The sequence below is a fragment of the Centropristis striata genome, chromosome 15 (assembly GCF_030273125.1).
Source record: "Centropristis striata isolate RG_2023a ecotype Rhode Island chromosome 15, C.striata_1.0, whole genome shotgun sequence".
In the NCBI taxonomy this organism is placed as follows: domain Eukaryota; kingdom Metazoa; phylum Chordata; class Actinopteri; order Perciformes; family Serranidae; genus Centropristis; species Centropristis striata.
In genome coordinates, this window is record NC_081531.1 from 7,427,821 (window position 1) to 7,708,010 (window position 280,190).

At 37.8% G+C, this 280,190-nt stretch overlaps 13 protein-coding genes across 17 annotated transcripts in view; 7 read left to right on the top strand and 6 right to left on the bottom strand.

Annotated features, from left to right (window-relative positions):
* Window positions 1-7,259, bottom strand: part of uvrag (UV radiation resistance associated gene) — a 144,625-nt gene extending 137,366 nt beyond the window's left edge. For both annotated transcript variants that reach the window (XM_059352327.1, XM_059352328.1), the window contains exon 1: window positions 6,964-7,259. In XM_059352327.1, the coding sequence (XP_059208310.1) occupies window positions 6,964-7,086 (123 nt within the window). In that variant the 5' untranslated portion in view covers window positions 7,087-7,259. The remainder of the gene's footprint in view (window positions 1-6,963) is intronic.
* Window positions 7,260-8,655: 1,396 nt separating this feature from the next.
* On the bottom strand, window positions 8,656-25,467 carry dgat2 (diacylglycerol O-acyltransferase 2). The gene is made up of 7 exons (XM_059352348.1): window positions 25,149-25,467; window positions 22,386-22,514; window positions 22,004-22,111; window positions 20,860-20,930; window positions 15,989-16,193; window positions 14,687-14,861; window positions 8,656-12,007 (listed from the first exon to the last, which is right to left on the bottom strand). The coding sequence occupies exons 1-7, from the start codon at window positions 25,186-25,188 to the stop codon at window positions 11,788-11,790; spliced, it is 948 nt and encodes a 315-aa protein (XP_059208331.1). The 5' UTR covers window positions 25,189-25,467; the 3' UTR covers window positions 8,656-11,787.
* An 11,554-nt stretch (window positions 25,468-37,021) lies between these two features.
* Window positions 37,022-56,554, bottom strand: mogat2 (monoacylglycerol O-acyltransferase 2). Its single transcript, XM_059352346.1, has 6 exons — window positions 56,371-56,554; window positions 54,738-54,916; window positions 40,407-40,611; window positions 39,570-39,744; window positions 39,110-39,309; window positions 37,022-37,650 (listed from the first exon to the last, which is right to left on the bottom strand). The coding sequence occupies exons 1-6, from the start codon at window positions 56,462-56,464 to the stop codon at window positions 37,496-37,498; spliced, it is 1,008 nt and encodes a 335-aa protein (XP_059208329.1). The 5' UTR covers window positions 56,465-56,554; the 3' UTR covers window positions 37,022-37,495.
* Window positions 56,555-59,235: 2,681 nt separating this feature from the next.
* map6a (microtubule-associated protein 6a) lies at window positions 59,236-94,521 on the top strand. Of its 3 annotated transcripts, XM_059352340.1 has the most exons (5): window positions 59,236-60,247; window positions 84,963-85,176; window positions 85,910-86,124; window positions 90,433-90,543; window positions 93,983-94,521. In XM_059352340.1, exons 1-5 carry the CDS (start codon window positions 59,556-59,558, stop codon window positions 94,143-94,145), a joined length of 1,395 nt encoding a protein of 464 aa, XP_059208323.1. In that variant the 5' UTR covers window positions 59,236-59,555; the 3' UTR covers window positions 94,146-94,521. The 3 variants fall into 3 exon arrangements, with proteins under 3 accessions (XP_059208323.1, XP_059208324.1, XP_059208325.1); XM_059352341.1 differs by lacking the exon at window positions 90,433-90,543 and having other exon boundaries at window positions 59,237-60,247; window positions 85,910-86,087; XM_059352342.1 differs by lacking the exon at window positions 93,983-94,521 and having other exon boundaries at window positions 59,238-60,247; window positions 85,910-86,087.
* Window positions 94,522-102,108: 7,587 nt separating this feature from the next.
* Window positions 102,109-125,517, bottom strand: umodl1 (uromodulin-like 1). The gene is made up of 17 exons (XM_059352353.1): window positions 125,316-125,517; window positions 124,815-125,051; window positions 124,409-124,567; window positions 121,108-121,235; window positions 120,708-120,891; window positions 119,198-119,338; window positions 117,738-117,968; window positions 114,659-114,916; window positions 113,087-113,199; window positions 112,710-112,923; window positions 111,784-111,921; window positions 109,783-111,671; window positions 109,535-109,686; window positions 106,979-107,215; window positions 106,106-106,265; window positions 105,575-105,662; window positions 102,109-103,029 (listed from the first exon to the last, which is right to left on the bottom strand). Exons 1-17 carry the CDS (start codon window positions 125,389-125,391, stop codon window positions 102,842-102,844), a joined length of 4,593 nt encoding a protein of 1,530 aa, XP_059208336.1. The 5' UTR covers window positions 125,392-125,517; the 3' UTR covers window positions 102,109-102,841.
* Window positions 125,518-128,662: 3,145 nt separating this feature from the next.
* On the top strand, window positions 128,663-141,058 carry zbtb21 (zinc finger and BTB domain containing 21). The gene is made up of 2 exons (XM_059352325.1): window positions 128,663-128,725; window positions 135,247-141,058. The coding sequence occupies exon 2, from the start codon at window positions 135,249-135,251 to the stop codon at window positions 138,312-138,314; it is 3,066 nt and encodes a 1,021-aa protein (XP_059208308.1). The 5' UTR covers window positions 128,663-128,725; window positions 135,247-135,248; the 3' UTR covers window positions 138,315-141,058.
* Window positions 141,059-143,722: 2,664 nt separating this feature from the next.
* Window positions 143,723-146,241, bottom strand: atg101 (autophagy related 101). The gene is made up of 2 exons (XM_059352349.1): window positions 145,689-146,241; window positions 143,723-144,519 (listed from the first exon to the last, which is right to left on the bottom strand). Exons 1-2 carry the CDS (start codon window positions 145,938-145,940, stop codon window positions 144,115-144,117), a joined length of 657 nt encoding a protein of 218 aa, XP_059208332.1. The 5' UTR covers window positions 145,941-146,241; the 3' UTR covers window positions 143,723-144,114.
* A 1,339-nt stretch (window positions 146,242-147,580) lies between these two features.
* Window positions 147,581-172,705, top strand: LOC131987159 (C2 domain-containing protein 2). Its single transcript, XM_059352331.1, has 13 exons — window positions 147,581-148,894; window positions 149,543-149,638; window positions 151,772-151,891; window positions 156,685-156,786; window positions 157,126-157,242; window positions 159,015-159,123; window positions 162,417-162,525; window positions 162,639-162,703; window positions 163,465-163,580; window positions 163,709-163,871; window positions 166,512-166,753; window positions 168,638-168,905; window positions 171,410-172,705. The coding sequence occupies exons 1-13, from the start codon at window positions 148,619-148,621 to the stop codon at window positions 171,628-171,630; spliced, it is 2,004 nt and encodes a 667-aa protein (XP_059208314.1). The 5' UTR covers window positions 147,581-148,618; the 3' UTR covers window positions 171,631-172,705.
* A 4,606-nt stretch (window positions 172,706-177,311) lies between these two features.
* Window positions 177,312-204,894, top strand: prdm15 (PR domain containing 15). Its single transcript, XM_059352324.1, has 25 exons — window positions 177,312-177,361; window positions 179,128-179,167; window positions 179,797-179,890; window positions 181,909-182,062; window positions 183,561-183,713; window positions 184,424-184,529; window positions 184,608-184,673; window positions 185,537-185,746; window positions 187,471-187,497; window positions 188,021-188,218; window positions 188,821-188,915; window positions 189,655-189,742; window positions 189,879-190,046; window positions 190,849-190,943; window positions 191,095-191,226; window positions 193,250-193,390; window positions 193,609-193,772; window positions 195,167-195,246; window positions 195,612-195,731; window positions 197,115-197,246; window positions 197,324-197,407; window positions 198,936-199,111; window positions 200,236-200,313; window positions 201,250-201,471; window positions 203,313-204,894. Exons 2-25 carry the CDS (start codon window positions 179,137-179,139, stop codon window positions 203,838-203,840), a joined length of 3,342 nt encoding a protein of 1,113 aa, XP_059208307.1. The 5' UTR covers window positions 177,312-177,361; window positions 179,128-179,136; the 3' UTR covers window positions 203,841-204,894.
* A 7,169-nt stretch (window positions 204,895-212,063) lies between these two features.
* ripk4 (receptor-interacting serine-threonine kinase 4) lies at window positions 212,064-227,232 on the top strand. The gene is made up of 8 exons (XM_059352326.1): window positions 212,064-212,357; window positions 215,843-216,134; window positions 217,938-218,086; window positions 218,816-218,865; window positions 221,780-221,938; window positions 222,162-222,274; window positions 224,005-224,245; window positions 225,088-227,232. The coding sequence occupies exons 1-8, from the start codon at window positions 212,176-212,178 to the stop codon at window positions 226,329-226,331; spliced, it is 2,430 nt and encodes an 809-aa protein (XP_059208309.1). The 5' UTR covers window positions 212,064-212,175; the 3' UTR covers window positions 226,332-227,232.
* Window positions 227,233-237,270: 10,038 nt separating this feature from the next.
* On the top strand, window positions 237,271-258,997 carry c15h21orf91 (chromosome 15 C21orf91 homolog). Of its 2 annotated transcripts, none has more exons than XM_059351935.1 (5): window positions 237,271-237,390; window positions 239,564-239,697; window positions 249,873-250,379; window positions 252,933-252,995; window positions 255,489-258,997. In XM_059351935.1, the coding sequence occupies exons 2-5, from the start codon at window positions 239,571-239,573 to the stop codon at window positions 255,659-255,661; spliced, it is 870 nt and encodes a 289-aa protein (XP_059207918.1). In that variant the 5' UTR covers window positions 237,271-237,390; window positions 239,564-239,570; the 3' UTR covers window positions 255,662-258,997. The 2 variants fall into 2 exon arrangements, with proteins under 2 accessions (XP_059207918.1, XP_059207919.1); XM_059351936.1 differs by having other exon boundaries at window positions 237,335-237,390; window positions 239,567-239,697.
* A 4,860-nt stretch (window positions 258,998-263,857) lies between these two features.
* Window positions 263,858-271,619, top strand: btg3 (B-cell translocation gene 3). The gene is made up of 5 exons (XM_059351727.1): window positions 263,858-263,886; window positions 266,125-266,331; window positions 267,445-267,582; window positions 268,827-269,016; window positions 271,110-271,619. Exons 2-5 carry the CDS (start codon window positions 266,159-266,161, stop codon window positions 271,302-271,304), a joined length of 696 nt encoding a protein of 231 aa, XP_059207710.1. The 5' UTR covers window positions 263,858-263,886; window positions 266,125-266,158; the 3' UTR covers window positions 271,305-271,619.
* A 2,029-nt stretch (window positions 271,620-273,648) lies between these two features.
* LOC131986814 (multimerin-2-like) lies at window positions 273,649-277,902 on the bottom strand. The gene is made up of 8 exons (XM_059351943.1): window positions 277,855-277,902; window positions 275,742-276,119; window positions 275,488-275,571; window positions 274,724-274,786; window positions 274,551-274,634; window positions 274,383-274,466; window positions 274,141-274,266; window positions 273,649-274,060 (listed from the first exon to the last, which is right to left on the bottom strand). The coding sequence occupies exons 2-8, from the start codon at window positions 276,040-276,042 to the stop codon at window positions 273,780-273,782; spliced, it is 1,023 nt and encodes a 340-aa protein (XP_059207926.1). The 5' UTR covers window positions 276,043-276,119; window positions 277,855-277,902; the 3' UTR covers window positions 273,649-273,779.
* Window positions 277,903-280,190: the final 2,288 nt, after the last annotated feature.

Below are 280,190 nucleotides of genomic sequence, written 5' to 3' on the forward strand. Positions count from 1 at the left end.
TCACAACGAAATTAAAACTAAAACTAATGACAAATCCAAAACTATTATAACCTTGGAAAGAATAGAATAGAGTCTTTATTGTCATTGCACGGTAGTATAAAAAAATATGTTAGCACAACGAAAATGACGCATAGCTCTCCCGTCAGTGCAAAAAAGATAAATATTAAATAAATAACCAACAAAGGCATGCACCCATCAAACAAACAAACACAAAAAAGGACATCACACAAATCACAAAAGTAAGAGAGTGAGGATAGATTGAGATAAAGACAAAAGCCCTGCTAACAAAAGATAGCAGGGCTGTTGTATTCAGTTTCATTCTGATCATGTGATGGTCCTTGGCAAATATTAACTAGGCTGTTCTGACACAGAATCCCAACTAGGTCCCAGGACGAGTGAAAAGCTTTGTCTACAGAGGTCATTGAAGTACCACAGTTTCTATCCATGTAATCAGCTTAAAATAGCTGTTATTTCTCATGCAGAGGCACCAGCAGCTGTGACAGTCTGCTAGAAGACAGCAGTTCAAATAATAGAGGCATGACATCTTCATGGTAGAACTGAGCAGCCGGTTAACTCGGCAGGCATGGTCAGTCATGACAGTCACATGAGAATGTGACATTTTTAGCTCTGAAATTATTTATCACTAGGGTTACACAATTTGGATAAAAATATCTACTTGTAATTATTTGTCAGTAATACTGCAATTGCAGCAGTATTCACAATAATGGAGGTATAGAGATGATATTTGCATCGTTATTCTAATCTTCATCGAAAAATATATTATCGAGGACCGATTTTTTTGCAAGCAAACAAACACATTTTCTTAAAAAGTATATTATGCAGGATTTTGCTCAAAATAATGTATAGACTAATATAAAAAAAGCTCTTAAGTATCAATTATGATTTAATGCTCCCATAAGATCTAGCTGTCAAGATTCCAGGTTTTCACCCAGGCGGCCCGGGTTCAACTACTGGTTCGGGAACATGTTGTGCACAAAATTAAGATCCAAAAACAATTATCATGAAAATGATGATCCAATAGAAGTGTGTGGTAGTGTCTGTATCTGCCCTCATGCGTCACCCTTTATGTACGAAGCTACAAAAATACTGGACCCATTGTTGAAAAATCCTGCAAATATATTGAGGTGAAACACCAAGCGGTTAAAGTTTGGTGTTTCATTTTCAATGAGCTGGCAAGTAGTACCCTAAAGTCTGTGGAATACAATTTGTAGGCCATTTTATCTTGCAGCACCACAATACTTAATACAGAATTGTATTTAGACACGTATTTTGCTTTTAACAAACATTGCGACTCCTTTGATCGGAATATTGGACTAGTCCATTTTTGCGATTTGGATAAAATTTCAGTTAATTGTGGAGCCATATTTATCATAGAATCCAAAAATCAGCCAAGTGCAGAACACCATAATTAATTAAACTTGTGCTGTGGGTTTTGGCCGATACCAAGTACAGATCCGATACCAATATGTTATAAAAAAATATCATACTACACCTGCATGACTGTGATATGATTATCAAATTCAAGACATAAATTTTTACATTTATTTTAAAATAAAACAGTATACAAAACAGTGCAACAGCAACTTAAATAAATAAATCTAGGAATAGATTTAAATTAAAGTGCAGCCACAATATTATAAAATCAAGGTATAGTATAAAAAATAGTCCAACAGCAACTTAAATAAATAAAGCACCACTGTTTTAAGAACGGCGAAGAAGAACTGTGCCAGAGCTTAACGGAGCAAACCAGTAAATAAATTACTAATTTAATAAATTACGTGGTATCGGATCGGTGCCTAGACTCCTCCAGTACTCGCCGATACCGATGCCATACTGGTATCGGAATCAGAACAGCTCTATGTCTTAATGTAAAACAAAAGATGCCTGGAAAGGCAATGTGGGGTTGTGTGTGTTTGGAAACACAAGCAGCACAGAGATGCCATTTGGCAAGTTCCCGCTCGAGGCGAACACGTCACCACAGCACCAACTTGTCTGTTGAGCAGCAGGCCCAACCTCCCTCCTGCAGCCATGCTGAGACTAAATCTAAGTCATGGGATTCCCTATGAGATTAAGGGCCTCACAAACAGAAACACTGATTGTTCCTCAAGGGACTTTTAACCCCCCTCCTTACAAATGTGAGTGCACATTATGAATGGACTCATGTAGACCACAGGCAGAGAGAAATGGTTTTGAGTACATTTGTGCAGTCTGAATAATCCCGCCACAATAAAACTATACTAATGAAATCCCCTATTGTAGAGTAAGAGCTCAGATAAAGATCAAAGTGAGGATCTCCGTTAGTTAAACATATCATAAAGTGATCAAAAAGGGCTGATAGCATGTGACAAAGTGATTAGCTGGTCACAAGCCCTCTGCTGAACATCTGAAATGCATGAACTAACAGATGTCCCAGTTCCTTAGAAACTGGACAGGACTAACTGATACACAGCTGTGTCCTAAAACAGTTGCAGGTAGGGACTTTCCAAAGATATTTGAGTAAAGCTGATATGAAACAATATTTATTTATATAAACTAGGGGTGTGCCATATCATATCGTTTCACGATAATACCGATATATTTTTTTATGAGTAAAAAAATTGCCTATCATGATATTGGCATCATTCCTACTTTCTGACATAGTGGTGTAGATGGTTATTTTTATTATTTCCTAATACTCAAGAGTCAAGAGTAATTTTTTTGTATTTGGCAACTGTTGAGATTTGCAATTTACAGTACATTTTACATTTATGATTGATTTTTATTTTGTTGTATGTTTTTTATTTATTTATACAGACTAAAGAAATCCTATTTTATACATGTTTTTTCAGTATTTTGTAATATCGTCAAGAATATCGTTATCGCAAAAACACCCTGAAATATCGTGATATTCTTTTAGGGCCATATCGCCCACCCCTAATATAAACTCAGTTCTAATGAAGTTTAATAAATCCTACCTGAGTGAAGCTTAGAATGTTTAGGTTTTTTTTAAACTGTTTTAGAAAGGTGTTGATTGAACCTCATGGTCTGTAGTATGCATGCTGTAGTTTGTGGTGCTGTTGGTATTTAACCGTTTCTGCCAGTTGTACCTATTAAACTAGAAGGAGTGTATGATATTGGCATCACCATATACAGTCCTGGATTATGTGCACGGGAATGACCCTCCAACAACTAGAAATGTCAAATTTGTCAAACAGAGTCTCAAAAAATAGTAACTAGGTTAGACAAAGTACAACATGAAAAAATAGAAAGCATGCTAACTGACCCGGCAAGAATTTAGCAACTCTGGGTGTCACAATTGCATGGCAGTCTTAGGCAAACACATAGTTATAAAGAGCTTTATCCTGCTTGTCTTTTGGGTTATAGGTCAATTCAATAGAACATTTTTTTTTATAAATAGTGAAATGTTTGGTTGCATGATCCCATTATTTCTAAGAGCTGAGAGTACCCAATCATGGGTGGCATGGCTACTAATTATGACTGTAATTCAGTGTTTTAAATCACATTAACTGAATACCATTAATTAGGCCATCAAAGTATCTTTTTGGAATTAAATAACTACTTCATTTTTTAACAACTGTGAATTAAACTTCACAGTAAACAGAATTACACATTTTAAATTCTAAAAATAGAAATATTAAAAAGGAAACCTATTTTTGTGTTAATATTTGCTGTGTGTAGGTGTTCTGAAAGCATCAACTCTTATTCCAAAGTATTGCAACATTACAGTACATTCCTATTAATTTAATAGAAGTAGTTAAGCATTTAGCTGATGAGTGTATCAGCTGCAATTTCCGATTAGTACAGCCGTTTTAAAAGATTTAGTCATCATATCACTAAAGTGTACCGAGAGCTAGTAATAACAAGTGCATTGGTCACAGCCTCAGGCCCTTATAATACACATGTGGCCACAGATCAATCATGTCAAAGCATATGAAATCTACATTTCAAAAGGGCTAAAGATAAAAAGGCATTTTTAAGGAGTCAGTTCACCCAAATGCAAGGGGATTTATGGATATTTACCCATAGTATTAGTATCTAGTATAGTAGATGTCTTGTGTTCTTAGTGCAGGGTAAGGATCACTTCTAAGCCAAATATATAAAATGTCTTGTTCTCCCTATCAATATGTTAATTGCTTATTGTGACCTTCTATTGGTTATTATATTGTAAGGAATTTGAAATAAGTTGCACTTACAGTTTCCCAGAGTTAACTTATTTTTACACCTTTGCTTAGAGCAGGGATGGGCAACTTGAATGCTGGAGGGGGCCACAAGGGCCACATATAGGACCGTGCACTAAACCAGATATGATGAAACTGCAATTTTATATATGTTTGCAGTGCAGTAACTTTACATATTTCATGCTCAAATGCATGTATAACAGTATAAATAGGAATACAAAAGGTTTGAAGCAAAAAATAACCACTTACTGTGATTTCTTTTTTTAGTGCAAGAACAGCAGACCAACATTAGTTGCAAGAAGTAATGTTCTGCATTTTTACACTGCACTTTTAAGATTTCATGCTCAAATGAAACAGCAGAACAGTTGTACTGAGGGCCACTTCAAGTGAGGGTGTGGGCCGTCTGCGGCCCCCGGGCCTCCAGTTGCCCATTCCTGGCTTAGACTGTGGGTCAACATACTGTAAGGGCTTTCCACTGTACTGTAGATACCTGGATTTCTGTTATGGACCGAACTGGTTTGATGTAGCTGAAACAAGCCCAAGAAACCCCTGCTGCAGATGTTTGACTCACTGGAGCAAAGCCAGGTGTTGCATCTTTATGCTGCACAATATTCTTATCATTCTAAGCCTCAGAAAGATGTGGAACAACGTAGCTAGCCTGTTTCTTATTACACTTAACAACTAACTGCAACTCAACATGTCAGACTTGGTCATGCATGACTGTGAGGAGCCGATTTTACAGTCTGAGTTCAGTAGCCTGATGAATGAACTGCTGACTTTTTACATGTTGTTTCCAAATGAATGAATGAATGAATGAATGAATGAATGGGCGCATAGAAGATTGTTGTTGAGGTTTCCAAAGAAGCAAAAGTGAAATGAGTTCATGGTCTACAAATTAACAATCCCCAGGCAAATAACTTTATGAGACAACATAACATCACAGTCACGGACGTAATGTTGGGGGCATGTCCCCTGAACTTTTTCGAGAGGCCTTTTTTGTCGTATTACAAATGTGATTTTATACATCCATACTCATGGTAATTGTGAAACTACGTTTTTATCTCTATAACCACATCATCAAAATTGATGATTGTTAGACTGCAAATTGTCACACAGTTCATGTCATGCATCAATATATTTTTGTTAGGGGACGGATAGTAGAGATGCAGAAGGAGATACAGGAGGAGAGGCTGAAGGAGGTAGAGGAGGAGAAGTTGGAGGAGATGGAGGAGAGGAGGCTGGAGGAGGTAAAGGAGGAGAGGCTGGAGGAGGTAGAGGAGGAGAAGTTGGAGGAGATAGAGGAGAAGAGGCTGGAGGAGAAGAGGCTGGAGGAGGTAAAGGAGGAGAGGCTGGAGATGGAGGAGGAGAGGCTGGAGGAGGTAAAGGAGGAGAACCTGGAGGAGTTAGAGGAGGAGAACCTGGAGGAGATGGAGGAGGAGAGGCTGGAGGCTCACAGGTGAGGTTGAAAGAATAAACATTAGTCATGAGATTAAACACTGTGACATGAGCTGGGTCAAGAACTCAAAATAAGTGTAAAATTGGTGGTACAGAGTTGGAGTGAAGTTCACTAACAAGGTGAAACACAGAAATGGGTGATAATGTTTTGCTACATGCTTTACAAACCAAAAAAGGAAACAGTAAACTTAAAAGTAAGTACAATATAAAACTAGAAGAACTACTAGAAAACACATTGAACTGAAAGACTTTGAGTTTTATTAAAGATACTTGTGTCCCCCCACCTCTGAAATCTAAATTTCGTCCCTGATCACAGTCATGACAGGACGTCATGCTAACATTTCCCTTTAACTGACCTGTCAGTCACCTGCCTGCTGACATAACGCCAAGTTAAGTTGCCATTAGCAGAAGCATCCTAGCTTCACACACAATTACACGTGTAGAATAACACACACTCTCAAAAATGGACAACACACTTAAAAGGCCGAGCTCGAACATCCCTAACAGCAGCCTAAGTGGTGTGTGTGTGTGTGTGTGTGTGTGTGTGTGGAGTGTCAGTCCAGCTCCATTAACCCTCCTGTTATGTTGTTTCTCAGCAATAATAATAATAATAATAAGCAATAATGTTCGTGGGCATGTTTAATCATCCAAAAGTGTCAGAAACCAGAAAATCTGAATAAACATTATTTATATTTCATTAATAACTCCATTACTAACCATTTCAATCAATATTTTGTGCAATGGTGTTCTTTACCTCTCATTGATCATGGTTCAATGAGGATAATTCACTCGTTTTTCATTTTTTTAAAATGCATGTTAAAGCTTTATGTACATTGGATGACCTACATATAAATTACAATAGTTTTACATGACTTTGAGTTTTTAAAAATGTTATTCACCTCTTCTTTTCAGGGTCAGATTGACCATTGAACAGTATCTATGTAATATAAACATGCAAATATGTGAAATGAACCATTTTAATTTTTTTTATGTTGATTACACTTATTAAGCCAAGCAGAAGAAGTTTCATCCCGAAAAAAATACTTTTAACTATTTATTTTTAGTTTTTTAAACTTTGAAATGGGTCAATTTGACCCGCAACATAACAGGAGGGTTAATTTCCAGGAAGCTAGCTAACTGCAAGCTAGCAGCTGCTAGCTTAGGAGCTAGCCTGACAGGCCTGCCGTGCTCCTGCAGGCAGCAGTTGTAGCTGACGGTGTAAACTAGTATATAACACACAGGGACGGCACAGGCAAAGTTGCCCTGTGTCATTTAAAAGCAGACATGAGCCCAGAGGCCTTGCATTTACCTGCTGGGATGTGAGCTCCACATGTAAGGCTCTGGAGGATGAAGCTCCAGAGTTGGTGACAGAGGCGGCGGGGATGGCGAGAACCCGACCGGTGATGGAGTTCATCCTCCCGTCCTGTCTCATTCAACAAATCATCCCATCGACGACATCCAGATCACTCGGTTTAAAGTGTACGAAGCTCCAGGGAGCCACCAGCGTCATGCAGACAGGGTTGTTAGTGTGGGTAAAGCGCTACAGCAGCTGTCAGCTCACCAACGGGACGTAAACAAAGTACAGGCTATTCTGCTACACTTCGGTTCGGAAATCCGTCTCCGGTTGGAAGGCGCGACACGGAGGCTGCTGATTGGCTCACTGGAACGTCCGTCATGTAAAGGCGGAGCCTGCTACTGGAGACTCGTGTTCCTATTGGTTGATTTATCTGTTTGTCTTCCAGGAAGGGGCGGGAGTCCGTTGAAATCTGTCAAAGCTGCAAAATACAAGGAAATTGCATAGCACAACGTGACATGCAGGTGATAGTTGAAGAGTGGAACCCAGGGGAAAAAGCGCCTCTTATTTTTTTAGCAGAGATAGTGCAAAAAGTGACAAAACTATTACAAATTGTCACCCTGTTAAAATAATCGCCTAACTCATTTTTTTTTTTCAAGTTTTGCAGGAAACACAAAAAAACGTTTATTGATCATTTCACTCAAAAATGATGTAACAAAGGATCGCTATTGGCATTGTAATAACACTGTGTATAAATTATGTAACTTAAGAGAAATAAATTACTTAGGCAATTTTTTGAATATGCCTTTGTGTCTTAAGCAAGATATGGAAACACTTTATTTTGAAGGTGTCTACATAAGAGTCACACAAGCTCATGACACATCCCATGTCATGTTTTTGACACCCTCATGTCACTCTCATGTAGACACCTTCAAAATAAAGTTACCATGTCTTGTGTTATCAGCAAAATGTATTCAAAGTATTAAGACACACTCTCAATTTCAGAGTGTTACAGGCCTATAAGTGCCATGCTTTATCATCAAATCAAGTTTTATTTATATAGCGCTTTTCATACATATAAATACAACACAAAGTGCTTTACAAAAAATAAGAATAACTTTTATTTTTTATTTTAATATTTTAATATATATATATAATTAAGTAATCTCAAAATATCTTGATTTATGTTCTGGAGTAAATGTACTTTACATTCCAACACTGCTGGATCCTAGTAGTAAGTCCTACTAACTACACCAAAACATTTGGATGTTTTTTTTGTAAACCTTTGTCACTCTGACTGCAGAACAGAAAGCAACCAGCAGGGGGCAGCATCAGCCACAGAGATGAGCTCTGTTTTTCACAGTCAGGAATACTTTTGCCCTTTGTATTTAAAATGGACCCTATACAAGGGTGTAATTTACAGGGGGGATCAGGGGATATGGGGTTGAGTTTTAGTGATAATAACCAAAATAATTATCAAGAAACCATGGAAAATGGCTACATATCAGCTCTTAAATTAAACTCTTATGAGCTATTTTTGTTGTTATCATTATATTTGTCCAAACAAATGTAGCTTTAGTTGTACCAGGCGTTAAAATGAACAAGAAATTGAAGAAAACAAGGGTGGTCTAATATTTTTTTCCAAGTCTGTATATCGAAGTGATTGGGAAATGTTTCCAAAAACAAAGACACAAAAGCACACACATCTCCTTCTGAAAACATACAAAAGTTTAATTTAAATATCGGCAGACAGATGAAGTCATTCATCATATAGACAGGTCCCACAGTTTATTTCATGCAAATTTATTGCACGTGGATTACACTGCTCTTTACAAGAAGGCACAATGGTGAAACCAAAAGAAATTGCTCTTCCAATAAACAATCGCATGATTTACTGCCCATCAACATGCACAAGCTTACTTACTTCGATGATTTCCAGGATATATTCTATACTCACATACTCTTATTTTTTTACAAAAGTACTAGTGACACCCTCGAATATAACATAGTACCAGTAATAAGATCAGCAGAATCCTTTTCCTTTTCAATTATCACCCATGAGATCCACTGTACACATGAATCATCAAATCAGACATTCACAAAACTTCATCCTCTCTAACTGCAGCTCAAAACCTCCACTTGAAGATACAAGACATCACTGTGGTTTTGTTACATAGATGAAAAAACACCCATCCAGACCGGGACAGTAGGACAAGAAAAGGAAGCCAAGCAGCACAATGACTGTCTTGGGGAATTCTCACATCAAAGGCACAAAAACCTCAGAAGGTAATCAGCAATACAAAAAGTGCATCAGAAATATCCATTGAGGGACAAGCACTAAAAAAAAAAGGCTTCTTCCTCTCTACAGAATATAATTAATACTTTATGGCATTATACAATCACAGGCACACATGTACAGTGTATTCACTATGTAAATCCGAACCTGGTCTCACAGGAATCTGTAAAATAGCCACGGAATAACTCAAATTTCCGTGAAACTAACACGGATTTCGCTATTCCAACATACAAAGTGATTATGTACATTCACTGAGTGAATATTTAGAAAATAAAACATATATTTCTCGCTAGAAATGTGATCAAAATCCATTTTTATGCAGAAACTAAGTCAAAATATTGATTTTTTCACAAAAAATGAGAGAACTGTCCGCCATGTTTTTTGTTCTGACCGCCGGGACCTTAAAAGTCACGTGACTTGGAACAAACCAATAGGAAAAAATATCCATTAACTTGCATTGTAGCGAAAATCTGTGTCAGTTTCACGGAAATTTGAGTGATTCCGTGGCTATTCCACGGATTTTGAGTTAAGCAAATCCGTGGCTATTTCACGGATTCCTTTGAGACCATGTTGGAAAATCCACCCTACAGAATTCCTTCACTTTTGGCTTTCATACAGTAAAATACATGCACGTGTGGTGACAACTTAGGTCTTTGGCTCAATTAAACTTTGGGCTCATTACCCCTATATTGAAGTGGTATCATCCATTTGCATTGTTTGTGCATTTAGCATATCATAGGATGTTGAAGATCTTGGGGAGAATTACATGGCTGCATGAGCAAAAGACAGCAAAAGCATTGGCACTTCTCTTAAGTCCTGCATGTTACCTCCCAGCCCCATCTAGTGGAGCTCACCCCCCTCTACACTGATAGTTTGGCCCAAACTTGATGTATTCATTCAGATTTGGAAACACACTTTGCTTAAGTGGGATTTAGTTTAACTTTCCAGCAGAGGCGGTTTAATACAGCAGCAAAGACAGATGACTATTCTTCAAACCTGCCATTTCCTGAGAAGGAACTATGTCCGTATGTGTGTGTATGTGTGTGGAACAATGCAGAGAGCAAAGGTTTCTTCAGCAAACGTGCTCGTGTTTACAGTTTGCAGTCCAGAGACAATCCAAACAGGGCACCAAGATTGGACAGGGACGGGGTGGAGAAGGGGGCGGAGGGGTCTGAAGATGCTGTCACAGTTCAGAGCGTCAACAGGGCCCCCGTGTCCTTTCACTCGATGTACAGGACGTCGCTCTCTTTCAGGCCGAAGCGGGTCTTGTACTTGTCAAAAAGGCACTGGAGGGACCTGACGTACATTGAATGGTACAGATCCACCACCTCCTCGGATGGATTCTCTACTTTTGGCACTGTGATTGGCTCCCCGACTGTAACAAAACAGGACAGGATTAATACAGGTGCATCTCAATAAATTAGAATATCGTAGAAAAGTTTATTTATGTCAGTAATTAAATTCAAAAAGTGGAAATAACACATTAAATAGATCTAATATAACTTATATAACTTTATGCTTTTACTCAGCTACATGTCAGAGCAAAATACTGCATTTATTATCCTGCCCAGTATGGGTCAAATACGATTTCAACAAGCCTTTTAGTAAATTAAATGACTGAAAAGTATATAAAATAGTTAAAGTAGCATTTATTGCATTAACTGGTCGAAGCGGAGACTACTTGAATTGTTTAAGTTGAAGTTAAAGGATCTGAAAGCTTCTTCCAGCACTGAGAAACATACAGGTGCATCTCAATGAATTAGAATATCATAGAAAAGTTAATTTATGTCAGTAATTCAATTCAAAAAGTGGAATTAACACATTATATAGATCTTATATAACTGATATAACTTTTACTCAGCTACATGTCAGAGCAAAATACTGCATTTATTATCCGGCCCAGTATGGGTTAAATACGATTTCAACAAGCATTTTAGTAAATTAAATGGCCGAAAAGTATATAAAGTAGTTAAAGTAGTCTCCACTTTGGCGAGTTATTGCAATAAATGCTACTTGAATTGTTTAAGTTGAAGTTAAAGGATCTGAAAGCTTCTTCCAGCACTGAGAAACATACATGTGCATCTCAATAAACTAGAATATAATAGAAAGGTTTATTTATCTCAGTAATTCAATTCAAAAAGTGGAAATAACACATTATATAGATCCATTACACACAGAATTAAACATTTCATGTCTTCATTTATTTAATTTCTTCTAATTATAATGATTACGGCTTACATTTAATGAAGACCTAAAAGTCAGTGTCTCAAAAATATTATATTACAGAAGACCAATTTTAAAAGTATGTTTATTCTGAAAAAGTTGGCCTCACAGTATGTCCATCTATATGACTCAATACTTGGTTGGGGCTATTTGACTTGAACTACTGAAAATGGACTTTTCCATCTTATTCTAATGTATTGAGATGTATTTTATTTTAGTTGGACCAAGCAAACACAGACTTTGCCCGTTCTGAAGTAAAGCACTAAAATAGCAGAATATTTGTGTGACAGAATTAAAGATAACCCTGATCTAACAAAATATTAGCAGACAAACTTGCCTATGGTGGTGATGGGGTTGCCATAAGGCACGATGCCCCAGGTGTTGCCGAAGAAGAGGCCACATCCATGGAAAAGGCACGGGGCGAAGCCTAGGATCTTCTGTAACCTCTTCTGGATACTCCTCCAGATGGTCCCCTCCTCGAAGATCACCTGCTTGTAGGCATCGTTCTCTCCAAAGGAATAGACGGGGACCAGGTCAGAGCTGAGGACACACACAGGAGCTCACTCAACAACTGTTACAGTTACAAAATCACCCTATACTGTAGGACAGTGCCAGGATATCTAGATCTAAAACATCTAAATCAGCAACAACGTAAAGGAAACAAGGGGGATATATAATAGGGATATAGTTTATAATCAGAGGTGGAAGAAGTATTCAGATCATTTACTTCAGTAAAAGTACTAATAACACACTGTGAAATTACTCCACTACAAGTAAAAGTCCTGCATTCAAAACTTACTGAAGTAAAAGTACAAAAGTATCAGCATCAAAATGTACTTAAAGTATCAAAAAGTACTCGTTATGCAGAATGGACCCACTCAGATTGTTTTATATATTATTGCATTATTATTATCATTGATGCATTTATGTGAGCAGTGGTTTCATTTTAAGAAAATAGGGATACTTTAACTACTTAATATACTGTTATGAGGTTTGATTAAAAAAAAAAAAATCTTTAATCACTTCAAATGTATCATGTTTTTTTATGTTAAATCTCAACCTGTAAAGTCACAATATTAGTAAAAAGTACAATATTTCCCTCAAAATGTAATAAAGTAGGAGTAGAAAGTTACAAAAATGAAAATACTCAAGTAGAGTACAAGTACCTCAAAATTGTACTTAAGTACAGTACTTGAATAAATGTACTTAGTTTCATTCCACCACTGTATATAATGTATATAAAATAAAATAACTAATAATAGTAAACTAATAAAAACAATAAAAGGTTCAAATAAAGGGTAAAACCCCTCAGAAAGCCTATTAAAAAAAACCTTTTCCAACATTTCCGGCAAATGGGACACACTACAGGTGAGAGGGTGAAATAGTTGTGTGATTAAATAAACACCTAAATTAGTTTTTTGGGTTTTTTTGACGCGCATGAAGCCTGTAGTGTCTCACCTAAAACATAAGCTTTGCAACCCTTTATGCCATTGTTTATATAACCTGAATTATATGCCCTGACATTTTTTATAGTTTTATTATCATATTACAGCTAAATCTATAAATAATCCACTGGCTCAGCTGCTTTTGTATTGGCTTTATGTATGCACTGAGATCATTATCATGAATCAGTGGGTCATGGTAATTAGCACGTAGACAGACTGTTGTGAAATCAGACATTTCTCATTTTTCTGTGGGTCGTGCATATTCAGCATTACTGTTGGTGAACAGCCAAGCTTTTGTTTTGCGAGGTGTGACAGTTATAAAAGAGTTTATGTAATCAGAAAACTTTCTGGATTGACATTAAAATCTACCAAGATCTGTAGCTGAGCTTTAACAGAAAAAAAATATATGGAATTCTTCATTTCACTTCTGCTCGATATCAATATTTGTTGATGTCTTCAGATGTTTATAGTTATATTTACTAGAGCTGCAATGGTTAGGGAATAAACCGATTACTCGATCAACAGAAAATTAATCTCCAACTATTTTATTAATCAATTAATCTTAAATTCACTTTTAAAGCAAAAAAGACCGCTTTAGGCTTCTCAGATATGGACATCTCCTACTTTTTTTGTTTTATTTCATATTAAACTGTCACCAAATACACATTTAATTACATTTTCTTACAATGTTTGATTTGAATTTTTTGTTTTAAGGACAGAAAAACTACCCATGTCCTAAAAAACATTTTGTGGAGGATGTCATGGAAAAAAATGATTGGACCATTGTTTTCTTCAATTCCTTGTTCATTTTCATCATGCATCATGTCTGCTACAACTAAAGGTGCATTTGTTTGGACAAATATAATGATTAAACAAAAATAGCTTTAAGTTTAATTTAAGAGCTGACATTTCGCCATTTTTCCGTGATTTTCTTGATAATAATGCTTCAAGCATATTCTAAAATTGCACAAGTTCAGTCGAACAGTGAGTCAGATTTACTGGCATAATGGTCTCTGACAATTAAAACAGTCATCAGAGTCTGACTGCTTATTGAGAATTTTTGTTAAATGAAGAAATTGAAGAAAACCATGGTCTAATAATTGTTTCCATGACTGTATATTGTTATTCAACTTTTTTTTTTTTTTTTTTTTTTACATCATGTCTATTTTATAAGCATTCAAACCAAAGCTTAAAAGTTCCATAATTGAAGTGACCTGAATTCACAGCTCTGGCTGATTCCAGCTGGAATGCTACCGTAGCCGTTATGAATAAACTTCTGCATAACTGCATGCATTTTCTAGCAAGCTCTGAGCTCCTTCAGACGAGCTGCACTGTGTTATAATTCACTGCTGGACCTGAGAGAGACTCAGGCTTGTTTGGGCTGAGGAGACAAAGCGGGTGCACCTCTCTTTATAGCACAGTTTGTTACAGTGATTACTGCACGGCTGAGTGCAGCCCAATGCTGGCTCTCTGTCTGAAGGCTCCTGCACGCCACAAGCAGCTCCGAGTTTTATGAGGAAAAACACTGCACATTCATAAAAGATTTGGTGATGCTCAATGTGACGTCATTTCAACCTTTGTGTGAGTAATAATCTGGGGGTTTTCATTCCAATGAGTCACCACAACCCTGAGAATGACATTTTCATGTTCAAATCAGATTGGACCAAGGATGTGTTTAGTCGCAGTAACTGCACGTGTCCTTGTGCAATGGTGTGTGTGTGTGTGTGTGTGTGTGTGTGTGTGTGTGTGTGTGTGTGTGTTGCAGCCAGCTCACCCTTTCTGCAGGGCCAGCCTCACAAAGCCCTTGCGGTTCTTCAGGGTGACAGAATTCAGGCCTGGTGCACACTGCAGAGACTCTGCTGCTCCTCCAACGACGATGACCACAGCGTTTCCTGTCCCGTTACGCGACAGCAGGTAGTCGATAGAGTTTTTGTTCACTGGACAGATACCTGAGAGGGAGGAAAAGGTTGATTGATGACGCAATGCACCAGAGGCAAATATTTTTTAAGTCTGTTAAAATCTTCCTATTAGATCTGGTCCATTACTGGCTGTGAATATTGTTAATTTCAGTTTTTTTTAGAACTGGATCCCTTGCTCTGCGGCAAAACTCACAAGTAGAATCAAACAGCATGTGCAGAATGGGACCTACTGCAGATAAAAAATCATAAAAATAAATAAATGAATAAATAAATCGAGCCTCATGAACCTTTGTATTGTTGTAAAGCACCTTGTGCTGCATTTTATGCATTGTTATTACATTTTCTGTATATAAATTATATTTTCATTACTGTCATTTATTTTGTTCTAATTTATTTGTATATTATTATTATTTATATATATATATCCAAAATAAATTAGAATATAAAATAAAATAATATAATAGTATATTATACAAATAAATTAGAACAAAATAAATAATAAAAATATAATTTATATACAGCAAATTCTATTAAATTTGCTGTATATAAATTTATCATATTACTTAAAATTACTTACATATATATATATATATATATATATATATATTAATATCTATTAAGTAATTTTAAGTAAGTTGTTGAAGTGCACTAATTTTACAACAGCATTTATTATTTTCATTTAATTTATTTGGATTTATATATTTTTTTTAATATTTACTACATTTTGAAGGGAAGAGCAAAACTAAAAACCATTGGTGAAGAACAAAAAACCTTGGATATGAACGAATAAAAGGGACATTTTGGTTGTACATCTCTTCCTGCACAAGGATCATAAACTAGATAAAATCTGCAGCACAACTCTTTACAACAAAAAAGGGGTTACAGAGACCGTCCCAGGAGGTCTTTGTACCAAAGAAGCACTTAGAAACAACATGTACAATAACCTATAGTAACCTAACAGACTATGTACGCTATCTATGTGAAGCTGAACAGCAAACAAGCTTCAGAACAGAACAGTTAAAGCTCTATCAATCGGTAAAATCAGCAGACCCAAGTAAACAGAAGCTATTTCAGCTGTGCAACAGGACAAAGGTCCGCTCTCTTACAGATACAGTTATCACTTATCAGACTTTTCAAGAAGTCCTAACTCGCCTCACCTCCAGACATCAGGTAGTCTCGCAGGACAGGCAGCCGGAAGTTTCCCGCCAGGGTTGCCAGGGAGGGCTTGATGCCAGGGAACTTCTTAGAGAAGCCTGTTGCTTCTGTCCCAAAGTTGCAGAAAGCACCGAAACAGAAGATGCCGTGGGGATGGTAGCCAAAGATGTAGTTCCGGCTGGGCAGCAGGTTGTGGGTTTTAATTAGCTGGAGGACAATAACACAAAGAGGAGCAGTGTGAGGCTGATTTCCATATGAGGGGCCCATTAAACATGTGAAATGTCAAGTAAGTGACCAATAAAAACAGAAGCTGTGTGCCATTTCCATTCCTTTTTTTTATTTTCTTTATTTTTTATTAAAGTATTTATTTAATTTTTAATTTTTCAACATATAATACAAACACTTACAAACAGCCGAGACAGACACCAAAAACAGACAGGAAAAAAAATAATAATAATAAAAATTTTTAAAAATAAATAAATAAATAAATTAAATAAAAGATAATAATAAAATGATTTATTATTTCCATTTCCATTCCTAATATTATTTAAATATGCACAGTATAAACTTCACACTTCACATTATCTTAGTGTGTTACATTCAACAAAGTATGACGATGACACAAAATTAAAGACTCAATAATGGCAGAACTTTACGTGCTGAAAAGCAATGGTTCCGACAAAAGTCTCATTAAATCGAAACACGCCTAGTGCGTGCATTCAGCATGGTGTTCTGTATCACATAGCAATCACTTGATCATTTCTTTAAGAATTGTTCAACCAATACATGCATACAATAGCTGCAACAAGTGTGAGCAGTGGCGGACAACCAAAAATGGTTGAAAAAGCGCACTAAAGTACCCTCTAGAGTGGTGAAAACAAGAGGAAGGGCCTTATTGGCTGCCCTTTACACATGCAGAAAATGATCGGGTGCCCTCTAGGATGCCTCTTCAGATGATAAATTATGATGATGTGCCCTCAAGATAAATTTTGATAATGTGCCTTAATGCGAGCCCTTCTAGTGCCTCCATGGTTGAAAAAGTGTTGCTAAAGAGCCCTCTAGATGGTGAAAACGAGAGAAAGTGCCTTATTGGCTGCCTTTACACATGAAATAAATAGAGTGCCCTCTAGGGTGCCCCTTTATACAATAAATTATGATGATGTGCCCTCCAGAGCAAGAATATGGCAAACCGAAAAAACCTGTTGGTTTACTTTTGGTGTCGTTATGACGAATGTGAGGTGTTTGCTGTCATTTAGCTCTCAAAGTGCACAAGATTGATGCAATTTACTTAAAAATGTACACATTTTCTCCTGGGGGGGGGCATGCCCCCGTACCCCCCTACATGGTTTGGTTTGATGGTTTTATTTGTCATTAATTACTTTGATCTGGATCTCCTTTAATTTAATGCTAATCTTAATCAAGAATGAGGATTATTTCATCATAAATCATAGCTTTTTGTATGCTGCTGGGGCCCCATATTGTGCAGAATATGCCCTTTTTATTTTTCAATAAATGCCCTGCGCTTCAGTCTGAGTCTGCCACTGAGTTAAACAAGCTACATAATCAATACCTGTTAGAATAAGTCAGTCGTATAGACACATTTTGTCGAACGAGGACATCCTTATCAGCTCCACCTGACATGACTCTCCTCTGTCTCTTCCAGTTCAGATCACTCATAAAATAATGACTCACTACACATTATGTAAATGTAAATTGTTTAAGCAGCAAAGTACGACTTTAAACATGCAGCATTATTTTAACCTCATGCTGAACTTGTAAAGTCTCATAAAGACTTTAGATCTGCACTGTAGACTAAGATCCATCACAATGTGTACACACAGCTCCCTAAGTCGCTGCCGGTCAAACACAACCATTACATAACCACATTAGCGAGGGAGATCACATTCAAGATCCCCATAGTACCGCGGGACTCCACCTGGCTGACATGGCAGATGTAAGGGGATTAGAGCAGCACCAGTATTTAACACATTGTAGTTAGTGAGACCAGATTCACTGGTTCCTGCATGAGAGCACTAATATCACAGGAGAGTCTTTGTTTCTGGTGTTGAGGCAGATTTGTTCATGTAACAGACAGACTCCAGACTTCTTACGGCTCCACTTCTAAAGGCTGGTTTGGACTTTGATCAGTTCTTCCAACTCATATATAATCATCATAAGTTCATAGAGAACATTGCCCTCTAATCAATTGATGCCCCCTGCAGATACATGTTGTTACCAAGGTTATCATAGTTTTGGATTTTTCATTACTTTTAGTTTTAATTTCGTTGTGATTTTTTTTTTTCTAATTCGGTTAGTTTTAATGAGTTTATAGAGTGAGTTAGCTAGTTTGGTAACACTTTACAATAACCCTCATTTATAAATGGTAAACAGATAGTTTATTAATGTTTAATCATCATTTATAAACCGTATATAGGCCTTTTAGAATGGTAAATACATAATTTATTAATGTTTAACTAATTAAATAATTTATAAATGACAAATAGATGGTATATTAATGTAAGTTTATAGTTACTTTACCATTAAAAATTATAATTAATAGTTTATTAATAGTTTTAGTTGCACTCATTTTAACATTTTTAACAGCATATTAAGTATGTTAATGATTTTTAAATGATTCATATATCTTTAAGAAATTGGTTGCAAACATTTAAAGATTAAATATGTATAGCACTTTGTAAATGGTTATTAATTGTTTATAAACCATCTATAAACATCACTTAGTTGTTATTGTAAAGTGTTACTGCTAGTTTTAGTTTAGTTTTTAGTTTTTGAAAATGCTTAGTTTAATTTAGTTTTTATTAGTTTTAGTTTATTTGGAATGGGCTTTGTGTTGCGAGATTCAAAGAGGTCGTAATACATATTCCTTTTTTTCCTTCGGTTTATCCAACCTCCAAAGTTTACTGAGCGTTGAGCCGGTGACATGTTTGCTCAAGCACACTTCAGATTACCAGAATAACTGAACGGATTACACTATCGGAAAATTTCCAATGTTTTCTGAAAGCTGAGAAGTTGCTCTTTACAGCCAACATGGTGTCTTTACGGTAATTTCACTCGCGCTTCTCCTGGAAGCCCACAAAGCAGGAATACACACACTCAGCGGAGGAGAAATAGAAACACTGGATTATGTATGAAAAAAGTTGACAAAGATGAAAACTAAGGACATTTTCACTATAATTTTAGTTAGTTTTAGTTAGTTTTGTAACCACACAGTACAGTTTCAGTTAGTTAGCGTTTTTTAAAAACTCTAGTTTTTATTTTTATTTCAGTTAACGAAAATGTTTTTTCAATTCTAGTTTTCGTTATTTCGTTAGTTTTCGTTAACTATAATAACCTTGGTTGTTACATGCATTTATTTTGAAGTAAAAGCATCATTTAATGCACCTTTAACTGACTTTTCCAACTCTGTTGCAAGAGATACACTTTCAACAAGAGACTATGTCAGTATAACCGAGATTTCAACATTTGACAGAAACTAAAACTTCACATGACAGCCAAAAAAAAAGATGCATTGCAGCAAAGTTGAGATAAAAATGAATCAGCTGATTTTAAGCGTCTGGGTGGCGACAGAATGATGTCACCAACCCACCGAGACAAATGTCTGCATGAAACACTGTACAGATCAATGAGAGGAACAAAGTTCAGCTGCTTCCTTTCCCCTGGAGGTAGACTTCCCTCTGTGCTTAAAACACTATGTACAGTAGATAAACTCATCAGTCACTGAAGGGATTTTATACAGTTAGACCTTGTTAGTAGTTAATGTATTGTCTGATATCAAAGTTAGGAGAAATAATGGAATCAAAGAAGCTTTGTGAAAGCCTGTTTCATTTGTAGTCTGAGGAGCAAACACAAGCTAAAGCTAACAGAAACAACAAACATTTAATCTTTTAGCTGGATCTTTTTTTTTTTTTTAGTATGAGAGCCATATTGTCTCTACTAGGGCTGCTACATCTATTTTTGGTCATTTTGTCTTTTTAAAAAAATATTTTTACATCCATTTTTGGTCATTTTGTGTCTTTTAAAAAAACATTTTTACATCTATTTTTGGTCATTTTGTGTCTTTTTTGATCATTTTTACATCTATTTTTGGTCAATTTGTTTGTATTTCCATAATTTTGTGTCATTTTTTGGTCGTTTTTGCATCTTTTTTTTTTTTTTTTTTACATCTACAGTCATGGAAGCAATCTTGATAATAACCAAAATCATTATGAATAAAACCATGTTAAATGTCTCGATATCAGCTCTTAAATTAAACTCTTATGAGCTATTTATGTTGTTATCATTATATTTGTCCAAACAAACGTACCTTTAGTTGCACCAGGCATTAAAATGAACAAGAAATTGAAGAAAACAAGGCTGGCCTAATAACTTTTCCATGACCTTGTGTACATTGTACATTGTGTGTAGGTGTGTCTGATAACCAGTGTTGTCCTCTCATCTAAAGATGCAGCGGGGAAAACCTGAGGGCAAAACAAGCTCAGAACTGCTCCTTGACCTATCAAGTAGGACAAAGTCTAAAACTCCCAACCAACGTCAAGCACTCATCATAATCAACGCGGGACAAGGAACAGCATGGAGCAGACAGCTGATACCTGATCCGCCCCTGATAAGCTTATCTATAATGTCAAACCTGTGCATGGGGGAAAAAAATCAATGACCTGGCTAAATCACACAATACTATGCAAAGAAAGATTCATAAGAACTTTTTGTGTGACACCATTAAATACACAAAGCATGTTTTCTGAGTTAATTTGGTTGCAATCCAGCATCCAAACATCTGCTGTTCAGAGTATTCAAGATAAATAAGTCAGATAAATTAGTAATGATCCACCAAGAAAGTGACAAAGTTACCTACCCTGATCGGGAAGTAGTCTCGAAAATACGTCCACACTGTCCAGTTTCTCACCCAAGAGGACCTCCTGCCACCTGAGGAGAATATTACACATCAGAGATCACTTAATTATATCAAATATATATAATTTGATGAGTATTTAATGTTTTTACTATTCTATTAATTACTAATTTACTTAACAAGATGTCAGACCAAAAGAAAAAATGGTCATCCAGAGCCAATGGTGTATTTGCTGATATACAGTTATGGAAAAAAATATTAGACCACCCTTTTTCTTCAATTTCTTGTTTATTTTCATACAACAAAAATAGCTCATAAAAGTTTAATTTAAGAGCTGATATCTATCAACTCTTAAATTAGTAATTAACTCTTATGAGCTATTTTTGTTGTACCAGGCATGAAAATGAACAAGAAATTGAAGAAAACATGGGTGGTCTTATAATTTTTAATTTAATTTATTTTCTTCAATGACTGTACATGGTGGAAAATCTCTTAAGCTTATGTTAACCATAGACTTTATTTTAGGTATCCTACCAAAAGCAAATTCAAAACACACATTGACACTGATGCAACAGAACCATATGTTCAAAAATGTTAACTCGTTTTCTCTGTATCGCTGTACTTTAATGCCAGCATGCTGACATGCTGAAATGACTGTTAATATAATGGTACATGTTTACCATGTTCACCATGTTAGCTTGGCTTGTTAGCATGCTATCAATTGATTTTAATCATTCTCAACCTGTGAAACATTTTTAGAAGAAAATCTGCATCATCCAACCACTGTTCCAGTTTGATATTATCCAAACCAAGACTAGGAAAAGACTGATATGAAACAGAGCAGATTACTACCTTAAACTAAACGATGGAGATGACGGGAGCGCCGTGACTCCAGTAAAACTCGTAGATTTACTAAAGACTTTCAGCTTTTAGTCTGGGACTGGGGAAATCTTTTGGTGTAAGACCAGCATTAAGTAATCAATCATTTAAAATCAGTCTTTGAATATATTTTGGTGTAAACCCAGCATCACATACACAAACTAACATGCCTACAATGTTACATAATACCAAATTTCATCATCATAAAACCAGTGATTTTTATTCTTATTGGGGTCAAAATTTGACTTCCACATCTCTAATATCTTACCTTGTTTTGGTGTGTTCCAGTCTACGATGAGCCAGGCAGTGTAAAGGGCAGCAATCAGCCAGCAGTCAGTGCAGAACATGTAGATCAGTAGCAGAGTACAGGCAACACCTGGACGAAGGCAGAATAACTAATCAGTATTTGAATAGAGAGTGACAGAGTGTTCTTAAATACAGACACATCAATGACCTGAAACTACAGGCTGAACTATTCTGTAACATGCTATGAGAGTAGGCTAATCAGGACTATGTGTGTTAGGAACATGTTTAGCTCAGTGGTCTGACCTCCTAACGAGACTAAAAGCTAAATCTTCTCGGTTTCTTTGCTTTCTTACAGCTTAAGTGAAAGGTACAGCAGCGTCCCCCACATAAACAAACTCACTCACCCAACGCTAAGAAGCTGATGACCCACTGTAGCACCGAGATCACCTGCAGTTGTTTCTCCATCTTGGATCTGCAGGGCCAGAAAGTCACAGACAGGTCCTGCAGGGCAGAGAGGATGCTGGAGCCGGTGCCTGCAGACAAAACGTGACATCATAAAAGGACAGTTGTATTATCAGTAGGGTTGTCACCATACTAACATTTACAACTGGATACCGATATTCAGGAAAATATTCAATACTCGATACCATTTTCGATACCACAAGGATAAAAACAAAGACCCCAAAATTTAACAGAAATATTTTTATTAACAAGAAAAATGCAACATGTAAAAATTAACAGAACAGAATATTTTCTCTCAGGTTATTATTGTTGTTTTATTTATTTAGGTTGGTTTTGTGATTTTGTTGTTGTTCTTTTTCTTTCTTTTTTTTTCTTTTTTACTGCGTTTGTCCATTGGTGACTGATGTTGTGTTTTGTTTAAATTAATTAAAAAAAAAAAAATTAACAGAACCACAGGTTAAATATTTATAATAAAAAACAGTTTGGCAAAAAGAAACTGCAACTATGATAACAAGCTTCAGATACTCTATACTTTTGAAAATGAGTATCGTATCCGGATACAACGTTTTAGTATCGATACTTTTTTGAGTATCGATACTTTTTGACAACCCTAATTATCAGATATGCACGTGGGTGGGTTATTGAAGACATGGTTACAGAAGTTTAAATAAATGAAGAAGAGATGATGCAATTTAGTGCACTCTTATAGTAATACTTTTCTAGTCCTGGACTGAGTTCAACAAACCCAAAGGTGGACAAACAAAACAAAGACATTAATGATTTCCTAGGACACTGTGTCAAACAACTCACTACACTAACACACATCTGGGCCAAGCCACGGCCTTACCTACTCACCAGCTCTTCTCAGTCACCAGACCATGAAGGTGAAGCCATGCAGCTACATGTGAGGAGGCATAAAGTCACAAACACTTCAGAGCATCTGAAGCTAGTCAAGCTCGCACCACTGAGAGCCAATAAAGAGAAGATCATCCCTCGAAGAAAACACTGTCATCTAATCCCATCTGCACTCTGAAAATAACCCCTCACTGCTGCTGCTGTTAGCTATGCTGCTACGATGGCTTAAAGGCTGTCAGTGATTGAATCAGTGCCAGTGGCTGATGGAGGGAGACCTGTCAGGATACAACTGGTGACCAGTTCATGGCTCAACCTGCCCACTAATGGTATAGGAGTCCGGCTGTGAGCCAGATCAAACATGGTCACCAAACAAAAGCTATCAGATCCTGCAGATGAAGCAACAAGGTAGAGAATGTGCCTGTCTGTCAAAAACCATGCTGTTTCTTTAAATACTCAAAATAACTGCACTGATAGAGTTTTCTACAGCTGCACAGTCGACTTAAAGGATTAGATTTTAATTTTTCATGCTAATATGTACATGCCCATATGTACCAACGTTGTGATTGTTTGAGGAGATCCATTCAATGTATGTGCTGGACTGTCTTTTTACTACTTTACCAGAATAGCCTTCACAGGTAAAACCAAATCTATGTTCCCAGAAAAAATCCCTCGTTTCACATTTTATATGTTCGCAAATAATTCCCTTATTTAGCCTAATATTTGGAACAATTCAGCTGCAGAAAAATGCAAAAATTGGTTGCCCGTAAAAACTCAGATGTATGTTTGTAGTCCAACAGATCAAACATTGTGATAAGGACACTCAGTTTCATATCCGAGCCTTTTAATCTTTAGTGTCACATATACATGAAGTGATCATGACACATAACAGTGATCATAGGACATAGGAGGATAAAATCTGTGTTCTGATTTATTAATTTTTAATGGAAAATTAATTCTATAAGGAGTTCATTTGCAAAAATAGAAGAAAAACATATTTTTAAAAATAAATTAAAATAAATTAAATAAAATAATGAGCCAGTTTGGTGCACAATTAAACATTTAAAAATGAACAAAATATAAAAAAAATACTAACATATGAAAATAAATCAGATATCAGTTTTTGCAGGTGATTTTTTTGTTTGTTTGTTTGTTTTTCCACAGTTGCAAAGTGTTTCACAGAGAATAAAACACAACAGTAAAAGTTTGGTCTGTTCCATGTTCCTCTGACCCTTCTAGGCACAACTCCAGGTTTGTCCCTCGTTTCACACTTTGATCATTCACAAATAATTCCCTTATTTAGCCTAAATTTTGGAACAATTCAGCTGCAGAAAAATGCAAAAATTGTTTGCCGAAGATTTTAAATCTTAGTGTCACATATACATGAAGTGATCATGACACATAACAGTGATCATAGGACATAAGACAAAATCTCTGTTTTTATTTATTTATTTTTTAATGGAAAATTAATTCAATAAGGAGTTAATTTGCAAAAAGAGAAAACATATTTTAAAAAATAAATACAAATAAACTAAATTAAATAATTAACCAGTTTGTGCACAATTAAACATTTAAAAATTAACAAAATAATAATAAAATATATGTATATTTTGTATATATATATGAAAATAAATCAAATATCGGTTTTTGCAGGTGAATTTTTGTTTGTTTTTCCACTGTTGCAAAGTGTTTGACAGAGAATAAAACACAGCAGTAAAAGTTTGATCTGCTCCATGTCCCTCTGAACCTTCTAGGCACGACTCCAGGTTCTGTGACCGTCTCTGTTTGTCTGATCTGCTCCTGTTCTACTATGGTTCTACCTCTGAAACCAGAAGCCTTTTAGTCTTTCTTACCTTTGAGGACGCCAGAGTAGGCAGCAAGAATGGTCTTCATATCTGAGGCTTTTTTGGAGATGGAGAGGGTGTCCGAAAAGAAAAGCACTCAGATGTTTGCTTGCTGTCTGTCAGGATGATACAGTCCGACCCTACAGCTCCTCTGACACGGCTACCGTCAACTGCAGCACGCCGGAGCGCCGCGCGGACATTTAATGAGTGCGTGGGAGGAGCCACACAGCACAGGACACTAACTGTATGACTGTATGAGTGTATGAATAATGCGCCAAGGAGTCTGGAGGTGAGGAGTCCTCTCTGTGCTGCAACGCTCCAGACCTGCAGGTGGGAAACAGGTTCCTGCTGCAGCTCCCTCTCTGCATTTATTGGGCGAGTCACGTGAGTCAGCTGTGAAAAACAACAAGCCTGATTATTGATCCTACCTGACCTCTTCACCTCTACACCAGGTCAAACCAGTCAGAAATGAAATGTTTTTAACCATAAAGGGACAGTTTCACACCCAAATCACATTTTCCCTCTTACCTGTTGTGCTATTAATTACACTACATTACATTAAATGTCATTTAGCTGACACTTTTGTCCAAAGCGACCTACAATAAGTGCATTAAACCTGAGGGTATGAGCCATAGACCACAGGAATCAAGTAAGTACATCACTTTAAGAGCCATCTGTAATCGCTACAGGAGTGCTATATACGTTGAAGAAGAAACAGCCCAATTTAGCCTGAATAGCCAAGGTAAACCAAATAAAATTCTAATAAGCCCAACAAAATAAATTACAACAACACCAGAGCAAGCAGAAAGCAAATTCAAGTAATAACTTTACAAGAGACAAGAAGCCAAGATAGATCCTGAAAGATTTAAAATGCACTATTAATCAATCTACATACAGAAGTGTGTGTGTGTGTGTGTGTGTGTGTGTGTGTGTGTGTGACCTAAGATTTCGTATGTGGCTGTTGCATGGCACGAAGGTGTGCATCCTCGATTTTGAAGATTTTTTATTTCATTTTTCAAAATATCATTATTTACGTAGGACGTGTTGCAGCATTGCACTGTTTCTGATCGGACGCCTTTTAGGGGAGCTCCGCCCCCTTTTAGTGGAGCTCCGCCCCATTGTGTGATAGGCCTACACCTGGTCAGTAACACAATTCACTCTGGATTTACACCCTGACTCATCTCATCTGTAAGTCTATTTAGCCTACCTATCTTTAGGAGTTTTAAAGTGCGCTACAAGGTTCGATTTTCCAATAATATTCAAATAGTTTCCAGTGAATATCAATGTTCAATGTGTATGTGCTGGATGGTGTGCGTACTGTCGTTGCAATTTTGACAACTGCACTAAGTTAATGGGTGAGCTGGCCAAACACAAAGCACTCAATACTCTATTCAGCAAGTTTTATTAGCACATTCGTATTCCATACACCGCACAATCCCGAATGGCTCTTTCACAGTACAACAGTCCCGTACACCGCTCAACTTATATCTGTTGTAGTTCCCAGCATTGATTCTTCAACAAGCCTCAATGTGGTCCTATCTTCCTGCCCTATACAACACATTAGGACAGACCCCACTAATCTACGTGTTCCCCTCAATCATGGTGTTATCAGAGGTAAATTCACAGAGTCAGTTCCCACAATGCCTTGTGTCTTGAATATCAAGTAGGTCGCTGCCTACTTCATGTCCCACCATGCAGGAAACACCAAATTTCCTTCACAGTACCTTATGAAAAGTAAGTGTTTTATGGAGTTGCAGACGTTTTAGTGTGGCATGTAATGTACGAATACATACTTCCTACGGGCACTGCACTGCTTGCTCAATACAAGCTATATAAGCTTGCTAAATCAATACACAGCTGCCAAGGCTGGACTCATGAAACCTTGATTCAGTGCCAATGCAACAAATGTCATTCTCTTCTGTGTTGGGTTTGCTACATTTGCATCTTTTACATAACAATTTGCATTTTATATGTCCTCATATAACACTGGAGAGATGTTGCACTTGTTGCAGTGAACCTGTCAGTGGTACCCTCATGACTGCAGAGCGTGGTAGCTCTGGGTGGCGTGGTGAAAGTCTAAAGAGGCTGCCATCTGGTCAGGCCTCCAGGTGAGGTAAGTCCTGCTCTCTGACGCTGGCTCAGTCTGCCAGCTGGCACGGCACAGAACCTCACCAGACCAGGACCTGCTGAAGGAGGACACAGAGCTAATGTAGTGCTGCTGGCAGGGCTGATGGTGTCTTCAACAGGTGTCAGTGGTGGAAGAAGTTAGACTTTTTACTTATGGAAATGTACTAGGGATGCATGATATTGGATTTTTTGCCGATATCCGATATGCTGATTTTTTACAACTAATTTAGCCGATTACCAATATTTTTTTCCTGCTCAACTAATACCCACAATCAGGGCAAATTTGGCCAATTTCCCAATTGACATAGTAAGTAAACATAACCTGTGTTCACAGTTAACAGTAACAGTCATGTTTCTTTCAAGAAATCATGACCTGGTTACTCAAGAAAATCCACATTGTTTTAAGTAAAAAAAAAAAAAGTTCCCCTTATATTCCTGAAATTAAACTTCGGGATGAACTGTGCCCGATATTTTTTTCCCGCTCAACTAATACACACAATCAGGGCAAATTCGGCCAATTTCCCAATTGACATAATAAGTAAACATAACCTGTGTTCACTGGGAACATGTAAAAAGTGCAATTGTGCAGCAATTAAACCCAAACTGAATAAAACTACATGTACCTTACAGACTGCTGCTTAAATTCAAATTTAACTTAAAACAGGAGCCCAATATGTGACGACTCGATCTGCACTGTGCAAACAAAATCACAAAAAGTACAAAAAATATAAGCAGCTTCAGTCCCTAATCAGAGCACAAATAAATAAGTGCACAATTCTACGAGCTACAAACAAGGTGCAACAGAGAGGTGATGTCACCTCATTATTTAATCAGTTTATTATATCGGCGTGTTGGCCGATGTCCGATAGTTCATTTTCAAGCCAATATTGGCCGATACTGACAACGTGCCGATAATATCGTGCATCCCTAAAATGTACCATACCGTGATGTAAAAAATTGCTCCAGACCTGCAGGTTGGAAACAGTTCTCTGCTGCAGCTCCTTCTCTGCATTTATTGGGCGAGTCACGTGAGTCAGCTGTGAAAAACAACAAGCCTGATTATTGATCCAACCTGACCTCTTCACCTCTACACCAGGTCAAACCAGACTCCAGAAAGGAGATATCACAAATTAGATGTTTACAGTCAAACTATATGATGTTTTTAACCATAAAGAGGCAGTTTCACACCCAAATCACATTTCCCCTCTTACCTGTAGTGCTATTAATCAATCTACATTGTTCTGATGTGAGTTGTCAAGTGTGAAAGATATCAGCCTCAGATATGCCCGCCTCCTTTAAATGTAAAGGCATTTTATGGCACTTCACTTGTGGTGTGTGTGTGTGTGTGTGTGTGTGTGTGTGTGTGTGTGTGTGTGTGTGTATGTGCGTGTGTGTGTGTCTAGTTCATATCTCGCTGACCGTTAGTCAGACTGACCTAAGGTTTCGTATGTGGCTTGCGCATGGCACGAAGGTGTGCATCCTCAATTTTAAAGATCTACAAATCACGCATGGGCGAAGTCACCAGTCAGAGTCTCTTTTGGGTCACTTTAGCCGGTCCCGAGGCTGGACACAGTAGGAAGGTTGACAGGAGACAGTGCATTTGCGGTTCTAAACATATTTAGGGTGTTTTTGCTCACTTTTCCTCTCTCCTACAGTGTCCATTACAAGTACATGCGCATGGTAAATTATGCAAATTAGGCGATGACGTCATTTAGCAACTTCTAGGGGATATACCACAGACCAAGTGGACCACATAGAACACATTTATGATGTTTTAAAAAAAATAAAAAACTACCCCTAAATGTCAAAGGTCTGTGATCTGTGATATTTACATATACGATACATTGGGCATTTATGGAATTTATGTTTATATTTCTTATTTTAAAATAAATAAACTAGACATATATATATATATATATATATATATATATGTATATATATGTATGTATGTATGTATGTATATATATAGGATTAGAATTGTTAAATGGGTTTAAACTTAGCCTAGTAACCCAAAATTATAATACATTGAAATTAGCTACTTTTTCACATTTCTGTTTCCAGTCACACCCATATTTTGGAGAAGTCACTTCTTGTTGCAGTCACACAGCCTTGCTTAGGGATTTAATGAGTTAATGTGAAGCATAAAGCTGAATATGGGAGATTATAGAAGATTTAAAGTGTTTGTTACACGCGTGTCACCGTAGGTTCTTATGGGTTAACAAAAACATTGTTGTGTATTTTATATAATATTTCCATTGCTTGAGTTTTATGCACGGGCAACTTAAGACGTTCTATGTTCTCTTCAAAGCCACCAGACTCCATTGACAAAAACAGTGTTTTTATCTTGCAGAGCACAGGTTGTTGCTGCCTTCAGCAGTTAGTTAGTTTTGTGTTATTGTGTGACTTTAGTGTTTTAAAGGATTAGTTCGGATTTACCAGAGACACACAACAGCTCATAGACACCAGAAACATGACAAGGGACCCAACTAGCACCATAAAGGAGTTCATGGTGACCCAAAATGGAAGCCAAAACCAATTTAACATCCCCAATATGTTCCCAAGTCCATGTCCTCGTTCCCTATCATGCTGTCAGAATTCAATATAACATCAAGTCTGTACTGGAAAGTGTTTGCACTTTGTAATCGAATGAAGTTCATCCCAAAAAGTTGAACTGATAAGTGCATATCAAATGGGACCAGCCCCAAGAATCATAACTGCTTTTGGCTGAAATCAGTCATAAGGTCCTTGACACGAGGTGACTGTTGAGAAATCAAACCATTTAGAACATCAGTTAAATAATAATCCAATTCTACATTCTGCGTCATGAAGAAATAATTAACTTTTTCGTCAATTTCTTGTTCATTTTAATGCCTGGTACAACTAAAGGTACATTTGTTTGGACAAATAATATGATATATCATAATATATCATTTTTACATCTATTTTTGGTCAGTTTGTTTCTATTTCGATAATTTTGTGTCATTTTTTTGGTCGTTTTTGCATCTATTTTTTTTTTTTTTTTACATCTACAGTCATGGAAACATTCTTGATAATAACCAAAATCATTATGAATAAAACCATGTTAAATGTCTCGATATCAGCTCTTAACTTAAACTCTTATGAGATATTTATGTCGTTATCATTATATTTGTCCAAACAAATGAACCTTTAGTTGTATCAGGCATTTAAATGAAGAAGAAGTTGAAGAAAACAAGGGTGGTTTAGTACTTTTTTCTAACTGTATTTTTGGTCATTTTGTGTCTTTGTGATCATTTTTACTTGTATTTTTGGTCATTTTGTATCTTTTTTGATCATTTTTACATCTTTTTTTTGGTCATTTTGTGTCTTTTTGGTCATTTTTACATCTATTTTTGGTCATTTTGTCTCTTTTTTGATCATTTTTACATCTATTTTGTGTCATTTTGTGTCTTTTTGGTCTATTTTTGATGATTTTTTTGTGTCTTTTTTGATCATTTTATATCTATTTTTTGTCAGTTTCTGTCTTTTAAAAAAAAAATTACATCATCTAGGTTCTCTTTTGTGTCTTTTTTGATCATTTTTACATCTATTTTTGGTCAGTTTGTTTTAAAAATGAACAAGAAATTGAAGAAAACACTGGTGGTCCAATAGTTTGTTCCATGACTGTATATTACGCTCCACCTCTAATATATCTGGTTGTTTTTACAGTCCAATTTGTCGTGATGTGATAAGTTCAAGTCTAGTTTTATTTTAGATGAATCTAGCAGGTCTAAACTGACTTGATGGTATTAAGCACTACCTCAGTTCATCTCACCTGTTTGCACATGTTGTTTTAGTGTTCCATGTTGTTAGATAATTCATGCTGCGTATAGCATACTGTATCTTAGGAGCAGATACCAAATTATCTATAGATATGACTTTATGATCATGCAAGCTTTCTTTCTTTGTGTATTTGTTGTACTTGAGGACTCAATTTTGTCTTAACGCAACTTTTTCACTTGTTTAACCTCACAGAAAATAATGAAGCCACTGTTATATATACAGTAAACATCGTTAATGACTTGTAGGAGTGGGACTTTATCCATGTTTTGTTTTCCTTGAAGGAAAAAGAAGAATGAGATAAGATATGACCAGAGGACTATGTGAACACAGGGCCTTGATTCTTTTGTACCTTGACCACTGTCTTCAAAAATAAGTCAATAATGTTGTTAACGTGATCCCGATCACTTCCCTGTAGAGCAGATCTGTCCAAACCCACGTAGACCCCAGTGAGACATGTGAATACTTCCTCCCCATCACAGTGATTCTCCTAATGTTAACAACTGGAAATCAGAAAGTGTGGTTGATCAATTTTCACATGTTACGATTGCATCTCCCCAGGGTAGGAAACATTGGTTATATAATGCCTGTTCTGATAAGAATTTAAAAAACTGTGCTTGTGTAAAAGAATCTTTTTTCTTTTTTTTGATACAGGCAAAATGTTATCAAGCAGGGGTCTCAAACTCAGATTATCTGAGGGCCGCTGGAGGCAGTATCAAAATGATCAAAAAAATACACAAAATTACAACAAAAAAAAGACACAAAATGATTAAAAAAAAGACACAAAATTACAAAAAAAGACATAAAATGACAGAAAAAAAACAAAATTACTTAAAAAAGACAAAATGACTGAAAAAAACACTAAATTACTTTAAAAAAAGACAGAAAATGACCAAAAAAAGGCACATTACTAAAAAAAAGACACGAAATGACAAAGAAATAAAAAAAAACTTAAAAAAGACAGAAAATGACCAAAAAAGACACTAAATTACTAATAAAAAGACAGAAAATGACTGAAAAAACACTAAATTGCTTTTAAAAAAGAACAAAATGACCAAAAAAAGACACAACATTACTAAAAAAGACACAAAATGACAAAAAAATACTTAAAAAAGACAAAATGACCAAAAAAAGGCACTAAATTACTAATAAAAAGACAGAAAATTACCAAAAAAAGACAGAAAATGACTAAAAAAGACACAAAATTATTAGAAAAAGACACAAAATTACCCCAAAAAAGACAGCAGCTGCCTTTCTTTTTGTTAACGTCGTCATAGAAACAAGTGAAACAAAGCTCCAGCTTGCACAATAAAGGGACCTTCCACACACAACACGGTAAATTTGCCATTCATATAAAACTCACATTAAACTTTCATATCAAGGTGAGGGCCACAAAATATCGTCACGAGGGCCGCAATTGGCCCGCGGGCCGCGAGTTTGAGACCCATGCTCTACAGTGTGTTCACTCGCTGCTTTATATCTTTACACCAATCCAATCATAACAACAAAAGCAGAGTTAGATCTGTGCTGCTGCTTGCATCTAGAAAAGGTTATAGACTTAGTTGGAGGTTAGCAAAACCAATCAACACGAAGAAAATAAATGTTCAGTCTGCTGCTTGAGAGATTATTTAATTAGAGGATCAGTCAATTCAAATAACATAAAAATAAAATTAAAAATTAAAATTATGTTTTTTTTTCCTACAAACTTATTTTATACAAAAGTTTTTCTTCAAAGGTCTTATGTTCCCCCTATCTTATTCCTGTCTTTTTATTTTCTGTAAAGCACTTTGTGATTTTATCTGTGAAAAGGGCTATATAAATAAACTTTACTTACTTACTTACTTTATTTATTTATTTATTTATATAGCACAATTTTATAGCACAAGGTTTCCAAAGTGTTGCACAACAATAAATATATAACACAATAAAAGCACAATACAAAGAGATGATGTAAACAATAAAACAGTACATAAGATACAATAAGATACAATACATTAAAATAGAATAAAATTAAATTAAATGAATAAAATGTACTGCCTGCACAAAATAAAATATGCACGTATACAAATAAATAAATGAAAACATCAGCACAAACTTATCACCAGTTTACTAATGAATGCTTTTTTTGTTCTTAAATGTAATATTTTCCCAATTATCTGTTTGCTTTGCATAACAGTATTGCAGTATTTTTTCTGCTAGTCAGCATTTTATTCAGCCCAACACACACACACACACATGGTCCAGACTGTGTTGAAAGGACAGGGGCATTGTCCAATCTGCCAGTCGTATCATTTTGAAATATCAGAACACTGCCATCTGATATAAAAAATGTCTGACAAAGTTCACAGACAGTCTTATCATTTGGGAGTCCGATCAAAAAACCAGACAGTCAACTCTGAATGTGGAATTTAGAACTAATAAAACTATAAATGATACACGTGTTCATAATCGTTGATCAGGTTTAATGTGTCCAATACTGCTGTAAACCTGGTTTAGTTCATGCAGCAGACTCATTTCACAATTCAGCCAGTGATTAGCATACATTTGATGGATTATTGCAGGGAATAATTGCAGCAATGTAACATATACAGTTTGCATGTATGGCACTTTTAAACTGCTGAGAAGGAAAAAACTGAAAAGGCAGAGAATTCAATAATTTTTTTTTAACCTTTGGTTGAATATACTATATATGTGTGGAATAAGTGTGAAATTGGTAAATGCTTCCAAAAATGTGGTGGTTACCAACTTAGGAACTAATTCCTGCTCAGTATTAATTTCATCACTTTATGAAATGCAGCAAATTATCTGGTTTATAGCTGCTACTGGTAAGAATATATGCTATGATAAGACTATGTAAATGCGGAGTTATTTAGCAGTAAAAACAGTGAAAACTCCAATTATTATCTTACATTTCATTTACTTTAAACACAGCATACATTCAAACCACAAAAACAATATAGAGCATGTCTGTTATGCAGTTAACCAGCAATTTCTTAACTTTATGCAAAAAGCGCAAAAGTGTTTTTGAATCAGGATCAAATCTCTCCCGAATCATTTTAGTATTTTTATACGTCTCAGTTTCCATAACTTCTTTAAGCATTTTCCTTTTTTGTGCTTTAACCCTCTGGAGTCCACGAAAGCACCGGAGCACGACTTCTTCATGACGTCACAACATAAAAACTTCAGCAGCATGTTTCCCTGCTGTCAGCTGAACTCTAAAGTTTTGGCTTTTCCACAAGTTTCAATGTGCAATTTGATGCATTAACCCTTTTTTTTAGCAAAGGTTTAAACAAAAACACCCAAAAAGTGTATTAACATGATTTTACTTTTTTTTTTGCAAAGATTTTTCTAATTTAGCTTTGTGCATTTAGCATTCATAATGCAATCTTTTGTGTTTACTGTTTGTTTTTTTGTAATTTCGTTGTGTTTTTATCTGTGTTTTTTGTAATTTCTTTGTTTTTTTGTTGGTTTTTTATGTGTGTTTTTTGTCATTTTTGTGTTTTTTGTATTTTTATTATGTTTTTGGTGTGTTTTGAGTGTGTTTGTATGTGTTTTTTGTAATTTTGTGTGTGTTTTGGTGTGTTTTTTTGTGTTCAAAATGTTGATCCAGTAAGTCAAAATGAAAAAATAATCAGGTCATATAGGTGAGGTTGTGCTGAAAACAATGATACCAACACATCATGGTTAAGATTTTTAAGTGGTTTATATACAGGCAGAATGAAAAGGAGTCAAAAACCGACAAAGTAGCCCCAAACTCCAAAGGGTTAAGTAATGTGAATGCTTAGACTTCTAAGGATTAAGATCATCTATTTTTTTTTTAGTTCATTTCACAATTCAGCCAGTGATTAGCATACATTTGATGGATTATTGCAGGGAATAATTGCAGCAATGTAACATATACAGTTTGTTTGTATGGTACTTTTAAACTGCTGAGAAGGAAAAAACTGAAAAGGCAGTGATATTTTTACCCTTGGTAGAATATACTGAACTGAGATTGGAAAGTACGAGCCTAAAGAGACAAGAGCTATGTGTGGAATAAGTATGAAATTGGTAAATATTTCCAAAAACGTGGTGGTTTCCAGCTTAGGTGCCCCTCCTAAGAGTCACAAGATAAATCTGAGGAGTCATGAGATAATTAATGGGAGAGGAAAGAAGTTTTGCAACAAAAACTTGTATTCATGTTATTTGCTTTTCTCTACTCTTTGGGGTTTTTTTTAGGAAATCCTCGATAATATGATATTTTTGGGCCTCAAATAGTTAATGAAATTAAACCGTGAGAGAAGTTTAGAGAAAAAAAAAAGTTAAAAGTAGTTTTTTCATAAAAAGAAATATGTAAAATAAAATAAATTTTAAAAAATCAACGTCATGTAAAACCATTGTATTTTATATGTAGGTCTTTCCAATGCACATAAAAAAGTTTTAACATAAATTTTTTTATGAAAAACGAGTGAATTATCCTCATTGAACCATGATCTGTGAGAGGTAAAGAACACCATTGCACTAAATATTGATTTAAATGGTTTCTGACACTTTTGGAAAATTAAACATGCCTCCGGTTATTGCTGTTCCTGAAAAAATTAACATAACAGGAGGGTAAATCAGTATCAGCGTCCCTAATAAAAGAGCAGGAAAAGAAAATACTCAAGTAAAATACAAGTATCTGGAAATTGTATTTAAGTAAAGTGCTTGTGTAATATATTTGGTTACTTTCAAAAACTGAGATTTAGTCACCCTATTAAAATAATCGCCTAACTCATTTTTTGAAGGAGGTTTTGCAGGAAACACAAAAAAATTCACCAAAAGTGTAACATATGACATTTATTGATCATTTCACTCAAAAAGGATGTAACAAAGGATGGCTATTGGCATAGTAATAACACTGTGTGTAAATGATGTAACTTAAGAGAAATACATGACTTAGGCAATTTTTTTGAACATGCCTTTGTGACTGAAGATATGGTCACACTTTATTTTGAAGGTGTCTACATAAGAGTCACACAATCCTGTCAGAAACATGACATGACAAGTATAATGAGCATTAACGTCACTTCAAAGTGTCATTAATGTTCATGACACATCCCATGTCATGTTTATGACATGCTCATGTCACTCTTATGTAGACACCTTCAAAATAAAGTGTTACCATATCTTGCTTAAGTCACAAAGGCATGTTCAAAAAAATTGCCTAAGTCACATTTTATTTTGACTTAGGCATAATAAATCTGCTTAAGTCACACACTTGACATAGGCCATTATCTTAACCCTTTGATTATTTCCATTTTGCCTCTCGTACTTTATGAAGAAAAAAGTGTTTTATTACATAGCTAACTACTTAGGCAAGAAGTTAGCTAAATAGTTAGCTTAGCAAGCTACTTAGCTAAATATTTAGCCAAGAAGTTAGCTAAGTAGTTAGCTTAGCAAGCTACTTAGCTGATTACTAAGCCAAAACGTTAGCTAAGTAGTTAGCTAAGGAAGCTGCTTAGCTAACTACTTAGCCAAGAAGTTAGCTAAGTAGTTAGCTTAGCAAGCTACTTAGCTAAAAAATGGATATGGGTCATTTTTGACCCATGTAGTGCATTAGAAGGGTAGTGACACAAAAAGGGATTTTATTAAAGAATAATAAAGGAAAACATAAAAATGAGGATGTATGATGATCAAAAACAAACTAATTGAGGAAAACCTGGAATACTGAATGATGAAAATAATTTATTGCTAAGATATAGAACATAAAAACTCTGTCGGGACACTTAGACCATGTTGTGAATCAAAGGGTTAAAGGGGTAAAATCACATGATCTGATCAACTGAGGATGTAGGCAATTTTACCATAGGTGGAGATGATTTAGGCAAAAAAAACAATTTTGACAAAAAAAGACTTAGGCGATTATTTTAACAGTGTGACGATATGGAACTATTTCTTTAATGTTTCAAGTGCAAAAGAAAGAAAGTTCAGTTGAATGGTGTATAAAAGATTTTTATTTTCAGTGCTTTGGACAGATACCAGATAATGAAATTATTGGTGTTTTTTTTATGACAGTCTTTCCAAATGATATTGCAACTTCAAATTCAACCTATGACTCTGTTTGAGAAAGTGTCAGGCCTTGCACAAAATCCAAAACCCCAGACAGATTCCCCCACTGGGAGATGATGAGGAAAGCTTGTGTCATTCGTGTCCCTGGCAGCAGTTTGAATGAGCAGCCAGGTCTCAGTCATGGATACAGAAGCATTTCTACAATGGTTGCTTTTATCTCATACTGTCTTTAAATCCTTCTCTATATAAAGCCATACAGCAGAACCAACAAGAGTTTATTCATCCTTAATTTACAGGCCAGTAGACAGCAAAGTCCAGTTTACAGAGGCAATCATTTATCAGAGCCTGCCAGAGCTTTACAAATAAATATGCATTTGGATCCTCTCCATCATCAGTTCAGCTTAGACAAAGTTCAGGTGTGTGTCCTCGTCCACTCCATAGTTGCCTTTGTGCTCCTCAAACAGATTGCTGAGTTCGTCCATGTACAGCTGGTGCAGGGCATCGAGTTGCTCTGCTGTTGGCTTCTCATTCCTCTCCACCCTGATGGGCTTCCCAACTGCAGAGAGGTCAGAGGTCAAGTACAACACACTCACAGTCAGTGCACTTTACAGTTTGCAATACTGTTTGTTTGACTTTATTGGCGGTCTGTTTATCTAAAGCATGATGGCATCAGGGCTGCACGCCAACCGGTTTGATCTGACTGGGATTATCTACTTATACTCTTGTATCAATAATGTAGCTCAAATAATGTAATTTTTGCTTGTCAGATATGGTCTAATGCAGGGCTGGGCAATTAATTTCCCCAAGGGGCCACATGAGAAACTAAAACTGAACTAAATTCTGCTCAGTATTAATTTCATCACTTTATGAAATGCAGTAAGTTATCTGGTTTATAGCTGCTATTGGTAGGAATATATGCTATGATAAGACTATGTTAATGTGGAATAATATAGCAGTAAAAATAATAAAAACTCCAATCATTATCTCACTTTTCCGCTTACTTTAAACACAGCATACGTTCAAATCACAAAAACAATATAAAACATGTCTGTTATGCAGTAAACCAGCAATTTATTAACTTTGTGTTAAAGTTAAAGTGTTTTTGATAAGCTAAGTTTATTTCTTGGAATCAGGACCAAATCTCGCCAGAATCATTTTAGCATTTTTATACGTCTCAGTTTCCAAAACTTCTTCAAGTATTTTCCATTTTTGTGCTTTAAGATCATCTAATTTTTCATTATTTTTTTCAGTTCTTCGTGAAAAAAAATTATCAGCATTTTTTGCAGCAACTAAACTAATAACTGTGTTTTTGACAAGGTAATAAGGTAACTCAGTGTTTCTGTGCAGGTGCACATGCATGCATGCACATACGTACATCAAATCAAATCAAAAGCAAATCAAATAGCCTTTATTGTCTTTATATAGGCAACTATACAACACAATTAAAAGTGCCACTGCATAAGGTGCATAGTTAAGACAATCATAACACAAAACAACATGAGTAAACATTTAAAAATACCAAGCTAAACAAGGACAGAAACAAGAACAAGGACATGTGATGTAATAAATAAGTATAGAAATAAATAAATGACTACGAGTCAAGCCGTAAGGGAAAACCCAGAACTTGACATGAAATTAGAGGTTAAGGTTCCGGGCCCTGAGCTTTTGTAAGCTATGATGCACATTTTAGTTGACTAATAATGCCCTATATAAGCTACACATTTTTATAATTGAAGAATACAAATTGGTTTGGGCCTACACCATTGATAAATGAAAATTAAAATATAAAGAAATAACCATATAATAATTTTGTCGCAGCCACAAGGAGCCACTGCAGTGGCCTGAAGATCCACATGTGGCTCCGGAGCCGCAGGTTTTCTAGTAATTTTTAGACATTTCATTGTGGAAATGGTACATATATACCTTTAACACTTTCGGTGATGTTTGCAGTAATTGACACAGTTGCACAGAATCCATAGAATAAAAATGATCAGTGCAGAAAGAAGCTAACTTACCGACTGTAGTGATGGGTCTTCTGTAGGGTATGAGACCAAAGGAGTATTGGAAAATGCCACGTGCATGGAAGAGAGGCAGGGAGATACCCATGATGCTTTGCAGCCGCTCCTGTATCCATCGAAGCATGGTTCCTCTTTGGTTTCCCACTTGATCATACACTTCATTCTCTCCAAAAGAGAAGACTGGCACCAGGTGAGCACTAAAAAAAGATGTTGGATGATTTAATTTATTATTGGCCACATTATGAAATCCTTTTACTGTTCTTCATTGTAAATTGATTTCGTAACGATCTTGTGCTTTTCCAGGAAATTTCATGCGAAGGGCTTGAATAAGAAGCCTCTGTTTATAAAAGCTACGCTCAAGCTGGACACAATCCTTTCACAAGCCACAAAGACCTTGGAGAATTAGTTGAACTTTACAGGAAACTTTCCTCATTGCCCCAGGGCTCTCTGCTCTTACCCATGCTCCATCGCCATTTTGATGAAGCCTTTCTTCTTAGCCAAAAGTACATTGTAGGTCCCAGGATGGGCATCGAGGGCCTCTGGGGCCCCACCGACTGCTATCACAACAGCGTTACCTCCACCTCTTTTGCTGAGCGGGTACTTGGCGCTCTCTTTGTCTGAAGGAATCAGACCTGCAGTGTTGAAACAGAAAATAAGAAGTCAAATAATACATTAAATGCAATAAACAACAAACATCTTTGCTATCATAATTAAATCCTTAATATGTCTGTACAATTAGGGCTCGGTGATATATCAATATAAAAAATATCTATATATTTTTAAATGTGATATGAAATTAGACCATATCACATATATCGATATAGTTAAATTTATATATACATATATATATATATATATATATATGTATAAATGCTGCTACTAGGGTTTGTCATATTTAGTTATTTTGTAATGTTCGTTATTCTTTTCTCATATAAATATATTTATTTCAGAAAAACATTGGCCTATTCTATTTCATAGGCTATTTTTATTTAAGATTTTTTTTTTTCATTTAAATGTGCACTTTATGGAGCTTTGATTTTTTTTTTTTTTTTTTAAAGGTATTCCTGTTGTTATACAGTATTTATGGTCACTTAAATAAACGGTGTCAATAAAACTACTTGTGACATGTTATATTTGGCTTTAACTTTGACTGAACATTTGCTCTCACTTTGCGCAAAAAAATATCAGGATATATATCATATATCGATATTCAGCCTAAATATATATGAGGATATGACTTTTGGTCCATATCGCCCAGCCCTACTGTATATCCAGTTGATTTTCTGACCCTCACCTGCACACATAATGTAGTCTCTAAAGAACGGGGCTCTGAACCAAAGCGGCAGCATGAGCAGGTAGCTGGTGAGTCCAGGGAACAGCTGTGGGAAGCCTGTAGCGTAGGTGCAGAAGTTGGTGAAGGCTCCTGCCACCAGCACGCCATGAGGATGGAAGCCCAGGATGTAGTTCTGCCTGGGATCCAGGTCAGCTGTCTTGACCAGCTGGGTGAAATAAAGAAATCATCTAGGTTAATCATTTTCTCCATACAGTTATAGAGTTGACAGTGCTGCATTGTGTTGGCACAGCTGGCTGCAACCCAAACACGTGCCTCCATATCCCGGTTTCAACTCTCTGATCTCTGACCTCTCTCATCCTTCCTCTGGGTCTGTGTGCAAATACTCAGAACCAGCCTGCTGTATGACACTTCCACAGATACACATACAATACCTTAAGCCAGTGGTTCCCCACTTTTTCCTTGAGGGACCCACATTTTTACCATTGTAAACTTTGGCGACCCCCCTATTGTCCATTGCTTCTATGAAGCCGAACTCAATGTGACTCTCATGGTACCCTCTCTTTTTCTTTTTGAGATATTCAGCATTTTAGTCTCCCTGACGTTTCGCCATTTTACCATTAGCTCTGTGCTTCTGTTGTTAGGTGAGGTTACTGCTAGGTGAGGTTACCACTAGGTGAGGTTACCGCTAGTTGAGGTTACCGCTAGGTGAGGTTACCGCTGGGTGAGGTTACCACTAGGTGAGGTTACCACTAGGTGAGGTTACCACTAGGTGAGGTTACCGCTAGGTGATGTTACCACTAGGTGAGGTTACCACTAGGTGAGATTACCATTAGGTGAGGTTACCGCTAGGTGAGGTTACCGCTGGGTGAGGTTACCACTAGGTGAGGTTACCGCTAGGTGAGGTTACCACTAGGTGAGGTTACCGCTAGGTGAGGTTACCGCTAGGTGAGGTTACCGCTGGGTGAGGTTACCACTAGGTGAGGTTACCACTAGGTGAGGTTACCAATAGGTGAGGTTACCGCTGGGTGAGGTTACCACTAGGTGAGGTTACCACTAGGTGAGGTTACCGCTAGGTGAGGTTACCGCTGGGTGAGGTTACCACTAGGTGAGGTTACCACTAGGTGAGGTTACCAATAGGTGAGGTTACCGCTGGGTGAGGTTACCGCTAGGTGAGGTTACCACTAGGTGAGGTTACCAATAGGTGAGGTTACCGCTGGGTGAGGTTACCGCTAGGTGAGGTTACCACTAGGTGAGGTTACCACTAGGTGAGGTTACCAATAGGTGAGGTTACCGCTGGGTGAGGTTACCACTAGGTGAGGTTACCGCTGGGTGGGGTTACCACTAGGTGAGGTTACCGCTGGGTGAGGTTACCGCTGGGTGAGGTTACCACTAGGTGAGGTTACCACTAGGTGAGGTTACCAATAGGTGAGGTTACCGCTGGGTGAGGTTACCACTAGGTGAGGTTACCACTGGGTGGGGTTACCACTAGGTGAGGTTACCGCTGGGTGAGGTTACCACTAGGTGAGGTTACCAATAGGTGAGGTTACCGCTAGGGGAGGTTACCGCTAGGTGAGGTTACCACTAGGTGAGGTTACTTGTGTATACTGCAGGAGGGATGTTACACATGTCCTTATTCTTGCGATATCGCCTTTATTTTTAAACTTTTGTAGTGATTTAAATAAATGAATAAACGTTTAATGTAGCCCTTATTTAGTTGTTTTTGTCCCACTAATGAATTAAATGCTGACTATATTTAACACATTAGATTTATTACATCCCTTAAAATCAAGAGGGCTTCGCGACCCCCCGTGGATCTTTGGCACCCCCCTCTTGGGGATCACTGCCTTCAGCTACTTTACTTCTACTCCACTACTTTTCAGAAGGATATATTAGTAGTGGAATGTCCCAAACAATTGTTTGGGACAATCAAACAGATTATTTTACTAGCGATTGAGACCATAATGTTGTCCTAAAAAAAAAATTAAAGGTAATAAATCAAGTGAGAAGTTTTTCTCATTTTGCATTGAAATGGATGGACAGAAATGCTTTTGAAGCCACACGTAGCGCCCCCTGCTGGAATTTTCGGTAGAATGCAGCTTAAGGCACTTCCTGGTTTGCCTCCCTGCTCAGACCCGGAGGTTGCCGCCTGGTACAAACCAATTATGGGGTCATTTTCTGGGGAGGACGATCTCGGAAACAGACCTTGTTAAAATCAGTATTAAAAGTTCTGAGATACTGTTAGACTTTTTTCTTGTAATTGTTATTTAATTGAATTTGGATGACACGAAAAATTATGCCTATTGATTCAATATACTATAATGACTTGTGTCAGTTTACATTTTTTAGTTAATCAAATAATAATTAAATTTTAAGTTCTGGTAATATAAAATACAATTTGATGACGTGTAAATGGCCCAGTTTCCATCTCCTGCATGCGCGAGCTTCTTCACCTTACTAAAAACATTATGTTGGATCAACTTAAATACTTGCATTCATGAAATTATTAGGTTCACGTTACTTAGAAAAGGAAATTCACCCGACTCAAAACATTGCTTTGAATTAATGTAATAGCAGCAGTTGGCTTAACTTAAAAATTCTAGTGGAAAACGTTAGCATACTTTTTTTTGCTGACCCAATGTTTTATTTATTAGAGTGTATGTTATATGTAGGGTTTGTAGTATTTTGATTGGGCAATAGTTGATTGGAGAGTTATTCATAGAGGCGATAGGCCCTGCGGCAGCTCTTCAAATCTATCTAAAAGTCAAATGAACTCTGCTGGTGTTGACTTACTAACACCCTGGAAGTACACCATATTCCATTTATTTGCTCCTTGGCTTGAACTCCAAAGAGATCATTCAGTGGTTACTCTTCACAGCATTTTTCTATTTGCTAGCTAAAGTGATTCTTTCTTCTGTTAGCCTGTTAGCGTTCCTTGGCCCATATATGGGACAAAAGGGCTGTTTACAACACTGTTTACTACTGTTTATGTCCAAAACAACTGTGTTTGAGTTGATATTCATGCTACATATCATTGAAAAGCTAAGATTCTTGTGATACTATTGATTAAAAACCACATTTTAACATTTTAAGATACAACCACAACAGCAAAATGACACCTTTCATTAGAGCCCAGAATGATGACTGTAGGTTGCAGCGTTCAAAATTTATGGACATTTGGTTTGTCACCATGGTTACCGAGGATGCTTTTGTAGTCTCCATAAATACATAATAATAATAATTATTATGATAATTATAAAAATGTGTGAAAAGAAAGTAATTTTTTGAGATATCTTCATCAAATCTGAACTGGGAGGAGATAAATATTTTATACTTTGACCCCTTTGTGTTTTCAAGCTCATAAGTCCCAGCTGTAATGATCTGCAGGCCTGTATTTACCAAAATATTCAGGTGGACAATAAAAAACAAATTTTTCACCGTTTCAAATTCCATCACTCAATAACAGCAGCACTTAGTGTTATTCTGACTCTTTGGGAATAAACTCAAGAGTGTAACCTTTCAAATGTGACCAAAACCACAGATTTACTCTAATCAAAGCCATTTTGATTTGATTGTTTATTTGTTTATTTGTTTGTTTGCGCCTCCGCCCACCGCGTGGAGAACTCATTATGGGTTCTGATGTCATGAGTTAATAAAAGGCAGCGGTGTATGACTGATTATGGTGAGATGCCCAAGAGGCACACAGTTTTTTGACTGCAGAAATGTGATGTATAAGTTGGAAATATTACTTTATTTGTTTAAGAAGGAAGCATACCTCTGTTTGGAAATGTTACAATAAACTCAGTTAATTGATATACGGAAACTGGACATTTCATTTGTTTGCATAAAACACTATAAACGGGATCTCATCATACTAGTGGCATCTTTTTTGAGTAGCAATCGGGTCACTATGTTAAATTTTCAATGTTTTTTAAGGCGTATTAAGATTAATCTGCAGGAATGCTGAGGGGTTAGACAAGTTTTGGGGGCGTGTGATCCACCCGTGGAAATTGAGAAATATTCCCTCTGTGGAGTCAGAAATAATGGTTCTTGATCATCAGCTGTAAAAGACCAGATAAGATATCTCACCAGTGGAGTGTTGTTCAGAGCGGATAGGAAGGAGATAGTGAGAGGTAGTAAAGGTCACTGTCAAAGAGTCAAGAGTCCATTGTCATGCGCTGTGGTTTGTTTTGCAGCGAGTAATGTGTTCATTTAAAAAAAACAACTCACTGTTTGTGAGATAATATTTCAAGGCCCCATTGTTCTTATGGCAACAAGCATAGGGAGAGATTTTATACACTTTGTTTCTATTTTTACTTTTACCATTTTTATTTTCTCTCTTTTCCCTCATTCCTATTATCCAAACTTCTTTTTTATTAGATTTAAAAAAATATATATTTTAATGTGTTTTTATTTCCTAAAATTGCTTAAGTAAAGGTTAAAAAATAACAAAACCTATTTCACAGGGGGGCAATAATGCATAATCATGGAGAGTCCCATAAAATTCATATTTTATTTAATATCACATTACTCATTAAATATAATTCCTTTTGTTTTGTGTTCATCAACATGTTTTTTATATTACATAATTTACTTTGTGCACAAAAGTGGACCAACATTTAATTTGGCCAGTGTTATTGCTGATTTCCAGAGGTGGGGTTTATTATCTAGAGAATAAAGTACAGTTACAAAATGTCAAATATATGAACATAAACATCAACAGTTGTAAACTCTGGATATAAATATATATGGCACCAAATGAAATTGACCACTTGACAAAAACATATCACATCTAAACAGGCTTTAATGATGAAAATTAAAAGTGAACTTACTCAGATAGTAAAATATATATATATATTGTTGAGGGAATTTTGCCTGAATATGGAACAAAGAGCCCTCTTATCTTGACAATCTCAGTGTCACATGTTGATGGAAAAGGGAAGTGCAAACATGATTTCCTGATCAATATGTGATCAGTTATTAGACCACATTTTCAAAACAAGATGTAGATTTTATAGATACTATTTAACTGTCTTTTATAAAACCTGATATAAAGTAATTGTGGCCATAACATGCAATAGAGAGCTAATATTAAGATGACAAAATTCACTTGTAGCCGATCTGTAGAATGTAAAAGATCAGACTCAACAGGTTTGGACTTTAGAAACAGGTCATGAATTTGGACCTTCACAAAGCTGTTTTGTTGTTTTGTGTCCACTCTGTTTGTATTGTGGGTACCTGCTGCTGGTGGCCCCGAGATCATAGAGTTAATCATTAGCTGGGGGTTTCTATAATGAGGGCTGTAGCTGTTTATCAACAAAGGAAGTGACCCCGAGTGACCAATCACAGAGCTTGCTCTCTGAAAAGATGGTCACCACGATATCATTGGTATTGCTACTATCCCTGCCAAGTTTAAGTCGGTCAAACTTTACTAACTAAAGAGCCATTGTTGGCCAAAAAAGGAAAAAAAACATTGTAATGGAGCTGCATACCTTATTCTGAGCCTTACTATGAAGATGAAACAGCCTACTAAGTCTAAATGAACCTACCCATAATACTAATAGGTCATAATGTACTGAATATAAGGAAGCTGAATAGAAAAATATCTTTCAAGTACCATTTGAGAATGCACTATTTAAATTTGTGAGTAGGGAATGGACTGTATGAATGAAATACTTGTGAATTTAATAACTTATTTGAATAATGTCTGATGATGTTTAATGATGTCTACAATGTTTCATTGTTTTATATTATCATTGTGAAGTGATTTTTTTTTTTTTGATCCCAGGAAAACTAGCTCGTCCCATTTTGGTGACAGCTACAGGGGATCTTTTTAACAATAAACAATAAACAATAATGAGCATTTATTAGTATGGTTTTGTCAGAATGCAACCAGGACCCAAGTTCAAATAAGAGGCTGGACACCAAAAATGTCTCAGGAGATTTGGAATTAAAGGAAAAACTCAAAACTAGGCTTGATGTTGGCCAAATTCAGAGGTTAAGATGCCGAACCATAGACTTTATTCATCTATGGTGCACATTTTAGTTGACTAAAATGTAAAAATAACATAAAATGTAATGCTGTATATAAGCAACACATTTTTAAAATTCAGGAATAAAAAATTGCTTTGGGCCTACATCAACAATCAATGAAAATTAAAATGTAAAGAGAATAGAAAAGTATTTTCATTTGGTATAATTTTTTTGTCGCAACCACATGGAGCCACCACAGGTTGCCGACCCCTGAACTTGGTGGACCAAAAGTCCAAAAACTGCAGCCTTTGATATAGATTTGGATCTGGATATGAACTCTAAAAAATGAAAATAAACTTTCAAAAATGTTGGGAAACTGGCTTCAGATGGGAAAATTGATAAGCAGTCTCACATGCGCTCCAGTCCTTTGAACTGTCTAAATATGTTGTATCATCCTAGTAAGCACACGTCAGCTGGTGAGCATTTAGTCTGAGCTGATGATGGTGTCATTAGAAACGGTGGGCAACGACACACCAATGAAACTAATTAGGCTCTCAGAAACACACTGCTTCTCTTCACCCTTACATTGACTCCTTGTTTCAGACTTAATGTGGCATACAGTCAGATGATACTGGAGCTGATTCACTTTCAACTGCATACGTGAGAAAACCAGACATTTTTTATCGTTCAAGTTCTTGAAAATGACTTAGAAAGTACAGACTGTATTCTCCTTTGGGGATATAGATCCACACATGAACTCATAAAATACACCTTTATTTATAGTGTTATAAACTATGTAAACAGCATGTGACCACCCGTTCTTCTCTTCCCAAAATCTATTACGTCTATGTCTAAAGTTATCTAAAGTAAGCAACAATGATGAATGGAAAGGAAGTAATTAAAAATACAGTTTGCTCACTACAGGCATCATGGGTTGGTTCAATAAAAATCTTATGAGGCTTTTTAAGGCCCAGGGACACAGTGGAAATAACCACAGCCTTTAAATGTTAAGTAGATGTATGACATTTCTTAGGTAAATCGGCTGGCATCACTAGTCCAAAAATGTATATTTCCCTGGAATCTCTCAGTTCCTTTGGGATTTTTTAAAGGGGCGTTATCAACAGGTGCAGACCAAAATGAAAAAAAAGAAATCAGATTCTAGGATTTGTTATATGTGGCACAGAGCCAGGCAGTGAGTCTGCAGAAGACCTGGACTCAAAGGTACTCTTGCCCGGTGGCACTGGGACAGCATCAATGTGGGTAAATCATATTTCAGGATAAACTTCCAAACATTAGCCCCTTTCATAGTGCGGTCCTACAAATGTCCCGCTATACTGCCGGAAAGATCTGTGCCAGCTTTTCGTCTTAGGGCGTTCCAAGTGGGAAGGTGCGATATTGGTGCCCTTTCATAGTGCAGTCCGTCGTCGCGGAACGAGGTAGGAGGAGACGATATTCAGAGCAGCAGCAGTGCTGCACAGTAGCACAATGCTAATAGGCTAACAGTTAGCTCTGTAGCAGTACAGTGTGTTTGTGCTGCAGCAGTATGTGTTCACTTAGCGACCCTTCGTCTGTTTACAACAAGCACTAGACACTCTGTGCACAGTTAGTGATGCCGGTTTGTTTATGATCAGCAGTGGACACCACGTGTACAGTTAGCATGCCGGTTTGTTTACAATAAGTGGTGGACTATGTGCACAGGTTAGCGACAGCATTCACAGTGAACAGTGACATACTTGAGATTCCTGCATATTTCCTCCATGTGAGACTATCCTTCATCAGTGTGTGTTTTGTTTCTGCCGGCACTGCTTGTGGGAGCTAGATCACGTGATTGTCATGTGACTGATTCCTGCCCGCTGATTGGCTTCTTAGGCTCGAATTCTGCGAATGAGGACTTTCATGCACCTCTCCTCTACGTCTATACTAGAGGTGTGAATCCCCGTATCGGCCCAACGATACGATTTCATCCCGATACTTGAGTTACGATACCATGTTATTGAGATTTTAACAATTTTGCGATATATGGTGAGTATTGTGATACGATATATTGCGATTTAACTGTTTAACTTTGTGTCCACAAAATTAAAACCAGAATTGACAACAAGAGAAAATTCTCAGTCTATTCATCTCACTTCAGTCTTTTTATTTCTTTTTATACCAGTATCTCCAGTATATTTCTAAAAGTGAGTCTGCTATGGCCTCTGGAAAAAAAACCTGGCCAAAATACTGACGGCACGCTGGCTGCTGGAACATTAAATATTGACACTTGGCGGCCATGAATCGATATAATATTGCCATTCAAAATATCATGATACTATGACGTATCGATTTTTTCCTCCACCTCAATTATGAGATAAACATATCACAAGGCTGACATATACAGACAACCATTCACGCTCTCATACACTCCTACGGGCAATATAGAGTCATCAGTTAAACCTAAGCTGCATGTTTCTGGACTATGGGATCAGAGAGATCCCACACTGACACATGGAGATCATGTCACATGTCAGCACAAAGAAGCTCAAACCCAGTCGAACCCAGAACCATGTTGCTGCGAGGCGAACATGCTAACCACTCAAACACTGCACCACAGTGACGCACATATCAGTTATATAAGTTGAAGTTGAATGTGTGGAAAGGAGCGAGGGCCTGTTTATCACTGCACGCAGCTTTATTTCTTATTTAAATGCAAAGGTGCTGATTTTCCTCTTTTAATTTTGCCTAGTCGAAGCCATTTTTTCTAGTCTACCATTTATATGTCTGTATCATAACAGGCTTTGTATTCTGTTATTGCTATTTAAGGTGGAATTATTGTTATTGTTCCTGTTATTATCACTTCTGTACCGGGCTGCTCCTGACTTTTATTATTATATGGTGCTCGCTGCTGTAACTGTCTTATCAAACTTCTCCTTGACTTTTATTATGATACACAATTTATAGATATTTTTTGTTTTTGTTGCTCATATATTTCCCCCTTGTTATAGCATTATAATGAGTTGATTTCTGTATCATTAAGTGTATATGTGTCTTCTAATCTCTTATACCAATTTTTATTATCTGCTATAAAATGATACAGATGAACAGGATCTGACTCGGTCAGTCCCATATAATTTACTGCGTTATCATTTATGGCTGTGTTCATTTGTGCAAGCAGAGACATGACCCACTTAATACTCATGGATACAAATAATATGAATATTTCAGAGAGGAAGATACTTTTAAGATTCTGACCTCCTTTTTCTAATTAAAATCAACTTATAAACTCACTTTGTGTTCCCAGAAAAAGAATAAAAACAGTTGAACTTGTGTTGCTGTTGTTGTTGCACTCTGTCTTATCAGCACAGTCCAAAGTTTGAGTCGTGCTTCGGGGCGAGATGCAGACTCCAGTAATGTGGTAGATGTTATCAACAGTAGTTATATTCCGAGTAAATTTTACAGATGAGATGTGACACATCCAACATTAAGCACTTCTGTTTTATTTGTTATAAAATAATGAGCTTTTTTTATGATCAAAAGCAAGTGATGAAAGGTACCTTTGGTCATATTTATGCACTACTCGTGTATGACCACAAGAGGGACACAACAGGCTGTGAGAGAGAAGAATGGAGGAGATACTTCTGCTTCACCAGCAGAGCCAGTTAAAATTGTTTTTAATGTACCCAGTTCTGGTACGTTTCACATTATATACACTAGTGCAGTGCAGTAGGAAGTATGTATTCATATAGTGGGAAATTAAGTACATTTTTCAGTTACGGCCAAATGAGGTTGTGTGTGAAAGTGGGATGTACAATGAGGTGTAATACTCTTGCGTAGTGTTAACATACAAAGTGTATATTGGGTAATACATGGATGTTCATTGAGATATAAAGAGACACAGAAATAGTTATTTTAAGAAAAAAAAACTTAATCATTCAACATGGTTAGACATATATACAGACACAGATATAGGAGGGAATAAGTTTACATGCAGCACAAACAGATGGATGTGAATAATGTGAGTAAGGGTTATTAGGTCTGTTGTGGAATGTGTAGATTGATTGATAACTATTGTGGCTATGCAGACCACTACAACGTCTACAACTCCATAAAACACTTACTTTTCATAAGGTACCACACCATCCAGCACATACACATTGAACATTGATATTCGCTGGAAACTATTAGAATATTATTGGAAAATCGAACCTTGTAGCCTTGTAACCTCTAATGCCTCTAAACCAGTGGTGGAATCTAACTAAGCACATTTACTCAAGTACTGTACTTAAGTACAATTTTGACATACTTGTACTTTACTTGAGTACTTCAAGTGTATGTAGCTTTATACTTCTACTTCACTACATTTTGAGGTAAATATTGTACTTTTTACTCCCCTATATTTAGCTGACAGCTTTACTTACTTTTCAGTTCAAGATTTAACATAAAAAACATGATAACTTACAAGTTATTATCCTTTTTTTTAAATTAAACCACATAACAGTATATTAACTTGTTTAAATGAGCCCTAAATTTACAAAATTAAAACACTTCTTACATAAATGCATCAATACAAATAATCCAATAATGTATTTAGAACATATAAAACAATCTGAGTGGGTTCATTCTGCATAACAAGTACTTTTACTTCCGATACTTTAAGTACATTTTGATGCTGATACTTTTGTACTTTTACTTCAGTAAGTTTTGTATGCAGGACTTTTACTTGTAGTCAAGTATTTTCAGTGTGGTATTAGTACTTTTACTGCAGTAAGGGATCTAAATACTTCTTCCACCACTGCTCTGAACACTGAAATATGTCTGGTTTCTTTCTGGAGCAGCCAGAGTAAATGTGTGTGAAAATCAAGAGAAGGGCACTGATCAGATAAGATTAAATGAATAGCCCTTTTGGAAAATCTCCTTGTTTGTTTTCCTGCCCAGTGTTACTGCAGATGAGATAAAGATGAATCAGTTTCATCCTCACATCTGTCTGTTAGTCTAAAAATCTATAATCTGTGTTATATATTTTGGTGAGCTATGTACTTACGTTATTGCAAATGTTTCTAACAATGTCCAACCTCTTCAAATGTGTGACCTCATGAAATATGTTTTTGGTCTTAACTCAAGAATCAGGACAAATTTTACATAAATGTGATGCCATTTTATACCCAAAGGTCAAAGGTCAACTTCACTCTGGCACCATAATGTTTTGCATTGGCAGCAACCTCCTGGTCTGAGCAGGGAGGCAAACCAGAAAGTGCCTTAAGCTGCATTCTACCATAAATTCCAGCAGGGGAGCTAAGTGTGGCTGCAAAAACATTTCTGTCCATTCATTTCAATGAAAATAAGAAATCTTCTCACTTGAATTATTGTCTCAGAATCTTTTTAGGACAACATTATGGTCTCAATCGCTAGTAAAAAAATCTTCTTCAAGACAACTTGATGTTAATAGTTCTAATAATGGCCCCATTTAGAAGGAAATAGAAGATAAAGAATCGTATGATTTGGGGCGTGGCTAGCTTTGATTGACAGGTCACTAACAAGGTGAGCAGTCATCAGGAAAGAAGCAGAACAATGAGTATCCACGGCAACGTGTCAATAAAGTTATATATAACGTTATATAGATTTTTTTTAAAAAGGACGTTTAGCGGTTTGGTCTCATAACTTTGACCCTTTCACTGTATTTTCACTTAATGACAGTTTATTTGAACGTTTTGTTCAGTAAAAATGTCTTGTTCAGCGTTTGGTTGGACTAACAGACACTCCAAGGAGTCGCTGCTCAGTTTTATGAGGTCAGTAACGTACATTTTGTTTTTTGCTAGCCAAAACTAACATCCCAGTTAATGCTAACATGAATTAGCAGCGACTTCTCTCAGTCAGGTTGAGGTGTAGAGAGGCTGTAGTCAGTGATCAGATCCCTCTCCTCCTCCACAGTCCAGATATGGTCTGCTTCCTGTATCAGAAACAAGATGGCGACGAGTGTAACGCTGAACTCGATGCTTCAAATGGGCCACAAACCAATGGGTGACGTCACGGTGACTACGTCCATTATTATTATTATTTTTTTTATATAGTCTATGGTTTTGCGCAAACCTTTTTCTGGCCATATTTCAGCACCACAACTCAGGAACAGAATGAGGATAGTGAATTGTTGATACTAATCTTCAAGCTGTGGTTGGTGGTTTGGTGTGATTGTATAGTTTGTCTCAACTGCTGGGTTGAAGATGTATGTGAAGCATTCAATTTTAAAATTGTATGTACTTGGTACATAATTCTGGACAGACATGGATAATAAATCAATAGATGATTATATCATATGGAAACCAGAATGCTTCCTACACCAAAACTTGTTTTACTGCCTGCAGATGCTGCATTCATCTGCAGACATCTGTTTATATAGATTACTCTGGAAGTCATTCAGAAGTTACTGCACAGCCAAAACACAGTCTAGAACAAACAACTGTAACAGATCCAGGTTAGCAGGTTAGCTTCACACCTGCTTCCACTCTTTATGATAACGTTACTAACAGTACTGTGCAAAAGTATTATTAATTGATTAATTGTTTTGGGACTGCCATGGTTGTTTAGCTGTTGTTTTGGTCTTTTAAAACTTGTATGTACATTTTTATGTTATGTGTATGATTTTTATGTGAAGCACTTTGTGACTTCTGTCTGTGAAAGGTGCTATGTAAATAAAGTTTACTTACTTACTTACTATTAAATATTACATTAACATGAATGTGAGTGAACAGATTTGGTGTGACCACCCTTTGCCTTCAAAACAGCATCAATTCTTCTCAGTATTTTTTTTACACCTACCTAAGACTTTTGCACAGTACTTTACATATCTGCAAGAAAAATAATTAAAGTGTCAGACTATTTGTTGTATATAAGTGACAGAAAAGTAGAGCATCTGGCTGTGGATCTTGTATGCACTCTAATCCTCATTGTCCCTTAGTATAGTATTTTAGGACTCTATAATTAGTCTCGTATTGACAGTGAAATTTCTCTCGGGAATACTTGCCAAATACACATAGACACGGCCTTCAGGACTGTGTTTGATCAGACAACAAAAAGGTTGACTTTTTAGGATCTGGGGAGGCGGTGTGTACATATACAGTACATGACTATAGGGAACACATGGGCCTCATCCAGCACTGGAGCATTTGCTGCCAAGGACAGAGATAAGAGCCACCGCTGTATGTGGCTGGAGATCACAGATTAGATAAGCTAACCTGGCAGAGCGAGATGTTCTGATGTCCGGACCTGCAGAGGTAAAGCCTACCAGACCTCACATAGACATTAGAGCTGCTTAATGGAAGGGATGTAGCCTGGAAACCAGACCAATCTGCTGAGCTCATGTTTGCTCTGGCAGGTGGATTAGTGCAGGTGCATCTCAATAAATTAGAATATCATAGAAAAGTTTATTTATGTCAGTAATTCAATTCAAAAAGTTGGAATTACAAATTATATAGATCCATTACACACAGAATGAAACATTTCATGTCTTCATTGAATTTCATTTCTTATAATTATAATGATTATGGCTTACATTTAATGAAGACCTGAAATTCAGAGTCTCAAAAAAAATGTAATATTACAGACCAATTTTCACAAAAAGTAGACATAACCTACTTTGTGCATTCCCATTAAGAATTTTTTTTTCCACTATTAAAATATTCAGGTTTTATTTATTTTTTTCTCTTGAATTGAGGCCTACTTTTGTATATTTGACTAAAATTGACCAATAATACTGAAAAAAATATGAAAATTATATCTCAATGTGTTGGTCATGAGTTGCCTTAAAAGGTGAAAAAAGTTGTTCATATTTTTTTTCTACATGTCTTAAAACCAGTCCTGTGTCATGGGGTCCTTTTTGACCCCTGAGGACCATGGGTGTTTCACTAAAAGTTGACATAACCTACCCTGTGCATTCCCGTCAAGAAATTATTATTTCACAATAACTATTAAAAAATATTCAGGTTTTATTACTTTTTTTAAATTTTATTTTGTATATTTTACTAAAATTGACCAATAATAATGAAAAAAATATTAAAATTAAATATCAATTTGTTGGTCATGAGTTACCCTAAAAGGTGAAAAAGAAAGTTGGTAATAATTTTTTTCTACATATCCTAAAACCAGTCTAATGTCATGGGGTCCTTTTTGACCCCTGAGGACCATGGGTACTATAAAAATGTATAAAACACCTAAACTTTCATATGATGAAAGTTGAAATTTATATTATCTACAAAGGATGCTGAGGGGCAAATGCGCTGAAAATTCCAAGCAATTCTATGAAAGTTAACCTTTATTAGTGGTATGATGAAATTGATTTGGGGTCAAAAAGGACCCCAGGACCACAGGAGGGTTAAAGTTGTCTCTCACCTTGATGGGGAAGTAATCCCGCATGTATTTCCAAACTTTGAGGCCACACAAGTAGGGCACCCTGCGGCCTCCACGTGCAGGGGTGTCATAGTCAAAGAACCACCAGACGGAGTAGAGCACAGAGATGAGCCAGAAGCGAGTGAACAGCAGGTAGAAGAAGAGGCAGATGCAGGTGGGTGCTGAGGAGAGAGAGGAGGGTCAGGAGCAGGAACACACAGTACTGAGAGGATAAGAGCATCCTGGTCTAGCATGACAAATGCAAAACACACAGTATGAATGGGAACATCATGTGTTTGGCTGTAAGTAGTGTTTTTATGAATGGAGGCTGTCTGTTCTGCATCAGTAGCTTTGGAGATTACATCATAAGTGGTTTTAGTGGTTTCTGATAGCAGAGCCATGATGGCACACGATGTAATTTTATGATGTCAATACAATTTAATATTTTACTTTTCAGCTTCCTTCTTTCAAAAACACATCTATACCTTTAAATTATCATTCACACAAAGTAACAGTAATCTGCAAGTATGTTTTTTTGTTTTTGTTTTTAAGAAGATTTTTCTGTTAGATGGATGTGAATAAAGTAGAATAAAGTCTGATGATATTATTGTGTTGCACCTGTAAATCTAAAATTGCAATTTTTAATGATTGTATTTTAAAAATGTATCTATAGTTTTCTATGTTATAATTGTTATTATTGCTGCAAAATAAGAGATTTTTATTCTCAATTAGCCTTTCCTAGTTAAGTGGTTAAAAAATATAAGACAAGTTTGTGTGAATTAGTATATTTATTGTCATAATTTTCAATAAACTATCAACAAGTATGGGTTTTTTTGTTTTATTTTTTAAGAAAATTGCTGTTAAAGTAGAAAAAAGTTTGTATGAGTGAGGAGGCTGAGCTGAGCATCCCCTCCCTCTGCCTGAGTCCTTATGCAAGTAGATCTAACATTTCAACTTTTATTTCTTATATTACAATATTGTATAAGAAAAAATGTATTTGTAGTTTTTATTTTATTTTATCTGAATTTGTGGCATAGTTTTCTATGTTATAATCATAATTATTGCTGCAAAATAAGAAATTCTTATTCTCAGTTACCCTTTCCTGGTTAAGCAGTTAAAAAATATAAGACAAGTTTGTGTGAATTAGTATATTTACAGTCACAATTTTCAAACAACTATCAAATAAAGCATGCTGACTGCTCAGGACACGCCTCCCATCAACTGCTATCAGCTGTAGCACCTGAACACCTGCTTGATCATTAGTTTGTCAGACAAAAAATGGTATATCTGTCTGAGCTAGTAGGTTGAACACATTGATTTGAATGCAGATATATATGAACTAATAACTGTTCAGAAAAATAAGTTTAGAGGGCTAATTTTGAGTTGCACTCTGCTCCGGTTATGTTCTGCTTAGCTCCCTCTTCTGGCTATCCAGTAGTTAATGTCACTTGTGATAAAACAGTTCTCTACCCATTAAATTCACTTAAACTTTGCTCTGGAGAACAGCTAGGCCAACATGTTTGAAGATCTACTCTAAAGAGACAAAGACTGTAAACTTCATGAGCTGTACCGTCCCATCAGTGTCATTTTCAGATGTTTCATGTTGGAACACACATGAGCATTGACTCTCACTCACCCAGACCAAGGAAGGAGTAGACCCACTGCAGCACTGAAGCCGTCTGCAGTCTCCTGTGCAGGGGCACTTCGCTGGGGGCAAATTGAATCTTCATGTTTTCCAGGAGAGAGAAGAGAGACAAACCGAAGCAATGCAGCCAGCGGCGCAGAGGAAGAGTGAGTGAAGTGGGTCCAAAGTCTGCCCTTCTCACCTCATCACCTCCCATTGACTGTCTTATCTCAGCCACTCAAAATGGGGATTGATTTGTCAATCCGTATCTAACATATCTGACTTTTGACCCTGCAAGGAAAGACCTGGAATAACATGAACATCAGCGAAAACTCAGTGGAAGAGAAGAATGTCAAATACTTTTTAATGGGACTTTTTTCTTACTGCACTGCATGGAAGGAAGGCAGTCATTGGCTGGCATGTCTGTGTAGAATATATATGTTGTAATGGCAGCCCCATCTGGTTGAGCAATTATGCAACTGCAGCTCAGGGTGAAAGTGATAAAGGTCCTCTGTAGAGGTTTATTACCACATAAGGTCACTATGAGTGCTGTAGGAAATATTTTGAAATTATGGCAAGGGTAAAACTGGGAAACTAATCAATTTCACCATGGAAGTTACCCAGTAATTATATTATATTTCACCATGTTTACATATTATATATTATGTTGTGTATGCACACCCTGCACAGGCTAAATATATGACACATTGCTGTGTTATTATTATTATTACTACTACTACTACTATTATTATTATATACATATACTGTTGCTGTCATTACTATTATTACTATATACTGTGATATACTACTATTATTATTATTATTATTATTATTATACTGGCCATTAGCTCCATTACTAACCATTTCAATCAATTTAGTACAGTGGTGTTCTTTACCTTTCACAGATCATAGTTCAATGAGGATAATTCACTCGTTTTTCATTAAAAAAAAATGCATGTTAAAAGGTTTTTTTTTTATGTACATTGGAAAGACCTGCATATAAAATACAATAATTTTATATTAATCAGATTTTTTTTTTCAAAACAGGAGGGTTAAAGGGAGCATTTTACCTGCATGGTTTGATTGGCATACCAGAAAACCAATATTCTAATAATATACTTTGATTAACATCTCCAACCATGTAAGTACAATTCTTTCCAGCTCTTTGGATAGAATACTAACAAGGGAAATTGTTATAGTTATTAATACTATTTAGGTTGGCAGCTATTTTTTTCTGGGCCACAAACACCCTCAGTGATTCAGGATCAAACCCTACTGTCCATAGTCTCCTTTCTCTCTTTATCTTTCAATCTGTTTCACTCATTAGCTTTTATTAGACTGACATTTGCCAGGGACAATAGGTCTGACTGCCATTTCGATTTAGTTTTGCCCTTTGATAGCATCTTCATAAATTATTAATTATTCAGGGATTATCTGCCATAATTACCTCTTTACCCTTTGATCTTGAAAACTCAGTCTGTAAGTTAATGTTGTACCTGCACACATGGAACAAAAAAATAGTAAATGCAGTTAAATAAAAGTAAATCATAATACTTTATGTGTAAGTGTAAGTATGTCTTGTGAAAAAAATGAGCTGTCAGCTTAGATTATAAAAAGCTCTATTTAGATAATGTGCCTGTCCGTCAGAAATTGTGGTCCAATGTAAAACAGGCCCTGAGGGTGTGTAATGAGTTGGCATTATTCATGTGTTCCACTATTTGCTGGCACAGTCTGCCAAGCAATGTCTCTGTCACAAAGGCAGTTTTACATGAATCAGTAGCTCATATTTTGCAGTGTGGACCTTTTTATGGCTTCGATTAGCTATGATTTACATAATTTAAATAAGAAGAATATACAGTCATGGAAAAAATTATTAGACCACCCCTTTTCTTCAATTTCTTGTTCATTTTAATGCCTGGTGTAAAATATAGCTCATAAGAGTTTAATTTAAGAGTTGATATCTAGACATTTTCCATGGTTTTCTTGATAATAACCAAAATCATGATTAAAAAAACATGGACAATGTCTAGATATCAACTCTTAAATTAAACTGTTATGAGCTATTTTTTTTGTTGTTGTTATTGTTATATTTGTCCAAACAAATTGTAGCTTTAGTTGTACCAGGTATTAAAATGAACAAGACATTGAAGAAAACAAGGGTGGTTTAATACTTTTTTCCATTAATGTATTTTTGGTTATTTTGTGTCTGTTTTGATCATTTTTACTTTTATTTTTGGTCATTTTGTGTCTTTTTTGATCATTTCTACGTTTATTTTTGGTCATTATGTACCTTTTTTTGGTCATCAACTATTATTATTAGTTATTATTATTATTTATTATTCAACTTAATCTTGTATCATATTCTTCGTAATCATTTGAGGTTTTTCCCTAAAGATATGTATTTTATTTGCATTTTCGTTGTATCCGGCAAGGTCGTTTCTCATTTCTCATTCTGGTTCATCAAATACTCCAAAGGTTGACAGAAACAGAGGCATAGTGATGGCTGGACCAAACGTCTCTCCTACTGTACTACGACGCAGTGTGCGTAAAAACGCACCGTTTACGTCAAGCTCACCGTTTTCATCAGCTTTACTATATCGGAAATCAATGGTCAAATTTCAAAGTAAAAGCAGCAAAGCTGAGTTTTACGGCTAGGAATGCGCAGCCTAAAGAGATTTTAGCTATAATATAATATAATAGCCTATAGACGTATTTGGGTGTATTAATTTATTTCACACTATTTCAAAAGAGCGTTGTCATGGCTTTATGCCGCAGGTTAAGCCGGAAGTTGTTTTATATTTGTTCCAACTTGACTTTTATTTTCCTCCTCGGCTCGGCGGCTCCGGCTCCGTGTCTCCGGGATGCTGAGCAGGAGGGCGGGGCTGTTTTCGTTGCAGTGCCCTGCCGTGGAGTGATGTTGCAAGACGTACGGGACAGAACGGGCACAGAGGGAAGCAGAGCAAACGTTCACACGGTTGTTTTTTCCAATAGAATCGTTCAAATCTGTCTGTTTTAGAAGGAAAATGGATTTACTGAATAACCTAATCTAGCGTCAACAGTGTTGGAGCCGTCCGTTGCTGCCTGACACACACACGGACATCTTGTTTCTCTCAAATCGGGATACCGGAGTGTAGAGACATATTTTTCTTCATTTCGGACCCGGTTTCAGGTTGTAGTGGAGCTCTGCACGGCTCATCATGGCGTGGCCCTGTATCAGCAGGGCGTGCTGCATGGCCCGCTTCTGGAACCAGCTGGACAAGGCTGACATTGCGGTGCCTTTGGTCTTCACCAAGTACACGGACGTCTCTGAGATGCAGCACATCCAGCTGCAGCCGCCGCTCCACCCTCCCCAGGCCCGGGTCGCCATAGAAACGCAGCCGTCTCGCGCAGAAGCCCGCGCCGCCAAAGGTGCACGGGGCCCGCGCAGGTGCGTCTCCGAAGAGCGCGTGTGCAGCTCGGTGATGCGCGAGGACTTTAAGCACTGGAAAGTGAGACCGGAACCGAGCTGTAAACCCAAGAACGAGTACCACGGACCGGAGACGCCGTTCAACAGCGAGACCCAGTACCAGAAGGACTTCAAACCCTGGCCCATCCCGAAAAGGTACGACCATCCCTGGATACCTAAACAGGCCGAGGACCGGGCTCCGGACAGGTCCAGGCACTCCAAGCAGCAGACGGAGGCGGACAGCGGAGTGGAGAAGAGCGCTATTGCAGACAAGGTGCACGAGAAAGACTTCCTGCAGGGCCAGGAGAGGAAAAAGAAGTCCAGTAAACCAGAGGGGCAGAAGAAAGTTGTCCTGAAGGTGGAAGGAGAGGGCAGAGGGAGGGCGGCGGCGGACGCTGTGAACAGGCAGATCAAAGAGGAGATCACAGCCGACAGCTCGTACAAGTGAGTCTACTGGGTATACTTCCCTCTATGAAGGGTTATAGGGGTCAAAAACTGTAAATCATACTTTTATTAGGTCACTTAATCATCAAAATTACCATCATTACCACCAATTACCTTTATAATCAGATGTTTTACATAAATGTCTATCTTAAAACACAATTCATCTGTTATCAGGTGAAAATATTTAGGGACTGTATGAAAATTATTGCAGTGGGAATCCAATCCAATCCACTTTATTTATATGGCACGATTTTGGAATAATATTTTTTACATAGCCACTAAATCGCACAAAGTGCAACTGACGAAATTAAACATCCGGTATTTCCAATATTCCAGCTATTCTTTAATGTTCAACCAAGAGCTGTCACTGTCACATTATTTGACACATTTGCATATTTTTCAAAAATCAAAAACTGTAAATCATACTTTTATTAGTTCACTTAATCATCAACATTACCATCATTACCACCAATTACCTTTATAATCAGATGTTTTACATAAATGTCTATCTTAAAACACAATTCATCTGTTATCAGGTGAAAATATTTAGGGACTGTATGAAAATTATTGCAGTGGGAATCCAATCCAATCCTCTTTATTTATATAGCATGATTTTGGAATAATATTTTTTACAAAGCCACTAAATCGCACAAAGTGCAACTGACGAAATGATAACAAATTTAAACATCCTGTATATCCAATGCTCCAGCTATTCTTTAATGTTCAACCAAGAGCTGTCACTGTCACATTATTTGCATATTGTTTTCAAAAATCAAAAACTGTAAATCATACTTTTATTAGTTCACTTAATCATCAAAATTACCATCATTACCACCAATTACCTTTATAATCAGATGTTTTACATAAATGTCTATCTTAAAACACAATTCATCTGTTATCAGGTGAAATTATTTAGGGACTGTATGAAAATGATTGCAGTGGGAATCCAATCCACTTTATTTATATAGCATGGTTTTGGAATAATATTTTTTACATAGCCACTAAATCGCACAAAGTGCAACTGACAAAATTATAACAAATTTAAACATGCTGTATATCCAATACTCCAGCTATTATTTAATGTTCAACCAAGAGCTGTCACTGTCACATTATTTGACACATTTGCATATTTTTCAAAAATCAAAAACTGTATACCGTACTTTTATTAGTTCACTTAATCATCAAAATTACCATCATTACCACCAATTACCTTTATAATCAGATGTTTTACATGTTTTACATAAATGTCTATCTTAAAACGCAATTCATCTGTTATCAGGTGAAAATATTTAGGGACTGTATGAAAATTATTACAGTGGGAATCCAATCCAATCCACTTAATTTATATGCCACGACTTTGGAATAATATTTTTTACTTTGCCACTAAATCGCACAAAGTGCAACTGACGAAATGATAACAAATTTAAACATCCTGTATATCCAATGCTCCAGCTATTCTTTAATGTTCAACCAAGAGCTGTCACTGTCACATTATTTGGCACATTTGCATATTTTTTTAATACCTAACCCTCCCCCTTTCCTGAACTCCCTTTTGCTCAGAATAATTTTCATATAGTCCCTTCCTAATTGGTGGACAACAATTTAATAAATGGGGGTTCCTTCTTGGAAGAAGATTAAAAAACGCAGTTAGGTGCTACGTTGCTGGCCTGAAAAATGTGATTTTCTTCCATGATTCAGGACTTATTTATCAAAATCACCACCAATTACCTTTATAATCAGATGTTTTACATGTTTTACATAAATGTCTATCTTAAAATGCAAGTCATCTGTTATCAGGTGAAAATATTTAGGGACTGTATGAAAATTATTGCAGTGGGAATCCAATCCAATCCACTTTATTTAGGCTATATAGCACAATTTTAGCAAACACAAGGTTTCCAAAGGGCTGCACAAAAAGATAAACACAATAAATAAATAACACAATTGATAACACAAATCGATTAATCGAACAATAATCGATCATTACCGATCACCCTCTCCCTTTCCTGAACTCCCTTTTTCCCAAAATAATTTTCATACAGTCCCTTATTAATTGGTGGACAACAGTTTAATAAATGGGGATTCCTGCTTGGAAGAAGATTAAAAAAAACAGTTAGGTGCTACGTTGCTGGCCTGAAAAATGTGATTTTCTTGATACATGATACAGCACTTATTTATTACTTACTGTAATATTAAAAGAACACTTATCACAAAATATTAAAATAAAAATGTAAATCATACTTTTATTAGTTCACTTAATTATCAAAATCACCATCATTACCACCATTTACCTTTATAATCAGAGGTATTACATAAATGTCTATCTTAAAACGCAAGTCATCTTTTATCAGGTGAAAATATTTAGGGACTGTATGAAAATTATTGCAGTGGGAATCCAATCCAATCCTCTTTATTTAGGCTATATAGCACATAATTTTCATACAGTCCCTTATTAACACCAACAACAATTTAATAAATGGGGGTTCCTGCTTGGAAGAAGATTAAAAAAAACAGTAAGATGCTATGTTGTTGGCCTGAAAAATGTGATTTTCTTCCATGATACAGCAGTTATTTATCACTTACTGTAATATTAAGAAAACACTGACTTATCACAAAATATTTGAAAGCTTGTTTTCATTAAACAAGCACCTCAGCATGTGAAAGCTTTACAGATCCGTCGGCTGTTGTTTTCCCTGCAGAGGGTAATTATATTAAAAGGAAAAGGTCAAGGTGGAGTTGACTGTTGATATTTAGGTCCATGGGGGTAATCTCTGTCCGATTATGCAATGTTCCAGAGGACGACAGGAGCTGGTGGATGGATGAGCATCAAGTCACGCACATGACAGTCACTGTACGCATGTCTCCTGGAGCTGTGCATTGATGTTATGTTATCATTTATTTACGTAATGGGGAAGGTGGCTGGTTGTGAGAGTGTGAGATGATGTGATATATGATATCCATCTCCATTAGGGCCTTGTGGTTTGTGAGTTTTTTTGTTACTGCTGCTTGGAAGCTGGATTTTCGTGGATGTTTTGGATGATACAGAAACCCTCGCTGAAGTGTGCACTCAAAAAAAAGAATACTGCATATTATTTAATTCAATCAGTGCAACATTTAATATAAAAAAATATTGAGTTGATTTGAAAGCTCTCAAATCGGTTAAACAAAACCTGAGTAATGAGTAAATTTAAGTAATATTTTCAAGTACGTCTGAATGAATTGACTTATTGGCTCAACTACCACATATATTGAGTAAATGTAACTGAAATACTATGTTAACCATATTATATGGAAAAACTGAGTAGAAATCACTAAACAACCTGAGTAAATATAATTGAAAACATTTGTAGGATATAACTGCAAATTTGCTTATGATTTATTTTAAAAAATGTGTTGTACTGACTGATTTTATACTTATTGTACACTTTTTTAAAAATACTTTATTGCAAGGCTTCTTACTTTCACAAACATAATCAGTCATTTTGTTTTCTTTACAATATTGTACCTTGCATTTTTTTTCCTTTTTTTCAAGGTATATATTCACAAAGTAAATAACAAAATATAGGGTAAACAGACAAACATATATACAAGGCAAACTGGTATTCCCCAAATGAAGATCTCCAGGAAAAAGAATAAACAACAAACTAACGACACACACACACAAAAAAAATAATAAAAAATAAAAAAAAATACTAAGATATACTAAAATAGACTAATGCATGTGAGTGTTAATGTTGTACACTTATAATTACAAATATTTAAACAATGTAATCTGTGAGTCAAATATTAATTTATTTTGAAGAAGTAAACTTCATTTATATGTGGATATTTTACACAAGGATTCCTGTTGGAGTTCTACTAATGAATTTAGATGAAGTCAACTCAAATACTCACATGATGATATTCAGTGTTTTTATTTAATATGCATACCTTTATATCACAGTCACATTTACAGGCTCCTTGAATCATTTCTTAGAGTGTGGGGAGAGGTGAGCAGCGCTATGTGAGACCAGCGAGTGCGTCTTGCAGCTGTTTGGTGCTGTGTGTGTTGTTGAGCAGTCAGCAGGGAACAGCCCCGGGCCTTTTACCCCCACATGGCTTTAAATGGCTGCACTGTGACAAGCAGAGCCCAGTCAGCTCACTGTCTTACTCTGCCAGCGGAGACTCAAAGCAGGTCAGCTGTGGGTTAATGCCATGGATAGTGTGCATACAGTATAACACACACACACACACACACACACACACACACACACACACACACACACACACACACACACACACACACACACACACACACACACACACACACACACACACACACACACACACACACACACACACACACACACACACACACACACACACACACACACACACACACACACACACACACACACAAAAAATAAATGGGTGTGAAAGCCCGTTTTGGCTTTCTTGATATCACTTTTTCTGTAGTAAGTCATTTTTACGCATAATCTCACAGGGCCATCACTGCAGTTAAAAAAGTTTACTTCAAAAATCGCTGACATTTAACATGGTTTTATTCATAATGATTTTGGTTATTATCAAGAGTGTTTCCATGACTGTAGATGAAAAAATGATTTAAAAAAAGACACAAAATGACCAAAAAAGAGACAAAATGACCAAAAATAGATGTAAAAATGATCAAAAAAGACAAAAAATCACCAAAAAATACATTAATGGAAAAAAGTATTAAACCACCCTTGTTTTCTTCAATTTCTTGTTCATTTTAAGGCCTGGTACAACTAAAGGTACATTTGTTTGTTGATGATGATTTTGTTATTATCCAGAAAACCATGGAAAATGTCTAGATATCAGCTCTTAAATTAAACTCTTATGAGCTATTTTTGTTGTTATCATTGTATTTGTCCAAACAAATGTACCTTTAGTTGTACCAGGCATTAAAATTAAAAAGAGATTGAAGAAAACAATGGTCTAGTATTTTTTTCCATGACTGTATTTTTCCAGTGATAAATCACCAGACTTTGGTTCACTGCTACACATTACATCTGACACAAACTGTTAATTTCTGGAGTCATTCAACGCCAATTTGTACAGTATGATCATTTCAGGGCTGCACAACACATCGTTTCAGCTTTGACATTGCAATTTGCGCATGTGCAATAGTCACATTGCAGGACATGCAATGTCAAGTAAGGCAAATGATCTCAAACATGTCATGCTGCAACTTTTTTCCTACATGATACAAAAGAAAAGTCTTCATCTGAGTCTGCCCGGAGGATTTAACTTGGTGGGTCAGGGACATCCCCTCTGTTTGGGAGGATCTTAAATTACACCAGATTGATGCATTTCACTTGAAAAAGTACAAAACTTTCCTCTGGGACCATACCCCACGACCTCCTGTAGGCAATTTTTTCATACTGCAGTATGTATCACAGAAATAAATAAATAAAGTATGGCATTGTCAGGTTTTTTTTTTTTTTTTTGCAATGTCATGCAGCTCTACATGATATCATCAGTGTAAGATTATAGTGTGAGATATTGACCCATGTTGTGCATTAGAAGGGGAGTGACACAAAAAGGGATTTTATTCAAAAATTAATAAAGGAAAACATAAAAATTAGGATGTATGATGATCAAAAACAAGCTAATTGAGGAAAACCTGGAATACTGAATTATGAAAATAATTTATTGCAAAGACAGAATATAAAAACTGTCGGGTCACTTTAGACCCATGTTGTGCATCAAAGGGTTAATATGTGCAGTCTGTATATCAGGGTATAGTCTTGTGGAAGAAGAAATGGCACTTTTAAAGCTGTGTATTTTAAGCAGAGTAGCAAGTGTTTTTTGTTCAACGATGTATGTGATCGTTTAATGTCAGTTTCAGACCGGCTAACTTGTAGTGGAGCATAAATGACAGACAGCTGGTGAAATCACTTGTCATGAAGCTATGGAAGCTTCATTTTAAGCTAATAACCTTAAACGCTCTGGATTGAAGGCTTCAGGACTCAGAGCTCTGTCCTGTCAGTCTGAGAAGCTGATGTTAGCTCCAGTGCACATTGTGCAACTTAGGAGACATTCAAGTTTTAAAATCATCTCTACTTTATTCCATTTATCACGTGCATTATAGTGGATCACACTTTTCCAAAGTTCAGCATTTAATTAGAGTGAAACAGGTCTGAGATCTGCTGTGATGAACAGTGGTTTTAAATTGGAGAAGAGAATTGATTAAGTGAGGCTGCTTAAGCAGGAGGTCTCTATAAATAGAAATGATAGAATGTAGTTGTCTTGGTGCTGCTACTAAGGACCAGCCGAGCACACAGTGATGATATTAATCTCCTGGAACGAAGTACAAAGTAGGCCTGTCTCGATAGAAATTTTTTTTTAGGATGATATATTTTCCCAGAAACTCACGATAAACGATAGTATTGTGGAGTATACTTTTCCACAGCAATGAATTTCTAAATCTCAAGAATATTAAACATTGGAATTGAAATGTGGAAAATAAATATTAAAACATCCTAGATAAATAAAACATAACTACATAAACTACAATCAAAACAAATAAAAGAGACTCTCGGGCTCTGTTTACAGAAATTGCACTGAGATAAATATTATATTATTGTATATTATAAATAATATATAAACAGATGTTTGAGATTTTTTTGGCAATTCCTACTGCCTGTAAAACATTTGCAGTATTACTGAAATAGCATAAAAAGTCTGTGTTATAATGCGTCCACTATAAGAGAGGCGTGGCTCCTTTAAAAGGCAGGATAGCCAGTGCTAACAGGCTAACAGTTAGCTCTGTAGCAGTACAGTGTGTATGTGCTGCAGCAACATGTGTTCAGTTAGCGACCTCCGTTTGTTTACAACAAGCACCAGACACTCTGTGCACAGTTGGTGACGCTGTTTATTTTACGCTCAGCGGCGGACATCACATGTACAGTTCGCGTGCTGGTTTGTTTACAATAAGCAGTTGTTGTGAAGCTGCTGAGCTGAACAGTGAAATCCGAAATGTTCCCATACCACACCGACTTTGGCACAAATTCCATTTATTTCACCAAACTTTCAGGAGTTGTGCAGCCATCGGAAACTTGACTTCGGTTAACACACTCACTAAGCTGGCTAGCATCCGCACTGTGTGTGTGTGTGTGTGTGTGTGTGTGTGTGTGTGTGTGTGTGTGAGCCGTGCCTCCCACAGAGAGCAGATTGAGCAACAGGAGAGGGACAGAAGCAGTGCGACTGGCAAAAATGTTGTTGGCTTATATAAACAACAATTATCGAGACCATAAAAACTATCGTGTCTATTTTTTGTATATGAACGATAAGTCGATATATTGACCATTGTGACAGCCAATGATAAACTGCATCATGTTGTTTTAAAGGGAAATTTTGTTTTGTTTTTTCAACCTGGACCCTATTTTCCCATGTTGTGTCTAGGTGACTAATGGGGACAACAATTTTTCAAATTGGCCTGGTATTATGGGAGAGAGAATGTAATGTAATTGCATGGTGAAACTTTGCACCATCACAGTGTTTGTTTTTGCAACTGATAGGCTCAGATTGTTATTATAAGTGTCTGACAACATTATGGAAAGATGGCAGAGTGTCTGCTGACAACACGGTCACCATAGTAAATGTAGACGATACACAGTCAGATCTGTCTGCAGCAGGTGAAACAGCACCATGGTTTAGGTGAATGTGCTTTGGTTTGGGTTTGTATTCTTCTCTTTGGCTGGCAGTAGTCATGCTGATCAAGATGGGGGGTTTTTTTGTTTGTTTTTTAATTAATTTAAACAAAACACAACATAAATCACCAATGGACAGTAAAAAAAAAAAAAAAAAAAGAACAACAACAACAAAATCACAAAACCAACCTAACTAAATAAATAAAACAACAATAATAAATAAGAACTTTAACACATACTGATCAAGATGTTTGCTGCAGATCCTGGTCTTTAAGCTGCAGTGTGAGCGTTGTTGTACATCTTCAGGCTGTCACAGATTTTGACACAAAGTTCCAGAGACATCAGGCAAGAACAGACAAAGGTCAAAAACCCTAAAACAGATGAGTAGTAAACAGGCGGGATACATAGCAGACATGAGCACAAACTAAGACCTAACAAACAACAAAGGCAAACTGACAGGCTTAACTACTGAGGACATAATGAGCAGATGAGCTTCAGGTGTGGCAGAATGAGCAGGAGGAGTAAATGCAGTGGGGAGGAGTTAAGAGGAGCAGGAAGCTCCCACAGAGTCCATGACACAGGCAGTCCATATTATGCAAAGATTTGAGAAGTTTGAGGCTCTCGGGTGAAAAGGACAAAATATTTTATTAGATGTGCCTTTCGTTTAGACGGCAACTGTGTTCTTGGGGCTTAAAAACACACAAAAGATAAACCACCCTCCAGAGTGGAAATCTTAAAAAACATCCACCGTTGTGTTTCAGTGTAAAGGTTGGAAACACAAAAGTGTCACGTTTCCGTAACATCCATATCCAGTCCAGGCAAACGACAACAAACATGTTGGACTATTTCCATCAGTCAGACACTCAAGTTGCCCTAGCAGCTCTGATCACTATCAGGAGTCATTTCAGCAGCTAAGCAGAATTATCACAGATAATATATCAGAACAGAGAAGGCGCATTAATTAACTAGGGCAATTATTTCATTTTCTATTCTATTTTGTGCTACTAGGAGAGAAGAGAAGTAGGAGAGAAGAGAAGCTCTTGGTGGTGTTGTGCTTCAGTACCACCTAGCCACGTAGCTGCATACTACATCGAATTTCAGACTTTTGCGTCACCGTATGTACGCAGGTTTCCTCCTTAAGACGCTCGTCTGTACGCGGAATTAAAAGTGAGAACGCAACGCCACTTTGCGTTTTCTGTCCAGATCGTCTCCATCTAAACAGGGCATATGTTTTTGCCCAAATGCACAAACATGAACCCCTGTTTTTTTTTTGTTTTTTTTCTTTTCAATAACAATAAGCTATGTTTTCTGTCGGCCAAGCACTTCTTCCCTTCAACTTTCTGTTATAATAACAATTTGAGCCTGTCAGCAGCAAAACCAAGCACATTTCGTGGAGGTATTAGTGTGCTGTTGCCCCATGCAGTTACAAAGCAGTTCGTCTTGTGGCTGCATGCTGCAGCAGTCTCTTATAATACTGGACCAGTTAAAAAAAATGTTGTCCCTAGCTGTCACCTAGACAGATAAAACCTTAGGAAAAATGGTCCAGGTTGAAAAATACTGAAATTCCCCCATAAGGAAGAGAGGACAGCATGAGGATAAAGGACATATCCATAGTTAAACACAGACATGAAGGCTGACTCTACACTGATCTCCCTCTCCTAAAGACAGAACCATGCTTTATTCTGATATAAAAAGCCCATTTTAATCTTCAGTACCATTAAGTGCACGAACAGCAGTGAGATGCAAACTGGAATTATGAGTTCTGGAGAATAAAACACATTTTGTCTTGTCAGCACTCAGAGATTTCTTTCTAATCTTGAAATAGCTTAAGTTGAAATGTGGAAAAATGGATATTGTATGTCTTTCTTGGAGAGATAAGAGAGTATAAATAGTAAAGGAACCAGCACAGACCCTTGTGTCACCCCATAATTATCCCAAAGGAGGTTGTTTTGAGACTATCAGTGCAGACCGTCTGTGTGTTGTCACACAAGTATGCAGGGAAGAAAGAAAACACACAAACCAAAACAGTGTGATTTGTTACATACAACGCGGTGGTCAAAAGAAAAAAAGAAAAGTTTCACATTTCTTTAACTTTAGTATCAGTACTGGTTTAAATTCTGTCTCAGTTGTGGCTGCAGTAGTGTGTAAGTGTACTTCTATGTAGCCAGTGAATATTCAGACTGTGTAGCAGGAAGCAACTTTCATTAGGGAGATACATTCACTGTCTATTCAAAGCCAGCCTTCCATTTCATTGTGCTGGTTTGCACCGGGCCAATTACACACACAAGTCCAGTTCCCTGAGCTCTTTTTTTTCTGATGTTTTTGTAAACTTTTATTTATCCCCAGAGAGCACAAAGGCTCTTTTTCTGCAGTGTACCTAAGAATTGCTGAAGGCAACTATAGTCCTTTTCTGCCAACCACTGTGTTAACTATGTTTTTTTTCTAGCCTGAGTTGGTGCAGCTTTTTTAACCCACAGCCTCCCAGTCACGAGCCCCATCCTCTCACCAGCAACCAACGCTGCTTTGTGTTTAAAATGTCATTTTTTTTGTATGAGAATAAGTCATGAGCCTCAAACGGCTGCTGCTGGAGTCTTTGTTAGCGTAAAACACAAAGGCTATTCTTCATCTTGTCAGCGTTATTTGTTCCATCATGCGATGTGTCTAATAAAAGACACACAAAGAGCAGATTGCGCAAAGAATTATGAAGAAAATTACAGAGGATGACAAATGAGTTTCATCTGCAACAGTAAGGCAGGTAAAGTAGGTTCATTGAGTTCAGCAAGGGAGAGAGAGGCTGAGGCATGAATCTTTTATTTTCATTTGTGTCACGTATCACAGCTTTCCACAGCAGCACGATCTCAGGAGCTTCTTCTTTTTGATTTTCTTCTTTCTTGTTTCTCACCTGGTACATTAAATCCACCCTCTCCCAGTTAAGGATGCGCCATTAACTCAAAATGAGTTTGTCTTTTATGCCACATTTACAGAAAGTCGCTTGTGGTACCAGACAGCATGCTGTAAAGAGGCCAGTGGATTCTGGTGGATTTAAAAATGATCCTCTTAGAGAGTCGGCAAAGCCTCATGTTTCTACTGACAAGCAGTGAATGCAGAAACACCCCATTCTGAAAAAAAACAAAAAAGGGCTGGTTGTTATCTCACATGTCCCCAGCGAACTCATTTGCAGTTAAACTGTGCTCGGATTTTTCTGCTCCATGAAAATAAAACCAGTGTGGTTTAGTTTAGTGTGAGATTTATTGTTGCCAAAATGTTTTACTAAAATGTCAGCTGATAGCCAGTATTCATTTGTTGCATCAATTCAGAGCCCTTCCAGCTAAAGTGACCGCTCTTATGTAACCAATCTAATCTGATTTGTCATATCTGATTACAGTTAATTCACAAGGAAATGTCTTCAGATTTGATTTTGGTTATGAATGAATTATGTAAGATACTGTAACCCAGTTAAACCTGCAGTTCTAACTCAACTCTGACCACTGTTATTAACAAAAAAACAAAAAATAAAATCAACATTTCTGTCAGGTTTTTTAAAAATATAATTTGTAATAGAAATTAGTGCAAATGTAATTACAGTCTAAACAAGAAATTATTAGAAAATTTGGATGGGAGCCACCTTCTGTGATTCAATGTAAATCCCATCCATTACTGTATAATAATAATAATAATAATAATAATAATGATAATAAACTTTATTTGTATAGCATTTTTCTTAACAAAGTTACAAAGTGCTTTACAGACAAGAGATAAAAACACAGTGGATGACAGATAAAAATTACAATAAAACAACAAAGTAAAGTAAAGTGCAATGCAGACAAGTTGGAATTACAAATGTCAAAACACAGAAAGTGGCACGAGCTGGGGGAGAAAATGTAGTAGTAATAATAAAAACATTACATTTTATTTGTTTAGCACCTTCCAAAACATACACTGTAACGAATTTCACTGTAAAATAACAGTTAAATACTGGCAGCAGGGACGCCAGTATTTAACTGTTATTTTACAGTCCATAGTACTATAATTTATTTTAACAGTATATTATCGTATTTTGGATTACAGTATATGACCGTAGGGTAACGGTGGGTGTTGGGGTTATTTTACAGGACATTTATCGTAATTTATCAAACAGTTTAATGCTGTTAAATTACAGTTATCTATTGTTAATTGACCGATTTAACTGTTAATTTACATGTGAGGGATGAATATTTAACAGTATTTTACAATTATCTTACAGTAGGATAATTACAACAGAATACAGTAGGATTCTGTTGTAAATACACCGTAAATACACACCAATTTGTTACAGTGTATAGCAGGGGTGTCAAACTCTGGCCCGCGGGCCAAATTTGGTCCGCAGTGTAATTTTATTTGGCCTGCGAGGCAATACCAAATTATTATATTATTATTGTAAATTAATGACATTGATGTGTTTTTTATCTGAAATTTGATTTTGCATGTCTGCACTATTTAGTTATATATTGTATGTTTATAAGCGTTGCTGGTTCCATATTTAATGTTAAAGCAAAACATGTTTGGTATATATTAAAAGGTTAATTTGTTCAAAGTTGGCCCGCGATTTTATTCAAGTTTTAAATTTTGGCCCATTGTGTATTTGAGTTTGACACCCCTGGTGTATAGTTAAAAATTGCAGAACAGAAAAAAATTCACCAGAATCCAATAAAATGACAAAGTACTGTTTAATGTGTAATGTACAGCTCTAACTCTGAGCATATATCAGTTTCCATTGAGCCTGAGAAGCAGCAGAGAGGCTGTGAAATAGAGATGAGGCCAACTGGTCTCAGAGGCAGGAGGGAGTGTTGACCAGAAGCCAGGCTCTCACCCGCTGACACACCAAGAAACAGTGCTAAGAAGTGAAGCTACAGTACTGAGCGTGGGCAGATTGATTCCCTGGAATACTGTGAGAAAAAGCGGGCCAGCCCTTTATGTCAGGCAGAAGCTGGTGTAGGATTAGAGCCAGAATTACTGTGGTCACCATCACAGATAACTGCACAGAAGTTTGTCTCAGCAGTGTTAGTGCACCAATGTATTTATAGCTTACAGAATTTCAAAGCGCAAATTTTGCACAGAGTCAACTCATCTGTTTGAAAACATTGCTGTGTTCACACCAAAGCAAAGGGATATTTTGCCTTGGTGCAAGTTTGAGTATGAGATTATTTGTGTTTATTTGCAATAGTCGAGCAAGAGGCACCGGTGTAAATACCAACAGAGTCTGAAGTCATGCTTTGTCAGGAATGTAAGCAAAAAAAATGGTAGAAAACTTTTATTATCTTTGTGTTTGGTGTGAATAAAAAATTGGAGATACAATTATTTCTTTGTTACTGATTATGATAAAGTTATAACAAAATAATCTTTGCTAAAATGTCTAAAATTGCTTTGTTTACCAGAAACAGTCCAAAGCCCTATATTAATGATATGAATTTAAAAAACCTCACATTTCAAAACCTGGACCTTGTAAACCATAACCATATTAGGAAAATGTTTAGTAGAGGTGGGAATCAGCAGAGGCCCCACAATATGATTTTATTCCGATACTTGTGTCACGATACGATATTATTGCAATTTAAGCATTTTGCCATATGGTGAGCATTGCGATACAATATATTGCGATTTAACTGTTTAAATTTAATTTTGCGGACACAAAATGCAGTTAATCAAGAATTGTTTTGTCAAATAAGAGGGGGAACTAGCTATGTATATGTAAAGAGCAGACCTGTGGGAACCCAGAGACCCTATTTTCATTGAGATAGCATGGAGTCAGAGGTCATGTGACCGCTTTAAAAATCACCATAAAACATAAAAAAAATAGCTTAACCTTGTTATTTCGACAACTTCCCATGCATATGGTGCCTATAGCTTCCTTAGATCTTAATGTTTCATATGATACCAGTTCCAATATATTCCTAAAAGTGAGCCCCCTACGGCCTCCGGAAATAAAACACAAAAACAAAATACTGACGGACGTCGGAACGCTAAACATCTAAAACTTGGCGGCCATTAATCAATATAGTATCGCCACGCAAAATATTCCGATACTATGTTGTATCGATCCCCCCCAAACACACACCTCTATTGTTTAGTGAGGTAATAAATCAAGTAAGAAGTAGGTTCATTTTGTCATAGACTTCTATACAATATGATATACTTCTTTTTGCAGCCAGTGGAGTCGCCCCCTGCTGGCCATTAGAAGCTCTGCATGTTCAAGGCACTTCTGCATTGGCTTCACTTTTCAGACCCAGAAGTTACGTACACCTCTTTAATTCCGTCTCTGTTTATGTCTAGTAGTAGTTTCCTGTGTCCTGCTAATCATTTGACTTTGAACTTTCTTTCTCAAGATCAACTCGTGCAGCTGGACATGGTTTAATCCCACAGTGCAGAAATTTGCAGTCATTTGTTTTTTATTATTTTTTGTCGCATAACTCCTCCCCCAGTGAGTGCTGCAGATTGTGCTATGTTAGAGCAGGGTTGCATGGAGCTCAGCAGGGCTGTACCCTGGCCCGGTTCCACCCTGTCAGTTGCCAGTGTTTGGTTGTAGTGATGAGGCCTTTCTCTGCACATCCCCTGCACCACAGCGGGTCAGCAGGGTCAGCTGTCCAAAGCAGCTTTAGTCACAAAGCAAGACATATGAGGCAGTATGATAGCATGCCTGAGCCACAGTGACTCACAGATCTGAACCTCATCCCAAATAACAAAGCAGGAAATTATGCAGAAATAATAGATGGTGATAGTAAAAGAAAAAATAATATAATTTGTTGTTAAGGTCTTTTCAAAACAGGTGCAAGTCTTTATCTCTTATGTTCACCACCTTAATAATAATTTGCTGCTACAACATATCACAGTTTGTATGATATCTTACAAAGTAACATAACGCAGTGAACCAGTCAAATAGTTTTAACTATGTTGTTCCACTGTGAGCAGAGCAGCCGATTCCTTTCAGTGTCTTTTAGTCCATCTTGACAATATATAAGACATTTTCAAGTGACCTGAAATTTACAATGAACTTTGATGAACTGAAAACACACAAAGTATCAAAGTTTCGTAGATGAAAACACACAGTGCACCATGGTAGCAACCTGTCAATCACAAAGTAGCCCCATCCTGCATATCCTGCTTTATCATCGATTTTACTGTAAGTGGGGCTGTAATTTATAAAATTAACATCATGCAAGACTTGACCAGCGATAGATTGAAGCCATGAACTCGTGCTGGGGATGTTTGCTGAGGTGATAAATCATGTGAGAAGTAGGGTCATTTTCCTTTTGACTAACATACAAACAACATTTGTTTTGCAACCCTTTGAGTCGCCCCCTACTGGTCATTAGACAGAATGCAGGTTTAAGGAACCTCTGCATTGGCTTCACTTTTCAGGTCCGGAGGTTGCCACTTGTATCACTTTCTATGGCATGAAAATATTTGATTTACAAAATATGGTCAGTACTTCAGCGTATGTTAGTGATTTAGAGTCTCAGTAAATGATCTTCTGGATTCAGAATTGCACATAGGTAGCAACCTCACGGTCTGAGCAGGGAGGCAAACCCAGAAATGCCTTAATCCTGCAATCTGTCATAGAGGTCACCAACGGCGGTTGCAAAAGAAGTCCGGTTCTATCTTTCTCAATACAAAATGAGACAACTCCTCACTTGTTTTCTTACCTCAGAAAAAATCTTGTGGCAACATTATGGTCTCAATAGTTCCAAGTCTTCTCCAATACAATATGATGTTAATTGTGTAAATAATGGTCCTATTTCAAAGAAAATAGACAATAAAGAAGCTTATGATTTGGGCATGGTTACCTTTGAATGACAGGTCACTAACATGGCAAGCCACCATAGGGAGAGAAGAGAAGCAAAAACAATGTGTATTCACGGCAACGTGCACTTGTTTGTTGTGTTTTCGTCTACAGAACTTTCAGTTCAAGTACAAGTTTATTTGAACACTTTGTTCATATAAATATGTCTTCTTCAGCGTTTGGTTGTACTAAAAGACTCTCCAAAGAGTCAATTTTTCCTGTAAGTAATGTACATTTTCTTTTAGCTTTAACAGTTTTTTTTTTAGATACACCCGTTCTCGCTCCTCCCCAGTCCAAATATACTCTCACTGGTTTAAAAAACAAAGATGGCATCGGACATAAAGCATGGTGCCGACAGCCGAAACGATGAATTTGGGTGACGTCATGGTGACTACGTCCATTATTTATATACAGTCTATGTTTGCACAATATAAAGCCTGTATCTAACAATCACTGCCTCCCAAGGTACTGAGCACAGAGATAATATTTCCAGAGCTGAAGGGAGCAGCCTAATGTGAACCTCACACTGTTGTGTTTTCACGCTCAGTACATGTAGAGCAGCTTGATGCAACAGATACAGCCCTGTGACATGACGTCCACTGAACCAGGGAAGCTTTCCCAACACTCATTTTTAAACAAGTACCAAGTACACGCTGACCTCAGAAACACAGGCTTTATTGTTACACAGTCATATGGTCATGAATAGCAGCAATGTTACAGTACAGACCGGTGTTTCACACTGTCAAACCTGTCTGCACTCACAATCTGCCTCTTTCTCTGTCTTTGTCTCACACACACACACACACACACACACACACACACACACACACACACACTCACCCGGTGGAGTCATGTGCGTCAGACCCTTGGCCTTGGACATTGTTGTATAACCTGTCTTCACATTGTGGCTTCTTGGCCCAGTCAAGCATTGAAAATGGACTTCAGTCAAGTTATGTAATCACTCTCTGTGAGATTTCCACCTCTTTTCTGTATTCAGCCGCCATGTCACTGTCACCAACCATGACCTTCTACGCCTCAGTTTCAGTTACTACATGGACAGCTGAAATGTTAGCGCCTGATAGCTCATTTAAGTTTAGATTAATGGGAACTAATTACATTGTTATGAAGATGAGATGTTGGGGATTAAAGTGTTTTCACTCATCATTTCTAAATGTCAGTTATCTTTATTCTGTTGACATATCACAAAGGTTAGATGAAGTACTTGAGTAACTTCTCCAAATGTAAAATTCATATTTTTAGTCATGCTAGCGGCAGGGCTCCAGGGAAGGTAATGTCAGTCTGTCTGTTTATGAATAGAAATAACTTCTGTGCCCCTTTAACTTTTCTCCTTGCATCATCAGGGCAACATTTTGAATTGTTCAATACTTTGGTTTATGAGCAAATAGCTGCAAAACTCTTTTGAAGGCAACTGCTATACTTGTTATTTTTTATAGATGTTCTCTTCATGTTCATTGACATAATGGATGAATTGATCAATATCAGTTTGTTGTGTGACAGTATGAATAATGGAATTATCTGACGATGGCCATTATGAGAAAAATCTATTGAATATGTGAGCAGAAGTCATTATTTTATTGGTTTGCTTGTCTTTATTGGTAACCAAAAATTCACAGAAATCAAATCAGCCGGGAAATTTGAAAGGAGATTCAGTGTGGATAGACTCAAAGATATTAAAGAATAAAGACACATTTTTAAATTGATGGACAATTTATTTTTTACGAATTATTGGCGTTTGGTCTGAAAATACCTTTAGTCTTAGTATTTTAATAAATAAAAGCCCCTAATTTGAATACGAGCCGTCCAGAGCGGACTTTTTTCGGGACTTTTGTGGATACTTTTTCATCCCTGTTGAAGAGCAGGGCCTATTTTCTCACCTGAAAAAAGCCTGGTTACTGATTGGATAGATCGCTAAGCGGAATGTGACGTAGTACTTTACCCGACAACAACACACGCCATTTGTAAAAGCCGGCGAAACAGTGTTGCCAACTTTACCACTTTGTTGCTATATTTAGCGACTTTTCAGACCCCCTTAGCGACTATTTTTCAAAAAAGCGACTGGAGACAAATCCAGCAACTTTTTCTGGTGTTATTGGAGACTTTTGGAGACTTGTTCTTACTCTTCTTAACGAGCCGCGGGGGCCGGCGTCTCTTCTTAACGAGTCGTCGGCCCCCGCGGCTCGTTGTTTCCCGTGTTTAATCCGTTGCGTATGATGAAGCTGTTGCTAAGCGATTACGCGACGCTCAAAAACCATACGTCACCTCCAGAGTCTTGTAAATCCCTCTGTTGGCTAACTTGTAATGGAGACACTTAGAGTGAGCAGACTTTTGAGAGGGTGTGGCCACTTTTCCCCCTAGTGGAAACACGGCTATAGGTACAACTAAAGGCTAGCATAACCACATAATTATAAACCAGTGAGAAAATTATAAGCTTTGTTAATAATGTCCTTGTTTATGGTTTCTCTCCCACATGGTGTCTCATGACCGCCCACCACAAGAACATCTGATGTCGGAGCCCAGCTTTCACACTGTGATTCAAACCCAGACAGCTCCGCTACGCTCTCATAACCCCTCAATGCCATGCATTAAAAGATGTTCAATCAATACGCCTGTCCCTGAAACATACATTACTTTGAGCAGGATCACACAGTGTCCCAGGCTGCTTGCTGTAGCTGCCAGTTATTGATTTGATGTCTTTCCATAAGACTTGGGCTTACAAATTGTTCTAATGAGGCTCAGAGTACAGCAGCCTGGCCTTGTCTGCTCTACTATCCACACTAAGTGGTGTTGCCACAGGGAACGGAGACTTTTCACTGAACCTTGGCTACAGTTGTGCGTTTCTCGGTGCTTGGGCTGGATTGTGCTGCGTTAGGGGAAACTCGTGTGTTTGTGACTGTAGCGGAGCCACAGGGGAGAGCAGATAGGTGTCATCTGAGCGGCCTAAAACAGAGCTGTCTGTTTTCCTTTGTGATTCACTACAGCATCACAGTGTCATATTACAGGAGACGCAAAACACCGTAAACACTATTTTTATGTTTTGAACAGGGTTGGGATCGATAAGATTATATTGATGTCACTGTCAATTCAGCTGTGAGGTTTGGTTCTTTAATCGATTCCCTCAATCATTTCTTTTTTTCTTTTTTTTAAATACTCTGGTTTGTTTGTTTTTTCTAACGTTTGTGCTTAAAAAAATGAAAAACCAATAAAAAGACAACAAAGCACAAAACAAAACAAAAGAAGTCCCACCCCAAACCAACAGTGAGCGATGCGCTATATATTTCTATTTATGCATAAAATAAGTAAGTAAATAAAAAGACAACAGGAGACAGGTAAACGAAGAGCACATACGTACATAAAATAAATGAAAGGGCTGACAGTCCTCATCTTCCAGGGACAAATGAAGAGTTATAGCTTCTGTAAAAAGGAATACAATGGTTCCCAGATCCTCCAGAACTTGTCTGATTTGTGATTAAGGTCATGAGTCAACTTCTCGAGAGGAATAAGAGCAGAAATCTGTGATATCCACGTGTCGACTGTAGGGATCTGGGGAGTTGACCACCGCAGCAAGATCAAAAACAAAAGATGTATCAACAGAGATTTGGTGTCCGTGCCCGAGAAATTGTCTGGAGCATGATTAAGTAGATAGAAAGAAGAAGTCAACAAAAACTGTTTACCAGTGACCTCCTGGATTACAGAGTGAACCCCTTCCAGAAAGTCTGGATGCGGTCACATGACCAAAACAGGTGGATAAATGTACCTTTGTGTATATTAAATGTATCCCTTAATCATTTCTGATCAGTTTTCTGTGTGGTAAAAACAGTAGGCAGGTTTTCATCATCAATGCAGCTGTGAGTCTAAACAGTGTTAAAACAAAGTATAAAAACTGCATTAATGTGACTAAGGGCGACAAAAGCTCTGCTGTTGTCATTGTGTAAAATGGATGAAATGAGAGAATATTTTTACAGCAAGTTTTTTTCATAAAGGTTTTCTTAATCCATCCATCCATTATCCTTCACCGCTTATCCGAACTCAGGTCGCTGGGGGCTGGAGGCGATCCTAGCTGACATTGAGAGGCGGGTCCAGCAGACTATCAGGCAATTTAGAGTCAACAATTAAACCTAAAGTGCATGGTTTTTTATTGACTGTGGGAGGAAGCCAGACCATGCAAACTCCACACAGAAGATCTGCAAGAGTGCTAACCACTAGATAGTGCAGCCCTGTCTTAATTAAAAGGAAAAGTCTGCTAAAGCTGCCTGCACACCACTAATGTTATGAGAACAAAGGATATCTACCCTCAAGATTATGAGCAATGACACTTCAGGCATAGTGTTGCATAGAGAAATGCTTCAGCATAGTTCTGGTGTTTTCATCCTTACTTGAAATAATAATTTGCAGACATAAAGCAGCGCTTGTGATGTCTGTGATGTCTGTGCGCCATGATTTATTGCAAGTTTCCAGCAGTGTAGGTGTATGAGATTGACATCATAGTTTCGCAATGCACAACTTGCAGAAAAAAACATGTCGGCAGGAAGGAAAGTATACAAGCTTGAAGGTAAATGATTCGTGTGAATCAGACAATTTCTCGATTTCCAATCCTAGTTTTGAAAGGGTTAAATTCAACTGTTGTTATGCAATTTGCTTTTTTTCTGTATTTTAAATCATTTACTGTTACATGCTGACATTCACCATTGTTCATTTTTTTAGAGCTGTTCAATGGTGCAAATACAGCTCTTATCATGAGCACAAATGTGTTTGGAGTAAACAAAGAGAAATTCAAGGTTCGTTCTAATTTTAGCTTCCAGTATGATAGATCAGGTGATTCGTCCTCTGATATTAGAGTCTAGCAGATTTCTGTTTTCTACAACATTACCTGATGACCTTCAAATGAATTTACTCTACAAGCAGTAACATTTGAAGCAAAGGTACGTTTTAGCTTGATCTGTTTTCCACAGTGATCATGGATTTTGTTCCCAAAGGATTTTCAATATCTTTTGTATCTTCTTCAAGCAGAATTTGAGTGATTTTCTACTTGCACAAGAATATTACAAGGTATAGCTGCAACTATTGTGATAGCTGATCATTATTTAGGCTTGTATACATTTTATGAAAGAAAACTATTAATCAATGAATAGAGAAAAATAATCAGCATTTGATTGTGTCAGCATTATTAATGAAAAGTTAGTTGTTGTTTTCATGCAATGGAAATATTATAGATCAGGGGTTCTCAAATACAAATCTTAAAGGGCCACAAAGATTTTTTTTAATGACTCAAAGGTCCATTTATTGAGGTCGGTCAGACCACATGCCACATTCAAAAGAAAATGTCTTTTTTATTCAAAACAACAAAAATATGAACTGAAATAAAATATAATTTCCAGGTGGATTTGCTTAATTTTAGCTTTAATTTCCTCTTTTTGTTGGCCTGTAAACATTGTGTCAATCTCTTCATGCATTCTCTTATTATTCCTGCTTCTGAGAATGGCTTCTTGTGTTTACCCAAAATCCATGCCACTCTAAGTGAGCACTCTGTTGCTTTTTGTTGTTGTTTCATAGATGTGACAAGAAACCCTCTTGCAGCTTGATTTCAGTGCATTTACTTTTGTTGTTCTTACCTCTGAATTTTGAGGAAATGCTATGCTTTGTCTCATAATGCTGTTTCAAATTGGAAATCTTAATCACAGCTTCAGTCTCCTGGCATATTAAGCACACGGGTCTTGTGCTGGTTGGAGGGATAGTGAATGAAAAATTTTCAATCCATTCTTATTTGAATTGACAATTTTCTCTGTCCACCTTTTTTTAGTAAATAACTTCGAACAAGCCATTTTCATGCAATCTTTTTTTGTGCAATTGAGGCTCGCGCGACCCAGTAACTCCGTTGTCATGGAGACAAGTCCCGGTGTACACATACTGACCCGACCAAAACCCAACGTGAAGAAATAACAGTTCGGGGGCCACACATAGGGGGCCGCCTATTGATTCCTGCTGCTGCAGATCAACATGCTGAAATATATGTTAGTTTGCGTGAAGTGGATGGATGCTGGGGGAATACACTGCAGAGAATAAATAAATAAAGAGTGATGCAGTGTGGTGTATTAGAGGAAATGATTAAATATGCACCTGGTGTTAAGCTGCTGTGCTTGTCCTCTGTGGCACATTTCTCCAAAGGCCTGCAAATGTGAGCAGATGCTGCAGGGCAGCCTGCTCGGTGTCTAAGCCACACCGCTGACCTTCTTCAGAACTGCTGTGTGAGGACTACACACACACACACACACACACACAGTATCACAGCATCAGACTGTGGTGCAGGCCTCCTCCCACCTACTATACTACCTCTGATATACTCTGCTCTACACTAGTAATGCACCACTTCACATCTTCTCCTCACACACAAACTGGTGTCATGCTGTCTACAATAAGAGAAACATCTATTTTTAGAGATTCTCTTTAATGATGTTTCAACAAAGAAGGTTTTCATGACACTGTCACCACCAAAGTATAGTAGTTTACAACCACAGACCCAAAATAATCACTGATTTGCATATAGGGATAAATATACCACAGATATCAGCCACATAACGAATATAGTAAATATAGCTTGGGGAAAAAATTGATACAGTATCGCGATATGTTGCCTGGTAATATTATATTGATTGATGGCCGCCAAGTATCAATAATATTTAGCGTAAATACTGATACTGTCAGTGTGGTGGAAAATCTGAAGAGACAACAAAAGTTTCAAGAAAGACAGCCCTGTGCGGGATTTATTGACAAGTATCACAAAACAGATACAATATTCAAGATACACAAACACAGGTCTTTGGTTCGAACAGCAACTCCGCAGTTTTCATATTTGTGTCACTATTATACCTAATGTTCGTGCGTAAGGTCTCTTGCTTTACTATTATTGTTCTCAAATGGTGCAGTGGGATTTCCTAAATCAGAGCTGCTCATATCTTAATCAAGCAGAAGTTTCCTGTAAAGAGACTGTAATGAGATATTTTAATACATCTTCAAATTAATACACAGCATCAGTATTTGTTTCTTTCCCGGACACTGTAGTGGGCTCACTTTTAGGAATATACTGGAGATAATGGTATCATATGAAACTAGAAGATCTAAGGAATCTATAGGCACAGGTTATGCATCAGGATATTGTGTCGGGAAATTGTTGAAATGAAGCTGCAGTTGTTGTCATCAATACATGTTTGATATCAGTTCCATTCAGTTTGACTCACCATATGTCCAAATGCTTAGAACTGCAATTATATTGTATCGTGACTCAAGTATCGGGATAATATCATATCGTGGGGCCTCTGCTGATTCCCACCTCTAATAGTGAATATTAAATATTTATATTAAGTATGGCTACCACCCTCGTGTCTGGTTATCTTAACTTATCATAAAAACAACTAGCCTGGCTTTGCTCTAATGAACAAAATCTGACTACAAGCAACAAAATCTATAAAGCTCTCTAATGAACATGATATATCCTGATGTTTAATAGGTGGTTATTTACTGGGCTGTTTCTTTGCAAAGTGCAGCTTTTGGACCTCTTGTGCCAAATTTCCACTGCACGGCTCTACTCAACTCAATTGCTCTTTTTTGGTTTCTATTAGCAAAAAAGTTGTGAGCCGATACTAGAAGGTTGAGTTAAAACAGTATAAACCTCTGATTGGTCAAAGAGAACTGTCACTCGCACCAAAACTGAACCAAACCATGTGGTGGAAATGAGGCATTGGAGTCTTGTGTGACCATAAAGTTGCATATAAACATATTTCATAAAATGCAAAACTATTCTGTGACTTGAGATCCCAGTTACAGGACAAAATAGTTTCTGTTTATCAGGAAGATTTGAATAAATGAACTACCCAGAATGCATCTTGTCACTCTCACCTGTGCATAGTCATGACTCAGTGGCTCAATCCCTGTAGTCTATATGTCAAAGTGTCCTTGTTTATCGCTCCTGATGAGATTAGTATTGAAGCCTCTGCCAACAGTGTATAAATGTGTGTGTGAGTGGATGAATGCTGGCTTGTGTTGTAAAGCTTTCAGCGGAGGGGTGTGCCATATCGTATCATTTACGATAATACCAGTATATCTTTTATATGATTAAACAAATATTGGCAGCATTTCTACTTCTTGACATAGTGGCGTAAGGGTTTCCTGTTAACTACCTAGACTGTGGAGGCCCGCCAGAGTCTCATGTGCTGCGCTAACGTCACATTTCAAGCTACTGAACATCTCCTGAATGTGAAAAATGTTATGTGAGGTGTTTACTCTCATGTAGCTGTCAAAGTGCTCAAGATTGATGCATTTGACTTAAAAAAACGTACAAAATTTTCTCCCAGGGGGGCATGTCCCCGGCCCCCCTAGATGGTTATCTTTTATTATATGCAAATACTCAAGAGTCAAGAATAACTTTTTTGTATTTGGCAACTGTTGAGATTTGCACTTTACACTACATTTTAGATGTATGGTTGATTTTTTTTTGTTATTTTTATGGATTTATACAGACTAAAAAAATAATTTTCAATATATTTTTCAGTATTTTGTAAAATCGTCAAGAATTTTGTTATTGCAAAAATACCTTGAAATATCGTGATATTTATTCCTTTAGGGCAGGGATTCCCAAAGTGTGGTGCGTGGTCCCTTTGGGGTGCACGGGCTGCTGCTAGGGGGTAATATTAATTAATAAATGCAGGCTATTTGAAATGCACTTCATCTTAAAATGAAGCGTAGAAGAAGTTATCTTCTTCCATTTTTCCAACCCACATTATGATGACGGGGTTGTTTTAGCTCCATGGTCATTTAAACTTGCTGCAATTTTTGTTCAACGCGGCTCAAAATATTATAACATTTTTCAAACATATCTGCTTTCTGCCTCTGATCCTGAGCCTGTCATCATCCTCTTTGCTCTGATAAAATGGAAGCCTGTGCATAACTTTGTTGCATTATATTGAAACTGTGTTTCAGATTAATTCAAATGCGAGAGCTCATTGTTGTGATGGTGATTATTTTATTATATGTGTGTTCTGGTCATTTGAGCATGATTAAACATGCCGCCTTTAATATGGCTATAAAAAAGCTAATTGCCCACCCCTACTATTGCAGTCAAATGGAAAAGTCCATTTAGCTTTATTGATGAGTTTTAAAACTGTACAACACAATACATTTTCTCATGACACCTGACTTCCTTCCTTCCACACAGAACTGAGTACAAGGCTTACAGAGATGTGAAGCCGGCGAAGATGATCCGGGCCAGGTCCCAGTACCTGCCACCAGATGAGAAGACCAGCCTAGAGACCAGCTACAGTGCCACCTTCAAGGGCCAGGCCCCCCTGCGGCCTGCGGACAACAAGGCCCTGGAGAGGAGGAGGATACGCAGTTTGTACAGCGAGCCTTATATAGACCCCATCAAACAGGTGAGAACACACAACTTTATAGTTTAAGGTTTAAAATATATTTAGGAAGGTGGGAAATCTTTATATTACTGTAATGTGAAATTCTCAACCTGGTCCCACAGGAATCCGTGAAATAGCCACGGATTCGCTTAACTCAAAATCCGTGGAATAGCCACGGAATCACTCAAATTTCCGTGAAACTGACACGGATTTTGTTACAATGCAAGTTAATGACAGTCATATCCCGTGGAAATTCCTTGGATATGTTTTCCTATTGGTTTGTTCCAAGTCATGTGACTTTTAAGGTCACGGCGGTCAGAACAAAAAACATGTTTACAAGTTTTCAACACAAGTTTTCTCATTTTTAGTGAGAAAAAATCAATATTTTGACTTAGTTTCTGCATAAAAATGGATTTTGATCACATTTCTAGCGAGAAATATCTGTTTTATTTTCTAAATATTCACTCAGTGAATGTACATAATCACTTTGTATGTTGGAATAGCCACGGGATATGACTGTCATTAACTTGCATTGTAGCGAAATCCGTGTCAGTTTCACAGAAATTTGAGTGATTCCGTGGCTATTCCACGGATTTAGAGTTGAGCAAATCCGTGGCTATTTCACAGATTCCTGTGAGACCAGGTTGAAAATTCTTGCCATGCTCATCTCGTTGCACAACACAGTTTTTAGAAATGACTAGCCATAAATGAGGCCTTTTTCCGCTCAGCAATCTCATTTGTCCGACATCTTTAGGTTGACAGGTATAGTGCACTTCGCTCTAAACCCAAAAAGCCTGGAGCCACAGCGGCAGGCCAGAGCAAGCCAGCGAAGAAAGCCAAAGATAAGCAGAGCGCCACGCTGAAGGGCTCCAAGAAGACCACCTCGGAGAACCAGTCAGAGAACCGGCCAGCGGTGGGGGACAAGGAGAAAAGTAAAGAGATGAACAACAAACTGGCTGAGGCAAAAGAGTAAAAATCATTTAGCACTACTTCTCCTTTTATTTCTTATTTTTCTGGGGGAAAGCAAACACAGAGGCTGCAAAATTAATTAAAGTTCTCATCTGTATTCTCATCTTTCCCTCTGTTTCCCCCTACAGTCTCTTTCTTCTTCTTCTTCTTCTCTTCTCTGTTCGGTCTCTCACTCATTCTTCTTCTCTGTCCTCCTTCACTACCTCTTGGCTACATTTGTACAACTATAATAAGATGAAATGCTGGGGATTAGACATGACATGTCATTGCTCCTCCCACCTCACGCTATATTAGATCGCTATAGTAACGAGTGGGCGGGAGCATCCACTTCCCCCGCCATTTGATGCCACCCACCACCCCCACTCTGCTCGCCTCCATCTCCAGGTTGCCATGGCTACAGGCTGCCTGGCTAAGCAATGGATGGCTCTGGTTGCATGGGCCCACCGACAAGCAATCCTGAAGTGTTGGCTTTGATCAACCGAGCAGATTGCTTTGTTGACTTTATCAAGGATTTTTTCCCTTCTTCTTGTTATTTGGAGGGAAGATTGGCTCTTTGGATACTTTGGTCTCTGCACATGCTAAATTAAAAAGGTGAAAATCTTTGATAAATGTCCCGCTTGGTTAGTTCTGAGTGTCTGATCCACGGCTTGTGTTGTACCTGCTCTGTCATCTCTGCTACTCTTCTCTGTTCATGGCTCTCGGGGCTCCAGTCTGTGTTATCACAACGCTTTGTTCAATGTGATTTTGTTACCCAATGTCTCATTTTGAATTGTTGTCGGCTACATAAAAATGTTTTCAATGCTTCTAAAGAAAAAAAAACACCCTGTTCTCCCATTCAGCTTTGGCTCCTTTCATGTGAAGCTAATTCATACAGTTGTATTTTAGTTCACTCAAGGCTGTTTTGTAGCCAATGAACCATCTGGGTCACACTAAACTGATTATGCATTAAACACCAGCCGTTTGCATAGCAGATGAGCATTACCACTGAATTAGATAATACTGTCGTGCAGTCATAGAGACATTTAACATCAGAGTAACAACATTTCTCCGAATCAGAGAGGGATGAGTTCAGTGGAGCTGGTAAATGTGTTGATTGGTGAAGGTTGGATCCTGTCTGTCAATCTCAATACTCATATCTCAGTGTAATCAAACCCAGTGTGGTCTTTATTTACAAGACTGATCTCTCCACAAAGCTGCACAGTCGGATGCACACACAGCTCCTTATGGCCTTTTTTTAAAAATGTACTCTGCCGAGGGTGACCGTAACCAATATGATTAGACTGCCACGGGACGATAGCAGACAGCTCATATTGCTGCTTAATAGCACATTTCACGTCACCTTTAAAGAGGGCGCTGTAAGGATGAAGCACTGATCCACGTTCCTAATAATTCACAAATTATTTTACCACCTTTTGTTACATTTGTTTTAGTGCTGTCAAGATGAAATTGTTAATTTCTGCAGTTAATTTGAAATATTTAACATGTAAAGAAGATGTAATTTACATAAAATAAATTGTATCTTGTTGCAAAGCAGGCAAAATAATGCTACAAAGCACAGGTGTATATTAAAGCTCTATAGCCTGACGTGGCCATTTTCAAAGAGGTCCTTTGACCTCTGACCTCAATATACAGTCATGGAAAAAATATTAGACAATTTTTTTCATCAGTTTCTTGTTCATTTTAATTCCTGGTACAATTAAAAGTACATTTGTTTGGACAAATATAATGATAACAACAAAAATAGCTCTTAAGAGTTTAATGTAAGAGCTGATATCTAGACATTTAACATGGTTTTCTTGATAACAACCAAGATAATTTACAAGAAAACCATGTTAAATGTCTAAATATCAGCTCTTAAATTAAACTCTTATGAGTTATTTTTGTTGTTATCATTATTTTTGTCCAAACAAATGTACATTTAGCTGTACCAGGTGTTTAAATGAAGAAGAACTTGAAGAAGGGTAGTCTAATAATTTTTTCCATTACTGTATCTGAATAGAGAAACGGGTACACAACGACACAAATCCTTTTTAGCAAATTGTGTGATTAATTTGTTAATATTGTTTATCGATTGAAAGCTCTTATTTGTTTACAACAAAAGTTTTAGGTCATTTTGCTTATAAATATTGAGTTGAATTTGTTAATATGTTAATATTATCATCTTTTATTTTAATACACTCCATTAAGTGTTGTATAGATAATGTTATTGCTTCTGTTTAGGACTCCAGCGTTCATCACTCTCTGTTTCTGGATCAATGTTGTTCTGATCAAATTCCAAAAGCATTAAAAGTATGTTGGTTTGTGGAAGTTTAGGTTGTGTTGGTATGTTGATTCAACATCTACTTTTTTACTTTGTCTGGCAAATTCAACATGGTGCTGCCGTGTTTCTGTGTAACTAGCAAAACATACCAAAAGCTGCAATTTATAAAAAAGTCTGGTTTAATCCAGATTTCCTGAGTGAGATGTGTTGGAAGAAAGGGGAACATGAAGTAAGTTGTATTGTTACTGTTTATCTGTTAATTATAACCTCTCTTGTGTACATAGATATATTATAGCAGGGCTACATGTTGGCTGAGTCCAGCTGCTTTCACTAAGTCTTAGCATATATTTATAGAGAGAGATTTTTTTCTTTGTTTTTGGATTAGAAGAGCACTGTACAGTCTTGTCAATCCATCATCGTGCTCCACCTTCACACTGTTCTCATTAGCTCTGCACCTCCACCTCCATTCTGAGTGGACGACTGGCCGCCACTCACCATAGCACCATGTCTACACTGCAAAAAAAGGTGTCTAAAAAAACATAAAAACACTAAATCTGAGGGAAATGATCTTGCTGCATGGACAGATAATTTAACTTGACAAGATTTCTTGAAATTAAGATTATTAAATCTAGAAATATGCATGTTGAACACTTAAAATAAGAAATTAACTCTTAAAACAAGATAAATTAAAGCTGCAAGCAGCGATGAACTGGCCCGAGCAGAGTGCATTGCAAACTATTTGTTTCTTACCAAGATTTTTAAAAAAAAACAACTTTAGATTTAGAAATATGAATGAATGCTATATTTTGGTTAAAAAATAATAATAAAATAATAAAATAAAATCATGTTTTTACAAAAGAATCCATCAGACAGCAACCGAAAAAGGAATAGGCTAAAGCTGCAAGGCTTATTTTTGCCTCTCCTGTACCATCTACATGTATACATTATATATATATATATATATATATATATATATATTAGACTTTAAATCTTCTTGAAAACGAACAAATATTAGATAATTGCTCTTGTTTTGACAGTTAATTTCTTATTTTAAGTGTTCAACATGCTTATTTCTAGATTTAATAATCTTAATTTAAGAAATCTTGTCAAGTGAAATTATCTGTCCATGCAGCAAGATAATTTCCCTCAGATTTGGTGTTTTTATCTTGTTTTTAGACCCTTTTTTGCAGTGTATCCAAGCTGAGCGCAGGCCCCATCAGAGATGAGGGCCTGGCTCTTTTGCATTTTGCAGCCTTTGGTTGGGGAAGCTTTGTCATGTAACACACGGGAGGGGGCTTGTAGGGGCAGTAAATGTAAACAGTTGTTAGCACAACACACACCCTGTGCTATCTGTGTGATTATTAGGCAAATAAGGATAGAAAGTATGGTAAAGAAAGTTATGTCTTGGGCAAAAAAAAAAAACTGTGACGTGCTTGTGTTTCTATCTGCTTGCTCATATTTAATGCAACATTACAAATAAATGCAAAAAGCAGAAAAAGCAGTGTCTTCTTGCTTTGTTTTTTTTTTTGTTAAAAAGAATGGTGAAAGATTAGCGGTTGCAGGTATCTGTCAGCGTTTCTCCTCCTGTCCCAGTCTTTGTCTTTGTGAGACAGAAAACATTGAATAAAAATCCACATGGAAGAGAATTTTTGCTCACACAACTTCTTTCTATGCTTATTTAAAGACTGCGCCACATTCTGGCATGAGCTCTGGCATCCTCTCCAGGCCGTGCATGTTGCCCTCATGTGAGAACTGAAGAATATATTATTCTTGCATCATGTCTCCAATATATTCCAAGAACTCATTCGACTTATAGAGCGACATGCATGTCAAAGGATGTCCAGAAACTCATTCCAGAATAAGATGTCATGTGCTTCTTTTAGGCTTCTAGTTACAAATGATGCACTTTTATGCAAAAAAAAAAAAAAAAAACCCACCCACAAATGTGTTATTTTACATTTGCTGAGTTCATATTATTGTTCTTTCTCATACTTCTGCTGTGTCCAATTTGTCGTGTGCTAATGAGTGACATTCTGATTCATTTGAAGGGTTGTGCTAAAACAGTACCACTACATACAACTCTGCCAGCCAATCCGAGATATTGGCTGGGTGCAGACTCTAAAGCAACACCTGTGGGGCTGTGCACTACCCAATCCCAGGTAATCAGTCGCAAAAGCAGTGAAAGGAAATAGACCACGAGCCACAAATGCCACTCATTCCCATTCATACATGCTCATGGAGTTGTGGTTTACTTTTGTTTTCTATTACAGTGGCACAGTTTTTGTTTCACCACATTATCTCTGGTCTACTCCTCAGGTCATAGCCTTTCTGTATATTTCTCTTCCATATGGACACTAGAGTAGGGGAGGGTGAATGGGGCTGTCTGACTGCCTGCTGTCTCATCCTACATGGAAGGTTCCTTAAGGTGCCCATTCTTAAGGAGGCCCCAGGTTTAGTCCAGACATCTCCACCCATCTTTGAAGCTGTCAGCTGCTGTAATGCACCCACTCTTCATGATTAAAACAAACTGCATGACTGTTGAATTATCCACCGAGGCAGGAGAGTGGATTCCATTCATTAAAGAGGCAGATCAATCATTTAATCCAATGTTTGAAACTGTAACACTTTGCATCTTATCTTGAGAATTCATACTATGTTTGACATTATAATGATTTTTTTTTCTTTGTTCCAAATCTGCCTCGAAAAGCATGCTGCCACTGTTTTCTGTTGGACCTGCAATCTCACATTCTGTTTAATAATTTGGTCTAGACTTTGAGTGTTAGCGTGGATATAAGTTGAGGGGTAAGTATGAATGGAATGAGGGAAGCGGCTCTGCTTTGGAAAGACAAAGGAAATTGTAAGTGCATGTTACTCTGATTTGTACTGCTAATTTATTTTCTATAGTGCACTGTAGGGTTGCAACGGTATGAGATTTTCACGGTATAACAAACATTATTATTATCAGTTACAAAGACATTTTAAGGAGACATATTTTGCTAATTTTCAGGTTTGGATTTGTACTTTGGGTTTGGTCCACTGCTCTGCTGACAGCAGCACTGATTTCCTTCCTTTTCACTTTTTATGCTGCCAAACAAAACTAGTTTGTTCTGTTGCAGCTGTTGGACGTCAGGGTTTCACTTTCTGCCTCTGAGAAATTCCTCTTCTTTTGGAATTAAAACTTACTTTAAAACATTGTTTACCTCCTTCAACCAAAAAGCAGTGAAAACTTTTAAGTCTGTGCTTCAAACGTACAATATTCACCGAACTTGTTTGAGTGTATAACTATAAGTACTTTTATTTCATAAATATCAGTCGCTGCGTATTTCTGTAATATGTCTATTTCGCTCCTGTTGTTATTTGTGACGGTCCACTTTGCTAATAAAGCGACTTTAGGGGTCGAAAATCCTGTTTTTGTCGCTTGTTTTGAGCCGCCACATTTATCAACAGCCGATCATCCTCACGCTGTGATTGGAGAGATACGATCATTTGATAAATCGCACGTGAACCGTAAGACCAAATATACACTCAGATCTGCGCTCGTTTCTACGCTCGTTTGATAAATGAGGGCCAATGTCTCTTTGAATATTTCTGTATCACCCTCTGTCAGAAACGCTCCGTTTTAGCCCGTGTCTCTTTAAGCCCCCCCTAAAAAAATATATTAAATTAAACTAATTGTTCCCATCTGCACTCTCAGCGACTCTGCACCATCATTGCAGCCGGTGAATGACTGAAACAGCACTGTCGCTGCACTTTCAAAACTATATATAGTACAGTTATGACATCAGAACCTTACAGAAGTCACAGCAGTAAAAGGCACAGCTTGTGTGTATTTCTCTGGATTGAGCATTTTGATACTTTCACAGTATTTATACACCACCTAGACCTGCTTTAGAATCAAAGAAGGCATTGAAAAATCTCACTTCTTGTGATATGGGACCTTTAAAGGAATGAAAACTGAGGCTTGAGTCATTATTACACGGAAGAGGATAAGGGCCAGGTAGGAGGAAATAATAATGAGATGAGGGGAAAAAAATAATTATGCACTTTGAGAAAAAAGTCTAAATGTCAAGAATAAAGTCAGCTTTTTGAGTTCGGTAAAGTAGACTGCGAGCTACAACCTGATTTTCCTCAATATGTCAAATATATGCGATATAAAATTCACATAAATTATAGAAAAGCAGATTTTCCCAAAACAACAGCTACTACCAAGAACAACAAATGTATCTGTCGAGGGATTATAGTGCTACTAAACCCTCATTTTATGACATTGATGAAAATCAAGTAGCTTGCAGTAACTGTTCAGATAGAAAACAATGTTCCTCTGATGACTTATTGACACGAGAACAACCAATCTGTCAATATCTTTCCAACTTTACCAACACAAAAAGTCATTTAGACTTTATTCTCAAAGTGCATAACGGGGAAAAATAACCTCCTCTCAGTATTTTTTTCTCCTACCTGTGCCCGTAGGAAGTATGTATTCGTATAGTGAGATTGTATTTTGTAGCTAATGCTAATGCTTCTTGCTAGTGTAACCTTAAATAACACAGAAACACTATCTTTACGTCCGTATTATGCTTAGCTGTCAGTTAATAAAGTTTTGTTTTTACTGTTTTCAATGGATCAAACTGATGCAGAAGAAAGGGCTTAAATCTCCGCTTAGCATGCTAATCTCGAGATAGCACATTACGCAGTATGCTGCACTAAAAGTACAACATGAACCCAATTAGCTGATATACTATATTGCATGTAAGGATCTCATATCAAATGATTATGGGCATTACGCGAAGCAACATGAATGTCATCCCTGAAATACATAGTAATGCAACATAAGAAGGGAATAAGGCTAAATCTCCGCTTAGCATGCTAATCACGCTACAACAACGTCTGCAACTCCGTAAAACACTTACTTTTCATAAGGTACCACACCATCCAGCACATACACATTGAACATTGATATTCGCTGGAAACTATTTGAATATTATTGGAAAATCAAACCTTGTAGCGCACTTTAAAACTCAGAAAGATAGGTAGGCTAAATAGACTTACAGATGAGATTAAAACAGTTAATTCATAATGTGAAACTGCTATACAGCTGCAACCCTACTGTGCTCTATCTTGTTTTTTCACAGATCACCCTGAGACCCTCATTGCACTATTGGCATCCTGTAGTTCATAACCTCACTGTGACTAATTGAACAGGTCAAAGTATAGATTCAAACCAACCGTCTGTATTGATCTAAATGCAAAGCTGTCCAATGCATTACTAGAAATAGACTAAAAGCCACTTTATATTTGCATTCCCACAGCACAATGGCTTTTAATGGTCATAGCTTTTACATGATTTGTAACTCACTTGCCTTGAGTCTTTTTTATGTAATATTTGTGATAAGCAAACAGGCCCCATAGTCCTCTGATAAGCTCTCAGGCCTAAAACAGAAAGCTGATATTTTTCTCTGAAATGAGCGGTCACAGGGTGCTCGGCTCAGCTCAACCCAATGACTTGTTGTTGTTTTTCCGCCTGAGAGAAATGCCTCATCACGTGTCTCTTTCTGTCTCCTTCCTTCTCTGCTGTCTTAACCGTGTGCTGCCTCCTAGAGATGCTAAGGACGAGCTACTCCGACCCAGTCATCATCATTCCCAGGGTGCTGCTGGAGGAGAACCACCACCTCCACCACCACCACCACTGCTGGATGGAGCCGAGCCTCGGAGGAGCGGCGGGGTCGTACGCTTTGCCCTAGACGTGAATCAGACTGAGTAGTTCTGCCTGTCAGGATGGAGGCAGATGCTCCGTATACAGACTGCTGCTCTGTACTGTAAATATCTAGTATTTGCAACTAAGTTGGATTAAGAAAAAGAGGTGAATCTCACACAAAAAAGTGGAAAAGAGGAAGCCCACACATTTGAAACACGCATGTTTAAAACTGATTTTGGCTCTGAGGTCACGGCTGTTTGACCCATGGCATTATTGCAAAGGTGCTACATCATTTTATGGTTTCATGCAATTTATTTTAAAAGAATATGTCAATATCACTAGGAATACCACACCATAAAGTGCTTATACAACAATAACATAAGAAACTGTACTGTACATTGATCAGTTTTAGTGTAAATAAATAATCACAACTTGCAGATTACCATACTGTATTGTAGTTTTTGTTGTATGGTCAGTCATTTTCAAATAGAGGGTTTGTATGGGCTCCTAAATGTTGATGCAACATCAAAAGAAATATTTCACCCCCAAAAAAGCAATTTGTATAGCAGTTTCTTTCTTGATGAAAATGTTAAAAGTGTACAAACCTTTGTCAGAAATTATGGATCAAAGGGATTTTACAGTAGAGTAAATGTAGAGCATAATGCCTTTTTTCGATGCAAAAGAAGGAACTTTGAGGCTGAATTTCTCAAAAATGATACAGGAAATATGCTTGATAGTGAGTGAGTGAATAGTCAGGATGGTCCTGAGATCAACTGCACAAACCTTTGTCAGAAATGATGTAATTTCTCATAAGTGATACAGTAAATATGCTTGATAGTGATTAAGTGAACAGTCAGGATGGTCCTGAGATCGAGTGTACAAACCTTTGTCAGAAATTTTGGATCAATGGGATTTTACAGTAGTGTAACTATTGTGCATAATGCCTTTTTTTCAATTCAAGAGAAGGAATTTCGAGGCTAAATTTCTCAAAGTGATACATTAAATCCTTAATTTGAAGTAAATGTGATAACAAAACATTCATTTATAAACTCTACATGAGTTGCATGTTTTGATATGGTGAATTATTTCTCCATTGGATTCTTGAATGCAAGAAAAACAAACTAAAATTTAAACGTGAAGTCATCCTTTAAAGACATAAGCAGCACTGAAGTGCAGCTTGCTGAAATAATTATATTCTTCTGCAGCCAAGAGGCATGTTCATGTTTCAGGCAGGAAGAAATTCAACAAAAGTCAAAATGTCACATGAGTCACAGGACTCTGTTTGCTGATTGGCTGCAGGAGTTTAACATCACGCTGAGCTTGGAGCTGTTGCTTGGTGTGTTCTCAGCCTAAATCATACAAACTAGAGATGGCTGCCAACTCGATTATCTATAACGTGGACGATCAATTAATCGATTAATCGATGAGTTTTATACATACTCCAGTATGTAAAAAAACATGCATACATTGGCAAAATAAAAGATATATATACAGTACTATGCAAAAGCCTGGTTTGATAACGGATGCTTTTATTTTGAAAGGACGAAAACTTGATCCTGCCGATTGTAACACTATCTCAAGTGAGATTAAACTGTAAAGATAACGTCAAGGAGTTCAATGTTTTATGTTTTAGCCCCCAAAGAGGCATGAGGTTAGTTTTCACAGTAATCTTGCATATTTAAATGTGTTTTGTGTTTAAATACATTTTGGATTCAATTAAATTTACTAATTAATGCTAGCAAGGTTTGATACAGTATGCTAGTTTTGATCAAATTAATACTCTTGTATTTCTCTCTGTTTTATAATTGTGATTGCAACTTTCATTTTGAAAACTTTAGCTTCATCCAACTTAAAAGTCTTAAGGACTTTGTGACATCACAACCCGGTTGGTAGCCAATCACTGTCCAGTGTGCAACTAACACAAGTGTGAAAAATCCAGTGCCTATATACAGAGAATGGGCAATTCTGTGAAGTAGGAGAGGCAATTGATTGTTTTGTGGTGAAAACCATAAATTATTATTCAGAGAATTATTAGCAGAGAATGATTCTATATCTTAAAGGGGAGCTAAATGATTGTACACATCAAAGTGTGTTTACTGGTGTTGTGGATTTAGGCTTATGTGAAAAAAGTTGTATAAAGCCTTAATGTGGCACCAGATGGAACGTGTGTGAAGTCAGATAAATTGCCTGAAAAAAGAAGAAAGAAGTGAACTTACCAGGCCTCTGCAGCTGCAGCTCCTCATCTCTGCTGTCAAGTTGCATTGTGAATCATGGATGATTTTATGAGGGAGACAAATGCATAGAATAAAAAAAGATGATACACTACAGGCCAAAGGTTTGGAAGCAGCTTAAATTTTCTGTTCACAATGGCTTTCTTATACATTCTTATACATTGATGTTACCAGACCATTGCTGAATAAATGTTAACAAAAGAAAAGAAGGGCTTAGTTTTAGGGTTGAGAAGATTTGGAAGAGTCACAACTTCAGTGCAAAAGTAAAAAACAAATCACAGTTTAAATTATTCATTTTACCTCTTTGGCTTTTGTGAGTTTGGATTAAAAAATCCCAATAAATCTCAACTGTGTTCGTATCTCTGACAAACTACCACAGAAATGGCTCAAATTGAAGCAGCTGAGTAAAGAAACAATAGTTCAGATTTATACATTAAGGAAAGAAGGAAAAACAAAGTCTAAGCCATAGGTCTCAAACTCGTGGCCCTCAGCTTAATATGAAAGTTTAATGTGAGTTTTATATGAATGGCACTTTACCGTGTTGTGTGTGGAAGGTCCCTTTAATTACTTTTTTGTAATTTTGTGTCTTTTTTTTTGGCAATTTTGTCTTTTTTTTAAAAAAATAATTGTGTCTTTTTTAATAATTGTGTGTCTTTTTTTTTGTAATTTTGTGTCTTTTTTTGTAATTTTGTGTCTTTTTTTTTTTAGTAATTTTGTGTCTTTTTTTGGTCATTTTGATACTGCCTTTGAAATCTGAATGGCTTATTGAATCCCATGTTTTCTGATCCAGCCCACAAAACATACACATGGTGGTCTTATTTTTCAGGTAGGCACCCCAGATACCCAAATGTATGTGCATAAGTTTTCATAATATGTCCCCTTTAAACACAAGTGGCCATACAAGTAGGCCTGTCACAATAACACATTTTTTAGGATGATATATTTTCCCAGAAACTATCACGATAAACGATATTAGAGCATAATAAGTACATCCTTTTACACAGCAATGTTTTTTTTTAACTTCGAGAATATTAAACATCGGAATTGAAATGTGGAAAGGAAATATTAAAATATACTAGATAAATAAAACATAAATAAATAAACTACAGCCAAAGCAAATAAAACAGACTTTCAGGCTCTGTTAACAAAACATTGCAATGACATAATCATTATGTTTTCTATTATTTTATTATTAAAATATTATATAAAAAACATATAAACAGCTGGAATGGCTGCTTTGCAATTTGTACTGCCTGTCAAACACTTGCAGCATTACTTTAACCCTTAATAGGGCACTCATTGAAATACTTGCAAATTCCAAATTTCAACCCTAGAGAATATTGGAGGATATTACATACAGCCAGAATGTGTCTGACTGTGGAATGTGTAAAACATAGAGGCCCAGGGGAGGGGGGTAATATTTTGAAAAAAAAGTTTACGAGATCAAAGTGGCAAATCTGCGAGAAAAAAAGCGCAGATTTATGAGATTTAAAGTGGTGAATCTGTGAGAAAAAAGTTGCTTTTTCCCCCCACTTTTTTCTTGCACAGATTTTTCACTTGAAATCTCTTAAATCTGTGACTTTTTTTGTAGATTTGCCACTTTAATCCAGTAAATTTGCTATTTTTTTCTCGAAATACACGGGGACCCCATTTTGATGTCCACTGAAGTTACCAAATATAGTTCTTTGCCCGATAAAGGGTTAAACACACAAGAAAGCACAAAAAGTCAATATGTTGAGTCCAGAAAAAACTATCGTGTCCATTTTTATATATATCGAACGATAAGTTGATATAGTAATTATCATGACATGCCTGCATACAAGAACCCGGCCTGAATGAATGGGTCATTGTTTTTAAATTGGAAACTATCTGATCAAAACATCCACAAAGAAAAGTACAAATATAACCAAACATTGATTTCCAGCTTTCATGACTTGACAGTTTTCAGTCGTGTGCTATGGAAACATTTCACTGAGCAGCAAAAAACATATTGAGGTTGTAAACCCAACTGTCTCATGTTTAATTCAACAAACAACACTGACACAAGCCTGAGTTGCTCCACTGTCAAACAACTGTGCTTGTTCAACCATATGTATCGCTGCTGGACAGAAACTAGGCCAGAACCTGTTACCATGCACGCCTGTCTGCACTCCAAGTCAACAACAAAAAGGAAAGAGCGATAGATTACCTACTCTCCTTAAAAAAGCACAAGCAGTGTTTTTTGGGAGCTTTTTTTGGTGCCTCGTTAATGCAGGTGCTCATATTTCATTCATGGTGTAAAGTCCAGCAGCCTGTAGGGGGAAAGAGAGATTAAGAAACAGGAGTGAGCAGCTGGTTTGAGGTTTTGGTGCAGAGAGGCTGTTTCCTTGTCACAGTTCATATAGCTCCTCATTAGTCTGGTTTCTCCTGATTACTGCTGTTAGCAGCACAGCAAACCGTAAATGGCACTTTATATGATTATGCTCACATCTCCTCACAGACACGTACACATACACTGCTTCTGAGATGGTGTCTCGACTTGCATTGGTGCTGAAGATGTGTGAGGTTTGTGTAAATGTTCATGAGAGACTGTCGTGTGTAACTAACTCTGGGGGAGGGGAGACACACTCAACCCGTCAGTCTTAATCAGCAAGTCAGCCATCTCCATGTAACACACCCAAATAACTTAAAGAGTAAGGAGGACTGTGTGGAAGGTGGATCACAATCAATTCTGTTTTGTCCCATGCTGCCTTGCGTGCTCAATTTTGTTTCGAATTATAAGGCGGCATGGTGTCCATGGCCGATTCTTAGCCCTTCTTTTGGTATCCAATCACAGAACGGGGAGGGACGGCAAGACGATGATGCGTACTTTTCGACAGACGGAAGTTTGTAGTTTGCTTACGGATCCAACATGGCTGCAGCAGACACAAAGCTCTCTTTGGATCTAGCTGTAGACAGTGTTCTAGGTAGCTTAGAGCCAAAGTTTGTTTTAAAAGAAGAACAACGTTTGGCTTTACACTCCTTTATCACCACCAAAAAGGATGTTTTAGCCTTGCTTCCAACAGGATTTGGCAAAAGCCTAATCTACCAACTAGCCCCGTTAGTGGCTAAGCTAATGGGGTTTAGCGAGACCCCAGTCGTTGTGGTCGTCTCACCATTGAAAAAATGAAAAATATATGTCTGAAGAGTGTGCATATGTGGAGTGTCCTTCTTCCTCCATATATATCTTGCACAAGCAATAATCATTCGGCGCCATCGTGTGAACTTCAGTCGTTTTCTTCCTCGATGCTTCCTCGTAGAATTTCTGTCGCTCTACATACGTCATCTGGTATAATTGATACGATTGGCTAAGAGCTACGTACAGACACTTTTGATAGATATTTGTAGCGCCCAATAAACGGCTCTGGACGATCGTAAACCATGCCTGTGAATGAATAGATGGTCTCCAGACTATATCTCATTTGTGATATAGTCTGGCGTTAGTCAGGCTAGTGAATATCAATGTTCAGTGTGTATGTGCTGGATGGTGTGGTACCTTATGAAAAGTAAGTGTTTTATGGAGTTACAGACGTTGTTGTAGCGTGATTAGCATGCTAAGCGGAGATTTAGCTTTATTTACTTTTTATGGTGCATTACTATGTAATTCAGGGATGACATTCATGTTGCTTAGCGTAATGCCCATAATCATTTGATATGAGATACTTACATGCAATATAGTATATCAGCTAATTGGGTTCATGTTAATGTACTTTTAGTGCAGCATACTGAGTAATGTGCTATCTCACCATTAGCATGCTAAGTGGAGATTTAAGCCCTTTCTTCCGCATCAGTTTGATCTATTGTAAACAGTAAAAACAAAACTTTATTAACAGCTACTGACGCCTCCTCTACGAATAATAAATGAATAGGTGGTCTCCAGACTATATCTCATTTGTGATACCGTCTGGCGTTAGCCAGGCTAACCTGCTACGCCCTCCGGAAGAAAAAGAACGGCAGGTTGCTGGCGGGACCTCTGAACATTAAGTAGAAAACTGATACTGATTTTCAAGGTGAGCCTTTTATTAGGTGGCTGAAATACATTTTACACTCCTTATATTCTGCACTATTCCTTTAATGAAATGGATTAAGAAGCAAAAGTCGCTAGCAGGTGACTGAGATTTCATCTAGAAGTCTCTAGACAGCATAATTACCCTGCTTACATTTAAGAACTATAATCCATGACACAGTCCAGGTGTTTGGAAGAAGGTCCTGAGCTGCTCTATTAAAACACAATAAGGATGTTTAATTAGTAATGACCTGTGTGAGTGAAAGCCTTTAGAGAATACTGCATATCCTGTACACACACACACATACACACACACACAGACAGAGCACAAAACATGATAGATGAGTGTGTCTCAGAGTCGCCCTGACCTGGATGACTAGAGAGAGAGATGGATGAGGGGAAGAGAGGGAGGAAAGAGGAAGGACTGAGGAGACTCGGATCATGTTGCGGCCATTACCAGGGATGTGGTTCTACAGACGGACAGAGTGGAAAAACTCATTTCTCCTCCACGGCTCCACAGCTCCTAACCCCCAAGGTCTCATTCAGAAATCAGGGAATCACTCCCCGGACACTTGTTTCATGTATTTAACGATGTTGGATTATTGCTAGTTGTGGCCACTCTGTGTGTGCATGTCAGGGTTATATATGACACACCTGCATATTGATGTTTTTTTACGATCCAATGCAATCCAAGTCCACCCAAAGAAGATTAACTGCAAAACACCCATTAACCCTTTATCAGGCAAAGAACCATATTTGGTAACTTGAGCGGACATCTATAACAGGTCTCCTCATAGAAACACATGGATTTCTACATCACAGATAGTGACACTGTGGCATCTGATCAATCAGTAAATCATACAAGATTCAAGCTTTCCTTTATTGTCATTGTATTAAAAAAGTATACAACTAAATTTACGTGTGCTTCTCATATATAAGGTGCTTTAAAAAAGATCTATGGATTGCTTGTAAATAAGAAATGGTAAGTGCTCGCCCAAATTATATTACAGTAAGAGATGTAAGGATAAATTTAACTGTAATATTATATATAAATTGCAGCTGGAACCCAGTAATATGCATCACAACATCTGAATCCAGTAATTGTAACAGAGTCACATTTCGTCTGATTTCATGCTTTTAAACTGAAAATATTCCCCGCTCTTTCTCTCCCCTTTGATCGCTAATGCTCTCCCCTCCCTCTCTCTCTCCCTCCATCCATTATAACCTCCATCCCTGCACTGGGCTGTTGCCATAGATACGGGTTGCCAGGTCTGAGGCTGAATGGGTTAATTAGGAGGCGGAGCATTTGCAGCCCCTCCAGATGGTAGTAAGGCCTCCCTCGCCGCAGGTCTCCAGGGACCTCCTCTCTAAAAGAGAAAAGCCTCTCCTGTTTAAAATTCAGTCCCTCGCTGTCGATCCAGGAGCTGCATTTTTGACCCTGTAGTCAACAATGTGGGATTATGGGAAGTGTGTGTGTGTTTGTGTGTGTATGTGTGTCCTCTTCAGCTCTGTTTGTCCGAGAAATATATTTTTCTTACACTGATTTGATTAAAGGAAGAACAGGACAATCTCCACCAGCCTCATTCAACCTATAAAATGTGAAATATATCAGCTATGACAGCAACTTTTTCTCTTATTGTCTCAAACCTTTTGTTGTCCTCTGTAAACAGTGTAAACATGTTACCTCTGTGCATGCAGGAAGCCATCTTGGCTTGTTTTATAGAGCTGAAGAACTGAAACAGCAGCACCCCCAAGTGTCCACATTCATCCAGGACATGTTTATTATCACCTTATACAGCCAGTAAAGAGAGCCAGTTCATGTAAGTGAGCACAAAATTAATATTTCTGATGTGAAACACAATAAATATACATTTAAGAACACAGAGTACAAACAAACAGTACAAATAAAAATGAGTTATTGTCAAAAATAGCAGCTAAAATGAAGTAAAGTGAAGCTGTGCTTGATCAGTATTGCACATGGTATATTATAAGTATATTCGACAACATCAACAAATATTTTCCATACAATCTAGTTTATAATAAACCTCTTATATTGCAATTTTAATGTAAACCATGTGGTGAAATAATATCCATACTCAGTGCGTATTTCCAGTATTCTGAACTGATATTTTGCCCTCAGTATCATTATATCTCGTGCTTCTGTGTCTTTAGTTTTTGTCTCAACTAAAAGCAAAATGTAGCTTAAACTTTCAAGACTTAAACCTTTTAAAATGTGTAACATGTCATACCTATTTATTCTTTAATGTTCAATATTCTTAACATTTTTATAGTTACTCTATATTTCGGTAAGCAACTACTCTCAGCATTTTAATATCTTAAATATATGTTGAGTGGACGTAAAATATCAATATAAATAATCTCTATTTTGTGTTTCTTGTGCAAAAATTTGCAAGGTTTGTTGAGAACTAATATGTGAATGGTGCAACAATGCCACCCAGTGGTAGCTAAGGTGTAATAGCCTACTTAATGTATCTGCTGCTGCACCCCTAGGTGTTAAAGACAAGGTAGGTGAAGTTCTCCTGCTTGGGTTTGGTGCTGAAGTTGTAGTGTCCAATGCGGTTCCTTTGGTAGTAGAACAGGCAGACGAAACCAATGATGAAGAAGAGAGCCAGGCCGATTCCCAGGAAGGAGAGCCCGACTATATGAAGAATGGTGTATCCCTCCTCCAAGGATTCTGTGAGTATATGTGTCGAAGTATTCACAATCAGTAAACATGCAGAAAACAAAAACAGATAACAGGAGTTGCTTTTTACTGTTTTTGTCAAAGGAGTATGCTGCCCTACAAAGGGTAAAACTGGGAAAAACTGCTTTAAAGTCATTTTTATGCTCAAAAATCATGACGATTTATTTGACCTTTGACCCCAAAAATGTAGTCACTGCACTCTGGTTTTGCATTTCTGTAAAAAGATCCTAATAGTAATGCACTAACAGAGTGCAGTCACTATAATGTTGTTGTCTTATTTCAGATTTTATATTTAGTTTTCAGTGAAGAAACATTTTCTAATTAATTTTGTTATAAGTGTATTTAAAAGTTTTCAACAACTCTATTCAAAGATTTGTATGTTTTAGACTAAATATTGTAAAGTAATGATATATAATTTTATCTCACTTTTTTACTTAATCACTATCTAGATAATAATGTCCCTATCAAATGAACTTATAATTTCTATTATTCTTGTCTTCATTAATCAACACAATGAAGAAATACAAGACTACAATGTCTCAGTCACAGCAAACCGCAGTTACTGCATTTTTTTATGATTATTTCTCTGAAATAAAGCAAAATTGAAATCTAAAAGATAAAACAGACATCAAGGAGTTCATTTTTAGTTATAACTCAAATTTGACCAAAAATGTAGTTAATGCAGTTAGACTTTGTAGGGCGGTATGGTTCTAACCGGTTCAGTTCCCCAACAGAAAGAGCTGTCTCATGACAAAGTAAAGCAGTGGAAATATTCTAAGTATCAGGGATATTGATTTTTTTTAGGTGGCCAAAATATATTTAGCTGCTGCATCCACAGCAGAACAGGTGCATCTCAATACATTATAATATGATGGGAAAATCCATTTCCAGTAGTTCAGCCCCAACCAAGTATTGAGTCATATAGATGGACAAACTTTTCAGAGGCCAACATTTCCATATTAAACACACTTTTTAAAATTGGTCCTCTGTAATATTCAATTTTTTTGAGACACTGAATTTTTAGTCTTCATTAAATGTAAGCCATACTCCTTATAATTAGAAGAAGTTGAATAAATTAACACTTTTTAATTGAATTACTGACATAAATAAACTTTTCTATGACATTCTAATATATTAAATGCACCTGTATATTGCTTGACCATGCCAGTACTGCTGCCTGATTCTCTGAACTGCCTCATCAGTGATGGCCAAATAAAGCTTCATTAACCATTTAATTAATGTACTGAGCCCACTAGGTGGCTGTCTCCATTCAATACAGCACACTGAAAGCATACTGAATTGCCAACATTGCCATCTAGAGGGATCAAAAAATACAACTAATTGTTTGTGATGCTTCATTTGGACATCACTACCCACCGCCATCTACTGTAGGGAATACATTAGCTGTGGTTCCATCAATGAATTTCCATGCATATTTTGAATATTTGCATGAGAAAAGCTTGATGGAAACACCAAAACTTGGAAAGAGATTTGAAAATGCGCATTAAAAGTTTTTTTGCTCAATTGAGTTGGTTTTTGTCTTTTTTGAAAAATAATTACTACGCTAAACAGGAGACGGAAATGATTTTCGCAAGTTCTGAGGTATCGAACATGTAGCTCACATGACTGATCAGCTGTTTCTGCTCTGACATAAAAGAACGATTATAAGTTGTTCAGTTGAATCTAAGTCTTGAAGACATTTTTTTTTCTTGTGTGGCCAAAGTTGTCCGACTAGCAACTTGTTTTTTATTATTTTTTTCTCACTTGCTCAATCTCTTCTTCTACTGTTTACTGACGGATTAGGCTACAGCAACACATTACACTGCCATCTTCTGGCTAAAGTACATTTATGCAGCTTTGTTTATTTGACCTGAACCAGTTGATGGAAACGTCCCTAATTCACATTTTCTTTCATGCAACATTTCAAAATTTCGCTTAAAATTTCTATTGGACTTTAATGGAAACACGGCTAGTGACTATGGATAAGTACCGAATACAACCCCATTATAAACATAACTAGTCATTTAAAGAACAAAATAGTGAAAAAGTTCTAAATACTCAAACTTTTATGAATACTGCATCCATATAACAGATTCTTTTGTTCAACACACTTTAAAAAAGATTAAATTCTCAATTCAAATTCACTACAAATGAGTATGCCTCAAATAAATGTTATCCACCCCACTGCTTTTAAAAATGTGTGTTTTCCATCAAGCTACTTAAACTCGCCTCTCCACCAGACTAATGATAGGAACAGCAGTGCTAGCGCCATAACTCTACAGCTAGATGGCCTATTCAAATTTTAAAATGAAGAGACACTCAAGTTTATAATGGATACTGAAGACCTTCATAGCTGCTCTACTTTTAAAAGTGGTCAGATCAGTGGTGGCACAATAAAAACTGAAGTGTCATTGTTACTTCAGTTGGAATTAAAACTCAAATTTAAACCCAGCAGAGGCATGCAACTGAAAAATGTGTCTTGCCTAACACAGAAGAGAGAAAAGTTCATATTGTTATTCTGTGTAAAAGTACTGACCATCATCTGCCCTCTTCAGAGGCCCGGTGCTACCCAAAGAACTTGCAATTGTTCTTGAAGACCGAGTTGTTCTTCCTCGAACACAGTCCTGCAAGAAAACCCAATCAAACATGACAAAGGAGACAATTCCAGTCTTCAACATTCAAACAACTACAGGTGCAACTGAAATAAATTAAAATATCATGGAAAAGTCCATTTCCAGTAGTTCAAGTCAAAAAGCCCCAACCAAGTATTGAGTCATATAGATGGACATACTTTTCAGAGGCCAACATTTCCATATTAACATACTTTTTAAAACACTGAATTTTAGGTCTTTTTCATTAAATGTAAGCCATAATCGTTATAATTAAAATAAATGAAATACATTAAGACATGAAATGTTTCAGTCTGTGTGTAATGGGTCTATATAATGTGTTATTTCCACCTTTTGAATTGAATTACTGACATCAATAAACTTTTCTATGATATTCTAATTTTTTTAGATACACCTGTAAATGCTTCAGTCATTGTTTTTAAATAGGGTGTACTGACAGGCACGCAGGTCTCTGATCCGATCTCCACACAGATCTGGACCTGGCAGTGCACATAGATCACATCCAGGTCGACAACAGCGAATATCTTCACAGACACACGTGATGTGCTGGAGTTTCCGTTCATCAACACTGTGGTATAAAAAGGGTTCACGGCACAGCTGTGGAGACAGAGACAAGGAGTGTAAAAGATTTTCTAATCAGTGAGACAACCCAAAACAATATTCAATCATAACAGGTGTGTTTCCATTAGGTACTTTTCCCTCCAGTGAGCCGCTCTGGGTGTGGCTTGGGAGAGAGGTTCCTTTTTTTCCTATGACCCTTTTTCTGGGTCACTATACCCCAGCAATTACAGTGTTGTTATGGAAACCTTCCATAGGTATTTTATTTTAAAACACATAATGGGAGGCTTTATTTTATAGGGAAAGAACCATGTCTGTGTATTTAAAACCAGCGGAAGCTACAGATAATTGTATCTTATATCATTATGCAGGTTGTGGAGGTTAATTAATTTTTTTCTTGGATGATTATCTCCTTTCTTGTTCAAATAACCTTTTGTTTTTTTTAAGATAATTATCCTGTTATCAGTCATGATTTCAAGATGACGGATAAAATCGAACTATTACTGTCATGGCCAACCTGTTTATGGCTCGTGCATATGGAATCTGGCAGATCCCCACATTAAGTGAGATTATGTGGCGTCCTGATTCCAAGGTTGGGCCACTCTGAAGCAATGGTGATAGTAACGGTAGCAGTAACAGTATTGGTAAAATAATAACTAGTGGCTGCAAAGGAGTACATGTATTACTTATAGTTGCTAGCTCAAGTACTAGCACTAATAGAAAGAGTGATGGTGCTGTAGGCAGAAGCAGACCTGTTCTCCAGGAAGGTTTCGCTCGGGCGGTCTGTAGCTCTTGGAGTGGGAGTGGCCCAGCATTTGTTGATGACTACTTTAATCTGCTCTGAGGAGGTGTTGAGGCTGACTTCCACCACCACAGACTCCTGAGAGGACAAGCTGTAGTTATGGGGTAGAGGCACTGTACCGTTCATCAGCTGCACTCTGACCTGGAACGACCCCAAGCCCATAATGACATCTTGGATGATGTCATATCTGTAAAGACAAAACATATACACTGTCATAAATATAAAAGTACCTCCAAAGCTCAGTAATTAACATCATATTTAATAATAATAATTATAATTAACGTAATCATCATAATAATTAACATAATTATGTTATTGTTTACCTGGGTTTAAAGACCCAAGTCTAAAAATAACAAATTGCTGTTTTACAGATTATCTTCATTTCTTGTTGCCAAGCAATCACCAGAGATTCCAGGATGTTACTGGTGAGCTAATGGTTACTTAAAGGGTGTTTCCACTACAACCCAATACCCGGAATGAGGCGGGTCTCACTCACCGAAACGCCCCTAATTTGAATATGAGCCATCCGGAGTGGTCTTTTGACCGGACTTTTTTTGTCCCTGTAGAAGAGCAGGGCCATTTTTCTGATCCCCTGATAGGATCCCCTGGTTGCTGATTGGATAGAACGCTAAGCAGTATGTGACGTAATACTCGAGGTCACAACAACATGTGCCATTTGTAAAAGCCGGCGAAGCACTGTTGCCAATTTACCTACTTTGTTGCTATATTTAGTGACTTTTCAGACCCCCTTAGCGACTATTTTTCAAAAAAGCAACTGGCAACAAATCCAACAACTTTTTCTGGTGTTATTGGAGACTTTTGGAGACTTGTTTTTACTCTTCTTAACAAGCTTCTCATTAAGAAGAGCCACCGGCCCTGCTTCTCATTAAGAAGAGTAAGAACGAGTCGAAGCAGCACAGTCCTCCTGCAGCAGTCTCTCCCAGCTGCAGCTGGAGCCGGTGGGGATTTTAACCCCTTAGCGTCCAGTCTGCAAATTGCTAATAGGCTAACAGTTAGCTCTGCAGCAGTACAGTGTGTATGTGCTGCTGCTGCAGGAGGTGTTCACTTAGCGATCTCTATTTGTTTACAACAAGCACCGGACACTCTGTGCACAGTTAGCGATGCCCGTTAATTCACGATCACTATGTTTATGATCAGCGGAGACGCTGTGCATAATTAGCCATGCTGCTATGTCATGATCAGCTGCTGACATTGTGCACAGTTAGTGATGGCGGCCACAGTTGCATCTCCCGTGTTCAATCCGTCGCAGCGATCGAAAACCATACGTCACCTCCGGAGTCTCGTAAATCCCTCTGGGGGCCTATTTGTAATGGAGACGCAGAGTGAGTGGACATTTGAGAGGGTGTGGCCTGAGACTTTCCAGGTGGCCACTCTTCCCCCTAAAGGAAAAACGGCTTTAGTGAGCTTTAGAGGTACTGAGAGACATGTCCGGTCTCACAGCCAACTCGTTAGATACCTACACTTTGTCATGGCCCTCAAAGTGTGATACCAACACACAAGCAGGTCTGTGCAGAGAAATTCTTCATGTTCGGAGCAACAAACGCAAAAAAGATAGTGCAGAAGCTCCATTGAGACTAAGCAGGTACCCAGGACTTTGACCCAGGAGACCAGTTTCCGTGTTCAGTATGCAGAAGTAGTTGTTTTTTAACCTCAACTCTGTTCTTTATTACTAACCTTAATTAAGTGGTTCTGTTGCCGAGACTTAATTGTTTCCTATGAGTATGGAGGTTTATTTTGGGAAAGCCACAATACATGTAATGAGCAGAAAATGGCACTAAAGGGTTCTGTGTGTCCCTGTAGCTGACGGCAAGGGACACCGACCACAAGTGTTGATATCTGACAAGTTGGGAGTGAGAATATGTTGGATAGGCAGAATTTGTTTCCTTTGGACATAGCCAGGCTAGCTGTTTTCCCTTGTCTCCAGTTGTTATGCTACGCTAAGCTAACAGTCTGTTGGCTCTAGTAAAATGACCAGTTTAGAGTGTACATCACAGCTACGTCACTGGCAGTTGCGTGTTCATACTGGTTGCAGAAACTCAATTACGATCTATGAAAACAATAAGGAAATAGAGGGAAACAGAAGAGTTTCAGGGGGTAACGATGCCTTGCTATATAATGTATAAAATGTAATTTCATTGCATATGTGAATTTCTAGAGCTATTGTTTACTCCAAAGCCATGCTCTAATGTAGGCTAACAATCACAGGTTGCAGCTGAATTGCTTTTAAAGGTTAAGCTGTATGTATGTTTGAAAGGAGCATGGCTAATACGAGAATTTCCGGTGATTTCATCGGTCCAGTACGTCCATTTAATGTCTTTCAACCATAAACGTCTCTTGTCTAGCTTGAGAAGAAGAAAATTATTAATCTTCTCATCTTATTCTCTGCAAAAAAAGCAAATAAGCGTCAATTGTTTCATTAGCTCTGAGGCTGTTTCTTGAAAATCCCAAAGCATGCTGAGTAATAATGACAGTAAGTGAAGCGTACCCCATGGAGCCGAAGTCAGCAGAGATGACTATGTCCTTCTTGTAGGTACACATGATGGGAACCTTCAGATGTTTTCTGGGTGCCTTCAATGTTCCATTGGTTGAGTCCATGGTATTGAACAGGGTAACAGATGCTGTGTAGTAGGTTTCATTCTAAAATAACAGATGTTGGAGTTATTTTGAGAATAAACTCACTTTCGTTTTACTGGCAAGCCCAGTGCATACAGAACATACAAAAGCAACACTCACAGTCTTAACAGTAGTGTTACACTTATCCCAGTTGACCGTGGTCAGCCAGATGTGTGTGGTGTTCCATCCATTGATGACACATTTCGGCGAGCCCAAGTATAAGGTGCTTTCCTGGATTCTGTTGCTGACAAGGAAATCCTTGGTGATTGTCACAGTGATGCCTTCAATTTTGCACTCCACAGAGATGGCATCATTAGCAGTTATCACGGCAGTAACAGTGGTTGTAGGAGCTGTAATGGTTGTAGCTGGGTTGGTACTGGTGGCTGTAGAGGTAGAAGTCATGAATGTCATTGCTGTTGTGGTAGTTGAAGTAATAGTGGTGGTTGTCGGGGCCCTAGTTGTTATTGGGGCATGAGTGTATGTTCTAGGGAGAATATTGTTGTTTGGGGCAACAGTGGTTGCTGAAGGAGCAGTAGAGATGGTGACAAGGGCAGTAGTGGTAGTTCCTGGAGCAGTAGTGGTTGTTGTTGGTGTAGTTATGGTCGTTGTTGGAGAAGTAATGATTGTTGTCGGGACAGTAACAGTGGTTGTTGGCGCAGTAAAGGTGGTTGTTGGGGCAGTAGTGGTTGTTGTTGGATCAGTAGTGGTGGTTTGTGGGACAGTTGTTCGGGCAGTAGTGGTGGTTGTTGGAGCAATTATTGGGGCAGTAGTGGTGGTTATTGGAGCAGTTGTTGGGATAGTAGTGGTGGTTGTTGGGACAGTTGTTGGGGCAGTAGTTGTTGGAGCAGTTGTTGGGACAGTAGTGGTTGTTGGTGGAGCAGTTGTTGGGGCAGTAGTTGTGGTTGTTGGAGCAATTATTGGGACAGTAGTGGCGGTTTTTGGAGCAGTTGTTGGGATAGAAGTGGTGGTTGTTGGGACAGTTGTTGGGGCAGTAGTTGTTGGAGCAGTTGTTAGGACAGTAGTGGTTGTTGGTGGAGCAGTTGTTGGGGCAGTAGTGGTGGTTGTTGGAACAATTATTGGGGCAGTAGTGGTGGTTTTTGGAGCAGTTGTTGGGACAGTAGTGGTTGTTGGTGGAGCAGTTGTTGGGGCAGTAGTGGTGGTTGTTGGAGCAATTATTGGGGCAGTAGTGATGGATGTTGGAGCAGCAGTGGTGGTTGTTGGAGCAGTTGCTGGGGCAGTTGCTGGGGCAATAGTGGTTGTTATTAGGGCAATTATTGAAGCAGTTGTTGGGGCAGTAGTGGTGGTTGTTGGAGCAATAGTTGGAGCAGTTGTTGGCGCAGTAGTGGTGGTTGTTGGATCAGTTGTTGGAGCAGTTGTTGGGGCAGTAGTGGTGGTGGTTGGAACAACTGTTGGAGCAGTTGTTGGGGCAGTAATGGGGGTGGTTGGAACAATTGTTGGAGCAGTTGTTGGGGCAGTAGTGGTGGTTGATGGAGCAGTTGTTGGGGCAGTAGTGGTGGTTGTTGGTACAGTTGTCGGGGCAGTAGTGGTTGTTATTGCACCAGTTGTTAGGGCAGTAGTGGTGGAAGTTGGCGCAGTTGTTGGGGCAGTTGGGGTGGTTGTGGGAGTAGATGTTGGGGCAGTAGTGGTGGAAGTTGGGGCAGTTGTTGGGGCAGTAGTGGTGGTTGATGGAGCAGTTGTTGGGGCAGTAGTGGTGGTTGTTGGTACAGTTGTCAGGGCAGTAGTGGTTGTTATTGCACCAGTTGTTAGGGCAGTAGTGGTGGAAGTTGGCGCAGTTGTTGGGGCAGTTGGGGTGGTTGTGGGAGCAGATGTTGGGGCAGTAGTGGTAGAAGTTAGGGCAGTTGTTGGGGCAGTAGTGGGTATTGTGGGGGCAGTTGTTTGGGCAGTATTAGTTGTTGTTTGGGCAGTTGTTGGGACAGAACTGGTTGTTGTTGGGACAGTTGTTGGGACAGAAGTGGTGGTTGCTGGAGCAGTCGTGGTTGTTGCGATTGCTGCAGAAGACAAAACACTCTGGTTACAACATGCATAGATATTCTGTCACTATTTAGTTCACCTAATCGCTATCAAATTAATCTTCCTCACCAACACACCAAAAGACCGTACCTTGACAGGTTCGTCCCTGCCTTGCTGGGTTGTTGTCTATAAATCCATCTAGGCAAGCACATGTGTAGGAGCCCCAGGTGTTTGTACAATTAGCCCACTGAGAACAGTCATTTTCGGATAAGGCACATTCATCAAAATCTACAAAAAGCAAAATATTTGTCTTAGTAAGTCAGACTTCATGTTTCTACTTTAATATTGTACTTTAGGTTACATGGCTTGGAGATTGTTTTTGTCTGAAACCAAATCTCTTCATTGCTTTTGGATATAAAATACAACAATGTTGCACAACATAGCATAATTTAGCCCATGATGACTCGTAAAGGGCTGAGTACTAGAAAGTTACTTTCGCTTTGGTTATGGATTGCTCCACCCTCTATACAAGTGGTCTCCATCCCTGTTTCTGGAGATCTACTGACCTGCATGTTTAAGGTATCTCTTTTTTCCAAAACACCAGATTCAAATGATCTGCTTGTAATCAAGCCTGACAAGCTAAAGCTTCTCAATCACAAGCAGATCATTCAAATCAGGTGTGCTTGAGCAGTTACTTTCCAGGAGCAGTGTTGGAGACTATTGCCCTATATTTTAGCCATATCCCATTAATAACTCTTGAACTGTTGGTGTACTTGTTGGAGGCTCCACTGTACTAAACAGAGTTCCCTTGTCATTGATAAATGTTAGTCTAAACTTTAAACTTGTACCTTTTCATAATTCAGGTCAAGTGTTTGTGTGGTTGTGTTTGTATCTTATTTTCTTCAGACTTTGGAATAGACCTACAGAACACATTAAACTGTTTTGATAGGCAGACTAGTACTAAACATAAATAACTAATCTAAACTAATTGTCTAAAATCCAATTTAGACCTAGTTTTAGATCTACCATGTTTCATAGAGGAAATTGTTAGACAAAAAATATATAAAGATACATACCATTTGTACTTGTGTTTTCCACAGTATATTTGGTGCTGTTTATGAGGGAGTTCAGCAGAGCTGTGGAAACATTACTGATGTCTTGGCTTTGACTGGGGACGGAGATGATGTTGAAGTTGACCACCACACTCCCTTCGGAAAAGCCTGTGATCTCGATTCTCACCTGGCCTGATTCCACCAAGGCCTTCATCTCTGGAGACAGAGACTGGTAGATCTATTGGTGACAAAGCAAAACAGCTCCACAGTCAGAATAATGTTGGATAAGTAGATGAAACAATAAAACTTTGATAATTCATTGTAATGGACATGTTTGCAGTGTGTGGAATTCTACTCAAAGATCGCATGCTGTCACTGGATGATCCTCGTAACACACCTACCTCCTGTGTAATACTGTTAGTTAGGTTTTCATAGGCCTGACTGCTGGTGTTCTTCAGATCATCGCTGAATTCAATGTTGGTAAGTCGTGCTGTGGCATCAAGAGTCTGAGCATCTAGAAAGAAAAGACTTGTCAGCTCTCTTACCAGCCCTAGCCTTAATGCTTAAAAATGTCTTCTCCTTTCTTCATCACACATCATTCATCAAGGAAAATATTACTTGTTTAGTTACTGTATTACTCCCAGGGACGGCATCATATTGGATTGTAATTCATTGAGGTGAATTGGCCTGAGCCGGTGACTTCTAATTTAAGGCTCACAATAACCTCTCACAAAGAAATAGTATGGGCATATTATACTTTTCCTGAATTGACAGAGTCTATTAAGCATTGCAGTTGTTGGATTTTGGGTCACTGATGTCCCTTGATCCTACAGGGATCAAATAAACTATATAGTTTAGGCGAAAATTGTGGGAAAATGTGTGTAATTTATGAATTAAAGAGGTCATGTGACCTCTGTGTTTGTCAGAAAGAAACAATGTTGGGCTTAAATGAAAGCCATGGATCCCCCCCTTTACAATGATACCAAACAACTATATATAATACATTCACAAATTGGAAAATTATAGCCATTTCTAATCTTGGGCGATTAATCAATCATTATGCTAATTAATCTATAATTATGACTAAACCGTAACTTTTACAGACTTTTTTAGTTACTGTATTACTCCCAGGGATGGCATCATATTGGATTGTAGTACATTATATTGTATCGTATCAAATTGTGTTGTATTGTATTGCATTGTATGGTATGGTATGGTATGGTATGGCATGGTATGGTATGTATTGTATCGCATTGTATGGTATGGTATGGTATGGTATGGTATGGTATGGTATTGTATGGTATGGTATGGTATGGTATGGTATGGTATGGTATTGTATGGTATGGTATGGTATGGTATGGTATGTATTGTATCGCATTGTATGGTATGGTATGGTATTGTATCGCATTGTATGGTATGGTATGGTATGGTATCGCATTGTATGGTATGGTATGGTATCGCATTGTATGGTATGGTATGGTATGGTATGGTATGGTATGGTGGTATGGTATGGTATGGTATGGTGGTATGGTATGGTATGGTATGGTATGGTATGGTATGGTATGGTGGTATGGTATGGTATGGTATGGTATGGTATGGTGGTATGGTATGGTATGGTATGGTATGGTATGGTATGGTATGGTATGGTGGTATGGTATGGTATGGTATGGTATGGTATGGTATGGTATGGTATGATATGGTATGGTATGGTATGGTATGGTATGGTATGGTGGTATGGTATGGTATGGTATGGTATGGTATGGTATGGTATGGTATGGTATGGTGGTATGGTATGGTATGGTATGGTATGGTATGGTATGGTATGGTATCGCATTGTATGGTATGGTATGGTATGGTATCACAGCTATTCTATGCACAAACCGCAGCTTCATGACTCTACAGTATATGATGAAAAAAGATCCAAAAGTCAAAGGTACTGGAAGAATCAACTTCATGTTTGCGACAGGTCTTACCAGTCTTGACTAATATATGAACGCTGACTCCTTCACTTGAGCAGGAATGAGGCGTGACAGTAACATTGTAGAGTACCCCAGGCTGCAGATCCCTCATCTCCATCATGGTCTGACTGGTAACCGCAGAATTAATGACCTCTGACCTTTTGCTCAGAACGACCCGGTAAGTCTGGTTCGTCTGGAACTGAGCGGACCAGTAGACACAGAAGGAGGTCCCAGTGACATTAGTTGACCATATGCTGGTGATGCTGGGAGGAGCTGGAAGGAAGTGGTAGTTGGGGTGGAACATCCAGGGTTATAAATCATTCATTGTAGTTTATGGAATAGTTTTACGTTAATTGCTTATAGATTTTTTTACAGAGATCAACTTGATTGTTTGATACCACTCTTCCATGTCTGTACAGCAAATAAAAGGCAATAACTAACAACTGGTTGATATTGAAACAAGGTAAAAGCTTGCCTGGCCCTGTCCAAAAAGACAAAATCAACCCGCACCTCTAAGACATCTTGCTTGCTTGATCCTAGCTCTGTTTGGGACTGTCTCATTAAATACATGGGACATACTCCCTGAAGATTTCACAGAAAAGCTCAGTAAAGCAGATATCTGCTACTCTTTAATAGAGGAGGTTAACGGTACATGTGTTATGACAAAGTGCCATGCATATGCCTTTTCACATAACTCTCTGAACATTTTCACATGACTTTATATCTCTTTCAATTAATTTTATTTTATTCTCATGCGAACACAATCCGCCCTGTTCATCCTGTAAGATAACATGTCACAGTTGCTTCTTCTTGTTCTTGCGTAGGATGCCTGCTATCTCAAGTCCTCAAGGTTGTAAGGCTGTACCTCCTTAACCAATACACACACACTCATTGTAACTCTATAAAAACTGTTAGCTCTCTTTGTCTGCAGATTCACTCTGTGCAGACCTTTTTGACTGTACCTTGTGCTCTCCTAATTGCAATTAGAATAAACCTTTTTTGCTTATGCGCCAACGACTCAGTGATCTTTCCTCCTTATAACGATTTTTGCCACTACACATGCATTTGCCAAACCAACCAAATACTCTCAAAAAGTTTTCTCTTGAATTTGGTAAATACAGTGTCAGGAGGGTGAGATATGGAACACAGTTGCAGACTAGTGGTGCCTTAAAGTTGTCCCAAAGGGATAACCACAAAAATTGCAACTCATCTGATGGATGAGAGGGAAATATTTTAATAAGGCAATATGAAAAGAAATAATAAGCTCCTTTCAATAATAGGGCTTGGCTAAGAAGGAGGGGGAAACTTAACCACCACTGCCGAGCAGCTGACTTAAAAAACAAACTCAGGGAGTATAAGATAGCCCTTATAAACAAAAATGGCTGTTAAGGGAGCCTTTAAATAACACAAAGACCTGGGTTTAATAACGACCCAGGGCAAAGAACAAACACACTGGAAGACTCGAGAAAACACAAGGAATGATACTAAATGCTTGAAACGGGAGCAGCGATGCTCTCACTTTCTCTGAAGGTGAATATATGGGCCTCCCACACCTGGTCCAAATCAGGGTCAATCAGAGACACACACACCTGACACTGACTGAGCCGATCATAGATCCACACTCAATGAGGCCACGTTTATACATAGCAGGGTATTTAGAGAAACGAATATCCCCCCACACAACACAACATCGTTTTCCAAAAAGTTGTCATTTACATCAACCCGCATAAATACGCCATTGAGCGCTATTATAACTATGCCAAACCTATTATATGGGTGGCAGTGTAGGGAGAAGGATAAAGCCATGCAACCCAATCAGAATCCTCAGAATCGACAACAACGAATAACACGAGCGACTTCCTGTTCCTTTCAAAATAACTAGATAGAATGAGCGTGAGAACCTAAAACCACATAACCTGAGTTTTCCAAATTCTTCACTTTGCCCGGAGTTTTTAGAAATAATCGTTTTCTGTGATAAAAACGGGGTTTTCGTGTAAATGAGAGCCAAACCGCATGGAAATATCTGCGTTTTCCCTTCATGTAAACGGGGCCTCAATGAGTGGCAAGTGTGAGTACCCTTCACATACAGTTTAAAAAACCTTTTGATAAACCATACATCTCGTCTTTGTGTTGCTCGTTGAAGTATCAATACCCCACTTCCATTAAAGAGCAATGCACAGTTGTGTTCTGTGGAAATGTCCCCATTTCAGGACTACCTTCCATGCAGTGCATGAGACACTTTTGATCGTGGCCAGTTTAAGCCAAGACTTAGGCCCCGTTTACACGAAGGGAAAACGCAGATATTTCCATGCGGTTTGGCCTCTCATTTCCATGAAAACCCTGTTTTTATCACAGAAAACGATCATTTCTAAAAACTCCGGGCAAAGTGGAGAATTTGGAAAACTCTGGTTATGTGTTGTCGTGTCAACTGGGAGAAACGGGGTTTTAGGTTCTCACGCTCATTCTATGTGCTGCTGTCTGTCCACACGAACGAACCTTGCGCCATATTAGTTGTTTTGAAAGGAACAGGAAGTCGCTTGTGTTATTCGTTGTTGATTCTGAGGATTCTGATTGGCTTGCTTGGCTTTATCCTTCTCCCTACACTGCCGCCCATATAATAGGGTGGGGGGGATATTTGTTTCTCTAAATACCCTGCTATGTATAAACGTGGCCTTACTGTAGGGTCCATTGGGCACTGGTCATGATATATGCGGTGTCTTGATTTGCTCACTTATGTACTTACAGGAGCTGAACTAAACAAACAAACATGTAAAGTTTTGGAGACGCTGGCAGGTGGATTTTGTTCCCTTTGGACAGAGCAAAGCTAGCTGTTCCTTGTCTAAATTAACTGGCGAATAGTGGCGGCTCCATGGTTTATTTACAAGTAACCTATTAGAGAGCCAAAATTGTTTCCATTTATCTCAGCCAGAAAACAAACAAGAATATTCTCTAAAATATCAAATAATTCCCTTTGACTAAATCAAACATTTCCTGTTAAAAAGTAACAATTTTCTATTTGGACACGACACTTGCTACTTTGGCTTGATGTGGGGATTTTAAGCAGCACTGAGATTAAAAGTAAAGGTTTTCTTACAGCACGTGGTTGTTGGCAGAGGTGACTCTACAGTTGAGCTCATGTTGCTGTAAGATGCAGAACTTGTATTACTCAGAGCTGTAGTCATGCTGCTCTCAGTGGAGATGAAGGGACCCACGGTGTTGTTGCCCAGAGGGTCCTGCGTGCTGTTGAAATCGGGGGCGTAGGTCGTGTTCATGGGTGGAAGGGAGGTAAGCGGGGACGGTGTGGTGGTCGTAACCCTGACGTCAGCTGGGAAGAAGGAATACAAGTCGATGTAGAAATGGAAGTTTTTCATGTAAAATATGAATGTGAATATTGATTAGGATCACAAAAAGAGGCATTTATTGAGAATTGGCAAAAATGGATTACATATGTCTGTACCATAAAACGTATTTCAGGTAATCTCTGATTGGATTATCAAAATACTTTAATTTCTTTGTACCTTTCCCTTTTGTCTTTTTTTGTGTGTGTGTGTGGGGGGGGGGGGGGTTTGTTCATTAAATGTTTGTTCATTTACTTGTAAAATCAAAAACCAATAAAAAGTAAATGACAAAAAAATGAATATGGGGAAAAAATGACTCACCAATAGAATAATTTCCACTTTATACCAAGACCCAAACTTTCCTCTCAGACAACACACGCTGCCTAACCTTTAGGTAGAAGCTGTTGATTCTGTATCTCCAACTCCTCTGCATTTCTGGCTAATAGTAATGATTTATCAGACTTTATTTACAGATGTATCTCCTAAAGACATTAAAAATGATCATCATTATCATGAAGATCATCATGGAAATAATGCAGTGAAGTACTATTCTCTTTGTCATAAAGACGGTCACAAAACATTATTTTTTTAAGTTTAACTTAATCATAAGTTTGACTTTGGAAATGGTAGTTGGATTTTTATACATAGCCTGACATTATAACAGTTTTAGGTCTTCAACAGGGTCATAATTGAGGATTAGTGCATTGTAATGCAGCTATGTATGCAGCATTTTATATATACTGACATTATTTTGGAAAAATAAAAAAAATAAAAAATTATATATATATATTTCATTATTTTCTAGAATATAAAAATCTATTTTAAATACGAAAATCCATTTTTGTTTAATTTTATTTATGTTTATTGTTAAAGTATATTTGTTATTAATTAATGATATAATGTGAACCATTTTTTTTTTTTAAATAGTACATTTTCTCAACAAATGTTGGAAATACAACCAATAATGAGTCAAAAAATAGACAATAATTTACCCACATCCCTATGTGTATGTATATCTTTACTATAATTTTAGGCTTTGGAGGTATAATGACTGTGTATGTAACATAACAAGTTGCAAAATGATGAGATATGTGTGATGTAGGGTCTAATAAGGTTTTTTTTAGGTAAAGAAAAAACAACAACAAAAAGCAAATTTTCTGCGTGTGTTGGGATTCTAATCCGTTAGATGGCTGTATATTGATTATTGATTACTAACCTGTGCAGTCGGCTCCAGGGTAACTGGGGTCAACATCAATATATCCTTGGGCGCAGGCACAAGTATAGGAGCCCACTGTGTTGTTACAGTCTGCCATAGGGGAACAGTGGCGGAGAGCAGGGTGGGCACACTCATCTACATCTGAAATTACAAATACAGACTTATGAAGAGAATAAATTAAAATTACTTTTCTGAAAATTAAAGACAGAAATTTAAAAAAAAGATTATATGTTTTATATGTATATATATATATATATATATATATATATATATATATATATATATATATATAAATATATATATATATATATAATATAAATAAATAAATATTATATATATATATATACATACAGTCATGGAAAAAATATATTAGACCACCCTTGTTTTCTTCACTTTATTATTCATTTTAATAATAATGCCACATTATTAATCAGAGAACTGAAATTTGAGAGAGAATGAACTAGAGTTTTGTTTGGACGAATATAATGATAACAACAGGAATAGCTTATAAGAGTTTGATTTAAGAGCTGATATCTGCCATTTTCCATGGCATTCTTGATAATAATTTTGGTAATTTAAAAAAAAAAACATGCCAAATATCTAGACATCAGCTCTTAAATCAAACTCTTATCAGCTATTTTTGTTTTTATCATTATATTTGTACAAAAAATTGTAACCTAAATTGTAATCTGTTGTACCAGGCATTAAAATGAACAAGAAATTGAAGAAAAATGGTGGTCTAATATTTTTTTCCATGACTGTCTATTTAGAAATCCTATTATAAAAAATGCCATGAAAGAAAACTACATACTGTTATTACAATGTGCAAGTTGGACTTGATAGACTTGTCTTCTTGTATATTTGATTTAAAGGCTCAGTAATTCAGAGGTGCCTTAAAATAATAAGTGTAATAATGAGTCCATCATCACAACAGTATAAAGCCTGGAGACTTCTTTATACAGTCTATGATATAGAGTGTTCTTTATACAGTCTATGATATAGAGTGTTCTTTATACAGTCTATGATATAAAGTGTTCTTTATACAGTCTATGATATAAAGTGTTCTTTATACAGTCTATGATATAGAGTGACGAATAAAATGTGTGCTTACAGTGTGGAGAAGGAAGTTAATCATCTGTAAAAATAACATTTTGAAGGAGACGTGATGTTTGTTTGATTGTGATGACAAGCTTGTGCAAATATAACAAGACTGATTTGTGTGTGTGTGCATGCGTGTGTGTGTGTGTGTGTTGTTGTGTGTGTGTGTGTGCTCGATCTAGTGTTATTTTCCGTTATTGCAGGAAACATCCCACAGATGACTGTCACTCAAACAGAAGTGGTGGGAGAAGGAAACTGTGGTGCGACTGAGTCATTCTTTCCTGAACACCGTGTTCTCTGCAAATATGAATCATTCTCAAAACTCTACAAGAATGTCATTTCTCTAAAAGGAAGAAAGAAAAAAAAAAAAAAAGCTTCAGCGCTGCTGTACAGAACAACTGTGTCGCCTCACCCTCCACAGTTACAGATGACACTTCCTGTATGTGTTTGAGCAGGAGATGCAGCTTCGACGTGACATTGTACAGTGAAAGAGTGAAGTTGCACTCAATCAGCAGCGAGGTGGCAGTTCTGAAGGGATGCACAGGGTGTGAGCTGAGGTAATAAACTGAAACATCAGCCTGCAGAGCTCCAGTCACCTGTAAGTGATAGAGACACACAAAAATAATCAGCATGAAAGTCTTTTTATTTCCTAAAAAGAAACAGAGGATGGAAAGTGGTTGCCTTGGTGCATCCATTATTTTTTTAAGCACTGGTAGCTGGCTGGTGGTTTTGGCAGCATAGTCTTATTATATAAGCAGCAGAATTCTTACTAGCTGTAGTAGAGGCTGTGTTAGTATTAGCAGTAGCATTACCATTGCTTGTATCAGTCGTGTGTGACTCAGATGGTCTCTGTCGTTGGTCTTCAGTTCCTGGTAATCTGTCTTCACCATCACTGTTGCATTAAAACGGTATCCTCCATTCTCAGAATAATGTGATGAGGCTGAAAGTGAAGTTTAAAGGGTCAGATCACATACAGCTAGTGGGAACTTAGGTGCTGTAAGAAAATTGTTGGTGTTGGGATGTTATGGTTCACCTCTTAACCCATAAGAACCTATGGTGAGACCTGTGTAACAAACACTTAAAATCTTCTATAATCTCCCATATTCAGTTTTATGTTTCACTTTAACTCTTTAAATCCCTAAGTGACGTATACTCAACACACTGGTGTGGTGAAAAAGTAACTAATTTCAAAAAGCTTGTTTTTTGTTACGGAGCTAAGTTTAAACCCATTTAACAATTCTAATCCGTTAATAGGGAACTGAACAAATTTTGATATATGTTATGTGTAAAACGGTATCCTCCATTCTTAGAATAATGTGATGAGGCTGAAAGTGAAGTTTAAAGGGTCAGTTCACATACAGCTAGTGGGAAATTTGGTGCTGTAAGAAAATGATTGGAATGGGGATGTTATGGTTCACCTCTTAACCCATAAGAACCTATGGTGAGACCTGTGTAACAAACACTTAAAATCTTCTATAATCTCCCATATTCAGCTTTATGCTTCACTTTAACGCATTAAATCCCTAAGTGACGTATACTCAACAGCCTGGTGTGGTGAAAAAGTAACTAATTTCAAAAAGCTTATTTTTTGTTACGGGGCTAAGTTTAAACCCATTTAACAATTCTAATCCGTTAATAGGGAACTGAACAAATTAAAGTCACAATTTTGATATATGTTATGTGTAAAACCGTATCCTCCATTCTTAGAATAATGTGATGAGCCTGAAAGTGAAGTTTAAAGGGTCAGTTCACATACAGCTAGTGGGAACTTATAGGTGCTGTAAGAAAATAATTGGAGTGGGGATGTTATGGTTCACCTGTTAAAGAATCCATGGTAACAAACACTTTAAATCTTCTATAATCTCCCATATTCAGCTTTATGCTTCACATTAACTCATTAAATCCCTAAGCGATACATATTCAACACCCTGGTGTGGTGGTCATGTGACTGTGACAAGAAGTGACTTCTCCAAAATGTGGCTGTGACTGGAAACAGAAATGTGCAAAAGTAGCTAATTTCAAAAAAGCTTATTTTTTGTTACGAGAAGTTTAAACCCATTTAACAAGTCTAATCCGTTAATAGGGAACTGAAAAATTAAAGTCACAATTTTGATATATGTTATGGAGATGCAAACCAAAAGGCAAATGGATATATATATATTTTTTTTTAAATTATTGATTTATTATTATTTTGTTACTTAAAAACAAATCTGAAAAATAATTTGTTGTTAAACAGCACTATTAATGTCACAATTTTGATAAATGTTGCGGAGATGCAAAGAAAAAGGCAAATTTGTGTTCTTGTAAGCAGAAAACTGTCTATCTTTTAATTTTAAAATAAGAAATATTTTCAACATAAATACCATAAACGCCCAATGTATCCTATATGTCACATCACAGATCTTTGACATTTAGGGGTAGTATTTATTTATTTTTAAACATCATAAATGTGTTCTATGTGGTCCACTAGGTCTGTGGTATATCCCCCATAATTTTCCTTTAAGGCTTACTGGGTCTAGGTTCTTATGGGTTAAAAAACAAGGCCATATAAAACATGTCCTAACTGAATGCAAAGCAAGTGAAAATCTGTGTCAAAATCAGTTTGATTGCATTGTTTTCTTCCAGAATACTCTAACTGTGCAGTGCATTGAGGTACAGCTCATTTGTGTAGTTGGCAGTCAGTCTGAGGAAAATTGTTAGGGAGCTGAATGTTTGTGGTGAATAACCATCCACAGTATTTAACTAGTTCAGAAAAGATTTGTTAGAACTGCCACATTTTCAAAACAACTAGATCCTTCTGCTCCCCTTTTCCAAAAACTCAAGATAATGGCCATTTTTCAGATCAATATATATCAAATATGCATTTTTATATTTAAGTTCCAAATTCCATTCTTAAAGCTTTCAGTGAATATTTCCATGTCAACTCACAATTACATAAGTACAATACGAGACAATTGACAAAATTTCACCCTCCTCCACTATCATACTACACTGTAAAACCCAATATTGCTTGTTTGTTATCATAATTATGTTTTCCTTTTCAATACAAACAAAGATTTGTGAAAATAATCACTTTAACTTAAAATATTGAGTCAAATACAAATATGGATTTGAGTAAGCTCCATTGTCTTTGTTGTCTTAACATAAAATTCTTTCGCAGCATGGACACTCAACAATTTAAGTTGAAACAACAAATTTGGTTTTACAGTGTACCCTCGGTCAATTTTCCTTAAATATACTCCTTAAAATACTCTGGAATGATCAGTTTAATAGTTCAATACAGTTTTCCTCTCTAAATACATACAAGAGCAGTTTAGTGGCTCTGATTGCTCACCTCACTAGTACACACATATACAGGCATGCATGCACACATTTCTACACTTTTGTTTTATTTTACTTTTAATATTATTATAAATATGCCTAATTTTTATGTGTCATTATTTTTTTTTGTATTTCATAATTACTTGTTTTTAATGTACCTTGTGAATTTTAATATAGGTAGAGGCCTGTATAAGCATAATGAATTAATTTACGTACAAAACTGAATGCACAATGTGAAAAACTGCTATTTTAAAGTAAAAGCACTGAATTCGTATTTCTTTGTAGAATTTATATAGATGATTGAAAAAATAATTACAGGGCAAAAAAAATCTCTTTTTTCAGTGAGTGAAGTTTCTGTCCTATTAATAAACCACAGACTTTACTCTTAACAGGTTTTACTGGGACTATTTATTTAGTAGTAAATTGTCCAGATGGAAATTGAACACAATAAGTTGGATTTGTTTATGAAGAGATTTGAGGTTTGAGTGAAAAAAAAAGATATTGACTGAGTCAGGTCACTAATTTAAGACTCCTCTCTACTTGTGCTATTGTTACACTATGTTTTAGCATGAGCTATTGTCCTGTAATTGCAACTTATAGCCACAGTTGCTGGGCAAAGTTTACATAAGCTAAATATAATGTTTCAAAGCCTTGAACACAACCAACCATCTAAAACTATCTGCAGGGCTAGAAACCAGTGAGTTTCTTTGAGTTTGGTTGAAAATACCCATTAATAATGCAAACATCCAATGCATTAAAAGCAACGTTACAAAAACAATAAGCTCAACTAACTTGCAGGATCGCTGCAGCGAAAGACATCGGATCTCTTGCAGCATTTTTGCCAGCCTGGACAGTCCGTGTCCCACTCACAGATCTCAGAACTGGCATAGAATCCATCTGCAGTTGGACACGATCCTGGCTTGGCAGTGTATTCGTCACTCCTGTTTACAGCTTCATTCAAAGGAAATAACATGTTACAGGCCATATATTAGCAGCGAGATATTTGTAGCACTGCAGATTCAATGCTTCCATCTGGTGTCTTGCACACAGTACCACACGCTGAAAGGTCATGCTGATTACTTGTCTGTCTAGATGCTTAACACTTGTAACAAGATACTTGAAATCTAACAACAAATAATATATGCTTTTCTATAATCTTTCAACCAATTGATTGATATGTGATGTGCAGTAGACTCACGCAGGGCGCAGTAATGGCCGACTTGTACGTAGCCGCTGCAGCATCGGGTCACCTGCACCACCACTGTCTTGAACTCCACCTGATGGGTCATCTTGTACAGTGTGTGTGTACATGTCTTCAGCCAGCCACCACAAGGCATTGTCAGAGTATATGGGACTGTATGTATCACCATTGAACTCACATTCCTTGTCTCGTTGCGAATACATAGGTGGTAGCCAGACGGAGACAGGATATTTCCTGAAATAAAATACATCTTACTTCATTTTACTGTTGGTTACATTTCTGTGGTAGTTAATAAATGACACATTATACTGAACTTCTAATGCTCCTTGATTCTGACTCATAAGCTATAACAGTATACATGCCTATCACCTAAGACATTTGAAATGTTAAAACGAATATAAGCAGGCACAGCAATGCATGTAAATCCTCATAAATGCCATATTCTGTTGTGGCAATACATGAATTTCTTGTTAGTCTGTCATCTGCGTAGAGGCCTACCTTCATGCACAGTGTTTTGTCCCTCACAGAGAGCCAGCAGGGCCGTCGCCACCCAGATGGAGAACATCCAACTCATTTTTCACAGATCAGAATCTCAACCATATATTTAAGGACCACATTGTACGTGCATGTTTCTCTTTGAGATGATGCTAACTCACTGTTCAGGGCGTACTCAAAGACTAAATCCTCTGTGGCTGTGTGTTTCTCCTCCCCTCGTTGCACCACCAGTCCCTAATGAACCACAAAATCACGACAAGCAGCAGGTAGATATTACATTGATGAGGATATTTGGAGTTAGATTCGACAGCCTGGTAAAAATTACATTCATCTTTGCAAGAACATTACAATATTCAGACAATTTGATACCTTGCATTGCCATGGCAGCATGACAAGCTGGTGAGTCACTATGTTACAAAGAGAAAAGCCTTGGTTTACAGGATTTTCACAAGGGAAGCTCGGGCCTCTTTTTTTTTTTTATCTTTGCAGATAAAAAAGTTGCTATTTTACTCATCTTTGGTGGTGTCAGTAAACATGTTTATGATGCCAGGGAGAGAGAGATGTGGGATGGGAGGAGTCAAAGTCCCTAATGATTCGGTTTCCACACAGGTAACCATGGCAGTGCTCGCTATGCTGCTGGCATTAACAGCCTGTGTCAGCCATTAATGTCAGGTAAGGAGGAGTGAGAACTTCCCTGCCATTTTCCCACATGTCTTATTACCCATTATATGTAGGAGCAGCGGGATGCTTTGGCTGTTGAAAGTATGTTCTAAATTAAGACTACATCGCCATTCTGTCATCTCGTTGACTTTATGAATGTGAATATACTTGATAACTTTTTTACTTTTGCTAATTTATGTTGGTAATCAGTCAAACTATGATGCAGTATGCCATGATTGGAATGAATATACTTGTCATTTTATGTGAACATATATTTTTTATTTTATTTATGTATGTTTTAAATGTGGACCCCACTAAAAGTAGCTCTATTATTTCATCTTGATTTAGCATACACATTTAGAGCTTTATGGACATGTATATGTATCTGTGTGTGTGTATAGATATATGTATGTATATATTTATTTACTTATTTTTTTTCATTTATTTATTTTGTGGTTATAAAGGTCCCCCCCCCCCCCCTTTTTTTTTCTCTCTCTCTCTTTCTTTCCCCAGTTATTTATTTATTCATTTTATTTCAATCATAATTATTGCTATCATTATTGTTATTTTTCTTGTATGTGCCTTCTTGTTGTCGCCATTTGTAAATTGACAAAATGTGCAATAAACATATGTTTAAAAAAAAAAAAAGTAGCTCTACTTTAGCGTTGAGCTAATGGGGATCCTTCTAAATAAACAAATAAACATTGACGTTAAATGACAGAAATATCCTTTGTATCCTTTTAAATCTTTTCATGCATATCTTTTCATTCTTTGTACTTTTAATGATTAATGTAATGGTGTTCCCTTTATAGTAATGAGGTGTGAAAATGTGCCTGATTAAACTTTCTTCAGTCATTATGTGATAATGACTTGCTGACGCACTGGAGCCTGTGGATGCAGGGAGCCTAAGAGTCAACTAAGGTCACTTCACATAGAAACAAACCTCCACAAAATAACAATAATCAGCTCAATAGAATATGGTTTTAAGCCGTATTGCACATTTTGCATCAGTGCCACACCTGACTGGGGCATGACACTGTTGCCAGGTACTGTACCTAGCTTTTCGGGAACAGGCCTGTAGGCCAAATAAACATGGCAACAAGTCCCCACTGGATGCCAGTAATGACACAAACTACTGCTATGCTAGAGTGACTGCCATTCAGTCACAGACCTAATTGGTTTCATAGGGCTTAGGGGGAGTTATATGCATATTATTATTATTATATCTGCACATCACAGTTCAAACTTAGCAATGTTGGACACATGAAATAGGTATTAAAAGTGTAAAACATATATTTTAATTAGCTAAAATCAAAAGGTGGCCACAATTTGTTTGTAAGTTGCTTTTTAAAAAAAAGATTACTAAAATAGATAACAGAGTATCCACCCTTTGCCAGTTTACTGTAACACATGTGACCCAAGGTTATTATAGTTAACGAAAACTAACGAAAACTAACGAAATAACGATAACTAGGATTGAAAAAAACATTTTCGTTAACTGAAATAAAACATTTTTTTTTTCAAAGATAACTTACTGAAACTGTATTTTGTGGTTACAAAACTAACTTAAATTATAGTGAAAATGTCCTTAGTTTTCGTCTTTGTCAACTGTTTTCATACGTAAACCTTTTTGGTTGATATGAAATCTATTTCATCTATCTGGTTTTATGACTTAGCGAATTTATTAGGAATTTATTAGGGCTGAGATGGATAAGACAAAGGAAATAAAGGCAACATTTATTGTGACCTTATTGAATCTGGCACCCAACAATGGTCCATTACAAAAAAACTAAAGCTAACACTAAAACTAATAAAAACTAAACTAAAACTAAGCATTTTCCCAAAAATAAAAACCAATTAAAACTAACTGAATTTGAAAACAAAAGTTGACAACGAAATTAAAACTAAAACTAATGAAAAATCCAAAACTATTATAACCTTGCTCTAAACAGTTACAAACTCAATATAGTTCATTTAAACTATACTTTAAAATAATTATAGAACTGTACTCCAGTACAATTTCAATTGAAATATGGAATGAAACTTGTAATGTAAGAGTGACATGAGCGTGTCATAAGCATGACATGGGATGTGTCATGAACATTAATGACACTTTGAAGTAACATTAATGCTCATGATACTTGTCATGTCATGTTTCTGACAGGCTTGTGTGACTCTTATGTAGACACCTTCAAAATAAAGTGTTACCATATCTTGCTTAAGTCATTTATTTCTCTTAAGTTACATAATTTACACACAGTGTTATTACTATGCCAATAGCCATCCTTTGTTACATCCTTTTTGAGTGAAATGATCAATAAATGTCATATGTTACACTTTTGGTCTAAGTTTTTTGTGTTTCCTGCAAAACTTGAAAAAATGACATAGGCGATTATTTTAACAGGGTGACGATATAAAAGTGAACTATATTTAGTTTAATAAAGCATGTGCTTATAATCTTCACAGACATAGCTCAGACTGGCTTCATGAGGATCACCCTAATATGAAAAATATGACCTATCTCTTTAAATTAGCTTAAGTGTCATGTCTCCCGTTGGCCCCGCCTCCTGGTCCGTTATCGGCCAATCGGAGCGCAGTGCACGTGACGAGCGTTCTTTGCGATGACCTCATCCCTGGTGTGGGATGACGTCAAATTCAAGATGGATGGAATCACGACCAGCGCGCAGAAATCTACACAACACTGAATAAAGTCCCGGCTGTGTGGAGGAAAGAGCATATTGACGACGGGCAGGGTAAGTGTAGATAGACTACCAAAGTTAACGTTAAGCAGAATTAGCCGGGAGGGTGAAACATAGTTGGTAGGGTGGCTGTTAAGGAGAAGCTTTTTCCTTTTCCTCCCTGACGTAACTCTAAAGGGGGCTTGTGCTGCTGGTAAAACCTGACCAGCTCCTTCCTATTCTGCAGCCAACAACTACGGCGTGTCAGGCAGGGTTGAAACGGTATTTGGAGAAAAAAAAACCACCACTTCCACCGGGGGTGGCGGGTACAATTGACTCCCCGCACACTACCAGCTCCTGTCTGCACCGACTGTGTTTTCATTCCGGGATTACCGCGGTGGAGTCCATTGAAACGCGCTCAACTTTCTCTCTCTGTTTCGTTTGAACCGTAGAAGCTGGCTGGTTGTTGTTGAGAAATGCTGTGTTTTAAAACATTAGTACATGAGCATTGTATCAAAAGCATCTTACATGATTAATCTATAAATGCATAGAGAGAGGGCACACATACAGTTAGTGAATTACGCATGGATAGATAGTGACCTAGTCAACAGATAGTGATCCCCATCCACAGAGACAGAATAACAGGTTATTTCTAACACTGTGTAGGCTCGGTTTCCTTCACCATTTTCCCCCCACACCGAACGAGAAACTCGTGACTATTTTCTAAACTGAAAGTGGCATTTCGGTTGGAGAAGTTATGTGTCATGAGAAATAGAGCCACGTCTCATATATGACCTAATGCTAAGAGCCTCAGCCGACTTCCTCCTAGAAACAGACACGAGCCAATATTCGCTGTTGTTCTCTTAACTTGTGCTTCAAGTTTCGATGAAGAAGCAAACCGAGCGGTTGCTAGTTTTTTTGATGAATGAATGAGGCTTCTGCCCACGAGCCTATTTTAGCAAGTGTCAACAAGTAACATGCCTTCCGGTCACCATTTTCAAAATAAACGCCGTGAGGAGCAATGTCCTGAGAAAACTAGGATTGTGAAATGATGACTTTAAGAGGCTGCAGATGGTATATCCTCTGCTATTTAGAGAAGGTAACTCCACTGCTCCTCATGGAGGCCTTTCACATAATGCTCTGTAATATCTATTTATAGCACAACAATTGCCAGACTTTATTTTATTTTTTCTAAATGCAAATGTTTCATTATATCATTTATTAAAGCTTCATAGACTGGAGGATTTTTTTCTTTCCAGTTCAGCAGAATTACTCTTCTCGCTAACAGTGTCACAAAACAAATCACATTCTGTAATATCTATTTTTAGCACAACAACAATTGCCAGACAGTGATATCTATGTGTTCCTATATGAAAACAATTCAAACAAAATTAAATGAATTGGCTGAATTAGCCCATTTATTTGGTATACTGAGTTAAAACTAATGCTCTCTGTTACAACAGCTCTATCAGCAACACAAACTACAGCCTCTAGTATACACATAAAGTTGAGCCACACTCAGAATTAAAACCATAATGCATATTTGTTTTGTGTCTCAGGCTACATACAGGCTGTCCTAACTTGGAGCTTATTTGGCCTATATGCAACCTGAAGGGAATAACTGCAGGCATGTTTTTCAACAAAAAAGGATGCAATCTATATTTAATTTTCATTATTTTTAATATTTAATATATATGAAGAACAACAACTACCATGATTAGTATTTCCTAAGTGCTGGATTGATTTAAGCATACATGTAACAAAAAACACAGGTTACATACATCTTCTATATAACGAAACGTACACTGTTGTGTACCTCATAAACTTGCAGTTTAATGCACATGGCAGTGCAACAGCAATATTTTCAGTGTCTGCTTTTTCATTATGCAGAGTGAACATGTTTTTATGTGAAAATGGTCCCCCAGGAAACTGTTTAGGCTAGTTGGATCATTTCTTTGACCAGCTCTGTGTGCCTCCTGCCTCTGCTGACACTGAGGAGCTCAGCTCCTGGTTTCACTCCTCCTGCCGGGCCATACTGGACTCTGTGGCTCCATTAAAAACTGTGCAGCCCAAAGCTAAATCTGAGCCCTGGTTTAACGGCAAAACTCGTGCAGCTAGACGGGAGTGCCGCAAAGCTGAACGGAAGTGGAAGAAGGACAAGCTGCAGGTTTCCTTCCAAATCCTTAAGGACTGTTGGCGCCGCTACCAGAGCTCCGTTAAAGAGACTAAAAGAGAATACCTGTCAAACATCATAGAGACCAACCATCATAACCCGCGTGTGTTATTTAAAACCATTGACACTGTTCTAAATGCCCCACATCCTGTCAACTTGGAGGCATCTCTTGAAATGTGTGATAGTTTCCTGCACTTTTTTATTGATAATGTTGCTACTGCTAGGGCCCTCATCTCTGCTCCTGCATCTGACCCCTCCGTCACTGCTCCTCGTTCTGCAGCTTTGGATGGTTTTGAGCCAGTGTCTCTGTCTTTTTTAGAGGATTTGGTTGGCCATATTAAGCCATCTGGTTCTCCCTGTGATGCTGTCTCCCCTTATTTCTTTAAAGAGGTGCAGCCCCTACTTAAGGAACCTGGCCTTGATCGCAGCATGCTGGCTAATTTAAAGCCTATCTCCAAGCTGCCCTTTATTTCTAAGATCTTGGAGAAGGTCGTATACGGTCAGCTACGGTCTTTTCTCGATGTACATGGTGTCCTGGAGGTGTTTCAATCTGGTTTTAAAACTATGCATAGCACAGAGTCAGCTCTACTCAGAGTTTTTAACGATATCCTCCTGGCTAATGACTCCGGTGACCATGTAATTCTTGTTCTGTTGGACCTGACTGCAGCGTTTGACACCGTGGACCACAGCACCCTAGTGGCTCGGTTACGCCACCTAGTTGGCATCGGTGGTTCTGCGCTGGAGTGGTTCAAGTCCTATCTGACCGACAGAAGTTTGAGTGTAAGTCTCGGTACCTCGGAGTCCAGCCCCGCTCCGCTGTTGTATGGGGTTCCACAGGGGTCGATTTTAGGACCCCTACTTTTTTCTCTGTATTTACTGCCTCTGGGCTCCATTTTGAGAAAGCATGGCATCCCTTTTCATTGTTACGCTGATGACAGTCAGATATATTTGCCGCTGAAAAGAAAAGATGCTTTCTCCCTCACACCGCTCCTGTCTTGTCTCGAAGACATCAAGGCCTGGACGGCCTTGAACTTTTTGAATTTCAATGAGAAGAAGACAGAAGTGATGGTGTTTGGCCCTAGTGGCTCTTGTGTGACACCTCCTGTTGACTTGGGCCCTCTGGCAGATTTTGAAAGGCCGACTGTCACAAATTTAGGTTTTAAGATGGACAGTGATTTTAAATTAGATCGTCAGATAAGTGCTGTTGTTAGGTCCAGCTTTTTCCAAATCAGGCAGCTGGCTAAAGTGAAGCCTTTTCTTACGCGCAAGCACTTTCAAACAGTAATCCATGCCTTCGTTACATCTCGGCTGGATTACTGTAACTCACTGTACCTTGGAGTCAGCCAGTCCTCCCTCGCACGGCTCCAGTTGGTGCAGAACGCGGCTGCTCGCCTCTTAACTGGAGTTCGTAAGAGGGAGCACATAACCCCCATCCTGGCCTCCCTCCACTGGCTGCCTGTGCATTTTAGAGTCCATTTTAAGATTCTTTTATTTGTTTTTAAATCCTTAAATGGTCTCGCCCCGTCTTACCTCTCTGAGCTCCTCCACCCTTACGCTCCTGCTCGGTGCCTCAGGTCAGCTGATCTGCTGCTCCTGGAGATTCCCAGGTCAAAACGAAAGTTAAGAGGGGACAGAGCTTTCTCTGTTGCAGCCCCCAAACTATGGAATGAGCTTCCTTTGCACATCAGACAAGCCTCATCACTGTCCATTTTTAAAAGTCAACTTAAAACCTATTTTTTTTTCCTTGGCTTTCAACCGCGCATGAGACTTCTTACTCTTGTTTTAGTGTTTTTATGGTTTTCTTTTATTTATTGTTTTTTTTAAAAAGCAATGAAACTATTTATTTTAGTGTGTATTCCTGTTTTATTCATTTCATTGTTTCTTGTTTGCTTGTTTATGTACAGCACTTTGTTGCGGCTGTGGTTGTTTTTAAAGTGCTCTACAGATAAAGTTGAGTTGAGAAAGTTGAGTTGAGGTTAACCAGCCAGATTCGGATGCATCCCATCTTACAATTAAATTAAAAATATGAGGCATTTGCTGCATGAAATGCATATTATATAGGTAATGTTTTATTTCATAAAATGTTCATGCTGTTAGAGGATGTCTGACGGACCTGACTAACATGATTTAATGCCCTCTAGTGATGTCATAAACAACAACCAGTACAAACAAAGATTTCCAGAGACATGTAGTTATGCCTTCCACATATAGTGAAACAATATACAATTTCATCAGTAATCATTTAAGTCGTTCACATTTATAATAAAAAAATAGTCAATGAAAGTCAGCATTTGTTGACAGTAGGCCTACAACCAGTGACTGATTTCAGTATTAGTTAGTCCACTGATTATTTTATCCATAAATTGCCTGATAAAAAAAAAAAAGATTAAAGCAGAAAATCCTCACAAATGATAAACAGGAATGTTAGGCATTTCTTCTTGAAAAATCACTTAAATTCTTAATTGAATATCAAAATAGGTGCTGATAATGTTTCTGTTTGTTGTACATTAACATTACTATCATTGTGCCTTTAAATAATTAATTTGTGTTCACACAGACTACACACATAGCAGTGAATGACGAGGCTTCTTGTTACATCTATTTACCATGAGGTGGTAGCTGATATCCTGTGAATTACATAAAGTTATATGAAGTATAATAAATTTATATAATAAAGTGACAGTGTAGTTCTATTAGAAGAGTTATCTGTCTTTTAGCTTATTACAGTATTACAAGTAAAGGTGTCACACTTTTAAAATGAACAACCTGCACACTGTGCACCTGCACAGAAAAAGTCACCTAATAGCACATAATTCATAATAATAGTCTATTCTCTACTATATTGTTTTATCTGTGCACCGTTGGGTTGAAAGTCTGGTACAGCTTTGGTACTTTGGTTACTAACAAAAGTGTCTGAGCTACTAACACATTTAACAGAAATCAAGTTGCTTTGAATGAAAAGCATTTAAACACTGAGGTGGATTTTTATATGCTGTTTTGGCTCTGTATTGATTTAACCCTCTGGAGTCCATCTATTTATTGAAAATACACATGTTTTATTTATAGTAATAACTTTATTTATGTATGATATGTAGACAAGCTGAGAAAGCCAGTTAAAGTGCAATCATAGGAGCTTTCACAGTGTGCCATTTATGTTTCTAGACTATTTTTAAAATGTGAATTTTCTTTCTACAATGAAAACTATTACTATTTTTAATTTATATGAAAATAGACTGTTTTGCAGTTTTATTATTTATTATTTTTTCTGCTGTTTTTCTGTGTATAAATGGTAAAAAAAAAAATGGTACATTTCCATAGACACCAGTGTCTTTTGTTTGTATTTTGGGTTCCTGGCAGCTGTATACTTTGTTAATTAAAATAAAATGAAACATCAGACTGATAGCCAAGGTTGTGTGGAGAAAAAGGAACCATGCATGTGATGTAAGGACAGACTGAAAGATGCTAAACAGAGACAGAAATTAATACATAGGAAGTTGACAAATTTGAACCAAAATCTCCTGGACTTCAGAGGTTTAATTTTAGATGCTGATATTTGTTTATTGTATTTAACCAATAATTAACTCAACTTTTATGTCTTTGCATAACTGACTTGTTAAACTGTAATAACTATAATAAAAGGCTACATCGTGTACTGGGACACTATAATGAAAACTTTATTATGTATCTCTGACACTGATGGTCTTGTGGCGTGTAAAAAGACGAACAGACAAAGTCGTACATTAAACCTCTGACGTCCAGGAAATTATGGTTCAAATTTGTCAACTTCCTATGTATTCATTTCTGTCTCTGTTTAGCATCTTTCAGTCTGTCCTTACATCACATGCATGGTTCCTTTTTCTCCACACAAACTTGACTATCAGTCAGTTTTTTATTTTTATTTTAATTAACAAAGTATAAAGCTGCCAGGAACCGAAAATACAAACAAAATACACAGGTTTCTATGGAAATGTACCTTTTTTTCTTTTTTTTTTTTACCATTTATATACACAAAACAGCAGAAAAAATAATAAATAATAAAACTACAAACCACTCTATTTGCATGTAAATTAAAAATAGTAATAGTTCTCATTGTAGAAAGAAAATTCACATTTTAAAAATGGTCTAGAAACATAAATGTCACACTGTGAAAGCTCCTATGATTGCACTTTCAACTGGCTTTCTCAGCTTGTCTACATATCATATATAAATAAAGTCATTACTTCAAATAAAACATGTGTATTTTCAATAAATAGATGGATTCCAGAGGGTTAATGAAAGGGCAATAGGACAGCTACCTGATCTGCAGTTGGCTATTTAATGTGTGCATGTGTCTGTTCATGCCTGTTTCTACACTTAATAATCACCTTTTGTATTTACATTCCTGCTTTAAAATGTAAAATCTTCTTGTTTTTTTTTCTTTCAGCCATGGAGAGCCTAGTGCATTACAGCAACCCCTCCCATGCCCTCTCAGTGTTAGGGGTTCTGAACGAGCAGCGGCTGCGGGGTCAGCTGTGTGACGTGGTTCTGGTCGTGGCGGAGCAGAGGTACCAGGCTCACAAGAGTGTTCTGGCTGCCACCAGTGAGTATTTCCAGTCCCTGTTCACACGGATGGACGCAGAGTCACTGAAAGTTGTAAACCTGGACTTCTGTGAGCCCGACGCCTTTGAGATAGTTCTGAATTACATTTACTCCTCCTCACTCTTTGTGGACAAAGGCAGTCTGGCAGCCATTCAAGAACTGGGCTACAGCCTTGGAATCCCTTTCCTCACAAACATCGTGTCAGCGAGGCCACATGCATCCTACTGTGTGTCTAGAAAAAGACTTTCCTTCTCAGAAGGGGATGAGAATGACGTGCAGACAAGGAGCGTCATTGTGCGTCGAGTTCGGAATGAAACAACCCATCCCTCCCGCTCGAATTATCAGAGAAAACCCGAGAGGTCATCGTCTCCCCACTCGACTCGAGAGTCAGCTCAGCCTCCGTCAGAACACAACTCGTATGAATCAGGCAGAAACTCTGAATCCATCAGCAGGAAATCCTCTGAACAGAGTGAAGCTGCTGAAAGGAAGTTCAGCTACCCGTACACCTCCATACTAAAAGGGAATCCATCACACATGGCATCTATTAGGCCCCAGCTAACATCATCAGTGTCTTTCAGTGATGCAGAAGTGCAGCACACCAGGCTGCAGTCTGGCACCGACCAGGACGCTAAAGAGGAGAACGAGGAGCTGGAGCCCCACTATCACACCAAAGTGCCCTTTCAGGGTCAGGCTTCTGAGCCGAGCCAGACCATTGACAGGAGCGGGCCGCTCATTAAAAGCCTTCTCCGTAGATCATTATCCATGGACAGCCCTGTTCCGGTCTTCTCGCCCACACTGGAACTCAAAGAGCTGCACAATCGTGAACAGTCAGTTGTTAAAATGGCATCAAAAGCATCGGGGCCAGAAACGTCCGCTCACAACGGCAATTCAAAAAGAACATCTCCCCTGGTTCTCAGGTCAAAGTATCCCAGCAGGTATGATGAAAAAACTCAGGTAGAAAGAGAAGTCAGCGTGAAAGCTGAGCCCAGCAGTCCGCTCGCTGACCCTATGGACATTATTCGAATCACAGTTGGAGACGCATTGCCAGTCAATCTTAAAGATTTGCAAACAAATTATGACCAAGCTTCAAGACCTGACTTCAGTTCTTTTGGGAAAAGAAAGGACAGGCCAGACAACAGAAGGTACCCATTCAAAAAGAGCAAAATATTTAAAGAGCATACCCTCTCGCTGCACGAGAACACGTCAGAAACAGTACCTCAGAGCGCCAGCAGCGACTCTAATGAAAACAGCGAGGAGCCACCTCAGAACAAGATTTTCAAATGCTGGAATTGTTTAAAGGTTTTCAGGTCCAGCGCCGGACTACATCGTCACGTTAATATGTATCACAACCCTGAAAAGCCGTATGCTTGCGACATCTGCCACAAGCGCTTCCATACCAACTTCAAAGTGTGGACTCACTGCCAAACGCAGCATGGTGTAGTACAAAACCCAGCCTCGTCCTCCAGCTCCTCCGTGCTGGACGAGAAATTCCAAAAGAAGTTAATAGATATTGTGCGAGAGAGGGAAATAAAGAAAGCCTTGCTGTGGAAGTTAAAGAGGAATAAGCAGGGTTTGCAATCTCCTGCACTTGCCAAAAAGAGATCAAGACCCAGCTTCATATGCCCGTACTGTGGGAAAGTATTTGTGTTCCAGTCTCAGTACAGGCAGCATTTAAGGACACATCCTGCTGAAAAAGCTGAGCAGGACACAACGAACGAGAGCATCCTCTACCAGGAACAGGATGAGGACATCCAACAGAAGAACACAGACGACAGTGTTTACTCCTGTCGACTTTGTAACATGAAGCTGTCTTCACTTTTTGAGCAGGGAGACCACGAGAGGGGCTGTCGACATGCAACCGTATGTCCCTACTGTGGCCTCCGATTCTCCAGTCCAACGGTCAAGAAGGACCACGAGGCACATTGTAAGTACAAGAAGTTGACTTGCCTGGAGTGCATGCGGACCTTCAAGTCCTCCTTCAGCATATGGCGCCACCAGGTGGAGGTCCACAACCACAACATGATGACCGTTAAAGAGCAGATTCACCTGAAGCAACAAGAGAATAACGACGAGGAGTCTGAAATGCTCAGAGAGGAGCATTACAGCGACGAGCCTCTAGCACATGGGAGCTCAAGAGAGATCATCACCTACAGCGACTCCTCAGGTCCGCCCATGTACGATTCAGAAGACGACTCCTCCTATGTGCCTGAGGACCTGAGCATGGGCCTTCACGGCAAGCTGGTGGTAAAAGAGGAGCCGTTAGAGGAGGCTGTGAGTGAGATGGAGAACGCAGAGACTGCCAAATCTGGGCCCGAGGAAGCCGGTGTGTGGCCGTGCGAGAAATGCGGAAGTCTTTTCAGCTCTCGCAAAGACCTGGAGCGACACCAGGAGCTGCTATGCCACATCAAACCGTTCATCTGTCACATCTGCAACAAAGCCTTCAGGACCAATTTCCGCCTTTGGAGCCACTTCCAGTCCCACATGTCGACTCCTCACGAACCCGGAGCCAAAGAGATCGAGAGAGACCCCTCACCTCTGTCTCCCTCCCCTCCCACCACCCCCCAAAGCTCTGAACGCCCCTCCCCACAGGCCTCCGTGCTCAAATCTCCCCAGACGGCGCCCGTCGCCGCAGTGATGGCCGAGGAGTCCAGCAGCCCCGAGCCCTGCAGCTCGCTGGTAACCAAGACCAAGAGGCCTGAACTAGAACGGCAATCCAGCAGCCACAGCCCTCTGTCTAGGTCAAACAGCATGGAGAACACAGGTGGCCCTCAGGAATCAGACACACTCTTTTACCATGCACCGTCTCTCTCTGCGCTGACGTTTAAGAGGCAGTACATGTGTAAACTCTGTCACAGGACCTTCAAGACTGCCTTTAGTCTCTGGAGCCACGAGCAGAGTCACAGCCACGTGTAAGCATCAGACAAGTTACAGTAGTGCATTTCTGTTGAGAGACGATACTTATTATTAGAATATACACACCTCAGCCTACAAAAAGGAAGACTTTGAATGTATAGCTTATTATCTTGCCTCCAATGTCATATATATTAAAGTGGCCATGTTCATTAGAGGTGTAAACGTGAATGTGCAATCAAGTGCTAGATTTCTCTTTGAGACGAGATGGTTTATTTTCCTTTCAAAATGAGCTATAAGCATTTATCTATTTTAAACCTCTTTTTAGTTGTCTACTTGTATTTATCTATCTAGGTGTTTTGAGAAAACAAGGTACAGAGTTGCACATCGTTATTTCAAGCCTACCACTTTTGATTTAAAAGGTGCAGTTTGTAATCACTGGGCGTTTGCTCCAAAAAAATAGGGAACAATAATTTACCTTGTGAAAGTAATGCACGATTAACTAAATGCAGCTGTAACACTGGCCATGATTGTTTACTGTTTGGCACACAAAAAATATATAAGAAATGTCCTTAAAAATGTCAAATTGATATTCTGCGTTAAAGAGACTTTTGCCATGCATGGAAACCCAGAGAGTCCATTGTTTGCTCAGCAGAGAACACAGAGACCAACAGCCCTGCAGAGAGGAGGTACATGTGGATACGATGCAGAGTTCAGTGTAGGGTCTGCACAATAGACAATGCAGCCTTCTAGCTCCATGGCTAAGCTAAATCAGGATTTTTTTTTTTGTAACCTGATCTGATATCACTATAACACAGCTATCCGTGCTGTGATTGGTAATCCACAGTCTTGTGTCGCCCAGCTTGTTGACGAGAGACCCCGATTGTTGACAATAAATTAGCTGCAGAGCTAGTTTGTGAACTGCTCTTAGCCTAGCACGCCTGCCTCGCTCCTGCTTCTTCTCACATCACCATGTGTGCCTCCTCTCTGCTGAGCTTTTGTCTTAAGACCGAAACACTTCACCATTGCAACAGTCTCTTGAACACAAAATCTTGCTTCTTGTGTTAATGTAAAGTCAAAATTTTAGTTGTAAACTAAAGCTGCCGACTGCTGTAAAGCTAACGGTGTAGCTGAATCTTCTTCTTCGTCCTCTCTTAGGTAACCTAGAATCTGGCCATATCTTACAAACTGCACCTTTTTTAAAGGTACAGTAACAACTATATACATTGTTTTCTCAGAGTGTGGAAAAAGTGCTTCACATTTTCGGAGGCTGCAGTTGAATTAAAGAGTCGTGCTTTTTGCTTTTGTATCAAATTTATCTCTTGGTGTGAGTGACATCCCTTAAGATAATATTGGTGGCCTCAAAAATGTTTTCAATATGCACTTTGTTTAACAGTTCGATTCTGTTAGAGAGGGACAAAATGTTTGCATGAAAGGCTGCAGAAGTAGAAATGATAAAAAGGCCCAGCAGTTTCTGGGGTTTTTTTTTTCAGACTTACTTTGCATGAGTTCTCTCATAATTGAGTTTCTCATTGTCTTCGGGTAATTTTTTTGTAATGAGCTGATTGAATAAGACCTTCAGTATAATGAAAAGTTGTTTCACAAACTGCACATCAAACACACCTCAGATAAAACTGTTATTTTTGTGGATGAGCATTTCAGTATACAGCCTTGATTAGTTAGTTAAAGGCTTAATTCAGTACTTTAATTTATCTTTCTAACTTCTAGCCTGGTGAAACCTCGTGATGTGTATACAAATGAATGAGACAGTGCAATCATCGGTAATAAGATTTGAAAAATTATGTTTTTTTTCACAGGTTAAGACATGTTGCTTATTTTTAAAACTTCTTTGTAAAAGGTGCTCAGCAGATCAGCTTACTTATAAAAATGGGATAATTATCATTAAAAATAATGGACTGGCTCGATTTGATAGCATCCTAAATATGAGATAAAGTCAATCAGAAACTAAGAAACAAAGTTCACACTGCAGTATAGTAATATAAATGATGGTTATGATTGAAATAATTATGATAAATAAGACATTGTCTTACATTTCTGAATCAAATCCACCACCCCAGTGCAACACCAGTGTGGTATATAACCAAGCTTTACAATGCTTTAATGGCCTTATGCAATTTTGAAAATATTTTGTCGATATTATTTTACATGAAAGCACAACAGAGTTTCAGATGAATTATGACTCAGGCTTTTCAAGAGGAGGAAAGCATGAGAAAGCAAATCTTTTATTCTTTGAATGGTGAGAAAGTGTTCCTGCTTCCTAAAGATTTATTATAAAGATTGTGTTGATTGTATTCCAGTTGTTTCACAATTGTATTCTTGTACAAGTATATAGTTCTGCTTTGGCTTGATGGATTAGACCTTCGTCATAAGTTATTATGATTGCTACAGTTTGGACGATGTTGCATTCAAAGAGTGCTCCACACAGACTATGGGGATTTGTTTTCCTCCAAATGAGCAACGCGAGCTGCATTGTGATGTAAAATTCTTTGGAGAAATTCTGTATTGATAATAGTGCTCTTAATTTCCTGTGATAACAACTTTCTCAAGGTTTCACAGAGATGATTAGAATTGTGTACATGGAAGTGTTTGTATCCTCTATTTTGTACCAATTTTGTTAGTAAACAAAAGGTTTATCTTTTTAGTATTCCTGTGCTCTCACTGCAATAATGAATATTTGTATCAGCATTGGTTGCATTATTGTTGCTTTTGGAAACTTGCAGCTGTTTTGTGTTTAGGTTTTTCTACAGTTTTTTGTGCTTCATTTCTGTAATAAAGAGTAACAATGGAGTATATATATAACCATTTGTGGCATTTAACTTATTTGGTAAAGTATACTGTGCCCCACAGCAAGGTTATAATAGGTTTGGAATTTTCATTAGTTTTAATTTTGTTGTCAACTTTTATTTTCAAATTCAGTTAGTTTTAATTCGTTTTTAGAGTGAGTTTGCTAGTTTTAATTAGTTTTATTATATATTATATATTTATTTTTTTTTGGGAAAATGCTTAGTTTTAGTTTAGTTTTTATTAGTTTTAGTGTTAGTTATAGTTTTTTCTGTAATGGGGTGTTTGTTGGGTGCGAGATTCAAAAAAATCACAAGAAATGTTGCATTAATTTCCTTTCTCTGATCCATCTCAGCCCCAATAAGTGTATTAAGTCATAAAACCAGATAGATTAAATAGATTTCATATCAACCAAAAATATTTACGTATGAAAAAAGTTGACAAAGACGAAAACTAAGGACATTTTCACTTTAATTTTAGTTAGTTGTAGCTAGTTTTGTAACCACACAATTCAGTTTCAGTTAGTTATCGTTTTAAAAAAAAACTCTAGTTTATATTTTTATTTCAGTTAAAGAAAATGTTTTTTCAATTCTAGTTTTCGTTAACTATAAAAACCTTGCCTCACAGCTTATCTTGAGCTAAATTAACATTTGCAGGACTCAGCTCAGTTAGCTTGTTTGATGCTACCTAACTTTCTGATTTGAAATTGACACACTGGAGCTTCAAATTTACCCTAATACACTATTACCAACAGGGCTGAACAATATCGTTATTATATTGATCCTGATATGAGACAGACATTGTCTTTAATTTTGGTTAGTCATTCCATAATAGAAGCAGAAGTGTTTTTTTGTCCTGGTTTCAAAGGCTGCGTTACAGTAAAGTGATGTCATTTTCTGAGCTCACCAGACTATTTTAGCTGTTCTGTTATTTGCATTTACCCACATAGTCATTATTATCCACGTTACTGATGATCAAAACATCTCAACGTAAATATTTTGTGAAAGCACCAATAGACAAACCTACACTGTTGTCACAATAAGGTATTTGGTCAAAAATAATGTGCAAGAATTTATATTTTTTCTCCATTTCTCATCCAGACAGCTGACAGCAGAAAATATCATATTGTGTAATATTTAAACCATATTCACTTCCTGGATTTACTGCGTCTTTGTCACCAAAATTATTTTACTCGTTTATCACAGTGCCTCAGTTCTAAAGTCGATAAGTAGATTTTCAATTGTGGCCAAATGAGGTTGTGTGTAAAAGTAGGATGTAAAATGTTGTGTAATACTCTTGCGCAGTGTTAATATACTAAGTGTATATTGGGTAATACATGGATGACGTACATTGAGATATAAAGAAACACAGAAATAGTTATTTTAAGAAAAAGAAACTTAATCATTCAACATGGTTAGACATATATACAGACACAGATATAGGAGGGAATAAGTTTACATGCAGCACAAACAGATGGATGTGAATAATGTGAGTAAAGGTTATTAGGTGTGTTGTGGAATGTGTAGATTGATCGATAACTATTGTGTTTCATATTGATGGCTATGCAGACCACTACAACATCTGCAACTCCATTACACACACTTACTTTTTATAAGGTACCACACCATCCAGCACATACACATTGAACATTGATATTCGCTGGAAACTATTAGAATATTATTGGAAAATCGAACCTTGTAGCGCACTTTAAAACTCCTAAAGATAGGTAGGCTAAATAGACTTACAGATGAGATGAGTCAGGGTGGAAATCCAGAGTGAATTGTGTTACTGACCAGGTGTAGGCCCATCACACAATGGGGCGGAGCTCCACTAAAAGGCGTCCGATCGGAAACAGTGCAATGCCGCAACACGTCCTACGTAAATGATGATATTTGGAAAAAGTTAATTCAAAAATCTTCAAAATCGAGGATGCACACCTTCCTACCATGCGCAAGCCACATATGAAATCTTAGGTCAGTCTGACTAACGGTCAGGGAGATATACCCTAGACACACACACACACACACACACACAGACGCTTCTTGCTTTTATAGATAGATAGATATAAGGGGCTCATATGCAGTATTTACATGATGGAAAGTGTAAGTGCATTTTCACCATTTAACCCTAGATTTCCAAATCTATAATCCCATTGCTACTATGAGACATTAGGTTTTTAATTAAATATATTATGTGTGAGTTTGTGCTACACATGAATGCATTGCATAATAATATAGTGACTAATGTCTGGTGAGGCAAATTTTTATTGCTTATTCTACCTGTGTAACTACGGTATGTGGAAACGGACACACACGTTATCCTGTTGGCAGACAACCCTGAGGCAGGGGGATGTTTTTCAAACTTGGGGCCGCCGTGACCATTTCTGCCTGGAAACTCAGGAGTTAACTTACGAGGTGTTTGCTTTAATTTGGAAAAATGGCAAACTGGAAATCCTGTCCTGCCCGTGTGTAAGGTCACATTCTCCATGAAAGTGTGTGCAGAGAGGAAGTTTTCACACAGATGAGGAAATCTGCTTGCAAACTCAGCCATATCTTTTGCATAAAGAAAAAGCTGTTTTACCTCATTTTATGATCCATTGTGAGTTTCTCTGTACCAAGTTGTTTTCATTTCAAGGTTTGAAAGATCTGCAATTGTTGACGACCCGTCAATTACAATGAACAACATTTATTGTCAAAGTTCAACAATAACTTACAGATTTTACATTGTCAGCAACACAAATTTCGAAAGAATATAACTGATATATAGTGTTATTAGTTAGTTACATTTCTAAATATCGGAAGGTGAAGATCACTTGGTAAAAGAAAACTTGCAAAAACAAAATATCTTTTAAATTGACATTACATAATCAAGATTTTTAAAGGTACAGGCAATACTGACACCACAGCAGAGACATCAGAAAGGTGACTGATTCGGTGCGGACACTGCTTCACTGTAGTAGAGCTGTTTAATCGTGTTTTTGATTATAAAAAAAGAGTCGCCAGGCATGACTATAGATACACTGAAAGATACAATCATCCAGATCTTTCTTCTCTCTGTCTCCTCACAGTGCCAGGGTGTCTTTAATCAGCCTTCTCATTGTTGTGCTTACAGAGGTGCCCAGAGAGTCTGTGATCTGGTATGTGATTTTGTAAAGGTAGGGCTGGACGTCTTTAAGACTGGTGTCGAAGACATTGTCCACTTCAGACTGGGTGGGCATCTTGGGCAGGTATTCGTGGCGGTTTATGACCTCTACAACATTGATCACCTTCTCGCCCAGCTTCTCGCCCACTTTCTCCCTGCAGATCTGTCTCTCCTGCTCGTTAGCCAGGTTGACAACGTTGACCTTGATGCTCCACACTTCCCAGGGAATGCACTCGTCGGAAAAAGGCCAGCGAGACTTCTTCTTCTGGTAGAACTCCAGGGAGATTTGCCCCATGCCGTCACTGCCGGAGTTGCTCAAAGCATCCTGTAACCAAAGCAAGTCATAAGATCGTCAGATGATAGGCCTGAACATAGAGGTACATCTCAAAAAATTAGAATATCGTGAAAAAGTTCAATATTTGTTGTCAATCATTTCAGAAAGTGAAACTCATACATTATATAGATTCATTACACATAGAGTGAAATATTTCAAGCCTGTTTTTCTTCCATTTTGATGATTCTGGCTTCGAGATAATGAAAACACAAAACTCAGTGTCTCATAAAATATGAATATTGATCAGAAGTTGAATGTGCTGGTCCTGGGTCAGTGGTGGTTTGGGTCCATGTCCTCTGCTGCTGTTGGTCCACTGTGTTTTCTGAAGTCCACAGTCAACATAGCAGCCATCTAGCAGGACATTTTAGAGTCTTCATGCTTCCACAAGCTCTTTGGAGATGCTGCTTTCATTTCCCAGCAGGACTTGGCACCTGCCCACACTGGCAAAGGTACCAAAAGCTGCTTCAATGACCATGGTGTTACTGGGCTGGACTGGCCAGCAAACTGGGCTGACCTCAACCCCATAGGAGTCTATGAGCTGTTGTCAAGAGGAAGGTGAGAGACACCAGATGAGCTGAAGGCTGCTATAAAAGCAACATGGTGCTGTAGGCTGATCTCCTCCATGTCACGCCGTATTAATGCACTAATTCATGCAAAAGGAGCCCAACCAAGTATTGAGTGTATAGAAATTAACAATTTTCAGAAGCATGACATTTGTGTTTAAAAATATCCTTTTTCTTTATTGATCTTATGTAATATTATAATTTTATGAGACACTGAGTTTTGTGTTTTCATTATCTCTAAGCCAGAATCATCAAAATTACAAGAAATACAGGCTTGAAATATTTCACTCTATGTGTAATGAATCTATATAATATACGAGTTTCACTTTCTGATATAGTTGACAAAAAATATTGAACTTTTTCACAATAATCTGATTTTCTGAGACACTGAGTTTTGTGTTTTCATCATCTCTAAGCCAGAATCATCAAAATAACAAGAAATATAGGCTTGAAATATTTCACTCTATGTGTAATGAATGTATATAATATATGGGTTTCACTTTCTGATATATCTGACAAAAAGCATTGAACTTTTTCCACAATATTTCTATTTTTTCCCCTGTACAGTATAGCCAACAATCACACGTTAAAACTCGCCTTGAATTCAGACACAGCTTTCCTGATCACCCTGTCCAGCTCCTCTGAAGACACCCTGACAAAGGTGAAATCGATGAAGTCACAGTCGATGTCCAGTGTGCCCACGGTACCGATGGAGTAGGTGCCCTCCTTTTTGTAGTGAAACTTCCCGGTGCTGCGATGCAGTAAAATGGTGTGCAGCAAGGACAGCATAGCCTCCTCCACCTGCCTCGCCTCCACCGTCACCTCAAGAACTTCTGAGCGGCAATTCATGGTGAAATTATAGTTATTTCCATTTACAGGGGACGACTCGTCTCGGGGCAGGTTGATGATGGCAGCTCGATCACGTTAGATGACGAAGATATACTTTGTTTACCTCCGCGGATGGGCGGAGCCTATCCCACACAGTGAATCGCAGTATATTAAAACACAAGAATAGTATTTTTCATAAAGGCTAACCTACCTCAAAGTGTACTTTGAGCGGATTGAGCAGAGGAACATTATAACAAAGCTAGCTTGCTAAGTGTTTGCTACAAATGGGACAGGAAGATGTGGTAATGATGACAGAGGACAGGACTACGGCAACTCGCGAGGAACAAAATACTGTTTTTGAATCGCTTATTTTGTTCTAACATATACGGAAGAGGATTAGGGCCACACAAGAAAAAAAAAACATTTGAGTTCTGACTTTATTCTCAGAATTTTGTCTTTAAAGTCCGAATTCTGAGAATAAAGTCAGATTTCGGACTTCAAAGCCGTAGTCTGTCCGGCCCTCTATCATTATCACATCTAGTTATTTAAGTCAAACAGATTATTACTTACATATCAAGAATTTATCATAAAATATAGAATCCCAATTCCCATTAGCGAAATTAATATAGTCATAAATGCAATCCCTCTAGGTGTAATTATGTTATTTAAAAGTACAAAATAAATACAATGTCTATTAAGAAATCTACCAACATGAAAGCTATAAAAACTTTGAATTTATGAACACTTTAAAATGTTTTTGTATGAAAGCTTGCCTCTGTATTATTGAAACCCCCTGACGGTGTTTTGTTGGTGTATTGTCTTGTATTGCAGCTGTTCTCAACCTTGGGGTCGGGACCCCAATTGGGGTCGCGAGATGATTTCTGGGGGTCGCCAAATCATTTTGGAAGTCAGCTCTGTCTCCACTGTGTTAAAGTGTTCATGTGTTTTAGTCTTTTTGGTCATTTAATGTCTTTTTTTTTTAAATCATTTTGTGTCTTTTTTTGGTCATTTTGTGTCTTTTTTTGATAATTTTCTGGTCAATTTGTGACTTTTTTGGTCATTTTGTTTCCTTTTTTTGGTCATTTTGTTTCTTTTTTTGGTAATTTTGTGTCCTTTTTGTCATTTTGTCTCTCTTTTTTGTCATTTTGTGTCTTTTTTGTCATTTTGTCTCTCTTTTTGGTCATTTTGTGTCTTTTCTGATAATTTTGTGTCTTTTTTTGGTCATTTTGTGTCTTTTTTGTCATTTTGTCTCTCTTTTTGGTCATTTTGTGTCTTTTTTGATAATTTTGTGTCTTTTTTTGGTAATTTTGTGTCTTTTTTGGTAATTTTGTTTCCTTTTTTTGGTCATTTTGTGTCTTTTTTGTCATTTTGTCTCTCTTTTTGGTCATTTTGTGTCTTTTTTGTCATTTTGTCTCTCTTTTTGGTCATTTTGTGTCTTTTTTGGTCATTTTGTTCCCTTTCTTTGGTCATTTTGTTTCTTTTTTGGGTGATCTGAACTGTGCGTGTGAGATTGTGTTCAGTGAGCGGGGGTCGCGGACAACATGCATGTTAAATTGGGGGGTCACGACTCAAAAAGGTTGAGAACTACTGTTGTATTGCACCATGTTGCTTTAATAAAGTTTCAAAAAAAAAAAAAAAAAAACTCGCAAACTGCCGCTGTGCATTCTGGGAGTTACAGTTTGTGCCACATATCCGTTTGGAAACGGCAACTTTGTACAGTCAGACTGAGCCGCAACGCAACTCCAGCGGCAACAACTGCACTCTTCGCTTCAGGATGTTTCCCCGGGACTCTATTACAACATCTGGATACCGTCCGGTGGAACTTAAACGCAGACTTTGGGAATAATTAAATAACTTTGGCGGCTCCATAGCTAATGACGAATAGCTAGTTAAGCGAACCGTAGCGAAGATTAGCTAACGAAGCTAACAAGCATATTCAATGGGAGGTGGAGAGTGCGCTTTTCTGCAGGTTTACTCGAAACCAGAGACTACCTTTTAGCTCATAAACAATGCTCTAGGTCTCTGTGGACAGCGTGCGTAGTTTGGGACACCTATATGGCTTTTGAGAGCTACTATGGAGTGCTGCAATGTGGATCATAATAAGCATAATCTGTTTTGGGGGTTGAGATCTGTGCTGTTTTCAGCTGTGAGAGATTGCTTTCATTGATTTGGCCCTTCCTTGGTCAAATACATACTATGAGGTTTCCAGGGAGGTGTGTTAACCTTCTAGAGTCCAAGAAACAACCTGCACATTACTTCTTCATGACGTGAAGACCATGCCATCAGTTTCCCTCTAAACTTCTGGCTTGAAACTCCATGCCAGATTTTTTTTTGGATTATATTCAGCCAAGTAAAACCGGAGATAATGTTAAATATATTTAGTATAGAAATATAGAACTAGAGATTATCCTCTTTTTACCTGTTATATATACGTTTGCAACCTGTATTCATATTGGCAACATTTAAAATTCTGTGTAATTTTCAAGATCAGATTTTCCTTTTTTTCTTTTGGGTTCAACATTTTGATCAAGTAAGTCAAAGTTTAAAAAAAATAATTATCAGGACATATAGGTGAGGTAACGCTGAAAAAACTGATTCCAACATGGCATGGTGAAGATTTTTTAACCGATTTTTTAAAGGACATACTAGTCCAAGATTTCAGAGGGTTGAGCTGTGATCGTCGCTTTCATTTGCAGAGAATGTCCGACTTTGAAAGTTCATATTTCGGTTTGGAGGATCCGCAGTGGCTATGCATGGTCACACTTTTCTTCGCATCTCTGGTCACTCTGATACTGTATTTCGTACAGTATTTCCAACAAATCGGTGTAGGAAATAAGCAGACGGCAGCAGAGGACAATGCGGCGAAGGAGGAAGCCGCAGCTCTGCTGGGATGGGCGCTGTCACTGAAAAGCTGGAAAAGTCAGTGGAGAGGAGCCTGGTGCAGGGCTTTGAATGACCAATCGAGGAAGTGTGGGGTAAGTCTTATGACCACCAAGCCACCACTTTGCTCAGTGGCAGGCAGGTGACTCCAATAAAAGTGCAGCTTGTTATAAGAGGTGACTGGGCAATGACGAGCATGTCATTGATGCTCCAATATGGATGGCATTTAAAGACCCTTACTTTCACCCTTTACCTTTGACCATAGAGCATTTTTTGATAGTTAACATCACCAATCTACTCTGGGTTTTTTTTTTTGTGATCAATTTTTTTTGGTTTTTCCATTTAGTTTAAAACAAAGAAACAAGCAGGTGTGGCAAGCATCAATTGGGCAATAATGGCAACAGCAACAAAAAAGATAAAATGGTAGTGTAGCATAACAAACAAAAAATAAATAAATAAATAACAATGGCAATACTACTAACCAAACATATCAACAATATTGAGTGTTGAAAAATAAGAAAAAATAAATTAAAATAATAATAATAATGAAAAATAGATAGACAACCCCCTCCCACCCCCCAAATTCCGAGTTGTCCACAGTCCACTACTCTGGCTTTTTTTAATAAAATAAATTTTATTCCAGCTCAGGTACTATCAAGTCATAAATGTGATAAATCCCAGACATTTTCTCTGTAAATTGTGTGATTGGTTTGTTTTAATATTTCCATCCTCTTTCTCATCAGAGTCCTGTCCTGTTGACATTTGACGAGGATGATCTTGAAGCATCTGAGCTCATGGTCAGCCAAGTGTCCAGCTTCCAGAAGTCTGCCAGGAACAAGGTACGCTGACCATAAAGTCTTTTAGTAATACAAAAAGGCTTTTTGTCTGGATCAATTATACTATTGTTGAGTGCCGGTGCTGTGTCCTCTTCCTCCCAACCACTGACAAATGACAGATGTTTGTTTTTCGTGGCAGCTTCAGCATTCATCTCTGTTATAACAGCTGACGCTTATAGATTTCTAATTTCCTTGTTTATGTACTTTATTGACCAAAGCTGTCCTCCACATAAATCATTCCATTTCTAATTCACTATAGAGCGAGCTACTCTACGACCAGTGCTGCATTTTAGTCTGCAGTGGACAAGCACTGACTCATCAGCTCTCCAACTTTGGAAGAGACATTTCTTTCATTAATTTGGTTTTGGCAAATTGATCTGCTTAGCTCTTTATCATGTGTCCACTTGCCTTTTACTAGAACCAAAAGAAACTAATGCCTCCGGTTATGAAATGTGTGTTGATACATTTATCAATCAAACATACAGATTTTGTGCCAACCGGCTGCAGAATGTGTGTAAACTGCCACCGGAGGGCTTTTATTTTTGACGGAGGTCAGATAGGGACAAACTGCTCTCTGTGTCGCTGGCCTGGATGGCTTTGCGGTTCTCCCAATGCAAACTCAGCCCTTCCTTTGTGATCAACATGATATGGAGCAAAATACCAGGTGCTCTGTTGTTGAATGCAGGGAGGTTAATGAACAGAGGCTTATTTTTACCCACACGCACACTGTGTATATGTGTGTGTGTGTGTGTGCGTGTGCTCTAAGAAGCTTACATAGCTGTCAGGCTCAGCACTGAGGAGAAGCAGGCAGACAGGAATGCACCAGCACCTTTTGTTTATGCTTAGGTTTCCCCTCACAGTGCTCTAATATCCAACTGGACACAAACACACCTCCTCCATTGGCATCAGAATGAATCTAATGAATAAATAAGTTTAAAGTAAGAGGATGCTTTACAAATGTGTGGTAATTGACTCTGTTCCAGATGCATTCCATTGCAGTGAAAGTGATTTATGGCACACTAGATGTTTGAATTTGCCGATAATGCCAGTGGAAGCCAGGACAGATGTTCTTCCCTTTCTACAATGCGAGCCTAATCTAAGGCAGATGTTTTGCTTCTGGATCAGTTTTAGTAAAAATCAGTGTTGTAACACATCTCAGTGAGTTTGTAGTATGTGTTTCTTGCAGAAGACCTTACACACAGTAACATAAATACAGGGTTCATACAGTCTTGAATGTTTGGAAAACGCTAATTTTGAACTGTTATGATTTCAAGCTTAGGGATATTCTTGAATTTGAATATACTTTTGAAACACTTGATTTTCGACATAATCTGGGTTTTCATCTACACAACCACGAATGTGAACCGAAGATTTTTTTAATATTTGAAATGAAACGATCCTGTGGAATGAGGGACAGAGTGGACACTAAATGAGAACGTAAAATCACTGAATATGTAGATATTTCCTACTGTTAATATTCTTACTGAATAATCTAATAACTTCTCTAATTTAATAAATTATACACATACATTATATAAAGCTATAATCACTGTTTTATGCAAAAATGAAACTGTTTTTTGAATAACTTAAGGGCTTGCTGTTCAGCGCCATTAAGGATTTAAAAAAAAAAAAAAAGACAAGCTGTTTTGTTTTCTTCTCTTCTCATCATTCATGGCTACAGCTGTAGATAAATCCTCTGTTAATGCCCTACTCTGGGAATTAGCTAGCATTAAGTAGTCATGATCTAAACGTGCAATTAGAATTATTATAATTCATAATTATAATGAACAGAGGGTAACATAAAAGTTGCAATATGCATTGATTGTTGTGGGTATAAATTAATTCTGTAAAATATCCACACTTGCATTCATAGCAACAACTTTTAATGTGATGATAAAAGCTTTGAGAGTCTAGAAGTGCTGTTTGAACGCTGCTTAATGTATTCTCAGTGATTCATTCTAGTTCCTCTCACTTGAACATACAGCATGTTACAGTTTAGTACACATTCTTCTCTATTTGAGTTGCTTTCATGTTATCGCTACATGTGAGTCACATGCAAATGCTGTCTCTGCTTTTAGCTCCAGTCTCTCAGAGTATTTATGTTACACTAATGCCTCACTTTGTCTTTTCCAACAGGCCGCTTGCTGCAGTGTGGCTGGAGAGAAACTTCAGTTCTCTGTCAGTGCAGCATCAACAGCCATGGCTCCAGCAGATCCTTGTAAATACACAGTCTGTATCGCTCCACTGGAGCTGCAGGTAAATGCTCTTTAGCTCGTCCTAAGGTATCTATTAAAGGGTTGAGTTTCATGAAAGCAAACAATACTTACTTTGTTCCTTTGTTAATGGCCTGTTAACACCGAGCTGTCTGAAACCAGAGTTACATCCTTTGAAAGTCATTGTGGTTCAGTTTAATGGGAGATTTTATTGAACATGATGTGCTGCCCAGCATTGGCTGGCAGCAGGAGTTTCAGATTAAATGGTTAGGGTATCTTTCTGTGCTTGGCAAAGGTCCCGAAGACCTCATTAAAATCACTGTCAGGCCCATTTCCACTAGAGCTGCCTCACTCGGTTTACATTCTCATTTTTCAAGGGTAGGGTTGCAAAGTTGAAGGGATATGAAAGGTGGAGACGTTCAGGAACAAAATGGAAATATAAGGATTTTCTGCTCATGTTGTATTTAACATGTCATATAAAGATAGAAAGAAACCAATTGCCAAAATAAATCCATAAATACAGAGTGAATTGTGCCATTTGGTGAGTTAGTGAGCTATCATGTTAACTACTGGGGAAAGGTTTAAAAGTTTTGAGCCATCAGTGTTCTTTACAATAAAGAATGATTCATTTAAACTCCTCAATAGAGGTCAACGGTGCCGCCCACTTTTTGAACAGCTCTAATTCCATAAGGATATTTCCCATTCATTCTTTCCATTGACATGTCAAAAAATCCTAGTATAAAGAGTTTTAAGCCTGATTCAAAAGATGAATTTGATTTCTAGCAATAACTAGCTAGTAGGTGATAAGTCATAAACACTGTACTTTGCTTTACACCACTATGTGCTGATTAACTGGAATATCATGAAAATATAAAATGTATTCACACCAATAGTGAAGAAAGCATGAAGTCTGTTAGCTCAGTATGTCATTAGTGTTGGCAGCAATGTGTTCTGCACATGTGATGGGAGGAGGCACTGTGCATGCAGGGGGTTGTCATTTTACTGATTCCTATATAATGGGCTGCTAGCCATTGATGGCATGTGATGGAAAAGTGTGCTGCTGAATGCAGTGCATGGTTATAATTTTATTTAGGTCCAAAACATTCCATAAGACCGTATATTGCTCCTTTATGTGTCTCTTCTTCCCAAATAAGTTCACTAATATAACTTGCAATCTGTATAAAACATTTTTTGCGTAACTCCCAAGCTTAAATTCACCTGGGAATTTTCCAGAAATGTTGTGCAATTTTCCATTTCCACCGTAGTCCTGGGCCTTTACGGGATTGATGACTTCTTCCTTCACTGGAAATCCACGTATTGAATTTATCATACCTGAATCCGACAGGACTTGTTTATCAGCAAACTGTTTCAATGGATGACTCACAGTCCATCCTAACACTCCTCATTTGTCAGACTTGGATGCAGTACTATTCAAATGAAGTGAGTCAGAGGTGATGTTGCGAATATGTAATGGCGTAGTGTGCATTAAGCCGTGGTAAGCTTTCACCCTGTTCTTACTTTCAGTGTTAAATCTTCTCCAAAGTATGGATGCAAGCGGCTATGCAAGCTAACCCAATTGTATTAAGGGTATTTTTAAACCAATAAGGTGCTTGTCACCTCGGCTGAACTAATTGTGCCGTAAATACAGCCTGAGAGATTCGAAGGTTAAAGTCAGGATTAGAGCCGGGGCGGTTTTGTTTTGGTTGTGGATCCGTTGTTGTGGCAGGAACATAAAGGAGGCCTCTTGTCTCCTTTTCACTCTAATTGTTTGAGCTTAGTCTGGAAAAGTCTGAGATCCATCCATCCACTGGAACGTTTGTTGGCTTTTGACTGAGATCCATGCTAGAATGGTCCCGGCTCGTCATGTTGTGAGTGCTGGGACATGTGGACCAGAAGCTCCGGGCATTTGCAGTACATGGACGCAGTAATTCACTGTGGTGTGCTGCTGCTGAGTACTTTGTCTTTTACTGAACCACATGGCCAGTTGCATGTGATGGGGGACATACACTACAGGCCAAAAGTTTGGAAGCAACTTAAAATTTCTTAAAAACCAGTATGGATTCTTTGGATTTTTGGATGTGTTTACTGCATAATCATTCTTTACCTTTTATTGAATTGAACCACTTTTCCTCACTTTACCTTTAGGTATACATTGATGTTACCAGACCATTGCTGAATAAATGTTAACAAAAGAAAAGAAGGGCTTAGTTTTAGGGTTGAGAAGATTTGGAAGAGTCACAACTTCAGTGTAAAAGTAAAAAAAACAAATCACAGTTTGCATTTTTCACTTTAGCTCTTTGGCTTTTGAGAGTTTGGATACAAAAATCCCAATAAATCTCAACTGTGTTCAAATCTCTGAAAAACTACCACAGAAATGGCTCAAATTGAAGCAGCTGAGTAAAGAAACAAGAGTTCAGATTTATACATTAAGGAAAGAAGGAAACACAAAGTCTAAGCAATAAAAACCCAGAGACCTGATAATTATAGTAAAGATGTGTTCTAATAAATGGCTATATATATATATATATATATATATATATATATATTAGGGTTGTCCCGATACTAAAGTTTTCAACTCAATACCGATACTCAGGAAAATATTCAATACTCGATACCACAAGGATAAAAACAAAGACCCCAAAATTTAACAGAAATATTTTTATTAACAAGAAAAATGGAACATGTAAAAATTAACAGAACCACAGGTTAGATATTTATAATAAAAAACAGTTGTGCAAAAATAAACTGCAACTATGATAACAAGCTTCAGATACTTGATACTTTTGAAAATGAGTATCCGGATACAACGTTTTAGTATATATATATATATATATATATATATATATATATATATAATCACATTTATTTTGTTGCAAAGTATAGTAATGAAACACTAACACTAACACTACACGTACATATCTGTCGTATGACTTCATAACAGGCACTTGTGTCTTGTCATAGTCAGGTGATATGGAACTATTTTAATGGTTTTTAGATTTAATTAGCTGCTTCTTGGCATGTGAATGGACTTTTATTATAATGGTAACATAGCCTTCCAGTTAACACTGTTTGTATGAACTGATCTGGGCCTTATCAATGCAGCCTGTGATATTGTTATTCTGGATCCGTCCAAGCATTCTCACTGCTATCTGATGAAGCCTTTGTTTGGCATCACAGAGGCGGCTGTTCAGTCTTACACTGGAATCCAGGCATGCTGGGACAGGATGGCCCAGTCTGTCTTCTTTTTCTTTCTGTTTTGTCTTCTTCTTCTTTTCTCTTTCTCTTCCCCTCTCTCTCTCTCTCTCTCTCTCTCAGGTGTGCTGGGTGTTGATGTACACATTGTTTACTTTCTCTTTCTAACCTTTTTCGTGTTTGTCAGACTGATTAGAGAGTCATTGCAGCACTTTGTTTGTTTTTGAGGGTGTTGTTGACCATAAGGGTTTTTTTAAAGATTGAAAATAGAGAAGTCATTGTCAAGGTTTTTTAAAGCAGATTAGAAATACAGGAAATGGTTTTAAGACAAAGAATACAGCCTCATAAAACAGAACTAGAATGGCACTTGTAGAGCCCAAAAAATGGTTGTAATTATGCTCAGAGAAACACATTGTTGGCTTGTTTTGATGCCCTTTTTTCAGATTATTCCAATACCACATGTTTGCAACACAAATGCCCTATCTTGCGATGTTGCAAAGTGATAAATAATTAATATAACCGCCCCGTGATTCAGATCCTCATCTTCATTTACTGGGTTCTGTCTTGACTAATGATACACCCTTTCACCAAGTTTTGGAAAAATCGGGCCAGTGGTTTTTCAGAAATTCTGCTGACAAACAAACAAACAAACCAAACTGAAAAACACAACCTCCTTGGTGGAGTTTGTTGAGACATTGGAATAAGTGGTATCCAAAATCAGAACCACACAACACCAGTTCCAACTCCCAGGTTCATCCAAATAAATTCCACCCACAGATTACAGTTTAAAATAGAGTGAGAGAGATAATGTATTCAGGATATGACAGTGTCGTCAGTTTTATTGAGCCTAGCACTTCATGTTGCCGTTGATGAGTCAACCAATGGATGCATGTTAATGTTATGACAATTTAACACTTGCTTAATGATTTGATATTTGGATATTTGAGTCATCGCACAACATAACCAGACCGGTTTATTTTGTGTGAGGGACCAAAAGCCCACCGGAAAATAATTATTAAAGCATTAAGAGTTACAGAACAGCTTCGTCTGTGAGCTGAAAATAAGGGCTAAAGTGGTGTAGTGTGAACTAGGTATCGGTTAAAACCACGTCCTGAAACTCATTATGTTTCACATGTTGCTTTATATCCAGAAAATTAACATACATAATGTAAATTCCATTTTCTACATAATCTGCATTTAAATATTACAATAGAGTTATGCAGGGTTCATACGGGTGCTTGAAATCCTTAATGTTGTATTTTCAAGGATGGAAAGTGCTTGGATTTTGGATAAATTGCTTGAAAATGCTTGAAATTCATACTGTATTTCTCTTGCAATCTGACTATAGATAATCAAATGTTAAATTAAAAAAAAAAAAGAATATTGAGATTAGCAAACTGTACTTTTGGTTGTTAAAAGCGTAAAACCATCGCTGTCGGTATGATTGAGTGAAATTAACCCTTTTAGCATGTAAGTACTCATCTAAAACATGCAATTTACAACCGTTCTAAGGTCCTGGAAAAGCTTGAAAATGGACCTGGAAAGTCCTTGAAAAGTGCTTAAATTTTTTAATTTTTAAATTTGACCACTGAAAAGGTGTATGATCCTTGTTTATAGTCATGTTTTTCTCTCTGTGTTCCTCAGCTTGACCTAAAGATGCAAGAAGCTGATAATGAGGTCAAGATGAGCTGGGGAGTGTCTCACCTGGAGACCGGGGAGCTGCAGGTGACGCCCACTTTCACCCAGGTAATCTGATAATGAGATGTACCTGTTCTCTGTGTCAGTGCTGATGCACCAAAACAGAAGGCTAACATAAGGAGAAATGTTTCTTTGTACCAAAACAGACACACCAAGACATTTACTATTGAATTTGTCTCATAATAAACATTTAATAAATGGGTCTGTAATGTCTCTGAGGAAAATAATTTAATAATCCATCAAGTGATTCGATCATTTTCCTGAGATCCATCGCTAGTGTGTGCTCCAAAACCATTAAACCACAGTTTCTCCCTTCGGAAAGGAGCTTTTGTTTTTGGTTTAATGCAAACGATGTGATTTTAATAAATGTGGTCATCTCTCTGTCAGGACAATGCCAACACTCCCAGTGTAGCAGCAGTAAAGGAGCAGCTGAGGCAGCTGTTGTGTGCGACGCGTCCCTCCGTGCTGCTGAGCTGCAGGCCTGCTCAGGCCTCAGAGGTCCAAGTGAGTGAAGCAGTCAACAAAAATACTTCATAAGAGTTTCATTAAAGAGCTGATATCTAGCCATTTTCCACGGTTTTCTTGATAATGATCAATCAAAAAAAGCAAAGAAAAAAAACACATGAAACAACAGCCATGCTAGCAGCTGTGTGAGGCTTTACTTAGACACAGTAGTGCTTTGAGCTAGATGCTAACTACAGGATGCTAACATGCTGATGTATAAAGAGCCACAGGAATGTTAGCATTTTAGTTATTATCAAGAAAACCATGGAAAATGTCTAGATATCAGCTCTTAAATTAAACTCCCATGAGCTTTTTTGTTGTCGTCATTGTATTTGTCCAAACAAAAGTACCTTTAGTTGTACCAGGCATTAAAATGAACAAGAAATTAAAGAAAACATAATTAAAAAATGTTTTGTCTGTCATATCAGAGCATTGTTGCTGCACATTGACTGACTAAAACTGATATTTTGAGTAACATGTATCAAATCAATGTGATTATAATTTGAAATAGAATATGCAGAGCGAAGAGCCAACAGATAATTATCACCTTAATCTGCAGCTCTCCATGGCATTACAGAGCTTTATAAGGACTTTCAGCTCAGTTTATCCATTGCGGCCGCAACTTTATTGTTTTGGTTCACCCTCACCGCTCTAATCGTCTAATCGACAGCTGTTTTTAGAGCAAAGGCTCTAAGATCTCACTGTACACTACCTGCTCAGCAGCAAACAACAGAGAGACACAGTTAAGAGACTTAGTAAGAGCGGAACTTAATGGAGCATTTAGCAGCTGAAGAGCCAGATGTTGTGCATTTGCTGTGTTTCGCAACTTGTTTCCACAGCCTATTGCCCAAAAACACATTATTACTTCTACATCCAAGTCCCACAAGGAAGCTAATTAGGATGGAAATCACTTACACTTTGATTCATTTTGATCCCAAAATAGATACTTCTCAAGGTTAATTGCAATTATGTAAAGCCGGGCTAAGCTACTGTTCCCCCACAAAAATGTAAAAGATTCAAGCATGTGATGATGGTCACGGCATGAACTGCACTAATGTAAAGAATTTATTATGCTGACATGCTTTTACAAACGGGTTTAACTGGTGTGCTCTTTGCCCACCCAGCACATGATGCAGTGTCATGTGTTTCTGATTTGTTCTTGTGTTAAAAGTCAGCAACGTGATCTTTTAAAATGTGTTTTTTTTACCAAATGTTTTACATTTTTCATTGATGAATATCAATGATAGGACATTTACATTTGAGAAGAAGTAAGCAGGACATGTTGGAAAAGTTATCAGATACAGTCATGCTCTGATTTTTTCATGTTGGATTGTTGAAAACTTCTCTAACAGCTAATGCAAATTCTCCATGATCATAGTGAAAAATGTATGCAAATCATAGCCTAAAGTACATTCAGTCAGCAGGGTTGTTTTCCATAAAGTCCTCTTCTCTCATGCAAAAGTCATATGGCCTCTCCTACATGAAATTATGAATACACTGCACATTAATGCCTGGAATTCTGGGAAAGCTAGCACACATATTGCTTTCACCATTGAAAATAAGCAAACTGTAGATTATCTCTGAGATTATTGATACATTCTGAAAAACTGAAAAGGACTTTTAGTTCTGACAGCCCCTCTGGTCTATGATGTATTTTTTATGCCACTTCTATTTGAAAAAGCTGAGTACTTTGCTAACATTGTTGCTATTACTATAACAGCCAGTAGATCAACATTGTTGAGTTATTTACATACTATTTTTTTCTCCAATAGGATGCACGCAACAACATGGTTTCACCCCCCAAACCCCCCCGCGCCCACGACTGGAAGCTGCTAGTGAAGAACATCCGGGTGACTCTGAATCAGGAGGACGATGCTGCAGGTTGGTTTGCTTCTCTTCTTAGAAAATTAGAGTTGGACAAGTTCTGATGAAAGAGCTGTAGCTTGTGTCTTTATTCTGTCCTGAGCTCATGAATCAAACCAACCTCAGTCCCCTCTGAACCTTGTCGCCACGGTGATCATCTTACATCTGCATCACAGTCATAATTGTGATTCATGGTATCAGTTTAGGGTTTTCCCTGGTTTGTGGAGGTATGACTACTACACCTGGTGTCATGATAAATCCAACAAGCCAGCCTACACACAGTATCCCAGACTAATCAACTGTAACCTTATACCATAGAGTGTATATGAATAATGGACGTAGTCACCGTGATATCACCCGCTGGAAGCATCGAGTTCAGCGTTACACTCGTCACCATCTTGTTTCCGAGCGAGAGGGATCTGATCACTGACTACACGCCTCTACACCTCAACCTGACTGACTCATGTTAGCATTAACTGGATTATAACTGGCATGTTGATTTTGGCAAAAAACAGAAACTAAATGTACGTTACTTACCTCAGAAAACTGAACAGCGACTCCTTGGAGTGTCTGTTAGTCCAACCAAACGCTGAACCTTTTTACTGAACAAAATGTTCAAATAAACTGTCATTAAGTGTAAAATACAGTGAAAGGGTCAAAGTTATGAGACCAAACCGCTAAACATCCTTTTTTATATCTATATTACATTATATATAACTTTATTGACACGTTGCCATGGATACGCATTGATCTGCTTCTCTCCTGATGACTGCTCGTTGTGTTAGTGACCTGTCAATCAAAGGTAGCCACGCCCCACATCATACGATTCTTTATCTTCTATTTTCTTCTAAATGGATCCATTATTTGAACTGAATCAAATTGTCTTGAAGATTTTTTAGTAGTGATTGAAACCATAGTGTTGTCGCCGTGACTCCAGTAAAACTCCTAGATTTACTAAAGACTTTCAGTTTTTAGTCTGGGACTGTGAAAATCTTTTGGTGTAAGCACAACATAAGTCATGTACTGGTATGGAAAGCTCAGTCAGTGTCCGTTTAAAGGAATGTAAATATTTCTGTTCTGTAAAAGATGTGTTTCCAGGATTATCTTTCCATTCCCACCATCAGCCAATAATTTATCGACATGGATATATATTGTGCATTCCCCTCTCCATTTCCTTGTACAGCATTATTCCCTATGATGTGTTAAAACAGTGGAGGGAGATGTGTTAGATGGTTCAATAAGACTACATGAATTCAGTATTACTCATCATATGAGTCACACAACGTCAAAGGACTAGTTTTTATTAAATACGCTTATTTGCTCTCTTCTTTCTGCCGGTTCAATATGAAGCTCACCTCATTATATTTTGTTTGTTTAATGAACAAAAACCCAAGAGTGAAACGACAAGTTGTATTTTTATGATTGTGGTTATATTTTCTTGGTGACCTACTGTTTTAGATTAGATTCTGAGCATCCAGCAGTAATATACATTCTGTTATAGCATGTTAAAATAGCAAATAATCGAGTGTATAATATTTCTCATATGATATAAGTTACAGGGACTGTCTCTGCCTTGCCTTTGTTTATTTTACCAACATGCTGTGGTCTAGATGTTCTTCAGATAACGAGGCACAGATTTGTTTGCCTGTTGGCAGTCAAAGGTGGTAATCTACTGGTAAAAGCTGAACAGAGTTGGCAGTATATTACAGTATATTAGCAACACACCCATTTCAGTATCACTACAGCCTGTGTGGTGGCACGGACCTGCACAAAAGTTATAATCAGAGTGCAAACAAAGGCACTTGGCTTAGTGTCAGCCATTAAACTGGAGGACAAGATGTTCTCCTCTTGAGAGGCTCTGGAATTATTGTCCATTCTTAGACCCCAACGTCATCTACAACAACTTTGTTTTGGAGTGTCTGTGTTGAGTCATTCTCTAATTGTGAGTCAGCGTGTTTCAGGATTCGAGACATGCTCTTTAAGTATTCTGCACAACACTTGATATTTTACAGCAGAGACATGACACAGCGCTTCACACTTGATTATCTTTTTTCCGTCCTTAAGTGAGGAGCAGTTATACTTAGCGTAGCTTCTCTTGTGAGACTTCCTGTTGGCTAGACGCCAGATCCAGAGCAGCTGCAGTGGATGCAGTCTTTAGGGTTTTTGCTGATGTCATATTCATTAAGACACAGTGTCTGCGGCTGGCATGTGGCTAATAAAGCTCCGTTTAAGTGCTCAAATATGCTTCATCACATGTAATGAGGAAGCGTTCTCTCTTTAAGTGTCCTCTAACCTATGCATAATTTATCATATATACAACACAAGCTGACCTCCCTTTTGTCCATTAAAGGGGAACAGAGGAAGTGACCAAAGCTAAATTGAATGTTGCGGCTGCACATTTTATGTTATAGGCTGTCAAGTGATATTCAAGTCAACTAGTGCAGTTCCCGTAGGAAATATGTATTCATATAGTGGGAGATTAACTAGATTTTTCAATTATGGCCAAATGAGGTTGTGTGTGAAAGTGGGATGTACAATGAGGTGTAATACTCTGGCGTAGTGTTAATATACTAAGTGTGTATTGGGTAATACATGGATGTACATTGAGATATAAAGAGACACAGAAATAGTTATTTTAAGAAAAAGAAACTTAATCATTCAACATGGTTAGACATATATACAGACACAGATATAGGAGGGAATAAGTTTACATGCAGCACAAACAGATGGATGTGAATAACAGAATTTGCACATTACATGCAGACCACTACAACGTCTGCAACTCCATAAAACACTTACTTTTCATAAGGTACCACACCATCCAGCACATACACATTGAACATTGATATTCGCTGGAAACTATTCGAATATTATTGCAAAATCGAACCTTGTAGCGCACTTTCAAACTTGGAAAGATAGGTGGGCTAATAGACTTACAGATGAGATGAGTCAGGGTGGAAATCCAGAGTGAATTGTGTTACTGACCAGGTGTAGGCCTATCACACAATGGGGCGGAGCTCCACTAAAAGGCGTCCGATCGGAAACAGTGCAATGCTGCAACACGTCCTACGTAAATAATGATATTTTGAAAAATCTTCAAAATCGAGGATGCACGCCTTCGTGCCATGTGCAAGCCACATACAAAATCTTAAGTCAGTCTGACTAACGAGCGAGATATGCCCTACACACACACACACACACACACACACACACACAGACGCTTCTTGCTTTTATAGATAGATTTGCAGTTAGATCTTGGATCGCAGGTTGTGTTTTGCTGTAATACTGACTCTTTTCTTCTGTGTTTGTAGGCAGCATCAATCCTCTGTGTGTAATGCAGTTAGACGATCCTCCACAGAAGTTTAACACTTCTGTCTTGAAGAACACAACCAATCCTGCCTGGGACCAGCCCTTCATCTTGTAAGTGTTACCACAGAGCACTGCAAACAATCTTTTTTTCTTTGCAAAGATGATGCTTTGTGATGCATTTTCTTTCTTTTCCTGAATATTCTTTTATTTTTCTATCTCTCCAGTGAATTGAATGGACGATCAAAAGAGCTCAATATTCAATTGATGAATGAAGGACAACCTCAAGAGAGTAAGGAAAATACTGGGAGCCTTTGGTTATTTATCGTCACCCTGTTAAAATATTCGCCTAACTAATTTTTTCAAGTTTTGCAGGAAACAAAAAACTTCACCAAAGTGTAACATATGACAATTATTGATCATTTCACTCAAAAGGATGTAACAAAGGATGGCTATTGGCATAGTAATAACACTGTGTAAATTATGTAACTTTAGAAAAATAAATGACCTTGGGAATTTTTTGAACATGCCTTTGTGACTTAAGCAAGATATGGTGACACTTTATTTTGAAGGTGTCTACATAAGAGTCACACAAGCCTGTCAGAAACATGACATGACAAGTATCATGAGCATTAATGTTACTTCAAAGTTTCATTGATGTTCATGACACATCCCATGTCATGTTTATGACACGCTCATGTCACTCTTATGTAGACACCTTCAAAAAAAGTGTTACCACATCTTGCTTAAGTCATAAAGGCATGTTCAAAAAATTGCCTAAGTCACATTTTATTTTGACTTAAGCATGATAAATCCTCTTAAGTCACACACTTGACATAGGCCATTATCTTAAAGGGGTAAAATCACATGATCTGATCAACTGAGGATGTAGGTGATTTTACCATAGGTGGCCGGCATCATGAGGAGATGAAAAAATGACTTAGGCGATTATTTTAACAGTGTGACGTAATGTTTTGTTCATTATGAGTTCTTTTGTTCACATGTTTTGATGCTACCAGACTAAAATAGGTGTTTCTCTTTCTTTTTTTTTAGATTCATTACTTGGTCAGGTGTCAGTGCCTTTTGATCTTGTAAAGAAGCACCCCAAAGGACAGCAAACATTTGCACTCATGACCAAAGATGTAGTGACTGGATCACTAACTACTGATGTAAGGAATCATCATCCAAATTAAACCTGGGATGTAATAACATCAACTCATGAAGTTTAATTCTTGTCACCTACATGAGGTTTCATTTGCACAAGTTTGAATATTAACTGTTGGATTGTGTCCCTCAGTTTACCTACCTGGAGCCCAGTGAGGTGAGGTCCTGGCACCCTCCCACCCCCGCCTCCAGTAAGAGGGTGGAGATGGACCGCACCGTCATGCCCTGTGGCACCGTGGTCACCACCATCACCGCCGTGAAGAGCAAGCCGGGTCGACCACTTCCACTCAACTTAGGTACAGCACCAAAAAAAATGACCCATCTGGGTGGACAAGTCTTAGTATGTCTGTTCATACCTGGATCAACACTTGTGACGGTTTCTCACTTCCCGGCGCAGAAATAATACAAACTGCTTATCCGTTCTTAATTTAGGCAAGGCAAGTTTATTTGTATAGCACAATTCAACACAAGGTGATTCAAAGTGCTTTAATAATAATAATAATAATACATTCAATTTTTATAGCGCTTTTAAAGGTACTCAAAGTCGCTTAACATAACAGGAATTTGACAGACACAAACGTAAAATGCAGAAGAAAACAGAACTAAACAGAGATGAAAGATAAGAGTTGGGTCTTGTAAGCTATTTTGAAAAGGTGGGTTTTGAGTTGATACACATAAATGAACATTAAAAACAGCAAGACACAATTGAAAACAGTAAATTAAAACAGGGAAATAGAAATAAAAATACAAATAAGATACAGCAGGATAAGAAAAGAGATAAAATAATAAAAAGCACAAGTCAAACATTGCGTAGTTAAAAAGTAAGGGCAGTAGAGTAGAGCAGATAAGTGTTAAAGTTAAGAGTACGCTGCAGTAAACAATAGTGTTTTTAGTCCTGATTTAAAGGAGCTGACCTTAGATCTACAGGTAGTTTGTTCCACAGGTGAGGAGCATAATAACTGAAAGCTGCCTCACCCCGCTTAGTTCTTGTTCTTGGGACACGCAACAAGCCAGTTTCAAAGAAAGGAAAAATGCTACAACCCAGATTCCAGTTGAGAAAAGTATGGAGCTTTGTAATATATAAATAAAAACAGAATGCATCAAATTCAGAGTTCAGAGTGTAAATTTAGAAAAATGTTTATCCGATTGAACATAAAATATATTGTCTTTGTGCGGTTTTCAATTGAAATATGTCATAAAGGATTAGCAAATTATCACAACATTCTGTTTTATTTCTTTTTTAGACAGCAGCTTAACTTTTTGGAGTTGAAATTGTTGCTTCCTATTATAAAAGCAATTCCTGAACTTATGCCTGTGTCCTATCCGATCTTAGACTTCCTACCGTAACTTAAGAAATCCTAAATGGAAGTGTACATACAGTTCTTTAAACGGCACTTGTCCTGCCATGCCTGTCCTGTTCAATAGATCGAGAGATACGGATAGATAGACACTTACTTTAGTGATTCTGCAGGAAATTCACACACAACCACAGCATCAAAGCTGCACAAAAATAAAAATACATAAAAGCAATGATGCATACAACAAAACGAAACTGCCAAGCCCCTGTTAAGGAGAGATCTGCAGCCTCATTCTGGAAATCCCCCTTAATAAAAGCAAAAAACAAAAGTTGATTTGTGATGTCTGGCAGTTGATATATATGTATATTTATAAATGTACCTATTAATACGTGGTCCTTGATATTTACAGTGTCATCATATGGCTTAGGTAGTCTTTCAAAAGTTATATTATCATATTAAGGAACTCCTTAACTTAGGACATTTCTGTTATTGCTGAATTCCTACCCTAAGACAAATCAGGATTTTTTTTTGCTAATGTTTCAATCAAGAAACATTCTGTAATACAAAACTGAACAGAGATTAGATTATTTTGTAATGTGGCCTCATGTCCTGGACATCCTGCCCCACTGTCACATTATATTGTCTTATTGAGACACTGATATAGAACAAAAAGCACTTTTTCCTATTCTTATTACAAGTCAAAAAGTCTTCTCAGTAAAAAGGCCTATTAGTGATTTCCCCAGTCCCAGACTAAAAGCTGAAAGTCTTTAGTAAATCTAGTTTTACTGGAGTCACGGCGCTCCCCTCATCTCCATGGTTAGTTTAAGGTAGTAATCTGCTCTGTTTCATATCAGTCTTTTCCTAGTCTTGGTTTGGATCATATCAAACGTGTTTGATATTATCTCAAGTCTCAGTGACGTAACACAATCACCAACCAATAGATGAGCAGGGAAAGGTCCCCGGTTCAGACCGGCCAGTAAAACCAGTAAAACCACTTCCACAGGAAAAAGGAACATCACAATAATGCTAGAAAGCTCAGTCCTAAATAAAAATATAGTGGTGTCATATATTTAGATGTTTCTTAGTAAAGAGAACAGTAAGGAGACCCAGTTAAAATGTATAAATAAATGTATACATAAATAAGTAATAAATGATGATTAATGTATGATGAACTAAATGAAAGTTGATAGAGCTGATAAATATAATTATTCAATTAAACACATAATTAAATAGGACATAAATGTATATCATGAATTCATTTTTAAATGTTCCTATTCTCCCCTATATCTATTTTTACTGTAAAATAGTCAACTTTTCATGTCCGAAAAACAGAAACCCTTTAAAAATACTGAACAGAGATGAGATGATTTTGTACTGTGGCCTCATGTCCTGGACATCCTGCCCCACTGTCACATTATATTGTCTTATTGAGACACTGAAATAGAACATAGAGCACTTTTTCCTATTCTTATTACAAGTCAAAAACTCTGCTCAGTAAAAAGGCCTATTAGTGGGCCACAGCTGAAATTGCATTGTCATTTTTTCCAACTCTATAATGTTCCGAATAACAATCTGTTCCTAGCCTCCATCAGACCCATGGAGCAGTTGATGAAGCTAACTGTGTGCCTCCGTCCTCAGATCCTGCCCAGAAGGTGGTGGCCATCAAGCCCAAGCTGTCGGAGCGCCGTGTGTCGGAGCAGGCCACCATGCTGGGGGCCCCGGTCAGCAAGGCCCTGTCCTCTTCTGACACGGAGCTGCTGATGCTCAACGGCACCGACCCAGTGGCCGAGGCCGCCATCAGACAGCTCCACCAGTCTGCCAAGCAGAAGCTCAAGTCCCCAGTGAAGAAGAGTACCATCATCATCTCTGGCATCGCCAAAGTAAGGATTAGTTCCAGCACCAGAGGAACTCTTTACCGCTGCAATATACTGTTTCACTTTAGTAGAAGAGTTTCACTTATTTAATATGCAGGCCGCTCTCTAGGGTTTGCTGTTCAGGAAATCCACCAGCACTGTTGTGTTTGCTAACCTGTGGACCATGACAGAGGCAGGAAACTGATTTCAAATGAAACATTGCATGAAACAATTCATGTTGTTAAAGTACAGTAAATGTGCCAATGATTAAATCAGTTTGTCTAATCCCACTGCTAACCATCCACCAAAATGACATGAAAGTGCCTGTCCAGACACGATTCAAAGTATATGAAAATACTCTGCTGTGAGTTATGCTTTTATTTAACATGGTTTTCCCACATGTGGTACATGTCCAAGCCTCCAGTCTGTTGTGCACCAGAATCAGCGATTTGCAGATGTAATTTTTTCAGAACTAGTGCAGTGCCCGTAGGAAGTATGTATTCGTATAGTGGGAGATGCAACATAAGAAGTGAATAAAGCTAAATCTCCGCTTAGCATGCTAATCGCGAATAACAGAATTTGCACATTACATGCAGACCACTACAACATTGAACATTGATATTCGCTGGAAACTATTTGGATATTATTGGAAAATCGAACCTTGTAGCGCACTTTAAAACTCCTAAAGATAGGTAGGCTAAATAGACTTACAGATGAGACGAGTCAGGGTGGAAATCCAGAGTGAATTGTGTTACTGACCAGGTGTAGGCCTATCACACAATGGGGCGGAGCTCCACTAAAAGGCGTCAGATCGGAAACAGTAAATAATGTCATTTTGAAAAATTAATTCAAAAATTGAGATTGAGGATGTACACCTTCGTGTCATGTGCAAGCCACATATGAAATCTAAGGTCAGTCTGACTAACAGTCAGAGAGATATGCCCTAGACACACACACACACACACACACACACACACACACACACACACACACACACACACAGACACAGACACAGACACTTCTTGCTTTTATAGATATTGATGTTAGGTGTAGTTAGCATCGTTTAGCTTGTTTATATTGTTTGTAACTGGCAGTGGCTGACAGCGTTGTGAAATATACAATAATATCTGATACGACATTACATTTTAAGTCTGCTCTGCGCTGGAGGTGTCAGGTTTCTTTTACCTAATCTAGCTTGCCCGGTGTATTGAAATGCAAAGACATCCTTCAGTAGAGAGTCCTCTACTTTAAGTGAAAACCCCTCTCTGGTGACACAGATACAAGTCAGTATAGTCAAGGGCAGACATTTTAAGGGACAAACATTAGAAAAACACATTTTTGAGTGGCGGGGGACGTTAAGATCGTTTTTAGAGGTTAAGTGGTCTCAGTCCAGCCTGAAACAGACTCTAAAGTGGTTCCTTTGTGCTGGGAACTTGATCCAACCTCTATCTGACCCTACCAGGTGTACTCTGCATGTTTGAGCTAATAGGCTCCTGTAGCCGGGTGTGCTTTGAATTCTGGGATGCAGCAGAACACACAAACTGTACAACCCGCGCAGTAGCAGCAGCAGTGAGCTGGAAAATTGCATAGAAATGTTTCTCTCACAGAAATATGCACTAGTCCAGAACACAGGACCTTCTTCCTGTACTTAGTTTCTTATCTACTGTCTTGTTCCCGTTCCAGACTCATCTGACCAATAAGCACAGTGAACATTCTCATGTTGTTTTTAAATTATGCGTATTGGTTCCCCTTCTTCCATATTTACTGGTGAACATGTCCCCAGAGCTGCCAGTGCAAATAGCTGGTCATTGTTGTTGCCAGAGGACGTGTTTGCATGAAAAAATACAAAAGTTAAACCAAAGGAAATCTCACTTTAATTGAAACTGATTCTGAAAACGTTTAATTTCCCAGACACCCATGTCTCAGGATGATGAGCTGGCTCTGATGGCGGGCTACGCTGCAGCGATGGACGCCTCGATGTCAGAAGGCAGCTCTACTCAGGATGTGACCACAGCGATCGCTTCAGGGACCAGTAGCCCTCCAGACATGTCTGAGCCCCAGGAAGGCCCCAGTGGACTGGGCCGGCCTCCAGAGGACTGGGAGAGCCAAACCGGGGAGGAACTCGACCATACCTCACTGTCCATGTGTGTGTCTGAGGCCAGCTGCAAGAAGAGGAGAGGTGAGAGCTGAATACCTGGAGCCATCAGTGCTGTGGACATGGTGTCAAAGCTGCTCTTTTTATAAATCCATGAAATGTCAAAATCACCTTAAAGGCTGATGAATGTGCTCCATGTGGCTGTTTTCACGGCCATCTGTTGCTCCTCAGTGATGCATGTCTGTTTTTGTGTTCTCTTCTCTTTTTCCTTCTGACTGTTTCAACTTTTCCTTTTTGAACAATCGTCACTGCCATGTTAGAGGAGAGCAGTGATAAGCATGCATTATGTCCAGATGAGTAAGTTATTTCATGAGTAGCCTGTAGTGTGCTTGGGACTCTAGTATGTGTAGTATCTGCTGTCAGTAGAGTAGATAACGTAGATCTTCTGCCAGAATTTTCACTACATGTAAAATCAATTAGATTAAAGCAGTTTCTGTATTTTAAGCTGTAGAACAGGGGTCTCAAACTCAAATTACCTGGGGGCCGCTGGAGGCAGTATCAAAATGACCAAAAAATACACAAAATTACTATAAAAAAAATGACAGAAAAAAAACTAAATTACTTAAAAAAGACACAAAATGACCAAAAAAAGACACAAAATGACTTAAAAAAAGACACAAAATGACCAAAAAAGACACACAATTATTAAAAAAGACACACAATTACAAAAAAGACACAAAATTATTTAAAAAAAAGACACAAAATGACAAAAAAGACACAAAATTATAAAAAAAAAAAAGACACAAAATTCATAAACATAACATTTCCATTTCTTCCGGTAACAACACGGCAGATAATAAACGGTCCGGTAGCAGCTGCCTTTCTTTTTAACGTCGTCATAGAAACAAGTGAAACAAAGCTCCAGCTTGCACAATAAAGGGACCTTCCACACACAACACGGTAAAGTGCCATTCATATAAAACTCACATTAAACTTTCATATCAAGGTGGGGGCCACAAAATATCGTCACAAGGGCCGCGAGTTTGAGACCCATGCTTTAGAACAATCAATGTGGGGCTGCACAATATTTTTAAAGTCCTGTGGATATTTAAGACACTCACAGCATTTACACAGTCAGATACAGTAGGTGGCACCTTTAAAGTTGGTTCGCCATCTGCCAATAAACACATATAGAGTATACATTACTAATTTTGATTTGACAGATTATATCAAAGCATTTAATATGATTTGTTTATTTTTAAGTGCTCTATAAAAGACAAAGCAATCATTCCTGAGACTTCCACACAGTTATTTATAAATCACAGTATCGTATCAGTACTGGTTATTGGCATGAAATTATATCATACGCACATTTAACAAAATCATACATTTGTATCAACTGACAAAAAGCTATAACTAAAATATGATTTGACAGTTTTATTACTCACCTCTTCAAGACATTTACATGAAAAACAAGAATAAATGTAAAGTGGGAATTTCAAAATAAAAGCGTAGCTTAAAGATAGTGATATGTATCGATATTTCTACATTGTATCAACAATATTGGAACATTGCTCATTGAACCGAAATATCGATACATATCAATGTATCTCTACACCTCTAATATCAGTTAGATTTGGTTGGTGTCATCCACCTGTTCACTATATGTTTGTTACATTCCTTGTTTGTCATTAGTTTGTTTCACAGTGTTAATATTGTTTTATATTAGCCTAATCAAATCCACAGATATTAACAAAGAAGGCAGGAATGATGCTTGCAGTGAGGTTGGACTATGTGTAGGGCTGGGCGATATGGACCGAAAGTCATATTCCAATATATTTAGACTGAATAACGATATACAATATATATCCTGATATTTTTATCGCTGAGTGAGAGCAAATGTTCAGTCAAAGTCAAATATGACATGTCACAAGTAGTTTTATTGAAACCGTTTATTTAAGTGAAAATAAATACTGTATAACAACAGAAATACCTTTTCTTTTTTTTAAATCAAAGCTCCATAAAGTGCACATTTAAATAAAAAATATCTAAAATAAAAATGGAAATAAAATAGTCCAATCTTTTTCTGAAATAAATATATTTATATGAGAAAAGAATAACAAACATTACAAAATAACTAAATATGACAACCCCTAGTAAGGGCAGCATTTATATATAAAGAAAGAAGAAAAAAAAGAACTATATCGATAATTGCGATATGGTCTAATTCCATATCACATTTAAAAATGCATCAATATATTTTTTATATGGCCCAGCCCTAACCATGAGGCGTAGCTGGTGATTTAAGTGATTAAACCAAGTATTTTTTCAAGAGGTGGGTTAAATAAACTATTTTTTCTCCAACCTGTCCAATCCATACTAGATTTTATTACCATCAATAATCAACAATTTCCAACTAACACAAGTTTGTTGCCACTGCTGCTTCACATTGCTGCTGCTTCACATACTTCAAATGAATATAGCACATGCCTAAAGTTTCCTTTTGCCTTGAGTGGTGTCATCTTGACACGGGGCTCGTCTGTTGTCCCAAGATATCACAATTAACACTTCCTGTCTCTCCTCTCCAGGCAGCTTCCTTCAGAAGAGCGCCAAGCTCTTCTTCCGCCGCCGTCACCAGCGCAAGGACCCGGGGATGAGCCAGTCACACAACGACCTGGTTTACCTGGAGAACCCGGCCACCGTGGAGCGGGCCAGCCGAACAGCCACGCTTAGCCGCATGCTCCACCGCAAGAGTAAGAATAAGAGCAAAGCCAACGGCTCTACCTCCATGGGGGAGCCACATGCGTGACCCCCTCCCTCTCTCACCTCAGTCCCTCCTACAACAACTACCATTACCATCTCCACCTCAGACTTGCTCTGGCAAGCTTCCTGGCTAACTTACTCCCCCTAATGCCCAGCCTGCATACTGGGGCTCCTGCATTGTGAATGGGAAAGCTGTGCAGATGGAAAAAATATCCTCTTTTAGTGCCGTTTCCTGCTTCCTTTAAGGATCAGAAATTCCACCAAAAGCAAGTGTGTGCATGTGTGAATGAAGGTCTCCTGTCCAAGATTAATGACATTTCAGAGGATATTATTTTGCATGTTTCATTTATCTAATTTTATGCAACATTTTTGAAATCTTTTAAGTGCTTTTGTGGCCTTGTTACCGACAGAAAAGGACTGTTGTGGGCCGCTACCTCACTGACACTGAGGGAAAAGAAAAGAGTAAACTCTCCCTGCTGTAATCCGTACATTTCCTACGGCGGACCAACAGGACCAAAGATGATGAGAAGAGTGGTATTTGTATGATTTGCACAATTTTAGTATCTTTATTTAACGTGCAATGACAGGAGCTGCTCTTGTGATAGAGATTTGTGTTAAAAACATTCACAAAGGGAGATGATCTTTTCACTGCACGACCGGTGCAAGTGGGAGGTAGTAATACGACTACTTTTTGACACTAATACTATGAAAAATGGTATTTATATTAATTCTTTTTAAATCCTTGTAACTTTATTCCAAATTAAACAAGATCAGAACAACAGCTGTATGTCATGTGCATATGAAAGCTGTTAAACAACCGCAAAAATGTCTAACAAAGATATAGGAACCAGTCATGTATGATTGGCAAGTAAAGAGTTGATGTAACTTAACCTCACAACACCGGCCATTAGAGGGGCTGTACATGGGATTCAGAGCATATGGACTGCCTGTATGTGGCTTTTAACATGGCGTTTGCATTGGAAATGGTGGAGACCCAAGTTTGGCAAAAAAAATGAAAAGAACCCAAGATGGTCCCGTTTGCTCCCGTCGTAAATGTTCTCATTTTACAGCTAAACAGTACACTATATGTTTCTGAAAACATTTGAGGTGCGAAATTCACAAATCTGTGAGTGTCAGTAGGACTTGAGTTTCACGTCCAACCTCATTTGCATGAAGTTAAAGCCGAGACATGTTAATCCAGATTTGTATCTGTCGTGTCACTTGTGGCCAGATCTCCTGCTCTACAGGTGCATCTCAATACATCAGAATATGATGGAAAAGTCCATTTCCAGTAGTTCAAGTCAACTAAGTATTGAATCATATAGATGGACATACTTTTCTGAGGCCAACATTTACATATTAAACACTTTTTAAAATTGGCCTTTTGTAATATTCAATTTTTTTGAGACACTGAATTTTAGGTCCTCATTAAATGTAAGCCATAATCATTATAATTACAAGAAATTAAATAAATGAAGACATGAGATTTTTCATTCTGTGTGTAATGGATCTATATAATGTGTTATTTCCACTTTTTGAGTTGAATCACTGACAAATAAACTTTTATATGATATTCTTATTTATTGAGATGCACCTGTACATAGGATATGATTAGGATCCATCGTTGTGGTCCACCATAACAATCCTAAAGATGGCAACAGTGTGACCTGACAGAGAACCGACGGGTTGCGGCAACTACCTGTCAACGAAGAACATAAAGGCACACATGGGGTGTGACTTCATTCTTTGGTTAGAGCGGCATTATTCCACTAAATCTTAAGATGGGAAATAGTTGTTTACTGCTTTATTACATTACATTAGTCTGTGTAAACAGAGCGTGTACGTCGCAGAACCTCTTGGTGTTACATTTTGCTGCTGATGTGAACAGCAGCAGGGCTCAGGCCTCATCTAGACATTCTGGGTCTCACCCACTCTTTTCACTATACAGTTTGGTGAAATTAGGTTTTGACATCATACCAGCAACATTACAACTTCCACTATGGTTTCAATGTCTACTTGTGTAGAATATGTCAGAGGCATTAAAATATATATCGTTTTTTATATTACTGTTCAATATCTTTATTGAGTTTTTCATATGACAAGAACAACAAAAAAATAAAATAAATACAAATATAAAGCAATCGGCTGGAGAAACATGGATGGAAGGTTATATCGTGTGTTACAAAAAATAAAGCCGTACAGTTTCTGTTCCTTCACATATATACAGTATGTCATTATGAGTAGCCAAATACACATTACACAAACCAGCATAGACAGCCACAAAAACAAACAAAAATATTTTTAACTCAACACTTCCTGTTTCCATTGCAAAATAAAAGCCCTGTAGTGTTTCTGTGGACCAGAATCCCTTCATATGTTAACACAAGGCTTTTATTCTGAAAAAATAATCAGGACCCTGTTTTGGAAAATGCAGTTATATGCACAGCTCCATAAATTACTAAAGTACTGGCTTTTAATTGTGGAAATACAACAGTAGAAATGAAGTGATGCCTTATTTTATGTAGGCACACGTGTGTCCAGGGTCTTAATGCTCTGAATGTCATGTACAGCCTCTTTTAACATAAGTTATCCAAAAGGAAATTAAGAAGCAGTGATACTGCGGGTAACATGAAACTTTAGCTATATTTGAGTGTTTTCAAACGATATGCAACTTTTGTCTTTGTCTTCCTGTACACTACTGTTGTCAGCAGGGTCGTTAACGTGTCAAAAGGGAAGTGAATGAACCTTTTATCCAGGGACTGTGACGTTACACTCGGCCATATTTGTCCCATTAATGAAACGCTCATTTCATCCGATGAATGAAACCTTTGTCGGATGTTTTATTGTTTTTACCAGATGTAGCTTTGAACACATGAACAAGAGAACGTGTGGGAGCAACCCGATTAGTTTGGCTGCTTTTTTTTTTTTTTTTTTTTTTTATCCAGCTAATGATTGTATTTCTTTATTGTGAGCAGCTTGTTGGAGACATTTCTGTACACCATGTTAACTACTGTTTCTTCGATAACTGCTCAGAGGATGGATGTGACTGTGACAGACACAACTAACAGATTGCCTTACAGTTATTCTGAGGATGATGTCACAGCGTCCCTTTACTTGACTTCTGGTCCCCGAGGCTGCATACACCATCACACCAGAGGACCGAAGGACCGTTGGAGAAACAAGGGTACCACCATGTTCCTGCACCGTCAGCAAAGTCTATAATCAAGAAGCCTATGCATATAACATATCTGTTAACTGAGTGTTTACATCATTAGACTATTTGAGAATTAAAAACACTCACATGCTGTTCATGACACTGTGCTGCAGATCCAGTGTGGGTTGTCTTTGTGTCTGGGTATTGGTTGGCTGAAGAAAAAAATGACCTTTCATGCAGAATCACCTTTAACCTCTGAGGAAGGGCGGGTGAAACGGGTTTGTTTGTTTGTTTATTCATGCTCAGCTTCAGAGCCGTTGCTTATGCAGCCTGCAAGCATTGGTTACTGTTGTGCATTCAGTGAGCAGTAGGGCTGTATGTGATTAATAAACTGCTTCCTGATGTTTTGTTATTGGCATCTGCTCTGTGCACAGAAACTGACTGACTTAGCTGTTGTTGCAGAATGTCAGTCATTTCCCTGCAGGGATTGTAACTAATATACATATCGAGTTATTTCATTTTCAGCAATAAATATTGATTGAATAACTGAGAATGTGGTGCCACTTTGAATGTTCAGGCTGCAGTGAATACTTAAAAGGGTTTCAGGTTGGGTTTACAGCAGCAGACACACACTAGGTTCTAACATATGGTGCTTTTTTTTAATTTTTACTTTTTAAGTTAAAAATCAAATCTTCCTCTTATCAAGTCATTTTAGACGGGAATTGAGTCCCCTTAAGCAAGTTTTTTTTAGTTAACGAAAGCTAACAAAATAATGAAAACTAGAATAAAAAAAACATTTTCTTTAACTGAAATAAAAAATAAGTAACTAACAAACTGTATTTTGTGGTTACACAACTAACTAAAATTATAGTGAAAATGTCCTTTTCATCTTTGTCAACTTTTTTCATACCTAAACCTTTTTGGTTGATATGAAATCGCATATCTCATTTCATGTCAACCAAAAAAAAACCTATCTGGTTTTATGACTTAATAAAGTTATTGGGGCTGAGATGGATCAGACAAAGGAAATAAAGGAAACATTTATTGTGACTTTTTGGAATCTCGCATCCAACAAATACCCCATTACAAAAAAAAACTAACACTAAAACTTATAAAAACTAAACTAAAACTAAGCATTTTCCAAAAAATAAAAACTAATTAAAACAAGCAAACACTCTAAAAACTAACTGAATTTAAAAACAAAAATTGACAACGAAATTAAAACTAAAACTAATGAAAAATCCAAAACTATTATAACCTTGCCCTGAAATATATGCCCTGTAATTGATTTACGTAACACTTTTTAAAATACTCAGTCGCTAAAATGTAAAAAAATAAAAATAAACTACCATGCCAGTGTAGTAAGTATATTTTAACTAAGTTTTCAATGCAAGTTTAGGAAATTTACACACATATTTTTTTGTGCTTGAAATAAACTAAAAATGTATGCCAAGTCTACTGTTGACAGGTGACACTGCTTAAAACAAGAAACTAATGTGCCATCAAACATTTTTTTGGTTATTTTATAGCACAATCACATCTAATTTAATGTGATGAACAACAGTCTATAGTATGTACCGTACAAATATATATATGTGATTTACTATAGCTGCAAGGTGCATGGAAAAGCTTAAAAAGGCAAAAAAAAAATCTTTAAAATGCTTAAAGTGCTTGAATTTGACTTTGGAAATTATGCAGGAACCCTGTTTTTAAGTTTCAATTAGAGAAGGAAATTGCTCTACAAGAGTGAAGGTTTTTTAATTAAAAATTAGTTTAAATCAACTCCATCTTAACCAGCTAAATGAAAAAATTAAAATGCTGCTCACACATAAATGTATGAGATAATAATCCTATAAAATATATAAAAAGTTAAAAAGCATAGCTTCTTAAAATACATTTTAGTGATAATACTTATACTAAGTAAGTCATATTTTGAATGCAGGACTTTTAATTGTATTGGAGCATTTTATTTATTAAACTTTATATATATAGTTTAACAGTTTTTTGTTCATTATTTTAATTTTAGTATTTTATTTATTAATTAAAATATGACTTACTTAGTATAGTAAGCATTATCGCTAAAATGTACTTTAGGAAACAAAAGTAGAAGTAGTTATTATGCTTTTTGACTTTTTATATATTTTATAGGATTATTATGTCCTACATTTATGTGTGAGCAGCACTTTTCATTTAGCTGGTTACTCAACAAGAAAAATATATAGAAAGGTATTTGAATGTCTACATTTCATGTTATTGATCACCACAAAACGTGAATAAATTACATTGAATTTAAACAGTTTTTATAAATATTATTATTATTATTATTATCTCATACATTTATGTGTGAGCATATATATATATATATTGATAATGTTTTGTGGTGATCAATAACATGAAATATAGACATTCAAATACCTTTCCATATATTCTTCTTGTTGAGTAAACTGCACTATAACCTCTGATGAAACTAAATTGCTTAATTGAGCTGCTGTTTACACACTCTGACGAGCCTACATTTCCCATAATGCACTCGGCGCTGTTGGTTTCCGGTCCTGCGCCGTTTCTGGAGCGGATTGGAACCCGGAGTCAGGATTCACTAAATGAAGGGTCTTTTGCAGAAAAGGTAACGTGTTTCACTATAAATATAAAACCATTTCCTACAAATTGGCGACGCAGTTCTGTCGTAAAGGTGCAGCCGCTCCGTCCGGTCGGCCCCGGAGCGTCTCCCGCCGCCTCGGCCGCCGCCTGCTTGGCGTAGAAGAGCATCGACTCCGGTTTGGTGGTTTGCGTCTCCGGTCCATCCGCCATGCCGACTGTTCTTTGTTACATTGTACTGAAGAGGAGCCGCTCAGATCGGAGTTAAAACCCGGCTAGACTTTGGGAACGACTCAAATCCAGGATCCCATCTCCTACCCGGACTGCATACGTTAATATGCATGCTTCAACTTATACCAAAATAAATTAAAAATAAATAAATAATGATGTCACAATACATGACAGCTTCGTCAGGAGGTCTGATGCATTCAGTACAGCTGAAGTGTCCCAGATTAAATGTGTGTGCAGGCTTGCAAGTTCAGTTACATTCTAACACAGTGTGAAAAGTAGTTCCTTCATATAAATGTACATTACTCTAAGACAGGGGTCTGCAACCTGTACTAATAACAGAGCCATTGTCGGCCAAAATAAGAGAAAAAAGTCTGAATGGAACCGCAAACCTAATTTTGAGCTTTAGAATGAAGATAAAACAGCCTACTCAGTCTAAATTAGCCTACCAACATTAGTAATGGGTCCTTGTGAGCATTTATTAATATCAGCAAGGACCCAAGTGCAAATCTGGCTGGAGGTTGGAAACTGAAGAAGAAATATCTTAGGAGAATAGAAAGCTAGCCTAGCAAAGGGAAGTCTAAAACTAGACTTGAAATTGTCAAAATGTAGAGTTTAAGGTGCCGACCTGTAGACTTTCATAAGCTATGAGACACATTTAAGTTGACTAAAAGGTTTTCAAAATATGTTTCACTGCCATGTAGCTACACACGTGTACAAGTGAAGAATACAAATTGCTTTGAGCCTGCATCAATGGTAAATTACATTTAAAATGTAAACAAATAAACTTTTCATTTTGTATATTCTTTTTAGTCACAGCCACAGGGAGCCACTGCAATAATTTTCGATGCCCATTGTCGCCCTCCCTTCGTGTTCTGTCTTGAAAATAATAATAATAACAAAAATAAAGAAACATAAACAATAACATTTTGTCACTTGTGGTGCTGAGTCACGTGACGTGTGGTCATTGCCTTGCCCCCCTTTAGACAGTCAGATCGCTGTCACAGAGGTCAGGTCCCGTCAAGTGACAGACACGTTATGTTTTGATATTTCGCAAGATGAAACAGCCGTCAAAGCTCTCCGGTGCGCAGTATCGAAAGAGAAGAAAAGAGGAGGAGAAGTCCCAATATAAAAGTGATTGTAATGTAAAGTAATGTTATGTCATCTTTTTTAAACTGCCGTTTTGTGTGAAGACGTTTCATTTGTATTAGCTTGCTAGCTAGGTTGAAATAAAGCAACGCTAGCTTAACACAGTTAAGCACATTTTTTGCATGGTTTGCACTTTCATTGTCTCTCTTGTCTCTAACTTTGTTAGCGGTCTCCAGCTGTGCTTCTTTGCGAACTGACTTGTAAGTTAATAATTCTATAGACAGACAGTTGTATTATATAGCCTGGTTGGCACCATGGGCAAACAGAACCGGGAGTTTCTACCCTCTGTGAAACAGCAAGAGGAGCAGCTCAACACCAATGGATCTCTCCTAGGGCACCAAATGGGCTAGAGGCGGCCCTGCCTGTGTCCTACTATTATATATACTAAAGTATTATGATGTTTTCCTCTATTTATAGGTTGGCATAATGGCTGAGCAGACGCCAGATGAGTTCATCTGTGAGTATGAATCCTGCTCTTCCATCCCAATAGTATGTCTCTGCAGACCTGGAGACTGCAGATTCAGACCCGCAGTTCTGGACCCTCAGTTCTGGACCTCTTGTATTTCACTTGTATTTAAAACTGCAACTAAATCAGCATCTCAAAATCCCTAAAAAGCGAGTGCTTAATTTATCAAAGTTAATATTTTTCAACAGTTTTACAGACATTAAACAAGGCCAAAACCTAATAATAGCCAAAAAGACATTTTTTAATTTATGTCCAATAATATGCTATAGAGTAGCCTAATATCAATGTAGTGATATAAACACAAGTCATGTATAATATAAATAATAAAGGAAAAACATGTGTAGGTGTTAGGGCTGGGCGATAAATCGATATAAAATATATATCAATATATTTTTAAAAGTGATATGGAATTAGTCCATATCACATATATCGATATAGTTTAAAAAAATTATTTCTTTAAATTAATGGACTGCACTTATATAGCTTTACAATACAGATCATTTATTTCATATTATATATTTATTTTAGAAAATTATTGCCCTATTTTATTTCATAGGCTATTTTTATTTAAGATATTGTTGACTTAAATGTGCACTTGTGTGTGTGTGTGTGTGTTGCAGGGTGTGAGGAATGTGGCCAGTACCATGACTCGGAGTGTCCCGAGCTGGGACCACTGGTGACCGTCCAGGACTCCTTCGTCCTCAGCCGGGCCCGGTGAGTGCAATCAAACTAGTGGTCCGTCCCTCCATCCAGGGACGGACTGGGACTAAAAAAGGCCCCTGGACTCTTTCTAACATTTAGGCCAAACCCCATACACAATTACGCTTTTAACCACTTAGTGTTCAAGGTCCTTTTTTTGAGAATTGGTGGTTGTGGGCAGTGGATGTTTAGGGGGAGATAGCAGGTCAACAGTAAATGCCACATAGAAGTAGTGATCATCATCTGAAAGCTGTGAACCTGAAGATTAATTTGAGATGCGTGTTGGTGGCGTATCTGTGTGTCCTACGCCCAAACTATAACTCTGACAGCTTTACCAGAGGATTGTGAGTGAGAAGACAAATTTTCCTACGTTTCTATGTATAAATTATTTCTGTAGAGTGGAATTTGCGGCCTGGAGCGCAGTTTTCAAATTAATTTTTTGACAGATTTTTCTCTCCCTCTACACTCTGGCGATGATGTCACACACTGTGACACGAACATTCCGTGCAATACACACCCATTATAATCTCAGAATTTCTCCAAAAATGATCATGGTCATTGAACAGGGATTGATAAAAAACTATATGACCTATCGAAACGAGGATTAATACACCGATACACAAGACTTGTGTCTACTGTTTAAAGTTTAAATGGAGTCTCTAGGTGAAATTATGCCGGAGAAGTAGACGTTTGAAAATTTCCAATTATTGTTCTTTTTCACAATTTTTTTTTTTGGACGTCCCATTCACTTCAATGCAAAATATTGGGCAGTTTTTCGCGACAAACATCGCGAAAAATTCGTATTCCGTAGAGAAATTGCACACCGATCCTGACCAAACCGCACGTTTTGATATATAATTTTGATATGTAATTTTACTAGTAGCGGGACGAAATTGTGTCTGGAAGAGGAAGAAGAAAAAATCCAATATATAACAAAAGTGCTCGGCTAGGCCTGTCACGATAATTCCTATATCGACTTATCGTTCAATATATAAAAATGGACACATTGTTTTTTCTGGACATGTCAAACATTTGCAGCTTTACTTTAAACACTACACAAAAAATCACAATAGTCACGCATGTAAACTACAATTTATTGTGTCCAGGAAAAAACTATTGTGTCCATTTTTATATCGAACAATAAGTCGATATAGGAATTATCGTGACAGGTCTATTTACTAGCACCTCCCTTTTTTCTGATGAACCACAAAAGCTGCAGACAGGGTCTGTGGGACGGCCGTTCTGGACTTTGACAGAATTTCTTTTTGGTCAGTCTGCCTCCATCTAATAGAAGTTCATTCTGTAAGATCCAGCCAGAGAAAGAGCCAAAGTTTGAATTCCTTAGCTGCAGAAGTGTAAACTAACCTTGACTCCTGTCCTCCTTGTTGAGGAGAAGAATGAAAATACAAAAACCTTTACAAGTCCCATGTTATTATGGTCAATAGACTGCACTTATATTAAGCTTTTCTAGTCAAGGGCTTAAACCTTTTTTGTTCAGTTAGGCACTTTGAGGTTGTCCCTAGATGTTTTTATTATTGTCTCTGCACCTTAATCTCTTCCTTTAGCTGTTGTCTTTAATGAATAGACTGAGAATTTTCTCATATTTGACAAAACAATTCTTGATTTAGTTTAATTTTGTGGACACAAAATGCAGTTAAACAGTTAAATCACAATATATAGTATCACAATACTCACCATATCGCAAAATGCTTAAAATTGCTATAATATCATATTGTGACTCAGGTATCAGGATAAATCGTATTGTGGGGCCAATAAGCTGATTCACACCTCTAGTATTAATTTTCTAGACCTTGAAGAGAGATTGTGTGAGCAGACCTTGTTGAATTTTTGACACTTCCGTCCCACATGTGCTAAATTCAGATATTCAGGCAAAACCACATTCTGTTTTTTTAATGCCTGGAAATATATTGGAGTTATTGTATCAACAGCACTAAGGGAGCACCAAGGAAATAATATGATGAATTTTATTGCCATTTTCTTAATGACATTAAGTCTTTCTTGTCCTGGATCAGGTCGTCTCTGCCAAACAGTCTGGAGATCAGACAGGTGGAGGATGGGCAGGAGGGCGTGTTCGTGCTGCGCCGGCTGGTCAAGAGGACCCGCTTTGGGCCCTTTGAGGCTAAGAGGGTCCCTCACCTGGAGAAGGAAGGACCGTTCCCTCTTAAGGTGAGAAATCCTGACATTTACAGCTGCATCTCAATACATTAGAATATGATGAAAAGTCCATTTCCAGTAGTTCAAGTCAAACAGCCCCAAACAAGTATTGAGTCATAGTCATTTTTTGTGAAAATTGTTTTTTTGCCTAAATCATCTCCTCATTGCCACCTATGGTAAAATCTCCTACATCCTCAGTTGATCAGATCATGTGATTTTACCCCTTTAAGATAAAGGCCTATGTCAAGTGTGTGACTTAAGCGGATTTATTATGCCTAAGTCAAAATAAAATGTGACTTAGGCAATTTTTTTGAACATGCCTTTGTGACTTAAGCAAGATATGGTAACACTTTATTTTGAAGGTGTCTACATAAGAGTGACATGAGTGTGTCATAAACATGACATGGGATGTGTCATGAACATTAATGACACTTTGAAGTAACTAATGCTCATGATACTTGTCATGTCATGTTTCTGACAGGCTTGTGTGACTCACTTTAGGTGAAGTTTTTTTTGTTTCCTGCAAAACTTGAAAAAAATGAGTTAGGCGATTATTTTAACAAGGTGACGATACTAACCCTCATTTTTCAATTTTGTTTTGGCAATCATTTTGGCTGTGATACTGCAAATGGCATGATTTTTGGAAGAAGGTTTTTTTTTCTTGATGTATTTTGTAATTAAAATTAAAATTTTTCTAATGGGTCAGTAATACACTGTGTACAAATTGACTTTATTATTTCATTATTCATGGTATTTGATCAAGTATTTGATTTTATATTTCTTTTACATTACTTTATTATCTCTTTTATTGAGTTTAAAAAGGGTGAGTAAATTCTGTTTAAATGAATAGGCAGCTATTTTGTCCTTCGGGCTAAAAATGTCCACTTCCAAAAAAATGTTATAAATCTTTACAGATAAATATTTTTTGTACTTTTTCCCGCATAAACCTCTTAAACAACTTCCTCCCTGCTCAAAATGACCAAACATTCAATCATTTTGAGGATTTTGACCCTTTAAATGCCAGTTTGGTTACATGATGTCACTGTTTTTCAAAGAAAGGTTTTTTTACATTTTAAATCTGACACTACGCAAAAACTAAAAATGCATCAAAATCAATTTTGTTTCTTAATCTTTGAGATTAGCCATGACTGTGATAAGAAACAATGCCCCAGCCAAAAATAACTGACTGGCAAACTGGCATTTAAAGGGTTAAAATGCCACTGAAGAGTCAATAGTACAATTTTTTGTTGAGATTTGCATTTTAAACTTCAATTTAGCTTTATGGATGATTTTTATTTTGTTGTACGATTTTAATTTATACAGACTCCAAAATCCTTTAAAAGAAAATCACATTTTCTATATATTTTTCAGTATTTTGTCATAATGCAAGAATATCGTTATTGCAAAAACACCATGACACATTGTGATATTACTCTCGGGGCATATCGCCCAGCCCTATAATGTATGAGGTTGTTGTTATAGCTTCCTGTCTTCATCCTCCACTTGACAGATCTTCCAGAAGGATGCCATGGTGGTGGGTTTTGACTCCAGCTGTGAAGAAGACTGTAACTGGATGATGCTGGTGCGACCTGCGACCGACCACAATCACCAGAATCTGACGGCTTACCAGCAGGACGATGACGTGTACTTTAACACCTCACAGGTGCGTTTATCCATCCTAAACCTGGGCCGCTTAGGCTGCTGCTGCTGCGCCGACATTTCAGAGACTTTATAGTCTTTGCAAGAGTTTAGTAATGCAGCTGTGGAAGCACATTTCTGCCTGTAGAAGAAAGGAAGGAGAAAAAAAACCTCCGTTATAATGAGAAACTTTCTCAAAATAATGACGTAGTATCTCGAAATAATGAGTTGGCCTTTTAGAATAATGAGCTTCTCAAAATAATGAGTTCATATCTCAGAATAATGAGTTTGTATATCAAAATAATGTTTCAGTTTCTCAAAGATAGAACTAAGTAATTATTTTGAGATTCTCAGTCATTTTTTAAATGTCAAATACTGTAAAAAGTAAGATTTCCATGGGTTTTTTTTTAAATTAAAGTTGTGAAGAAATATGAGAAGAAATCTAAGAACTTTGTTTTCAAGTATCTCATTTGTTCTCAAGTTCTATCTTAGGAATAAACTTAAGAACAAAGTTAAGAAAAAAAACAAAGAAAAGATAAGAATTTCTTCATGAATACCAAAGTTTGTCTTAAGAGCAAAGTTAAGAAAAAAGTGGCACTTAAGAAGCTTTTTTTTTATAGGATTCTTTGTGAATCCGGCCCCTGAAAATGAGCACAGTATTTCCCCTCCGTATGCAGCTCCTTAATTCCTGACATTAAATGAGTGTCTTCTAACTTTTGCCTGTTTGGACTCCAGGATGTGCTCCCAGGATCAGAGCTGAGGGTCTGGTATGGAGCTTTCTACGCCAAGAAGATGGAGAAGCCCATGCTGAGGCCTCCGCTTCAGCCAGGACCTGCAGCAGGTAGCAGACTGGTGCTGGTGGAGCGCGTCATGGCAACAGTGTGAGCTGTGTTTGATAGTTTTTCTGTCTTCTACTCAGATGTGACAGAGACGGCAGAGAAAACTGGAGCAAACCTGCCCCCAGTGGCTGAAGAAGACAATGCAGGTAAGATGATTTAACCCATGGGTCTCAAACTTGGGGCCCGCGGGCCAATTGCTGCCCTCACCTTGATACGAAAGTTTAATGTGAGTTTTATATGAATGGCACTTTACTGTGATGTGTGTGGAAGGTCCCTTTAATAACATTTTTTGGTCATTTTTATGTCTTTTTTTTGGTAATTTTGTGTCTTTTTTAAATAATTTTGTGTCTTTATTTTTGGTAATTGTGTCTTTTTTTAATAATTTTGTGTCTTTTAAATCTGTGTCCTTTTTTTGGTAATTCTGTGTCTTTTTTAAATAACTTTTTGTCTTTTTTTTGGTAATTTTGTGTCTTTTTTGGTAATTTTGTGTCTTTTTTGATAATTCTGTGTCTTTTTAAAATAATGTGTCTTTTTTAGTAATTTTGTGTCTTTTTTTGTCATTTTGTGTCTTTTTTGTGTCTTTTTAAAATAATTTTGTGGTAATTTAGTGTTTTTTCAGTCATTTTGTGTCTTTTTTTTTGTAATGTTGTGTCTTTTTTTTGGTGAAGGAGCTCAGATATAACAGCTATAAGCTCTCAAATACTTTTTGAATTTCATTTCTATCTGCTACAGAGGCTAAAAAAAAGTATTAGTAAAAGTGTTGCCACTTCTGTTGAATTTCCAGAAAAACTTCAGGTTTTAGGGGGTTATTTTAAAATCACCCAGAAGTTTTACAGGCATTTTTCCAGGCGTTTTATACCTAAATGGGTTAATCATCCATCACCTCAGGGAAATGCTGCCTTGAATCCAACAGGGGTGGAAGTGTTGACTGTTGAAAACATCTCTGAGCTGAGGAAACGCATCGTCATGGTTACGCTCTCTTATTCCCTAACTTCCTTCTGTTGATCAGACAACATGCTGAGTCATCTCGACGAGGTGAAGACGGCAACATCGCTTCCAGTCGACCCGCTCCTGCCCCAAGAGGAGAGCCTGGTCGGCCCTGGCGACGAGGAGGGGGACCCCCCTACACCTCAGCCGGGCCCCAAGAGAGGACCGGGCCCCGGGAGGAGAGCTAAGGGACGCAGGCCTGGAGCTGCAGCTGCTGCAAGCAAACACAAAGGTGACAAAGACAAAACAGGCAGGCTTGCACTGCAAAAAAGGTCTAAAAACAAGATAAAAACACTAAATCTGAGGGAAATTACCTTGCTGCATGGACAGATAATTTCACTTTCTTAAATTAAGATTGTAAAATCTTGAAATAAGCATGGTGAACACTTAAAATAAGAAACTAACTCTTAAAACAAGATAACTTCTAAGTCAAAATTTTTTCTTGGTAAGAAACAAATAATTGTCAGTGCACTCTGCTCAGGCCAGTTCATCGCTGCTTGCAGCTTTAATTTGATCTCTTTTGTAAAATTTTTGTCTTTTTTGGTCATTTTGTGACCAAAAGAAGATTTAAAAAACACAAAATGACCAAAAAAAGACACAAAAAAAGACCAAAAAAGGACACTAAAAAGACACCAAAAAGACAAAAAAGACCAAAAAAGACACAAAAAAGACAAAAAAAGACACAAAAAGACAAAAAAAACACACACAGTGCCCTCTGCTCGGGCCAGTTCATCACTGCTTGTTGCTTTAATTTATCTTGTTTTAGGAGTTAATTTCTTATTTTGAGCGTTCAACATGCATATTTCTAGATTTAACAATCTTAATTTAAGAAATCTTGTCAAGTGAAATTATCTGTCCATGCAGCAAGATCATTTCCGTCAGATCTAATATTTTTATCTTGTTTTTAGACACCCCTTTTTTGCAGTGTGAGCAGGAGAATCCATCCTCAAACACATTTTTAGATACAAGTTATTATACTGTGGTTGCATGTTTCATTGCAGTACAGCTCTCTTTTTATTCCACCACTTCGCTCCCATCACTACACCATCACTTCTGTGTCTTCTTCCATATGTAACTCTCAACAGGTTCTGGTACATTCTGCAGAGGTTGTCGGATGACATTCTGGGAAAATGTTGCAAATATTTAATTGAGGTAGTAGATGATGGAGCAGCTTCATGGAAAATGAGTAGGATTCTTCCTGTGCTGCTGAATTACAGTCTCTAATCTTGTACACAGGAAGCAGAGCACAGCTTCAAGCTTCGTCAGAAGCCAGGGATGGCAGTGTCTCAGACAGTCAGTCTCAAATATCTCAACCATTACTGCAGTGGTTCCCAACATCTTTCTGCAGGTGTCATAAAAAATACAATAATATATTTTGTAGTTTATGACCTAGTACCTGCATAACTAATGACACACCCATCAGTAGAGGTGTAAATAAGCAGAGGCCCCATGATACGATTTTTCCCGATACTTGAGTCACGGTGATGATTTTTGTGATATGGTGAGTATTGCGATTTTTTATTTTTTTATTTTTTTATTTTTTTTATTTTATTTTGTGAACCACTTTTTTATTGCTTTTAAAGACAGAACAAGTACGAGCAGTCCGATAAAAGTAAAAGGTACATTGCAATCCAATTAAAGAAATTAAATAAAAAATAATAATTAAATTAAAAAAAATAAATACATTTAAAAAATAAAAAAAAGGGACCAGGTGGCGACCCCCCCCCCAACTTGGATCTTTATAAAACTAAAAAATATACTATACTAACGCTAAATATCATATCGATATAATATTGCCATGCAAAATATCACGATGCTATGCTATATCAATTTTTCCCCCACCTCTACCCATCGGCCTCAGCTTCAGTTTGTTTCCCAAATGTTAGCATGACAAACTTTTGTGTGAACATTAATTATTATTGATTCCAAATTGAATACTTTTTCTTCTTCTTTTAGGATGTGCTGCAGCTGCTGTAAAACAAAGTATGTTTTATTTTTTATTTTTTTATTTAACCATTATTGATATATGTTATCTCATTGAGTCTCATTCTCAAGAGATACTCTGTACTTTTGCAGTATGCATGCCTAACATTGGGCCTTGAACTTTAACCCTCTGGCACATATGTGCTGCACAGAGGATTGTGAGTCAGAAAAACCAGAAAAGCATGCTGGGCTGCATACTGCAAAATGTGTTTGTTTTTTCTGCATACTGCAATTGACATTCAAAGTCCTGGGACATAATAATCAAATTTTATATATATATATATATATATATATATATATATATATATATATATATATATATATATATATATATATATATATATATATATATATATATATATATATATATATATATACATATATATATACATATAACAAAAATAATATTCATAAAAGAAAAGAAAAAATAATAACCAAAAAACAATAAATCAAATTAGAAATAATTATAATTTAAAAAATATCAATAAAAAAACAGAACTTATTTGAATATCTTTTAATACAGGTGTGAAGTCTTCAGTGGAGCGCTCGGAGCCCGGGGCCACAGACGCAGCAGCAGAGAGCAGCAGCCTGCTGACTCCAGACGGAGGACCGGTCCTCAAGAGACACAAATCCAGAGAGCACAAGAGGGTTTACCGCTGCTCCCTCTGCAACAAGGTCTTCCAGAACAGCAGCAACCTCAACAGACACATCAGGTCCCACGGTGAGCTGAGGAGATGATTCTGTCTCCCGTAGCAACGTTGAATTCCTCACATAACTCAGATACAGTTAGATTTTGTGTCTTTTTTGGGTCATTTTGTGTCTTTTTTTAAATAATTTTGAGTCTTTTTAAGTCATTTTGTGTCTTTTTTGGTAATTCTGTGTCTTTTTGGTAATTTTGTGTCTTCAAAATAATTTTGTCTTTTTTTGTAATTTTGTGTCTTTTTTGGTAATTTTGTGTCTTTTTTGGTAATTCTGTGTCTTTTTTTGGTAATTTTGTGTCTTTTTAAAATCATTTTGTGTCTTTTTTAATAATTTTGTGTCTTTTTTAAGTAATTTAGTTTTATTTGGTCATTTTAATACTGCCTCCACCAGCCCCCAGGTAATTTGAGTTTGAGACCCCTGATTTCACGGTAAATCCCACTGTGAGCTGAGGAGCTGATTGTGTCTCCCGTAGCAACGTTGAATCCCTCACATAACTCAGATACAGTTAGACTGGGAATTAGGGATGGGAATAATTCATCGACGAACGATTAATGGTCTTAAGGGTTTGGGAATATGTGGATGTATGTTGTATTAAAGAATCCCTTCTTGTCGTTCACTCAGGTGATAAGCTGTTCAAATGTGATGAATGTGACAAGTTGTTCAGCCGCAAGGAGAGTTTAAAGCAGCACATCTCTTACAAGCACAGCAAGAACATGGTGAGTATCATACGGTCTGTCCAGGAGCACTTCCTGCATCCGTTCATGTGTGAAGGAGCAGGGAGAGATATTCAGTAGAGGTGGAGGGAAATATCGATACAACATAGTATCGTGATATTTTGCATGGCAATATTATATTGATTCATGGCCGCCAAGTATCCATATTTAGCGTTTCTGACAGCCTGGTATTTTCGCCGTAGCAGGCTCACTATTATAAATATACTGGAGATACTGGTATCATATGAAACCTGTAGATGTAAGGAATCTATAGGCACCATGTGTGTCAGGATATAACGAAATAATGCTGCAAAGTACGGCTATTTTTTGATGTTTCATGGTGATTTTCAAAGCAGTTGTGATGAAAATTAAAAAAAATTAAAATAGGCTCTCTGAGTTCCCACAGGTCTCTTCTTTACATTCATGTCTGCCTCCCAATTCAGAACGTGTCAAGAAAATAACAGAGTCCATGTCATAAAAAAAAATCACAATTTCTATATATTTTTCAGTATTTTGTCATATCGTCAACAATATTATTATTGCAAAAATACCTCGAAATATAGTGTTATTATTTTCAGGGCATATCGCCCAGCCCTAGTTGAATATTAAATAAAATCACAAGAACTGGAAAAAAAACTGCTTCTTGTCCACCATGTTCCTGAAAATAATAACAGATTTATATCCCCGTAATTTATCTGGAACTCTGTGTCAATGTATTTACATATCTTCTTGCCTCCAACAGCCTGACCAAGATTACAAATATAAATGCAACACGTGTGAGAAATCCTTTCGTCTGGAAAATGCCTTAAAGTTCCACAACTGTCGGACAGGTAGGATTCAATATAATCTCCTCGTTTATTCCACTTTAAAAGATATTTCGGATCACTTTCCTGCTGTCAGATTTATTTCAGTTCTTCTTCTTCTTCTTCCTCTTCTTCTTCTTCTTCTTCTTCTTCTTCTCCCCAGACAACAAGACTTTCCAGTGCGATATCTGCTCGCGGTTCTTCTCCACTAACAGTAACCTTTCCAAGCACAAGAAGAAGCACGGGGAGAAGCTCTACTCCTGTGAAATCTGCAACAAGATGTTCTACCGCAAAGATGTGATGCAGGAGCACCACAGGAGGCACGGAGTGGGTGAGTGCCACAAGAGCACAGAGACAGAGAGAGATTTGGAATGGAGCTCCGCCCACTAGTTAGTTCCCCTCAGCCTCTGTTCCCATACAGCTACTTTTTTAACGGCTAACCAACAGAGTCCGAATGTGACAACAGACTAACGCGGCAAGCAGTGATGCCAATTTTACGACTTTGTCTCTATGTTTAGCCTATTCAGACCCTCTACAGACTCTTTGTCTCTATATTTAGACTATTCAGACCCCTCTAGAGACAAAAAAGCAACAAATCTAGTGACTTTTTCTGGTGTTATTGGAGACTTTTGGAGACTTGTTCCTACTCTTCTTTACGAGTAGCAGGCGTCGTCCCAAAGCACTCACAAGCAGCCCAGTCCTCCCACAGCGGTCTCTCCCAGCTGCAGATAGAGCAGGAGATTTTAACCCCTCAGCGTCCAGTTTTTACCAGTCTGCAAATGAATCACGCATGTGGGAAATCGGCGCTCAGTAGCGGCTCAGAAAGTCCCTACCCAAGGCAGGTACTTTCTGAGCCACTAACCGGTGAAGTTGGGCAGATTTTGGGCGAATCCTTTCTCCCACGCCACACCCATAGCGGCTCACTAGAGGGAAAAGTTCCTAATGAAAATGTGCCTTTTGTTTTAAAATGGGAGCGTAGGAGAAAAATGTCACTTTGTGTGGAGTATTTACTTTGTTTAGGTCATTCACATGCAAAAGCGCACTGCAAACTGCTCCTTAAGTTCAGTCACCATATGACTCATGTTGGATCTTCAAGCTGTTTGCTGAACTTACATTACAATGCATGTTGGCAGGACCAAAGCACATGAAGAAAGAGGAGCTGGAGGCCAATGGAGAAGAAGGGACCAGGTACAGGAAGGAGCCATCACCCTGTCCCATCTGTGGGAAGGTGAGCTCTCTGCAAGATTAATGGCACTAACAGCAGCAAAGAACTGCACATGTATCCTGGAGGAAAAAATGCACCGTGGGTGTTCAGAAGTACTTTATCTGTGGTGTGTGTGTGTGTGTGTGTGTGTGTCTGTGTGTCTGTGTGTGCACAGGTGTTCTCCTGCAGGAGCAACATGAACAAGCATCTGTTGACTCACGGTGATAAGAAGTACACCTGTGAGATCTGCGCCCGCAAGTTCTTCCGCGTGGACGTCCTACGAGATCACATTCACGTCCACTTCAAGGTGAGACGCTTCAGTTTCACTAATGTGGAACAAACATTTCTCTATCGCTCACCAGCTGCAACATAGAGTGGTGAATATAATATAAATACAATTATGAAATGTCATTAACTAAGTAGCGGCCAAATTGAGCCAGGATGAAATATGCAGGTTTAATCCACTTTGTTGCTTTTACTTGCTAAATCGTGGAGATTCCACCTTAAAGCATCTTCTTCTATTTCCACAAATATGTGCAAGAGTGCTGATGCCAAAGCCACATGCATGTCATGAACTGGTTTTGAAATTGCGGCGCTGAATTTAAGCAGGGCGTCCAATTACACAATGACACACACCTGCACACTGAAGGCTGTTCTATTAGTGTATTATCACAGTGATAGGAAGGATTCTGGCCTCGTCTCTGGAGGACCCGACTCTCTCATCCATGTATAGTGGAAGTAAAATTAGAAATTATACAAATACAAGAGAAAATAACAGGGTAGATGACTTAATAAGAATGAATAAGTCAATGAAATGACATTTTTGTTTGTTTTTTAAGAGAGTTTTTAAATAAATGAAAAAAACATTTTTTTTAACCTGTCATGCAGTCTGTGCAGCCTTTTAAGACAGCAGTAAGTCCTTCAATCTTACTCTAGGAATGATTTGATGCAACGGGGAATCTCAGGCTGAATTTAACAACCACAAAACTGTCAGAGCATCCAGAAAGATGTCAAACTATTGCAGTATGATGTAAATCTGTGGTATCTAGTCATACATTCATCATCGCATTTCTAGACAACTTTCTTCTGAAAAGTACTTGCGTAACATCCTCTTAGGCATTACAACCAGGCTACAAGCCTGGGCCTGCATGTGCATTCAATTAAACACTCTCTCCTGGTCCGTTTGACTTTTAGTTCACTCATCAGCTAACATGACATCTGACATTTACAGCGTTCATTTACACGCACTGAAAATGACCGTACAGGTTTCATTAAGTTAGGCTTAGGCATCCCCTCTGGATCTGAACTGTCATTTCTAAGACCTTGTTTCTATTTAGCAGTAACATGTGGTCTGATCCACAAGTAGACAGCTCTCAGTCTGTCTGTTCTCACCTGCAGTAGCAGCGTCTCCACATGCGTCTTCAGTGACCTCTTGTGATCCGATTCCACTTCCACGCTCTGTGTGTAAATTAACACGTACATCATTCTGTTTGAGAAACACCAATTGCGTTGCTGTTTTTAACCGTATATTGTGTGGTTGCGATACAAATCTTCCTTAACCTACAAAATAAAGTTTGAGAAATGTCTGTCTTCCTCATCGCTCTCTGAGCCTCCATCCAATCCTCCCTAACTAACGAGTGTCCTGGACATATTTTTATATATATGTATATGTGAATATATATATATGTATATGTGTGTGTGTCTGTATGTGTGTGTGTGTGTGTGTGTGTATATATATATATATATATATATATATATTTATTTATACACTATATATATATATATATATATTATTTTGCGCATGTATGAATGCAGCGATTAATTAAAAAAAATGTATATAAATACACAGTACTGTGCAAAAGACTGTTTTGTTTTAACAGATGCTTTTATTTTGAAAGGACGAAAAGAGACTCGATCCTGTCAATCATAAAACTAACTCAAGTGAGATTAAACTGTAAAGATAACGTCAAGGCCAATTGCGGCCTTCGTGACGATGTTTTGTGGCCCCCACCTTGATATGAAAGTTTAATGTGAGTTTTATATGAATGGCACTTTAGCGTGTTGTAATTACTTTTGTTTTGGAAAATGTATGCATTTTGTTTCTTTTTTAAGTCTTTTTTTTTTTCTGTCATTTTGCATATTTTTTTTTTGTCATTTTGTGTCTTTTGGGTCATTTTGTGTCTTTTCTAAGTAATTTAGTTTTTTTCTGTAATTTTTTGTCTTTTTTTAGTCATTTTGTGTCTTTTTTTGTGTCATTTTGATACTGCCTCCAGCGGCCCTCAGGTAATTTGAGTTTGAGACCCCTGGTCTAAGAGTTGTGGTTGTTCCAGGATATAGCCTTAATGGAAGAGCAGGAGAGAGAGGGCTTCATCAAGAAGATCGGCATCTCGGCAGGGGACAGCGACGACTCGGACGAGGAAGAGGAGGAAGACGATCCCGAGCACCACAAGTACAACTGCAAGAAATGCCAAGTAAGCTTCCTCCTGACAGGCTTTATAATATCATCCAAACATTTCAGGGAGTGGAAGAATATCTAATGTTTTGCATTTCTCCAGTTATCTTGAGCAGAGTGTTCATTCATTCCTGCTCAAGGACCTTATTAAAATGTGCATCAAGGAGCATCACATATCTTTGTTTTTCACTCACAATCTCACATAAATGCATGATCCCCCTGCTTGTATCTCTCTAGCTATCATTCGCGAAGGGCAAAGAGTACCTGAAGCACATCATGGAGCAGCACAAGGAGAGAGGCTACGGCTGCAGGATCTGTAACCGACGATTCGCACTGAAGGCCACGTACAACGCTCACCTGGTCATCCACAGGGAGCAGCTGCCCGACCCTGCAGTGCAGAAGTAAGCACAAAAAACATTCTCTACCTCGTTTTTGGTTGTGGCCTTTACCGTTTTTAGCCATTTCCTGTCAAGGCTGAGATAATGGATGAGGATGGAGGCAAGAATGTCAGCTGAGGTCTGTTGTGTACTTACTGATAAGGTGACAAAATAATATTTTGAGTGATGAGGAGTCTGTGTGAAAGCCTTTAGAGGAGATAAAGGAGATAAAGAGAAGCAGCGTTTTAATGCAGCTGCAGCTAAATATCCAGAATGTGTTGCTAATCATCAACTTTACCCTCTGAACCCTCTTTGAAAGCATTTTAACAGAAAGAGACTATTGAATCAGGCATTATTGTCTGAGTTTTAACTTTCCGTCAGTCCCTGAATGGCTCATGAGGGACAAACACTTCCATTAGAAGAAGTAACCAAAACTAAGCTTTAAAATTTTTCATTTTAAACGTTACCAAAAGGTTTTTCAATAACCAGATCCTGTTAAAACCATTAAATTCTGCTCCTCAACGCAACTGTGAGGCCCTTGATTGATTCAGCTGAGACGAATGGTCACGTGACAAATATTTTCTGAAAAATCAGACCAAACAGCAGACCGTTTACACAGAGCAGAGAGGAGAGGACAGGACAGGTTGTAAAAATGTATATACAGTGGCAAGAAAAAGTATGTGAACCCTTTGAAATTACCTAGTTTTCTGCAATAATTTGTCATAAAACATGACAAATTCACTTACTTTTTTTACTTACTTTTTCCACCATCACTTTGAATGTTTAATGGATGTGTTCAATAAAGACATGAAATATTATAACTGTTTGTGTGGTATTAGGTTAAGCATGTTGTGTTTGTCTATACTTGGGACTTAGATGCAAATAAGATTACATTTTATGACAAATTAATGCAGAAAACTAGGTAATTTCAAAGGGTTCACATACTTTTTCTTGCCACTGTATATATATATATATATATATATATATATATATATATATATATATATATATATTCAATTTGTATTAATTTTTTTAATGATTTTTTTAATCAGAGAAAGTCAACTTTCAAGCTTTTCACTTTTCTTAATGTAACCATAACTGTTATGCTGCACACAATACATTTTAAGGTCATCCTACTTGTGGCCATGGTTGTGCAGATTCCACAGAGGTGCAGGTCTTCAACAAGGCCACAGTGAATGTTACAGGAACAAAAAACACCCTGAGACTGAGAGGGTTTAATAACTACTGAGAAGGTTCAGGTCGGGATGTGTGAGAGTCTAAATGTGATACCGTAGCTAAAAGCATGTGGTCTAGATTGGAACAGAAAATGTCATTACAAGGTGAAAATGAAACATAAAACAACAAGCCGCTGTACAAAGTCACTGTAATCGTTACAAATGTGCTCATATGTTTTAAAGGTACATCCATCCGTGTGAAATCTGTGGACGAATCTTCAACAGTATCGGTAACCTGGAAAGGCACAAGATCATCCACACTGGTGAGCTGCAGCCTGTATCAAATGTTCAGTTATGTACAGTATGTGTGTAGGAGATTCTTTTTTCTATGATTTTTTAAGTGCATTAATAGTTTTTTATGCTGTGTGTGTGTTCAGAGTTATGACTCTGAAAAAAAGTGTGATTTTTGACACAAATGAGGCACAAAAGTTAACTGTAATGCCTCCTGTATCTATGGGTGCATTATTAGATATCTCATGTGTCTCAAAATTCTGTATGCCTTGTATATGCATGACAAGGGCAAGATGCCAGAGTGAAAAATGAGTTGATACACATGATAACAACTCGAGAAAAGCATTTTTTTCATTCCACTCAGTAATGGCGTGTCCGTGTGTGTCTGGTCACCCAGGGGTGAAGAGCCACGGCTGTGATAAGTGTGGCAAATCCTTCGCAAGGAAGGACATGCTGAAGGAGCACCTCAGGGTTCACGATGACATCCGGGACTTCCTGTGTGCAGAGTGCGGGAAAGGTCAGGTCCTCGCTGTTGCATCACACACCTCATCACTCTTTTCTCACAGTGTAAACTGCACCATCAACATACAGGTACACCTCAAAAAATTAGAGTATCATGAAAAAATGCAATATTTATTGTCAATCATTTCAGAAAGTGAAACTCATACATTATATAGATTCATTACACATAGAGTGAAATATTTCAAGCCTGTTTTTCTTCCATTTTGATGATTCTGGCTTAGAGATGATGAAAACCCAAAACTCAGTGTCTCAGAAAATTAGAATATTGATCAGAAGTTGAATCTGCTGGTCCTGGGTCAGTGGTGGTTTGGGGCCATGTCCTCTGCTGCTGTTGGTCCACTGTGTTTTCTGAAGTCCACAGTCAACATAGCAGCCATCTAGCAGGACATTTTAGAGTCTTCATGCTTCCACAAGCTCTTTGGAGATGCTGCTTTCATTTCCCAGCAGGACTTGGCACCTGCCCACACTGGCAAAGGTACCAAAAGCTGCTTCAGTGACCATGGTGTTACTGGGCTGGACTGGCCAGCAAACTGGGCTGACCTGAGCCCCATAGGAGTCTATGGGCTGTTGTCAAGAGGAAGGTGAGAGACACCAGATGAGCTGAAGGCTGCTATAAAAGCAACATGGTGCTGTAGGCTGATCTCCTCCATGACACCAAGTATTAATGCAGTAATTCATGCAAAAGGAGCCCAACCAAGTATTGATGTATAGAAATGAACAGACTTTTCAGAAGCATCACATTTGTGTTTATTATTCTAATTTTCTGTGACACTGAGTTTTGTGTTTTCATTATCTCTAAGCCAGAATCATCAAAATGACAAGAAATACAGGCTTGAAATATTTCACTCTATGTCAGGGATGGGCAACTTAAATGCTGCAGGGGGCCACAATTTTACATGTTCACTACCACAGGGCCACATATAGGACCGTGCACTTAACCAGATATGATGAAACTGCAATTTTAAACATGTTTACAGTGCAGTAACTTAACATATTTCACGCTCAAATGCATGTAGAACAGTATAAATAGGAAGAGAAAAGGTTTGAAGCAAATAAAAATGAACCACTTACTTATTTCTTTTTTTCAGTACAAGAACAGCAGACCAACATTAATTGCAAGAAGTAATTTTGTGCATTTTTACACTGCACTTTTAAGATTTCATGCTCAAATGCATGTAGTTGTACTGAGGGCCACTTCAAGTTGCCCATCCCTTCTCTATGTGTAATGAATCTATATAATATACAAGTTTCACTTTCTGAAATAATTGACAAAAAATATTGAACTTTTTTTCACGATATTCAAATTTTTTTGAGATGTACCTGTGCAGTGGTTGATGTTTGAAACGTTGCCTTAATGAGTGGATGTTTGCTTGTGCAGGCATGAAGACCAAGCACGCTCTGAGGCACCACATGAAGCTCCACAAGGGCATCAAAGAGTACGAGTGTAAGGAGTGCAACCGCAAGTTTGCCCAGAAAGTCAACATGCTGAAACACTACAAGAGACATACGGGTGAGTCAAAGTGCGTGTTACTGACTCACAGAAGACATGTGATGACTTCATGTGACAAACGTTACTGTGTTCTGCAGGTATAAAGGACTTCATGTGTGAGCTGTGTGGAAAGACGTTCTGCGAGAGGACGACTCTGGAGACGCACAAACTCATCCACACAGGCAAGTGTCTCATGATCAAACCAGCCTTCTCAGTCTGTTACACGCTGAATATTGGAGCCTGTAATTCAAAAATGAAAAGCAGAGTTCATGGTTTATGGATAGACAGGAGCCAATTCTGCAGCTTGATTTAATCAGCCAGACTTAAAAAAACAGACCAGGAACAAATAAGAGCACATGTTTACATTGAAGGGTGGAGGATGGATGGGACAAATGACATCAATTCTGACTTCATACTCTTTAGAAGTATGGAGCCCCATGAAAAGTTCAGTGGAGAAACTACAGGCTACAGGGGAAGTATTAAAGTTATAGTTTTGTGTATATTTCCGGAATGATCTGTGCCAGCTTTTCACCTTAGGGCGTTCATAGTGATCCTGCGAAGGCAAAGTGATATTCTGCTCTTTCATAGTGCAATCCTGCGTCACACAACGAGGTGGGAGGAGATGATAGTGACGTGCTACAGAGCAGCAGCAGTGCCGCGCAGTAGCACGATGCTAACAGGCTAACAGTTAGCTCTGTTGTAGTACAGTGTGTATGTGCTGCAGCAGTATGTGTTCACTTAGCGACCTCTGTTTGTTTACAACAAGAACCGGACACTCTGTGTGCACAGTTAGTATGCCGGTTTGTTTACGATCAGCAGCGGACACTTTGCCATCTACTGTAGCTAAAACACTGACTGTTGATAATAATCCAATCAATTTAAAATCAAAATTACTTTATTTATCCCCGAGAGGAAATTCAGTTAGTCTGAATAACTTTAATCTTCACTGCTCTTAATTTTTTTGGAATCAAAAATAAAAAAAGCCGAACTTTGCAACATTATTTTTGACAACTTCCTGACATGATATCCTGACACACATGGTGCATATAGGTTCCTTAGATCTTCTAGTTTCATATGATATCAGTATATACAGCCTCCAAAAAAACAAAAAAGGCGAAAATACTGACGGCCGGCCTATGCTAAATATCGATACTTTGCGGCCATGAATCAATATTATATTGCCATCAAAATATTGCGATACTATGCTGAATCAAAAAAAATTCCCCCGCTAAATGGATAAGTATCTCATACATCCCCATCTAGTTTTTGGGCTCCATAGTAAAGAATCTATAGTAAAACTTTAAGGTGAAAACTGTAAAAGTGATAAAGTCCCAGCAGTAGTGTGCTCAGTGTTTCCATCAGTGTATGTAGCATGCTGGACTGTAGGGTTGTCAAAAGTATCGAAATTAAAAAAAGTATCGATACTAAAACGTTGTATCCAGATACGATACTAATTTTCAAAAGTATCGAGTATCTGAAGCTTGTCATCATAGTTGCAGTTTCTTTTTGCACAACTGTTTTTTATTATAAATATTTAACCTGTGGTTCTGTTAATTTTTACATGTTGCATTTTTCTTGTTAATAAAAATATTTCTGTTAAATTTTGGGGTCTTTGTTTTTATCCTTGTGGTATCGAAAATGGTATCGAATATTTTCCTGAGTATCGGTATCGAGTTGAACTGACTGACCCAGTCCCCCCTCTCCCTGCAGTGGGTAAGACCTGGACGTGTGGGACGTGTGATAAGAAGTACCTGACGGAGTACATGCTGCAGAAGCACATCCACCTGACTCACGAGAAGGTGGAGGCCCAGTCCTGTCACCTCTGTGGGACCAAGGTGTCCACCCGCGCCTCCATGAACCGACATCTGCGGCGCAAACATCCAGAGGTGAGTAATGTTTGGAAACGATCCGAATCTAACAGCTGTTGTTATTGAATCCTTAACCCTTTATTGGCCGAAGAACTATATTTGGTAACTTCAGTGGATATCAAAATGGGGTCCCCATGTCTCTCTGTTTGGTCGTAGAACCACATAGACTCTTACAAGGAGAAGTTGACTATGACGGCATATTAAGGCCAAGTATGAATAAAAATAAAAATACAAACCCAGGGGGGAGTTGTAAATTTACTAGATTAACCCTTTATCAGGCAAAGAACTATATTTGGTAACTTCAGGTAATATTTTGAAATCTATGAGAAAAAAGTCGCAGATTTAAGAGATTTAAAGTGGCAAATCTGCGCGAAAAAAGGTGCAGATTTACGAGAAAAAAGTGGGGAAAAAAGCTACTTTTTTCTCCCAGATTCACCACTTTAAATCTCATAAATCTATGTATTTTTTTCTCGTAGATTTGCCACTTTAATCTTGTAAACTTTTTTCTCAAAATATTATTTCGTATGTTTTTTTACACATTCTGGCAGTATGTAATATCCTCCAATATTCTCTAGGGTTGAAATTTGGAATTTGCAAGTATTTCAATGAGTGCCCTATTAAGGGTTAAATTGGTGAATCTGGGAGAAAAAAAGTTGCTTTTTTTCTCGTAAATCTGCAACTTTTTTCGCACAGATTTGCCACTTTAATCTAGTAAATTCGCATTTTTTTTCTCAAAATATTACCTGAAGTTACCAAATATAGTCCTTCGCCGGATAAAAGGTTAAAGTGCCAAATCTACAAGAAAAAAATGTGCAGATTTAAGAGATTTAAAGTGGCAAATCTGCTCGAAAAAAGTTGCAAATTTACGAGACAAAAGTGGGGAAAAAAACTACTTTTTTCTCGCAGATTCACCACCGTAAATCTCATAAATCTGCACATTTTTTCTCGTAGATTTGACACCTTAATCTCGTAAACTTTTTTCTCAAAATATTACCCCCCTCCCCCGGGTCCGTATGTTATTTCACACATTCTGGCAGTTTTAAAAATCCTCCAATATTCTCTAGGGTTGAAATTTGGAATTTGCAAGTATTTCAATGAGTGCCCTATTAAGGGTTAATGTTATTGCTCCTTTGTGCTTCCAGGTGGTTTCTGTAAGACTGGATGAGTTTGATGATCTTCAGGAACCGTCGGCAATCAATGAGTCTATCAGCATTGTGCAGGTTTGTATGATTTACATATTTAATCAGTGGATCATGATGTCCTGTATACTGTACATCATGTTCCTTATCCTTTTATCTTCCTTGTGGTGCATTTTAGTTTGTTAGGTAGACTAAATATAGAACTGTCACTTCCTGTTTATTTAGTATGAGCTCTAAATCAGGCTGCAGAGTGCTACTGCCTTAGCATTACTATCTCTCCCTGTGCCTGGTGTTTTCAGGCTAGGGCGGTATATCGTTATAATGATATATTTTATACAGAGATGTGTAGTTGAGACAATACTGCCATACCAATATATACAGTCATGGAAAAAATTCTTAGAACACCCTTGTTTTCTTCAATTTATGGTTCATTGTAATGCCTGGTACAATTAAAGGTACATTTGTTTTCATTTAAGAGCTGATATCTAGACATTTTCCATGGTTTTCTTGATAATGATTTTGGTTATTACCAATAAAACCATTGAAAATGTCTAGATATCAGCTCTTAAATTAAACTGTTATGAGATATTGTTGTTATCATTATATTTGTCCAAACAAATGTATCTTTAGTTGTACAAAAAAAAAAATCTAATTTGTTGTTGGGAATGTAACCTACAGTAAGAATACTCACCACAGTTTAATTGTATCTTTTTTTTCCCCATTTTATTGATTTGTTTTTGTTATTTATTTTTTGTCATTTACATTTATTTGATTATTCATTTGTTTTGGTCCTTTTCAGTATTATTGATATTTTAATTATTGTTGTCATTGCTGCCATATGTTTGTGAAGTTTTGGTTGTTGGATGTTGTTATATTAACACAAAAAACAATAAATATGTTAAAAAAAAAAAGAATACAAAAATACCAGGATATGAGTTTAGTCCATATCGCCCAGCCCTATTTCAGGCATCCTGTGTGTTTGCAGAGATAAACTAAATGTTTGGCCTTCCTCCTCAGCCCACTCTGACCCTGGAGAAAGACGGCATGCCTGCGGAGAGGCCCAGCCGACCGTCCCGACACCCCAAGAAGAAGCAGAGAGTTCCAGTTGAGCCGGAGCTCTCCGAGTCCGACGAATACGCCGATTTCAGCGAGCCGAGGCACGAGCCCATGTCAGAGTTCAACACTGTTATTGTCGGAGACGAACACGAGACGAGCTCTGCTGTGCAGAGTATCCAACAGGTAGATATGAGGATTGTCACAAAAGTTGTAATTGTATTGTCATAGTAATATGTGCAATCTCTTTTTGTTGTTTTTTTTGTCAAAGACCAAAAGAAAGTGCCAAACACTCAGACACAGCAGCTGGCTGCATCCTGCTGGCGGCCAGCAGAACAAATAAAACTGCACAGAAGCAGTGATAATGATATTAATTTGTTATAAAATAATGCTGTCAGCATTCCGGCTCTGTATAAATAGGAGCTTAATTTTTGTTTTTTTGCTCTTTTGTTCATTGTGGTGAAGAGCTGATAAGGATGGTGTGATAAATAATTACAATATGACCACATCAGTGTAATAAACTGTTGGTACAGAGCATCACAAAAACTCCCACCATGATCATTTTAATATATTTTTCAATGACAATGGGGAAAAATGCTGAAAAAATGATTATACACATCACAAATCATATTTTAATTACAATATCAGTCTAATATTCATATTTACAGATTAAACTGAAGATAATAAATGATGACAGCACACTGTGTGACATCTTTACAGCAGCCAAACAAAGCAAACAAGAAATTAACAAAGCAGAAGAACTGAACACAAAGGGAAATAAACACAATAATTACAGTTGGTGTAGTATGTGGAAGGAGCAACGTAATAATTCAATGTATATTTTATCAACATTATTAAATCATCAAGACAGGTCGCATCCCATATTAAGTTATAGTTGACAGTTGAAGTGATGTGATATCATGACAATTTATCATATTTAACACATTTTAATAAGTTGTTTATCTGTTACAATATCTGTATAACAACAAAAACAGATATGCTACTGGGCCTCCTGCAACTATGTGCTGTGTAGCTCACCTGGTAGAGCGTATGGACCAAGTACAAAGGCTGTTTCCTTGCCACAGGTTCACAACCTGGTCTGCTAAAAGAAATATATTTATATATATATATATGCTAAAATAAATTCTATGGTAGATTGGAAATTGTGGGTGTGAAAATAAATCTACAGTCATGGAAAAATTATTAGACCTAAAAGTGTAAAACCATCGCCGTCGGTATGGTTGAGTGAAATTAATCATGTAAAACAGGGGTCCCAAACTCAAATTACCTGGGGGCCGCTTGAGGCAGTATCAAAATGACCAAAAAAAGACACAAAATTACAACAACAAAAAAAGACAAAATGACAGAAAAAACTAAAGTACTTAAAAAAAGACACAAAATGACCAAAACAATACACAAAATGACTAATAAAAAGACACAAAATGACCAAAAAAATACACAAAATCACTAATAAAAAGACACAAAATGACCCAAAAAAAGACACAAAATGACTGAAAAAACACTAAATTACTTAAAAAAGACACAAAATGACCAAAAAAAGACACAAAATGACCCCCAAAATACACAAAATTACTTAAAAAAAGACACAAAATTACCTTATAATTAATAACATTTCCACTTTTTCCGGTAACAACAACATAGCAGATAATAAACGGTCCGGTAGCAGCTGCCTTTCTTTTTGTTAACGTCGTCATAGAAATATGTGAAACAAAGCTCCAGCTTGCACAATAAAAGGACCTTCCACACACAACACGGTAAAGTGCCATTCATATAAAACTCACATTAAACTTTCACATCAAGGTGGGGGCCACAAAATATCGTCACGAGGGCCGCAATTGGCCCGCGGTCCGCGAGTTTGAGACCCATGATCTAAAACATGCAACTTACAACCGTTGTAAAGTCCTGGAAAAGCTTGAAAATGGACCTTGAAGTCCTTGAAAAGTGCTTGAATTTGACCACTCAGTGTATGTGTCTGAACCCTGATATGTGACCTGCTGCTGTTTCAGGTGGTGGTCCTGGCCGACCCCAGCGCTCCGTCAGCCTCCTCGCCAAACAGCTCGGTGGGTCTGACCAACATCACCGTCACGCCCATCACCAGCCACGCCCCCGCCCAGTTCACCAGCCTGCAGCCGGTGGCGGTGGGCCACCTGACGGCCAGCGACCGGCCCCTCACCCTGGACAACTCCATCCTCACCGTCACCTTCGACACCGTCAGCGGCTCCGCCATGCTCCACAACCGGCCCGCCGACCTCGTCCCGGAGACGGTGGGGCCCAGCGGGGGGGCCCCGCCCCAGTCCGTCGCCCACTTCATCAACGTCACCACCCTGGTCAACCCCATGGGACACCAGCTGGACGCCCCCACTCTGGCGTGGAGGCCCGTAGAAGGCGGACAGGTGGCCCCCGTGGTGGAGGCGGCTCAGGGGGACGGCCAGGAGCCCCAGAGTCAGGGCCAGGAGCCGGGCCGGCCCCTCCAGGGCCAGCCGCCGGCCCCCCAGCAGCAGAGCGGCGCCACGCAGCAGATGTTCAGCTACTAGAGCAACCTGGTCTCACAGAAATCCATGAAATAGCCACGGATTTTGCTTAACTCAAAATCCGTGGAATAGCCACGGAATCGCTCAAATTTCCGTGAAACTGACACGGATTTCGCTACAATGCAAGTTAATGACAGTCATATCCCGTGGCTATTGGTTTGTTCCAAGTCACGTGACTTTCAAGGTCCCAGCGGTCAGAACAAAAAACATGGCGGACAGTTCTCTCATTTTTAGTGAAAAATCAATATTTTGACTTAGTTTCTGCATAAAAATGGATTTTGATCACATTTCTAGCGAGAAATATATGTTTTATTTTCTAAATCTTCACTCAGCGAATGTACATAATCACTTTGTATGTTGGAATAGCCACGGGATATGACTGTCATTAACTTGCATTGTAGCGAAATCCGTGTCAGTTTCACGGAAATTTGAGCGATTCCGTGGCTATTCCACGGATTTTGAGTTAAGCGAAATCCGTGGCTATTTCACGGATTTCTGTTAGACCATGTTGACTAGAGAGGTGCTGGTCGCCTCACACTCACACATTGTAACATAATAGAGTAGATTTTATCAGACTGTACAAAGCTTCGATCACTGTCACCCTGATGCCTCTCCAGCCTCATGGAAGTGAATGAAATGTTATGGTTTTTCTTTCCTTTTTTTTTTTTTATACTGAACACAATATTATAATAAAAAAAGAGAGACAGAAACGGCACATTGAGCCAAAAACACTCACACTCCTCTGAAAGATTTACATTTCAAACCAAAGCAACATGTTGAACATTCAAATGCCTTACCAGCCTTTTAAAAAAAAAACATGCATGTTTTCAATCAATCTGCTGCTCAAAATATGAAATATGAAAATGTACCACCCTGATAAAAGAAGACACACACGTGGTGCAGTGGACAGTTTAAGTTAAAACACTTGTACTATATTCCTAGAAGTGGCTCACTCATGGAATGTCCTTTATGAATGCTGGAAACTGTAATTATTGTCGAACTGTCTGGATGAAATACTGGAAGAGTTTTTTTTACTGTTATTTTTAAACAAAATGCTTCTTTGAAATGTTTCTTCTTCTTCTTTGTCTCCATTAACATTTAGTTGGTGTGGTCAACAGTGATGACTGCACACAAAGGGTTCATGTCAGCAGCAGGTTTATCTAAAACGCAGTGCAGATCATCTGAGTCCTGGACGAACCTGTTTCTGTTTGTCTCGCTCTGTTTATAGCGATGAAACAGTCTGTCCTCAGACCTCAGACCAGTCAGTCATCAGCTGATAGGCTCTATGCAAACAGCACTGTGTGTGTGTGTGTGTGTGTGTGTGTGTGTGTGTGTGTGTGTGTGTGTGTGTGTGTGTGTGTGTGTGTGTGTGTTCTTGTACTTCCTACATAGTGAGGACCGGAACACGTTTTTAACCAACAGAGTGAGGACATTTTTGCAAAGTGAGGACATTTCGGCCGGTCTTCACTTTTTTTTTTTTGAGATTTCAGACTTTATTTTAGGGTTAAAGGTTACAGTTAGGTTCATGTTAGGGTTAACGTAAGGGGCTAGGGAACAAGGTTATTATAGTTAACGAAAAGGAAATTAAATATCGAAAACTACAATCGAATTTTCGTTAACTGAAATAAAAATGAGGGTTTTAAAACAATGATAACTAACTGAAACTGTATTGGGTGGTTACAAAACTAACTAAAATTATAGTGAAAATGTCCTTCGTTTTCGTATTTGTTAACTTTTTTCATACATAATGAAGATGGATCAGACAAAGGAAATAAAGGCAAAATTTACTGTGACCTCTTTTAATCTCCCACCCAACAAATACCCCACTACAAAAAACTAAAACTAATAAAAACTAAAACTAGCAAACTCACTCTAAAAACTAATTAAAACCAACTGAATTTGAAAACAAAAATTCACAATGAAATAAAAATAAAAACTAATGAAAAATGTACTATTCCAATGAGGGCCCTCACAAAGATAGAAGTACAAGAATGTATGTGTGTGTGTGTGTGTGTATGTGTGTGTGTGTGTGTTTGTTAGTAACTGCTGCCAGCGCACATTGTCACGTGCAGTCAATTTGTTAAAGAATTCATTAAAGAAAATTGCTAAAGGGAAATCAACATAAGCAATTGATTAGTTGAATTTACAAAAGGTTTTCCCTTTTCCAGCGGTTTATTTAAGATAAGATATATTCCTTTATTGATCCCACATGGGGGAAATGCAGGTGTTGCAGCAGCACAAGAACAGGGTAAAGACAGATTAAGGTAATAAAAATAGAATAATAGACAACAATTAATGCTCCCTATACATCAGAAGACTTTGAAAAGACTCCTGGAAAACCATCAGCTCACACCTGCTCACATCTAAAGACAAGTGTTTAGAGTTTTTAGTCTCACACTGAGATTTTAGACAGACTGTCAATCTCGCAGGGAAACTATTTACAAGACTACAACTAGATTCTTTTAGCATTTTTTTCCTACCATGTAATTTTTTTCCCCATCATAAAAACTTACAACATGGAGGAGAAGCAGCTTTTGGCTCCAGCTGCTCTAGTGTGTGCAGTGGTTTGTGTTGGAAAAAAAAGAAGAGAAGAGAAGACGCCACTAAATGCCCCTCACAAAGCTGAAAAAGGGTTTCTGTTTTTCTGACATGAAAAGTTGACTATTTTACAGTAAAAATAGATATCAGGAAGAATAAAGGAAAGGAACATTTAGAAATGAATTCATGATTTACATTTATGTCCTATTTAATTATAATTTGTTTAATTGAATATTAATTATATTTATCGGCTCTATCAACTTTCATTTAGTTAATCATACATTAATTATTGATTATTTATTACTTATTTATGTATACATTTATTTATACATTGTAACTGGGTCTCCTTACTGTTCTCTTCACTAAGAAACATCTAAATATATGACATCACTATATTTTTATTGAGGACTGAGCTTATTAACATTATTGTGATGTTCCTTTTTCCTGTGTTAGTGGTTTTACTGGCCGGTCTGAACCGGGGACCTTTCCCCCGCTCATCTATTGGTTGGTGATTGTGTTATGTCACTGAGACTTGAGATAATATCAAACACGTTTGATATGATCCAAACCAAGACTAGGAAAAGACTGATATGAAACAGAGCAGATTACTACCTTAAACTAACCATGGAGATGACGGGAGCGCCGTGACTCCAGTAAAACTCCTAGATTTACTAAAGAATTTCACTTTTTAGTCTGGGACTGTTGAAATCTTTTGGTGTAAGCCCAGCATTAGAAATAGGACAGACTGCCTCCTGAAAAATGAAAGCAGATCATTACAATCAATTCCTATACAAATAATTAGAGCCTGACCGATATGGGAATATAGGAGACGGATGTAGATGCTGATGTTATAAGGAAAAATTAATCAATAACTGATCTGATGGCGGATATAGTAATTTTTTGAGCTGGAATGAAAATAGACCTTTTTTATGTGAATTGTGCCACACTCTGCAAAGGTACCCAGAGGGCTCCTTTCTCAACATAAAACTTTATTAAATAATATTTAACGTTGTTATACATTATTATACAAACAATATATTAATTAACAATATAACAACAATATAATACATTGTCAGCCATTTCTATACATGATGAAAATATAGAATAAATATGAATAACATAAATAGCTAAATAAACATCATTACTGGTCAGTTACACTCTGTCTCTGGCTGGTAAAAACATAATAATATAATTAATAATAGCTATCACTATTTCTAACATGTTTTGCTGCATTATATATTGTGTGAAAAAAGTTTTCATAACAGCACATATCGGACAGAGTTTTGTGTTTTCATTATCTCTAAGCCAGAATCATCAAAATTACAATAAATACATGAATCTATATAATATACAAGTTTCACTTTCTGAAATAACTGACAAAAAATATTGCACTTTTTCACAATATTCTATTTTTATTTTTTTTAGATGTACCTGTAAGTATGTGCACAAAGCTAGTAAGTTTTTGTCTTATCACAGAACTAACTGCTTTAATATGAAACTTCCAATAGATGGCGTTGCAGTGTGGCAAAATCTTGCACACAGACAGTAAAATGTAACAGTATTGATAGTTTTGAATCTTCACAATTACTTCAATTAATTACCTGAGAATTGTTTTCCTCCTGGGTCCAACAAATACTCAAAATTAGTGAAGAATTAAAGTTTTTCAAAATAAGATCACTAAGATTTAAGACAATAAACCTTAATTCAGAATTGTTTACACACACTTTGGAGCATGATATCAGCAGTGTGTTAAAGGAACATCCATCCAAGCATTACATCCTGTTTTTAGTGAACATCAGCCGCTGCATTCTTCTAATATTTTTCACAGCCACACACATTGTTCAAAGGATGCCCAGAGGAAACAAACTGATCGGAAGAACAAAATACATTGGAAAGGGTTTGTACTATAAATAATGCCAGCACATACCTGAGCTGCATGCTGGCACAAGCTTACTCTGATCTTCGTTTGTTGTGGGTTGTTTTTATATGAATGGTATTTCAGTTGCTTGATTAGATGATTTATCGTTAATTAAGCTGCAAATATTCACCTGATGCTTCAAAAAAAAGACTTTTTTTCTCACATTGGGGAAATTTGTCGTGATTAATTATCTTTTTCTTGATCAGAGATGAAAAAGATTTAATCAACACACTCATAAAAGCTCCTCTGTCATGCTAATGATCAAGAGGACACATTTACACTCGATACGAGGGGTGGGCTCTCGTTCAAACCGCCCAACTACTCCCACCTTTTATCTGCTCATGTTAATGTGTGTGCAGCAGCAGCCTCGGGGGACAAACACTGATCTGTGCTGCAGTGACAAGACCCAGCAGCCTGACATGAAGCCTGGCTCCTCACTAATACAGAATCAGCCTCCCTGATGATGACATATTCACACCTGTAGCTGGTCCTTCCAGTTTCCTGCTTAAATCCGAATGGCAGGGTGGGGTCAGGTGATAAAATGAGATCATGTGTTATGCAGGTAACGCAGAGGTAAATAGAGAGGTTTGAAAGGTGCAGTTGATTATATTTTAACCTCTCTAATTTCTGGATTACACAAGAATGCAACAATTAATTTAGTTTTCTTTTTTCAATCAGAATAAGCTGACATGAAGGTAAACCGAATTAAATTGTGGAAACAGTGGAAAAATATAAAGGGGCATCACATCACCCAGCAATTAGAAATACATCCCTAAGGGACTGTATAAAAATAATTTGCAGTGGGGACATGGGGAGAGGGGGTTAACCCATAAGAACCTATGGTGACACCCGTGTATCAAACATTTTAAATCTTCTAGAGTCTCCCATATTCACCTTTATGCTTCACCTTAACTCATTAAATCCCTAAGTGACGTAAACTGTGTGACTGGAAACAGAAATGTAAAAGTAGCTAATTTTAAAAAGCTTATTTTTTGTTACAAGGCTAAGTTTAAACCGTTTTAACAATTCTAATCCGCTAATAGGGTGTGCTGTGTTGCATTTAACTTGTTCTGATCACATTTCCTGAACAAATTAAATTCACAATTTTGATATATGTTGTGTAAATGCAAAAGAAAAAGGCAAATTTGTGTCTCTGTACACAGAAAATGTGTCTATTTTTTTTCTATTTTAAAATAAAAAAATATCATAAACATAAATACCACAAACGCGCATTGTAACGTATATATGTTACATCAAAGATATTTGACATTTAGGGGTAGTATTTTTTTTAAAAACATCAGAAATGTGTTCTATGTGGTCCACTTATAGAACACATCCTTTAAGGATAACTGGGTCTGGGTTCTTATGGGTTAAAAACAAAAATTGAAGAGCAAATATCCATCCATCCATTTGCATCCACTTATCCGAGCTCCCTCCGGATGTTTGAACTCCCCCCCCCTATCTCTAAGGCTGAGCCCAGCCACCCTACGGAGGAAACTCATTTCAGCCGCTTGTATCCGCAATCTCATTCTTTCGGTCACGACCCAAAGCTCATGACCATAGGTGAGGGTTGGAACCAGGCGGCAACCTCCGGGTCTGAGCAGGGAGGCAAACCAGGAAGTGCCTTAAGCTGCATTCTACCAAAATTCCAGTAGGGGGCGCTAAGTTTGGCTGCAGAAAGATTTCTGTCGTAGTAGTATGTGATCAGATCCCTATCGCTCCTCCACAGTCCAGATATGGTCCCAAACCAACGAATGACGTTACGGTGACTACGTCCATTATTTATATACAGTCTATGGTTGGAACTAGGTGTGCCGGTAAAATGAGAGCTTTGTCTTTTGGCTCAGCTTCTTCACGCTGCAAACCGTGACCAAAGAGCAAATAGTTAGATCAAAAAGATGGCTTTTGTTGTCCAACACACCGAAGTTCACACTAGCCCTGATTTTGCCCTAGCTAACAGTGTTTTAAATTCTTTGAAAAAAGCCCCAGATATGAGGTGAATCAGTGTTGTCAGTCAGATTCAGCCAATGACAGTAGAAAAACAAGAGTAGTATGAATAGTACAGCGATCTGACGACTTTTAAAGCAAAGTAGTGTGAATTTAGCATTAAGTGTTATGTATTTGAACTAAACGATAGTCAGATCTCTGGTCTCATATCAGGCTATAGCATCATCATATATAGTCATATTTTATGAACTGGAATAAAATATGGGATGGGAGGTAAAATATTTTGCACCTTCAGAACCCGCAGAGCTGCTGCTGTGTTTGTTTTACTCATTCTGTGGCTGTTAAAACTTGTTAGAATATTATTTTTGCATAAATATATTATTTAGAGTGTAAGACGGGGTAGAGGGTATTACGTTTTGGGGGAAAGTCGGAAAAAATAATTCAAACTAGGTCAGGTATGCATATTTAAACATAACATTTCAGAAAACTTGTAATACAAAAAACAATTGGCTTAATACAAGCAATCAACTGGGGAAGTTTTATTGTTAAAATCTATTTTTATTTTTTTACCCTATTTGCAAACGGATGCATGGAATTTTAAAACGCATATCTTTAAATGCTGTATCATTTTTAGCCTAACATGTATTCCTAAAACATGGTGAATATTTGTTTGGGCTGTTGACAGTATTTTCTGACTTATGGAGTGAAGAATATAACAAAAAAATTCCCCTTGTGAAAAGCTTTGACTCTAACATGTCAACATAATGTGTTGTTCAGATTTCTGTTCTGAAAGTGCATGAAAATTAGCTCATATTTAAACATGTTTGCAAATTTCAACATACCATTTCAGTAAGCTTGTCTTTGTCTTAACTGGGGAAATTGCATGGGTATCTATTAGTTCATTTTTTACCCTTTTTTAAAAAATTTAAATATAAGATTCCCCTTTTTCACTCCAATAGTTTTTCCACAGTCCCTAAAGCTAAGATTTCTAGTCTTCTGAGCATAAACTCCTAAAAGACCTTTATGATGTATGCTGTGAGATTGCTTCATTACATTACTTGCGTAACCTGAGATAAGGCTGGTTTAGCCTCCACTTCATCCTTTATGATAACAAATTAATCATTTCCGCCCTGAAGTGCAAATCATAACGGCAAATCAGAAAACACAACGAAAAATTACTTAACACAACGAAAAATCAAAAAACACGACAAAACAGAAAACACAACAACAAATTAAAAAACACACCAACAATCAAAAAACAATGGCAGTTGTGTTTTCTGTTTTGTTGTGTTTTCTGAATTGTTTTTTGTGTCTTTTGATTTGCTGTTGTGTTTTCTGATTTGTTGTTATGTTTTTTGATTTGCACTTCAGGGCCACCGTACTCCACAGCTCAGAAAATTCTGAGAAGATGAGTCCACACCGTCCCAGAGCATCTGGTCAATATCACATAACCCAGCTATTGTTGAGACTTATTGCCTCTTCTGACCTCAGGGGGGCTTTGGCTGGATCATGGTCTAGAGTGGGACAAAGGTGTGTTTATGAAATAACACATTCCAAGGTTCACAGACTCGGGGCTCAATCTCTCCTTTTCACGGCAGAAATATGAGAAAGCTTGGCACTGTGGGCCATTCTGTAAAACAACTGTCTCAGGACATTATGGCAGCATGGTGCCTGCCGGCCTGTCTTGTTCCCTCAGCAAATTTTTCCACCTCGTCCCTGTGTTTCAAAACCAGGAAGTTGTGTCAGAACGCACCAAGCCCAACCCCTTTTTTTTTTACCTGAAGAGAGGGAGGGGCCTCACTGAGCTTGACAAGAGGAAAAACAAGGAAGAGCTCACAAGCAGGCAGTTCACTGTGTCTGTTCACTTGCCCAGATTGTGCCTTGGAGACGAACAAAAAAGGAGTTTACCCTGCTGGTGGGTTTCTCAACACGGATATGGACGTCCCGGATTCTCCACATGGGAATATGGGGCTGTTAAGGACCTTTGATTCCTCTGAGTTTGGCAGTTGGGAGAAAATAGGCTCAGGTGGATTTGGACAAGTATACAAAGTCCGGCACGTACAGTGGAAAACATGGCTGGCTATCAAGTGCCCTCCCTGCCTTCATATGGATGACAAGTAAGTTACAGCTGTTGAGCCACATGTGTTATGTTTGAACTTAAAAACTGATATAAAGTTATATAAAGTAGTGTGAAACAATGCTCCTGTAGAGGCTCTGACATAGTTTAATTAGATCATTCTTTACTTCTGTTTTTAGTTTTTTTCTGACTACCAGATGTACAAATGTGCCTCTACCAGCTTTTTGTGTGTTTGGTTTATCGATTGATGGCTTGACTTTATTGCCAAATAATAGACAGACAGACAGACAGACAGACAGAGGCTTAGGTTATGACTGTGCTGGTAAAAAAGTAATCCACTGCCTCGAAGTCCTTGAAAGGTGAACTCCAGGGAATGTGTGACTCACCTGCTGCTAGTCTGGGCACAGAGTGCAGCTACAGAGGTGCCACAGCAGCTGAGGAGAGGCTGCCTTCAGATGTTTAGACACTGATAAGTTGTGTTGCAGGGACCACTGATATGTTGATTCATCCACGTGGTAAAAGTAAGCCCACATTGCTCAGGGCCATGGCTGTTTACTTATTCTAAGCAGACCCAAACATGAAAGGTTTACTGCTGATTTCCCCAATCAACAGTGACGTCTGTATCTATGGGCCTCTGGGAGCGGCTGATTTACATAAAAGTGCATTTCAATAAGGAAAGCCAGGTGGTCTTTCCCCCAGGCACTGCCTGAGACTGCAACACCTGCAACACACAACTCTCTGACATTTTCTATAACTATGGCTCTTATTATTTTTTCTGTGCATGGAAAAAGAAAAATGGGTGTACACACACTTCATCTGTGGGCTTCGGACCAATTATAAATATTACATCACAAAAATCTTCCATCTGGTTTTTAGACAAGTTACGACAGGTAAAGAACAATTTTTTTAGCCACTGATCAATTAAAAAAAATACATTTAAAAAAGTGGCTTTTTTGCAGACAAGTGGAAAGAAAACATCCAAAATACACATTTAAGTTTTGTTTTATTGTGCTTTGTCTATTTACACCAGTAGAATTACCTTAAAATCACCCAAGGTTAGCATTAAATAATGCCTTATTTGCATATTTAAACATAACATTTCAGAAAACTTGTAATACAAAAAAATGTCTTCATACAAGAAATCAACTTGGGAAGTTTAATTGTTAAAATCTTTTTTTTAAACCTATTTGCAAATGGATGCATGCAATTTTAAAATGCATATTTTTAAATGCTGTTTTCTTAATGTTTTTTTCTCTTAAGGGGTTATTTCACTTATCATTTATGCATTTATAGCCTAACATGTATTCCTTTATTCTTCCTGTAAGTCGCTTAAGATAAAAGCGTCTGCTAAATGACTAAATGTAAATGTAAATGTAAAACATGGTGAATATTTGTTTCGGCTGTTGACAGTATTTTCTGACTTATGGAGTGAAAACATTTTTTTTTTTAAATCCCCTTGTGAAAAGCTTTGACTCTACCATGTCAACAAAATGCGTTCAGATTTCTGATCTAAAAGTGCATGCAAATTAGCTCATATTCAAACATGTTTGCAAATTTCAACACACCATTTCATAAAGCTTCTCTTTGTCTTAATTGCAACTAAACTGCACGGCTATATCTATTAGTTAATTTCTACCCTGTCTCCCTTAATCCTCCCAGAACCTGTAGTGCAACTTAAAGCATCCGGTGAACCTGAACCAAAGATGTTATCATCTTCAAACATCTGCAAAGTACATAAACAGTCATTTGGCTGCAGCCTTCATTGACCCACACATAACATCCAGCAACAGGGACTCAAAGACACCTTTGTTTGCGTGATGCAGGCCGCCGCTGTGTGGCACAGACAATAAAAGGAGCTGTAGAACCGGTCTTACCGGGCCTCTCTGTTAAAGCAGGGACATTGTTTGGTCCTGAAGAGCTGCTAAGGAGCACTCTGGATTAGATGAAGGATTTAGCAAACAAGTGCTTGCCCATTCTCCCATGTCATGTTTGATTATTCCTGCCTGGTAGATTTGGAAAGCCTGTGCCTCCTTCACTTGTACTGACTATAAAGAACAATTACAGGCAGCCTCCCTCCTATAGAACATGACTCTTCCAGTAACCTGACACACTTTGCACATAACAGACTCTTATAGCTGTAGGAGTCTCTTTTGCATCTTATTTAATTTTATTAATGGTAGAGCAACAGCTTATCTTATTCTGCCTGTAAAGCAAATTCCAAAAAATACATCCATTAGTGATTTATCTTTCATCTGTCCTCATTAAGTGTTTGCATTTTTTCAAACAACCTCTGCAGGAGAGATATGTGCACTGAGGTCATGAATGACCTGCACGGTTGTGTTTGAGCTATGTCAGCAGGCCCAGTGGGCTGATAAAGAGAGATGTGCAAAGGTTGAGCAACAGAGAACAAGAGCTCTGTTTAAGCCTACTGGGCTCTCCTGATGCATTCCAGACCTGGAATGTCCTCAAGGCCTTAAAAGAGCCTCTGGATACTCAAGACCACAATCTACATACTTGGTCTGAATGCAGGTAAATGATTTATAGACGTCTCCAGAGGTCACTTATTCACAGCCTCTAAGGTTAATGCAGGTAAACATTTTGAATAGCTGGGAGCTCATTAAGATGCCATGGGATGCGATGGAATTTGGGTTAGGACAAAAAGTTATGCCAAATATTACAGCTCAATGAGCAAAGCATGGCCTCAGCATCGTTAGGGTAATGATTTATGAGAATGTAGACGTAATAAATACCTTTGAGGCAATGGACATGGAAGGATTGATTGAAAAGTAATTAATCTAAAGGTTTTCTATTGTGACAAGTGAGTCTCTTTTAATACCAAGCAGGTCTAGTTGCTGTATAAATATGGTTAAAATATCAAAACACAAAGCACACATCAGCTGTCAGGACTTCTGTGAGGTTGTGATGTCACAACTATGCTATATATAGGTGGAAAGTGACGCGGTGCTGTTTGTCATTCCCCGGCTGCAATGACAGTGCAGAGCAAACTGGGTTTTATCAATAGGGGAGTTTAAAGAGACAGTCAGAGGGTGAATACATGTATATTCAGACAGACAGTATGAGCAAAATAATGTGTTTGAACATTAAATCATGTAAATATATATATATATCCTTTATTTAACCAGGTAAAAGTCTCGTTGAGATTTTAAAAAATCTCTTTTCCAAGAGAGACCTGGCCAAGAAAGCAGCATAAAAAGTGACAAGTTACAACTTTTAAATACAGTTAACATAAACAATTAAATACAAATACAGCCATCACAACATCAGTGAAAAAGCCTCATATAGAGACTTATATGGAGCAGTCACATTGACCAAGGGAAATGATTTCTTTATCCTTTAGAATCGATTTAAATAAGTTCTGGTAGAACCCCAAAGTACAATTTAAAGATTAAAAAAAGCTCCTTTAAAATCAACGTTTTGTCTCATTTTACCTGCTTCTTAAAACGTCTTAGTCACTGTCGAAGAGCCAACGAAATGCAACATATACATTTTTTTTTTAAATCACAGGGAGCGTTCAGAGCTGCTGGAGGAGGCTAAGAAGATGGAGGCAGCCAAGTTCAGGTACATCCTGCCCGTGTATGGGATCTGTGAGGACCCCCAGGGCCTCGTCATGGAGTACATGGAGACCGGCTCCCTCGAGACCCTGCTGGCCAACGAGCCCCTGCCCTGGGAGCTCCGCTTCCGCATCATCCACGAGACCGCGGTGGGAATGAACTTCCTGCACTGCATGAACCCACCGCTGCTCCACCTGGACCTGAAGCCAGCCAATATCCTGCTGGATGCTCACTATCACGTCAAGGTAAGAGAGTTTATCACAAACACTTTGTGCCTCTTAAAGGGACAGTAACCCCAAATTTAAAAAATGCATATTTTTCTCTTAGCCTTCATGTAGGGATATTTATCAGTCTAGATCTTTAAGGTGTGAGTGGCCCAGTTTTTGAGATATTTGCTGTAGGGAATAATGCCCTCTCTCAAATGTAATGGGACTAATGGCACTTGTAGAAAATACAGACCTTGTTGTGACCAATTATAATCAGGAACTATTTTCTTTTCCTTAACCCTTTATCGGGCGAAGAACTATATCTGGTATATAAATATATATTACTTCAGTGGATATCAAAATGAGGTCCCCATGTCTCTCTCTGAGGTCGTAGAATCATATGGATTTGTAATATTTAGAGAAAAAAGTTGCAAATTTACTAGATTAAAGTGGCAAATCTACAAGAAGAAAAGTCGCAGATTTAAGAGATTTAAAGTGGCAAATCTGCGCGAAAAAAGTCACAGATTTACGGGAAAAAAGTGAAAAAAGCAACTTTTTTCTTGCAGATTCACCACTTTAAATCTCATAAATCTGCAAAAAAATTTCTCGTAGATTTGCCACTTTAATCTCGTAAACTTTTTTCTCAAAATATTACCCCCCTCCCCCGGGTCCGTGTGTTTTTGACACATTCTGGCAGTATGTAATATCCTCCAATATTCTCTAGGGTTGAAATTTGGAATTTGCAAGTATTTCAACGAGTGCCCTATTAAGGGTTAACCATACTGCTCACAGCAAGGTCTGTGGACTAGCTTTAGTAACGGGGTCATGATTTCTGGCAAGAGACATTGCTGATTAGTTTTGCAAATGTATTTTTTCAGTGCATTAAGTGCCATATAATGGGACCATATGGTCCCATTTTATTGGATAGAAGGCAGACATCTCTTCAGCCGATATCTCCAACACTTGGAAACGTATGCATAAAAATTCTAGATTTATAAATAGCACTATAGGTAAGAGGAAAAAATATGTATTAATACACCTTTAATCGCTTTTCAATGGTAGGGGTATAACGCTGATGCTCATATTCAGGTGGTACTGTGCACATAAAACATTTTGTGTAATAATAGGATTTTTTTTGGCTGTTTGCATAATTGCCCTCACAAAACAAAAGCAACTTGAGGTTTTATATAGCAGTAATTGTCTGCAAATGCATTGCAATCAATGAAACCCAATGTTAATAATAATAGCTGCTTTGAAGTGTAATGATTTAATGTTTTTGTGTTGTATTTGACATAGTGAGGTGCAAGTACAGCCGTCTTTGCTTCAAAGCTTGTTAAAGTCACACTATTTTGCGCTTTAGAAGGAATTTCTGCCGTGAGGTGGGTTGTTTTTCCTTCTCATCCATTTTAAAATGACAGCCCTGCACATGCTCTGGGCAGACGGCTGTGTCTCTCAGCATCCGTCCAACCTTTAAAAAGCTCAACTGTACTGAAAGCAATGGGTGGGAACCATCATTTCTGAGGTTTAATATGTGGATGTAAACACCTCACCCGGGCCTGTCCAGACAGGATTAATTCAGCTCCTATTAAAGCTCCCTCCGTGACTGTGTGTGCATGTGCGTGGGTGTGCACTCTTCAACACAAACGTGAACGGCCTCTCCTCTCCTACAGGCTGGGACATGGCCTGTGTTGCCCTCATCATACCACTGAGTGCACATAATAGAGGCTTAGCAGCCTGTCACACTCAGCGGGCGAAGTTAGTCATCAGTGTCATGGTGCTTCATGAGAAAAGGCAGCTGGGTTGCTCCATTTGATGTTCTTATCTGATCTCTCCCTGTCTCAGATATCTGATTTTGGCCTGGCCCGGTGGAATGGCCTGTCACGGGCTGATGACATCAGTAGAGACGGCTTCTGCGGCACCATTGCCTACCTGCCACCTGAAAGCATCATTGAGAAGGACAGAGCGTCGGACACCAAGCATGATGTATACAGGTTGGATTTTTCTCCGTTTTTCATGCAACCACTTGTGTCACGTAGGTTTTTGCTGTCTGTCTAACTCACTGCAATCAATCCCATTAAGGACATGGATTTGGTTAGTTATACCATTTCGACACATTATAAGACTGGCACATTTGTTTTTCTTTAAAGGTGACAACAAAGCGTCAGTTAAAAAAAAGACACAAAATTAATGAAAAATACACAGAATTACCAAAAAAAGACACAAAATTACCAAAAAAGACACACAATTATTAAAAAAGACACAAAATTACCAAAAAAAGAAACAAAATTACAAAAAAAGACACAGAATTACCAAAAAAAAGACATAAAATTGTTTTGCTGTAGATGACTCTGTCTGATGTACCTGATCTGTGTGTATAATTATATGTTTGTGTTTTGTTTTTCACTGAAAAATCAATAAAAAGAAAGTAAAAAAAAAAGACATAAAATTACTATTAAAAAACTTCAGGTTTTAGGGGGTTATTTTGAAATCGCCCATATTTTTTTCCACGCGTTTTAGACCTAAATGGGTTAAATATACTCTTAACCACTCTCCCATTTGATTTTTTGACAATCTGACAGCACTGGTTTATAAAGTCAGTGTGATTTGGAACGATTTAGGCAATTTCAGCTTGGCATAGAAAACATGTAAATTCCTGTGCAACACTATGTTTGATATTTTCTCTGTACTAACATCTCAATTTCCTTTTGCCTCTATTCCAGTTTCTCCATCGTCATCTGGGGGATTCTTACACAGAAGAAACCCTACCAAGGTGAGAGTTGCAATACGATTAATGCATGCAAGTAAGATTTCCTTTCATGCTGAAAGAAAACTACATTTCATGAGAGCCTTTCCTGTCGAGAAAATCTAAAAACATTAGCAAAATGTCAAACTAACATGACTATAAAAGTCTGCAGCCATGCTAGCTGGAGCTGAAATAGTGGTTTCAGCTAAATGCTAACACCAGCATGCTAACATACTTACAGTGCTAACACCTAGCAGGTATAATGTTTAGCATTGTCGGTTAGCATGCTGACATTTGCAAATTAGCACTTAACAGACATAACACAGGTGAGGATAATAGGATGTTTATAGTTTAGCTGGAGCTAGATAACACTAATTAAAGAAGGGAATCATGTTTTTGTTAGCTTAGAATGAGCACTTCATATTTACATAGGGGGATAAAAGGCCTATGTACATGAAACAACTCCAGAGATAACCTCCTGGATTAATTGACTTATTGTAACCCAAACAGCAATCTTTTCTGGCATCAAAAACATGAATGCAAATATTCTAAACCACCATCTCCCGCCCATGCAAGTTACAGTTATGTCCTATACTTCCTACTAAGTAAGTCAAACACTTGAATCGCTATCTCATAAATCTGAGATGTGGACTTGAGTTGACTCACTTAAACTTGATATGAGAGGGAAATAAATGACTGAGACTTGGACTTGGTAAAGTCTTGTGACTTGACTTGAGACATGATGACTCAAATTACATGTCTTAGTTCATTTTATGTTTTCAGATTATATTAAATATTATAAAATGTACCGTGTTGTTAATTTTGACATACTTACAACATCAAACTTTATTAGTTATATGTCAAGACCAAGGTTATGATAGTTTTGGATTTTTCATTAGTTTTAGTTTAAATTTCGTTGTGATTTTTTGTTTTCAAATTCAGTTGGTTTGAATTTGTTTTTTTTGAGTGAGTTTGCTAGTTTTAATTAAATAATTCATTATTTTTTTTGAAAATGCTTGGTTTTAGTTTAGTTTTTATTAGTTTAAGTTTTTTGTAATGGGGTATTTGTTGGGTGCCAGATTAAAAAAAGTCACAATAAATGTTTCTTTTATTTCCTTTGTCTGATCCAACTCAGCCCCAGTCATAAAACCAGATAGATGAAATAGATTTCATATCAACCAAAAAGGTTTACATATGTAAAAAGTTGACAAAGACGAAAACTAATGACATTTTCACTATAATTTTTGTTAGTTTTGTAACCACATAATACAGTTTAAGTTAGTTATCGTTTTTTTTTAAACTCAAGTTTTTATTTCATTTCAGTTAACGAAAATGTTTTTTCAATTCTAGATTTCGTCATTTCATTAGTCTCCGTTAACTTTAAAAACCTTGGTCAAGCCTTCTTGGGTCTGAGAGGGCTAAAGTTAGCTAACATTAGATTACATTGGCATTGTAACATTAGGTTGACTTGACTTGCCCAAAACAAACTGACCTGGGACTTACCTCAGCCACAGAGTCACATCATCATAAATTTAACTTCTCCATATTTATTTTGACCCTTCCTAACATTTCATCAATTATCGGGCTTTCATTATTTCCAGTAATTCCTAACCAAACTTCATGGTACACCTGTGTGTGCATGTGTGTGTTTGTGTGTGTGTTCAGGTGTTTACTGTGTGTGTTTGCTCAGTGAATTCCTCAGCAGGCGGTTGGACAGTGCTAAACTGGCAGCTAGAGCGTATTTTCTCCCAGGCATATCAGGTAGCAGCTCACTTCAAGGAATCTGCCTCCTCTTTAAAGACCAGTGTGTAGATGGGGGTTTCCAGGTTGGCACTGGCACCGCCTATGTTGATCCAGACATAATTAAAAAGTGAGAATTGGCCTGGTTACCATCCCTTCCCTTCTTCCTCCTCCACCTGTGAGGGGTATTATGGCCACAATAGGAGGCGAGGTACCTGACTAAGGCCTCTACCTGTTTGTTCTGAATCATTGACTTGGCTGATCCCACAGGCAGATAGAAAAGAGGCCGGCCCAGGAACTCTTGAGAGCTTTTCTGCTCCCATGGGAAACACACTGTCTTATCTAAGCACATGGGAAGATGGTGATAAAGCTGTACATACTTGACTATTTATATAGGCACTGGCTCCAGCAGCACCATCAATTATGATGTCATACTGCAGCATGTTACACTACAACTAAAACTCTTTTGTGTTTGTCTTGAAACCAGATGTCCACATCTAAAAATAAGGCTTCATTAGGGCTGGGCGATATGGACCAAAAGTCATATCCCGATATATTTCGGCTGAATATCGATATATACGATATATATTGCGATATTTTTATTGCATAGTGAGAGCAAATGTTCAGTCAAAGCCAAATATGACATGTCACAAGTAGTTTTATTGAAACTGTTTATTCAAGTGAACATAAATAGTGTATAACAATAAGAGTACCCTTTAAAAAAACATTCAAAATCATCATTTTACCTGTTTACCTGTGTTTATACTTGCAACATGTACATTGCTGTGTGTGAAACATAATTTTCAAGATCAGATTTTATGTTTTCCTTTGTTTCTTTTGGGTTCAAAATTTTGATCAAGTAAGTCAAAGTTAAAAATTAATTATCAGGACATATATGTGAGGCTGCACTGAAAAAACTTTTTCTGAAATAAATATATATATATGAGAAAAGAATAAGGAACATTACAAAAGAACTAAATATGACAAACCCTAGTAAGGGCAGCATTTATTTATAAAGAAAGAAAAAAAATTGAACTATATCGATATATGCAATATGGTCTAATTCCATATCAAATTAAAAAATATATTGATATATTTTTTTATATCGCCCAGCCCTAGGCTTCATACCATATAAATGTTCCCTGAAAACAGGAAACAAAACTTTATAATTTAACTGAAGTATCCTGTTTTTCCCCTATAGGTGAAAACAACATCCTCCAGATCATGGTGAAGGTGGTAAAGGGGGTCCGTCCAGACCTGGGCGCCATTCCTCGCTGTCGACCTCCAGTCTGTACGGGCTTCCTGAACATCATGATGCGCTGTTGGACCACAAACCCAGATGCCAGACCCAGCTTCCAGGGTAAAGTGTGACTCTCTACTCAACAAATCCTGACAACAAATAAATCACCATGGATACAAGCGATCCTGTTCCCATAACTAGGCACTGGGGATAACATGCACTTATAATCCAAGCCCAGCAGCCTGTTGAATTGAGATTTTTGTTTCCTGCTTTAAGCTTCCCTTGCCTTTTGTGTCCCTCCCTGCTATTACTGAAACACGACCTTTTGCTGTTGTTCTTACAGAAATCACATCTGAAGCTGAGGAGCTCTGCTCACCTCAAGAGGAGCCCAAGACACCAACCTTATCCACACCAGAGCCAGAGCCCTCGTCCCCCAACGCCCTCTCTAGTAACCAGGTACAACTCACTTACTGCTTTTGGATGATTTTTGAACATAGCAGATCGTGTGACCCTCCATTTTAAATGGGGATAAACAAAAGCAGTGCTGTCAGTTTTATATTAGAGCCTGCCAGACATGGGATGTTTGACAACAATTTAGATTTTGGAGGGGAAAATTCATCAATTACATTATTATTTAGGTTTACATTATATGTTTTTAGGTTATTTTTTAGCTGTAAAACAAACATTTTCTATGTGGCTTGTGCCCTGATTTTGCACCAATATGACTGCAAAGGTACTCAGAAAGCTGCTTTATTTAACAAATAACTTTATTTGTTATATAAGAATATTTACCTGTATTATACATTATTCATGTATTACAGTGTCAACCAATTATTGAAATAAAAAGAGAAAGAGAAAAAATAAAACAAAAAAAAGCAAAAAGCAACATCAATACTGTATGTTTTGTACCAGTCATTTGATGACCACCAAGAATAAATGAAAATAAACTAAATAGCTATCACCATTTCTAAATTAACCCAAGAATTGTTTTCTGCATTACATGTTCCGTGAAAGTTGTTTTCATATCATCACAAATACTGCAAACCAATTGCAAATACTGATAAATGCTGATATTTCTGTGATAGGCCAGTAGAATAGAGTGACTGCACTGCAAAACCAACTGACAAAAAATAAGAAATAACTAATACATGCTCGAAACAAGTAAAATTATCTGCCAGTGCAGTAACTACATTTTCCTTTGTAAGAATTCTTTAAATAAGTAAAAAATATCTGGGCACTGGAAAAACCAATGATGTCTTGAAATAAATCCAAATATACTTATTTTGAGCAATTGTGGCTGTAGTGTAGTGTAGTGATATTAAAATAAGCCAGCAATACTTGAAACAAGCACGTTTTGGTGGTAGAAAATGCTTTTGAAATATCATTCAAACTACATGTAACTAAAACTCTCAATTGGAGCCAATATTTTAGGTAAAAACTCACCATATTCAACAGTTGAACAGCTTGAAAAGCATGAAAAAGCTCACAATGTCAATCCTAAAAAGAAGTCTTTAAACAATAAGATAATAAATAAGCATGTAAAGCTATGGTCAGTAAATTATACTCGGAACAATATAATTAAGATACTATTGCTAGATATAAGAAGAAAATACTTGGTGAGCTTCATGTTTTTTGCAGTGTGTTGTTTTTTGCTTCTCCTTCTTCTTTACAGCTTTTAGTCTGTTTGCATTTCCCATTAATGTGTAACCAAACAGCCAGACATTAGGACGCTTATCTCTAAATTGTTCCAGACATGCTTCTTGACTTTTTAAGTCATATGTTGTGTAAATGTTTGATCCTGAACAACAGTTGCATCACAAACGAGGAATGTTGACTGACAGGATTGTTTAGCCTGCAAGCTGCTTTGTCATTTCCGTCATGTAGGCCGTTGAGTACGTGACTAGAGACAAACAACCTGCTGATGAGAGGTCACAGCTGTTACCGAATCATACATATCCGTCTGGAGGGACAGAAGATAAACCGTTTCAACTTCCGTATATGTTTGAGTGATCCTGACAGGATCAAACCCAAGTTCCGCAATCTATCACAGTGTCAACACTCAACAGCCATTAGCTTAGAAGTGGCTTTGTTTAAGAGCGGCTGCTACATACCTGAGTGTTAATGTAATGGTACAGTGTCAACTACCAGCTTGTCCAAATATGCTTATCTGGCTTTTTGCTCTCCAGGTGAAAGACAACAAGCCAGTGCGTCCAAAGTCTGCCATGTTGCCGGAAAAAGATTACAGCCTATCAGAGCTGTTGAGCCAGGTGGATTCTGGGATCTCTAGAAGCTTCGATAGAGTGAAGGAGGATAGTTGCCACAGCAAAGAAAACACCTGCAAGAGGCTGTCTGGCATCTCCTCCGCTGATTCAGCCTTCTCCTCACAAGACTCCATCACGCTGTCTTTTGAGAAAGAAAACACATATGGTAAGAGCTGATTAAAGACCTACAACCAAGGTTATAATAGTTTTGGATTTTTCATTAGTTTTAGTTTTAATTTCGTTGTCAATTTATGTTTTAAATTTTAGTTCGTTTAATGAGTTTTTACAGTGAGTTTGCTAGTTTTAGTTTAGTTTTTAGTTTTTTTGGAAAATGCTTAGTTTTAGTTAAGTTTTTATTAGTTTTAGTGTTAGTAAAACCAGATAGATGAAATAGATTTCAACCAAAAAGGTTAACGTATGAAAGAAGTTGACAAAGACCAAAAAACTAAGGACATTTTCACTGTAATTTTAGTTAGTTTTAGTTAGTTTTGTAACCACAAAATACAGTTTCAGTTAGATATCGTTTTTCAAAAAACTCTCGTTTTTTTTTTTTTTTCAGTTAACAAAAATGTTTTTTCAATTCTAGTTTTCGTTATTTGTTAGTGTTCGTTAACTATAATAACCTTGCCTACAACTGGAGCTATTATTCATGCAAACCTAAAAATACTATGTGATCATGATTACCTCATTTTTGTTGTCTCATATAGGGTTGTCACGATACTAGAACTTTCAACTCGATTCCGATACTCGGTACCACAAGGATAAAAACAAAGACCCCAAAATTTAACAGAGATATTTTTATTAACAAGAAAAATGCAACATGTAAAAATTAACAGAACCATAGGTTAAATATATATAATAAAAGAGGTAATGCAAATACCGATTCTCGATACTTTTGAAAATGAGTATTGTATCCGGATGCAACGTTTTAGTATCGATACTTCTTTGAGTGTCGATACTTTTGACAACCCTCGTCTCAAACTTGTTCTTTTCCTCCTCACCGCTCAGATTCTGCAGAAGTCCAGAGGCGAAAGCTGTGTGAGGCCATCAGGACCAAAGACACCGCCAAGCTGATGAAGATCCTGCAGCCTCAGGATGTGGACCTGCTCCTGGACGGAGGAGACAGCCTGCTCCACCACGCCATAACCTCGGCCAACGAAGAGGCCGTCAAGTTCCTCCTCCTGAACAACGCCAACCCCAACCTTGCTAACGCCCGTGGCTCCACGCCGCTGCACCTGGCCACAGAGAGACACCTGAAGCCGCTGGCGGAGCTCCTGCTCGGCCGCCGCAGCACCATCGTCAACGCCAAAGACGAGGACCAGTACACGGCTTTGCACTGGGCCGCCCAGAACGGGGACGAGGCCATCACGCGCCTGCTGCTGGACCGGGGGGCCGCCATCAACGAGACCGACGGCCAGGGGCGTACGTCGGCTCACGTGGCGTGCCAGCACGGTCAGGAGAACGTGATCCGGGTGCTGCTGAGCCGCGGCGCCGACGTCCGAATCAAGGGTAAAGAAGACTGGACGGCGCTCCACTTTGCCGCCTGGCAGGGACACCTGGGCATCGTCAAGCTGCTGGTGAAGCAGGCCGGCGCCGACGTGGACGGGCAGACGACAGACGGACGCACGCCGCTGCATCTCGCCTGCCAGAGGGGGCAGTACAGAGTGGCACGGATCCTGATCGAACTAGGAGCGGATGTGCACATGACGTCGGCCGGGTTAAACGCTCCTCTGCACGTGGCGGCGGAGACGGGTCACACAAGCACCTCTCGCCTCCTGATCAAACACAAGGCGGATATTCACGCCCAGAACGCCAACGGACTTACTCCTCTGCACCTGGCGTCCCAGCGAGGCCACCTAGCCACGGTCAAGATGTTGTTAGAAGAGGGGGCGGACCCCTACATGTCCAACCAGGCGCTACGCACCCCCTGCCACCTGGCAGCAGAGAAGGGACACTCTGAGGTGGTGAAGGAGCTGCTCCTGCACTGTCCAGACGGTGGCGCCCTGTCAGACGGGCAGGGCCTCAGCCCGCTGCACCTGGCGGTGCAGGGCGGACACTCAAACGTCATCACTATGCTGCTGCCACAGGACTGCCAGGACTTAGTTACGGAGAGCTCAGAGCAGCCGGCGGCTGAACAAGCGGCGCCACCGGAGGCGAAGCAGCTCCAGAGGAAAGTTGTCATTCTTAAGCTGACGGAGCACAAAGACTGCCCACAAGCCACCGGCTCACAGTGTGCCTCGGCAACCTGCTAACAAAGGCAAAGACAACATGGTCTCACAGGAATCCGTGGAATAGCCACGGATTTGCTTAACTCAAATTTCCATGAAACTGACACGGATTTCGCTACAATGCAAGTTAATGACAGTCATATCCCGTGGCTATTCCAACATACAAAGTGATTATGTACATTCGCTGAGTGAATATTTAGAAAATAAAACATATATTTCTCGCTAGAAATGTGATCAAAATCCATTTTTATGCAGAAACTAAGTCAAAATATTGATTTTTTTCACTAAAAACGAGAGAACTGTCCGCCATGTTTTTTGTTCTGACCGCCGGGACCTTGAAAGTCACGTGACTTGGAACAAACCAATAGGAAAAAATATTAACTTGCATTGTAGCGAAATCCATGTCAGTTTCACTGAGATTTGAGTTATTCCGTGGCTATTTCACGGATTCCTGTGAGACCAGGTTCGCCAAACCTGTACAGTCCTGCCATTTTTTTTATTCCCCACACAAAACTTAGAGTTTTTTTGGACTTAAAAGCCCTTTCAGCACTGTTTAGGTATTTCCTAATGGTCAGAAAAGCTTTAATGTAAATATGTACACTGTGAATAGAAAGTATAAATACCCTGTTGTGTTTTATTTTTTGTCTACTTTTTTTACTTAACAAGCACATTTTTTTTTACTTAACAAGCACCAATATCAGAATTATGATTAGGAGATCTGTGTCTTTTTGGGGACGTTTCACTATACCACACTGCAGCTGGTATGCATGGAAGTTCTATTTAAAAGAGCACAAACTCTGCTCTCAAGCCTTATTATGGGACGCTGTAGATCACAAGAGCCATTGTATTAATACAAAACTTTGACCTTCAGTGTTCTGAACCTGTTACATATCAGTGCTGCATCATCCATTAAAACATTTTAAACCTTATATTTTGTTTGAGCTTGTTGCTTATTTCACTTTTATAACCGTAAAATGAATCTGCAAATGTTCTATTTTGAAGACCATTTCACAAAATTAAAACCATAATAATGAAATGCTGTAAAAGGCCCAAAATATGCATAAATAATGCCTGGTACAACTAAAGATACATTTGTTTGGACAAATATAATGATAACAAAAAAATAGCTCATAAGAGTTTAATTTAAGAGCTGATATCTAGACATTTTCCATGGTTTTATTGATAATAACCATAATCATTATCAAGAAAACCAAGAAAACAAGGGTCTAATATTTTTTCCATGACTGTATATATATTATTTGGCATGTTGAATTATGGCCAAGTTGGGACAACTTAAAAATTCCTTTTGTGCAAAATAACACAGTTATAATGACACAAACACAAGTTAAATATTGGGTCTCTACATGTTCTACATATTGAACTATTTGCATTTTTACAGCCTCTTTTGTCCTTTCTGCTCTGTGTAAACAGCCTGCAGTTCTGTCAGTTCAGTTCAGTTCAGTTCAGTTCAGTGAATATTTGTCATGTGACAGTTCGTCTCAGCAGAATTAATCATGGTTTCACAGGATCTATTTATTTTTGACGACTTTTTAAATGAGACCTGTATTGTAGAATAAAGTGACAGAAATATCACAATTTTAATCTTCATTTTGGTTACTTTTTTCAAACGGAAATGTAACTGAAATGATCTGTTCAAGGACTGTCAGAAAATTCAAATCCTTACGATAATGCCTGTTTTCACAGTCTATTTCTACAATATACAGTGTCATTTTTGGTGATTTCTGAAAGAACTTCAATCTTGATAACGGGCCCCTTAGAAGGCTTGAACTCTTCAAACAAAACAACAAGCATGTTCTATTTTCTGGTTCAGGTGAGAGTAGTTTTTGAAAACTTTTTTTTTTCAACCCCTCATGCCTCTGCAGGCTCATCAGAGAGAGTGTCTTGTTTCAGAGCCTGTCAGTCTGTCTCAGGGAGAGTTAGTGCTCACCACCTGCATGTGCACTGGAATTATCAGCCTTGATGTCAGTTGGCATGTCTATATCTGCAGCCGTACCTGTAGTATTATTATTTTGTCTCTGCTCCAGACCCCACAGAGCACGCTCAGGCTGGCACAGACCATGGGAACTGCCCCTGAGGGGGATCACAGGCTGTAAGATGATGGATGAGGGAGAAGGGGCGCTGATGTTCTACCTGTAACTCCAGCCTGTTGGCTAATTCCTTAGACCACTTCAACTTTTCATCACTCACTAAAACCAACATGCCACCCCTCCCGCCTTAAGGGCTCGGCTTTTCGTAATCGGAGACACTGAATGAGAGGGGCTGGTGCTTTTAATTGTCCTGTTTTTATAGCTCGTGTTTGCAGAGAGCCAGAAGATAACTGGTTAAATGAGTATAATCTGAGGTCTCTGTTGTGTTTACAGAGCACTCTGGCCTGCCTGTTGCCTGGTGATCTGTCTCGGCTCAAGCAATTGGGAAGACAATGGCTGTGCTGTTGCCTAATCTTAGCTTCTATCTGCTGTCAAGACGGCTGTTATGTTTGATAGACTGGTAGGTTAGGTTTGAGTCATACAGGAACTTACAATATTGTCTGTGGTTTTTGACAACAGTAATCCAGGTATAAGGTCATTTAAAGGTCCCATATTGTGAAAATGAGATGTCTTTTTTTAATCATAAATCAGGTCTAGGTACTATATAAATACTGTGGAAGTATACAAAGCTTAATCGACAATGAAATGCACAAAGGGACAAAACGACGCCTTCGTTCTAACTTTCACTTTCAACTCCAGGGTTCATAGGATAAAAGTAAATCAGATAAATAGGCTGGACTGAGACCATTAACAGATTTATAAACCAGTAAAAGAATCTTAAAATTGACTCTGAAGCGCACAGGCTGCCAATGCAGAGACTTTAAAATAGGTGTAATATGAGCTCTCTTTCTTATATATCTTATATAACATATCATGTGTAACTTTGATATAACAAAGAAATCAACTGACAGTACAATCAATCAATCAAACTTTATTTATATAGCACTTTTCATACATAGAAATGTAACACAAAGTGCTTTACAAAAAATAAGGATAAAAACAGACAATAAAAATTACAAAACCCACCCCTCCCATCCCCGCATACACATCTGTATGTACACACACACGTACATAGACACACAAGCACACACTCAGACTCACACACAGCACACATTGATTGACAGTGTAGAGACATGGCAAGGCACCGTGGATCCAGATGAGGAAAAAGTTTATTCCAGAGTTTTGCCAGTTGTAGTAGAAATCTTCTTTCTGACTGTAAATACTTACATGAATAATTTAAATATTTCCTCCAACAACTAACTACAGTAACGCAATTTAGCAGAGACCATTTTAACAGAGTGTAGGCTGAAGCTACCGCCATTATTATTAGACGTTTTAGAGCAATTTGGGGGCTAAATGCAGTTTAACATACATGAGTCATTTCCTTTCCTTACTGTTCACTCCTCTTCAGTCCAGAGTTCAGCCTGCTCATCGCGCCCTGATGAAAGACGGATGGAGTCAGTCCTTACCTTATCATTAGTCATCAGGCCTGAGGTGAAGCAAACCAGCCTGAGGCCCAGTCTCCATTATGCTGCCAACCTAGCAGCCCAACGGGCTTTCTTCAGCCTCAGAAATGAACCTTTGGGTTGTTTTATTTCTTACCCACAAGCTGTTTCAACACGTCTCAGGCCTGGGCACCATCCACTGAGCACAGTATAGGATCATCTGTGTCATATTGTGCTGTAAAACGTGTGAATGAATAACAGAAATCAAAGGCCGGGAGATTTCTCACATCCAAAAATTTCAAGTACCCAGAGCTGTTGAAGAAATCCTTTGATAGTGAGACAATCACAGGTGTGAAACAGGTGGCTCAGTGATGTATCATTTAGTAAAGTTCATTAGCGTACCTGTGAAATGATGTGCCAGTGTGTTGTAACACTAAGGTTCTCACATGAGGAAGTAAAGTTCTCGACTCGCCTATAATCAGTGGTGGAAGAAGTATTCAGCTCTCTTACTTAACCCTCTACGGTACGGTGCTGCCCTGAGGCAACATACCCATTTTTGGCTGGTCAAATTTCTACAATGCATGTTTTTGAGTATTGCAATACTTTAAAGAAAGAGGGAAGAGTATAGGGAACCATAGCAATGCTTTAATTTGTCACATGATCTCCAAGAGGCCATATTGAAACACTTTTTAGAAGACTTTTCCAAAGGAAACAGCTTTGCAATTTTGCGCCACAAAAACAAAAAAATCCCTCAAAACGTCATTTCAAGACATTAATTTCAATGGGTCGTTGGTTCAATGGTACAATGTTGCCTACAGGCAACATTCAGACAAGGTAAAAAAAAGTTCCTTTTATAATGTTTTAAAATGTAAAATGTTATGTATTGTACCCTGTTGAAGCTACTGAATCTTTTACACATATTTATTAAATACATTATGTTAAAATTAATTTTAAAAACTTTCTTTTTCACTTGTGCACCGTTATGGTACAATTTTGTCGATGGGCAACAAACCCCAAAAACTTCCAAATACTTTCCACCACTGCCTATAATGAACTTCAAAAATTCTCACCTTTAAACAACCTCAAAATAAAAAACACATATTTTTCCTCGTACCTTTGGTGTGATCAGCCAACTAAATGACCTTTAGAGTGGTTTTCAACATGAGGGATATATCACACACACTATTAGATACACCATTAAAATATCTATTCATTTATGTGATAACATTATACAGCTCATAACTCTTAACTTTATTCTATTCTATTGTGTTGTATTGATGTTGTGCTGCTGCTGGAAGTGCAATTTCCTCTATCTATCTATCTATCTATCTATCTATCTATCTATCTATCTATCTATCTATCTATCTATCTATCTATCTATCTATCTATCTATCTATCTATCTATCTATCTATCTATCTATCTATCTATCTATCTATCTATCTATCTATCTATCTATCTAACTACAGACAGACAGATTACAGCACCATACAGTTGTTGACTGGACTCAGCCTCTGTACAATATTGCAGGTAAAAAGAATTCATATTATCACAGCTTCTTTTTAATTGCTCTGTGGCCGGTTATCTCTGGACAGGAGAGTATTTGCAATCAGTGAGCGTCTCCGAGATTGCAAGACTTTCTTTTTGTCAGACGAGGTGTCTGGTCGCTCCTTTGTTTGAGTATGATAGGTACTTTTCAGTTTGGCTGAGTCATGCCTCACTCCCCTGACAGAGCAACAACAAAGGCCTCATGAACCACAGGACATACTGATGTGATGCAAGCTCCTTATCAAGATATAGTAGTGAATGAAAAAGTAGTTTAATGGCTATAATCTTTGTAGAGGAAACAAAGTATAGTATATAAGTATATCTTTCGGGAAGTATAACTTATCCTTCACCACCTACTTTCCTTTCAATTTCAGTTGCAGATTTTCAGAAAAATAAGGAGCAGTTAATAGTAACATCTGTTCTACACTCTGGGAGAACAGAGCTCATACAGAGTGCTTTGGGCTGTTTTTCTCCCCACTCTTTTTCTTTTTTCCCTCTCCCCTTATTTTAACCTCACAGAACTTGCTGAACAAGATCTGATGCCGTGTCTTGTAAGATGCGAGGCAAGCTGCAACATGTGGGTGCAGCGTCAGGGTGAATACATGGATGTGGGCGCACCGAGCGTTGATGAAGTGGAAGATTTATGGCTAACCAAGCAAAGGGTCAATACACCACTGAAATGTCAAGGAGAGCAGTTCAGTGATCAATATGAGAGGGAGATAGGAAAGCAGTTTCTTATATTATTGATGGTATGTAGAAATTACAGTACTGAGAACTGAGATTTACCACACGGCCAATTATTGTTAACCTTTAAATCACTAAAATGCTACATTTGGCTTTTTACGCAGTGGCATAAATTGATTGTCCCATGAGAGTACAACAGGAGGGAAAAGTAGATTCGTGAAGAGGTTAAGTCAGAGAATAATCACTGTGTGGTAAGGTTAAAGTCCACACTGAGGGGGAAACATCTGTGGAGCTGAAACGTCAGCACACAGTAACCAGTTTACTGCCACTGTGTCAACAAGTGTCCCTCCTGTGAGTTAATGGAGCAGCTCTGGAACGTGTCTGGATCTGTCTCAGATGACATCAGTCTTGGCACACTTGATCAGTTCATAATTGCAAATGAAGTCTGATCTGTGGAAGCGGCATCACGTCATATAATGTTTTCTGCCTATTTGGATGAAAGTAGGGTTTTTAAGCCATGCATTAGCATTGGCTTTATTAGGGTTTAGAAATACTTGCCAATGTGTTTAATAGCAGCTTAATTCTTGCAGACTGCCTGCACAAGGTCTTTTTGCAATTGTGTGATTAAGATACACAATAAAGGTGGCTGCGCTGAGGCTGCCTGCCTTCGAGTGCCACCTCGTTAAAAAAAAAGAAATCTAGAATCGTCCCTGACTTTGGGACATGTAGCAGAAGTGGTGTGCAACTTTTTTTTAGTTTGTAACCCTTTGAGATACAGTTGTGCTGTGCTACTATTTATCTGCATAGGAGATCGTATTGGTTGGTAAGATGTTACAGTTTTATTTCAGTCGCTTTGGTGCATTTCTCACATCACTTTTAACATTTGCACAACAGTTAGTTCAACCTCCACAACATTTAGTCATTTGTGCTCATAGTAGCAGTTTCTCATTCCTTACAACAAATTATAAATGCTTTTGGACATGCATTAATTGTCATTTGCTTATGTCATGTCAGTCAAAATTAACTATACTTGTGAATGCTGAATTAACATTCCATATAAAACTAGTAGTCCTCATTTCATTGCTTGAGCCATTAGATACAAAAATGTTGAACTAGTTGTCAAAATCTGTCAAGCTAATTTTATACATTTTTTAAAATCTTTTTTTTTTTAACTGACAACGTCTCAGAAATTGAACAGTTTCTTTCAGGTGAACCTCAGCGTTCACTGATGAGAAGGACTGTGTGACGCATTAGTTGCAACCAATGATAAGCCACTTCTCTACAATCACTCAGAGCTGAATCCTATAAACCCATAAACACTTTACAACATATATGAACCAAGCAGGACATCGTGTGGACCATTTCTACGAGACTGTGACACTGTCACAGCTCTACCCAAAGGGACTTTATGTTTGTTGTAAATAAGGGTGTTTTTTTTCTTTTGCACAATGCTGTGAACAAATTAGAATTGCAAAGAGCATATGCAGTAAAATGTGAAACATACATATTCAGTGTGTTGTACTCAGTTACCTCATTAAATACAGTAATGTGTAACTTTACTGTAGTTTTTAAATGGTTGTGCAAATAGTATACAGTGCTGTCTTGAGCATTTTCAGGTTATGTCAACAAGATCTGACTTTTTTGCATTGGAAAACATTTACAGAGTAAACTGTCATAATATAAACATGACAGAGACATTTGACTATCTTGTTCATAAACACTGACACTTTCATTGCCATGAATATTTGCTTTTGAGGAATGACCTATCTATTTTGAGCAAATGACACGCTTTTACAGTTATCAACTAGGTTTTGCAGTTTGTAATAATTGTTTTGAGAAATGCATTAACTGTTGTGCAAATGTTAAAAGTGATGTGAGAAATGCACCAAAGCGACTGAGAAAAACTATAAGTTTGAGGCAGTACAGAGAGCTTTTTCATTGCCTTTTGGTTAAGTTTCAGCAAAAAAATTAGGAAATTTTTGTTTTTTTTGTGGATTTATATACACTTATTCTGAATATGTGCATTGGGGTTTTATTTAAAAATTACAATTTACTTTCATGCATGATCGGCAAAGGGAAGAGGGAAGTTTTTGTGGTAGTTGTACTACTACTCTTTGGCCAGGAGATGGCACAAACTCTTTAAGCTTGTAAAGAGGATCATTACTGAGCCAAATTGCAGAACAGGACATAACATTATGATGACCTCCTTGAATGTACTTATTTTAATAAGCAGTTTCCAAAAATAATGGGCATTTTTTATTTTTTGTAGATCAACAACAGTTTATCACGACCAGCTGTCATGATGAAAAATATAATTTAATGAGGAAACTCATTATGAGGAGGTATGGTGGGTTTATTGCAGAATGCTTAAAGCATCTTAAAGCATTCATAAAGATGCAGAGTGGCCTTTTTGAAAATCTGCTAGATCATCTTGAAAAACAGCTCATCACACACACACACACACACACAGGATAAACCGAGCAAACACACTGCCATCTGAAGTAATACTGCAGACATGGACAATATAATGGCCAACTGTAGCCTGCCATTACAGCGGTCATATCATTTAAGTGGGAGGGCTATGCAAAACCTGCACTGTAGCTGAAATAAAAGCATGGCCTTTCAGCAACACACAGACCAATTACCTCAGGGGAGTATATATGATACCAATGCAGTCCATGGTCATGCAGAGGCATTTCCTTTCAAATTTTATTCATGAACTAATTAGCCTGCGCCCTTGCTTTATATTAGTAAAGGTCATTTTGTTCATTATCATTTTGAAAAAAAATCCAAATTAGCATCAAGTTGTAAATAATATTTGGAACATAAAAATATCAGATGCTTGTTTCTTATGTGGGCCGAGCAGGAAAGTCAGAATAAATTATTAGTGGATGCAGGGCGACCTCTGACAAGGTTGCATATGCTGTAGCTCTGAATGGAAGTCTTACAGGTACATCTATAAAAAAAAAAGTAGAACATTGTGAAAAAGTTCAATATTTTTTGTCAATTATTTCAGAAAGTGAAACTTGTATATTATATAGATTCATTACACATATAGTAAAATATTTCAAGCCTGTATTTCTTGTCATTTTGATGATTATGGCTTAGAGATAATGAAAACACAAAACTCAGTGTCTCAGAAAATTTGAATATTACATTAGATACATTTTTAAAAAAAAAGGATATTTTAAACACAAATGTCATGCTTCAGAAAAGTCTGTTCATTTCTATACATCAATACTTGGTTGGGCTCCTTTTGCATGAATTACTGCATTAACACTTGGTGGCATGGAGGAGATCAGCCTACAGCACCATGTTGCTTTTATAGCAGCCTTCAGCTCATCTGGTGTCTCTCACCTTCCTCTTGACAACAGCCCATAGACTCCTATGGGGTTGAGGTCAGCCCAGTTTGCTGGCCAGTCCAGCCCAGTAACACCATGGTCATTGAAGCAGCTTTTGGTACCTTTGCCAGTGTGGGCAGGTTCCAAGTCCTGCTGGAAAACGAAAGCAGCATCTCCAAAGAGCTTGTGGAAGCATGAAGACTCTAAAATGTCCTGCTAGATGGCTGCTATGTTGACTGTGGACTTCAGAAAACACAGTGGACCAACAGCAGCAGAGGACATGGCCCCAAACCACCACTGACCCAGGACCAGCAGATTCAACTTCTGATCAATATTCTAATTTTCTGAGACACTGAGTTTTGGGTTTTCATTATCTCTAAGCCAGAATCATCAAAATTACAAGAAACATAGGCTTGAAATATTTCACTCTATGCGTAATCAATCTATATAATGTATGAGTTTCACTTTCTGAAATTATTGACAAAAAATATTGAACTTTTTCATGATATTCTAATTTTTTGAGATGTACCTGTACGGGCATTTAATCCTGTTAGAATTATATTAGACTGTTCATCCACAAAATAATTGGTCTATTGTAGCCTACAGTCAGGCCATAAGCAAGGCCAGATTAACCATATGGGCAACTGGGCAATTGCCCAGGGGCCCACGACCTCTAAAGGGCCCAGAGCAGTGTGGGCTTATATTTTAAACTGTTCATTGGAGCTGTTGCTCAAAAATGAATTTAAAAGCTATTTCAGGGTGATTTCTGTTTAAAATAAGCTGAGGACCAAAATGCTACTTGATTCTAGATTCTTGATTTTTGTTTTTGTCTTGTCTTCCTTTGTGATGGCTTTATCAATTCAATACATTTGTGCTGCTGTTAAATAAATATTGGATGTTTTGAAAATGGTTGCTTACTTATTTTTTTGTGAAAATTGAGAACACTTCCTTCCCTATCTTTTTCTATCTTTTTGTACGGTGTCCTTGAGTGCCAAGAAAGGCGCCTTCCAAATAAAATGTCTTATTATTTTTATTATCTATGTAGTGGGTCAATTTTGCCAGATTATACTGACTCTGATGTGTTTTGTTTTCATAACATCATACGTGAGTGAGTGGCCTTGACAAGAGGACATGGTGGTGCATTTGTAGTTCTATGAGCGTTTGCACATCTGTACATGAAAATGCACTTGATGACAGTTAGTTATTGATGTATTGAGTATATTAACTGTATAATACTGTAATTTATTCAATATTTTGGTGGTGTTGGGGGGTGGGATGGGGGGACAGTAGGCTAAGATACCACTCCACCTCTGGTTAACGTAAACTGAGCATACAGATCGCCAAACAACTTCCTCTTAGTCGATTATTCCCAAATAACAATGGCATGGTCATTCCGAAAGCAATTAACGGATGTTGTTATGGGACTTTCGCGGGAATTCCCCACGTGTGACTTCATGTGAAGAGAATAGAAACATATAATGCCAACAAAGAAAGAGTCGTCTAAAGAGCTCTGCCACCTCATACAGGCCTCATACAACACATCAAACAATGGCAAAATGCCTTTACTATTACTATTTTGCATTTATTACTTCGTACGGGTATACCATAAACTCCGAATTCTTCCTTTCTGTTATGGAAATGTTTTGATGACGTTGGGAAGACTTACCTTGATACAACCATAGGGGTGTTTCCACGGCTACTACCGTTAGAAACGGATTGTTTAATTAAACTAATATATTTTCATGAAGCAGTTGTAGGTATTTGTTGTCGAACAATTGATATACGTTGTTTGTAATTTGACTAGGGGCAGAGGCGTCGATAATTAAACTGAAGACGATTTAATACACCCCTCCGATAAACTAGTGGTTCATTCCGCCGAGAAGGGGGGAGAGAGGTTCCTGTAGCTTCTGTAGATGTGCCGTGACGCGCTGATGTTTGTGTCTCGTGTGCTCTCCGTGGCAAAGGAGAACCAACAACACAAAGGAAAAAGGTGTCCGTAGGATACTCTTCAAGATAAAGGTAAGTTTCAAACAAGTGGTGTCCGAAAAATACTGGTGGCACCTTCATTTTGTGTTGGTTACCTCGCTGTTTAACAACGCCAGATAACGGTCACGAATCAGCCAGAGCACAGTACTTGGATGCCAGTGTGCTGCTAGCTTAACTTCTTGTTAGCAATCATTTGTTTAACGGTATGTAAATAATTAGACACTGGGGTTATTGCTAACTGCTTAGAGAGGAATTATGATCCCACAAGCAGTAGGACACGTTAAATGCCAAGCCAATGAGAAACACACGTTATGGAGAAGGTTAACTGTGTGTGTAAAGCCAACGAAGTGAAAAGTTCAAATGAAATCCGAGCCCCGTTAACGTTATAGCAACCACTGGCTTTTATTCTGAAACACCCCTGGGTGTCCATCAACAAAGTGCTAGCTGAGTCTGGGCAATGTTATAATGTCATAATGTGTTTTCCTTACTTGAGTCTGGTGCACTGGAAGCTCTCGTGTATACGGATAATAATACACCTCTCAGTACAGTTAAAGCAGTAGTTCTCAACCTTTTTGAGTCGCGACCCCCCGATTTAACATGCATGTTGTCCGCGACCCCCACTCACTGAACACAATCTCACACGCACAGTTCAGGTCACCCAAAAAAAAGAAACAAAATGACCCCAAAAAAGAAACAAAATGATCAAAAAAGACAGAAAATGACAAAAAAAAACAGAAAATGACCAAAAACGACACAAAATGACCCTAAAAGGCACAAATTCACCACAAAATGATTTAAAAAAGACACAAAATGACCAAAAAAGACACAAAATGACCACAAAATGATTTAAAAAAGACACAAAATGACCCCAAAAAATACACTAAATGACCAAAAAAAGACACAAAATGACCAAAAAAAGACACAAAATGACCAAAAAAGACACAAAATGACCAAAAAAAGACACAAAATGACCAAAAAAAGACTAAAACACATTAACACATGAACACTTTAACACAGTGGAGACAGAGCTGACTTCCAAAATGATTTGGCGACCCCCCGAAATCATCTTGCGACCCCACTTGGGGTCGGGACCCCAAGGTTGAGAACAGCTGAGTTAAAGAACTGTGTCTAATGTTGCTGTTTCGCTGTGCTGCCTCTGACTTAAAGGGTTTCATGTTTACATCTACAGCAGACAACCAGAGCTCCCAGTATGACTCAGAACTGTTATAACCCGCGCTCATGACCTGTAGCACCATTCACATTATTATATGTGCTATGTTACAAGACATGGTATCAGGGTTTAATTATTTTGTCTGGTTTTTCCTTTTCTTTTAATTTCAAGGCAAAGTTTTGACCTCATGATAGTGTTTTGGTGAACTTAATTCCCCCAATGAAGGTCAGCCATGAATAGCTTTTTTGTAAATGTGATGTGAAGTATGACTAGATACTAGATTTTTTTTAATTTTTTTTTTACATTGCCACACTGAGAGTATTATTACTAAATACTTTTATGGGAAGACTACACCTGAGCAGATATTTATCTTTCCTTTAGTCTTTAATTCCTTCTGCTTTCTGAAAGTTGAAGCTTTTTGCAAGTTACGGATGTTCTGCAGCTGACCAAATGTGTTTCCCACAGAAAAGCTTTGAATATAGAATACACACTTTTTTTTCCTCTTTTTAACTACTCTGAATATTTTTAGGTTAATTCCTACTTTCTATGTCATCGAACACAAACCTAATTCTTACCAATTGTAAGTGTGAGTCCACTCTGCTCTTTTCCCATAGAGATAACTGTTCTTTTTAGCTACAACTGCAAATTTTTGGACTGTTGCCCCTGTGCAAGGATGCCATCAGATTGTGTTTAACAACATGGGATCCAGTAGCCTGTTGGCACAATGATTAGAGAGACTGTCCTGTTCAATCTGCTGTGTCAGCAATTAGCTGTACCTTTTTTATCTGCTTGTGTGGTCATTTATTAATTACATCATTGACGAAAACACTTTTAAAATAGAACACTGCCTCAGTTACTGTATTTTGCACCAAAATAGTGTGAATCAAAATATACCTCCCCCCACTGACTCTATCAAAAATGCATTTTTAATAAGTTTATTTGAAAATGTGACCTAATTAGCAAAATAGAGCTTGTTGGTTGTGCAAGCTCCTGGTATATAGCCATGTGCTCTTTCTTACTGGTTGTTTTCCCCAGAAGCACAATGGATGAAGAGGAGCAGTTTGTGAACATCGATCTGAATGATGACAATATCTGCAGCGTCTGCAAGTTAGAGACGGAAACTGGGACCATGTCTTTCTGCCACGTCTGCTTTGAACTCAGTATTGAAGGTAAGAAACGGGGGTGACTGTTGCCTGTTTGCTCAATAGAGTGAAGAGCAAACAAAGTACTGCCGAGGGCCTCTTCACATACAGCTGTTTGTGCAGGCTAATGTTGTAAAGCCACCTACAGTATACAGTGTAGTTCCTTAAGGATTCTTTTCTTCTTCCACAGCACGACCTCTCCATACTTTTTACTCATAAACACACGGTCTCAAAGATTTGTCCGATGGCATTCGAAATTCATATTGATCTTCGTCTCCTGCAGTTTCACATAGAAACAGTCTTATGTGGATAGATCAGCACTGGTGTTAGCTGCCAAGTCAATAAATTACTTCTTTAGAAACATCCAGTTTCTTTTTGATCATCCTAGCGTTGATAATCATAGTGAATATGCACTTGGACCAAGGGCTGTAATACAACCTCAGAACCTTTCAGATTTGTTGATGTCTCATATGATTGCCCTCTACAAACACTTCTTTTATCCCCTCCATGAACAACGCAAATGTAGGGGTAATGGGCCTGTAGGACCAAAGCCCTCTCTAAAGCAGGCCACTGTGATTCTCCCGTTTGATGTGCCACTCTAACTCAAGAGCATGCGTTTGAGGTTTTTTCATCTCTTAATTAATGAGTTGCCTATTTGAAGAAGAATGAGAAATCCGAAGAGATTAGATATGCCTCTCAATCGGCTCTCGTTTCATAGATCCACAAAGGCTTTTTTTCCCCTGTGTGTGTGTTTATGTCTGCACGGTATGATTGTGTACGACTTGTAAAATAGAGCAGTATAGCTGACTAAGAGTTCCAAGAATGGTATATCATTCTGTTGACGGCGGGAGAAAATGCATATGCATGAAAGATTTATGGGTCTATTCTGTAATGGTATAAGGGAACTGACTGTAGGGGTATTGATTAATTGCTCTGCTGTTTGTGTGCTGTAAAAGAGTCTTCAGCCACAATCTCATACAAGCAATGTTGGAACACTTAACTTTAAATTGTTTTAGTAAGTGCTTGCAAGCTCATTAATTCTCATTCAGCTGAAATAATTCAAATAAAATAGAAGAATGCAAGCCTGAGTTGGCTAGCATATAAAGCACACATACTAATGTCAAAAGCCTAACTATAACTTGTATTATAAAACATTGTTATATGAAAACCAACGGTTTTAGTAGATTATTGATCTGTGTGACATGTAGCACGAATGGATGGATTACTGAACAGACCTACTGGGCAAAGACCCAGGAGCTCAGAATCAGGGGCTCCACCTCCAAACTGTTACTCAACGAGACAACTAGAAAGAGACTCAAAATGACCAGTAAGTCATTAAATGGCTGCAAAGAGATACAAAAAGACTATAAAGAAATCAGACAAAGAGACTACAGAAACTACAAAAAGAGGGCAAAAACAACTGCAAAGAGACTCAAAATGACTGAAAAAGGGTAAAACAACCACAAAGAGGCACCTACAGATAAAAGGCCAAAACAATTATAAGGAGACACAAAACAATTGCAAAGAGAAAAAAAACACAATGTCATTAGACAGGTTCTCACAATCCATTCATGGTAGCACATAGTACTATTTAGTTTAAATTTTTCACAGATCATTTCTCAGCAGATCTCAAAACTAAAGGCAGTTTTTGGGGTCACCTTTTTTATTTGTCCTTTTTCTAGCTCACTAGAATCCTATTTGGACTTGTGGGTCGCTAAATGTCTTAAAGTAGATAACCCAAAGTTTGACAAATTCGACTATCCGTAGACATTCAACAAGACAGGTTGCTTATGTGGCTCAGTTTGGGTGTCATCATTTTTGCTCCATTTCATGTTTTAGCAATGATGCTCTATTCTGGAAGGAAAACGTCAGCTGGTGGGGAATTTATGTAATTGTGTCTCCTAAGCTTTTCATCATTTACACAAAACTGAGGCACCCTAGGTAGGCTACTTGCTGTGTCAGTCAGATCAGACTTCTAAAAAGTGTATCATCATTGTGCGCTTCTAGGGGTACAAGATTTGATGTAGCCAGTGAGTGGCAATGATGAGGATCTTATGTAACTATTGGGTCTGGGGGAGAAAAGGGGGGTTTGCAGACATGCACGTGTTTCTGATGCAGCTGAGCGTTTCAATGGTGGAAGGGGAGCTTGCCAAGCTGCATGCGGCTACTTTAGGCACGGCTGATTGGAAACTAAGGCAGAGCCGTGTGCCTGCTGACTGCTCATGTAGACCTAATGGCCTCAGCACTCATTCATCTTGTTCCATCCTTCGTTAAAGAGGAAGAGAACAAAAGTCCATGCATGCATACAGAGTGTACAAAAAAACATGAAAGAGAGAGCCTGTCTCTCTGGGCTAAACCATATCATGATATCTCAAGGGTGAAGAACTGCTGCTGAATATTCACTGCCTACTTCCTATGTGCCGGTTTTGAATATTTAAAACGTTATAGATGTAGAACCGCGTCTTGTTTGTCCTCTGTATTTGCTACTTTTCACTTGAACAATTGAACAATATTATTAAAAATTATTGGATTTATTTAATTTAAATAATTAAAATTGCTTCAGATTGTTGTGTACTGTCTTGTTGTGTACTTTGTTGTGCTGTAGCGTAGAGATAAAGCTAAAACCGTTGAATGCTCAGCGAGGAATGGCATGGAGGAGACATTTGTAAAACATGCTGTGGCATGTCTGTTGGAATCACACACAATGTCTAGTGTGGCCATGACATTTTATAAATCCATTTGTGAGAAACACTTTTTCAGGTTTTCAAACTTTGCTTCTTCCAGAGTCACAAAGACGCTAAAAGCTGTTCTCACAGGTTGAATAAAACTAAATAAGTCTGTGGTGTGCAATGGCACAGCTTTGTCACAACAGAGAGCAGACCCATTATAAGTTTATTATACTAAAGTATTCATTTACACCCACAACCTCCCTAAGCACTGCTTAGAGGCTTGTATGACATGGAGATGTTCAAACTTGTCTGTTTAAACATCAGTTGCAGACCGGCACAGTATTTACAGTTTAAGTTGGGCAGTACTTTACATCCACCGATACAAAAACAAGATCCACTTATAATTAAACATCTGTCATCTTTAGATTCATCATAGATTATATGTATGAGCCTGGAGCAAGGCGCTTATGTTGACAGGGCGCATAGTTGTTTATCGACAGTATCACCAGGTGCAGATACATATGTTAAGGCTGTTTGTGGCATAAACGTTGAGCACAGTGCAACACAGGATGAATGCTCAGGAAATTCAGTCTTTGTTGTAGCTCCAAGTAGTTGTTTCCTGAGGAAACTGCTTTGGCCTGTGTGTGTTGGTTCCATCAAAAAATACCGAATAGAAACCGTGTCTATTTATATATTGCTCAACCTCTGCCTAACTGGGCATTTCTGCATTTCAGACTTTTCTTTTCTTTTTGCTTTCTTCACCATCTGAGCTGAGTACTAAATGGTTACACAGCCTTAAGCATCAACACTGTACAGCAGAGACCTACTGCAGTTGCCACACCAAGAGCCAGTTCAGCCAGTCTCCAGTCACTCTTTTGTGGAAGTGATGTCATTTGTATATTTCAGAAACATTTTCATAGTCATTTATGGCTGCCCAAACCGCTATGACACATGTGATACCAAATTTGCATAACTGAAAAATGTCCCAATCACAATATGCACAACATTTACACAATTTATATATTTTTATTGACGGCCAGATGGTAGTAGGTAGTCAAACCAACAAAAAAAATTGGTTTCAATAAGAGTATCACACACTTATCAGAATGAACAGTTGGAATCTGATTGCTCAGCACAGCATAATTCAAAGCAGGCAGGGCTTTTTGAACTGACCTTATTGGATGTGACAAGCTGTGCTTTGTAAATACCTGAGATATCTCACATTAGTGTGAGTATTGTAACCTCCGACCTCTTACACACACAGCCTTTTGGTCTTCTCTGGCTCCTTGTCAGACAAGATGTCTGCTGAGCTGCCAGGTTCAGCTACTGCCCAGCACCTTTAATCCTTTATCCGCTTACATAATGCAGACGGAATTTTTTGCCGCGGCCTGTTAGCATTACCAGCTGGGTTAGAGAAAAAGAGAAAATTCCGACAGGGAGAGGCTGGATGGAATGATGCAGTTGGTGCTGATTCTGGTTGCTGCTCTACAGGGGCTATTGTAGCTCCTATAAACAGAACATTCATTGTGGGTGAACTCTTCACCCTGGGATGTAGAGGCCTAATTATGTTGCTGCCTGTGGTAGCTGTATGTTTGAACACAGTTGGGGCCCAGAGATTTGCTAAACCTACTGCGTGGTTCTGCTTTCTAAGCCCTCCAATTTAGTGCTATAATGCTTTGTGTATAATGGGCTGCTTTCCATGTGAATCTATTATCGGTTTGATAAATAGCCCCTTTTTCAAAGTTTATTCTCTTCATTAGCCCTGCAAGTATAAATAAATTGTCTTTTGGGGTCCATTCTTTCTTGCGTAACTCTGAAATAATTGTGTATTTCACCACAGGTCTGTAAGGCTAAAATAACTAAATATTCACATAATCTAAACCACTGAATGTGAACCATTGTCAGCAACAACCTCTAGAGAGACAATTATCTTCTGCCACCTTGGAGTGAAGTGAGTCAGATAGACAGCCACAGCAGATGTAGCCTTGTATCTCTGTTACACTATCAATTTACCAAAGGTTTCATGGTATCTACCCTGCAGGACACAGGAGAGGACATCAAGTTTTTGTTTGATTTAAATCGGTTTATTTGGACTGGCTTGTTTGTGTAAACAAGGCGTGGGCAGACGTAGTTTGCATTTAATTGGGATTTCTGGTACTGAGTATTTGTAGGCTTTTGTTGTCAATTTCCATAATAATAGAGCCTTTGCATAATTTTAACTGCTTGGAACTCGACATGGTGTCTGGCATTGTTTACTATAATGACAGGTTTGCTCATAACAATGTCTTCATAATTCAGATTTTTGACTTAAAAAGATTGCTCTACCCAGAAAAATACCACTTGGGCACTGACTGTATTGTACACAGGTGTACACCTGAAGGTAGCTGCCACTATGGCTTTCCTGAAATAAAAGTTCACAATACATAAATTAGTCAGTATTAATGTCTTGTCTTGTCCTGTTTTGGTTACTGTCACGTGCAGCCATGCATTTAGTAATATAGCACTCTGTCTTTTATAGAACTCTGTGCTTATGTCTGCCAATATATGTTTCTGTAATCACCATGTTGGGGCTATATAATACGTTGATATGTGTGTGTGGTAGGGTTGTCACAATACTAAAATTTTCAACTCGATACCGATACTCAGGAAAATATTTGATACTCAATACCATTTTCGATACCACAAGGATAAAAACAAAGACCCCAAAATGTAACAGAAATATTTTTTTTTTTTTTTTTTTAAAGATATTTTTTTGGGCATTTTGTAGCTTTATTGATAGGAGAGATATTGAGAGTGAAAGGGGGAGACAGAGGGGAAGACATGCGGGAAAGGGCTCCGAGCCGGATTCGAACCCGGGCCGCCCGCATACAAGGACTGGGCCTCTGCGGTACGCGCTCTACCAGGTGTGCCACCGAAACGCCCCACAGAAATATTTTTAATAACAAGAAAAATGCAACATGTAAAAACGAACAGAACCACAGGTTAAATATTTATAATAAAAAACAGTTGTGCAAAAAGAAACTGCAACTATGATAACGAGCTTCAGATACTCGATACTTTTGAAGATGAGTATTGTATCCGGATACAATTTTTAGTATCGATACTTTTTTGAGTATCGAAACTTTTGACAACCCTAGTGTGTGGTATCTAGTAGTTTTAACGTTCAGATGTCTTCCATACTGAAGCAGGTGAAGTAGCTATTGTGTTTCTGTATTCATACAGAAACACAATAGCTACTTCACCTGCGGTGTGTGGCAGTTAGTCTGGAAGGTCTGTGTGGGTTAACAGGTGGTTTGAGTTCAGTGTTGGTCGTGTGAGCTCTATGTCAGTGTTAAAGTTGGCCCGTGCAGCAGCTGACAGCACATTCTTCTAAGCTGTGCCATGCAGCCGTGTTTGAAACCTTACCACCAATGACCTCTGTCCCACGTGCCCCAACAGCAGCTCTCAACCACTCACTGAAGTGTGTCAAGGCTCGAGTGTCCTTGCTCCTCTCATACGCATACTGTTTAGTGCAAACACAGAAGTCTGCAGAAGGGTGCTTCAGGCAAGACAAAATGTGTCACTCAGTTCATTGTACTCACATGTACAACAGAAGAAATTCTGTACTGTGCTCTGCTAACATGCATAAAGGCTACAAACACAACTGTATGTATTGAAACTTTTGGCAAAGATCTCTTTCAGTGATGGCAACCAAAAGGTCAGGTCTGCAGAGAGGAAGTCTAAGTTAAATTTGGGCAAAACTGCAGCCGCTAAATAGGGAGCAAGATTAGATCAAACGGAGGGATGTCATCTCTCTACAGCCTGAGGATTATTATGTGGTCGTGTTCGGAGCGTTCCCTTGGTTACTTTACTAGTGATAATTATCTAACAAAACCGACATCTTACTTCCTTTTGACTTTTGATGCTACTTATAATCTTTTTGATTTCATTTCATCTCAAACATATCCTTCTTTTAATTTGTTTATAAAACAAATTCAAAGATGATGAATCGATCAAGGCCGTTCTGATTCTAGTGGTGAATTATTACTTATTTTTGCTAACTAAAAACTATGAAAGCGCTATGTGTTTATATTGTTCATCAGACCTAAGCATGTGCCTGCCCTTTGTCTCTGTTAGTGGTGTCACTGAATGACAGACTAACCTTGACTCATTCCTTACAAAAGAGCAGGAAAAAACAAGCCTATCGTTCGTCAGTGTTGTGCTTAATGTGTTTAGCTGTCACAGCTGAACAATGTTGATTCACCTCCAGTGAATAGTCTGTGTGTGTGTGTCTGTGCTTCTCTGTGCAGCCATGAAAGACAGTAGTGCTAAGCTGCTTAGCTGGAGTGAGGTCTTTGGCTGGTGGTGCACTGCCCTGGTTGTGGGCCAATGATTTTTCTGCTCGGCAAGTGGTAGTCAGTTTGTTTTTGTGGTAGTCTAAAGACTGAGACTGATCGGATTATAACATGGCTGTTTGATTGGCACGAAGTTCCTGCAGCTATTAGTAAAGCATCTGGACATTCATTGGCCATTCAGTAGATAATATTCCTTCACACATGACTCACATTACTAAACTATTGTAAAGATCTGTCTTTTTTTTATGCACTCAAGTCAGAACACAAAAATTCAGAAGCTAAAAATAGACCCCTCTCAAATAGTTGTGTAATGGTCTAAAACCTTCCTATATACTGAGGCATATAAGATATGGTGACTATCTCGCATTAGGTATGGGCTATTTGCTTTGATACTGCAGGCAAGATTTCAGAAGAAGTCATGCAAGGAAATGACAAAGGACAGAAATATGATATAAACAACAAATTGGTGCTTAAAATGATTTTTTTTCTTTATTCTGTCTGTCAACACACTGTTTTAAAAGATGGTCATACCCTTTTGAAAGTAGAGCTTGATCAATTTTGGATTTTAGAGACCAATAATGATTTTAGAGGGGAAACAATTAACACATAACATTATTATACATCGTACATACAATGTATTGCATTGTCAACTAAATGATTATCTTTGGAGAAGTATTCCCACACGTACTGCCCGATCACTGCCCCTTTTCAGCCATCAGTAGGTGATAGAGGAAAGAACATTTTAGTTGTTCAGTGCACTACTGGACAAACTAGGTGAACGTGACATAATTTCTTCATCACCCGGAGCATAGTTTTCTGGATTATTTGTTCTGTAAAAAGTTTTGATATTGGTGCATATTGGATAACATACTGTGACAGTTGGGGGGGGGGGCATTTAAGATTATTGGTCAGTCTGGTTTTATATTGTTCAGTTTTACCCTTCTCTTAGAAAAAATACAACCCCACACAATTTATACCCGCAACACTATAACCACACAAAGGTAATACCTCTCAGGGTATTCCTTTTTATAATACCCAGAACCTCAACAAACAATAAAAGCACAAAAGCATCTTTGTTAAAGTAAAATGTATTCACACAACACAAAGTCCAAAAGTCCAACACATTATTCATTCACAGTTCATTTCTCAATACAACAATTGATGTATCAATGAAAGGCCAATATTGTTTCATAATATTGGCTGACTGACATCAGTCTTGCTCTACTTGAAAAAGTCACAAATCACTTTAGTCAGCTTATATTATGTCTGGTCTTCACACAAACCTAGCAAGTCTGCTGAAGTGATGCTTGCAGGAAGTACTGCTGGTAGCCACAGCTGTTCCCTTAAAACCTGTTGAAGTGAATTGAAACCCTATTTTGTTATCAACTTAGATTGTTAGTTTCGTTTCCTATTGCTTATCTTGCCATTGATGTGAAGTGGAAATGAAGTTTTTGAGTTGTCACACACATCTACATTCTCTATTGGCAACTACTACATCTATATTTAAAAAAAACCGCTGGTTTAATACTTTCTAATTTCCTACCGGCTACTGGTTTCCAGTAGGGGTTTAGTTTCATCATAATGCAATATTATATAACTTCTTTGGACAACAATACGATTACTGCCAATAAACTCATGGGTCTGCCAGGATACAATTCATTTCAGGGTCCTGCAAACGATATGAGTAGATGTCATTTATGCTCATTTAACAACCTTTACATTTCAGCTCACAGAAAGGAACTAAAATATGATTAGACAGTTTTATTACCGAGATCTTCCAGACATTGAAATGAAAATCTTGAAAATGACAAGAATAAATGGAACAAGTGGGAATTTAGAGATGGTGTTTTATGCTATGTGTCCTTATTTTCACTTTGCATCAATGATAGTGGATTATTGATCATTGAATGGATATATAGATACTGTTCAATGTATCATTAAACCACTAGTTGTCAGTTGCTGACCCTGTTGAAACTGGCTGTCACAGCCCTGTATCACAGGAAACTGACACTCTTTGTGTTTGTGTGTGTGTGTAAGTCTAAAAAGGCCCTGGAGACCACACTAAATATGAGGGCTCTGTCTGTACCTATTGTCCTGTGGCCATGATGTGGTAGTTATGTCCTGTGGTTTCCTATGCTCAGCTGCCTGCTGCATGTGAAGCAAACATACCCAAGTGAGCTCTTAAATCTATACAGCCACAGTGACTAATCTCCTCACCTCAGGCTCCAACACGTACTCCTTGTATGCTGAGAAATGCAGGCTGTGAGAAGAAGGCCATCACACAACCACCTGTGGAGTCCACTTTCACTTTAGCCTCATCCGTTATCTCTTGCACACATACTTGTTTGACTCTCCGTTCCCGTTCACCTTCAGCTTCCCTTTGTTTATCAAGCTTTGGCCCATTTTACTCCGAGGTTATTTTAATTTTGGGCCACTTGCTACGTGTTAATTTCCTGTGTGTGTCCTAAAATGGGTACAGTGTGACCTGTTTTGACTGGATCCAGGAAGCATTACCTTTTTCCCTGTAGAGGTACTACCATGTATTGTAGTCTTAATTATAGAATATCAGCCCATGAACTGAAGTAGTTTTATTTTTCCACTTCTGTTAGATTAGAGAGTTTAGATTTCTTTTTTTTCATGGGATCCTGGTTCATCTTCTGTTGAGACTTGTTTATGTTTTCAAACAGTATGAGCAATAAGACAAAGTGAAGGCTTTGAAATTGCAGCTTTCTTGTTCTTTGGTATATTAAAATGTAAATGAATGTAAGTGAACTTCTGCTTCATGTGGACAGAAGCCACTCTGTGCACTTTACTGCCTTCTGTTGCCTGGTAAAATTTCCAAATATGCTTTATGTGTTTGCATTGAGACTGGGTTAATCTATTATCCCTGCTATCTCAACGCTCTCCTGGCTAATCCACTGCACACTAAGCTGCTTTCACAGAGAGATCACCATAGGTCAATCTGCCAGTTTTAGCTCCCTTTCATATTGGTCTGCTTTTATTTTCTGTGGCGAGTTCATTAGGTCAGTACTGTATTTCTCACTTACTCTTAAGATAACTATTTTATATATATATAGAAACCCTGCATCTTGAAAGTTCACTGTATTTTTGCACTCTTTATATTGAATTATTTGTGTGGCTGTAGCCTTCAGTTGTATTATATCTATTCACTCGCTGCTTTATGTCTGTTTGAATGCAGGTATCTCCTCTGCTACCTTATTGCACTCAAAGTCCCTGCGCGGCCACAGAGACTGCTTTGAGAAATGCCACCTCATTGCCAACCAGAAGCTGTCACGTTCCAAGGTCTCCCGAAGTGCCTACGAAGGCATGAAGCTGGCCTTCAGCCAGAAACTGAACCGCATCATCCAGTACGCCCAGAACAAAGACTCTGTCTCCTCCAACGGCCCCAGCAGACGAGGGTCAAAGCTTCTCGGTTGCAGCCAGCAGAGTGACCGCAAGCTGCTGCCCCAGTCGGACGCCCAGGTGCCCCGCTACACGCCCTGCTGGGACACGGGCAAAGCAACAGGTCTGCCTGATTACACCATGGGGATGTTGGAGTGCCACACGGTGGAGGAGCTGGGGCTGCTGCAGGAGTCACAATCGACCGTTTGGTCCAGTGACAGCAGGAAAGGTCAACAGAGTCGGAACCAGCTGTCGGGAGGAGGACAGACGCAGCACAGACACCAAGGCCACAGCAGAGATGAATGTGAGCATGTTTTTTTAATTTTTTTAATTTTATTTAACCTTTATTTAACCAGGGAATATCCCATTGAGATTAAGAACCTCTTTTTCAAGGGAGCCCTGGCCAAGAGGCAGCAAACACAGAATACAGTTACATATTTACATAGCATACAGACCTTAAACACGTCATGAGAAACAAGTGCATGTTGTGGAATTGGCCTCAATAACTCTTAGTTTGGATTTAAAATTGCTCAAAGAAACAAATTCAGTTAATTTCCATTCTTTCTGGCGCATATTCCAGCATAAGGTGCAGAGTAAACAAATGCCCTTTTACCCAACTCTGTAGAGCAGAAGGGACAGAAAGCAACAATTGATCTTGTGAACGAAGAGAATAAGATCCTGCATTTCTCACAGTAATTAAGCTGCAAATGTACGAAGGCAGCAGTCCCAATATTGCCTTATAGATGAAAGTATACCAATGACTAGCCCTTGGAGTGGCCAGAGCAGGCCATCCTACCTGAAAGTATAATTCACAATGGTGAGTGGACATCTTACAGTTAGTAATGAACCTCAAAGAAGCTGATAAACACTATCAGTCATTCTAAGACATTGAGCAGCAGCATTCATGTACAAAAGATCTCCGTAATCCAACACAGATAAAAACGTTGCAGTGACAAGACTTTTTTTTACATTAAAAGAAAAACACAACTTATTTCGAAAATAAAAACCCAATTTTAACCTCAGCTTCTTCACAAGATTTTCTATGTGTGGCTTGAAGCTGAGTGAATCATCAATTAAGACTCCTAAGTATTTATACATATGAACCAACTCTATTTCGCTGCCCTCAAGAGTGGACACTGCGGGAACCATTTCAGGCAATTTTTTAATGTTAGAAAATAACATAAGCTTTGTTTTGTCGGCATTGAGAACCAGTTTCAAGTGAATTAATGAATTTTAAGTTTGAACTTTCAGTAACTTTAGTTTGAACGTGTGTAACCGAAGCAGACGTGGCAGGATTGTTTTTCTCGTTCTGAAGAAAGAACAATGCTGACAGTATGTCAACACTATTCCCGCTGCCTCTCTTCTCTTAACGTCAACATTTAGTGTTGATCGCTGCAATTTCTAAAACCTCCAAGCACTTATAAGTTCAAAGAAGGCAGACAGAACAGTACCACGGGAACAGAAAATACATTCTTACTTGCTCTGTCCTTCATCTTCTTCTTTGCTATGATCCCTCCAGAGAAAAGTTAATTTTCCCATAACCCTGAGATACGGCATGTCCTTGGCTTCTTCATGTCTCGTTGCTGCTAAAGCTGCTTATGACTGCAGACTGCAGGAATGTGAAAGAGCCGTCTATAGGTCTCTCATTAAAATTCTGTGCTTTTTAATGAAAGATGACAAGCAGATGATATGTATAATGATTTCACAGGTACACCGATAACTCTTGATTATTGCATATCTCTAGATTAGCTCATCAACACTTTCTTATTTGAAATTCTTGAACCTGCAATTGAACAGGAAACAATACAATTTTGCAATTTAAATGTTTATGTTACATACATATGTAAACACTACAACTGCAGCATGTCAATGAAGTGACACATTCCCTCTGGTATTGCTCAGATTATTCTTATTCTTGATAAAGTTATACAAAATTCAACATATTAAGGAACAACATAATCAAAAACTATACAGAGATTTGTTTTCAGCACATATAATTAGCCACATCATCCAGTTTCGAGACTTGAATAACACCAGTTATCTTCTGCTGGAGACAATCTGTTGCCACTCTAGTTGTCTGTGTCTGTGTGTTTGTCTGTGTGTTTGTGCGTGTGTGTGTGTGTGTGTGTGTGTGTGTGTGTGGAATGTCTCCCGCACGGCTCTTTTTCTCTTCTTTATGCGTGGGGTCTATTTTTGCCAAAGTAGCTTATTTCTCTGAAGCATGAAAATTAGTTGTGAATGCCTATAAATGCCTGTATTTATTGGTTATTGACTCACATCTAATTAAGCTTTTTATTTATTTCTGACTTTGTAAACTTACAGAAGCTCCAAAGACTTTATTTTTGGATTTCCATTTAGAGGCAGAGAGGGAGAGATGGAGGGAGTCGACCTGTTGAGCTTCTCCTCAGTGCCTCCTGCTCTTTGTGATCACCTATACTGTGTTTCTATACAGCCAAATTCACTGTAGAGTTGTTCTAATTAACGCTTTTTCCATCTGTTGTGAGGCAACAAAAATTTGATCCTGGCTTCTTAATACTATTTTGATTACTAAGCTGCTGAGCTACAGATAAAAACATTATTTTACCATCATCCAGAATAAACCAAAGTACAGGATAATACCAGCATCTGTACTGTGATATCGGCTATAATGTAAGTAATGTAAAATGAGGCATTGCGAAAAGGTTTTCACTCATTTAACAACTTGTAACTGCATTATAAATGTCTGCTGAAGAACAGATGATCTGCTCTTGAAATGTTTCCAGTGACTGAGCCGGAGAGCGATCAGATGCTGTGTACATTCAGCGTGACCTGCTGCGCCTCTCACACTTTGTAATCAAAACTGTTTTTTTTCTTTTAGTGACAAACATGAGTGTGGACGAACTCCATCAGCTGAACACCCAGCTACTGATGCAGATTCAAAGTATGTGTTTTTTTACTGCCCTTCTGTGTTATATTGTGCAATACAGCAGATTGAATACAACCTTTGACATAGTGTTCAGCTGTTCCAATGATCAATATTTCAAATGGTCATCTTCAACCTGTAATGCTCATCAATCAATCAATCAATCAATCAATCAATCAATCAATCAATCAATCAATCAATCAATCAAGCAATGTGACTTTATTTGTATAGCACTTTTCATACAGGAGAAATGTAACACAAAGTGCTTCACATAAAAATGGACAAAACAAAAATAATAATAATAATAAAACATAGAAACAAGCAAACACCCTCCATCCTATTAAAAACAAAGCACAAACTGAGGAAGCTCCATCTCAACGTGGAGCAGTGAGGAAACACTGGAGGCAGGTTAGAAATGAATTAGATAAAATAAATAAAAATAAAGTAATGTAAGATAATATAAAATAAAAAACAAAAATAAATAATAACAATAAAAAAAATTTAAAAAGCTAGATAAAAAAGATGAAAACAATAAATAAATCATTAAAAAGTAAAAAGTAGACCATTATATATATATATATATATATATATATATTAAAATAACCTAATAAATAGTAGCAAATAAAATAAAATAAATAATAAAATAAATAAATAATAAAATAAAAGAGAAGATGTAACACTAAGATGCATGAGCAGAAAAATATTTTAAAATGGTGCAAGTAAAAGCCAAATTAACAAGATAAGTCTTAAGTTTGCTCTTACATTTACATTTAGTCATTTAGCAGACACTTTTATCCAAAGCGACTTACAGGAAGAATAAAAATGAATAACTCTTACAAATATGAACTGTCTCATCTGTAATAAAGCCCCACAATAGATTGTTGGTGCCCTGAGGAAAAAGCTGTACTAGTAAAACGTGTTACAGCAGACTCAACACAGCAGAGGTTAGAGGGGCTTCTCTAGTCAACATGTGAACTGGCCACTGTGCAGTGCTAGCTCATGCATGCCCTGCCTGTCTCTTCATCAGTCAGACATATTGTTTGTCGTCACGGTAACAGCTAAGCTACACACAGCTCTTCTCCAGCAAGTTTCATTTGTACCTCAGTGTGCTCGAGTGCCCACTAGACCTCGGGGAGGCTGATGTTTCTTTGGCACACTCCCTTTTAATTGACATCCCAATCATCATTAAACATAGTTGATAGTTTCATCGTCAGTCTTTTGTGTGATAAAATGAGCCAAGCTGTCTCTGTGGCCAGTGTCAAGAGGGAAATGACACGCGTTAATGTGAAATGTTCTCCTAATGAAGTGAAGTCTAATGAGTGCCTTGCCTACACACTCAGCAGTCAGTTACACATTGTCTTTACTCAGAACAGATGGGGAGGTTATTGCTCCTCCAATTAGTTAATTATGTTAATTATCTTCTATTAGAAATGTCCCAGTGTCCATCAACTTGTTTAGAGTAGTGTTCCTCAGCTGCATAACACTAACATCCTTTTTCTTTTTTTGAAATATTTTATTTTCAGTTTATACATGTAATGTGTACAAATATAAACATACAATATACCAACAGTATAGAGACATAACAAAGCCCCCCACTCTAACAATAAAAATAAAAAAAGTCAGTGTTCAAGGTCAATACAAACGATTACATTAAGCACTTGGTGTAAGAGGTGTACCGATATGGTCTAAATATGGCTGCCAAATTTTCAGAAAGGTGTTATATCGTTTTCTGAGACAATAGGTGATTTTTTCCAGAGGGATACAACTATTCATCTCAACAGACCACCTATCAATAAGAAGAGGGGAGTCAGATTTCCATGATGCTGCAATGCACTTTTTAGCCACACACAGAGCAACTTCAATGAAATTTGAGCTGTGCATTGTTCAAAGAGCGGCGATTACTTGTAAAGTTCCCCAATAAACAAAGTTCAGGGTCCACTGGAACATTTATTCCTGTGATCTTGGTTAAAGTGGAACAGATATCATGCCAGAAGGGTCTAACTTTCATACACAGCCAGGTACAGTGCAAAAAGGAACCAACTTCAGCATCACATCTGAAGCACATTTCCGACAGGTTAGATTTGAATGAATGTAATTTTTCTGGGGTAAGGTATAATTGATGTAGAATATTATAGTTAATCAATCTATACCGGGCATTGATAATAGTTGACAAGCTGTTCTGACATAGTTCTGTCCAAAACTGTTCATCAATTGCAACACCGAGATCTGACTCCCATTTCATTCTAGACTTATGCACATTTGGTTTTGGGCCTTCATTCAACAACAGGCGGTAACACTAACATCCTTAACACAAGTTGTTAGTTTTCCTTTCCTTTTTCCTTTTTTGTGGGCTTATCTTAAGTAGATGCATTATTTGTTGTGTTGTCCTTGCTCTCTGCTCCCTCAGTAATTAGAATTGATTTTCTTTGTCTGCCATGTTGCTCTGTTTATAAGTTGATCTTGTGTGTGAATGAAGCCACTGATTCCCTTTTTTTCTCGCCGACTCCACAGAGATCTTTGAGGAGCTGACTGCGGCCGTGCAGGAAAAGGACTCGTTGGCGTCAGAGCTGCACGTACGTCACATTGCCATCGAGCAGCTGTTTAAGAACTGTGCCAAACTGCCCTGGCTGCACATTAGCAGGGCCGGGGTCAAGGCCAGCAGCAGCAGCGGCCCCGTGGAGTGAGGTGCAAGCCGGTATCCACTGCTGGGAGGAAGCTGGACAAACACACGCTGCAGCAAGGCTGAAAAAGCTTTCGTGTATATTGAGTGACTTTTACGACACTATGGTGATCTGCTGTAGAACAGCATTAAGGGCTGGGTTTACGTGGCCTCTGTTCTCGTGGTTGCAGTGATGATGCAAGGATTAATAGCGGTTTGCAGTTTTAAACCAATTGCTGGTCTGGCATGTGACCTGAATTCACCCATCTCATGTAGCCAGGGTGCATGGGGACATGTTCTTATTGGACATGATCCTTAAAAATAACATCTGTTAAGATTTACCTTAGCACAGACTGAAAAGCAGTTTGTCTGCATACTTTTACAGAGATGATTGCTGTTGGTTTTATTACATTTTAGTTTGCTTTTACTCATTTCTGTAGATACATTTCTTTCTTTTTTTTCCTGCTTCTCATTATGTCAGTCATAAATATTCTAATATGGGTTTTAGCACTGCTTTTTACTCCACTATACGTTATCTGATGGTTCTCTGTAGAATGTACAGTGAGTTACAGTATTTTTATAACATGGCTTGGTGCAGATTAGCCAGACGATGTCTATCATGTTCATACCACCAGACACTGCCAGCTAGGCTGTCCTCGACTAAAGAAATTCTTATGGCGTGTTCACACCGGGCGCAGGGCGAATCTATTTGCACAATGTGATGACATACAAAGTCAATGCCAAGACGTGAGTGAATGCGAAATTCACCAAGTGCTGCGATGACATAAACCCTGAAATGAAATGAAATGAAAACATGATATTTGCATTTTTATGTATTCGAGTTGAAAACCTTGAGTGAGAAATGTGTGTGAAGCTGTGTTGCAAAAGCTGTTCAGCATTGAGATTCTCCTTCACAGCGTCGCTCTGATGGATCCAGGCTCCGTTCAGAAAACAAACATTTTAATAGTTGTTTGCTTGTCGTCCTGTGGACAGACCTGATGGAGCATAACTTCAGAGATTTATTACATCTGCATCATGTTATAGTAATTTCGGCATACTTTATTTTTCATTAATTGCAATTAAATCACAACAAAATCTGTTATTTCGGGTACAAACCAGTGTAGAAGTGGCAGTCAGTATAGCCCCAAATTGATCCGAAATCCATTTGAAAGCGTGACTTAAAATCCATTTATTTTAGTTGCATAACGCTGTAGAACCCAACCGGACACAGTTCCTAGAGAAGGCTGTGAAATTTATAGAGTAATGTGCGTCTCTGCATGATATTATTAATCCAAACATGACAGATTTTGGGTTTCCAATGTATCTGGGATTTCCACATCATGTTCAAAGCACCGATAGTGATTGTTTTGGCCATGGTTGACAATGGCAGTGTCTGTATCGAACAAGTAACATAAATTGACACAAATATTCCTGCCGTCATGGTAACAACAGTAAAGCAAAGCTAAATTTCACCTTGCACCCTTTGTGAACACACCATCAGTCAACTAACACTCATAAGTTTTTGTCAACTAATCAACCAACAGATCTGTAAAACAGAGTTTCTCTACAGTGAATCATGTTAAAGCACCACTTTATATCTTGTGTTTACAAGGGACTTTTTTTGGGTATAGGTCATTCAGCTTGAAAAAAGTATTATATAATCGACTGAAGTAAAATCTTGGACCAATTGGTTGACTCCTGCTGCCAGCAGTAGTGTTTGATTAGTGTGAAGCACATTTTCCTGCAGCTGCACACGGCAATATAATGGCTTGAAACACACGTTTTTTGCCTTCAAACTGCCCTACTTAATCGTTTATGAAACTGTGGCGATCAGATAAAAACTGTAAAAAAGAAAAGAAAAAAAAAGGAACACAAATAAGATCAAATCTGGAAAAGGGCATGGTCCAAAAGTTCCCTAAAGCATCTGTGCAAAAACGACAAATCAGTGTGTGAAGGCTATAGAAGCTGTGCAGGTTTTTGTTTGAGAGGGTGAACACTATTTTGGGTGTGTCCTTGAACGAATACTTTGTAACAGCTTGTTGGCAAGCAGCAAGTGGAAATATCAGTTAATATACCTGTGGCTTAAAATGATAGGTATTTTGTTTTTGATTCAACTTTTGGGTTTGTGGTTACTATTATTGCTTGTGAGATTTACTTGATATTTAGTGCAGAGCTTTCTGTTGTATAGCTGTCAAGCACAAGTCGTATGTAAAGCTATACACTGAATGAGGGCTATCAGGAGAAGAAAGGTTTAACTATTGGAAAAAGAAACCCAGCTGCCAAACCAAAGTCTGTATTTGTTCTGTTTAACTGTAGACTTTTATTCCATTAGCAGAAGAAGATGCAATACCAAACTGATTTTAAAATGTACGTGGCTTAGTAGTTTACCTGTTTGGTTCAGAGTGTTTAATGAGGATTTTTCTCTAAAGGTGTTGATGTGGAAATGGGTTGTTCTCAAATACATCAGCATATGTTTTACGCTTTGTTTATCTTTTTTTTTTTATATTTCTTTTATGTGCAGTGTTAAGTTTTGTTGCCCTCTCTCCTGGTTTGATGTGTGAGAGATAGTTTGGTGTACTGTGCCTCTGGAGGTCCCTGATTTTTCAACAGAAGGAGACAAAGTAGGACGCAGGATGGTATTAACAGTCAGCATGTTAATTTATTATTCAGGAACCCTATGCAAGAAAGAGACAAATAAATCAGAAGCCTTATCAAATGGGAAATATCTAAAAGAATATTGGTTATATAAGTTTTTTCCTCGGAGGATGCTTTAGAGCTATTCCAGTATAATAAGCTGGGGAAAGACTAGGTTATATTCAGATTGATGTTTAGAGAAACTCAGCATTGTCACCATCTCTTTTGCTCTCTTTGTAAGAGATTAAATGTATTTGACCCCTTTTTAGGGTTTAAGATTTTAGCTCCATTTTAAACTTTTATCTTGGTTTTCTTTGGATAAATGTATTCAGTGTGCTTGAGAGTATTCAGATTACTGGTCCTTAATGCAAGTCATTCAATCTTCAGTTGTATGTTTTTTTTATTTGTGATTTAATTATGAATGCTGTGTCTTTTTGTATACTGTGGAAACATGCCTCTGCTCGGCGCAAGATTCAGGCCGCCTGGATTTTGTCGTCTCGTTCTCTTCTACTGGAGATGTTAGCATACCTGTTACACTTCCACCTCCTTCCCTTAGACTTGACTCTTTGTTCATTTGTTTTCTAATGTTGAACAAGGCTGCATTTGTGTTGTGTGATGATTCTATTTATTGTGTGTGTTCATGGACCTTACACATGCTGTGTGATTTGTGCTTAAGTGACAGTTTGTATTTTTTGTAAAATATTTCAATAAACTTATTTTTACTACACACTGGGATATGCTGGAGTATTTTTCCCAATTGTGGCCACTGCTGCAGGGATTTAAAAAAAAGAGTTGATATGGTTAATACTCACATTATTATAAAGGAATGTGACAGCCATTAAATAGCAGCAGCTCCTCTAAAACAACTTTTGTTCAAAAATACTTCATTATGGAAACCCAAGCTCATTTCTACTGATATTTCAAAATACTTAAGTTGTTTTTTTACTGAAATTGTAAACTGTATACAGTGAAATATTGGTCCTAAACATGGCCATGTGTTATATTGGCACACATCCTTAATATCTCTCTACATACTCATACAGTCATGGAAAAAAAATTATTAGACCACCCTTTTTCTTCAATTTCTTGTTCATTTAATACCTGGTACAACTAAAGTTACATTTGCTTGGACAAATATAATGATAAGAACAAAAATAGCTCTTACGAGTTTAATTTAAGAGCTGATATATAGACATTTTCCATGGTTTTCTTGATAATAACCAAAATCATAATTAAGAAAACCATGGAAAATGTCTAGATATCAGCTCTAAAATTAAACTTAGCTATTTTTGTTGTTTTCATTGTATTTGTCCAAACAAATGTGCCTTTAGTTGTACCAGGCATTAAAATCAACAAGAAAGTGAAGAAAACAATAGTGGTCTAATATATTTTTTCCATGACTGTATCTTTGTCTCTCTGCAGATTTTTTTTTTTAAATCCCCCAGTCGGTTGCCCAAAAATACAATGTGGTCTCTTTAGGAGAGTTGATGGGTAAGAAATGCCTCGTCTTAGTTTTCATGTCTTTGTTTTGGTATTTGTGATGTCTGGTCTAGATTAATCTTCAGCTTTATGTTTACCTAGCAGTCCAAACTTGTCCAAGCTTGTCCATGTCATGTTAGTCGTGCAGAACCATGCACCATTATTGCCTAACTGCATCCACTGAAAAAGAAAAAAATATTTTTTTTAATGTTACATTTTTGCAGGTTTTCTTTTGAAAATGTTTCATTTTATATTATATCTCTTGATATTTGTACTGTGTTTATTAAAATGCAACAAATCACAAAGACACATTCCTCTGTAGTATATGCAGGGTACATGCAGAGTCTTGGAAAGTTTGGAAAATGCTCAATTTTAATGGTTGTGTTTTTAAGGTTAGGAATATGCCTGAATAATTATAATATTGTGCTTGAAAAGTGCTTAGTTTTCAACATAATCTGGTGTTTTATCTACACAATCACTCATGTAAGCCAAAAATCGTTTAATATTAGAACATGAAATGCTTGTCATCATAGCTCGATAAGTCATCTGTTGACCCCTTACTGTGGACATTAGCAAACATTTCATAATCCCAATCAATACATAAAATCAAAGTTAACATGAGCAGCTGGTAAAATAGACAAAATCACAATGTCACACAAGCTTGATGTGGACAAGACTGCTCACTGTGCAGAGTGGTGGACAGATGTTTGGTGCCCCCTTGTGGACGAAAGGCTGAACTACAAATGAGCCTGGAGGTTGTATGCACTCTGCTACATGGTAAACTTCTCAATGATCAAAAAGCCTTGAGTATAATATTTTAAGAAACATCAGCATTATAACAACATGCCTTGAAAGATAGGAAATGTATTGGAATAGTGTAGCATATACTTGTATTGTTATTCTAGTGTATGTATTAGGGTTGTCACGATACAAAAATTTTCAACTCGATAACGATACTCAGGAAAATATTCGATACTCGATACCATTTTCGATACCACAAGGATAAAAACAAAGACCCCAAAATTTAACAGAAATATTTTTATTAACAAGATAAATGCAACATGTAAAAATTAACAGGACCACAGGTTAAATATTTATAATAAAAAACAGTTGTGCAAAAAGAAACTGCAACTATGATAACAAGCTTCAGATACTCGATACTTTTGAAAATGAGTATCGTATCCGGATACAACGTTTTAGTATCGATACTTTTTTGAGTATCGATACTTTTGACAACCCTAGTATGTATGTACATGGTCCAGGATGAAGGGGGACAGAGTAAGCCTTTGAAGCTGCCAGGAATGTTCATGTCCAGGATATTGTTTCCCCTGGTGGGGGTGTAAACATGCTGGTGGAATTTAGAGAAGACAGATCTGAAGGTTGTTTGATTTCATTGAGCTTCAATAAAAATAGTCCCACCATCTGGTCGTTTTGCCACGTGACTGCTGATGACCTCATACAATTTCTCTCATCATGATATTTTTTACCAAATATCTGGATAAAGACATTGTGACGATGTTGTAGGTTTGACTGTTCTGCCCTACAAAGTCTAACTGCAGTAACTATGCAAAGGGTAAAAGTGAGAAAAACTGCTTTAAAGTTTTTTTTTGTGTCTTTTAACTGGGCAGCCAAATGGGTTATAGGTAGCTTAGTGATATGACACTTATTTCTACATGTATTGATGATGTAATTTATATGCTAAAAAATAATTACTATTTATTTGACCTTTGATCCAAAAAATGTAGTTCCTGCACTCTGGTTTTGCTGAAAAAGGTTCTAATGGTAAGAGTGCAGTAACTACAATGTTGTTGTCTTCTTTCAGCTTTTATATTTTGTTTTCAGTGAATAAACATTTTCAAATTGAATGTGTTATAAGTGTGTTTAAAAGTGTTTAACAAATTCAAAGATATGTGTATTTTAGACTTAATTTCATAAAGGATTAGATCCCACAGCGGGGAAATTTCTTTGTTACAGCCGCAAAAATTCACACAATTTTTAAGATAAGATAAAAAAAACAATCTAAGAAAAGACATTTAACAATATACAAAATATACAATAATAATATACTATATACAACTTAATGCAAATTAAGTGGAGAATGCGCAGAGTGCAGATTATATGCAAAAATGTTCAGATTGTGCTAAAGGAATGCTATATTTTAGTCTTAATATCATTTTTCTTGATCACTATCTGGATAATAATTTCCCTATCAAATAAACGTATAATTTCTATTATTCTTTTCTTCACTATTCAACACAATGAAAAAATTCAAGGCTATACTGTATCAAAGTCAAAGTGAAGATATATATATATATATATATATATATATAGACTGTGGTAAGTGAACTTACTGCGGTCTGCTTTGGTTTTCAGTCGGATTTTGTAGTTACTGCAATTTTTATATAATTATTTCTCTGAAATAAAGCAAAATTGAAATCTAAAACTTTGTCACAAGATAAAACAGACATTAATTAATTCATTCATTCATTCATTCATTTTTAATTATAACTCAATCTAGCCCAAATATGCAGTTACTGCAGTTAGGCTTTGTAGGGCAGTATTGGTGCTTTCACAAAATATCTACACAATGAGTTTGTGATAAACCATCAGTAATGTGGATGTAATAAATTAGTGGGTAGGTTGCAACATATTTGTAACAGCTTGTGTAAAATGACTTACTGGTGCTATGACTGCATGTGAATGATGCTGTATATCTGTGTCACCATTATGAAAATCTTTCATGATGTATTTCTTGTTTGCTCCTATTTCCAGTATCTCATTCAGATCTCTTATAAAGACTAAACTGATTATGTTACTTTGGCAATTAATTAGATTAACAAGGCAAAACATTTTAGGCAGCAGAGTCAGAAAAAGGGAACACCCTGACGAATGATTTACCATGATAACCAACATTTCCTCTTTTCAATCTTGATCGTTTTGGTCTTAGTTGCAGAGTGTTTGACATATTGGCCACTTCACTTGTGGTGCTCAAAGCACCAAACAAATAAATTTGAGAAAGAGAACAGCAATGTCTCTTTTCAGAAATCATGACCCAGTTTCTCATGATAATCTACAGGGCATATATTTAAGTTTGTCAAAGTGAGAGAAAGCAGATATCTCCTACACTCCTCTAACAACAAAGCAATCTAGATTGATAAATAGCTCTTCAGGTAAGAAAAGAAAAAGCATTTTTATTTTGCGGAGAACTGTCCCTTTAAACCAGAAATGTTCTTGTTTGTTATAAGTGCTATGGATTAAATTGGATGATTTTACAAACTTTCGACCAAAATGACCCACCTAACTACTGAATGTCTTCTGTTAGTTGTTGTTGATGTAAACTTTAATTTGCTTTTCACTTTTTTTATGATGAAAATAAGTGAAATCCTTGGATGCTTCCAATGCAACAAACAGCAAACACACACCTGACGCTATGAGTCATAGCAATAATTAATATGAATCCGTTCAGATCAGATCAGATCTTACAGTAATATATTTAATAGTTCACAAATATCAACTGTTTTAATTGCTTTTTGGTTGCTGGAGAATTTAATAGAAGTGATGTACTTCTTGAGCTCATTGTGAAAGCCAACAAAATATAGTTTTCTTCAAGCAAATTATGAATATAAAATTTGCCATCAGTATTCAAGTTTTGCAGGAAACACAAAAAACTTCACCAAAAGTGTAACATATGACATTTATTAATCATTTCACTCAAAAATGATGTAACAAAGGATGGCTATTGGCATAGTAGTAACACTGTGTGTAAATTATGTAACTTAAGAAAAATAAATGACTGAGGCAATTTCACAGTTTCAATATGTTGAGAACAGAAATTTCACATAATTGATTAACACTTTTTATGATGAAAAGAAGTGAAATCCTTGGATGCTACCATTGCAACAAACAGAAAACACATGCCTGACGCTATGAGTCATAGCAATAATGAGGATGAATCAGTCGATGACGAGCATGTGCTCGACCAATAAATGCGCTCTATTAGTCTGGCAGAAACCAATGAGAATGCTCGAAGGGCGGGATTGTGTCGTAAGGGGCGGGGCTAAGGACCCAACCTCAAGAGTTCTTGTGTGTGCTTCCATTCATTTGATGCTTCCACGCTGGAGGAGAGCTGGAGGAAAGGTAAGTTAAGATCATTATTTATATACAGTCTATAGTTAAGATGCACACAGCCTCGTGTCTCACCACATTAAATAACGGTCTCTTAAAATTATTGCTATGTAAAGAAACCACTGTGTTTTGTCAATTTCTAACTTTTGCCGCGATATTTAAATGATTGCTGTTAGCAACGTGAGACTGTTTAGCATTAACTTAGTGCCTAGTTAGCTATGGAGCTACAGCTAATAGCCTAATGTTATTCATAATATTGTGTATTTACAACGAGGTTGGTTTCAAATGGGTTTTGGCGCGGTTTAACGTTAGATAACATCACTTCACCAGCTAACACGTTGGACATAGTAGCCTATGTTAATGAGGGTGGTGACGCGTGGATAACCGGAACTCATGCGTCACAGCCCGCCTTTCCGGGACATCAATAACGGCCGGACCGTTAACTGAGGTCAACAGAACAAAACAACAGAGCGGAAATTTGACAAAGTTATTAACTCCTTGGCGTTATCATTTATAATTTTAAACAAAAATAATCCTGAAACAACAGCCGTTGCCACAACCGCACGTTAGTTACCAAAATAACAAGAAAGATCCTTTTCTCATAATTACATTTGTATGTACTACAGACAGAAAAACTACACACAGGAATAATCTTGTTTGCTCCTATTTCCAGTATCTCATTCAGATCTCTTATAAAGACTAAACTGATTATGTTACTTTGGCAATTAATTAGATTAACAAGGCAAAACATTTTAGGCAGCAGAGTCAGAAAAAGGGAACACCCTGACGAATGATTTACCATGATAACCAACATTTCCTCTTTTCAATCTTGATTGTTTTGGTCTTAGTTGTAGAGTGTTTGATATATTGGCCACTTCACTTGTGGTGCTCAAAGCACCAAACAAATAAATTTGAGAAAGAGAACAGCAATGTCTCTTTTCAGTAATCATGACCCAGTTTCTCATGATAATCTACAGGGCATATATCTAAGTTTGTCAAAGTGAGAGAAAGCAGATAACAAGAAAATAACAAGAAAGATCCTTTCCTCATAATTACATTTGTATGAACTACAGACAGAAAAACTACACACAGGAATAATCTTCAGTGCAGTTGAATAGTGTGTCAGGGTGTTTCAGAGGTATTAAAAAGGTGTAATGACAGTGACAACTAATATTTTAACATAGACACGCTCATGTTTTTGTTTTGTGTCACTTGGTTATTGCTCAGTGGTGGAAAGTAACTACAGTCATGGAAAATTTCTTGGTCACTTTAGTGCCTGGTACAACTAAAGGTACATCTGTTTGGACAAATGTAATGATAACAACAAAAATAGCTCATAAGAGTTTAATTTAAGAGCTGATATCTAGACATTTCCCATGTTTTTCTTAATTATGATTTTGGTTATTGTCAAGAAAACCATTGGAAATGGCTACATACCAGCTCTAAATTAAACTCTTATGATATTTTGTTGTTATCATTATATTTGTCCAAACAAGTGTACCTTTAGTTGTACCAGGCATTAAAATGAACAAGAAATTGAAGAAAAAGGGTGGTCTAATATTTTTTTTCCATGACTGTATGCACTACAGACGGGAAAACTACACACAAGAATAATCTTCAGTGCTGTTGAATCTTGAGTCAGGGTGTTTCAGAGATCTAAAAAAGGTGTAATGACAGTGACAACTATTATTTTAACATGGACAAGCTAGTCTTTTTGTTTTGTGTCACTTGTTTATTGCTACCAGTGGTGGAAAGTAACTAAGTACATTTACTCAAGTACTGTACTTAAGTACAATTGTGATGAAGTTGGGTGAATGTTACTCCACTACATTTAGCTGACAGCTTTAGTTACTGTTCAGGTCGAGAATTAACATAAACATGACAAATTTAAATTGATTTGACATTTGTTGTTATACCTCTTAACAGTATATTAAGAAGATAAAATGAATGCTCCCTTGAGAAAATTTAAATGCTGCTTTACAGAAATGCATCAATAATAATAATCCAATAATATATTTGGAATATAAATAACAATCTGAGTGGGTCCATTCTGCATAATAATTACTTTTACTTTTGATCCTTTAAGTACATTTTGATGCTGATACGTTTGTACATTTACTTAAGCTTTGAATGCAGGACTTTTACTTGTAGTGGAGTAATTATGCAGTGTGGTATTAGTACTTTTACTTAAGTAAGAGAGCTGAATACTTTTTCCTCCACATGATCTCACTAAAGGTTCTTTTCTTACAGAGGCTGTAGAAACGTAATGAGACATTTGTGAAATATGAGGAGAGAAATTGCAGCCGTGGTGTTCTTCCTGAAGAGGCTTGTTAAGAAGGCGGACAAGTTGGAATCTCACAAGATCGACCTGTTTGTGGAGAGGCTGGCTGTTGCACTGCAGGAGAAGTTCAAGGGGCACTGGTACCCGGAAAACCCCAGCAAAGGACAAGCATACAGGTGATGCTCCATCTCCGTTATCATTATTTTTTATTACTAACCACTATTGCTATCCAACCTAACTTTTTTTAACCCATTAAGGCCTAAAGCGCCTGGAAAAAAATGCCTGGAAAACCTATGGGCGATTTTCAAATGACCCCCTAAAACCTGAAGTTTTTCTGGAAATTCAACACCTACTAAATAATAGATTTTTCAGCCTCTGTAGCAGATAAAAATTAAATTCAAAAAGTATTTGAGAGCTTATACCCGTGGCTTTCATACGAAGTTGAGTTTATTTGTCCAAACCTTCAATACATTTTTTTTAAAAATCAACAAACTCAGCAAATGTTACATTTGACTGAATAAAAAATCCTATGCATAATACTAATACATGCCCATTAGCAAGATGCAAACATGATATGACCATTGGAAGAACAAGACATAGATCTCATTAGCCTACTCTAATAAAAAAAATTATCATAATAATAAATAATAATAATACATTTTATATATTGCACTTTTCAGGGTACTCAACGACGCATAAAGTAATATAAGACATAAACAGTCATGATTTCTTATATCATCATCACAATCAATTAGCCTATTATTATTAATATTAATATAATTATTATCTCCAGATGGCCACAAATCTGTCTGGTCTTTGGTGAAAATATGTCGTCTAAAAACATATTCCTCATCCATAAATACCGGTTGATTGGTTCCGAGGGTTCAAAGTCCGGATCAGCAATTAAATCATCGGTGCTGTTTTCATCAGATCTCTTCCGTCACTTACTGCTGAGCTCCTCCGCTATAGTCGTCTTCCTCCATGATTTCAAAGTTCTGGAAAAGTCCGATGTTGCATTGCGACACTCCCGCATGTATTCTGATCATGTTCTGATGCATTTCATTGGCCAAGAGACCGAAAATAGGTGGAAAAAAATACAAATACTACAAAATGATCCGCTGTCCCGGCCTTAATGGTAGAGTGACGCAACAGCGCTCCCAGCTTTAATGGTTGAAATGCGGTAATGCTTTCCCGGCGTCAGTGGGTTAATATAATGAATGTCTTTCCATCGATGGGTGCAGATGGTGTTAGGACTGTTTAAACTGAAGTCAGTTCTTTGTTCTCTTCAGGTGCATCAGAGTGAACAGGTTCTACAGGGAGGATCCAGAGCTTCTTCGGGCCTGCCGAGAGAGCGGGGTTCGGTATGATGACCTGGGACTGTCCCGTGAATTCACACTGTGGGTGGACCCTGGGGAGGTCTGTTGCAGGTGAGACTTTTGAGTAAATCTGCGTTTAGAGCTGAGGCAAAATTTGTTTGTACTTGTACAGTTTTACGGTATATACAGGTGCATCTCAATAAATTAGAATATCATAGAAAAGTTTATTTATGTCAGTAATTCAATTCAAAAAGTGGAAAATACAGGGCTTGAAGACCTCCGGCACGGTGCCGGAAATCCGGCTCGGGATTTTTTTTGGTGTTTTTTTTTTTTTTTAATCATGTAAAAAAAAAAAAAAAAACCTAGTTAGATCTGGGTATGACCGGGGAGGGCAGCAGTACGGTGGATAGCGTATAGCCTGCCGGAGAAGAAGAAGAAGGCGGCTCATCGCCGAGCGTGCTTGAGACCCACGTCATTACTATTTCTCAAGAAAGTGACTGGAGACTAATCCAGCGACTCCTTCTTACTCTCTTTTTAACGACCCGCTAACGAGCCGGAGGCCGGCTCGTTAAGAAGAGCGGCGCCGTTATCGGCAGTTAGCTCTGTAGCAGTACAGTGTGTATGAGCTGCTGCTGCAGGAGAAACAGCGATCTGTTTGTTTACAACAAGCACCGGACACTCTGTGCGCAGTTAGCGAGTACCGTTAATTCACGATCACTATGTTTATGATCAGCGGACACTGTGCATAATAATTAGCCATGCTGCTTTGTTTATGATCGACCGGCCCCCTTCATGCCTCCATGGTTGAAAAAGCGTGCTAAAGTGCCTCTAGAGTGGTGAAAACAAGAGGAAGTGCCTTATTGGCTGCCCTTCACACATGCAAAAAATTATTTGGTGCCCTCTAGATGTTTGCTCTCATTCAGCTCTCAAAGTGCACAAAATAGATGCATTTTACTTAAAAATGTACAAATTTTCTCCCGGGGGGGCATGCCCCCGGACCCCCCCTAGATGGTTTGGTTCGATACTTTTAATTGTCAGTACCATATCATTAATTACTTTGATCTGGATCTCCTTTTAACTTAATGCTAATATTTCATCATACATGATGCATCAGAGCTTTTTGCGTGCTTGTGGGGCCCCATGTTGTGCAGAATGGGCCCTTTTTATTCTTTTTTTTAGGATCATTTGAAAAATCCAATATTAAAAAAAATTCCACTTAATCATTGTCTCCCATGCAAACTATTCAAGAATTGATAGTTTATACGGATCTCCTGCTTATCATTTTTTATAAAGGTCATGATGTTTGATAACCTCCTATAACTGTTGCCGTGGTTTCCCTCTATCCCCATCTGTAGGTGCGGAGAGCATAATTTTTGCTTCTCAGTGGCCACCTTCTCTAACAACGAGGAGGAGGACAAAGATGTTGCAAAGGTGACCAGTGCTTTGGAGAGGGTGACCTCAGACTACCACTCGGGGTCTTCCTCTGACGAGGACAGCACGCGCACTTCCCCCCTCACCGTCCCCAACAGACGCTCTACTTACCAGGTATTGCATAACACAGGTTTGAATTCTTGTGACTAAATGTCCCGTGCAGTTCTGGAGAATAATGGAAAGTTACTCAATAACAGGATTTTGGAACCACAAACAGGGCTTTGCCCTGTTTGACACCTACTAGTTGTGATGTTGTAGTTAGATATGTTGGATTTTTTTTTTTAATTATTATTTTTTTCAGGATTTAAAAATACATTTCGGTATATAGGATTTTCATCAGGCAATATACATGTTGATACAAACACCAATCCAACAGACGTACTAAGACATACTAAGCTTTTCTTTCATAAGTTACTTTCCCTTTTTATTTGTATTTTACTTTAATGTTAATCAAACTATGAACACCTGAAGAAAATATGCCACACTGACTCTGTGAAATGAGTAGATCTTTAAAAAAAACAATAGTCTCTTCAGCATGTTACTTAGTTGGCAGCAAATCTGGTCTCCTTGGTTTAATGTACGGGACCCATTTTGACCACAATTATTTCCCTTTCATCTACAATTTTCAACCAATTTTCCACATTTGGGCTTCCTAGTTGGGGCTTTCTTCCCTCCAGTAAGCTATATTCTTAGTATTTGTCTGCAGTAAACTGGATATCTGGCACTATAATGCCTAAATACACTGTCAGAACACCAAGTGGTATAACAATAGGAAATACAGTTTCCAGACACTTGTGGATTTCATGCCAATAAGATGCAAGTTTTGGGCAATCCCAAAAAACTTGTAAAAACAACTTGTTCCAGCACCTTGATGTCTCTTCTGAGTGGGCGTAATGAAGAATCTCACAATGTTTTTCCACCCAAACTCCCTCCAGCTGTGAGAGGCTGTGGTTTTCCACTGTAGTTAACACATACTTTCCAATTGTTCTCCTGATAGAACCATTCGTCCTTCACTTTCCCATTTATGTTTAACATGTTGGGTGTTTGAAACTAAGGAGTCTTAAACTCTCATATAGTCTGGATATAAGTCTACGTCCACCCCTAGAGTTGTAAGTTTCTACAAATATATTTAGTACTACACTGCCAGCTTTCTCCAGTCCCTCAGTCATAATTTCATTTATCTGATGCCTCACCTGCAAATATCTGAAGTTTCAAAACTCTTTAAAATTCCTTTATTTATATAGCAACAGTATGATATCAGTCCTTTATTCATACATGTTTTAAATCTGGCATCTTTTCTATTTATCGTACGCACACCATCCTAATTATTTCTCTCGCCCTTCAATTTTTCAAGTTATTTTTTACCACTTTCTGTCAGATTTTTAATGTTATTTTTATCCAAGGATTATTTTTGACTGCAAGGTAATTAGGGGTGCACCGATTGATCAGCACCGATTTCCTTATCTGCGATCGGCCGATTCTTTTACGTCAAACAGATCTTATCTAGCGATCTTATCTACCTCCGCAAAGGTCTATTTGCTATTTATTTTAACATTTGAATAACCACAAAGCTGCTGCATTTGGGCATTTGTTCTTGTTGTACTATGACAAAACCAAAAACTCAGGACACTTTATTTATGGTTGCAGTTCTATTGTTAGTTTGTCCTGTAAATTGTTGCTATTTATTTTAAGTTCAATATTTTATTAACTACCTCAGACATTGAGATTTCCTTTATTTGTTAAAGAAAAATACTGCTGTGTTATTGTTTTTCAATAAAATAAGATGCAAACATTGAAGGTGTATGCTGTGAGTTATAAAAAAAAATGGAATCGGCAGGTCAGGCTTTTTAAAAATCGTTGATCAGCCAGAAAATTGCAATCTGTGCACCCCTAATGGTAATTTATCAGTTTACTGTCTGCTGTTGTGGCTTGTATTGGTGGTCCTACAGATTCCCCCTCTTCCATTTCTTTCCATCATTCCACAAAGCGTGAAGCACATACTAGAGACCTTATTCAGGCTGTATAATAGTAGTCCTTTAAATTAGGTAAAGCCATTCCCCCTTTTTCTTTCGATAGTTGCATTACTTTGTATATTATTCTTGGTTGTTTTTTTTTTTTTAATAGTTGTGAGTCATGTTTTATTGAATCTGGGGCTAGGATTGTTGCCTAAAGTTGATGGCAGCTTTTCTTTTTCTTTCCTTTATAAGGGGACATATCCACCTGCTCCCACGTGGCATCATAAGAAGAAATTCCCAGGAAATGTTCCCATCCTTCCACGTCCTCACTACGGCTTCAGGCCTCGCGGCAGAGCCAACCACACTCTAAGGCCTAATCTGTGGGTCCCCCGTAACTATGGAGGAGGGCCCGGCTACTGGGACCCTTCCCAAAATTATTATTGTTGATTAAACCCTGAAGACAACTTTAAAATGACTGAATGATGATTTTCTTTTTTTAACATAAATTTTATAGATTATGAATTGTTTTTGACAAAAAAAATTAATCTTTTTTCGCACTTTAGACCAATTGTTGTACTTTGAATAGATCACTTGTATTATATTAGATAATGAAATTGGAATACTACACATTTTGAAGTACTGTATTTTTACAATGGGAGACGTTCATGTATGCCACATACTTTGTCCTTTGTGATAAAATGTTTTATTTATTAGTGCAGAATTGTCAGATGTATAGACTTTAATAAAACTTCATAAACTTAACACATTTTCCATGCATCATGATGCTTTGTCTTTTTCCTGTAGTCTTGTCTTTTCACGTCTGACTTTATCTGCAAGCTGATAATGTAGAGGAGAAAATAAGTGACCTGGAGCAAAGGTCTGGTAGTTATATGGTGTGTTCTGCTCAACAGGACACTTTATCTGCATTTAGTGGTATGTTAGCTCAGAAGAGTGTTCACCTGGAGCATTTTTCAAGCATAATCGTAAAATGCTGAAAGCAAATCAAATGAAAATCCACTAACGCCTATTGTTTAATATGCTGGAAGAGATTTTGTCAAATAAAACCAAACCGATCTTCAAGGTTAGATACTAACGGGTAAGTGGAGAAATAAGAGTTCCTGAGACTTCAGTGAACTCTTGTATACACATTTTCTGTCTTTGACATCAGGACTATAGATTCATCTATAGATATCTCCTATTGGGAGATCCAGTGTTCAGCCTCAGGACCACTTAGTACAATGGCTGTAATGGCTAAGTTAAGTATGGCAAGTAAACTGCTTTATCATACAATTTGCTGTAGAAGGGGAGCTCATAGTTTTATCCCCATCTGACAGTCAAGATGCTCTGTGTGAATTACAATGTCTAATTAATCACCGGTTGAAAAATCAGTATGAAAAACCTTGGTTTAGGTATCTTTAGAGTGCTTCAATTTTACTTATAAAATGCTGTACAAATCCTAATATTAGTAACGTAATTATTGTTATCTTAAAGAAAAATATAGAAGGAAAGTTAATTTCCATAGTATGTCAAATGGACAGACCATTACAGGTAAAAAAAATAGAATGTCGTAAAAAAGTTCGATATTTTTTGTCAATCATTTCAGAAAGTGAAACTCATACATTATATAGATTCATTACACGTAAAGTGAAATATTTCAAGCCCGTTTTTCTTGTAGTTTTGATGATTCTGGCTTAGAGATGATGAAAACACAAAACTCTGTCTCAGAAAATTAGAATATTGTGAAAACGTTCAATATGTGAGTCCTGGGTCAGTGGTGGTTTGGGGCCATGTCCTCTGCTGCTGTTGGTCCACTGTGTTTTCTGAAGTCCACAGTCAACATAGCAGCCATCTAGCAGGACATTTTAGAGTCTTCATGCTTCCACAAGCTCTTTGGAGATGCTGCTTTCATTTCCCAGCAGGACTTGGCACCTGGCCACACTGGCAAAGGTACCAAAAGCTGCTTCAATGACCATGGTGTTACTGGGCTGGACTGGCCAGCAAACTGGGCTGACCTGATAAACTGTTGTGTTAAGGTAACGCTGATTGGCTGGTATGTGAGCAGGAAATTATAATTTGTCCAATCACCTTGATAGCTGATACCTGTCAGTCATGATGAGTCGCCATGACGTGACGTGACGTGAGTCGTTTCTCCCTTCGGCAACAAAAAAAAAAAGCGAGTCGATGAAAGTTGACGAGAGAAGGTAGCATCGTAACATTATCATGTTTAGCAAGCCCCAGCAAAAAAGTGGTGCACTGAAGAGGAAGGAAAGAAAGAAGCAGAATGAGGAGAAAGCGAAAATTACCAAATTAGACAATTTTTTTATTTTATTCAAACCAAGGTAACCAGTCATCATGGGGCCAGGTCAGGGCAGCCTGTTAGAAGTGTTGTATCGGAGCTTCAGCCCCCGTCTTTGGTGCTGAAAGGCCAGTTTGCAGGATGAGTGTGTAGCCAGTCAGCTGTAACGTTAGCCGTAACGTTAGCCGTAATGTTAGCCGTAATGAAATGTTACGGGCCTGCCCACTTTAACCCTTGATGGTGAAAATAGGAGTTCTCTCGAGAGGCTGTGCGTGTGTGCGTGTTCAAGCGTGTGTGTGTGTGTGCTTGTGTTTAGGGGGTGGGGGCACAAAAACAATATTTGCACAGGGCCTATTACCATGATGTTACGCTACTGACCTCTGGTGTCTGTGAACACATAGAAGAGGTAGCGGTAGGCAGTGAATGAGGGGAGGAACCGTCAGTGAGAAGAAAGTGGAGAATCAGAGGAATACATTATTATTTTCTGAATGCTTCGCAGATTTATTTCAATGTTGCTTTCATGTGATGACACAACAGAGAAGTCAGATGCAGAATCTCATTATTTGGTACATGCAGTAAATCACAGTTTAGCCAATAAGGAGTCACACAGCAGCCTGAAGGAATCCTCACAGTGTGAAGAGGAGGGAGCCACTGAAGGTGTTTTGGTTGTTCGCATTGTCATAGAGAGAAAAGTCAGGTGGGAGAACGAGGTGGATTTTATCTCCTGCCATCAGCTCCAAGACAACAGAGTTAGTAATATAATTATGATCTACCTCTTCATTAATCTCTGAATTATACATGATCCTCTGATTGTTCTTATACACATAGACACCCATCCAACCTGTTTGGTAACCACTCATAGTGAACTGGAAGTAGTAGACCCCTCTGACTGGTGCTGTGAAGAAACCTACAGAGCAGAAAATGAAAATCATTAACAAATGCAGATTTACATGAGTAGACATGTTCATGTGAGCTGCAGTAAATTACCTGTAGATGGATTGTAAGCATCGCCGATGTTGGTGGAGACTTTGCTGTATTTCAGTGTGATCTCTGTGTTGAATGGTCCAACACTTCCTGCATCAGTCAGAGCTGTGTAAAAGGCCACCTTTCTCTCTGGTAACAGAACAAAGTCAGTGTAGGTCATTAAACTTCACCTGGACTATATATGTTGTGTGTGTGTGTGTGTGTGTGTGTGTGTGTGTGTGTGTGTGTGTGTGTGGAACCAGCACCTGCATTTGCTCTCTCCAGCGTCTCGATCCTGGACTTGCTGATGAGAAGTTCACTCTCACTGTTGCTCAGTCTGGTCTGCAAGTCTGGAGTTGATGCAATGAGAGTGAATTACAGAGCAGATCATGCTGTTGGTAATGGAAAGGTGGTAATGTTTGTCAGTGAAATACCTGCATTCTCTGTTTTTAGGTCACTTGTTTTGCTCTCGGTGGCAGTCAGTCGAGTTTCCAAAGACATCAGGTCTGCAGCTTTGGCTGAAAAAAACAGAAGAAGTTTTATTTCTTCTACTATTTTTTGTTCATATTGATTTTAAGTTCATCAGTGCACTGACACACTTCATCACCTGCATTTTCTCTCTCCAGCGTCTCGATCCTGGACTCACTGCTGCTCAGTCTGCTCTGCAGTTCTGGAGTTGATGCAATGACAGTGAATTACAGAGCAGATGTTAAACTAAATAACTTTGTTTCTCTAAATTTCTTTCTGTTTCATTTCTTTTCTACAGTTTCCAAGTTTATTGTACATGAAACCTTTAAAAGATTTAAATATTGTGGTAAAAACATGATGTTTGGCAGTGAAATATCTGCGTTCTCTGTTTCTAGGTCACTTGTTTTGCTCTCAGTGGCAGTCAGTCGAGTTTCTTGAACTGAAAAACAGAAGTTTGATTTTTTTTTGTGAATTATCACATGGCAGTTAAACGCAGATAGATCCTCATGTCCATGTTTAGGTAACGCTTTATAATAGGGCCCTTAATAACCATTAATTAACAAGTAATAAGGCATTGTTCTTGCTTTAGATCCGGTAGTTGCAAAAAGCATAGTTAACTTATAGTTAACTTATAATAGATGAGCAATAAAGTATATTTTAATATCAATAAGCAAACAAAATAAGATGAATAAAGGCATGGCAAAGACATAATGGGTGGGTCATGGGTGTTTGTAATGCCATTATTAACACTTATATAAGCTTATAAACACACAATGTTAATAAGCATCTTGTAAGGACTAACAAGGGCCTTTTTACTTATTAATGAATGGTTATTACAAGGACCTTAATATAAAGCGTTACCCATGTTTATATTGATTTCAGTGCACTGACACACTTCATCACCTGCATTTTTTCTCTCCAGTGTCTCGATCCTGGACTTGCTGATGAGAATCTCATCCTCACTGCTTCTCAGTCTGGTCTGCAAGTCTGGAGTTGATGCAATGACAGTGAATTACAGAGCAGAGCACGCTGTTAACATGCACAACACATTATTTACAGTAGTTTGACCCTCATTTTACCTCAGAAATATACTGAAAACTGCTGTAAATATCCTTGACAACTTAGAGACAACACGGTGATCAGTAATCAGTCTGTACCTGAGTTCTCTCTCTGCAGCAGCTCCACCTGCACATTGGTGACGATCAGCTCAGCTTTCAGTTTATCCACCTGGCTCTCACTGTCCTTCACTGCAGCATGCACGTTCCTCAGCTCCACCTTGAGCTCGACCACCATGTCTCTCAGAGCCCTCACCTCCGCCCAGATGTCAGGTGTGGTTTGCTTTGTGGTCTGCTCGGTCGGTTCCTCAGCTTCATCTGTCCGAGCCATCTCCTGAAGCTCCCCCTGAGCTCCTGACCCACACAGAGCCAGCAGCAGCAGCAGCAAACCAACAGCCCTCATTGTTCAGTTTACACGTTTTCACAAAGGTGCAGAGGTCCAGTCGGCCCGTCTTATATCCTCTCCAGACTTGTTGGATCCTGTTTGGGATCACATGTTTTAGTTTGTCAGTTTGAGGCCTCAGATAACTCGATATGATCTGTTTGCAGGTGAGAAGATACAAGCTGCTGCAGGCTGGTAGAACACTTTGACCATGAAAGCCTCTCATGCAGTCCCAGCTGTGTATACAGCGTGTTTATTAATACACACACAGACACACACTTCTCCTCATGCTGAGGCTTTTTAGTGTGTCTGAGGGTTATCAGCTTCTCTTCACTCTGTCTCACTACTGACCTCATTCTCTAGAAAAACTCTCCTCTGTCACAACATTGGGACAGTCTTTGACATCTGATATCATTTCTGAATCATTCTTAAATATAGTTCGTTTGGACAGTAAAAACTTGTCTAGGGTCAAAGGTCAGATAGTCAAACATTAACTGTCAGTGATTACGAGGTAGAAACCCTCCTGCAGCATCTGAGAGACTCACATCTTAAAGTTTTCTTTCCACTGCTGAATAAACTTTATGAAAACATTTTATACAATAGAATCCACTTTCCTCATTGTTTTTTATTTGTTTTATTTTTAATGAAGACATGGTGGACCTGCAGTTAGCAAAGTGGTTTATTGACAGTGACTGTTTAACAAATTCATTTTTATATAAAATATCTATTATATTTAGGATGTTCTGAAAGGAAAACCTGCAGCCTGAGCCGGCTCAAACTGTTGTGTTCTGTGAGGTAAAATTATTGTTTTTTGTCAATGGAGTCTGGCAGCTTTAACCCTCTAGAGTCCATGTTTTTGAGATGTACCTGTATAGTGCAGTCTCTCTGCACCTCCTGCCTATCCTTCCTTCCGACAGTTGACCATGTTCGTTTCCTTGTTGTTCTTCCATTGTCAGAACCTGTAACACTGTGTTCCTCTTTGTCTATACATGCTTGCCAATTGAAGGTTCATGAGATGCACCTCTGAGCTATTTTGGAGTACTGGTTGATCATTGGTTGATCCAACACTTCACACATTCCCCATCATCAGTGAAAGTCAAGAGCAGTTCATTAATTCAGGACACATTTTTGAAAACACGTGGTGATCGATCATTTAAATATGTGGCACCCAAACTCACCTGAGGCCTATCTTTTTAGACAGGCGTTTGGATGACAAGCCTGCATTATACATATTATATAATTTTATGTTTCAGCTTTAATTGTCTTATGTCCCCCTTTTTCTTCTTCTGTAAAGCACTTTGTGATTTTATCTGTGAAAAGTGCTCTATAAATAAACTTTACTTACATTTACCAAAAAACGTATAATAGAAATGTGTCAGGCTTGGGCAAGAAGGAGGACTCAGATGCAGATAGGCAGCTGTAATGACAGGTTTTATTTATCTGAATAGATTTCTGTTTAGACAGCAATGATAAATAAACAGGCTATGAACTTCTAGAAGGTCCGAAGACACACCAAGAACACCAAACAAACACAGAACAAAAAGCGCTCCCGAAGGAGGAAAAAAATAACTACTCTGATCTTAAAGGAAATATTCTATGAAAATTAACAAACAAAACAAAATCACTCCGAAGAGGAAAAGCTCACAGGTTAAGAAACTATCTACTCTCTAGGTTATAAAATTAACAAACAGAAAACACTCCACAAGGAGGAAAACAACGCTACAAAAAATTACTCAGACTTTGAAAATAAAGAAACTAACCAGAAAACTGTGAACAAAAAATCACTTTGTTTCAGAGGAAAAGCTATTCAACAAACAAAACTTGACACTTAACTTGGTTCGAGACAGGACTGTGAACAAGGCTGGACGTATTTGACAGGACGACGAAATACTCTGGCAACAAGGACAGGGGAAGACAAAGACTATACACACACACACACACACACACACACACACACACACACACACACACACACACACACACACACACACACACACACACACACACACACACACACACACACACACACACACACACACACACACACACACACACACACACACACACACACACACACACACACACACACACACACACACACACACACACACGGGAGGGGAACACAGGTGGAAACAATCAGGAATCAGACCATGACACAGGAGGAAGGGCAAGTGACCTGAAACGAGAGGGAAGTTACTTTTCAAAATAAAACCAGAAGTTACTTTTCAAAATAAAACCGTAAATTCACAGGACAAAAAACCCAAGACAAGACATCCCTCACCGCGGTGTGACAAAATGTATATTTAAAAACAAAATGCTTTACAAATTATAACATCAGGTACAAACATTTGCATGCAATGACAAAATCAATGAATCAATACCAGCTTGTTTTTGGCGTGTAAGACTTACAACAGAGAACCAGCATAATATATTTTGATCAACATGACAGAAGCAATTGATAAAGTAGGAAACAGCAGAAAATGTAACATTATCATTCACATGAATGGGCCAAAGCATTTGTATTTTTATTTTTAAGAATGAGAATTTTTTTCCCCCAACAATATATACACTACCGGTCAAAAGTTTTAGAACACCCTAATTTTTCCATTTTTTTTATTGAAATTCAAGCAGCAAACTGCCAGAGGTAAATAAAAAAAAGGTAAGGTTAACCAAAACTGAAAAATAATGTAGATTTCAGAATTATACAAGTAGGCCTTTTTTCAGGGAACAAGAAATGGGTTAACAACTTAACTCTATGGAGTCTTGGGCTATTTTTGAATTCTTTTCATGTCTTTGTAAGTCATTTTGTGTCTTTTTTGGTCATTTTGTGACTTTTAGTGTCTTTTTTTAGTCATTTTGTGTCTTTTGGTGTCTTTTTTTGGTCATTTTGTGTCTTTTTTTTAGTCCTTTAGTCCAACATAAAATGTGATTTTGAATCTTTTTTTTACTTTCAAAACACTATCATGCTCAATAAAGAATTTTAAATGTTGCAAATATGCATTCATTTCAGAGTACACTGAGACATTAAACTGCATCATTTTCAATTAAATTCTGGAAAAGTTGGTGTGTTCTAAAACTTTTGACCAGTAGTGTATATTGAGTTTTGTATTACGAAATTGACAGATAGGTCACAAGAAAAATACAAAACAATATGTAATTATTTCTAGAGATAAACATAAAGCTAATTCCTTAAACCACTGTGATATACTTGGTTTACCAATGTTTATCCATGTTAAAGCAAGCACTTGCTTTGCCTGTAGCAAACACAAATAAAGAGAAAACTTGTTCCTGGTGATTTATGTTTTGCCCCTCTGGGTATAGACCAGGGGTCGGCAACCTTTAGTAATAAATGTTGGCCAAAAAGAGATAATACATGTTGGAATGGAGCCACAAACCTTATTTAGCACCTTGCAATGAAGATAAAGGAGCCTACTAAGTCTAAATTAGCCTCGCAACATTACTAATAGGTCATAATGAGCTTTAATTAATGTGATTTTGTCAGAATGCAGTGAGGACCCGAGTGCAAATGAGAGGCTAGACACCAAAAAAAAATGTCTCAGGAGATTCAGAATCGAAAGGGAAACACAAACCAGGTGTGAAAATGGCAAAATGTAGAGGTTAAGGCACCAGCTGTAGAGTTTTGTAAGCTATGATGCACATTTTAGTTGTAATGCTGTATATATAAGTTGCACATTTTTACAATTGTAGAATACAAATTGCTTTTGGCCTTCACCAATGATGAATGAAAATTACAATGTACGGAATAATTCATTTCATTCATTCATAATAAAGGACACTCACCTGTTTGACCAGGCGCTACAGGTCACATAAAACACAAACAAACAGACTGAGGGATAACTTCTTTCCTCGAGCTATCACCACCATAAATACTCAAAACAAGTAGATCCATTCATAACCTCTATCCGTTTTCTATATCTGCTATGTTTTATTCTGTTACGTTTGTGTGCATTTACCACTCCAGTCCAATATTGTTCACTTACTGTCTAGCAAGTGCAATTACCCTCTAAGTTCAATAATATTTATAGTGCAATAATATTTATATTCATATTATTTAATAACATTATCTCTGTATGCTACCTCCTCATTCTCCTCCTTTTCCATGTACGTACATAGCTATTTATTCTATATTCCTATATTTTCATGCCATT

Coding starts and splice junctions, on each gene's coding strand:
- dgat2 (XM_059352348.1), bottom strand. CDS start 25,188: ATGAAGACCATTCTTGCTGCCTACTCTGGCGTCCTCAAAG. Junction 22,112..22,385: donor CATCAGCTTCTTAGCGTTGG/GTGAGTGAGTTT, acceptor GCCTTCGTCCAG/GTGTTGCCTGTACTCTGCTA. Junction 16,194..20,859: donor GAGACTACTTCCCGATCAGG/GTAGGTAACTTT, acceptor ATTGTCCTCCAG/CTAATTAAAACCCACAACCT.
- mogat2 (XM_059352346.1), bottom strand. CDS start 56,464: ATGAAGATTCAATTTGCCCCCAGCGAAGTGCCCCTGCACAGGAGACTG. Junction 40,612..54,737: donor GGGATTACTTCCCCATCAAG/GTGAGAGACAAC, acceptor TATTTCACCCAG/CTGGTCAAGACAGCTGACCT. Junction 39,745..40,406: donor AGACTACATTATGTGTGCAG/GTGAGGGTCAGA, acceptor TCAACACTGCAG/GTCTGATTCCTTCAGACAAA.
- map6a (XM_059352340.1), top strand. CDS start 59,556: ATGGCGTGGCCCTGTATCAGCAGGGCGTGCTGCATGGCCCGCTTCTGG. Junction 85,177..85,909: donor ATATAGACCCCATCAAACAG/GTGAGAACACAC, acceptor CGACATCTTTAG/GTTGACAGGTATAGTGCACT. Junction 90,544..93,982: donor TGTGCACTACCCAATCCCAG/GTAATCAGTCGC, acceptor GCTGCCTCCTAG/AGATGCTAAGGACGAGCTAC.
- umodl1 (XM_059352353.1), bottom strand. CDS start 125,391: ATGAGTTGGATGTTCTCCATCTGGGTGGCGACGGCCCTGCTGGCTCTC. Junction 113,200..114,658: donor TCATATATTAGTCAAGACTG/GTAAGACCTGTC, acceptor TTTTCTTTCTAG/ATGCTCAGACTCTTGATGCC. Junction 107,216..109,534: donor GCTGACTTCGGCTCCATGGG/GTACGCTTCACT, acceptor TTGTCTTTACAG/ATATGACATCATCCAAGATG.
- zbtb21 (XM_059352325.1), top strand. CDS start 135,249: ATGGAGAGCCTAGTGCATTACAGCAACCCCTCCCATGCCCTCTCAGTG.
- atg101 (XM_059352349.1), bottom strand. CDS start 145,940: ATGAATTGCCGCTCAGAAGTTCTTGAGGTGACGGTGGAGGCGAGGCAG. Junction 144,520..145,688: donor AAGCTGTGTCTGAATTCAAG/GCGAGTTTTAAC, acceptor CTTTGGTTACAG/GATGCTTTGAGCAACTCCGG.
- LOC131987159 (XM_059352331.1), top strand. CDS start 148,619: ATGTCCGACTTTGAAAGTTCATATTTCGGTTTGGAGGATCCGCAGTGG. Junction 149,639..151,771: donor AGAAGTCTGCCAGGAACAAG/GTACGCTGACCA, acceptor CTTTTCCAACAG/GCCGCTTGCTGCAGTGTGGC. Junction 156,787..157,125: donor TGACGCCCACTTTCACCCAG/GTAATCTGATAA, acceptor TCTCTCTGTCAG/GACAATGCCAACACTCCCAG.
- prdm15 (XM_059352324.1), top strand. CDS start 179,137: ATGGCTGAGCAGACGCCAGATGAGTTCATCT. Junction 182,063..183,560: donor AAGGACCGTTCCCTCTTAAG/GTGAGAAATCCT, acceptor TCCACTTGACAG/ATCTTCCAGAAGGATGCCAT. Junction 195,732..197,114: donor GTGTGCAGAGTGCGGGAAAG/GTCAGGTCCTCG, acceptor TTGCTTGTGCAG/GCATGAAGACCAAGCACGCT.
- ripk4 (XM_059352326.1), top strand. CDS start 212,176: ATGGACGTCCCGGATTCTCCACATGGGAATATGGGGCTGTTAAGGACC. Junction 216,135..217,937: donor ATGCTCACTATCACGTCAAG/GTAAGAGAGTTT, acceptor TCCCTGTCTCAG/ATATCTGATTTTGGCCTGGC. Junction 222,275..224,004: donor ACGCCCTCTCTAGTAACCAG/GTACAACTCACT, acceptor TTTGCTCTCCAG/GTGAAAGACAACAAGCCAGT.
- c15h21orf91 (XM_059351935.1), top strand. CDS start 239,571: ATGGATGAAGAGGAGCAGTTTGTGAACATCGATCTGAATGATGACAAT. Junction 239,698..249,872: donor CTTTGAACTCAGTATTGAAG/GTAAGAAACGGG, acceptor GTTTGAATGCAG/GTATCTCCTCTGCTACCTTA. Junction 252,996..255,488: donor GCTACTGATGCAGATTCAAA/GTATGTGTTTTT, acceptor CCGACTCCACAG/AGATCTTTGAGGAGCTGACT.
- btg3 (XM_059351727.1), top strand. CDS start 266,159: ATGAGGAGAGAAATTGCAGCCGTGGTGTTCTTCCTGAAGAGGCTTGTT. Junction 266,332..267,444: donor AGCAAAGGACAAGCATACAG/GTGATGCTCCAT, acceptor TGTTCTCTTCAG/GTGCATCAGAGTGAACAGGT. Junction 267,583..268,826: donor CCTGGGGAGGTCTGTTGCAG/GTGAGACTTTTG, acceptor CCCCATCTGTAG/GTGCGGAGAGCATAATTTTT.
- LOC131986814 (XM_059351943.1), bottom strand. CDS start 276,042: ATGAGGGCTGTTGGTTTGCTGCTGCTGCTGCTGGCTCTGTGTGGGTCA. Junction 275,572..275,741: donor GCTGCAGAGAGAGAACTCAG/GTACAGACTGAT, acceptor CATCAACTCCAG/ACTTGCAGACCAGACTGAGA. Junction 274,061..274,140: donor TGCTTACAATCCATCTACAG/GTAATTTACTGC, acceptor TCTGCTCTGTAG/GTTTCTTCACAGCACCAGTC.